This window comes from Pleuronectes platessa, chromosome 3 (genome assembly GCF_947347685.1).
Source record: "Pleuronectes platessa chromosome 3, fPlePla1.1, whole genome shotgun sequence".
NCBI classification, from domain to species: domain Eukaryota; kingdom Metazoa; phylum Chordata; class Actinopteri; order Pleuronectiformes; family Pleuronectidae; genus Pleuronectes; species Pleuronectes platessa.
The window spans coordinates 28,290,678-28,579,035 of record NC_070628.1 but is presented as its reverse complement, the minus strand read 5'-3'; the positions used below and the strand labels follow the sequence as shown (position 1 = coordinate 28,579,035).

General features: G+C 41.0%; 1 protein-coding gene and 1 long non-coding RNA gene across 2 annotated transcripts; one reads left to right on the top strand and one right to left on the bottom strand.

Annotated features, from left to right (window-relative positions):
* Positions 1 to 59,002: 59,002 nt before the first annotated feature.
* LOC128436607 (uncharacterized) lies at positions 59,003 to 60,202 on the bottom strand. The gene is made up of 4 exons (XR_008338091.1): positions 60,017 to 60,202; positions 59,685 to 59,759; positions 59,395 to 59,526; positions 59,003 to 59,308 (listed from the first exon to the last, which is right to left on the bottom strand). It is a non-coding gene; the product is annotated as an uncharacterized LOC128436607 (long non-coding RNA).
* Positions 60,203 to 117,519: 57,317 nt separating this feature from the next.
* On the top strand, positions 117,520 to 279,142 carry LOC128437194 (VPS10 domain-containing receptor SorCS1). Its single transcript, XM_053419249.1, has 27 exons — positions 117,520 to 118,427; positions 195,782 to 195,849; positions 203,190 to 203,289; positions 222,993 to 223,151; positions 232,078 to 232,151; positions 235,144 to 235,208; positions 236,516 to 236,634; positions 236,832 to 236,921; positions 238,308 to 238,487; positions 239,470 to 239,616; positions 241,963 to 242,065; positions 249,099 to 249,175; positions 251,836 to 251,927; positions 252,291 to 252,398; positions 254,958 to 255,075; positions 256,603 to 256,736; positions 259,182 to 259,295; positions 260,626 to 260,797; positions 261,777 to 261,963; positions 262,917 to 263,050; positions 266,440 to 266,563; positions 267,683 to 267,795; positions 270,510 to 270,644; positions 273,162 to 273,261; positions 273,678 to 273,783; positions 274,452 to 274,609; positions 275,671 to 279,142. The coding sequence occupies exons 1-27, from the start codon at positions 117,726 to 117,728 to the stop codon at positions 275,730 to 275,732; spliced, it is 3,741 nt and encodes a 1,246-aa protein (XP_053275224.1). The 5' UTR covers positions 117,520 to 117,725; the 3' UTR covers positions 275,733 to 279,142.
* The last annotated feature ends 9,216 nt before the right edge of the window (positions 279,143 to 288,358 follow it).

The following is a 288,358-nucleotide window of genomic DNA, read 5'->3' as shown; positions in this document are numbered from 1 at the left end:
GCACTGTCAGTGTGCACTCCACTGCTGTGGTCTGTGGTCGATCAGTGGCTCTGCTGCTGCTACCTCCAGCTCTGGTGGCTCCATCCATACTAAAATTATTTCCGTCCAGTGCTTTCGCTCCGTATATGAAGTCATCCCGATTTATACTTCCACACCTGTAAATGCATATCATGCGACCATTCACACACTCTTGACATGTATGTACTGGTGTGAACAGGAAGCAGATTGACTATTCTGCAGTTGAGTGCTTAGCTGCAAAAATACTTTGGGATTGAGAAACAATGGGGAAAATTAAGATGGGGAATTTCCTTTACTGAAACGTAACTGACAGTAATGTCAGCATTCAGCCCTGATAGTTGAGTTGTTACTGATAAGAAAATTATTTAGGAAGTGAATTTGGGGGGCTGTGTCATAATTCACGAAGGTCTCTGTTTCTAACCCTCCATAGTACTGGCCCTTGAGTTTTCAAACTAAAACCAGTAGTATTTCCAAGGTTTTGGAAATATAAATAAAAAATAAACATCCTCTCAGAAGATGCAAATGGCTTCTACTGAGAGGATGACAACAAGCAAGTAATGTGGTGTGCCGATATCACCAGGAAATCGAACGGAAATTTTAAACCAATAACTTTAAAAAAAATAAGACTGAATGTTATTTTGGCTGTTGAACAAGACAGTAATTAAAAGTTGCTCAGTTGTCCCCCCCAGTATGAATCCAAACGCAATGACACAGCAAATTCAACTCCAAAAGGGCACTGCTCCAGGGAGAGGGCCCCTGAGCTGATTTTAGAGCTGTGTTCTCCCTTGGCAGACTGCCCTGCAGCCCCATGATTGAATGCCACTTGACATATTTTCAATAGGTTTGTCACCTTTTTCCTGAATATACATCAGAACAGCCGGTGTCTCAAGAGAGGTGTCGATCCTCCCTTTCCCTTTTAGCTCTCTGATACTATCTTCAAGCCGCAGGGTACCTCCTTTTCCTTGAAAGTTGGAAATGTGCAGGCAGAGCTGATCCATAAACCTCTAGATGTGACTGGAGTAGTTTGTGTATAACACATGGAAAGAATATAAATATATAAAATGAGGAAACCTCAAAGCAAAGGACGAGTTTAACTTGAATATCAGAGACGCAGGAATTTTTCACTGGAGCCATCTTAATTTTCACCTAAATGCAGACCAAAATATTTTGCAGGCCATACTCATGGATGACAAGATTCCTCTGCAACGACAGGGCAACAGCAAGTACCTTTTCATGTGTCATGTGTAGCACAGCGGAAGATAGAGACAGAAGCTGACTGTGGCTAACAGTGAGCCAATGGCCTTTGACAAAATACGTTTAGGGATGATAGGTCTGCCTAATGAGGTCTGGCTGAGGAAATGACTCACCTTAAAGCCACTAACAAGGCTGCTGATAACTCAAAAAAAGACAGCTATTCACTTGTCTGTAAAATTACACAGTATATGAATTAATGTCCCTCCAAAGGCTATGAAAAAATACTAATTAAACACATTTAATATCACATTGTCAGCTCAATATGACATTGTCATATTGAATATTGAAAATGTCAGCTTTCCAGACAACTTATGTGTCGTCCTGAAAGTGTATACGAGTGGCAAGTGACTCATTTTCCCCATTCAGCTGTCAACATTTCACTAAGTTAACTTTTAAAAAGTATAGCAGAATCTAAAGTACATCAATACACAGACAGGGAAAACAAACACTTCATAAAAACAGACGATGTTTCCCACAGTCCTACAGGGGAGCCACAGGGATTGCACTTACCAAAGCACAATTTGCTACCTGCAGTCAAGTAACATCATGATGCATGCTCTTCATGCAGTTGTCAAAATGTTAGTAAGTATCTGTTGAAAGTTGAAAGCATCTGCAACTCACAAACACTTGCAGGGGATATAAGGGAGTTTACATAAGCAGTCCCTGTGTCCCTACAGTACAACTATAGTCACTGCTGATGCTGAAACAAACTCATATATGGGACTGCACCTGTCAGAGGACCTGCTTTGTGTGGGCGCCACCGTAGCTTGTATTTACCCCGGAGGAGCCGGAGCAGCTGTGTTTAAGGTCTCAATTGAGTGGGATGAAGAGGATTGCCCTGCTGACTTGGCACAAACATTACAGTACATGTGCTGTTCATTTAATAAGGTGTCTTCAGAGGACCACCAAGGAGGGAAGGTGAGAGGAGGGACGCCTGAGGAGGGAGCCGTTTGGGTTCATGGCCCATTTGCACCCACACACAGGCAGTTATTTCTAATTGTGTCAGCCACTTCAACCAAATCTGTAATAATGACCTTTGTGTAAGTATAAAAAACATGCTGCTAGTCACTTTTCATTTCACCCTGAAGGAACAATAATTAATTTATTACCTTTGTCAGCCTTCGTTTTAGTGTCCAGCAGGAAGGAAAACGCATGGTGGTGCTTTCCTAAATTATCGTACCTTATAAACACAGATTATCTGCCAGGGCCATCCAAAGTGACCCATGGGGCCCACTAAACTTTAAAAATGAATATGATCATTGGCTGACCATTCAACTCCCAGGGTAAATATAACTTTTGATTCCATTTTCTGGCCCCAGCTCTTCAAAACCGAAGGTACCTTTTTCTGTTGCTTCAACATGGCTCTAGAATACATCTTCCCTCCCACAATTTATCATTTTAAATCAATCTTTAAAAGCTATCTTGGTTTTAACTTGTTTTAATCTGATGTTGCCTCATGATTGTGTCAGTGTCCTCTCGTAATTTTTTCATCTTCAATATGCATCATGTTTTAAATGTCTTTTCATTCAATATTGATCCCATTTGTCAAAAAAATGTATAAAAAAAAGGATAAAATGATGAATAGAAGAGCTGAGAAGCTGAAGTGTTCAGTGTTGTGGTGTTGGCAGTGAGGAGAAGACTGTTTACTGTGTTTGCCACCTTCCTGGTTTGGAAGAGTTACGTGCGGTTACAAATTTCCACCCATCTCTCCAAAGGTGTTTTGGCCGATTAGATCTCAATCCAATTTACTCCTTTACTTCAATTTCTCTGACACTCTGATAAGTCAGAACATATTTTAATGAAGATGTAAATTCCGTAAATCAAGTTTTTTGATCTTGAATCCTTTTTTTCTCTTATATTGATTTAATTTCATTCTCCAACTGTTCAATACTTATTATTATATGGCTGTTTATAAATGTACTCTATAAACAATAATTTAGTCAGCATTACACATTTGACAGCTCTTTGTCCAAACCTGGCAGCTACAGTACCCACAATGCAGTGTGGTGAGTGTTTTAGGTGTGTTGTGTACCCCAAGCAGGATGAGGAGCAGGCTACAGATGTCTGGTGAGCTCACTTTCTACAAGTGACCAGATTCCATACAGCTCCCTCTGCATCCACGAAGGATTGTACAACATTTTTTAAACATACGCAGCAATTCACCCTAAAACCTGTACACTAGTCAAAACCTCTCCAGAGACCATATACATGGTTTAAAGAATGTATTTAAAACAAGAAACTAGTGTTTTGAAAAAGTTTACCTAGACTTTCTTTACAAATGACAAGTTTAATTTAAAAACAATTTAATACACCGTTGCTCTGTTCATTACACTTAGGCCTCTCTTGGTCTCGTATGACACATTATATGGCCTAATATTTTCTGGGTCTGCTCCTTTACAGGACTTTTGTTTAGCTTTGTGGTCGTTTTTGGACTTTAGAGTTTATTGTTTCCTGTTTTAATTTGAAATGTCTCAACTTATGTATCTTTTGCCTGTTTTACAATGTTTTTGTCTAATTTCCTGTGACTGTCTGCCATTATGTGTTTTACTGGTTGTATTTAGTCTTGGTGTGCTCCCCACTCGTCTTTGTCAGTTTGTCTGCTCAACTTGCATTGGTTCAATTTCAGTGATGTTTGATAGACAAGCTGAGAAAATCTGGTCTCATATGAGGAATTTCCTCATTCAAAATTAAATAAAAGAAGTCCACTTTAAGGTTTAACATCGATTTTACCCTTGCAATAAAGTATTGCACAAATTAAAGAAGATATCTCTCCAACATGTTCATTCAGTAAATTGTAGATTGATTCCTTAGCTCATTTGTTTTTCAAATCTTTAAGACCTCTCAAATTTTGGGGGAAATATTGTTAATTCACAATCATGTAAATGACACCATCTCTCCCGTGTACATCCTTTCTAGTTTTGATTGTATGTTTCCCTATTCTATCAACTAGTGCCAGATACTATAACAAACAGTCCATTCCAAAAACACACATGTTGAACACATGCACTGCACTAGTGAAAGATCAAATTGCTTTATCTGCTTAAGCTGCTCTATAACCAGATGGTTGAATAGTCTATTTTGCTTAGGGGGTTCCTAATTGAGTGAAAAGACCCGGAGGTGTTTCAGTGTTGGAAATGAAATGAGCTGTTGGAATTCTTTAAAAACTAAAGAAAGAAGATTCAACTTATCACCTTCAGCATTCCCTTTAGGAAAGGAAAGGAGAAAACAGGACATACAGTTAGGTCCATAAATATTTGGACATTGACACAATTTTCAGCATTTTGGCTCTGTACACCACCACATTGGATTTGAAATGAAACAATCAAGATGTGCGTTAAGTGCATACTTTCAGCTTTAATTTGAGGATATTTACATCCGAATCAGGTGAACGGTGTAGGAATTACAACACATTTTATATGTGGCCCTCCCTTTTTAAGGGACCAAAAGTAATTGGACAAACTAACATAATCATAAATGTAATTGTCACTTTTAATATTTGGTTGCAAATTCTTTGCAGTCAATGACAGCCTGAAGTCTGGAACCCATAGACATCACCAGACAATGGTCCCTGGTGATGCTCTGCCAGGCCCTCTAATATAACTGTCTTCGGTTCCTGCTTGTTCTTGGGGCATTTTCCCTTTAGTTTTGTCTTCAGCAAGTGAAATGCATGCTCAATTGGGTTCAGGCAAGGTGATTGACTTGGGTATGGCAGAACATTCCACTTCTTTGCCTTAAAAACTCTTTGGTTGCTTTCGCAGTATGCTTCGGGTCATAGTCCATCTGCACTGTGAAGCGCAGTCCAAACAGTTCTGAAGCATTTGGCTTAATATGAGCAGATAATATTTCCCGAAACTCTTCAGAATTTATCCTACTGCTTTTGTCAACAGTCACATCATCAATAAATACAAGGGAACCAGTTCCATTGGCAGCCATACATGCCCACGCCATAACACTACCTCTACCATGCTTCACTGATGAGATGGTATGCTTTGGATCATGAGCAGTTCCTTCCCTTCTCCATACTCTTCTCTTCCCATCATTCTGGTACAAGTTGATTTTTGTCTCATCTGTCCATAGGATGTTGTTCCAGAACTGTACAGGCTCTTTTAAATGTCGTTTGATAAACTCTAATCTGGGCCGCCATTTATTTCAAGATGGCCACCATGGTTAGACTGATTTTGCATTTCAGCATAATCTTTGCCTATACTTTGTAGATGTCAATAATATCGGACTCCCATAGTATGTTTTTGAACATTTTCAAACAGGAGTTACCAGTTATAACCATCTGAAACATTTCTAAAACATGTCATAGGCTAACTGTGTTATAGGTCACGGGGAAAACTACGTGAAGTCTAGGGTTAATTAGAGGGATAGAGATATTTGGGGGATATACAGTATAGGAGAACAGTAAAAATAGTAGCTAGATTTGTGTGATTGGCTGTCTGGTACTATATAAGGAGAAGCACTACCCTCTGTTCTCATTCCATATACAAACCAACCTTTAAGCTATGTGTAGAGGACAGTAAAAATAGTAGCTAGATTTGTCGCTGTAGTTGCTTTTTTGCACTGTAGCATGTGACATTTCAAACCCAAACCTCAATAGTCTCTAGATTTGTTCGCTAGTCGCTTTTTCAGACATCGAAAAAGACTAGAATGAACAAACAATTTGATTGGCTGTCTGGTACTATATAAGGAGGAGCACTTCCCTCTGTTCTCATTCCATATACAAACCAACCTTTGAGCTATGTGTAGAGGACATAGCAATAGGTCTGGAGAAGCTGTGGATTGCTTTTGGTCAGGGAGCCCATTCACGATGGATTCCAATCCATGACATCGTTTCAACAATTGGGCCAGAAAGATCCAGTGGCCTACCATTTTTCCATGCATTTAGTGGGTGTGACGTTGTGTCTGCATTCCGTGGCAAGGCTAAGAAATCTGTATGGCAAACATGGAATGTGTGTGATGAAGTGTCAGGGACATTTACCAAGCTCAGTCACTGGCCCACCACCGTTGATGATGATGACCTCCAAATGCTGCAGAGATTTGTGGTCATAATGTATGACCGATCAATTGCAGCCACATCTGTGAATGATGCGCGACTGCATCTGTTCGCCCGCAAGCAAAGGCCATATGATGCCATACCACCAACAAGTTCAGCCCTCAAGGAACACATTAGACGTGCAGCCTACCAAGCAGGAGCTGTCTGGGGCCAAGCAACTGTCACTCAACCAGTTTGACCAAGTCCTGCAGAATGGGGATGGAAGCTGCAAGGATAAAGGTGGTTGGTGAACTGGACAACACTTCCACCAATTGCTGCAAGTTGCCATGCTCATGCAAAAACAGCTGTACTAATGGTAGGTGCAAATGTTTTCATCTGACTCTGTCTTGTACAGCCTTGTGCAGCTGTGAATGTCACTGAGAGGTTTGAGGCCCAATGAAGTTCTTTTGACTTGACACTGAAACAATTGCATTTTCAGACTTATTCTAGCCAAGTAATCGCTTGTAAAAATCGATAAAAAAAACAACATAAATGACAAATAAAAGAAAAAATAACAAAAAGACAACATAAAAATGACAAAATAACCAAAAAAGATTTATCTATCACAATTGGTGAAATATTTCCCCAAATATGCAAGAAATATAGTTATGACTTGATGATTTGGCGGCCATCTTGAAAAATGACCGCCATATTGGATTTTTGGATGGCCCCCATTCTAAAGTTAAATAGATGACCCAGAAGAATGGTTATGCCAAATTTCATGCTTGTATCACAAAATGAACGATTGTTCCCCTTATTTCCTCTACTATGAAGGGGTTTTTCTTCACCAGGGAAATAATTATTCTGTCATCCACCACAGATGTTTTCCGTGGTCTTCCGGGTCTTTTGGTGTTGCTGAGCTCACTAGTGCGTTCTTTCTTTTTAAGAATGTACCAAACAGTTGATTTTCGCCACACCTAAAGTTTTTGCTATCTCTCCAATAGGTTTGTTTTGATTTTTCAGCCTAATGATGGCTTGCTTCATTGATAGTGAAAGCTCTTTGGACTTCATAATTAGAGTTGACAGCAACAGTTTCCAAATACTTCACTTGAAATGAACTCTAGACCTTTTATCTGCTCCTTGTCAATGAAATAACTAGGGAATAACACACACCTGGCCATGGAACAGCTGAGCAGCCAATTGTCCAATTACTTTTGGTCCCTTAAAAATGGGGGTGCCACATATGAAATGTGTTGTAATTCCTACACCGTTCACTTGATTTGGATGTTAATACCCTCAAATTAAAGTCTGCACTTAAAGCACATCTTGAGTGTTTCATTTAAAATCCATTGTGGTGGTGTACAGAGCCAAAAGGATGAACATTTTGTCAATGTCCAAATATTTATGGACCTAACTGTAACTGCACCAGGGCAGACCCATGTAAATACTTAAAATACTATTAAGCTGTTAAATTATTGTGACATGATCCAATACTGATTGAAATCCTCACATGAATGACTGGGCTGTAAATACATAGATTTCTTCTTCACGTTTCTGGCCGGGGGAATGTTTAAGTAGAAGCACATTGTTCAAAACCTCATAATCATTATCATCACAACATTATACATATGTAAATGTCATTTGAATACACCACTAGTGGAATCAATGAAACTCTATATACTTATGTCTGATTATCATCTTCTTTGGTCCCTTGCTCAGTTCTTTGTATTCAATTATTATTTGAATGGCTCAACTTTCTCTGCTTGAATATCATTTCAGTAATATATATTTTGTTGTTACTGCAATCAGGTAACTAATGGTCAAATTAAATTGTAGCTGTACAGCATACATTATTTCACAGCATATCATCTGAATAAACTTGTTTAGTGTAAGCAAGAGACTGACACAGCTCTCCTTCACATCTTTCCTTGAACTCATGGTGCTTTCAATCAGGGTCAGGGAACAGCGAATAAAAGGAACATATTTTGACTTTTAACAATAATGAGATCGGAAGCGGGAATGAGTTTGGGCTTCATCTCCAGCAGCAGTAACCAATCTTGTGCCAGTGTTCCAACATCCTGCTCAGGATACTAGGGAAGGGCAAACACAGGGGAGGGGGTGGTGCACACAGCTGCAACACACACACATAACACGACAAAAACATAATATCCGCTTTAAATTGATATATTAAGCAGACATCTGTAATCTCATGTAATAATTCTGAGTCACAGTACCTGACACCTTTTTGATTCACACATAATTGTTTGATTTGTTTTTAAGACTTTATCAGAGCAGTTGTAAGCAACTGTCTTGAGAATCGTTTGAAGTGAAGTCATATTGAAAAGTTACATAACCTCACTTATACTTTGGGGACAGGTTGTGACAAGGTGAGACGTAAGCAACGTTTAATGTTGGCACGAGACATGATGCAGGAACAGGTACAGCTGACCATCAAAACTGACCTCTTCTTGTTGAGGTAATTGTTAATTATTGCAGGAAACAAAAGGGAACTCTACAGAGATGCCGCTGCTGGGTCTCTGCTGCTGTGAGGCGATTTGTCAGTTGCTATAATGGATTGATGTATTTGCATATGGAGCCAAAATGTCCATTAACGCTATTCATAGAGGCTTCTTCTTTGTTGGAGTATAAAAAGAAGAAGGAATGAGTGCCCTGAATGTGCAGGTGGGATTTGTTTAAAACCAACACTAGAGAGAAAATAAAACTCTCTAAATGTCAGCACCTGGGGAAGTAATTACTGAATCACTGCTATTGATCAGCTCTTCTGTTAAATCCCTGCAGAGATCGTTTTGGTCATTTTGCAGTTTGATGCAGCACAAATCATTGTAATTATTCTTGCTAACCATTGAGTTTTAATTTAAATTAAATTTATCAAAATCATTACAGGATTTTGAAAGGCAATGAGAATGTTTTCCTTTTATCCAGGAAGGCAAAAATAACTATTCTGAGGACCAGAGACGTATTCTGGCATGACGAGTACTGCTAATGATTCATAAAAACAAAATCACTCTAATGAAACTAACTACGAAGAATTTTTCAGCTGCAGGGCACAGACAAAATCATTTAAACACTGAATGGGAAATGAGACTCTCTGAATTAACCATTACAAACAGTAAAGGTGGCTCTGATTAGGCTGAACAACAATCAGAAGCCTTTTTTTAAAGGTCTGACAATCAACAAGATGAGCATTCTCTTAATGATTCAAGAAATAACATTTAGGGTTGAAACTCAACTTTAGAAAAAAAGTGGTTCTTCAGATTTCAGCGTTCTTTACAACTGCTCATTCAACAGGAGGTATTTCATGAATATTCACTGAAAAATACATGAAATAGAGTCTGTCGTTTTTTATGAACAGTCACTGCATAAAAGTATATTTGTTATCTGAACATCTCACTATATTCTGTCAAGAAGTGGCAGAGCCGCATGGCAAAGCTTTGGATTCACTGGTCAATCCATCTTCTATCCAAAGGATCACAAGGTTTACGCCCAACCAAGAGGAGAGCCCTGTGCTTGAACCAGAACTCGCTGGAGGGATGACATTTCCCACCTGGCATGGGAGCATCTCAGGATCCCCCAGGAAGAGCTGGAAAGAGTGGCTAGAAGGAGGGACATCTGGGATACCAATACTTGGCCGGCTATCTCCACGACCTGAGCCTGGATCAGCTGAGAACAGTCCACAGATAAATGGATCTCACTATTGGTGGTTTACAAGATGACATTTTAATGGGATTAACAGGCAGATATATAGCAGGTGTTTAACTATAAAGAAAAAGAGACAATGAGCTTGGAACAAAATGTGTCACAGTTACCACAGTTTTTGTCTAACCCCTTTATCCTGCTCATGCAGTCTCAGGCTTTACTTGAAAAGTAAATAACCAATTGAAATGTCCTGTGATAATTTACTTTTTTGACATCTTAGATGCAGTGAAAACAAGTTTTCACCATAACACCGACGTTTCATTTCCTGGTAAGGAGTGTGGTGGAAATTTGTATTTAATTCCCTGGTGAGGAAATAAACTATCAGACTGAGTGATCAATTCAATGATATCAAAGTATTTAATTAATGGTCGAGAAACTATTTACAGAGAATCTATATGAACACAAACAAAGTCAAGAAGCAACCAATTGGCCAAGCAGGGCAGAATCCTCAACACCACTGCAGGTTTCAAGGATCTGACAAATGGCATGTGAGATGTGCCAGCTTTTATGCACAGCTGGAGGGGCTCCACGTCATCCTTCGATATCATGCAGGCAGGACGTGTCCAGTGCTCAGACATCAGGAGAGAATGGGCAAAATGCCACCCTCTCTCCTGAGTGAATAGACACTGGGCAGAAAATCAAATAGTCAGTTAGTTTGAACCCAAAAGGATTTTTGGGTTCAAACTAACTAACATTTCCTGGTATCAGGCAGATGCAAACATTGTGTAGAATTGATAGAATTATGTTTTCAGGTCAATCCAACTGAACTTTGAGCCTAGCTATGTCAGGACAGGAGGGTCTGTTAATTTTTTATAAAAGGACAGTTAGATTTAATAATTTCCATGACAAGGTGATTGTCAAATTCATCAGTGATTAACATGCAGCCAGTCCAGGTTTTCACTGACCACACACCAATAACATGTAATACTAGTGCTGGTTAGTGTACACTGCCATATGTCACTTCGGCCCTCACGTTCTTCACACTCTGTGGCTTCTGGGCCAACACACAAATACATGAACATAATCCAATCTTCTGTTTCTCATCCTTTGTTGTAGGCAAGCCACAATCACTACGGTTCCCAACCATAGTAAGGCAGAAATTCAAAAAACATGTGTCTCATCTACGTCTTTGTGGTAAGACCACCACACTCACTACACTACACTACTACTTACTGGTAAATGCAATCAACTCATTACTAGTCAAATCACAATAATCTTAGCGGAACACGTTAATCCCTAACACTGGACCAAGTGGATTCCTACTTTGCCGTATAGGAACACAAACCTAAGTCTTTGCTCAGCAGAAATGTTTAACACACTGACTGAGTTCCATTAAGAGTAGATGTCATTTTAGCACAAGGATTACTGTCATATGTACACAGGCTAACCTTAACAGGCCATTCACATAAAGTCCGGAGCTATGCGATTCATCGTGCTTTTTTTTACTTATAAAGTGTGGATAGTACTCTGGGAGGTGTTGTTGAAGTCCAGTGTGACTAACTCTCTTGATCAGAGCTCCCCTCTACTCTCTCCTCTCCTCGTCCAATTCATACAGAGGATCTTCTGCCCTTTTGTCCCCTCTGGCCTTCTTCATAGCTCATTTATGAAGTCTGGAAATATCTGCCAACTCCCACCAACCTCTCCCCAAAATAGCCGCTTCCTTGTACAGCAATAGGAGCAGGTCATGTCTGTCCTCTTTAGAGGAACAACGGACAATTAGAACCCAGGGGTGGTTGTCAACAAGCTCTGTCTATACATGGATTATGGTTTCATTTAATGATGCTCCTGACATTGTAATTGAGAAACAAGATTGCAGAGACAGAATGAATATGGCAGGAATGACCAAGACCTGGATATGGGGAAATTCAGAAAAGTAATTTACGGAGAATGTAATTTAGTGGAGTAAAACAGTATATTTTCTACAGGCTGCAGATATCGTTGACATTTTGATTTATTGATGAATGTTATCAGGAAAGTCACACAGAATTGACTGGTTGTTAGACATTTATCCATCTAATACATCTCAGAGTGATATTGCATTGCTCATTCTCTCCATCCATGGAATTCATAAACTTCTCAATATTCCAGTGCAATTTGAACATCATAATTCAAATTTGCTGCATAGAAATCTGCCTTGAGAGGCAAAATAAATCACACTCAGCCTCCTTGCAGTAATTCATGAGCCTGTTTGGGTCCTTTGTTCATTCCACTCTGTCAATACACATGAGCATGGCTTCATAGCATGAGACCACTAGTCTAGGATATGACAGAATGTTCCACATCAGTTGTTGCCATCCCCAGTCATCATCACCAGGAAGTGCACGCCGCTGCTAGCATTGAGTGTTCCAGCGGGCAACTGGCCACATTTAAGTTAAGATCCTTTATGGTTAATTTGTTAACATGCAACATTTACAACTTGCAAAATAATAGTATAAGAGTCTACACCCGTGCTAGTGGCCCTTTGTCACGCAATTGATTTGAGCTGAATGCAAACATCGGCCTGCTCATGTACCATATCCTCATATACAATATGATTCCATTATCTCACGTTTATGTATCTGTTAAAATTTATTTTTTGGCTCAAGGCAACCTCTTGAGAAAAAAAAAAGACTGGAGGCTTTGAGACATTGCCACTTCATGGGAGATTTCCTTTAGAGGAGTTGCCGACTGTGTACTAATATTGTGTGTGATTGTTTGAATGTAATCTGTATTTGCACTGTGATTTATGGGAATGTAATGAGTTATGTGTGGGGTCTCTGTAGTTTTTAAGGGCTGAAATGTTTAAATAATTGCACATCACACTCTCATAGTTAAATTAACCCATGTTCTAACATAGCGTGCTGCTCTGTTGTTGACTGACCAGTTTATATTCTGGAGACAATTAAAGTCTGCTTTATTACTCCAGTAGTTGTTGGGACATTGGTGATGAGAGATCAGATCACTAAAGTCTGTGAGACTCATCCAGTTGGGATTATGAATGTCTGGGCCTAGTGGTGGACTGACAAACGGCCTGCCAGACATTCTGTGTCCATGTTATTGCATGGCTAAGAAAGGCATTGCTTCTATTATTAAATTACAGTCAACATTTGTGTGGAAATAGCTTTCGATCCCTGATTCAACAACTCAGAGTCACTGTTTCTGAAATGTCCTTGGTGCAATCAAAATGTTTTGTGCCAGTTGAACTAGTCCACAGAATGATTTCATCCCTTGTTAACCATCAACCTTGACAACTTTTCTTTTCATCAACAGGATAAACCACATCTATTCTATTATGCTAACATACAGTTCATGTTCTACTGGGTGGTTTCTTTTTATTTCTCAGTGCTGTATTAAACCATTACTTATGAGTGTCTGCTTCTGTGTGTTTGTGTGTCTGTGTGTGTGTGAGGGGTTTTCTTAGAGGGGGCGGGGGGTACTTTTTATCTGAAGCACTTTGTTTTACATTTTGTTTGTATGAAAAGTGCTTTATAAATAAAGTCTGAGTGATTGATGGATTGATTGAATAACACTTGAGGTTACTGCTGTAAATAAAACAAGCATGTCGCTCTAATCACAGGATGTAAATCCAGCTTTAATCTAACAGCTCAGCAGGTTAGACCCTGGGCGTCCTCTGCTGAAAGTGAGCAAACCTCATCTAAACACATGCTCTCAGAGGATCTTTCCTATGTAAATACAGATAAGAAGAAATTAGACACATTAATTCAACAAAGTGTTGACACAAGTACTTACAGTTTTTTTTGATTGCATAAACACAAAAAAAAAGTATTACACAATTATCAAACCTTACACTCAAGGAGCAAAACATGGGCCCAGATCTGCACCACTAAAAGCACAATGTCAGCTTCACACTTTTTGCAAAACAATACACACATTGATTTAAAGTATAATCACATCCAAAAAAACCACTCCCGCGATTTGTTGTGGTTCCTCTATGTCAGAAACGATACTCGTTGAGTGCGTCGAATGGGATTACGACCCGAATTGACGACACAGGTCAATCTGAGGAGGGCTGTTTTAGACAGGGTAAAAAGGGTGCTGTTTTAAATGATCCTTGTGGTATTTTGACCAATTTTTTTTTACAGACATTTCATTAAGACCCCAAGGAACCATTTCAACTTGCGGTAAAATGGACATAATATGTCCCCTTTAATCTTTTACTTCTCTATGTAATTCCAGGATTTTTTTTCAACATTCAATTTTGATTATTACTCACCTTGAGAGAAACATCAATGTTAGACAGAAATATTTGAGACCAGGTTTTCAGGTGTGTCAAGTTTGTGTCAGTTTGTAAGAGGATATGTTTTGCATTACTTAAAACGTTTGAGTAAAGTAATATTGATACAAGTAGTACCTTACTTACTCCAAAATAAGACAAGACATTTTGACAAAGGTATTTATCACATGCTGTTGTGGAAAATCTGCTGGTCAATGCTCAACTCATCAGTGAAGAAAGTGTTCAGGAGCCTTTTGATGTCCTATGCTGAAATATTTATTGAAGCTTGGTCAAGGAGAAAATCTGAATTCATCGATACAACAACTGTGCATGATGTTCTCTCATATTCTGAAGTCGGCTTTCCTGCAGTCATACTTTGAACCCCTGCAGTTAATTTAATCTATGGGTCTGCTAGTTCCTAAACAATAAAATGTATTTTCTGGTTCTGGAGACAGTACTGCCTGCTTACGCAGTCTCGTATCTGTTGTGTCTAGAAAGTGAAGCTTTTGACCTTCGCCAAGCTCTCGCACTTCCCCAAACATGACAGCCAGCTGCACTATGCCCCAGAGAAAGAACAGGAGACACTGTCTCCCAAAGATTCCATTACAATGCAAACCCTCACACTGTGTAATGCAATATTATTCAAAGCAAAAAAAAAAAAAAAACTGCAGACACTTGTTTCTCTCCATTCCTTGTAAATTACACAGCCGCTATAGTACATACCTACACTGCAACATTTAGTAATATTATTGCTTTTGGATTATGTTTTATTTTGACTTAATGAGAAATTGTTGATAATTTCCATAGTAAATGATGACACAAATATGTTGATACTGAACGGTTTAGTAGAATAGTTACAGACAGTTGTATTGGTTTGCTGCCAATGTGTCTGATCTTGACGTACAATATCCACTGGACTGCATGCGTTCAAAAAGTACTTTATAGGCTGTGCCCACACTAATATAATATGCATTTATGTCTAAGATACATCACAATTGTCCAGTTTTCCAGCCTTTAAAACAGAGTCTTTTGGAAATGCAGCTGGCCCTGTTTTAGTTTGAAAAATCGGGATTGTCATATTTGGCAACAATAATTTCTCTCCATACTGTTAATGGCCTTTATATGTAATCTCAGTGTTCACCATCCACTACAGCCACCTCCTAGGGACTCAGTGAAATGTATGTGCAATGGTGTTGTAGTTGTATATCAACGGTTTCTAGGACACAGGGTTGCTCCGTCTGTGGGCTTCATCCACTGAAGGCAGGTCCTCTGGTACCGATGACCTGAAGGCCAGGCTGAGCCTGAGCCTGTGCCCCAAATGGGACTGTCGAAGCCAGCAGAGACCAAAACTCATGATCCATACAGATACTCCTTGTGAACTTTTAAAGTAAAAACAGGCAGTTTGTCTTAAATTGCTAGGAAACATGTTTTTTCCACCTAATTTTCAGTAGAATCTGCCTCACACTACATTGTGCTATGTAGTTTTATCAAACAGAATACATTTCAATAAATTCAGTAGGCTCCAGGTATTAAAGATGGATAGCATACAAAATAATGAAGTAAATAAAACACATGGGTTTATCAAGCCCTTGTTGTTTAAGATGAATCCTACTGACTTTGATAAACCCTGTTGAAATAACAAACTAACCATCACATCAGTTTGCCAACAAACAATAACAACAACAAAATAATACATCTTAACAGAGCATCCAAGTTCTGGTTGTAGCTCAGTTGGCAAGTTCATGAATGGACTTAAAACAAGACATGATAAACCTTATGTAAAGTACTAGCATTCCAGTTTGCATGGCATGCTAATGGAGGCATGGACTCACATGAACCCTGTCAAATTTAGCAAATTCATGTATTCAAACAAAGTTAGAGGAGGTGTTATGATAAGAAAAATGCAAACCCTTTCATTTACTGAACTGGGGTGAACCTACTTCATTTTGATCGTATCCTAATTTGTGGCATCTTTTCTGGATGTGGTGGACCATGGTTGCACAGGTCACTCTACTAAGTTCTTAAGGGACAGATACCAAATTATGCAGCGCCCATGCAAACCTACATATTCATGCTGAGCACTTGAGTGAACTTGACAGTGTAAAACCATCCTCCAGCAGTCTGCCCAGGCCCCGTCACTGACTTTTGGATTCAATAAAACATATCCCCCTCCATGGCAAACACAGACCACCATGATGCAAGTGTCTCAGATGTGCCCAATTACAACACAACACAAGTGAGTCATTTAAGGTTGAACAGTCATTCTCAACAGTCTTTTTATACCTATTCGGGTCAACATGGTCCCCCTTAGGTATCATACATCCAAGTTAAAACATATATTAATAATAATGTACCAACTCAGATGAGATTCATACACAATTGCCAAATTCTGCTGTATTTCATTACAGTTTATCGAAGCCGGATGGTTAATTTGTCAGATAAGGCAGGTAAAATGCTGTCTGCAAAGACTCACTACTCACTGATGCATGTTACATTTTATGTCTGTGGATGAAAACAGCTTCATTTTTGATGTTCGCAACACTGGTACTTTTGCTGTCAGACTTTGTGGTGATTAATAATGGATGTCAAGGGTACAATTTGCTTTTGATACTTTTTACTGTGAATGCGCAGGTGTGTGTGTGTGTGTGTATGTGTGTGTAAAATAAACAAATAGAGATAGTCTTGTTAACTGCACATATTCCATCAATCTTATTAACAAAAAAGCAAACTAATACATAATTTTTCCGTGACCAACCCCTAAAGAGCGGCATGAAACATCACAAGACCCTTTTTCTGCTCCTCATTTCTGTTATTGAATAATTTAAGCAGCTCTGAATCTATGAGTTGAGGAGGATGAATCCTACGCAAGCCATTGTACTTTTTCTTACTTTGAAATCTGCTAATAAATTGAACAATAGTTGCAAACAAACGTCTTCAGCTGGGGCGCTTTAGGTATATCATTTGCATTTTATTTTAATCTGTCTTTTTTATTTGTACTGGGTTGCTTGTCTGTGCTTCTATCAGTTATGTGATAATCACACTCTAGTTTTCACACAAATTGAAGAGTCAACACACAATTAGGGCTTGACGCTGATCAAATGTGGCCACGGTATGATCCAGCTCAACAATAAATGAATGAACATGATTATTATGCCTGAGCTGTCAGCGTCATTGAAATGCTTGACTGTTTTAAATGGCAAGCTCATCTATAGAGTGTCTGCATAAGTGCTGTAAGACTAATCAGCAGCTCTTATTGTTGTCTTCACTGAGTTAAATGTACAGATGACAGTGGTCTGAGCAGGAGGTTAACGTGTGGCACATTCATTTCTTTCATTCCACATGGACGGAGGAGAATGGAGTGAAAATACCATCACAATACAGGCATCTTATCATGTTAATTTACAAATCATGGACTTGGAGGTTTTAGTATCTCAGGCTTGAGGAGAAAATCGACAAACCCTTGTGGCCATGCAGAGTAGGCAGATCGAGGATGTGCATGCAGCATTGGAGTAGAACACCAGGGTGTCATATAGCTTACAGACATTTGTAGTAGTATGAAATAAACCAGCTGTTGGAAACATGTTATTTTAGTTAACTCACAACTCATTGGATCCATTTTAACTCAACACATTGGATAGATCTGTGTCTGGCTGGCTAACGTGACACATATTAACAGAGTAACAATGACATAAAAACATTAGCATGCTGTTTGCCTGACACATAGGTTCAGAGCATTGTTGCATGCATTGCAAAATGATAACATTATGAAAATCCTGTTCTTTTTCTTAAGACTGTAACAGACACTGGGTACATGCCAGATGTGTTACGTTAATGCAACAGCTCCGATTAGAGATGAGCGCAGTGTAAACAGGCAGAGCTTCACTGCTGACACACTGTCACTGCAGGATTTAATCACTGGCCTCTGATCAGCCTCAGAGGATCGTGAAAAGACTGTGTAATTATTTTGTCTGGAAAATTATAAGCAAAACAACGTGACACATCTTTCATCCAAAGCCATCAGATTGTTCCTCTATCAGCTGTTACTGAGTCCCCAATTGAAACTAAACACATGACAAACACAGAGCCGGAAAATGTTCAACCAAACACTCATTAAACCTAGTAAGCACTCAGTTAGACTGTGAAGTGTCTTACCTGAAGACAGATTCTTATTCCTTTCAGAGCGAAACAATCCACAGCCTACATAAGATCAAGGAACAGGGGCCTCGTATACAACCGTTGAGTTCACACAAAACGGGCCCTGTAAGATATGTACGCCATTTCTCACGCAAACGCTGGGATCTATAAAAACAAACTTGGCGGTAGAATGTGCACAGTTGTACACTAGCGAGACAGCAGTAGACCCGAATCATTAATAATTTTTAATTATATCTTCTAACACTGCATCAAGTACCACTTTGGTTTTCATATAGTGTATGTGTGTGTGTGTGTGTGTGTTTGCAAAAACCTGCCAAGAGCACACTGGAGATCAATCACAAAAATTATTCGGTTAAATTGCTCTAAATATATGTGTATAGTAATAGTGTTCAGTATAAACAATTTTTTTTGTCCAATGATGAGGAATGATCAGATGTTACAGATTCTATAGATCTGTGATCGTTGATATTTTTGCTGAACTGAGTCCAGTATTGGATCGACCTGACAGAACCGAACCATCCCAGTACAAATACTCAACACTCTTGTTCATTAGCCGACAGGTATGTGTGTGATATGTCAATGTGTTATTTTTACCTTTCTATGTAGAGCATCTTTTAGTGTTGTTCTTGGGTCGAATTGACCCAGTGTCCGTGTTTGTGTTTGTGTGTCTGTGTGCATGCGTGTGATCATCTGCAAGCCCAAGGATTGTTATTATCCAATTCTCTTGGGTGTAGTTGAGCACAAATGGATCGTCATTCTCGATTCCTCTGTGGGGGGGCAATTAGACCCCCAGGGAGGGTGTTGGGGTGCTGCAATGTGGGGTCAGTCAGACCCACACCTGATTCCAATTGTAATCTAGAGGGGTATATAGAGAGGCCGGTGTCCAATTGACCGTGTGCCACCCTCCCTGACCATGCCACGATATCACGTTGGCGCGTTTGCACGATTGAAACAGCTATTCTCAGAGGATCCCTCCTCTGAGCCCGACGAGGACGCAAAAGAGATAGACCTAGAAGCGGGACGGACAACCAGATGGAGTAGCAGACCGGGAAGAAGACAGAGACGACTATGAGGACAACATGGAGGACAACTTGGATGATGAGGTAGAAGACATCGGAGACAACAAGGACTACGACCCAGTGGGTGATGCTTCTGCAGATTTGTCATCCTTGGACGAAGAAGAAGAGGGACAAGACCACGGCTACACCACCACCTCCACCGGACTCATGGAAAGAGAGACCTTCAAGTCAAGAAAAAGGAAAATAATGTGGGCATCGCAGGCTTACGGCCGAAAGGGGAGCCGCTGCTCCTCCTCCGCCGTTAATGCGGCTCTAAGCGGGGTCTGTCCGGGCCCCACGATGCACGCGAAGTCCCACGCCGGTGACATAGCCTTGACGTTCCGCCTGTTCATCACGCCGACGGTAGAAAACCTCATCCTGGAGATGACGAACCGGGAGGGTCGTCGAAAATACGTTGACGAATGGAAAGGGATGGATGAGACCACCATGCCCCTAAAACTATTTCAGACGTACTCCAGACTGCTGCGCTTTGACGACTGCGAGACAGGACGCTGGAGACGAGCCACGGACAAATTGGCCGCCGTGCGAGAAGTCTGGGACACTTGGGTGGCGCGGCTACCATGTCTCTACAACCCGGGGCCTGAAGTGACCGTGGATGAGCAAGTGGTTCCATTCAGAGGTTAGTCTTTATATTATATTATTATTATTATTATGATTATTATTATGTTATGTTAATATGTCATGTACATAGCGGCTGCTAGTCCTCGTCCTCATCTCCTCTCCTCTCCTCTTCTTCTTCTTGTTCTTCTCCATAGGCCGGTGTCCTTTCCGTCAGTACATGCCCAACAAGGCCGGCGAAATATGGGATCAAGTCGTGGGTGACTTGCGATGCAAAATCCATCTACGCTTGGAAGATGCAAGTGTACACCGGAAAGCCGGGCAACGGACTCCCAGAACGGAACTTGGGGTTGCGGGTAATGCTTGATGTAACGGAGGGACAACAGGGTCGTAACGTCACATGCGACAATTACTTCACCTCCTATGAACTCGCACGGCAGCTGCTTGAGAGGAAGATCACCGTGGTCGGCACAGTTCGGAAGAACAAGCCCGAGCTCCCTATCGGGCTGCTCACGGTCAGGGGAAGAGAGGTGTTCTCATCCAAGTTTGCATTCACACCCACCGCGACTCTGTTGTCTTACATCCCAAAGAAAAAACAGGAACGTGTTGCTCCTGAGCACGCTGCACACCAAGGCCGACGTCAGCGATCGCCCGGATGGGAAACCGGTCATCGTCCTAGACTACAACCGCAGCAAAGGTGGCGTGGACAACCTAGACAAGGTGATCGGAACATACAGCTGCAAATACTGTAAAACTTGCACCGTGTGCTGCCGGTGTAACAAATGCCGGGGGAAGCAAGGACAACACAAGGGTTTATACCAATAATTAAATTGTATATATCACAGATGTCTTTGAATTGTAAAATCCTGTAGATTTGGCTGATTACAACATGTACAGGCGATACACACGTTATCGCACAAATCCCACATTGTGAAGATTTTTTTTTTGGATTCCACCTTTGAATTTTTATTTCCGGCTCTGTTCTCTCTATCGTGCCCACTTTCACTCACTGTGTTATCATCATCAGCAGCAGCAGCAGTGTATTTTTGTATTAGTGACATCACTGCTGTGGCCACCAAACAATCTGTTTTTCTTCACCTCCACCTCACTAACAAGCACCTCGATGTTGGGGTCAAAGAGTTTGATGCTGATTCACCGGAGAAACCCATTGGTCAGCAGGTTATATAAATATGTATGAGGTGCTTTGCATTTACCACTTATGGTTGAATGTGGGCATTTAGGGGGCGGAAAACGATCAATAATGGAAAGTTTGCAATTTGTATATGTGAAACATGAGCAGATGTGTGGAAGGTTGACCAAATAGTTAATTTAAAAGGCCACTTTAGGTTTACGATCATCGCCAAGAGGCTTTCATTTTATGGCCTTATTGTATGGTTGGGATCTCACACCAGGGTCTTCCACAGAAGGCAGGATCTCTTCCACACTGCTAAGAAACCAGGAAGGTACTAAATACGTGTGCATACCACTGGGAGGGGGCCTGTGGGTATAAGGACACAGACTTCCCCCCTGTTCTTTGCTCATAAGTACATTTCATTCAGTTGATTGTACTGTGAGTCCTTCTGCAGATGCTGAATTAAACTGAGAGAGAGACGAGTATTTGACCTTTTGATTGATTGACAGAAATTGCCGTCAAAGTACGGAATAGTTTCCAGGTGGACTGTGATTTAAAAAGGAACATTGCCTTCAGTCGTGTGTGCAGCCGTTTTATAAAACTGAATCTTTTTTTGCATACACCATCCTCTGCTTTTGTGGACATGCGTAACAAACATTTCCTACTCATTACTCTCCTGCCGGCCTCCACAACTACTTCTGAACCTATCAATTTATTCTAATTCCACCTTATGAGTATTATTGTGAGTTTCTGGGCAGCCAATTGTTCAGATTTATTCATGGTTCCAGTATATATTTTTGTGACCTGTGAATTCGGGGCCACTGGTAAAGCTTGTTGTCACGAGGACTCCGTGCCAATTAAATTTTTTCCTAATCCTTTTCAAATATGGCTGTATTTTTCTGGATGCATTCCTGCAGAGGTCTCATTGTTGGCAGATCTGTAAGACTGCTGGATGATGCTTGAGGGGAGGCGCTGGTGCAGTCGAAGGGGAGGGGGAGGGAATCTTGTTTCTTTCTCTGTTCAATACGCAGGCTTGTCAAAGTGCTGTGTATTGAACAGATGCTGAAGTGAGATGAGTTGAGGAGGCTAGTTTTGGCGAATGCAATTATATGTCATCGTACCCCGATTAGGTTTTCAGGGAGACGATACATGAGAGTATGAGAGAAAGCAGATTCTCATCCCTCTCCTCATCCTCTTTTCACAGCCGTCTTCCCACAAAACTACAGGCACAGGAAGGTAACATCGTCCTCTCTAGTGTTGCAGAGACCATTAGGATTACTTGAGTGCTAATGTTGCTGTTGCTAATGAAGTGAGTTAAAATTAAGGCACACTTCCTAAGTGATAACTGATTGTGTGGTCATTAGGTGAGAAGTAACAAAGCATAATTCTACAGCATCCACCTCCAGGCCCTGTTATTGAACGCATGCTACCAGTCCCACAGGAGCCCAGCCCACTAACATATCATTTAAATAGTCCAGCCATTTGATGAAACCTCTCTCTACCTGGACTCTACTTTGCCCTTTAAAGGTGCCATTAAGTGCTTGGAACCACATGAAAGAAATGAACCACGAAAGCACCAGTGGCTCCGTCTTTCTGCACAGGATCAGCTTCTTCCTCAGCGGCGACAGACGGCTACCATTGATAATTGGACTTAAGGTCCTCTCCTATTTTGTGCTTGTCGAACAGCAATCTAACACTTTGCCATCTGTTTGTGTTAGTGTTAATCATATCTATTCTCCTACGTTATGTTCCAGATGGCCTATGTAATTGCATTGCATTGTTTCTTCTGCAGATGTTTTATGGTGTGGTTTCAGAGCACAGCCAGCACTAGGTTGATAAAGTATTGGAATTGTTAATGGGAAAATAACCGCTTTCACAAGCTGGTTCCAAGTTTTTGTCACTAGTCACACAAACATTGAAATTGCTGATAATGGGCCGAGGGGAACCATTGGAGGACCAGCGGCCATATTTGCATAGTTGGAGGAATCCAAATTTAGACAGTGGTAGTGATTGCATCCACCATGGTGTGAAAAAACAAACAAATCTCTTGGCAATCGAAATGCTGAAAGAGCTCCAAATGTCCTTTATGCAGGGCCTTCCCATTAGTTAGGTTGGAGGGAGAAAGCATAACAAATATACCATGGTGGCAGCGATAGCAGCTGCAACAATAGCAGCAGGAGTTTCAGTTCCAGGGATTAAGTTCTTGTGGAGGTTCTCTTGCTGCTCTGTTTGTTTTACAGTATATGGAAAGATGGGAAATATCCAGAGCATAAATGAAACTGTTTCACTCTTATGAAGGCAGTGCCACTCCAATAGCTGCCATACTGTCTAACAGATTTGCCATTAATTTGAAGAGTCACATAACCTTTTAGGCTTATGAGCAAAATAGGAGACAGTGGCTGTATAGACTGCCTTGGCCGTGAGATGCTGAACCGCAGCCTTTTTTCCCTAATCGCCTGTTTGAGCACAACACCGCTGATTCAATCTGAATTTGACAAATGCTGCTGACTAGAGGAGGACAGCTCTGGCATCCTACATAGCAATTTTGAAAACGGACTCATTTTCCGGTGCCATTGTCTGAATAGCAATGGTGTCTGCGATGAACTGGAATCCCATTATCCGGCGGGTACCTGAGCATCAGCTGTGCTGTGTGCGACACCACCAGGGGAAATGAGGGTCACTGAGACTCCCCCAGTCTCTGATTCATCTACTCAGATGAGGCAAAGGTCAGATCATGACTCCAGCTCATCACCAGCAGAGCTCCCTGAACCAGCCAATCAGTAGGGAAATTATTTTAAGGAAAAGGTGGGGAAACAGGGGTAGGAAGCAATGGAGAATATCAATTGCATGTGAATATCTCGCAATTCTTATTCTCCATTCATAGTCAGCAATAATTTATTCTGCTTGTTGAGTAAATCCTGTCACTGATATCAGATGGGTTTATTTTAGGGAGCAGAGGAAACTAACAGCACTAAATACTTGATGACAATCGCTGTGAATCCGTTGCTGAAAAACCACGGTTACTCCACATCCTCACTTTCCAAGGGCCGAGCTTATCTCCTCTAAAAGTTTGAAGTCAGCACATTTTCCTTCTCACCATTCTATTGTCTATTTAATGACAATGAAATCCTAGCTACTGTTGCCCCATTTTCATCATAGGCAGTGACAAAAGAAAACACAATGCTCATCTTACAGTGCAAAAATCACAGCAGGCCATGTCATGTTTGGAATTTAATTTTCTTTGTGCGCCATGAATCAAGTCCCGAATCTAGTTAATTAAATCATGTATAATTCAGAGCCTTACAGCCGTGTGTGTTCACGCGAGGCACAACTGCTGTATTGGCGTTACGCTACATACAAAAGGTGCGTGTCTCAACTCATCACTAATGAAGCTACGTCTGCCTGATGAACGAAGTGACAGTGAGGAGGCTCTACCCTACACCAAAAGTGCAGATATTGTACAAGGCTGCCCACACTATGGAAGAAACTAAACATTACTAACTCTGCTCACATGTGAACAGACTCACGTGGGATGCTGCTCTCAGCCCTCCATGTCAAGGTATCAGTCCTTATCACACAATGCTGTAGAATCCTCTGCAGGCTGCAAAGAAAGGCTGCGAATAATAGTCAGGAGAAGCTCACATGAGATACAGTGAAACATGAGGTGATCAGAGTGGGCCGAGGAAGGACAGTGAAATGAAGCGGTGCAGCGAGGAGCTGAGTATCTGCGACGGACCAGGGCACATGAAATGGAAAATAACTAATCACTGGAACCATAATAGCTGCTCAGAAAGGGTGTTTTGTCTCCATTTGGAGCAAAGCAAGCGATTAGAGGAGATTTAAAACTCATGCAATGTGCAGCAATATCAATAAGTTACAGCTCGCAAATGCAGGAGAGAGGAGCAGGGAGAGGATCCAAGGACTGAACATGACACCATGCCTCTCCCTTTATAGGAGTTTCTCAGGCTCTCATCTATTACACGTGTCATTGTGATTATAGATAGTAGTCTGGGAAATCATCAGCTAAAGTCAGAGTATTTTTCAGCTCCTGCCATTGCCCTAAGGCCATGTTTTTTTTTTATCTTGGTGAGTATTTCACTGAATCATCATTTTGGTTTCAACAGCTCAGTGACCTGCTGTATTTGCCTTTTTCCACCAATCAAATGAAAGAGCGAAACATGCTTACGGTACTGCTTTTAAATCACTTTATCGTCCATTACTCTGAGAAATGTCAATACAATTGTTGTCAAAGTAATGTAGTTACATGCTTTTTGGCCGAGAAACAAGTGAGAACAAACTAACACCAGAGACTAGAATAAAACATGTGTTGTGTGTTAAAGGATTTCTTTGTTGCTGTTTCTGTTGCAGAGGGAAAACTAATTTTTTTAGGGATGGTGGTTCAGGAGGTGAACATGCGGTCACTCCCCTTTTATTCATCACGGTGTCGCGTGAAGGTCAATGTAATAATGACAATTTTACAACTACTGCCCACAATATTTGCCATAAATGTCTTGAACATAAAGATACTTGCAGGCATTTGATGAATTATTAGCTGAGATTAGAAATCAATCAGTACAATTTTGAAATTAGAGCTGTCCTGCAGCATGTGTTGAAAATGACATCCATGTCTCGGGGACATCCTACTATCAAATTAAACTGTCTAATTGCGATGATGAACCAAGATAAATGCCTAGTTTAACATATAGATTTGCTTCACTGGTCAAATAGATCACTCTTAATGCCATATATGACCGGCTGCTCTTGTATTAGCATTTGGAAGACTTTCATAGATTTAATTAATACTTTTTTTTTCACACTGGGCTGATAGTTGCAAAGCAGCTGAATTAGTTACACGTCAGGATGCTATATAAAAAAATCGAAAATTTAAGCCCATGAGTTGTTGAAGCATGATTCAATTGTGGAAGAAAATGAGATAAGTACTTAAAAGGCAGAAAAGGCCAAGATTTAAAGTAAAAAAATATGGATTTATTTTTTTTCTAAATGATTCAAGTAAATCAGAAGATTCCGTCAATGGCTTTCATGTCTCAACTGAGGGAATTTTCCCTGTATCAGCTAAAAGTGTGGAGGGGGAGGCAGCTTTGTAGTGCGGACAGCTCAGGAGGCTTGTGTTCACATAATGAGAGTCTTTATACCCTGTGTGAGTGAGTCTATCTTTTGTTTCAAAGTCTCAGCTTTTGAGTGTACGATTGCACAAATGAGAAGTTAAGCATTAAAACACCTTGTTTCCGCTTTATCACATTCGCTGTGTTTTTCACATTCACTTCACTTTCAATTCTTGTGTTTTTTCATGCCTCTGTATGACAACCTCTACTGTAACTCCATGGTAACTACACACCAAAGATTTTGCTGATGCCCAGCCACCAAACCTTCACATTTATTCCCCCACTTCCATTCTAATGTTTCACAGGTCCTATGTCATACTAAAAAGTGCATATTCATATAGAAAGAGACGTGCTGAATGGAGTATCTGAGAGGGTGAAATGTTGGCAGGTTTCTAAATGAGATTATTAGCAGCGGGATCATTAGCATACACAAACATGGACTCTTATTATAAGGCAGCTGGACCACTTGAAAAAGTGTGAGACTGGGTCTGACCTCATTAGTGGGAGCATATGGGAGGCAGACCCGCGCATCAATGCAATAATCCAAGTTTCACTGTGAATGCCCAGCGTGATCTCCACACTAAACTATATGGGCTTAGTCTAATGAATATGGATTACCAAAAAAAGGCTGGAAGTGTTTGGCTATTCCACTTTGTTGAGCACTTCTCTAATCTGCAGTTATAGCCCAGGGACACAGGACTGTTTGTCACAACATCTGGATGTTCTATGTTAGATGTTCTTGATATTGTTTGTAGTTCTGGTAAAATGGCAATTTAAACCTGCATTAATGGATTTTTGGCCACTTATTGGGCAAGTTTTAAACAAAGCATCTGAAAAATAATCACCTTATAAAGTTGGGGCCCCTCTGGGTTGTCATGCAATTTACATATCCAGGAGATATAAAGTCAAACATTTGGAGTTGTGTATCTGGCTTTCCAGAGGCTCCAGCTCTGTTTCAGCAAGAAAAGTATCTGGATCTTAATCTGTTCAGATGTTTTACCATTAAAAGCTAGTTTCCAACTTTTCCAACTGTGGTCCGCTTCCTGCTGCAGATGGAAGGAGTGGGAATTTGTAAACCATTAAACTAGAACACTTGGCTAAAAGAGGCTCTGAGCAGGAGAGTAGGAGTGTTCATTTCATCAAGGAAGACCATCATGAACAATATTTGACAATGACAAAAATTAGACTAACATATGATTTTTGCATTTTGTTTAAGGTTACTAAAAGTAATCATAAAATCTGTCAGTGAACAAAAAGGATAATATGAAAGATTCACAAGTGACCTAGTTGCTGTTCTTAGGCAAATATTATTCACTGACCTCCCTGGATATGACAGACGTATGCCTATGAGCACATTCCAGAAGTATTATTGTGAACAGGAGAGTGAATGATCTGTGCACTGGGAGAACAGTATGACAGGGAGATTGGCGCTGTCCAAACTGTGGCTGATTGAACATGATGAATGGATTTACAGACGACTACGAGTACGATGGCAGAGCAGAGTCAACATCACATGCCACAAAATTAAATCTGCTGACGGTAAGGAGGGGGGAATGTTCATGCCATCAAAACCTAACATCATACACATTTTTTATGTTTAATTTAGTTGATTTCTTATTGCCTATAGATCCAGCAAGGAGGCTATGCTTTCATATGCGTTTGTTTGCTTGTTTGTCCGTCGGTTAGTGAGCAGGATTATGCAATAACTACTGGACCTGAACAGGGGGTAAATCCAGGATTTTCTTGATTAGCCAAATTAGGTGTTTTACAACATTTTCAAGTTAAATTCATTGATCTTCATTAAAGAAATCAGTCATGTTTAGGGGAGTGATAGTGTTTGCCATTTGGTGCAGCTCCCAATACAAATCAGAACTTGTGAATTCAAATGTGGTTTCTTAAGGGAATGTTGGGCCATGGCAGTGGTATGAACTGTAGCTAATCTACTGAGTTCTATTATAAATGACTGAGGATGGGGCCTCAGAAAGTGGGCATGACAGGCCATAGTGCAGTTGGTCATACAAGTGTTCTTTACTACATTTAGGTTACAGGAGTCTTGTTCCTCCACCGTGGCTTTATTTTACCCCCTCGCTCTTAATAATGAATATGTGTGATGCAGAATTATGTCTCACAACAGGCCCCGACCTCCTTACATCTAAAAGAGAAGCAATTAAATAAAAGTACCCTATCAAGTTAGTTTAATTAACTAATGTTAGTGCATGTATCATGACGTTTACCATTACAAGCTGCAAACTTGCTTAGCTAATGCCTGAAATAATCATGTAGATATTGATGTCACTAATATGAGTTGATTTATGCAGATACATGGGGCTTTTAGGTCCACTGTATGTTAACTACATACATTGCTACACTAGGCTGATGTGTAACCAAGACATAAAAAATATCTTATACCTAAAATAAAAATAGGATCAGAGCTGACCATGAGTGCAAATGCAGCACACAGCCGTCCTCCACCACCCCCATCATTTCAACCAGCGACTTTGATTTACTGACAGTAATTACATGTCCTTATTTGACAGTGCACTTTCTGGCTCAGCTGTCCAGAGGAAAAGTCTCCAGCTGACTCTGCATGATGTAAAAGGTTTAATTGGAACGGACAGTCAGATATACACATCAGGCTATAACATCAACTCATATTAACTCATATTTGCTTTCATGTTACTTTTAATAGGGTTGATTATTTTAAGATAGAAAGGGAGGGATTTAAAAATGTTTACCCAAGATAAAGGAGGTAGTCAAAAATAGTGTTCATAATGCTTTAAAAAAAACACATAAAAGGGATCTCCTATCCCCATTTAATAATTTTCATAAAATCCCAGTGTAACACTCAATTTAGCCAATTGCAGTTGACAAAATGGACATGTGTATGTTTATACAGTACATCTATATTATTAGGTAAATATTTGCAGTACTATCACAGTTAAACCCTCACTCATTTGTTTTGCTCTTTGTGCAGCAGAGATATAAAAAACAAATAACACAATGATGATTAAAAGGTCATCAGACGCTCAAAAAGAAGTCAGGATCTTATAAAAAACAGACAACATATGACGTATATGATGTCTGGTTGTCTGGCAGAGCAGAAACAGCCTCATATCATATCATATGAGGCTGTTTCTGCTCTGCCATCTGTTTCACTTAAGTGTCAAGAAAGAGTTCCTGTCAGGCTCTGTGTCCAGTCATGACTGTACTTCTAGCCTCATGATCCTCATAGGGTACTGTTAGTTAGCCGCATTACTGTCAGCTTACATCTGACAGGAACCAGGAGAACGACATGACGAAAATAAGCCTTACAGTAAAGGCAGGTCATTTGGGAAGCGAAATGGAGCTGCCATTACTACCTGCAGTGCTAAACTGGCAGACATTTTCAGAGCGATCATTACAGGGGTGCATAGCCTGCAGAATACGGCACGAGGTGCTTGGATGTCAGAGATTTTCTCAGAAGGGCTCTGATGATGCCCAGAGCTGCACCGCTGTCAGGAACCCCAGGGGAGACGGAGAGAGGCGGGAAGCTTTTTCAAAAGTTGGAAATAGCAGGAGAACTACTTTCAAGGTCCCTAAAAAACATCTGGTAGTCAAAGAGGCAGGGTGGAGCACAGGGCATCTTCTCGTAGGTGCAGCAAGTGTGACATGAATACATTTCCTTGGCTTTCATGTTTTTTTGTATAAAAAATAATGGCCTTGCTGGGTATTGAGGATGATTTTTTGAGTTTTGGAGTAAATATCCAGATTCATAGATATCCAGAGTTTAAAATCAGATTAAATGTAACAGGTGGGCTGCTAATATCCCCAACCTTCTCCGATGCTTCAACCCACCTCTTTGCTGACAAACACCATAGGTCATACGTTGAGCTAATCATTTCCAGGGCCATGATTTATAGGACCCTTTTGCTAATAAAGACTGAGTAACAAGCTTTCAATGCAGACTCAAGATTATTTATGTCCCCTGTTACAGCAACGTTTCCTCTTCACTGGGACAACAAGACCCTCTCGCCAATGATATTTGGAACCCTGACGCAGCAGCTTGATGGCATTTGTTTGCTGACGTAAGGATAATTTCTTCTCATTTTAAGATTGCCATTGAAAGAACATTGTAAATCAAAAGAGGCCGCTGTTGTGCAATAGTAGTAGTTGTGACGGTTCCCTGTATGTTGTGTCTTCCATTTGTTTCTAGGACTGGGGAGCAGAGACCTACTTAATTGGTCATTAGGAGTGATTGGCGTGCACCTGGGCCCGGGTGCCAATGCCCTATAAGAGTCTGCTTCCCCAGTCCTTCCCTCTCTGTTCTTTGCAGCTCCATAGCCATGCACACCTTTCAACACTTATGTTGAAACAACACACACCCATAATCCACTCATGCATACACACTCCACCATACGGACTTACTGACTTCCACATCCCATACTTTTATTATAAGTTGAGCACTTGGATTGGTTTGGTTTGATTAAATACTTATTTTGATTCGGAAACTGTTGTCTCCCGTCTTTTTTGTTGTGCAGCCTGGCGCCCCTAGGCCAGGTGCGTAACAAAGTGGGGGCTCGTCCGATAATTTGTTTGTACAGTGAGTTTGGAGCGTCAATTTAGTCTCCCTCCTGTATTGGATTTGTGAATGGAGTGATGTTATTTGGGAATCTTTCCGGGAGGTTCCGTCGTTCCATTGTTTGGTCAACAGTCCGGTGAGTAGACAAAGCAATGTTACAGGCTTGTTATTCGGACTGTGGGGGGAGATGCAGTTAATTGTTATGAGTTGAATTAATCTGTTTAAATTTGAGTTAATTTGATTAGGTTTGGTTATTTCAGTACAGTACGGTAGCTGTTTGGTTCATTTTGTGCGGTTGGAGAGTTGTTTATTTCTGGTAGTTGTGCAGCTAAGTAAACGTCATTTGGGACGTCAAAAGTTGCCTGGCTGGGTTTTTTTTTGTATTTGTTGATACAAGTGTCCCTGGTAGGTGCGCTTAGCTGCCTGGGTAAAATAGCTCGTTGGGTTAGGCCGGGGGGTGGCTAGGTGCGGCAGGTGCGGCAGTAGCGAGAAGTTCGTAGTGAATATCTCGACTCGGGGGCACGGCTAAGGGGGGCATGCGGGTCGCCAGTTATTGCCTTTCCTCCCCTTTGGTATGAGCTAGGCCTTTGCGGTGGCCTTCAGTGCGTAGAAATCCTCCGCAACCGGCACACGAAGAGGGTGGAGTTAGCTGGGGTTTATATAGGCTAGGGGGACACTTGTATTGTATTTTGTTTGTTTGTTTTTGTTTGGTTTGCCAGCTAGGAGGCTCTTAAAGCGCACAATACCCAGGATGGTGACAGTGGATGACGTTGTTCAGTCTCCCTCGGTGGAGCGCTTAAATCAATGCACCAAAGACCAATTGCTGAACATTGCAGATCGTTTTGGATTGAAAATTGAAGCTAGTGATAGAAGGTTAAAGGAGACATTGTTGGAAGTCTTGAAAAGAGAGCTATGTGGTATAGCGGTTTCAGCTGAGGAACGGGATAAGAAAGAGGAGGCGTCTCTTTCTCCCGCAGTAGGTGCCGCAATGGCGGTGCCTTCACCAGCAGCTATGTCAGGGTTGACGTTCGACCAACAAAAAGAATTAATCATTTTGCAAGCTAAAGTATAAACTGATCGGGACCACCAACAAAAAGAATTAATCATTTTGCAAGCGAAATTACAAACTGATCAGGAACAACTTAGGCTAGATAGTGAGTATGCTATTGAAAAAATGAAACAGCAGACAGAACAGGCTAAGTTGCAGGTAGAGCAAAATAGATTGGACTTGATAGGGGATGGTAAGATTTCAGCGGCTGCACAAGTGTTTTCAGAACCTGCAGAACGGTCTGCAGGGGGGTTTGACATTAGTGGCAATCTACGTCTGGTGCCCAAGTTTTCCGAACGTGATCCTGAGGCATTCTTTGCCATGTTTGAGAGGGTGGCAGATGTGCGTAAATGGCCTGACTCGGCGCGCACATTGATGCTGCAGTGCGTCTTAACAGGCAGGGCGCAAGAGGTTTTTTCGGCTATGAATGCGGCTGACAGTCAAGAGTATGCCCGTGTTAAGGCGGTGGTACTGAAGTCATACGAGCTCGTTCCTGAGGCGTATAGGCAGCGGTTTCGATTTTGGAAGAAACATGACAGACAAAGTCATTTGGAATTTGCACGTGATTTGACGACGAGCTTTAACCGCTGGTGTAACGCCTCGGAGGTGGAAGATTTCGAAGGCTTACAAGATTTGATGATTTTGGAGCAGTTCAAAGATTCTGTTCCAGCTCGTGTGGCAACATATATCAGTGAGCAGAAAGCACGCAATGCAGCAGATGCGGCGGCGCTCGCAGATGACTTTGTCTTAACGCACCGTGGAGAGTTTAGAGCGGGCGGTGGCAATTATGTTGCTGCCAGTGAGTCGCATGGCCGATTTAATAAACCTCTGCCTGTCGATTCCAGAGCTAACGCCAACAACAGTAGGGATGTGCGTGACTCGGGGAAGGTTTGCCATCACTGTAACAAATGGGGGCACTGGAAAAAAGATTGCTTCTTGTTAAATTCCCCTAAGGCGGGTCATTGGGAACCAAAAGGGGTTGCTACGGCAGCTCCAGTTCGTCCGGTGTCCACTGGTGTTACACCTATTTTCGGTTCAAATGAGGATACATCGGTTGTAGCTCTGAATTCTTACCGTCCATTTATCATGCAGGGGACTGTGTCTTTGGTGCAGGGTGGGGAAGAAGTACCGGTAACTATTTTGAGGGACACTGGGGCTTTTGATTCATTCATTCAAGCTGGTGTTCTCCCTTTGACTAATGTTTCTGACACTGGTGATAAGGTTCCTATCCGGGGCATAGACATGAATATTTTGTTGGTTCCCTTGCATAATGTTGTCCTAAAATGTGAACTGTTCCAGGGAGAAGCAAAGCTCGCTGTGCGCCCAGCACTGCCTATTCCGGGTGTGACGCTGATCCTGGGCAACGACCTGGGGGGTGCTAAGGTCTGCGCTGGGGTCCCGCCGCCGCCGGCAGTGGTGACCTCTGTTCCCTTGGTAACGGAGGAAGCTGATGAATGTGAACATGACTTCCCAGAGGTTTTTACAGCGTGTGCGGTGACCCGTGCAATGGCTAAGTTAAAAGAGAAATCTCATTTAAATGATTCAATTAAGACAAAAGTATCTAAAAATTTTTCGATACCTCTTTCTGATTTTCCATTGTCCATAACCCGTTCAGATCTGGTTGCGGAACAGCAGGCTGATGCCTATCTGAAGGAGATATTTCCATTGGTACGGCCAGAGGAGGAGCTGTTTGACAGTGCTTGTGGGTATTTTCTGCAGGAGTCATTGTTGGTGAGAAAATGGCTGTCAAATAAAGGAAGGTTTGTGGGTGAACCAGTGTTCCAAATTGTGTTGCCAGAGAAACTTCGCCAGTCAGTGTTAAAAGTAGCGCATAATGAATCTGGACATGCTGGTGGGAGAAAAACTTACGATAGACTACTTAGGCATTTCTTTTGGCCTCGTATGAAGAGAGATGTGTCAGCATTTATCAAAACTTGTCATACATGCCAGTTAACTGACAAGCCTAATCAAAAGTTGAAACCAGCACCATTGTATCCCATTCCGGCCATTAGCCAGCCGTTTGAACATTTGATAATAGACTGTGTAGGTCCTCTACCTCCTTCAAAATCTGGAGCGGTGTATTTGTTAACAGTAATGTGCCAGGCAACTCGCTATCCGGCTGCGTATCCTCTGCGTACTATTACCACTAGGTCAGTTGTGTGTGCCCTTTCTCAATTTATTTCTATTTTTGGGATTCCTAAGGTCATCCAATCTGATAAGGGATCCAATTTCTGTTCTCATATGTTTTCCCAGGTTCTGAAGCAGTTGCGTGTGCACCACAATCAAAGCTCTGCATACCATGCACAGAGTCAGGGGGCTTTGGAACGATTTCACCAAACGCTAAAGGCTATCTTGCGCGCCTACTGCACAGAGCTGGGAAAAGATTGGGAAGAGGGTCTGCCTTGGCTGATGCTTGCGGCTAGAGAGGTAACACAGGAGAGCACAGGGTTCAGTCCAAATGAGTTGGTTTTTGCTCATACAGTAAGAGGTCCTTTAGCTGCACTGTCGGGCGATTGGATAGAGGCACAGCCTCCAAAGAATTTGATTGATTATGTTAATGGTTTCCGCCATCGGCTTTATACAGCTGGGTTGTTGGCTAAGGAAAAGTTAGCATCAGTTCAGGATAAAATTAAACGGTTGTATGACACTAAAACAGAGCTCCGGGTGTTTAGCCCTGGAGACCAGGTGTTGGCTTTACTTCCTATTGTTACTTCACCCTTTCAGGCAAAATTCTCAGGTCCACATACTGTAGTAAAGCAGATCTCGGAGCAAAATTACATTATCTCAACACCTAAACGTAGGAAACCAACCCAACTTTGCCATATGAACTTGCTTAAGCCTTATTATTCATGCACTTCGGAGACGCCTGTGTTGTGTGTGCAGCCAGAGGTTGGCTTGGCTCATGCAGTTTGCATGGCAGTTCCAGTCTTGTCTCCCAGTCAGGAGTTAGAAGAAGATGGGTTGGGTACACCAGATCCAGCGTTGGTGCATGGTCGTGTTAAAAATTCAGAGGCGCTTGCATGCCTCGATACACTGTTGTCTCATTTACCTGCAACAGGCCGGAGGGAACTGGCGGCATTAATCCAGGAGTTTCCATGCTTATTTGGTGATACACCGAGTTGTACTCATTGGATCGAACATGACATTGACATTGGTGATGCGAAACCAATAAAACAGAGGTTTTACAGGGTAAATGCAGATAAACGTAATTATTTGGAAGCCGAGGTTGATTACATGTTAAAAAATGGCATTGCAGAGCCATGCGCATCCAGTTGGGCTTCACCTTGTATTTTGGTTCCCAAGCCAGATGGTACGTTTCGTTTTTGTTCTGATTTTCGTAAAGTGAATAATGTCACTAAACCCGACTCTTTTCCACTTCCCAGAATGGAAGATTGTATTGATCAGGTGGGCTCTGCAAAGTTCGTGAGTAAATTTGATCTATTGAAGGGATACTGGCAGGTACCTCTGTCAGCACGAGCACGTGAGATTGCCGCTTTCATAACACCTAATGGTCTTTATTCTTAAAAGGTCATGCCGTTCGGACTTCGCAATGCACCTGCTACATTTCAGCGGCTGATGAATCGAGTGGTTTGGGATATGCCGGGGTGTGCAGTGTATTTGGACGACGTTGTAATTTATTCGGACAACTGGAAGATTCACTTGGAACGCATTCGGGAACTGTTCGATCGCTTGAGGGGGGCTGGGCTCACAGTCAATCTTGCAAAGTGTGAGTTTGCAAGGGCGACTGTGACCTACCTCGGTCGAGTGGTTGGACAGGGCCAAGTGTGTCCTGTGGATGCCAAAGTTCAGGCAGTGGCGCAGTATCCAGTTCCAACGACAAAGAAAGAACTCATGCGTTACCTTGGTCTGATAGGTTACTATCGTAGTTTCTGTAGGAATTTTTCGACAGTTGTGGCGCCTCTCACTAACCTGCTGAAGGCTAAGGAACAGTTTGTCTGGTCATCCGCTTGCCAAGAAGCATTTGAGCAGGCTAAAAAGCTCTTGTGTACTGCTCCGGTTCTTGCAGCTCCCCGCTTAGACAGGTCATTCACAGTCTACACTGATGCTAGTCATGTGGGGGCGGGGGCCGTTCTAATGCAAGAGGACAACCTGGGCATAGATAAACCTGTTAGCTTCTATTCTAAGAAATTCAACTCTTACCAGCTAAATTACTCTGTCATTGAAAAGGAAGCATTGGCTTTGATTTTAGCTCTGCAACATTTTGATGTTTATGTTGGCGGTAGTACCCCCCTGGTTATTTATACAGACCATAACCCCCTGATTTTTTTACATTCTTTGCAGTGTCCAAACCAGAGATTGATAAGATGGTCACTGTTCCTGCAATCCTATGCCCTGGACATTCGTCATGTTAAAGGGGCGGAGAACGTGGTGGCCGATGCGCTGTCACGGGCTCCTCATGACTGAGGTCCGGTCTCCGTTGGTCCTTTTTGCCTCTGTCTGTCTTGCACCCCACTTTGAATCCCCATGGGTTTGGCTTGCCTCGCATATATTGCTTGATGCTGCTGAATTTCCCCTTGAAAGGAATCATCATCTCATCCACAGAGTTGTGCTCTTCTGGTACCACCTGCAGGCATTTCTCTCTGAATGAATCAAGCCACAGTCTGAGTTTCCATAGTTTGTCTTTCTTTTCCGTCTCAGATACTGTCATGTTGTTTACAAAATGTAATGACGTCAACAGGGATTGGAATCTGTTGCGTGGCATCACATCAGCAACAGGGGAGTACCGCGTCTCTGTCTCCCAATACATACGGGTTCCAGCCATTTGTACCAGGCCCATCTTCAGGTACATGCCAAGCATTTTTTCAATTTCCTTTGCAGTGGTGTTTACAGATGTTCCATGCACCTGAAAGCTGTACTCATTCGTGTTTTGTGTCAGAACCTCAATCATGTCTTCGGACACAAACTTCTGGAAGTATTCCAATGGTGTGTGGAGGGAAATGTCATCTGCTGTGATATCCAGACCAGAAAAATCTGTGTTGGGACTGATGAAATCTTTTTTCAGCCAGCGATACCTGTCACGGGGCATGGTGTGTTTCCTTGTTTTTGGCTCGATGTCCACGTAATTATCAGCTGGACAGACCATGGGTGGTTGGTTTTCTTTGTCCACTTCTTTACAGACATCTTCATCGGAGTCTTCATCACTCTCATCTGTGCCACTGATTTCAATCTCAACCTCACTCTCTCCATTTTGGACCAGGTCAATAACATCCTGCACCGTGTATCGCGGCTCTCTCCTTGCTGGTGGCATTCTGAAAATAAAATATCAATTAATTAACATGAATATATGTTTTATATATTGTAGTACATAACCTGAAGGAATAGATAGGGTGGTGGACCAAGTGCTCAGGGTAGAAATGTTTTCCATGCAGACAATACTGTCTGCCTGGTAAGTCGCTTTGGACAAAAGCGTCTGCTAAATTCCCTAAATGTAAATGTAAATGGTTTAATGGCTCTAATTATCATACTAAAAGGAAAACATGCATCCCCCCACTTACATCCACACCCCACATTCAGGAACATTCCTGTCCCCAGAACTGAATTGTTCCATGGACAAAGTCATGGAATTTTAGGTCAGGCTGATCAAATTAACTACATTTTTACAGATAAAACTTTTAAATCAGTCAAATTTGACCAGAACACAACACAAGGGTAGAATGTATACTATCCATGTATAAAGAAAATACTCTGTTTCAGGCAGTGGTGTAGTGGAGGGAACACAACTTGTTTGAGCCCACTGCAACAAGCCAGCTATTTTGACTACCACATTCACCCAGTGTTGTATAATTGCAACAATTATATAATAAGCTCTAAAAGAAATTTGATGCATCTATTCCACACTAACTACATATGTACATGCTCTAGACATTATAATAACAACCAAAAAAAATATAAAAGACATTTTACTTACATGCATCTGATGAATCCAGTCCAATGAAACCAATAGATGTTGTTCGAAGGAAACCTTGAGAGGTTGTGTGAGTTCATGGCCAGAAGGCGTGACTTATAAACAAATGTACGATCCAATAACATTGTGAGACTGAACAATAGGACCCAATGACTATGTAAATGTGGTAAAAAAACAAGAAAAAAAAAGCCAGATTGTTTTTTAGGATGGTTAAAGGTAACGTTGTAATTTTACAACAAGGGGTGCTACAGCCAGGTGCGTAACATAGTAGATTTGACGTTGGCTAATTATTAATAATCATGAGAAATGATTATTAAAATAGAAATTATTTATTAAAAATAATTAAAAGTATAAAGCTAGTAATTAAGAATAGTAAAATAATAATCATAATAATCCAGCTGCATTCACATACACATGTACAAATAATCACAGAAATACAAATACTTTAATTACAAAAGTATTTATTCAAAAGGGGAAATAAAGTTAATGTTATTTCAATGATTCTTCATTTAACAAACTCCAATATTTCAAAGAAGGCAACAGCAGCAGCACTTATCACAATGGTCACACATGTAATACTGAGTATCTACTGGTGTGTAGTGATGTGTCGGTCGTGAACGATTCGTTCGTTTTGAACGAATCCTTACAAGGACTCGGGAGTAACGAGTCCTCTCAAAGAGAGATTCGTTCATTTTCTCGTGGCCGCGCATCGGGACTGTTGCATAGGCTGATGCAGGTCACGTGAAAAAGGATCCAAAGACTCGTATCCAGCAGATGAACGAATCACTGATCTGAAGACTCTGTTGGCAGAAGAACGAAACACTGATCTGAAGACACGGTCGGGAGGTGAACGATTCGTTCATCTGCCGGGTACGAGTCTTTGGATCATTTTCTACGTGACCTCCATAGGCTCAGAAGAGGAAACAGTTACCTCATTCCCTTTCGCGTGACCGCTGTTAAAAAGCAGCCATGACTGACAGCTTTTGTGTGGCAGATCATATATTTTTTAAGAAAACCTCCTCTATTAAATACAGTAAAACATGACAGTTTGTATGGTTTTAAATTGTCATTTATTGTCACACTGGCATTTAATTATCACAGGAAATAATTACACTGCACTAAACTGTAAGTGTAAATGTAAAGTGAAAATAACAAAACCAGTCATTATGACTTGTGAATATGGCTGAACGATTAAGATTTAATATGCGATTCTTTTATTTTATCCTCTCTCCCCCCCCAAATAAAATAATGAATGATTTAAATATGACCAACACAATATTAGATACTGTACAATATTCTTTCCCACATTTTTATTTGAATGCGGCGTTGTTATAGTCAGTGGATCAGCAGCAGATTAAGCTCTGTGTCCGCGGATGCGGCGGGCCAGCTGGATGTGCTGGCAGCGTGCGGATCAGCAGCTCCCTAGATTCCCGTTCATGTCCGGGTGGACGTGCAGCGGTATGGAGGTGCCGGGCGATTTTCCCGTGCGCCGCCCGCACCGCGGTCACCGGCGAGATGAGCTCGCTCTGTGTGGCCGACACGTCGGCCGAAGACTCTGTGGGCAGATGAACCCGATCATTGATCCAAACACACGGTCGGGAGTTGAACGATTCGTTCATCTGCCGGGTACGAGTCTTTGGATCGTTTGCACCCCCCCCCCCCCCCTTGAAACGAACAAATGACTCAAAAAGAGATTCGTTCATTTTACTGAACGAGATTCAAAGAACCGACACGGTTAAAAGATCCGAACTTCCTATCACTACTGGTGTGTGTATGTGGTCGTGTGTGTCTGCCTGTCTGTGTCTCTATGTGTGTGTGTGTGGGTGTGTGTGTCTAAAGAGAAAAGGGGGTGGCTATGGCGTAATGACGAGATCACGTAGTGACGTAGTCTGGCCAGGATCAAGATGTTACGTTCACGTACTTTCAAGATGTAGGTGTATGACCCCGGTGACGACATGAGGTCGAAGACAAGATGGCGGTCGGTCGCCTGTTACACAAAGGAACTTTAGACAAAGAGATTTCTTATCTCCTGGTTCTGGCGCCGAATGGCGTCGAGATGTATTAAGGCTCTTTAAATCTAGAATTTTCTATGCCACATGAAATATGTAAGTGTAGGTCGGGACGTGTGTAAAAACAGATTTAGGAGAAAAGAGAGAGCGAGAGAGACATCAAAAACATCGTCTGAGACCAGCTACAGTGACGCCACCACTCAGTACACAAATTAGAGTTGTGCACCGATCTTTTAACAGGTTAAGTCTCTGCAAACTTAGTCGGACGATAACAGTGCTGCCGGAGGCTCTCTGTCACGGCGCGAGGCACTTTAAAACATTCGACAATGTAAACAAGGAACCGGAAGTGACGCATCGTTTCCTCATGTTACACGGCTTAAAAACAGATCAGCGATCTACAAACACACATACAATCAAACAAATGACACGCTAAGTATTTAAACTAGTCTCTGCCCAGACAATAAAGCCTCTTACTGTGACCTCCGCGGTGTTGCTTGCGCGTGTCGCGCGGATTTTCCGGAAGTCCAGTGAATCTCGTGTTGTGTTCCTCGGGGTACATGCGGTCAGCGAATCCCCGGAATTAGGTGAAGAAGTCATGGCTTGAGCTGGATAGCGCTGGTTCATCTGTTGCAGCGGCTTCGTGCTGGGACCGGATATGGAGCGAATTCGTCTTGCTCGTGGAACGGAATTCGGCCTCGTCTCTTCTGCGGCAGAATGATGCTTTGTCCTGCAGGGATTAACAGCTGTGTCACAGCTGTGGGGATCGTGAAAAGAAAAGTCTGTGATGCTCGGCCGGCGAGCGAGTTCCTGTGCGCGGCCTCTTCAAGTTAAAATAACAAAAAGTCCTATCAAAATAAAACGTCGACTGAATAAAGAAATAAAAGAAAAAGGAAATAAAACAAACGTTTGTGGTTATTGCCTCCTTTAGCAACTAAAATCATCTAACTAGACCGGGAACGGTCTATTGACGTCTTCAGAGAGCAGGAAATGGCAGCGATTTTTGGGGTGCAAGGGCTTTTAAATTACCTGAGAGGTCGGAGTTGGTCATAGGATGATGCTGGCTTTAAGCCAATTGAGTGTCAGAGCTGGACCTGAGTGGGCTGGGCTTGGAACTCAGCGGGGGTTCCAAGGCATTCCCAGAACATTTTTCCACCACCAGGGGGAGATTCTTGAGCCTGGAGGAGGATGTTTTCCCGCCGAAAGTTTAACAACTCTTTGTTCCTCTTGGCTCCAGTGTCTGGTGGCCCTCTGCTGGGCTCTGGCCCAACAGTCCCCCTTTTTGGTCTGGAGAGTGGGTTCTTCAGACCCAGCAGGGGTTCCGTGTTCCTGCGGGGGCCTTGAAACCTGCTGGGGTTTCTCGAAACTGCCAGGAAAAAGTACTCACAGGTGGATAAGAATGTTCCACAAGGCCTTGATTTACACAGGCCTTTGTTTAGATTTTCTTTGGATAACCTCTGACCTGTGTCTTGTGGTCATCCGCTGGGCTCTGGCCCAACACCGCATATACAGGAAGCGATCTCAAAGGTACATTTGTTGCCGCGGAAATGTGGTAATTTCCTTTGATTACAAGACAGTTTGCTGGAGCAGTTGGAAATGAAATCTGGGGCTTGTGTGAATGTCAGTACACTTCCTGATCTCTGTGGTCAGTCCCTGCTCCCTATCACAGCAGCACTTTCACCTTTAATGTAGGAACAAAGCAGCTCTACTGGAATCAATGCACATGTCAGGACGGTCAGATTGGCAGAAAGGTCACAAAGCCCAAGACCGTTTAGTCCCCATATAAAGTATTCACAACCAGCAGCAGCTACTTCAGCAGCTACTTTCCATTCATAAATTCCTTCTACGTCGTGTCACCTGTCCTTTTTGGCTCGGATACAGCTCTAATATTCATTACCTGTCATCTTTATGATTCTGCCGGTTAATAATAAATAGTGTTGCTGTGGAAACACGACCAAACGGTTTTGTGCCATTTAACAGTACACGAGATTTATTAGTATAATGAACCCTAAATGACTTGAATTCAATATTAGCTAGGGGCAGTTGAAAATTCAAAACTAGACCTGCAATTGTGTTATTGTTATTAAATGCCTTTCCGTGAGGCACAGCTCATTTCTTCATGATTGCCAGAAATTAATCATGGCTTATATTCGTTGCTATGCAGCAGGGGTCACAGCAGCTTTGAATGGTTACAGGGAAATGCAGAATAAAAAGAACAGTAGACAGTGTTGATGTTAATACTATTGTTGTACTACTACCACTGTTACGATACTTTTACTTCTCAGTTTGCGTACAGCTTTCATTCAACCTTTCACATCCCAGGATATGGTATGGATCTGATGCCAATGCATTATGGATTACTCTCTAATTCCTTAATGTTCAGCTATTGAAGATGATGCTGCACTGAAATCTACATCTACTGTAGCTCCACCAATCTCCACCCTCCACTTCCCCGGTGGCCATTGTTCAGACACAGGATTAACATGAATCTGGCGCAATCAAAGAAAACAGACAAAAGATTCAGATCTGGCTCAGTTAGTGGACTGTGCACTGTGTGTGACTGTGTATGTGCCTGTGAGAGTGTGTGTGTGTGTGTGTGTTTGTGTGTGTTTTCAGGCTGTTTAAGGGAAGTCTTGGGATAAACGAAAGACACAGTGGAGGGGGGGCGGGTGGAAGAAACATGACCGGGGGCCTGAAGACAGAAGAGAACAGCAGCTACTGTAAATTTGCTACATCATCAAATTCCTAAAGGTCATGTTGGAGTCAGGGAGAGTCAGTGTGCATTATCTCCTCCATCAAAGAGAGAGTTACCCTGAGCAGAGCTATCCTTCACAACGATGCAAGAGTCACATCGTATTTATAACCACAGTTTTAATAAAAAAAGGTTCCAGCCTCTTCACAGTCAACTGTATTCAATCAATTCAAAGAAAGTCTGTAAAGATAATTTTTTTTTATTAATTTCTCTCTCTTTTAAATAATTGTAGATCGAGTATCGAGTTTTTTTCCTATCTTTATTTAGGAGCGTGGTGTTTAGGTTTGTGAGCAGGACTTTTCATATTCACATTTGACTGCTTTTACTCAAAACTCTGCAGTAACACTCAAACAGCAGTAGATTTGCTCTGCTTGTGCTCAGGCTGTGCACCTGCCCTCAGATCTCCGGCAATCCAGCTTCAGTTCTTCTCGTGCTTCAGCTGCACGAGAAGCACTTCTGTGCACGTTTCCCACGTGCACAGAAGCAGCGTTTGCTCGAGGTGAAGAGTTGAAGCACAAGAAATCTGTTGAAGCAACAAAGTATCTGAGAACAAGCAAACAGTTTGAGCAAAAGCAAAGCTAATCTTAGCACATTTGAGTGTGAGGCCTGGGTTTTGAGTCAAAGCATCACAAAATCTAGATGTGAAATCAATAGGGTCCTGGTCTGAAACTGAAAGACCTGGCACTTGAATAAAGGTAAGATAAAAAGCCCTATCATCTAGAGCAGAGGTCTTCAACAGGGGGTCCGTGACCCCTAGGGGGTCCGCGGATGTACTGCAGGGGGATCGCGAAATGTTTGTGAATCTGTGAATTACTTTAATAGCTCAGTGTTGTATGCAAGATGTATGTTTATAAATGGCAGTGACATGGCCACCCTGTACCTAGCACATGTTTAAATTAAAAACATGACTATATGAGCCTGTGTTATATTTGAATTGCTTAGTATTGAATTCACAATAACAGGGTAGCTATGTTTATATATGGCACTAGGCACAGCTTAATATAAAAGACAATTTTATACAATTTATATAGTAGGGGGTCACTGCTCCATCTCTCCACCAGTTTTGGGGTCCTTGGCCTGAAAAACGTTGAAGACCCCTGATCTAGAGCCTAAAAAACTCAAACTAAATGCAAAAATAAGACTAATGTTTTTCATGGGTAATTTATTATGCCATTCTCAATGAGATTCGATAAAGTGACTTGTCTTATAAAAGAAGCAAAATCATAGTCTGCCACTTATAAATTAGAAGTTAAATTCATGAGCAGTCAAATGCAGACTTTGCACATCTCAATACAGCCTGACTGTAGGGATTAAAGAACATGATTGGAGTTTTTGTTGGTGCAACAGCAGAGACAAGTAGGTTTCGAAAGTTTGACAGAAAAGACAAAAAATAAATGAATCAACATGGGATTGATCTCAGAGCCCAGAGCTCCAGGTGAAGGTTTCAAACAGGTTCAGGTAAAGTGTGGACAAACAGGCAAACAGTGTGTGGCAGTAGGGGCTGGCTAACAGTGGCAGGTATGGTGATGTCGGTAGCTGATGCTATGCTTAGGCAAAATCAGTTATGGTTTTGATTCAGGTGGAGCAGCAGAGTAACAAACCATGAAACATGTTTTATGTCAGCGTTTGGGATCATGTATCTGACACGGGGGATCTGCCTTGGACCTTTAATATTCTCACTTTACATGCTGCCACTGGGCGACATCATCAGAGCGCACAATGTTTGTTTCCATAGTTACGCAGATGATGGGCGGCTGTGGCTGAGTGGTCGGCTGTGGCTGAGGGGTAGAGTGGTCGTCCTCCAACCTGAAGGTCGGCAGTTCGATCCCCAGTCTGACCCATCTGCATGCTGAAGTGTCCTTGGGCAAGATGCTGAACCCTGAATGGCCCCCCATAGAATAACAAAGTGCTGCGAATAGATGCACTGTATGAATGTGTGTGTGAATGGTGGAATGTAAAACTGTACTGTAAAGTGCTTTGAGTGGTCATAAAGACTAGAAAAACACTATATAAATACAAAACCATTTACATTGCTGCTGAGCCAAATGATAACGCTCTGAGCTCCATCACATGTCTCTCTGCAATAAATACATGGATGAGCAAAAATGTCCTAAGTATTAATGAGGACAAAACGGAAATCCTATAAAAATATTTTTAACATTGTACTAAGTTGAGATGGAGCATATTTTAAATGTTGTATATAGTAGCTACAACTTCTTGTAGTAATTGTTAAATAAATTTCCCTCTGAAATGTCAGGGATAGTCATTTTAAAGTGGCATCAAATGCCAATAGTCAACTAATGCTAATATATGCAGAGAGAGAGACAGAGAGCTTATTGTGAATAAAGGAAGGAGGTAAGATACTGAATTCACAATGTTTCTGCTACACTGGTAAATAATGGTCTCAAATTTGTACTCTCTTGCATAACTCTACATGAGAAATTCCACAACTGCTGCTAAATAGCGCTGATGAACATGATGCTGCAAATGTAGAATTTTGTAGTGAGAGCCAGAGATGTATTTCATTTCATTCAGTAACTGGAAATGGCTTCAGATGTGACAAAGACATCATTTAAAGAACTCTTGGCTAAAGTCACAAATATGTCCATGTGTACTTTACACCCTATGGAAATGAGCCTGTTTTATGCTACTCCTGCTGCTGCCTTACTAATATCATATAATCTAGGTATTATGCCAGGGTCCTTATTAAAGTCATTAATAAACATGAACATTAATACTACACTGTTAATGTCATCAAACTGCTGTTATTCTCCAAGACGTAGACATACTTTTCAATAGCTCTTTAATTTACTCGCAGCATAAATGCTAAGCCTTGTTCAAACAAGGAGAATTGCCCAACATCCCTCGACCAGGATGTTCCACATTGTGCCTTTGTCCAGGATACTAGCAGACCATGAAATGAATACACCATGCTAAATTATTCATTATTCCAGCCCCTTTTTATCCATTACATCTCAAAGGAATCCATGAGTGCATTCATGTTGACAATGCACAACCGGACACTGTGGCGGCACTCGTTTGTTTTACTTTGAACACGAGCGTTAACAAGCTGAACGTGGCATGTTAGATTAATTATGCTGTACAGGAAATGACCCCCAGGGCTGTGTGTGTCATATCACACCTATCGCTATGTCCCGAGGCCACGAGATCCAGACTCCCTGTTCACCTAAGAGATATATAACCGGATTACCACCCTCAGGCTGTCTTTGCTTCATCTCTCCACTTTACAGAAACAAAAGCCCTTAAGAGTGTAGAAGGTCAAAAAACTGATATCTGTGTTATGGAAGCCAGCGTTGTTAAAGTTTTGTTCGGGGGAATTGTTCTACTTTTCCTATTTATCCAGAGGGTGACAAACTCCTGGATGCTGTTTTTAGCCTCACTAGCAGCGTAGCTCCAGGGATAAAAGAGCTTGTTGAGTTGGTTGGCGCTCCTACACGTGTTATTGTATGACGTACCATAAACTTCATCACAGGTTTCTGCTTTCTCCGACGAGGACTATGGACTTAACTGAGCATGTCCAGGGTGAAAGAGGGGATGTGTAACTTTTCTTGATTAGAGAAATTGGAAGTGTTACAACTGATCCACATTTCTCTCATCCCTGGTCTCCCAATACAGATTTTAATGGTCCCCAGAAAGTAAATAACAAATGACTGGCAATTCTCTGACTTGCCTCCCTTGCAAATCTTGCCTGTGTTTTGAAAGGGAGGACAAAATAGCATGCATATCAAGATACATTTAATTTAAACTCTTGATTCCCTCTTTTGATTATTCATTTATTTCTTTGAAAATGTACCACTATTTTGTTAGGTAATTACAAATCCTGTTCATTTGTTCAGCTTAAATGGTGTTTTTCAAAAGGACATTCAATTTACAAAAGAGAAATGTTTGACTAATTAAATTATTATGAAAACTCCATTAGAGAACAAACCGTCACAAAAGGCAGAACAACCTTCATTAGTAAGATTAGTAAGAGGTAATATTGTTTTTCCACCTTTATTTTTTATTTAAAAAAGTCCTTTGTGTTGAGAAATGTTCAGCAAAGAACAGCTGAAAAGAATCATCTGTGGAAGAATAGCAGGACGTATTTTTTAACCCTATCTTCAGCTTTAAAATACTCCATAGCTTTTCCATTGGATTTAAGTCATAAAATTGTTTGGGATCATGTCAGACAACTTCTGCCAAGCTCCTTCAGACTAGGAGGCAACCTGTTATTTGGTATAAATACAGGAACACTCTCACCCTCATGTTTAATGGACTTTGCAGTCATTATGGTCACATTAATAATTGCAGAATAACAAATGTGCTGCCAGTATTCATCAGCCTTCTTGTCATGCTCTTTGAGAAAGTTGCAGTGTTGTGCTAGTCAACACTTCATCTTCTTGGATGCTGTCCATGGAGGTTGACATCAGAAAATGTCCTTGACACATTCTGATCAGTCACTGAAACACCAATTTCAAAGGAAAATCTGTTTTTGTAAATGGTTCTTCCTTTAACCTTTTTAAGCAACTGTGCCTCTGTTCATATTCGAGAGCCTCCACCTGATTATATACCCTCTCACTTCTTAATTCAGCCTCACAGTCTGGTTTCTTTATTGTACAGGCAATTACTTTTCATGCGGAACCATGTTGCATTAGACATAAGCCATAACCAAACTGAAATAGCCTAAATAGGAAATCACAGGTTCACTCACTTTGTGGCCTATATTTCCAATGGAGTCTGTTACCTGTTACTATATCTTCAGTGAGATTACACAGGGCTAGACCCAGTTTGTTGTGTAGGTGTTTCTTTAGTATTTTTTTAAAGAAAAATCTTATCTTCAATGTGAAGGTATTTTAATAACTCACTTTGAACTCAGGGTCTGTTACATAAATGGATCCAATTAAGTGTGATTTGGGCTGACATGCTAACCCATCCATCATATGGAACTGCATCGCACTGTTAGCTAGTGGGTAACTAGCAGAGCAATACCTTAGGAAGAGGTGTGTTTTGTACATGACAATATACTTTAGATTTTCCAAAGTATGTGGTCAGAGTTAACATGCTAGCATCAACATTAAAAGATTAACTAGAGCTGCCTTTAGAGGTAACTTTGAGTCCAACAGAATACACCTCATGTCACCCTCCCCTTCCAAGCATGTAGGAGAACCTGCAGTGGAATGCAAGTAATATCATTTTTTTTAAATGCCAGTGTTTTGTTTCTCTGTTATTGGATGCTGTAGAAAAATGGTCTACAGTTATGGGACGGCTGGCCCTTGTTACATTTAAACATGCAATCTGTTATATACTGTAGCATAATGTTTTTTAAATAGGCTTTGTCTTGAATATGGCCTTATATGACCATTTCCTTGTATGAAAGTAGTTCCTTGTACTCAAATAAATAGAAGTACTATACAGTATGAAGATGTGAATCTTTTGCTCCCATAAATATTTTACAACAAAATCTCCTTTTTAACCCTTGTATGTCTGTGGGACCAGTTTTCAATGTTTGCTAAAAGAAAATTATGCGATAAATATTTTTTTCAACCTGAGACTCATTGGCCTTGGCTCATTTTCTGTGATGAACATATAAAGGAACATATATTCAGTGACTTTACACTTTTATATTACACATGTGATGTTCGGGTCCACTGGACCCGGGACTACATAAAGTGTTAAATTGTTTATTTCAATCACCTCTGCTCCCAGATTCCTGCACATTTATGTACAAGTTCTCTGCCAGTTACTGCATCCCACAAGGATTCTGTTAATTCCCCTTTGGATTTGAAAACTCCCGCACGAATAATAACCCCAAAGTATGCAAATAAATGGGTTTGGTCCATCTCATTCTAGCTTTCTACGAAGACATGCTGTCCCTCCAAATTAGTGCAATCCAGAATGATTTTCGAAATGAAAAGTTCGTAAGAAGGCTTGATGTCCTGCACATGAGTCACTGCTATCCGGGTCGGCCCTGATTGCACATTATTACATTGGTAGCCATGCGGGGTGGCTAAAGTGCAAAAAGACCATTAAATTGTCATCATTTTTTGTCATCCATATGTTGGCTGCTGATGGCCTGGCCTGGATTTAGGACTTGCTGCAGATTAACTTTTTATGTAGCTGGCTGATGGTCAATCTCATCCTCTTCAGAATCAGAATCAGAATCAGAATTCTTTTTATTGCCTTGTATATTTTCACATACAGGAAATTGCCTTGGTGTGGTTGGTGCACTTTACAAACAACAATATAAAAACAACAATATAGAGCAATATAAACATCAATATAAAAAACAACAATATCGAAAAAATAATATGTACAGTAAATGTGTTTTGTGCGGTTTTAAGGTGCAAAGATTGGTGGTAGTGCCAATAATGTAGTGTTATAAATTATGTGCGAGGGTGGGGGGGGGGGGGGGGGTCAGCAGAGTCAGTGTGATGGGGGGGGCTTGTTTGTGAGCCCCACTGCCATAGGGAAAAAGCTGTTCAGGTGACGCGAGGTTTTAGTCCTGACGGCCCGGAACCTTTTCCCAGATGGAAGTCTCTGGAACAGGTGGTGACCGGGATGGGAAGGATCAGCGATGATCTTGCCTGCTCTCTTTCTGGTCCTGGAGTGGAACAGGTCTAGGAGAGCCGGCAGGTCACAGCCGATGACCTTCTCAGCTGACCGAATGATCCGCTGCAGTCTGCCCTTGTCCTTGGCAGTGGAGGCAGCGAACCAAACGGTGATGGATGAGGTGAGGATGGACTCAATGATGGCTGTGTAGAACTCAACCATCACTTTCCGCGGCATGCTGAATTTCCTCAGTTGCCGCAGGAAGAACATCCTCTGCTGGGCCTTCTTGGTGATGGAGGTGATGTTCTCCGTCCACCTCAGGTCCTGTGCTATGATCGTCCCCAGGAATCTGAATGACTCCACTGTTTTAACTGGGGAGTCGCACATGGTGAGGGGGGCGGTTTGGGCTGGGCTCCTCCTGAAGTCTGCCACCATCTCTACAGTTTTTGAAGCGTTCAGCTCCAGGTGGTTCTGGCTGCACCAGGAAGCCAGGCTGTTAACTTCCTCTCTGTAGGCGGCCTCGTCCCCATTGGAAATTAATCCAATAAGGGTGGTGTCGTCGGCAAACTTCAGGAGTTTGACAGAGGGATGGCTGGAGGTGCAGTTGTTGGTGTAGAGGGAGAAGAGGAGAGGAGAGAGCACACAACCTTGAGGGGCTCCAGTGCTGATGGTCCGGGTGTCAGAGACAAGCTTCCCCAGCCTCACGCGCTGCTTCCTGTCGGTCAGGAAGTTGGTGATCCACCTGCAGGTGGGGTCAGGCACGCTCAGCTGGGTCAGCTTGTCCCGGAGAAGAGCTGGAGAGATGGTGTTGAATGCGGAGCTGAAGTCCACAAACAAGATCCTGGCGTAGGTGCTGGGGGAGTCGAGGTGCTGGAGGATGAAGTGGAGTCCCATGTTGACTGCATCGTCTACGGACCTGTTGGCTCTGTAGGCAAACTGCAGCGGGTCGAGGAGGTGGTTGGTTATAGTTTTGAGGTGGGTCAGCACGAGTCGCTCGAAGGTCTTCATTACTACAGAGGTCAGGGCGACTGGTCTGTAGTCATTAAGGCCTGTGATCCTCTGCTTCTTGGGAACGGGGATGATGGTGGATGTTTTCAGGCAGGCGGGTACAACACATTCAGCCAGTGAGGTGTTGAAAATGTCCGTGAACAATGGAGAAAGCTGATCCGCACAGTGCCTCAGTGTAGAGGGGGAGACAGCGTCTGGTCCAGCTGCCTTGCGGGGGTTCAGTTTCTTCAGGAGCTTGTTTACATCTCTCTCCTGAATTGAGAGAGGTGTGAAGGGGGGGATGGAGGTGATGGGGCAGTCTGGGGCCATTTTGTGGGGGGGGCTAGTGTCTTTGTCCAGGCTGGGGAGAAGCCAAACTCACTGTCAGACTCTGAATTGACAGAAACATGATCTTCATATTCTCTAAACTCTTCCCCTTCATTGTCTTCCAAAGATTTTCTCTTTCTAGATACTGTATCTGTTCATTGGGGCTCGTGTGTAGACTGACATGAGTGTGTTCAATTTCTAATTAAATTCAATAAATAAACGTCAATACTGATGAAAAACCTTGTTTCATATTCGTTTTTTCCAATCATATCTTGATTGTAATTGATGTTTTTTTGTTTAATTGCATTTTATTACAAAAAACGAAAGCACTTTTATTCATGAATGTGATTTAACAGGGGTAAATGACAAATATTAACCATATATGCTGTTTGTATTGCTTGTTATTGGGATAAAGTTAACATCTGTTAAGTATTTTTACATATATTGTTGTACCTGTATTGATTGAAAGACAGAATAATGCGGTGGGTCCACCAGACCCACGAACATTCGCTGGGTGACCAAAACATGAACACCACACAAGGGTTAAACAAAAAAATGGATTCTGTCAACAGAAACGCTGGAGTGCTTTTATTTTGAAACGCATACAGAAAGTGGTTTTAACATTTTAAAAAGCACGTTTGTGACATCATTTCAACAGATAAACATTAAACTCGTGTGAAAGATCATTTTCTCTGTTTATTCTTCTGGGAAACACAAAGTTTATCTTCCTATGACACAAACGTATTTCCAACACTCTTATCAACAGACCGAAAGATGCGCGTCTTCATACTATAGTGTCCTGGTGTTTAGTCTAGTACATAACACGACTTGTTTCGAAGGCAATGCAGTACATAAACAAGCAGCTCTGCCGCCAATAGCAGACACTCTGCTGTCTGAACAACAGACAACAGGCTGCAAATCAGCTGTGTGTCGACAGTGATCGACAGGATCGACAGTGAAGACTGCGAGATCGACTGGTAGATCACGATTGAAGGGTTGGCGACCAATGCTCTAGATGTTAAAAGTAACAAAAAATCCCATCTAAAAGTTCTTCAACTCCAGTTAATGACATGCATGTTGCTGAATGTTCAAGGTAAATCTTGGGTTTCTTCTCAAAAACCGATCCAGTAAAGAGAGAATGAGAGACAGAATACAATTAATGAGCTGTTGAATATATGATTTTTGAATAAAGACATTACATATAACATAAAAAAGAAATTACACATAAGAAAACTATTTTGACCTTTCTTTTGCAGACAGTGTCACACTTACATTGCTTATCTAATGTAAGTGTTATCATCTTTATTAATTATAGATGAACAGGACATCTGAAGGAGCCTTTCTGACCTGATGTTGGTAAATTCATTATAGCTGAAAAAAATATCTTGCTGTAAATGGGTATATAATGGGAGGAACTGGTTGAAGTGTCACTGGAAATTAAATTATAAACCAGTACCTCAATTTCAACACAGGTCATTATTTTCAGTGATACGGAGTGCAGACTCAGGCCTCTTCCATGTTAAACTCATATTTTATGACAAACATATTAATACATACTCTTTTTCTCCACTGCAATTATTGCTGTACCAAGTGTGCAACCAAAACACAACCCTCCTTGTCACTGCAACCCAAGAAGATAATTACAGGTTTCAGGGTTCATACACATTTTGACCAGTGGATTTCCATGACTTTTCCATGACTTTTCCATGACTTTAAACCAAATTTCCATGACCGAACATTTTGTGAAATCTCGGTGTATACGCGAAAAAGTGACAATGTAGTATTCAAACTAACAATGAGAATTCCAAGGCATACAGTATACTTTAAATTACACAAACCCAAGTATGCCTGCTTATATTTTTGCGTATTTCTTTAAAAGCATATGAATTATTTAAAACTCAGTGTAAATGAACTAGGGATGGGCATTCAATTGAATGGTCTTAATCGATCGTTGGGAGAATTAACGATCGATTTTCGATTAGTCATTAATATTTTCATATTAATATTCACTATTTATAGGTTATATTAAAAAGCAGTGAAATAGAAAAAACAAAGCGTGTTTCCTCATTGAGATCTTTATTCGAAGATGAACAACTCTTGTGGCAGTTAAACGGGATCTGTTCACTGGTAACACTTGAAAATATGCGCTGCTGTACTCTAAACTAAGCCCCGTTTGGAGCTAGCTGAATTTGACTGTTCTCGCCCTCTCAGTCAAGTTATTGTCACGCCCTAACTCACGGAACCCCTGACACAGACCCGGGTCTGTCCGGGTTCCCCTCCAGGTGGACTGACGGTCCGTGTGCGGACATGAAGCCGAGCAGCGCAGGTTAGCTCCGGGCTGCTTTCTCCAAATGCTAACATCCTCGCTGTGCTGCGTTCAAGGCAACTCGGATATTCCGACGTCCTGCCACATAGTGAACATGCAATAGTTTTCATCCATGAAAAAATAATGTCATTGACGAAACTCATCGTCTATTAATTATGCCCATCCCTAAAATGAACAACATGAAAATATTAATGTAACAAAATTGCATGACTTTTCCAAAACTTTTGGGAGATTATTTTTTTCCATGACTTTTCAAGGCCTGGAAAAACACATTTTAAAATTCCATGACTTTTCCAGGTTTTCCATGACCGTACAAACCCTGAGGTTTGTTCCCCAAATTAAATTCTTGAGGGACAGCGTTTAAAGAGTCGCTCCCTCGAGGATTGAAAAAGCTGACGTAGCTGCTCTGTCTGACCCTTGCAGCCGGTTTGATGAGATTCACACTGCAGTTTACAGGAGATAATCTCCTGTGTTTAAATGATTGTACACACTTCAGCGAGCTACGGCTTATTTTTGATCTTCTCACCTCGTCAACCCAATACCCAGGATGCTCTGTTCTAAGTGTTGCTTTATCTTTTACAGGTATGCTCAGTAAAGGAAAGCAATTAATGTAGCAAAATACACCAGTGGGAGTGAATCGGATGTTGTCTGACTTTTTCAGGAAAATTGACCCAGTAAAGCACCAAGATGAAAGTCCTTAGCTGTGATCAGATGCTTGTCCACTTAACGCACTTCGGGGATTTTTAATGTGTTGGCTGGAAATTGTTTTTTTGGGGGAAGGTGTTATGTTGGTATACTTTACAGGGGTATTCCCATCTGTTCCAAGCATCAAAATAGGTTCGGAGGATTAATGGAGTTTTTTATACACAAATCGCAGATTTTTCATCTTGCTTTTAAACCATTAAAGACCCACAACTGGGAATTAGATTTAACAGTTGCTTTTTATACGGCAAATAAAGATGTCCATGCATGCTGCTGATGACAATGGATAAACCACTGGACTAGACACTCGATTATCATTCAAGGATATCTTGCAGAACAGCATTTCCAGTCTAGACAAAGTCATTATAAACTCCAAACCAAGGTTGTCCTAAAGTCAGTGGCAAGTCATTTTTGCTCGACAATCACTGGCAGCCTTTGCAAACAAAATGTCTTATCCTGGCTTCATCTGAAAGACATGGAGATAATTATCAAGGGGGGCCTCAGCAGAATTCATTAGAAGTCCCTTGAGACAATGTAGCTATTATGTCAAAACCCCTGTCAGCTATTTGTATCATATCTGCTGCAGATCTAGTTGTCAGTGAATTCATAGGGAGGTAATTACCTCACACTCAGAAAAAAATAAGGTGGAAACGGGCAGACAGTGGGAGGAGAGGTTTGCCACAATCCAACACCCCAGGGTGGTCTGACAACAGGAGAGAAACGGGAGACAAGGAAATGTATGATTAATTTGTCATCCCGAAGAGAACTGTTGTGGAAAGCTAAATGTCAGCAGGAGCTATGAGTTTGATTAACCAGGTTCCCCGGAACAAAGCTGGAGGCAAACTGTGCCGCTGCATTTCAGATTGTTACACAACTGAAATAATTCATTACCATCTCTGGTGCAGAAAGTTGAATCTAGTTGGAGTTTTTCTCTCAGTAGCCCAATGAATGGAGTGGATTCGGTTGTTATTTCTGGCTGACTGGTGACCAGCCTGTAAAACATATTGCTTATTACAAAAGCCCATGGGATATTGACTCCAATTAAAGTTTCACAAGTAGAGCTTAGTGTAAGTCTTCCTCCATGACCCATTCATTCTCAATCCTTTCTCCCTTTCCCCACCACTTTCAATTAGCTGACTGTGGGTGTTGTGGGTGTCAAACTTTAAATCTGCTTTCCTTTCTTTTATTGTCGTCTTTCACGTCTGATTCGCTGAAGACCCCCTCCTATCCAATCACTTCCAGTCTGCGCAACAAATGACCTGGTCCGGCCCACCTGAGTCCAGTTATCTTATTCAGATCCTCAATAATCACCATCTCATTAAACAACCACCAGTGTCAAGACCTAGGGTGGTTTCCTCTACCATGTAGTCACACCCCCTTTCAACCTTTTGACATCACAAGGCATGTAAGTGCCAAATGAAATATAATTTTCCTCTTATTGTTCAATGCAATAATCTTTGTTAATTTTTCAATTGACTGTCTCCCAGTTTTGTGTAATTTTCCCCATTTTACATCTCAGGCCACCTGTCCGTTACCAGATTACGATGTGTCTCTCTCTCTCTTTCTTGCCGACCGCCTGTCTGTTCCATTGCCTGTACCTGTCTGTCTGTAAGCCCTTGTCATCTTTGTGTATCCGAGTAACTTCTTGGCACCTGCCTGTACAGACTTCATCTGACAGCAGTGCAACCTTCACTGACATCTGTGGACTGACCAACACTTACTATAGACCTGCAGGACATTTTTCATTTTCTTTTAAACATCTCATAACACTGCACAGTAAAGGACTGAGCAAAAATAATGGCCTTTGCGTCAGTAGGGGAGCAGTCAGCAATCGTCTCTACTCATTTTCATAGCACGCAGGAGAGAGAATTGGTAATTTAGGCCTTTTTCATCCCATCCCCTCTGTCACCAGTCAGGTGCGACAGCCTTTTAATTAACCTGAGTGACATGGAATGATCACATTCATCATGTAGACATTCACTATTCACACTAGTGTTATTTGAAACCAAAATGAGAGAGGCCCTAATCTACTGCTGCATGTCTACATGTAGGGAAATACTGAGATAGTGCTAATGTTTACTAACTAAACATCCCCATGAAACAAGCTTCAGAGACATTCTGTATCCTGCATGGAATGATTCCCTGCACACATGATTTCATATTCCAGGCACATCTCTATTATGAAGATGTCTATAATGATGATCACACGGTCCTCACAAAAGCATGTAATATTTACACAGGCAGCTCTGATGTGGGAGTCGGAATCTCATTCACAGAATGCTTGGAAGTAATTTATTGCACCAGAGCACAAGCGAATGGTTAATCGATAGGATCATAGTAAAATACATTTGCTTGATGCACTATCTCATCAATATTAAGCAAAGAATTTGATGTACGTCCCAATCTACCCAGTGTAATCCCTTCACTCCCAAGACAAATATGTGTGCGTAAATTTAATCAAGTGGTCACAGAATAATCTCATCATAAACAGCCTCAGCTGCTCGTCCTCTAGAGTGCAAGATGCGCTCCGATCTCTTATGCCCAATCACAGCATCTCGTTCTGGCTCAACGCCAGGTAAGATAGTACCCAAGCGTGCCAGACAGACAGACACCCTGGCCGGCAAAGGCCCACCCGGTGTTAATTCAGTGCAGCGACCAGCCTGGCAGGCAGACTGTTGGGTGATTGATGATGTTGCTGTGTTTAATTACTTTTATTTGTGTTTTTGGCATGGGAATGCCTGAACAGTTTTTTTCCCTCTTAACTTGTCAGACAAAACCAATCATGGTGACAAGGATTTACAGACCTGAGTTTCATCCTGTCTCCATCTCTTAACTCCTTATCATTTGTGTATTAGGAGACGCTACAGTGAAATAAGAGGTGCTTCGGAGAATACTGTACAGCCAGAGCGACAGCTTGAGTAACTTCGTGGTGCAGAGTGGAGACACAGTTTTCCAAGCACCTAGAGTGTTGTGTTGAGAAGCCCAGGAGTTAATGGGCTCACACACACTAAGACACCTTTCGACCTTTTGAGGAAATGCCTGCAGGGCTATAAAGAAGGCTCTTTCTTAAATATTCCCTTGGCTTAGTAGTAAGACTTTATTTAACCTTCCTATTCAGCTTTAATAGGCTTTATATAAATATTAAATAAATGTTTATAACAGAGTTGTAAGTAAATATTATGATTATTATGATTAAGTGTTCTTCTGACAGACTTCTTCTCATAAAAAGCATCAATGTCTAGTGTAGGAACAACGAATGAATGGATTTTAACACAATGTAACACAGCGGCAATCATATGCAATGATAAGATATAATCAATAATTAAATCTTCACGCTTTGTGCAAGCATTTATAACCAGGTTATATGAGTCTTTACCGAGCACCCAGTATACGCCATCTTTATCAAAACATTAAGTGACATAAATATATTCACATGAGTGTTGAGTGCCTTGAGCTTCTGATATATTTTTGGTGTTAATCAGTAGTGGAAGAAGTACTTACTCACATCATTAAAGTCATACCAATGTGTAGAAATATTGTAACACTGCACATTTGATTGAAGTGGTCTTTAAATATTCACCCCCTCTCTTTGAATATGATGCGGTGAGACATGGGTTCATGAGTAATGCAACATTTCATCCAATCGATGATCTGTTCTGTGGGTTATGACGCTTTCATCAGTTCTGAAGACAACAAGCAGAAACAAAAGGATTATACACTCACTCACTGACAGATAAATAAGATATTGCCCGTTTCTTTGGTGTTTATTTTTAGAGCGGAGGAGTCGACAGATTGCTTGCTTCACAAGAGTACCAGCGCCCCGAGGGTAGAGCGCCTCCACTCTCACATAGAAGGCACTTTAAAGCAAAAGCAGTCACTGTCAGATTCCCCCGCAGTGTGTCACTGCTCATCCAGCTGGACTGGCAGTGGACGATAGACATCCAGAACTCCAGACCTAGACATGAATTATACATTCTGATCCACTCTTAAGATGAGATGAGGATCTGCTGATTGAGTCTCACTGTCCTTTAATGAAAGAGTGACATCATGGGACAAGGGCAGAAAAGGAAAAGGTTGCTGAGTTCTAAAAAATTCTAGATTTGGTCGACAGATGTGAGTGGGTTAATATTATTTGAAAATGCAATGTAATTTTAGCCAGAAAGAGTTTATGCCACTGCAATGGAAATATAAATAAATATAACCTCCTTGGTGGTTAGAAAGACTTTCGCAAAAAAAATTCTTTAACGTTGCAAGATTCTATAATTTTTTTTTACCTTTCCATTGATTTCCCAGGACATTCATGGATCTTAATGAAAATCAGGTATACTTGGAGGACTGACATCTATGAGTATGTGCAATTTGGTGCAGCTAGATTTAATTTAAGTATACTGTTGGCAGAGGTAACGACTCAATTGAGTGCAATTCTAGTTTATATAAGCTGGTGTTTTTACTGTTAAATGCTCTTAAGACAAGAGAATGAAAAAATTCTTGTTTTCGAAATCAATGCGTTCTTTGCTCCCTTTTTAAAATTCCTATATGAAAACTGAGCAATGGTTCTGATGCAAATTCAACTCAGGCTTATGAGGCTCTGTGTCTTCTCTTGATGAGAGGTTTCACCTCTACAACCTCTCAGGAAACAACCTGATGAATTTATGCTGTAAAAAGAAAAAAAGATAAAGGTTTCCATGTGTTTCATTTCTCAGTAAACAGGATGGATGTCTTAATCATACCCTGAGTCGGTGACAGTCACTCAACCACTTGCGACAAGCCACCACCCACACAAACCTTCATGCCCGCAAGCATTCTTCTTGCACACGCCAAAACACATGCGCTCACAACCCCTACATTTACCAGTAGATGGGTTTTAATTTGCCAACAGAATGTCTTTGAGCGAAAGGATGACTGATATATTCATCTAGTGACACTCATTATCGTTCACTAATTGCCAGGTATAGGACAAATTATATCTCCCCTGCATTAATTGTTTGGAGTGTGTCTCAAGCGATCACAGTGTCATACAGTATTTCTCCGTCTTGTTTGTGAACGTCATCTCACAGTCTCCCATCAGTAATGAAATGCGGCAGAGGAGACAATTTGCAACATAGTTATACTTCGAGGGCAAAGCCACAACCACCAAATTTCAACTCTTTAGTGTTTTGTACCTACAATCAAGCCACGTTTTCCTCAGCTACCTAGCTTGATGCTGCTGAGAAGCTGAAGAGCTGGGAGCTTGATTGTAAAGAATTGAAGGTCTGTTCTGGGAGTGTGCTTTTTCCTCCTCTGTTGGTGATTGCCTGGCACAACCTAAGAGAAATGAGAAATACAAGCTGAAGTGTAGTTTTACTTGATGACTTCTGGTGCTTCAGGTTGTGCTCTTTTTTAAAGAGACCAACGCTGTCACCCCTTTATCTCTCCCAGGGGTGGACTGAGACAAAATTTCAGCCCTGGCATTTTTTCTGTCCAGACCAGCCCACTACATTATCAGCGGACACCACATAGAAGTCCACAAATCTCATGGCGTCTTCTCTCATGCATACTACTGTTACCACCTAGCTCAAAGATGGCAACAAGAAGGGAGGCCACACACAAACCTCTCAAGCCAAAAGTAAATTTATTTAACTCCAAATCAAGATAGCTCTAACTACGTAGTGGGATGTGTAAAATATGTTACGCGTCAGTGGTGTTAACAGTGTTTGGATGTGTGAAAATAAGGTGTGATGTATGTTGTAAGGTGCAGAAGCAAAGAAAAACAAAGGCTGAGGGCCCCATGCCCCTGGAAGCAGCCTTTAGATCTGCAGCTGAAACCCAGCCCAAAAGGGCAGGCCCAGGGTGACGCCCCTGCCAGCTCTACCTGTGTCTGGAAAACAACTCCTCAGGCTCTCACATGTCAAGTGGTCAACCTGAGAAGGACATGGATACATTATAATGTCTCTAATCATCACAAATTAAGTATGATTTCATAAAACATGAAAAACGATAAACTCACCAGACTAGAGGAGACTCAACAGACAAACTTTGGTACAGTGAAGGCAGAGAGTGGAGGCAGACAGAGAGCAAGTCCTCGAACATGGACAGAGGGTGAACAACTCCTCAGGCTCTCACATGTCAAGTGGTCAACCTGAGAAGGACATGGATACATTATAATGTCTGAAAAATAAAGAAAATGTTTTCCTCTGTTGAGAACTTTTTGGATGTGTGTTTCTTTTAAAACCTTTTGAAAATTATTATAATTATGAAGTATAAATTTATACATAAAAAAATACATGATAAACTTACCAAATTCTAACAGTGGTCCCAAATGTCCACATATAAAACAGAGGGAGAACGACTCCTCAAATATATCACAACAACCTGTAATGGAGAATAATTGATCATTTAGTGTACATGATCACACCATTAAGGATCAACACATAAGCACTCTCATCTCTATTTACAGCTCAGAAAGTTGACTGTTGCAGCTCTTAGCTAGCTTAGCTGAATCATCTGAACAATAATAACCTATAATATCACAATTCGGCATATTAAAACAAAATCAAAAACGTTTTCTACTTTGTTTTGGACATGTCTCAAAAATGTAGCCTAGCCAGCCCCAGGCCAACGTTACTTACCATGTCTGCCTCCACTCGCTCATCATTGTCGAGTCCTGCTCGCTTGTCTCCCGGCGCACCTGCTGCTGCTGGGCTGGTGAACCCGGCACCAAACAGGTCCGTCAGTTTGGCACATTTAGCAGCCTCCACCTCCAGAGACTTCAGCTTTTTTTTCCGATGCTTCTCAGCGCCACCCGGGCTTTTTCACTCTTATTATCCATTTTAAGTTTCTGTCTCAGCAGCAGCCCGTCCCGCGACTCCCCCCGCCAATGCCATGAGGTCCCGCCCCACCCTGGTTTGTGTTGTGATTGACAGCACTGTCAGGGCTCTCTGAGCCTGTTAGCCCATGATTGATTGACAATGACAAACAATAGACCAATAATATGTGTCGATGCTGGAAACACACTGCTAGCCCTCTGTAGCCAATTGGCCGGCCCAATTGGAGGGAGTTTAGAGAAACGAAGAAAAAAAACAAAAAAACATAGCGGACCAGACCGGCCCACATTGGGTCAACGGCCCACCGGGACGATGCCCGGTATGCCAGATGGCCAGTCCACCCCTGATCTCTCCCCAAAAGGAGAAATCATCATTATCTCAACTTGTTTGTCTGCTGAAACGCAAGGGCTGCTTGTTCTTCAAATGGGCCTGTGGTCCAGCTATCACATCCAGCAAAAAGTCTTAGTGTCTCCATGACAGGAAACTGATCATATTCCCACTGCTGAATGCAGATTGGAAGCCTGACTCCCTGCAACCCTTGCAAATCATCAGAGAGGGAGTTTGATTTACACGGGAGGTAGCCACAAAAGCATCATGGCAGATGCTTAGGCAGTATCAGCATCGCAGATTGCCTGCAGCTACAAAACGCACAAATAAACCACATGGTGAGCACCAACACCATCTAGGCACACAAGCATGAACCAATCATATCAATCAGCACAGATGGCAACATTGCTTAGTCTTGACACATACTCCACAAAGCTGACCATCGGCACAAAATATGGGCAGGGAATATTAAGGCACAACAGCATGAAATGCAGCACTGACTGCAGGAATAGAGATCTATATCCCCCGCACACACAGAACTGCCAGCAATAGCAGCATTACTTTAGTGATGAGCTGACATTCAATTTAACCAAGTCGTGATGTCAGCTTTAAACTAGCAATTACATCATGGGATTACTTAATCCCAGGAACAGGGTTATACAACCTGTTTCATTTTGCTAAAAAGTGGCAGTACTACTCAACATTTTAACTAACCTTCAAAGAGAGATTAACTTTAAATGTGTAACTTTATTTATTCAGATCAGGAACTGTAGAAGAGTTTGGCCTCAAGACCCCGTTATTTTCATTAGAGCAATAGTACAAATGAGGACATTTTGTAAAATGTTCTCATTTGCTTAGTGTTAATGCCACTTTCATATCTATCCATTGAATACTAAGCTAGAGCTAGCACAGCTCGACTCTATCGAAAGTAACTAAATTAGACTACTGCGCTCCTCGGGACCATAACCCTCCCAGTCCACCAGGTATTAAAAACCTCCAGGATGCTGGAGACAGTGAATGCTGGATGGTTGTCAATGAAAAATATAGAGCCCTACCCCTCTGCCCTACCCCACCGTCCCAACAGGCTTTGTTGGGAAGCGAATCACCTACTATGAGCCAAAGACAACAATAAAAACAAATATATGCTATGCTCTCTTCCTCCAGATCTCCTCCTTGGTCAAGTGCCATACCAGCATTTTGTGAACACATATTGACTGTAACCATTTACTTTATTCTGCGGATGGTGGCACTGACTGGATTTATCTTGCAGGAGCAATCGATTTGGCTGAAGGGACTTGTGGCTGGAAAACAACTAATGGGCCATTGACAGGGCTGTGGTTAGGGACAACATGAAAAGGGGCAGAGGTAGGTGGAAGGTGTCTGATGAGAGATTATCTCCCTCTGAGCTGGCAATCTTAGGCTGACAGCCTTTAGAGAACGGAGCTGTTGGAAGAGCCCTTGCCTGTCCTGCTGTACTTTGAGGCAAGTTGTACCAAAGTTGGGGGTCAGGCTGTGGGGGTGCAGCAGTGGGGCATACCTGCACAGGTGGGAGAGGCACAGGAGCAACAGAATAAGTGGCAGGCATGTTGCCCCCATGCATCAGAACACTACAATTCTGCCTCTTCAGTTGCTTGTTGTGCCACCATCTGTTGTTTGATTGACCTCAAACAACTGCAAAGCCAAGCTCTGCATTACCACACCATCACCCAGGACCAGCTGCAAGATCTTGCTGTAGTCCTAGAGCACAATTATCCTGTTTTATGAGGATCTTATGGATGTTACATAGTTTTATAAAGATGGCCACTGGGCGGGGGATCCTGTTGAACCTAAGAGGCAGCGTGTGTTGCTCTCCACACCTGGTGTGATTAAAATAAAGTTTATTTTTAGAAACACTTGAAGTGTCCTTTTGTCAGACAAATCTGGTGCCGTTAAGTATATGCCACCCGCTTTGGATCATAGGGCTTGAGATTCTTCCACCCGAGCTGTAATGATATTGGCCTGAAGATGGCTCAGTGTTCGGCCAGTTTCAGAGTGCCACCAGGTTCTCTGCCAGGCAGTCCCCGGGGTCGATGCACAGGTCACAGTCCTCATCCATAGCCTGGTAAATATAAGAGTACATAAGAATAAAACATTTATTGTCTATATCGCAGGAAAAAGTACTACTTCTGTCAGTGTAATCAGTTGCTGGCCGTGTGCCGCTGGGGTAAAGGACAGTGATACAAAAGTATCTCCAGCCATAGCAGCAGGGACAGTGGGAATGGAAAACACAAAGTAATAGAATTTACACCACACCACAAGTTAAACAGATTATTGAAAAACTTGCCAGTTGTTTATGAGGCGGAGCAGGGTGGTGATGCTGAAGGAAAAGCAGCTGGAGGGCTGGTATTACTTGGGAGGACAAGTGGAGAGCCAGGGAGGCATATCTGTTCACTCGTACTCAATCTAGAAATTAAATAGCATTTTTGGGATCTTTTTGTTGTTTGCCTTTATCCAAGTTTTTATTCCTCAGATTTGTCTTCATCATCACTTATCAATTCATCAATCCATCCCATTCACCACCTGTTCACTGTTCACAATCTGTGCAAGCAAGGAGTGAGCAGTGACTGAGTGAGCAGTGAGGGGGGGCTTTGACTGCCTCAGATGCAGCTGGAAATACAAGCTTTATAATAATAATAATAATAATAATCATTAATAAAAGAAAGATAAAATGTTAAACTATATAATCTTGTCAATGAATAGGAATCATGAAGATGGTGTAGAGAGGATGTGCTTCTTCTGTACACCTGCAGATGCCTCATGAAGTGATAGATGTCTAGCTATACAATGAGGTCTGACCACCAACAAAATTGATGCTTAAGTTTGGTCTGCCATCCCCACAACAGTCACAGTTGACATACAGTAGCTGAGGAGGGGCTACGCCAGCATTGCCCTATATCTGCATGTGAGGTCAGCTGCCCTTATATCCAGAGCTGGACCCTCCTGAGTATTCAAGACACCGATGAGGATTTTGTCCACTGCACACATATGATGTTCTCTTTGGCAAGGAGTACCAGCTTCTTGGTGATCTGTGATTGCACTGAACTTACAGTGAGTGATTAAATAAATTGTAAATCTGTGACTCTAGTATTTGACGTGTATACTTTTAATTTAGACTAATTCTGGTTATAGTGTAGAATATTACTGTGTTAACAGGCCAAAACATTCCCTTTTGTGGTGGAGTTCATTGTTAAGAAATTGTCAATGGTAGATGTTATGCTGGCCTTCATGTAGTCCCGCCTGCTCAAAATACCATTAACAGCCAGCATCCACCTGTGAGAGGGGTTAGCTACTGGCTCCCGGAACTTGACAGGGAGCAGGTATGAACAGCTGCATGACCAAGCGGGTGGGGCTGTTAACCAGGGCCCTCTCCTTAGAGATACTAAATCACCTGTCACAAGCATATCTATAAACAACAGAGACAAACAATGAGCAGGGTATGGAAAGCAAAAATACACAGGCAACATAAGAAAAAATATCAGTGTTTCTGTGTATTAAATACATTTTAGCATCCGAGCTAACTGCCTGACTAAATAAAATAACATTTCTGACATTTTACCTCTACGAGATAAATTAAAAAGTGGAAGAGTTCAACAGATCCAACCCACAACAACACCTGCTACATTCGGAGGAACACAACACCAGGTTAGATAGAAAAGACAGAAAGGGGTTATTTTCACCAGTTTATGGGATGTGTAGTGCCTTCACTCTAAAAAGTGATGTACACTGTCTTATACCTGTGCCCTTTTTCTGTTTTCCTTTTTTTTTGTTCAGAATCAAATGTTTTATGGTCACAGTTCATCTCGTAGCTGGTCAGCCAGCATTGTTCCAGGCATAAAACTATTTTTATGAAGTTTTTCTGAAATGTCAGGGGAGAAAAATGTTAATTTCCTTTCTTTACTTATTTACTTTTTACAGAACTATAGTCGTTCTAAAAGTGTGCAATCACTGTTCAAAAAACATGTATGTCTTTAAAATAATAAACATTTTAACTCGTGGTTTTCAGATACAACTGATGTATTTGTACAACTTGTGACCTCCCCCAGATATTGAACAGAGATGATAAATCAAAGTAATTTGCTCATTTACCTGCTGCTGCTGCTCACACTGAGGAAGAAAAGACTTCTCTCAGTATAATGTAAATGGAGTCAGTATCAACATGTGTGCCTTGTGTGCGCAGAATAACAGGACAACACATTTGCACCAAAACTGGTGAGAATATTACCTGGGAGGGTATCTCCCAGTGATTGTCTTTTATAGGTTGATATGTTAGGTTGGGGAAGAGTGGGATGACAAACGTGCATTACAGAACTGTATTATTGTTGCGTTTACCTTGAATCCTGCCTGCCTGCTGATTTCGGTAAGATCTTTATGGATATTTTAACGACCAGCGATGAGGGTAGGTAACCCATCCTGCTCTGTTTGTCTCAGGTTGTTTGACCCACCCTTTTCCTTCCCTGGAGGAGCCCAATAGAAGTAAGTCTATTCATCCTCCTTCCCTCATCCCTCCATCCTACTTTGTTCATCTCTATACCTGCATCCCTTTAATCTTTCTTCCTTCCCTTTATTCTTATTCATTTAGTGCATACCTCTGTCTCGTTAGGTATTGTCTGGGGGGGGGCAGTAACAAGCTTGGCTGGAATGGAACCCTTACACTGAGTCTCCCTCTGCCTGGTTACCAGTGAAACCTATGAGATATATCTTTACTCCAACCGCCTCACTCAACGTCAAATAATTTCTCCTCAATATCAAATATATAAATTTCCATTCCAATCTTTAAATCATATGTAGTAAGGGCATAGTGCTTGCTAGTGATTTAAAAATAAAGAGCAGATCCTGCAGTTGAGTTAGTAGCACTAACTAAATCCCATTCACCCATAAAGAAATTCAAAATGCAGCAGGATAACTCTTTAATTGGTATATATAGGTTTGAGGTATAGCTTACAAGGACAGATTTGGGCTGAGAAATAAAACTAATCATTACCTATGCTGCTCAGTAAGTGGTGACTACATTTTGATGAGTAATATGTAACTTGTAAATTGTGCAATTCACTGTTGTGTAACTTGCCCTACAGTGGTAGTGTGTAAGTGTAACAATAATCTCAAAAGTATAAAAACATTAAGACATCATTAAGAATATTAAATAAGCATGCAATTGCAAGGGAGAACTGCAGGGTGTATAAATCCCACTTGGACCTATTAAACACTCTTACACAAACATAGTTAAACAAGCTTGAGAGCAGTTAAAACTTCTTTTTTTTCACCCAACTGATCTAAACCCAATTCTGAGGAAATAGCAGCTTGTTGAGAATATGTTTACCCAATCGAGATGCCCATTACAAGCTGATTAATTAAAAGCATGCTTCTAATTCCCAGAGACTATGTTGTGATCGGTCAACAGGACTATTCAAGAGTGTTTGAGGGAAGAGGTCTTAAATTGTCAACTTGTCCTTGTCCCAGCCAATGGCGGGATTAAGCAGGGGGATCAGGGAGTGTGTCTATGCATGAATCAAAGCCTTGTTCAAATACAGACGCATTGTTCTGATTTTAAATGAGACAAGAAAGCTTTAGCTACTTTGATAGTATAATAAACGTCCCTCTTTTGTAGTTTTCCAAGGACCTTGTGGAAAGAGCCACAGCTGGTGCAAATGTAATATTTTGTCTAGTTTGAAAATATGACTTCTTAGCTGATCAAGAAAAATAAAACACTGCCGCATCTAAATTAAAGATTGCCTTGATTCAGACACTTTTTGTAAGACTGGCCTGCATTACCTGAATACCTAATTCGATTTGCAATCAATAAAGTTTCATCTTGCTCATTATTCTGTGCCACTTTAACTGTCTCACACATGTCGAAGAATGCTCTTACACCGACAAAATGAAATACCACTGCTGCATTTAAATAAAGTGCAAATGCCAGGGTCAACTATAAATCCTTCAACACAGTTTACATAAACATTTGATCATTAAGTTGTAGTACGTTGGTTTGGTCATCACGTGTTCTGTTTCTCTATTGAGGTACAGTTTACTTACATCTATTTGAACATTGTAGTGTACCCGACTCACCCACAAGTTAAGAGCAGGTTTTGTGTGACCCTTGGACTGAATAATGAAAATATAGCTGGGAACTGCTAACTGATGTTGCTGTCATCAAAATATATAATTTCTTGTGGAAGTGATGTTTTTCGCCATGCAAGTTACCGACCATTAAAGCATGAAACATTAAAAGTCACGTTGCGTTAGGTGACTAATTGACTTCTAATGACCTTAATTGTTTGTGATTATTCTGGACAATTTGTTTGCGAAAATCTCTCTAGCATATATTTTAGTGCCTCACCGTCTGACTGTGTAACGACATGAGGTGATAAAAATGTCCACTTTAAAACTTGCCTTCTTTTCTTAGGCTTTTACTCCATCCTCTAAAAGCAAATGGACTATAGCCTATTAATCAATTAACTACCACTTTTATGGGCATTACATCTAATTGCATTTAAATTGGGTTCAATTCTATTTGATGGACACCCTATCCACCTGACCCATATATAGTTAAATTAATCAAATTTAAGTAGTATGACCTAATTCGACACTATTTCCTCTGTGAATGAATCAATTACTAGCTAAATGGCCTTCCTTCTGCAGTCTGGACATCCACATGCATATTTTATTTACCTGTATGGTTTTATTGATGGTACACTTCATACAGCAGAATTGCCATTAAATCCAGAGTGTTATTACTCGTTCTGTATTGATCCTGGGCAATGTAGCCTCACTGAATAACTTAGTTAGCCTTCTTAGAAAGTGTGAATCAGCAGAAAAAAGGTGTTGTGGAGAAAGGTAATCGTATAGAGACAGCAGTCTCTGCTGCTCCACCTAGGTCCTCACTTATCTATAAATCCTCTGAGGTGTAAAGGTTAAGAACTGTCATCAGTTTAGCCATTTTTTTCAATTAGTGCTGCCATCTACTAAACAACCTTTGTCTGCCTGTGATCACTGACTTGTATTGATCCCCAGGTTTGTTCCATTACATTTGATTGCCAGTAGCCCGATATCAGTTGTGCAACCAGTTACCAGTCCTGCTCCATTGTTCTCTGCATGCCAGCTCTGAAACTTCATCCAGTCAGGTTCCTTAGGATGGACAGTTTTACCAGTAAAAGGCTGCTAATAAGGTTAGACTATGCATACTTCACACTGGTCTCAGAAATGTCAAATGGTAAGGTTACTTCACAGGAATAAAAATGGGCTGAGGGGTGTTTCACCAGAGGTATAAGGAGAAAATGCAGGTCAGCACAGAAACTATAGCTGCGCAACATTTTTTTTCCTGTTAAAGATTGTCCTCTTACCAGGATTAAGCAGGTAATTAATATAGATTAAAAGATGAATGGAATCCTTTGATCTGAAGTATGTTTACCAGCAGGTACTTGTTATTGTTGAGCAGCAGCAGCAGCTTTGCTAAATCACGTCACAGGATCACAATTTCCATCACACTCTTGACTCAAAGTCACTGCACTCAGAACATCACCCTCTATTCTGGATTCAATGAAACACAAAGAGGCAATTAATACCTTCAAAATGACTGGTAAGTGTGACAGTGGGAAGCTAAAGAGTTCTTAAAAGTCTCAGATTAGTTTATTGATTCCTTTAGAACGATAAAACTATTTTTCTTTTAGGAGGCTATGTAAGGCATAAAGTTGTTCTTCAGCTACAGGGAACCTTTCAGAGCTTTGGTCTATCCCAATACAGAGCTATTAGGCCACTTGAATGGCTGTCACCTTATCAATCATGTAAGATCGTGAAACGCTCAGTCCATCTTGATTGAATTAAAAAAATGTCTAGTAGGGTTATATTAAGTGCCACACAGGGACATTTCCAGGGTTTTAATCTTGCCGGCACTCATCTGCCATGGAAGGGAGGTTGGATGGAAAGACATGATAATGTCAAGAGTACCAGGAGCAGCTGTTCTCCTGTGCAGACATGTGTAAGCAACATAGGAAAGTGCTTAAAAATCTGATGTTGAATAGATGTCGATACACAATAATCATGTGGGCATTTTTCAAATTGCAGGAGCACCAATTTGCTGATGGGATTTAAGGGGTCAGTTGTGGTTAGTCAGTGGTAGTGAGTATCTTCCAGTGCAACTAAATCAAGGTGAATGAACTTGTTTGTGATGCTCCAAAAGAAAAGAGACCTCACTTGAATGTTTTAACTGTAACATAAACTGTATGGGTATCTCCTTTCTGTGATCAGACACACATCTCACACTCCGTCACTTTCAGTGGCACTACATCTTCTTCAGAAGTTATTTGCACTTAAATATACACAGGGCAATGCTTTCAATACGTCACACATAATTCCATTTTCCTTTGCTGAAATAGAAAAGATGGCTAAAATCTTTAGGTGGATGACTCAAACTGAAACACATTGAACCCACACTATAAGCCTGACTAGATACTATTAGTAGTAAGTGAATAAACAACAACAAGAAAACAAAAACAAGATGTTTTTCTTTGTTATTGTTTTCCTTTGTTTGTATAATACTTTACCAATGGACTATTGAGATGCATTGAATTGGAATTCTGCATTTTTTAAAACTATATAAATTAAAGACAGGACATTCCAATTTTGGTTGTTTTGGTTTCCACAATGATGAATCTATGAAAGATAGAGACTAAGAACTGAAAACGGTTTCTCCAACAAATATTGTTGCGTTAAAGCACCAGTGTGTATTTAGTGGTTTGTATCAAAGAGGTTTCAGATTACAAACAAAGAATACTTCTCTCCTCCCCTTTCCTTTTCCAGTTGCGTGAAAAGGGGTCTGTCTAGGAGGGCCCACTGTAGCCTTCAGGAAGCAGACCCTCTCTATTCCAGGCCACTGTAGAAACAGGACACTGTAATTTGGCAGGCTCCGTGGAAGACGACCTGCTCCCTACGCAGATATTAAAAGTGTATTCCAAGCTAACAAAACATGATTCTTCCTTTCAGGTTATGCACTAATGAAAACATAATCATGAATGTAACATTCCAACTCCTAGTAATTGAGGGTTGGAGCAGTGTGATGTTGTGTTGTTTTGGTGTTCACAAAATGAAGTGAGCACGTATGCTTGTTTCAATGTCACATGGCTGAGTATTTATGTTAGGCAACAGCTTCACCTTCAAATTATGCATCAGTGCTGTTATGTTTCTAATAAATCGTGTAGGCATTTGTAATGCTCCTTTACACAACTCGGCAAGTAATCAGATAGTCATCCAAGTAGAAAAACACAAAGTTCTCAAACATGGTCAACACAAAGGAGAGACAGGAAAATAGCTTTAGTTTTGTTTTGTGAAAAAAAGATGTCACAAAGAACTCATTATGGCCACACGGGGCATTGGAGGACCTTCTTCACTCACCCCTCTGTCTCATGCGAATTAGATAATAATAATTTCTGAGATTGATTTTAGAGAAAATGTTTGATCCTTGTAACATTTCAGAGGTTGTAGAGCCATGTTGTTGATGGTGACACCATTGACACCCCTGATAGTTGATGTATGGCCGCAGAGTAAACTTACTAAAGGGGCAGATTATGTCATCAGCTAGGGGATGCTTAAGGTTCTGGTTCATGGCCTATTTCTACTAGGTTGACAGGAGGAAGAGACATCCTTTGGTAAAAGAAGCCCTAGTGTAAAAAAACTATGACGAACCATGAAGTCAGGTCACTTTAAAGAACTTTACACAATGCTGTTACACATCATGTAACAGCGTTGTGACTCAAGTCTAATCAATCAAATCAATCAATCAAATTTTATTTGTATAGCCCATATTCACAAATTACAATTTGTCTCATAGGGCTTTAACATGGTGTGACATCCTCTGTCCTTAACCCTCAGCAAGAGTAAGGAAAAACGACTAAAAACCCTTTTAACAGGGTAAAAATACATAGAAACCTCAGAGAGAGCCACATGTGAGGAATCCCTCTCCCAGGACGGACAGACGTGCAATAGATGTCAAGTGTAGGAAAACATCATCAACATTAAAGGTTTTAGCAGCAATGATGAGGGTAAACATTTTGAAGGATAACTTCAATACTATATGTCAAGCAGTTCTGCTGCAATCATAGTCCATGGTCAGCAGCCAGCAAGATAATGATCCATCATCTTTTAATCAAAAAGAATAACTTAAGATCGAGCTAATGAAAGACATGTCATAGAGTTTGTACATCTGAAATCGAATGTCGTTGCAAACCACCCAAATGTTTCCCACATGTAAGCCACAGACAGACAATTAGGGGATTTTATTTCCTATTCAGCTGGAGCTAGTTCACTTGCCTCCTAAAAGGTTTTATTTTATGCAAAATAACTGATAAACCATGTGACTAGATGTTGAGCCCAGCATCACAATGAGTAGGAAACGAGCTAGATGTTTCTGTCTGGAGTTGGTAAACACAAACAGGGAATATTTTCTGATTTATAATGATCAGGTCATTACAAACATACGTTCTAATGTTGCACAATGCCTCCGAAATGTGTAGGTAGGTAACATTTTGGTAAGGCATTTATGAGATCAAATATTTACTGTTTTGTTTGTTCCCTCAACAAAAATCGACTTATGCAGGTTTAATAATATATCATGTTTTATTTGTCTACAAATGCAATTGATTGCCTTCTTGTGATTCATATTCATCTTTTTGTATACTGGAAAATACAAATCAAGATTCACTTGTTTATTTCCTTGCAAATTTATGCAAATGTTATAATAATAGTAGCATTGTCTTAACTATCACCCCACTCATAAGCAGGTCCCACAGGTAAGACAAAAAATATACTCATTTTTTTTATTATATTTAAGATGTTAAAAGGTACTTCTTTAAAGTGACCTGACATCTTGGTCTGTCAGCTATTTTTACAAGCCTGATGGAAACCATTAAGCATTACCTCTGCTGCAGAAAAAAATGGCGCGTCTGTGTGTTTTGCATACTTACAGTAGGTAGATCTCACAAGCAGTGCCTCTGAGCAATATAGTGCTGTCAATGGCAAAGTCATTTAATGGGAGAAAGATGTTTTTGCAAACTTTAGTCTGCAAAACATAAGTATTACTGTCATGAACAAGTATCCTTGTGAGCCTTTGTCTGTCTCCAAGCAGAGGGAGATCAATGGAGAGTTACTAATTGGCTTGTATTTTTTATGTCTTCCTATGACATTTAGCCGTTTAGCAGAGCTGCAGTGATAGATGTATCCGTGTCACTTGTTCAGCAGTGTTGTCAGCAGACACGTGGGGGAAAAAAGGATTTAAATAATTAAATAAATGAAAGCTACATATGAAAATAGGCATCCTGCCTTAGTTCCTTGGTGAGTGCTCATTTGAAGTTCTTATTCATTAAAAGAAGGCTGGTTGAGCCGGCGTAGAAATCAATTACAATAATTTTTAGCCTCTGCTTTTGTCCAAGAACAGAAATATTACTAATGAGCTGCTTAGATTCCATCTGACTCAAGTCTAGGCTAGGCTTGCACTCTTAACTCTCAATTTCTGTTTTTTTGCTGCCTCTCTCTTACATGTGCATTCTCACATAAATGCATGCGCACAAAAGTTCAGCGCTGCCAGGACTCAAAGCCGTTTAGCAGCCAGCTCCAACGCAGTCAAACTCCAGTAATTAAAAGCAGAAGGGTCTAATCAGGGTTTTTGACTTTGGAAGTGAACACACAGATGGTGTAAGTTATACCACATCACCCCCTCCACCTTAAAAATTATAAAATGCTGAGGGGGTCCCACTTATCTACTTTCTCATTAATAAAAAACAATCATCAAGGCTTTAATTAACCCTGCTTTGTCGTGAAACAGACATGCTCAGTATTCTAGGTACGCCTCCCTGCAGCAAAAGTGGGCAGAAAACGTCTCCAGCCTTAGAGGACATCCTTAGTAAGGCTGTCCATTCAGTTCTGCCAAATCGATACTCTCGATATCCTCAAGCATCACAAAAAAAGATGAATGTTTTCATCCATATTAAAGCCCACTGAAAAGACCCTTTGGGGGGAAATAGTTCACCTCTTCAACTCTGCTGGGGGAAAATGGTTAGTATTCTCTGTGATAGATTATAGGCTCTATCATCTTCCCCATTGAAAGGCAGGCACTCAGCGTGGGAGGGATGCCACAGTATTAGATAAAGGATTCTTGCTGTCTGCAGTGGGAGCTCTAATTTGAATACACTTTTACACTTAAATGTGAAAGCGAGTGTAGTCTCTGAGTTGGCAAATGAGCCGATTGGTAATGCATTTATTGCTGCTTACGGAATATGGAACATCTAGCCCTATTGTTATGCATCAAGATCAACAGCCCAGGCTTAATATTCTATTAGTTATTCATTTGAACCCCCTATAATATGACTGTCTCATTAAAACTGTTTCCTAATGTAACACATGGGAAACCCTATTACCAACACAACCTTAAAAGACCATAAGTAGTAACAAAAGGGTACATTTATCATAATAGACATCAATCAATCAATCAATCAAATTGTATTTGTATAGCCCATATTCACAAATCACAATTAGTCTCATAGGGCTTTAACATGGTGAGACATCCTCTGTCCTTAACCCTCAGCAAGAGTAAGGTAAAACTACTAAAAACCGTTTTAACAGGGTAAAATACGTTGAAACCTCAGAGAGAGCCACATGTGAGGGATCCCTCTCCCAGGACGGACAGAAGTGCAATAGATGTCAAGTGTAGGAAAACATCATCAAGATTAAAGGTTTTAGCAGCAATGATGAGGGTAAACATTTTGAAGTATAACTTCAATACTATATATCAGGCAGTCCTGCTGCAATCATAGTCTATGGTCAGCAGCCAGCAAGATCATGATCCAAAATTAGCCTGATAATAATGAATTACAATAGTCCAGTCTAGATGTAAAAAAGGCATGGACTATTTTTTCTGCATCTTTTTGCGAAAGGACATTTTTTAGACATTACGCAAGTGGAAAAAGGCGGTCCTAGAAATTTGTTTAAGTGACAATTAAAGGAAAAATCAGGATCGAAGATCACTCCCAAGTTCCTGACTGTTTCATTGGAAGCAAGGGCAATGTCGTCAAGCGCAGCTATATCATTAGATAATGTATCTCTAAGGTGTTTAGGGCCAAGTATTATAACCTCTGTTTTATCTGAGTTTAGTAAGAGAAAATTGCGGGTCATCCAGGTTTTTATGTCCTGGAGACATGCTCGAAGTTTAGTTAATTTATTTCTTTGTTCAGGTTGTATTGACAAGTATAACTGGGTGTCATCCGCATAGCAGTGGAAATTTACATAGTGTGTCCTGATACTGTTTCCTAGTGGAAGCATATATAATGAGAATAAAATTGGTCCGAGCACAGAGCCCTGGGGAACACCATGGTTAACTTTGGTGCGCACAGATGACTCATCATTAATTTGCACGAATTGGGAGCGATCAGAAAAATAAGATTTAAACCAGTTTAGGGCGGCTCCATTAACTGTCTTTGTAATAAAATGTGATGGTCAATTGTGTTGAATGCTGCACTAACATCTAACAGAACAAGGACAAACACAAATCCCTGATCAGAAGCTATTCGAAGGTCATTAGTGACTTTTGCCAAGGCTGTCTCTGTGCTGTGATTGGCTCTAAACCCAGACTGAAAGTCTTCATATATATTATTTTGCTGGAGAAACTCACAAAGCTGATTGGCTACAAATTTTTCTAAGATTTTAGACATGAAGGGGAGATTAGATATTGGTCTGTAATTGGCTAAAACCTCTGGGTCTTGGGTGTTTTTTTTTTCATCAGCCCTTTTGGTTTTGTTGGGAATGAAACTCAACTTAAGTCACTATAAATCATTTCTATAACAATGTGCGTAATGGCAACATGATACAATATGACTGAAAACATGAAAACAATGTGACCGTGACAGTGGTTCCTGTGATTATGAACGTACACTGAAATATATTTATTAAACAAGTCACTTTCCTTTTCTTCACACAGATTTATAATGAGTATCAGCTCATCGTTTAACTGCCCAGCCCGACACTTTACTGTTAGTTTGCTCTCTCTACTCACTGCTGCTGAGAACAGCAGGCAGCTGTAAAGTCTCTAAAAAGCCACCGTATACTCTCTGCCCACCACCAAACAGCAGACAGACACAGTTATAAACAGAGTTGAGCACTTAGCAGCTAAAGAGCCACATATCTCCCTCACAAGTTGATAGAGACTAGAAACAGAGCTAACAACATCAGACTTACTAATTGGTAGGCGGTCAGAAAGTACAGAGGTACTGGAGGGCAAGCAAAGAGACATGTAGACTATTTTAAGCTTAACGGCACGCTTTGGCTCCGGGAAGTAGCGGGTCGTCCTCTATCCTGAAGGTCGGTGGTTTCAATCCCAGTCCTCCCCATTCCACATGCCAAAGTCTCCTTGGGCAAGATTCTGAGCCCCAAATTGCCCCTGTCGGCAGTGCCGTTCTCATAAAAAAAAAAAGATGCACTGTGTAATATGTGAAATTTGCACAAAAGAAAACTGTACTATAAAGCCCTTTAGTGGTCATCAAGACTAAAGACTCTCATATTTAATTAAACTTGTTGACAGCCTCATTTTGTACATTTTACTGCATTAGTTTGCTAAGTCAAGTAGCCTATATGCATAGGGTAAATGGCCTCTATTTATGTAGCTGTTGTCTACTCTTGATGACCACTCCACTTTACAGTACATGTAGCCAACTGTTTTCAGACTACCTAAAACTCACATACTGTTCTGCATATTAATCATAAATACTGCATTTTTACAAAATAGAATGCCAAGCTAGACATAGCTAACTAGTACAAGATATATCATAATGATTAGTCAAGCTGCTGTCATGTCTGACCTCAAACTTTGTAATAACATAACTGTAAATCAAAAAAAGTAAAAGAAAATTTAATTTAATTTATCCTCAGATTACAATAAACAAAACAAGGAGGAGGAGTTCCCTGGACAAATGGCTGGGATCAGTGATTGGTTGAATGCATCTTTCATGCTACTAATTCAACTGAATCACACAGAGATCACATTCAGTCCAAAAAAACATTTGCTGGGAGACTCTTTTTGGAAAGAACGTAAAGACCATTGAGCTGATCCATAATACTTATAACTTCAATGCTTATAACCGTCACCTGACATTTGCCCCAGTTGAACCAGCCTTCATGCATCACAAATAGACTGGAATCATTGTGTTGTACTGGGCCCTCACATGGATGGGCAAAGCTCAGCATCTTTCTCTTGCCTTGCCGTGTCAGGCTTCAATGTTGTCTTGAGATGACACTGCTGAAAGAGTCTGAACACACATAATTGGCTGGTATTTAGGTTGCTAAGCTACAGTAAGCTTCCCCTTTTAGAGGTCATAAAGGTCTGGAACTTCCCCTGTGGAGAATTGAATGGTTGACATCAGCTGTTTCTGCTGAATGACAAAGATTAGTGCAGTGCTTAGGTCTCAAGGTGCTGTACGTTTGCGATTTTACATACCGAACAAGTGGAAAGTTTGATTCGCACTCCCCCAAGTCCATCAAGGGAGGTTTACGCCTGATTGCTTTTAATATATCAGCTGCGTGGAGCTGCAGTGGGAGGATTTTTGCAGGTGTAGGGGAGGTGTAGATTTATGGCTTATGCCCGCCACATTCACTTCTTTCTAGGCCTGAGATTAACCAAGTCTTAATGTAACAGCTCAGACATGACTGCATCAGTATGAAATCAATATCTCATACTTTTGTGAAATTGAGTTTTGGGAGCACAGAGGCAAGGTGTGGAAGGCTGAGGTACTGGAGAACTTAACTCCAGACTTTACACACTGTTAATACACAGCATGGTTAGCGTGCCAATATGATGACATAATAAACCGTCCTTTTCGGTGCTGCTTCCAAATGAGGCTTCTTATTTAAAGGCTTTTCAAGTTGTGGCTAATAGCTTTATTAATTTAAACCAGCATCAATTTTGTGGTCTGTACAGCTAAACCATGTGTGCTTGAGGATGTGAGACCGCACAAGCCAAACAACAAACTAACCCTTTTGAACTGGATTTACACATAAAACTGTGTTGACTTCAAATACACGGAGAGAGCATAACAAATGAATATTTTGCACTCTACAGAACCTTTGGATAACTGACCTGTTCTGATAAGACGTTCACCCTGTATTTTCCAACAAGGCTTTGGGCAGGGTGGATCCTGGCTGTCCTCTAATCTTCCCTGGTAACACTATCTACACACTGCAAACATGTTGGAATTTGTATCAGCTCAGGGAAGTACGTGGCAGGACTAGGATGGATCAGTGTGTTGCACAGATACACAGTGATCAGTGCTGTCTGGAGTTTATTTGCTCTGTCTTTTTTATCAGCCTTGTGACTTCTTGATGCACCCTCACAGAAAATACCTTCACAACCAATGCTCATGACTTTGCTAATTGGTCATCTGATTGTGTTTCAACAACAAATGTGGTTTAGCAAAAGTCAATGCAGATGATTTGATTCTTTGGATTATGAAACCCCAATTAGATAGAAGACTTTGAATACAGTCCCAAAGATACAAAGATGTGACTCATCTGTTTAGCCAAACTGGACTGTGGATTATCGGAGTGCACTATTATTGTGGTCTTTTCATTTTTTAGCTAAACCAAAAAGAGGTAGCGATGTGTTCAGCATGTCAATGCTGGGAACCTTTGAGCTGTGAACTTTTCTTGTGCACCTTCAAGTGGCCGGACTCTTTTTCGGGGTGTTGTTTTGTGACTGACTGTATATCATGAAAGGTACATGCTGCCACCTGTTAGATTATTATATATGACCATTTGACTGTCTGCATATAAGATATTAATACATACCTGTTTCCTAAAGATACCTAAATAACGCTACCTCCCATTTGTGTGTTTCACAAAAAAATCCCTTCGTAGTCTGCCCACTCTCAACATCAATATCTACAGGCTAAAGTCTGATTTTCAACATTTTACAAATCCTACATTTATTTGATGCTTTCTTATTTGTAATAGATATTGATTTATTATAACCTCTAGGTCCTAGGTTGAATCTTGCTATGACTAAGAATCTACAGCCAGAGTTATGTGGGGCTTCAAGGTAAACGCAAGGCCTGTTCACTAAGATGCATGCTAATATTTATCGGCTACAGTGTTGACCATTCTCACCATCTTAGTTTAATACATTAGCAAATAATTGTGGGTTAAATGCGTTTACCCTCTTGCACTCACCTTAGTTGAGAGTTTACAATGATTTACTCATTTAGTTTACCTTTTGACCTTATTTACATTTCATTCACATATACAATTGCCAAGGAGATACATAACGACACATGGCTTGTTTGTTTCATACAACTTACTTGTTTTTTGAATAAGTTGGCACTGATTTTTATTTGTAGCACGCACATTTAGTTATCTTCTGTTGAGCCGAACTTTATATTTATCATTTAGTTTGCCGTATATTCTAATTATCCTTTGTTTGAGTTACCAGTGAGGGTGCTGCTCAAGCAAAAGGATGCTCTTCTTCTTCTTCTTCTTCTTCTTCTTCTTCTTCTTCTTCTTCTTCTTCTTCTACTTCTTCTACTTCTTCTACTTGGATTTGGTAGACTAGATGCTGCAATGGTGTATTGCTGCCCTCTTCTGTTTGTTATCACTGCTCCTTTTGACCATTATTCATGTGTTAATATTGTCCAGTACTGTGTAGTCAGTTTCTTAATTTTGGTCCAGTCATCCAGGTGTATTAGATTCTGCAGAGTAAAAACTGGTTATCCCGTTGCTCCCAGGTCTCTGAATAGTTTTCTCCTTTGGGGTGAATACTTCTTGGATTGGATGAGGATATATTTTGTTGTGTCTGAGTCTCTGCACTCTCATTTGCCATCTGGTTGTTTTTCAATCAGAGCCAGCTCAGTCCCCAGCCCAAGCCACAACCGAGTTATGACCGCTAAATCATTCCTTTTGCATGCAAAATAGTTTTTAGCTTCTTCCTATGTATTCTGCCACATTTCTTTGACCGACTTGTTTAAGATTGACGAGTATTCTGATAATCTGTGTCAAAGAGTAATCTCTATTCTTTCCCTTTGAGAATTCTTTGATAACATATCTGCTACTTCATTCCCCTCGAAACCTATGTGTGCAGGTACCCAAATACAATCCACCTCACACCCTGCTTTGTGAATTCTATATAATGTTAATAAATCAGGGTGTGGAAATGGATTCGATATATCTTATTGTAGTTAAAGCTTCTGCTAAGTCACCACAATGACTGAATTATCCGGTTTATATTCCTTTACCCACTAGAAGTTCTGTAATCGTGAGCGCGTTTCTAATTCCTAAATCTGCTATGTTGCCTCTGAACGAAAAGAAAAGCCAAAGTGACGAACTGACTGATAGACCAACATTTTCACCTACAGAGCCACACTGGTAACATAGCTAAATTAAATCCCAAAAGAATAAGCTAAAAAACAATTTCCAACACACATACCTCTATGGATTGTATTTTAAGGTGGTTTTTGTTTTCTTGTTTGTTCCAAGATTTTCATGATTCTGTGATGTTTTGAAGATTTTCCTTAAATTCAGCCAAAAGCAATTAAACGCTCTCAGAAACTCTTGCTGGCAGAAAAGGTACGTTAAAATCCCCACATACATTGTAAAGCCTTTAATATCATTAATTTATATGCTTGTATTTGATACAATTTTTCTCTATGGTCATATATTTAATCACCGCCGTGATATCTTAATTTTTAAATTTAAAAGCATAGTGTCTATTTTCTTTGCAACTCTTCACGGTGAATCAAGCAGCGTTATGCAGCCCATGTTGCTCAGTGCTTTGTTCTAGTAAGCACAGGTAAGATTAATTTATTACCATTAGTACTTCTGGGACTCTATTGAAGGTCATTCATGAATGCAAGCGATGAGAAAGGCATTTGAAATTGCAATTGAAATGTAAAACCTGTCTGTCAAACCAAGATAAAAAATCAGCAACTGCACTGCAGCATTGCAAACAAACAGAGCACTGATACCCTTTGAATGGAAAGTGCTAAATAGTAAATGGTCTGTAGGGCAGAGCAGGGTAATGTGGGACATCGGGTGATGTGAAACACCCCCTGTATCTGGGCAACGGATCACATTTGTGGTCATGTGACTATTATGTTTAAAAGCCCCTCCCATTCCCCCCTTGCCATGAAGGAGAAGTTGGTGCTGGTGCTGTGGAAAGTATGTTTTTTTCACAAAAATTTGTTTTTTGCATGTAAAAGTAAATTTTCTTGCTTAGAACTTAATCAACTGTTGTGTCAAAACAAATTGATTCAGGTAGAAAAAATTAAATCATACATGTTGATGAACTTCCAACATATAAAACCATGTGATTGATGCTAGCTGAAGATTAGCCTGAATTGAGAGATGTTAAGAGATGTTTGTCTAAAATTGTGGCTTCGGGGTAAAGTGGGACAAATGCTGTGGGGTAAAGTGGGACACTGTCTCACTTTACCCCACCATGAAGCACAAGTTAAGTTTAGTTTTATACATATTTTAGTGTTATATTACATTATTTATGTTTTATTTTTAATGTCATAAACATTGTAGAAAAGCCATCATGCCAAGAAACTACACCAGGAAGACAACCTGGGGCCAAAAAACCCTCGCAGAGATGGAGAGTGCAGCCGCTGAGGTCATGCAAGGAAAGAAGTCCTTAAGAAAATCGGGAAGGGATAAAAATATTGATAAGACAACCCTCAAAAGATTCATAAAGAAAAAAGAGAAATGGGAAGTAAAATCAGTAGCCTGGGGTGCAGTAGCTGAGGTAAAGAGAATATTCACAGATGAGATGGAGGAGGAGCTTGCCAAACACTTGAAACAACTAGCTGACCAGTTCCATGGCCTTGCTCCAGTTAAGTGCCGTGAACTGGCATTTGAATACACAGAGAAAAACAATATCCCTGTCCCTGCCAATTGGACAGAGAAACAATGTGCAGGTAAGCTAGGGTGTGCAAGAGATCACATGAATCATAATAATCATAAATGTGCTTAATTGACCAATCCCCATGATTCTGTTACTAGTCCAATGTTAGTGGTTGTCAATCTAGCTGTCGGGATTTTAACTATTACAACATGTGTGGTCTTGTGTCCCACTTTACCCCGGCTACGGGGTAAAGTGGGACACAAGACTACTTTTTTTAAAACTATCATATTTTCACTGCCCTTTGTCCTGAAGACATTCTGATCATTTCCATTGCTAGAAAACATCCTGAATTAATGGGAAATGTTTAAATTTTACTGATATATCATTTTAGCTCGCCTAGAGGGGAGCAAATGTAAAAAATGTCCCACATTACCCCGCTCTCCCCTATTTATATAGAGCTTGTCTAGTCTTGATGACCACTCAAAGTGTACAGGACAGTTTGCAATTCACCCATTCACACACACATCCATGCAGTGCATCTATAGGCAGCACCATTTGTGGTTCAGCATCTAAGACTGTGAATCTAACCCGTGACCTTCTGGTGGGAGGACAACTGCTCTACCCCTGAGCCCCTGCCTAAGGATGTGGTCCAGAGAATAAGATTGATATGCTACATGCAATAGTCTCAAAATAACCTTTTATATGAATTTCATTACCCTTCATGAAGACTTGCACAGCCTCAGCAGCTTTGTTACTTAGTAGCTTTCAAAATTGCCATTCCCTTATAAACACATAAACACACACAGCCATCAGCAAAAGCCATCCATAGATCACCAGAATATCACTTCCTCTGTGATAGATGATGACTCCCACCCCCACCTCCTCCCCACTCTGTCGGTGTCCTCCTAATCCTATTTTTAAGCATCCATTACCTCTTCTCCCCTAACAACATCCTGCATTCCTCTGAAGGCCCCTGACACTGACGACTGATCATGGATCAACCTTCCAAATACAAAGAGCACGTTGTACGGTCCGGCTGTAAGACCTGTTTCCTGTATCTCCGCCCTCCTCTGTGAACACGAGTGCAGGACAGGGTAGGCATTCTGTACACATGGACAGCTCAACCGTCCAATTTAAAGGGGCGGTCTGGGATTTGAGTCTGCAGCAAAGGGCCCATAATTGGCATCCTTCTTGTCTTATTAAAGGAGAAAGCACTGGAATGGATCCCCTAAGCCAGATTTTGGCCTTTATTAGAGTTGTGAGCCACACAGACAACTAAAGGCATTACTCATCCCAGTGCTTTTGTTCTGAAGCAGCAAATTAAAGTAATTAACTGCTGTAAATTAAACTTTAAAAGGTTTCAGTGTAACTCAGGCAATGATTACACAGCTCGAAGAGAGTCTAATTGTGACGAGTGAATACCGCCTAGCAGTAAGTAAACGGTGTTTCTGCCTTTTAAAGAAACAAAAAAAAGTGTTAAATTGAAAAAGATTGCTCTGCATTCATTACAGAATTATAGCTATGGCTCAAATGGTTATATTTTTTGTTTCATGGTAGAAATTCAAGCATTTTGACAACTTCTTTCCATAAAAGTGTTCTTTTCATTCATGTTCAGCTTTGAAAGCCTCCAATGCAGCAGTGTTTCATGATGTCCCTGGACAAAGACAGGGTTGACAGATTCACTGCTCCTCTGGTTCAGTAAAGCACGTTGATTTAACAAGTTTGTGCCATTGGAAGCAAGAAGACTTAATCCTAGGGGATGCAACAAAATACAGTTAAAAAAAGTGTTCTCGCTTCTTCTGACTGCTTAGTAATTCTCTTTACTTCCCTGCTTTGTTCACAGTCATGCTGGCATTGAACAGGACTAGTCAAGATCTGCCGCCCCCACTAAGCTTGCAGCTACAAGCAGTCCCACAGCCACCACAGCCCCACCTCTGCTACCAGTCTTGGCTGTGCTTGCAGCTTTTTTCCCTTCGTGAGCTCTATTTAGAATACGCTGACATGTAAACAAATCTGACAATTAGCAGTTTGCTGTTTTAGTAAGTGTGCTGCATCATCAGTGAGTTAATATTTCCTTCACCAGCTGAGTAAGAGGATGGAGACCCTGAAAAGGCTCTAGAGACCTTTTGATGGAGATGGCACATGCACAATTATCATGTTTCCCCCCTGTGGTTCTCCTTTACAGCTTATTTTTCATATGGTGGCTGAATTAGCTCTTAGAGTAAATAGTTGGGCTGTTAACACTTAGGTACTCTACACATCTCCCACCCTGTAGACAAACTTCTTGCACCACCACTAGTTTCATTGTAAAGCGGAAAAGTACCGCAAATTTGTCAACATGCATTTTATTCTTTTGTCCATTACCATAGAGGATATTCTCTTCATCTTGGGTCACTGTATTCTGTGAAAACCATAATTTGCATAACTCAGGCAGTCAGACCTGCAAATGACTACTGGCAAAGACATTCAATTATCTGGCACAGCGGCTGAATGTGCTCAATGTGAGCTAGAAGAACAGACCTTGTTCTGGTAGGGATAAAACATCCAACAATGCATCTAATGGCTGGGTGTGTTTCCTGCATGTCTCGATATGTGCTCTCTTCAGAGAAATGCTGTTTCTGACACCCTGAATATAAGAAATAATTTAGATTGCTCTTGCTCAATTGCTCAGTTTATTGCAGTATTGTGCTGGGCTACTGAAAAATTCAGTAGCTGTTGCGGGTGGAAATCAAAGGAGAGGAGTCGTCGTTCTCAAGTTGAAGTTAAGCAAGTTTATTCAGAGGTCACAGGTCAGGAAAACGCGGTGTCCAGCAATTGAACATGCATGGGTCTCTAGTTCTACGCAGGAGGCTGCACAGGAAGAAAGACGCTTAAACAGAGTGCGCACATAGATTATATATTGTTATATTGGGCGTGACTGGGGTTCGTCTTGGATTGGTCAAAACTAGATGGAGGCCGCTGCATCTAGACGGGACAGTGCCTCATCCTCTTGGAATGACGCGTGATGAAGATGTCGTACGTGCACTCCGTTGTCGTGGTTACCAGAGGTGATAATGTTGCTGTATCAGTGCAGCTGCGTTAGTGTGCTTTCTGGGAGAGATTGTGGGCCAAGGTCTACTCACTGTCTCTGTGCGAACTGAATCAGGGAGCTGGGATGTGTGATATAAAGTGTTGACTATGAGTAAAAGGTATAAGGAATATATGTGGTATATCAATATGAGTATGTATTATGTGTTTGGTGTATGTCAATATGTGTATGTGTTATGTGTTTGGTGTTTGGTGTATGTCAATATAGCCCAGGTTTGAAAAAGTGAGTATTTATGACAGAAATAAGTCAGTCTATAAATATAAAGCCAGGAGACGTCACAGAATTGCGAACTGGACTGCAACTTCTTTCCTTTTTCCCTCGGACTGGTAACATAATCTGGGCTTAATAATTATACTACGCTAAGCAAGACTGTTTATTCGATTCTGTGTGTGTTTATAAGGTTAATATGTGTTTCTGATATTGTGTTTATAAGTTATTTGAAAGTTAAGTGTTAAATATGCTCTTCACAGGCTTTCTCTCTGACTCTCATTATCTGATTAACATACACACAGATACGCATACCACTCCACCTAGTTAAACTCTACTCCCCCACTTCAGAAGAAGGGGGGGGGGCTGCTATTTTAGGGGGCCTCTTCAAAGCCCACAGGAAGGTGTTACTCTCTTGGTCAACCACCATTTTTAGAACCCCCCCCCCCCTAAGTTAAATACACACACACACACACACACACACTCAAATACACATCCTTGTTAGTCAGTACATTTGCTTTATTATGTTCATAATAAATGTTTTCTTTCAAAAATGTTCTGTCATTAATTAAGATAAAAAATGCATGCACAGGCACGCAGGTAGGGAAATGTGACCTCTGCTTTAGACCCGTCTGGTCTAGGACACACAGAGCAGTGAGCGACCATGTACGGCGCCCGGGGAGCAGATGTTGGGGGAGTAAGGTGCCTTGCTCAAGGGCACTAGTCAGGGTAGGGAGAATCCTCTTGGATTTTTGGACAGATCAATCGAGGTTCGTCTTCTTGTTGTTTCTCCGTGGAGTCGAACCAGAGACGAACCAGAGACCTTCTCTGCCCATAGTCCAAGTTTCTGCCACTAGTCCACCACCTTAATGTTGCGTAAGTGAATTTTTCCAACCGTTACACTGTTAAGAACTATACAACCTTTACTGTTCATTATATAATCTTTAATAGTAAAATATTGAGATTTCTAATTGGACTAGATCTAAATGAGACTGATCTTAATCAAAAAATTGGCTATATTTCCCCTTTTTGAAGGGTGATGCCCCGCGAGAACTTTAACCAACTAAAGTTATGATCTAATATTAATATTTTAAATATAAATGTTTTATATTTTATTTTGATAACCAAATTTATTGAAGGCCTAAAGGCTCACCATTCTATGGTATCACTTTTTAAGCACTATTGCACAACACATGCTATTAATAGTGAAATGTTGTGTTGATGCCTATTGAGATGTTGCAGTGACAAAAAATGCCTCATGCCTTTAGAACCATTAGAAGTTGTGGTTGTAAGAAAACACATTGAGTAAAATTACATTAATTTGATGCAATAAATTAGGTTTATTGCAATGACCCAGTAATTAAGCCTTTCAAACACACAGGTATTTCATTAATATTGAATACATGAATCTTATTCTAATAAATTTGAATCAAACTGTATTAATAGATTATAAATATATAATTTGTTTGGTTATTATGTTATTATTTATGATGAATATGTGTCCTCCAAATGGATAGAAATTTGATATGCAATTAAAATACATAAGTCTTAAATACTAGGCCTAAACTTGGCACTAGCTTGCTTGATCAAATATGACCTGAAAAGCAATTGATTATAAACTGACAATTATGATTTCTAACTAAATTATGGGTGGTCATTCAGCACAGGATGTTGAATGATTGCATATTCTTGCACACGGCCAATGGCTTTCTGTTTGGTTATTACAACTGCCTGGTGCAGTGACCTTTTGTCTGCTGTCAAACAAGCATATATATATATATATATATATATATATATGCCATAGCTTAATAGAAATTGTTCTGTGCGTGTTTGACCCTGAGTTTAGGTTGTTAAAATAAAGTCCACAGTGATTAAAACCTCCCACCAACAGCTCAGCACGAGTGTGCATATAAAGTATGTGTATCCAAAAGTAAATAGGCCTAGACATATATATTCTTATAGAAACGTACACATGAGGAGGGTTGCCATGAGTGTTACCTGGTTTCGGCATCCCGGGATGTAGCCTGGAACAATTTTCAATCGCTACTTTCACTGGTACATTACTTCGCAACTGAACATCAACTAGCAGTGAATGAATGGGTCCAGCCACACTGGCTGTGTGATGTTATAGAATTCAATTTAATTTGTATAGTGCCAAATCATAATAAACATTATTTCAAGGCACTTTACATAGAAGGTCAAGACCTTAAAAATTAAAGATTAAAATTAAAAAATTATAGAGAAACCCAACAGTTCACACAACGAGCAGCACTTGTGGAGAGAAAAAAACTCCCTCGTTAACTAAAAGAAACCTCCAGCAGAAACAGAGTCATTGTGGGCAACATCTGCTGCGACCGGATGGGTTGAGCTGAGGAAACTAGGAGAGAGAGGAGAGAGACCAGGAAGAGTTTGTTTTTGTCTTTGATTTGTGGTGAGATACTGGATCATTAAAGCATTTGAGAACTTCAGAAGTAAAAAATATTTTTTAACAACTCAGACATTTGAAAAAACTTAAATTGCTTTTTAAGAAGCGAAACATTTCAAAAACACTGGTTTAGTCTTAACAATGAGATTTAACAGCTTATCGTATGAAATCGTCATTATAATTGGAACTGAAGCTGTCAAATGAATATACTTGAGTATAAAATACAATAATTATCTCCGAAATGTATCAGAGTGGAAATTAAGTAGCATAAAGTGGAAACACTAAAGAACAAGTACTTACATGTTGTAGAATACTTGAGATTTAGTGTTTGTGACTTTGTGTACAGTAAGATGTCCAGCCTGTAGTAGTGGAATAATCATATATCTCTTGCGATGCATGCATGAACTGGATGATCTTGTCTTAACTAGGAAAAGAAAAAAAGCTTGTTTACTTTATTGGTAAGCCTATTAATACAATAACCAGAATCTAGGGTCAAAATAATGATATATACATGTTTGGATAAACTTGTTTTTCCATACATGATTTTTTTAAAAGCACTTAATGTATTTCCTGGGTCTAAATATTTCACTTTCTTCCTTGTATTAGTTGATTTAGATGTCCATCTTCCTGTAAATATAAAATAACATAAACATGTTCCACCTCTCCTGGAACCGTCACCTTATCGTGGTGGAGAGGTTTGCGTGTCCCTGTGAACCTGAGGGCTGTGTTGTCTGGAGCCTTGTGCTCCTGGTAGGGTCTCTCATGGCAGAGTGGTCTCAGGTGAGGGGCCAGACTAAGAATGGTTCAAAAATCCTCAATGAATATCGACGGAAGAGGAGATGTGACCCGGCCCGGAGGAAGCCCGGGGCCCCCGTCTGGAGCTAGGCCCAGACGGAGGGCTCGATGGCGAGCGCCTGGTGGCCGGGTTTGCCACGGAGCCCGGTCGGGCACAGCACGAACAAACTACGTGGCACCCCCCCCCCCCCCTCTTCATCTCATGGGCCCACCACCTGTGGGAAGACCCGTTGGGGTCGGGTGCGCAGCCACATGGGTGGCAGCGAAGGTCAGGGGTCTCGACGGACCAGACCCGGGCGGCAGAAGCTGGCTCTGGGGACGTGGAACGTCACCTCGCTGTGGGGAAAGGAACCGGAGCTTGTGAGGGAGGTGGAGCGCTATCAGTTAGATCTGGTGGGGCTTACCTCCACGCACAGTCTCAGCTCTGGTACCGTACTCCTGGATAAGGGTTGGACTCTATTCTTCTCCGGAGTTGCCAAGGGCGTGAGGCGCCGGGCGGGTGTGGGGATACTCATAAATCCCCGGCTGAGCGCCGCGGTGTTGGAGTTTACCCCAGTAGACGAGAGGGTCGCCTCCCTGCACCTAAGGGTTGTAGGGGGGAAAACTCTGACTGTTGTTTGTGCGTATGCACCAAACAGCAGCTCAGAGTACTCGGCCTTCTTGGAGACCCTGAATGGAGTCCTGTATGGGGCTCCAGTAGGGGACTCCGTAGTTCTGCTGGGTGACTTCAACGCCCACGTGGGCAACGATGGAGACACCTGGAGAGGCGTGGTGGGGAGGAACGGCCTCCCTGATCTGAACCCGAGCGGTCGTTTGTTATTGGACTTCTGTGCTAGTCATGGATTATCCATAACAAACACCATGTTCGAACATAAGGGTGCTCATAAGTGTACCTGGTACCAGAGTACCCTAGGCCGAAGATCAATGATCGATTTTGTGATCGTGTCATCTGATCTGAGGCCGCATGTTTTGGACACTCGGGTAAAGAGAGGGGCGGAACTGTCAACCGACCACCATCTGGTTGTGAGTTGGATCAGGGAATGGGGGAAATTTCCGGATAGACCTGGTAAGCCCAAACGAGTAGTGCAGGTGAACTGTGAACGTCTGGAGGAGGCCCCCTTCCTAGGTATCTTCAACTCACACCTCCGGCGGAGTTTTTCTGGCATTCCTGTGGAGGTTGGGGACATTGAGCCGGAGTGGGCGGTGTTCAAAGCCTCCATTGCTGAAGCTGCGGCGGCTAGCTGTGGCCTCAGGGTCTTAGGCTCCTCAAGGGGCGGTAACCCTCGGACACCGTGGTGGACACCGGTGGTCAGGGAAGCTGTCCGATTGAAGAAGGAGGCCTTCCGGGATATGATATCCTGGAGGACTCCTGACTCGGTTGCAGGGTACCGACAGGCCCGAAGGGCTGCAGCTGCTGCCGTGTCGGAGGCTAAGCAGCGGGTGTGGGAGAAGTTCGGAGAGGCCATGGAGAAGGACTTTCGGTCGGCAACAAAGTGTTTCTAGAAGACTATCCGGCACCTCAGGAGGGGGAAACGGGGAACCATCCAAGCTGTGTACAGTAAGGATGGGACTCTGTTGACCTCAACTGAGGAGGTCGTCGGACGTTGGAAGGAACATTTTGAGGAACTCCTGAATCCGAATAACACGCCCTCTATGTTGGAGGCAGAGCTCGAGGTTGATGGTGTTTCGTCGTCAATTTCCCTGGTGGAGGTCACTGAGGTAGTCAAACATCTCAGCAGTGGCAAAGCCCCAGGGATTGATGAGATCCAGCCAGAAATGCTAAAGGCTCTGGGTGTTGAGGGGCTGTCATGGTTGACACGCCTATTCAACATCGCGTGGGAGTCGGGTACAGTGCCAAAGGAGTGGCAAACCGGGGTGGTGGTTCCCCTGTTCAAAAAGGGGGACCAGAGAGTGTGTGCCAATTACAGGGGTATCACACTTCTCAGCCTCCCTGGTAAAGTGTACTCCAAGGTGCTGGAAAGGAGGGTTCGGCCGATCGTCGAACCTCAGATTGAAGAGGAACAATGCGGTTTTCGCCCCGGACGTGGAACTACGGACCAGCTCTTCACTCTCGCAAGGATCCTGGAGGGGGCCTGGGAGTATGCCCATCCGGTCTACATGTGTTTTGTGGATCTGGAGACGGCGTATGACCGGGTCCCCCGGGAGAAACTGTGGGAGGTGCTGCGGGAGTATGGGGTAAGGGGGTCTATCCTCAGGGCCATCCAATCCCTGTACTCCCAAAGCGAGAGCTGTGTTCGCGTCCTCGGCAGCCAGTCAGTTTCCTTCTCAGTGGGAGCTGGTCTCCGCCAGGGCTGCGCCTTGTCACCAATCCTGTTTGTGATATACATGGACAGGATATCGAGGCGTAGTCGTGGTGGGGAGGGGTTGCAGTTCGGTGGTCTGAGGATCTCGTCACTGCTTTTTGCAGATGACGTGGTCCTCATTGGATCATCGGCCTGTGACCTTCAGCACTCACTGGATCGGCTGGCGGCCGAGTGTGAAGCGGCTGGGATGAGGATCAGCACCGCTAAATCTGAGGCCATGACTCTTAGCAGGAAACCGATGGATTGCTTACTCCGGGTAGGAAATGAGTCCTTAGCCCAAGTGAAGGAGTTCAAGTACCTCGGGGTCTTGTTCGCGAGTGAGGGTACTATGGAGCGTGAGATTGGCCGGAGAATCGGAGCAGCGGGGGCGGTATTGCGTTCGCTTTACCGCACCGTTGTAACGAAAAGAGAGCTGAGTTGCAAGGCAAAGCTCTCGATCTACCGGTCGATCTTCGTTCCTATCCTCACCTATGGTCATGAGGGCTGGATGATGACCGAAAGGACGAGATCGCGGGTACAAGCGGCCGAGATGAGTTTTCTCAGAAGGGTGGCTGGCGTCTCCCTTAGGGATAGGGTGAGAAGCTCAGCCATCCGTGAGGAACTCGGATTAGAGCCGCTGCTCCTTTACTTAGAAAGGAGTCAGCTGAGGTGGTTCGGGCATCTGGTAAGGATGCCCACTGGGCGCCTTCCTTGGGAGGTGTTTCAGGCACGTCCAGTGGGGAGGAGACCTCGGGGAAGACCCAGGACTAGGTGGAGAGATTATATCTCAACACTGGCCTGGGAACGCCTCGGGATCCCCCCGTCAGAGTTGGTCAATGTGGCCCGGGAAAGGGAAGTCTGGGGCCCCCTGCTTGAGCTGCTCCCCCCGCGACCCGACCCCGGATAAGCGGACGAAAATGAGATGAGATGAGATGAGAAACATGTTCCATTTTAAATGATTTGCTAAGAAGCTACAGTTTTTATTTTTTTCCCCGTTGGCTGTTGGTGGTTAATCAAATAACCTTAGCTCTGTGATCTTTAACTAAGTTCAGGATGGAAAGAAATTATAAAGACCTACTTCTTAAAAATGTATGTAGTGTCTATAATGATGCGTTTACACCAAACACGAAGGAAACAATTTCACGCAATGACATTGCATACAAAGTCATTGCAAGGAGAAGGGCGACGCTAACGTGCAACAAAAATATTTGAAAGCAGCATAACATAATAAATTTGATATGAATGTGGATGATATAATTTTACAACAGTAGGTTTTGCTGTGACTCCAGATCCAGTAGATCCAACTCAAGCCTGTGAAGGACAGAAGAGGGGTCGTTGGGTTCATCACACAAGGATAAACTGTTTTGTAGGGGAGAGCGGGGTAATGTGGGAAATTTTTTACATTTGGTCCCCTCTAGGCGAGCTAAAATGATATATCAGTCAAATTTACACATTTCCCATTAATTTAGGATGTATTCTAGCAATGGAAATGATCAGAATGTCTTCAGGACAAAGGGCAGGGAAAAAATGATCGTTTTAAAAAAAGTGGTATTGTGTCCCACTTTACTCCGGCTACGGGGTAAAGTGGGACACAAGACCACACATGTTGTAATAGTTAAAATCCCGGCAGCTAGATTGACAACCACTAATATCGGACTAGTAACAGAATCATGGGGATTGGTCAATTAATCACATTTATGATTATTATGACTCATGTGAACTCTTGCACACCCTAGCTTACCGGCACATTGTTTCTCTGTCCAATTGGCAGGGACAGGGAAATTGTTTTTCTCTGTGTATTCAAATGCCAGTTCACAGCTCTTAACTAGAGCAAGGCCATGGAACTGGTCAGCTAGTTGTTTCAAATGTTTGGCAAGCTCCTCCTCCATCTCATCTGTGAATATTCTCTTTACCTCAGCTACTGCACCCCAGGCTACTGATTTTACTTCTCCTTTCTCTTTTTTCTTTATGAATCTTTTGAGGGTTGTCTTATCAATATTTCTATCCCTTCCAGCTTTTCTTAAGGACTTCTTTCCTTGCATGACCTCAGCGGCTGCACTCTCCATCTCTGCGAGGTTTTTTTGGCCCCAGGTTGTCTTCCTGGTGTAGTTTCTTAGCATGATGGCTTTTCTACAATGTTTATGACATTAAAAATAAAACATATATAATGTAATATAACACTAAAATATGTTTAAGACTAAACTTAACTTGTGCTTCATGGTGAGGTAAAGTGAGACAGTGTCCCACTTTACCCCACAGCATTTGTCCCACTTTACCCCGAAGCCATGATTTTAGAAAAATATCTCTTATCAATTCAGGCTAATCTTCAGCTAGCATCAATCACATGGTTTTATATGTTGGAAGTTCATCAACATGTATGATATAATTAGTTCTACCTGAATCAATTTGTTTTGACACAACAGTTGATTAAGTTCAAAGCAAGAAAATTTACTTTTACATGCAAATAACACATTTTTGTGAAAAAACATACTTTCCACAGCACCAGCACCAACTTCTCCTTCATGGCAAGGGGGAAATGGGAGGGGCTTTTAAACATAATAGTCACATGACCACAAATGTGTTCCGTTGCCTAGATACAGGGGGTGTTTCACATCACCCGATGTCCCACATTACCCCGCTCTCCTATATTGTCCTGCAGCTATCCGGGACTATGTGGAAGAGCAGCTGCTAGGCCAGGTACTTCTAGAATTGGATCTTTTAACACAAACATTGTCATCAAAAGTGCAAAGAATTCTCAGTGTCTATGCTATTATGATAAACCTACTAGACTTGCTCTAATTTGCTATAATATTAAGGAAATTGTTATTTATAGTTGTATAGAGATTTTGACAGACATTCATCACTTTCAGGTCTTGCTTTGTTGGCATTGTTTGACTACTTGTAAGCTGTCATCATTGACCAATTTCCATTTTTGTTAGTTTTTTAATTTGTTGTATTCGGGTAAACTTCATAACAGATAGTGATAGACTAAAAAAATAAAAGATATCCAACATCCAAAATTTGAGAGTCAGTCATGTTCAGCTTATTAATCAATGAAAAGAGATTATTTTGTGTCTGAGAGATAACAAACAAAAAGGCAACGTAATATCCAGTGAAACGGATGACCAGTCTCCGGCAGCCTCCACAATAATACAACTTAATATGCATGAGGACTGTGGAAACATTGGAAAAGGGTAGCAGTGTACCAAATACTGAATGATATCAATTCACAAAACAAAAGCCCGGCCATAAACATAACGTTTTCATTCTCTCACTCAGCAAACTTCAAGCAGCATGCTAGGTGGATGATAACTGCAATGCCTAAACAAAGTTGTTTTTCAGTTCATATAGCAACATATCAATTTTACCCAACCCTCTAATTATCATTCATAGGCAGTATATAAACATGGATTTTTATCTTTTATTACACAGTACATGTTTTAAGTGGATATAAGAGCTTATTGATGTAATTGTCAGATAGTATTCCTGTGGATACCCATAAGTGGAGGCTAATTTTTAAATACAACATGATTGGCAATGCAATAAAGCTCAATAGCCCCATTTTCAGGCACAGATTTCCATGTCATGGGTACTTTAAAGCCACTAACTGACAAATATGGAGCGATTAAAAAATCTAATACAATTAAAATCCTCAAAAATCAATGAAGTCTTGTCATTCATTCAACTAAATGAGTGTAATTAAATCAGTCTGCACTGTTAATGAACCAACCAGCATGTGAACAATTTTGTAGTGCACATTTGGGAATGTAAATTTGTCCACCAGCTTTTCTACAGGATGCTGGCAAGCCGCATCAATGCTGCATACAGAGGGAGACGGCTGCTGCAGGAAGTGGAGACGCAACACTTGGCCCCAGATTTTGATCTAGAGGACTTGTGTCAGAAGCAGTGACATAAATGATGCATCTCCTCAGACCCATCAATAACACCCAAAGAGGGACTAATGGAGGCATAAAACCGGACAGATAGGACGTTTCTCTTGAAGCTTTCATAAATCAGCCACTCAGAATGACCTATATAAAACTGAACAGCACTGACGGGCTGCATAAATTACAAACAGACTCTTAGGAAGCATTACTGTTATTGTAATTATCATGAAGCTCTTGCACCTTAAGCACATGTATTAAATGTCCTGGTAAAATGCATGATGTTTTACTGCAGAGGGATATGATTCATAAATGATGTATACAGTGCAATACAGTAACAGACCTCACAAGCAGGCTGAGTATGAAGAACTCTATATCCTGTTATCACCAGTTGTTTTCAATGAAATCAGATTTGTGAGGCTGATCACAGAGTGAATAGTATTAGGTGGTAAATCAACTACATTTTGTTCATTCTTTGCGGAAGTTATTTATCACCTGAGTCAACACTTTATGTGTTTGTGTCTAGTAATGTGTGTGGGTGTTTGTGCTCTTTGACCTTCACCTGGTATTAACTCTGCACCTGAGCTAAATATCAGTAGAGTCCATTCCTTTCGGGATCCTGCTGCCATTTAACACAGAGGGTGATATTAGCACCAACCTCCTCAGTCTAACCAGAAAATTACCTTTCTAAGATTACCCTGCCTTTCTACTGTAAACCTCATGTTGCCTATATCGCCTCAAGTCATCACTTTTGCTCCACTCGCACTGTGTTGGCAGATAAGGAAAGAACAGGAAAAACTTCATAGCATTCAAGCATTACTCCGACATAGAATGTGATACCACCAGAGTAATGGAAATTTGAAATGTGTTATAAGGCTATATACACATAATGTATTGCGCCTTTTTTAATCAGCATACATTTTTAGTATTTCAGGAGTGGACTTAATTGAAATGCTTTTGAATCGTTCTTTTTCTTTATTTGTTTAAATATCTTTGATTGGAATTACAAATCAGTTATGACTAGGAAATAGAAAAACATTATTATTATTCTGCTGGTATAAACAGTCTGCATGAAGAATTAGAAAAGTTACAAATCACCACTGGACATGAAAAACATTATTTGAAAGTTGTCTGTGTTTCTTTTGGGCATTTGACCTACCATTGCATTTTAATTTTCATGGTCAAAAACAGAGTAAATTTTTGGTTGTTTATTTATATTTTCTAGATAAATCAAATTTCCATAAAACACAAATTAAAAATGTTTTGTCTTTTTATGTGTATTTAGTCTTTTTTGTTGGGGTCATGAATTAATGATGGAGTAATAAACAACTATAGCATTTGGGTTTCCTATTAAATATGAGAATAACAAATTCCCACAGATTGGTTGTGTATAACACAAACTAATAACTCTACATGAAGTGTAAGATTTTATAAAAAGTTACAAAAAATACAGTTTTCAAATGTAACATTTTTGGTGGTACTAGTGTGTATGCGTGGCCTGGGTATTGAGGGCTGTATAGGTACTTCATTTCACATCTGAACATCAACCAGAGGAGAATGTGCCTGTGATGCATTAACTGTTGGTTGATGCGTGTCGGTTGCGGAACGTTTGACTTTTCACTCAGAGCCCATGTAATCAGATTACAGAGTCCACACTGCCTTTCTGAGTGAGTGAGCAGTACTTCTCAGTTGCGGCCGTGTTATTGTTGTAGTTGTGAACGCTGTTGTGACCGTCTGAGTAGAGAATCTCCTGCTGCGTTGTTTATATGTGAAGAACAAACTCCAGGCAGAGTCTGGACCCCCGTTGTGTGCACATATTCTGACATGAGAGAAAACAGCTTTTACTTTTAACAATCGCTGTTGCTCTTTCGTAGTATTTTCTGTTACTAAGCAGCCATCTGCAGTGTAAACAATCTGCTGTCACATGATAAACGTTTTCAGGGGCAGATTCAAAAAGTTGCTGATGTTTCTGGGCTGAAATATTTAAATTGAACTATATCTTACACCGTCAGATACAGGTGAGTTCATTGTAGTTCAAGTTTGACAGTAAGAGTACTCCTTTGTCTGATTATAATATTATTTTATTAAGCTACTGTATATGACATCATTAGATAATTTAAACTGAGGCTGTGTAAGCAGCAAGTGAAGCTTTCGTAAAATGCATTACAAACAGTTTTATATACAGGGATGTTAAATTGCGAGGGCTCATTTCTCTCTGGACCATTAAAGCATTGAGAACAATAATTCCCTCTGTATCAGAGTAGAAGTATAAAATACAAAAGTACAAATGCTCACATGTTGTGAAATAAAAAATAAATATTTTTGATCTACAGTGTTTGTCACATTGTGTAGTATAGACAGTCCAGCTCTGGCTATTTTACTGTGCAGCTGATGCTCGCCCCTGGTTTGCTAGCCTTGAAAGATCTGTGCTTTTTAACTCTGCAGAAAAGGTGGGGCTCGTTATTGAACATGCTTGAAATATTGCATGGCCCGCAGCCACTCAGCATCACATATTCTCCATGCGCATCAGAGACACTATTGTGTTGTCACCAAAGGGCTGCTATTGTGAAGCAGCTTCAGAAAGCTACCACCACACCACCTGTTAAGTCCCTGTTGACTTTTCAGCTATTCTGGCAGGACTCTATTTGCTGAAATGCTGTTCTTCAACAAATATCTGATGGATACATTAATTTAGGTTCAGATTGTTATTGTCGTTAGAGGATGAAGAATACCAACTTTTTAATCACCTGATTACCGCCCTACACCAGGAAATACATGTATTCAGACCAAATACAATTTGAAAACAACTAATGCTCACAGGCACTTACGGCCTACCATGTAAACTATTATTATTATTATAAATTATGTTTAACATTTTTAAACAGGATTTTTTGTCCTAGGATGTTGGAGGAGCCCGCGCCCTGCAGATCCCCTTATTAACCAGCTTGAGGTCAGAAGCTTCTTCAGCTATTGCTCAATCAAGATCCGGCCTTATTGCCATTATCTCCCACTGTGGCTAATGCATCTCAGGGCAGCATTTATAGAAGCACAGCTCGTTTCCAAAAGCAGCAGGTGGAAAAAAAAACATATGGATGAGCACACCACCTGCAACCCTCTTCAATATATCAAGGTTTTTGAAAAAATGCTCTCTATAGAGCATGCCACCATGTATCTTTACCCTGTCCTTTAACAATCAAGCAGAGCTGACTTGGAGAACTATTTTGCCCTAACCTTTAAGAGGCAGGAGTGAAATACGCATGCACTCATGACCGCCTGGCTAAGAAGTTTGTCCAACTCTGTAACAAGGTCTGTCCATGCCTCAGCAATTGGAGAGGCAGCTGTTCTCAGTCAGACAGAATGCAAGCCATGGCTTTTTACACCAAGGAATTAGGAGTGATGGGCTGAGGACAGGGAAGAGAAGGAAAGAGAAAAGAGATGTAATTAGGGAGCAAGACAGAGAGGATGGGGTGACAGAGGAGGGTGAAGAAAGGAGAGATGGAAGGAGAAAAAAGCCAGGAAGAAACAAAAAGGGGGAAACAGAAGAGGAGGGAGGCCAAAAGAGACAAAGAGACAGTTGGAGCTGAAAATCATTTAGCGCTAAGCTAAATGCCAACTAAGAATAGACTTTAAATCCATCAGGCCCAGCTATCTTGCTGGAGAATTAATATGCCCCCTGGAAAGCATTGTCCTCCGCTTAAAGGTTCTAGGAGTGCATATGTTTTTTGAAACCTCTCAGAAATTATTGAAAACCCGGAGACACCATGCTCATGTAGACAGATCACTTTCATGTGATCTGTCTACAGATGAAAGTGCTCTATGATGTGTTCCAAACAACCTCTGATAACAGAGTAATGATCAAATGAATTTAAATACCGCAACCAACAAAATAGCTTTTTGATAAAAAATGACAAAAGGATAGAACAGGAGAAAAGTACAAGAAAAGCCAACTTTTATCCTCATGAGTGGAGCACTTTCTTTGATGCAAGCTCTCCACCAAAGGTTATCAGCCTTCTCTGGCGGTTTGACAGCTCGGTTTGGGCCCTCTACATCTTAGTCTGATCTCCTGTAAGAAAACAGTGACTAAGTGACAAATGCAGCCCCTCTAGGTATCTGTGCTCGTAACAAAGACTACATTTGAACAACAGCAGGGAAAACAGGTTGTGTTTAACTTCAAGTGTACCTGTGTTTACGCCCTGCCCTCATTCCTCTTCCTTGGCCCTACCCCTATATGAAGTACCTTTTGCAGATAGTGTCCGCCTCCAAACCGAACCACAAGGGAGTGGGCCAATAAATCTTACCCTAGGAATAGGGACTCCACTCACTACCTCATCGGCAGCCAACCAATGTTATAACAGTTATAACAAGATTATTTTATTAACAATGGTTATCAGCAAAAATTATAATAGTGACACTTCTGACAATAGTAAGACACACAGGACAGATTGATCTATTGATCAAAGAACAGTCAGCATGATCACAACAGTTATTGCAATGTAACGTTATAGAAACTTCTGCGCTCACTGAATATGTCAGAACATGAGCAGGGAGGCTTGCAAAATTTAGCTTGACAATTCATCAAACTTCATGTAATGAACACAGGAGTAATGAACGTTAGTCGTTCCTCTGCCTCTGTTTACAATTTTCTTTGATAGTGATTTTCCTTGTCACAGCGAATAAATATTTTTCCAAAAATGTCATGGTTATTTTGGAAGATTTCATACAAACAACTGCTTCAGCACTTTCCCTGCAGCAGTTGCCAGGTTGATTGCTTCACCAATTGTGAAGCATTCGGAAATTTTCGTCTACTCCCTTCGTTTTTAGGGGGGGTCCTAAATAGACTTTGTTTGAAGAAGTGTATGAAGGGCTATATGGCCACTAACCCTACATCACCTTGAGAAATGGGACAACATTTCATCTCGGCCATGCACAATACGACGGGGGAGGGCCAAGTGGTAGGGCTAAGGGGTGAATTGGGACAGGGCATCAGTTACCCCCCTGTTTTATGTGCAAAGCGATGCCAGCTGAGCTTAAAACAGCATTTTGCATAAAGGTTGTGTGATAAAGAGTTAATTTAATCAGTGTCAGGATGCAGGTAAAAACATTTTCACTTAACATTTTCATGCTTTTAAGAATGTGACAAATTGCTGCCTAATTATCTAAGATATTTTTTCACCCAATGAAACATTCATCATAGAGCGAGAGGTTTTTTAAAGATAATGGCCTTTGAAGGCGATATTCTTTCTGCCTGCTTCGAAGCATATACACAAGATTTCTCAAGCTGTTGTCACCATGTGCTTTGGAAAGCCCATTTTGCCATTGATGATATAATGGATGTCACATGAAACTCAGCCCTGCAAAAATCTTGTTTCCCCATTTATCACTCTTAATCATTTCCTGCAGATTTCTCAAGACCACATTTATTGAATGCATCTATCTTTCTCCTGTTGAGACAGTGGACAAAGATGGATAGCCCCAGCTTCCAATTTAAGGACTTCCCAAGCCAGACTGAACACGGCTGACAAGCCTTAATCTTTCTAAATTCTAACCCCTGCCTCATCTCAAGCACATTTTTTTCTAACCATGGACTCATGTGAACATGCATAGAAACACTCCACAAGGATTGGGGTCAAGACAGGGTTATTGTTCAGAATTAAATCTTGATTTTAAAACTAAAACACTCACTTTTCCACTTGTTCAGTCATTTCTTATTCATGTATTTATTAAAAAACCTTAAAAGATTGAGTGAGAACATTAATTGTTAATGGTACACAGAATACAGACACAGCTAAAATCAAATGGCCATTCAACTAGAATACATGGCTATATACCTTTCAAAACGGTACTACTAACCACGTTGAAATTAAATGTAAAACAACATATATATAGCATAACAAATAAGATATCCTTATAATCAATTACAGTGACTCCTCCTCACTTACATGGTGTAATTACATCTAGTTCCTGAGTAAATGATTTTCTGCTTTTGTACATTTTCCCTTTTATTATGTACTTGACCAAACACACCTCCTGTTGTCTGCCTTCCCGCACTTTGTGATTTTGACTAGTTTCCCCAATGGTAAGGTCTCTGCATACCCAGGCTGGGTCAGAAATCACCCACTGATCACTATATAGTCCACAATATGCTGAGGTCACGATTTTTTTGTTTTTTTTGTAATTTTGAATTTACTGTAATGCTTGCCACTATTCATCATGTGATAAATGCACCGTATGCATCGTGGGGTTGGAGAGACGAGAGGAGAGAGGTCAGTAGGAACATCCTAACCCGTCATACCAATGTAAATACAAGCAGAGCACCCCAGCACAAACTGAGTTTAACAAGGTTAATTATACATTTAAACATGGGCATTTAATATGCTTTTTAGATGCATTCAAATCACTCAACGGTGCTTCAGAGCACATTTTATCTCCTACTGCAAATTTTTGGAAGAAAAGGGATAATGAAATCCCAGACTCAGTGTGCACGGTATCTGTCCAGGCATCTTTTATTGAACGACATATTAAAACATATATTATGAGACATATGGATTTGGTTTGCAGAGACCTTTAGTTCCAATATGTGCATTTAGTATGTGTGTTTATCGATGTTTTTCCCCAGTTGGTCAAGTCAGTTCTGTGAGTGGTTAAGCATTTTCAGTGTTTTTCCTTGGGTGTGTATGACCGAACTTCTTTTTGGCCTTGCCTTTTGCCTCTGTGTTTTTTAGAAACCTTTGCCTGATCGAATGTTTCAGATCTGTAATATGTAAAAATAGTACGAGTTTAGAATTGGCCACCGAGCCGTAGATTATGTCTCTGTGGACTAAGGCAGCTCACTTCAATCTCAGTTTGGCCAACAGCATATTAATATGTATTTATTCAAACAGCAAGTTTCTCATTTCTCTACATATTGTTGTATTGCACACTCTTTGCAAAGTTAAGAACAAATTTCAAGTTGTGAAGGAGGAAGTTAAATTCACAGAGTCACTCTTTGTAATAACTGTTTGGAATTGGTGTACTTTACTTTCCTTGCCAGGACCTGGTTAATCACTAAACAGGGATGAGGACAACCAGGTCTTATGACCTGGAGGTTGACCTCCACCCAAAAATAATTATTGATTAGATTTGATGTATTTCAATTACTTTGAATAATAATTAATTTCCATGTTACTTTATTCTATGAGTTGAACATAAAGGGTCCCATTAAATGAAGATTTTTCGAATTAATCAAAAGTGTGAATGTTTAAGTTGTAACTTCATCTACTTAGAGTTAATTTATGTATGAATACTGAGACTGTCGTCTGCACCACAAAATCACTAACAACCCTTTATTTACAGCCCATGTTGGTGTTTGTTCTCTTTTATTTATTGTGGACTTAAGTTTTGCGTTTGACACTGTGAATCACTTTCTAATGTTTTTGGTTTACTCTGTAAACTGGGTTGATATTAATGGAAACCAAGACTGGTTTAGATGCTATTTATCGAAATGGAACTTTCTCATATCTCATTAATGCCAGATTTTCTATGGCCCCTCTAATTTGAAGGGTTCCCCAGTTCTCCATCCATGCCCCCTTATTTGTCTGTATATGCTGCAACTGGTAAGTATCATAAATAAACTCCAGATCCTTAACCACTTTTTTGCAGACACACACATTTATGATCCAATAAAAACCACTGAAGAGAGCAATTTTAAACGTCATATATATTGTTTGTCAGAAATAAAGTGATGGATTTACCAAAACCTTCTTCAGTTAAAGCAACACTATGCAACTTGTTCTACTTTTAAATAGCAGCTTCAAAATGACTCTGATGGTACCCTGTATTAGAATAAAGAGGACAGTGCATCTTGTCATTCCCACTACTAGGAACGCTTGTTCTTGCACTATGTTACTTTAGTGAGTGGATATCACATTAATATGTGATTTTTTTTTTACACATATAAAAATGCTGCAGGAGTGTTCATGTATTTTTTTTGACAGCACATTGACACCGGCATTAGCTCTTATCACCAAAATTGTATTCTCTTTTCAAGTTGACATTGGCATTGGTGTCTCCTATGTGTATGACACCCCCATCTTGAGGTGTTTGTATTCTCTGTTTTTTCCCCCAGTTTTTTGTCTGTGAGATGTCAGAAGTGCCACCAACAACATGTCCAGTCGCTCACCCTGATAATGTCCAGACATTTTACTCAGGGGCTGGCAGAAAAACTCCAAGGAAAGTTGACAAGAGCAACTGACTCACTCTCTGGATGATTCAGTAGAAAGTCCGGAGTTCAGTGACTGTCTGAAAGCAGCACGATTATAAGGGCCAAGCATAATGTTGAAATGTAGATCAGGCAAATAGACTTAGAATTTATGAAAAAATTGTATTTATTTCCAATATTTAGCTAGGTATCTTTAAGAATATCAATAATTCTGTGCAGAGTTTGGTGTTTATGTTACAGTGGCAGCTCTTCTGGTTGAGGAAGTCCAGGTGAATTAATCACTCAATCATCAGAATTAGAATCATCTTAAATCTCTCTCTCAGTGCCTGCAAATATCAAACCTGCAGCCAAAAACCTGGATGACATTGACTTTCCATTTAAAACGAGTAGTGTTAAACATTTGCTTTTAATCAGTTAAGGAAGATGCATGTCTTTTCTCTCTTTGCATGATCTTTAGAGGGTCATTCATGTTATCACTTCATTTTGGTTCAATTATTTTACTTCGCTGTATTCATGGATGAGCCAAAAAACAATCTCACACTTTCAGGTGTTTCCAAAATGCAGCTGCAGGGCAATTAATAGATTCAAGAAGAAAATATCACATCAGTCCAATTCTAACTTCTTTGCACTAGTTACGACTCAGTTTTAGAACTCAAGATTCAAAATTTAAGTGATGACCTTTAAAGCACGCCATATTTCTGGTATGGTTAGATACAGATATGGTTAGAGCACACTCTCAGATCCTCAGGCAGGGCTTTGCTGGCTGTGTTCATTTAAAAAAAAAAGAAGCTTTTCATTACCTTTAGCAGCACAATTGTGCTTATTGCCATCACAATTATCTTTAATATTATGTTATTGTCTAAAAAATTTTTTGGGGATAATTGTAATTTATTTCAAATCTTTCTACCTTAATTACCTGATTTTAATTTCCTTAAGTCTTAAATGGTTTCAACGTGGTTCAACAACACTTTGTAACTTGCAATATAAATATGGTTATTATTAGTATTTGAAGTAGTAATGTGATTATGGACCAAAGTTCATGCCGGTGGATGGCGAATAAGAGATCATGATGGCGGGCATCATGATCAGGGCTGATCATGGGCTATGACTACAAGACAGCTTGATATACAAGATGCCTGCTCACGTATTCTACCATTACAGCTCCCTTCATCTCTATTAGACATTGTATTATGTACTGTATAAATACTTTAAACATCGAAGTACTTTCATTATGCTAAAAAACTGTTTCTTCTAATCAGTGTTGTAAATATTGTCATTGTGCTGATGTTCTCAGCGCCATGAGGCATCTAATGCCCTTCAGTTCGGCCAGGGACAGGGATCCCTAACATGTGGCTCTCTCTGAGGTTTCTACGTTTTTCCCCTCAGTGAACAGGGTTTGTTCTGGAAGTTTGTTGTTGCAGTTATTAGACAACCGACTTCAAAGTTTGATGTCCAGGCTGGAAACCATTTGCTCTTCAACACAGAACCAACTGAAAACAAATGTGTTCTTTTCACATATAGTAAATGTAATATATCAAAAGTAACAAGAGACCTGGTAATATTATAATACATCACAGTAAAATTGCTCGACAGTTTGGATAATACTGGATAAGAGAATTAAAATCTGTGAAACTGGCTTCAGATATTTATACTTTTATATTTTACATTACATTTTAGATCATTTCTTTTCTGTTTAATTTTTTTCTCCATATTATACAGTAACACAGGTCTTGATCCGCATCAAACAAAGTAAGAAGCGGTTTTACTTGGCACATCAGAAGTCATTGCCAAACCATCAAACTGACGACCCTCTGTGCACTGTTTTTAGGATGACTAAGTGCAAAATTGCTCTCCATTATTAATGCATCTTCTCAGTTTTTTCCCTGCTGCAGAGGTCATGACCCTCATTGCAGGGTGCGACAGAAGGTTTGCGGGTAAGACATTTTAGATGACTTAAACTGAACTATTACATAATATAACTTCTGTGGAGATCTACTTTCCTGTTTTGCCCGTAGGACCAATTCACTATGTAATCACCTAGCTCGTGAAAATTGCAAAGGGGGTGAATAATTTAAGTAGCTGTGTGAAAAATTATCTGTTGTAGAGTGTCATAATGGTAGTTTTCCAGAAACAGAAGGGACAGAGTAAAGTAGAAAAAAGAAATCCAGGTAAAACATTTTTCTTTGTCGCTCCTTTATAGGGTTCACATTACATATTCCTCTCTTTCCAATATTTCTTTATTGTTACTTGAAGGCATGCTTAAATAGAGATGAGGACATACCCTTGTTTTACAGTGGGAACATATTTTAGCTACGGCATTATACATTTTAATCTCATGTATGCAAGCACCTTGTTCTGCACCAGGAATGAAATGCTAAATGTGGCAAAGTACAATAAACAGCAGTTTGAGGTTAGACCATTTGGCCTTGCACGCTGTTCAAAAACCCCAGTGAAGGACATGATATTGAACTAAGCTGTTCAGCCTTATGGGAGACCAGCAGTGATTTGATTTGATTAAATGCAACTGTGAAATCCAAGCTCACCAGGGTGTGCTCCCGTCAAGCCCTTCAAAAAAAAAACACACACAATTTGAATACATATTGCTTTGTCTGGGGGAGAATAAAGAAGTTATTTGTGATGTTGTATTAAGTCTGGATGTTGTTGTGTCGCATGTTAACTGAGCGAATAATGAAGGGTGTTAAAGCAGCTTATTTAATCGGCAAAATGTGTGTGAGCAGATTTAAAAACCAGTGAAATATTCTGAAATTAAGGGTTGATTAAAGGACAATGTATTTGTATTGTGTTTGAGCAACACGGGTCAAGTTATTAAAGCTTGTTTCATCTTTTTACAGTCTGATGGACCTGAAATATTCTACTTAATCAAATTCCTAACCCAGAGTCTTCTGCTGCCAGGGTAATAATGCTGAAGATTAGTTACTTAAATCTTGTGACACTGGTTTTTCCTTGCTGTATCTTCATTTACTTTCTGATACACTGAACATTTAGCAAACGTACACTGAAAAGTTGAACTGTCACTTGAACACCTGGTTATGGCCAAACAAAGAAAAACCTTATTCATGCTGATTTAACAACACAAATTGCTTAAAATGCAACACAACTACAACACAACTCTGCTCGATGTAACTGGTTCACTTCATTTGACCTGGTGTTGTAGTTAAATACTGTAAAATATAATGTAGCAGTACCCATAGGTGCAATGGTGTTATAGATAATATTAGCAGCAGTGATAACAGCTCTGATTAATTACAATAATACTGATATTAATTATGATAATAGTTGCCCTCAAGGCTTTCGACCCTTTCAAATTTTTCACAAAGGCACATAGTAAGTCACCTAATGCACTCAATGACCAGATATATTTAAGTTCGATTTTTGATGGATTTTGTCATGTGTGGCCATATGCAGATTTTGGTTCCACCTCTAAAAGAAAAACCTACATGTTGGGGCTTTTCTGCAACACACTAAATATATTCAATGATGATGATTGTAATTACTAAGACTTCCTACTTCATAGAACTTTGCTCTTTGTTTTAATTCCTTTCAGGTTAAAGTGTGATGCAGTTTAGAACTGCTTTGTATTACCTGCACAATAAAGTAGATTTATTATGAGGAGCTATTCAGGACTGTATATTCTGTGTCTGTCTAATTAATACATTATCCTTTCATATAATCACGTGTGTAAATAGTATATATATATGAGAGTGTCAATAAATACTTTAAGGAAGACTATATGTAGCCAAGAACATAATGTGTCCTCATAATTTACAACTGAAATAGTTCATGAATTAAATATTGAGAAAAATATAGGTCTGTCAGTTGTACATGACAGCACACTCCACTTTAATATTTGCAGCTGATATTAAATGAGCGTTATCCTATTTGCTTGTGGTGAAATTGGTTAAAATCCCACCTGGAGAATGACTGAAGACAGCTTCACAGATAAGGTCCATGTGTCCTTCAGCAAACGTATTGCTCCAGTGAAACTGCTCAGCAGCAGCTAGCTGGAGATGCTTGGTACTTAGCAGCCTTGTGTAAAAGTGTTTAACTGTGCGGAATTGATTGTAAAGCACAAAATATTTAAAGAAAGAAAAACACACAGTCAGCAGAGAGCTCAACAAAACACAATTGAAAGACTCCGAATCATATCATAGAACAATGATATCCTCACCACTTTAAACAAGTGGTTAATAATAACCATTAGATATCTGGAACTTTGAATGTTAACCACGTCACTGTGTCATTGAGAGGTCTGGAGGAAAAGGCTCAGCAGACAGTGCACACCGCTCAGATCCAGTCTCTGAGCCAGGAGTTGTAAATGCCATCACATTAATGATGCCTCCAGGGTATAGACAGTCCCCTGCAACCCTATGCAGCATGTTTGTGAAACACAGGGTGGTCACAACCCGGCTGTCATGTGCTCCTGACTGCCCTGGTGTCACATCCTGGCTGTTTAATAACCTCGTAGCCCCAGTATCACTTTAATTACTTTGCTGTAATGAACTCAAGGAACGACTCCTCTTTATTAATTCAGCCCCAAAGAAAACCTGCTTAGACAGTTGATATTTTTCATCTTTTAACCACATCTGCCCACTGTGATTAATTTGACTTGTATGGCTACAAGACACCTTAAATACTGTGTGTGACGTATTCTATTTAAACAATGGCCCTTTTGTGATGTATGACTCATTAAAAAAAAAAAAAATTGATAGACCCTTTCGAAATTTAATATGAAATGTGTATTAGATTAGATTAGATTAGATTTCTTTATTTATCCACACAATGGGGAAATTCACTTGTTACAGCAATAAAGGAAAACAGAATTAGAGTAACAGTGCCGAAGCACAAATAAAAAAGATCACAATATGTACACTACTCAGACTACACATAATAAGAGTACAGATAACAGACAGATAACAAACAACCTGCAAAACAGACACTGTGCAAAAGCAGGTGCTGGGGAAAAGTGGAATGATGTAAGTGTTATTGTAATGAAAACAAAAATATTATAAGTAATATTGCAACAGTAGTGACCATGATACAGAAGAATAATTAAAAAGTAAGTGACCATAATATAAATAATACTACAACATAGCATACAGGAAATATAAATAATGCAATGTAACCATTTTAAGTGACCATGATATAAATATAGATGTAAAGTGTTGTAAATAAATATTGTGCATGGTAGTGGACTGAGTAAAACAAAAAATACAAACACAAATAAGAAAAATAAAAATACAAATACAGCTATGGTGAGAGGTTGAGTGGAGATAGAGATAATCGACAGGGACTACAACATTATCAGGTGGTGCTGGTGTTGTAGAGCCTGACTGCGGCCGGGATGAAGGACCTGCGGAACCTCTCCTTCTTACACCGTGGGTGTAACAGTCTGCTGCTGAAGGAGCTGCTCAGGGACCCCACAATGTCATGTAGGGGGTGAGAGGTGTTGCCCATGACGGACGCCAGCTTGGCTAACATCCTTCTGTCCCCCACTTCCTCAATGGAGTCCAGAGGACAGTCCAGGACAGAGCTCGCTCTTCTTATCAGTCTGTTGAGCCTGCTCCTGTCTCTGTCCGTGCTACCCCCCCTCCAGCAGACCACCGCGTAGAAGATGGCTGAGGCCACCACAGAGTCATAAAAAGTCCTGAGGAGAGCCCTGCACACTCCGAAGGACCTCAGCCTCCTCAGCAGATGGAGGCGGCTCTGGCCCTTCTTATAGAGGGCATGTGTGTTGTCCAACCAGTCCAGTTTGTTGTTGAGGTGAACACCCAGGAATTTGTAGCTCTCCACCACCTCTATGTCCAATCCCTGGATGTTCACTGGTGTTAAGTAGGATGCTTTTTTCCGGAAGTTCACGATCATCTCCTTCGTCTTGCTGGTGTTCAGCTGAAGCTGGTTCAGCTCACTCCAGCTGACGAAGTCTGTGATGACCGCCCTGTACTCCAGGTCATTCCCCTCCGGAACACATCCAACGATGGCTGTGTCATCAGAGAACTTCTGGATGTGGCAGTGTGTGGTGTTGTGGGTGAAGTCGGAGGTGTAGAGGGTGAAGAGGAAAGGGGAGAGCACCGTACCCTGAGGGGCACCTGTGCTGCAGAGCACCACGTCAGACACACAGTGATGGAGCCTCACATACTGTGGTCTCTTTGTGAGGTAGTCCGTTGTCCATGCAGCCAGGTGTTGGTCCACTCCCACGTTCTCCATCTTCACTTTGAGCAGTGAAGGCTGGATGGAGTTGAATGCACTTGAGTGAAGGCTGGATGGAGTTGAACAGTATTCATGTCAGTATCATTTTTCACCCGAAAAGATTGTAATATACAGTACTATGAACCTGAAATGAAACATTATACATGTAAATTGGGCTCAGTTGTCTGTATTTAAAATTCAAATCCACAAAATATCAGCATTATGTGGCGAACATCAATATGAAAGGTCTGCCAGCAATCTTCTTTTCATGATAATGCAAGTCTACAAACATTGTTCCATATTTATTCATTTTTACCCGAGGTCATTCATTTTCCCCGAAGTTTCAAACAATAACTGTTCTGTTTAATCTTTCCTCCCCATTTGCCCTCTGGTATACACACATTCATCATAATCTGTGGCTCAAAAGGGACATTTAAAGTAATGCGTGAAGTATAATGATACAAATACAACATATGTTATGTTATAATATAAAATAAATAGAAAGAATCTGTCTAAATGTCAATGTCAGCTTGAAATATTTTAATTCACAAACCCAATGTGTTTGTTGGCATGTGTGTGAAATGTTGTATTTGTTACTGTTTTAAAATGAAAAAATGAAATTGTACCTAATTTCTTGAAATTATTTCATGAACAGCAATCTCCCTGTGAATGTTGAAAGCATTGAATGCCTAATGGTCTTGCTCTCTCTCTCTCTCTCTCTCTCTCTCTCTCTCTCTCTCTCTCTCTCTCTCTCTCTCTCTCTCTCTCTCTCTCTCTCTCTCTCTCTCTCTCTCTCTCTCTCTCTCTCTCTCTCTCTCTCTCTATATATATATGACGATGTAGTGTTTACATCCTTTTTTGAATTTAGATGCATTTCCTTTGAATGGGCACTCTCTCAGCTTCACTTCCTTCTTACTGTAACATTTGGCCAATGGCAATCACTTCCTTCCCGAGCCCCGTTCAGAGCTCTTGACTACACAAAAAGGATGCGTGGACCATGCAGCCAGTGTGCTGATATATCCCATTCTAATAGGAATGACAGATTGACTGGTTTGCTTGCTAAAGCCTTTTTATAAAACCATAGATTGCTGAGCAGAGCCGCTGCCAAAACCTCAGCTCTCCCCTATAAATCCAGGGGCCGACACGGTGTCTATTTAGTCATAAATATGCATGGTGGACTCAATTACTCAGTGTGTTATATGTACAGCCATCCTATCCATAGTTTACATTCAGCCCCTTTCAGAAACAAGCCCGTTATTTATTTGACACAGGTGAAGGAATCCGAGGTGTCACCAGTTTTGATTTGTATTTGTATGGCTTCAGGGCAGGAATGGCTAGCACAATTTTGGTGATTGAAAACAATTTATTGAATTTCATAGTACAACACAGAACATTGTGCACTTCAATTGTATCTTATTTTTCCCTTTTTCCCGCCGTCCTCCCAGTGAGTTCACAAGGAAAGCATTGATATAGAAATCCCCAGGAGCATCTGTCCCTTGGTAGAACAGATGTGTCCTAATATCCAGTCCAGCATGCTTCCAGTAATTATGGGCAGTATATTAAAAACAGCTATGTGAATAATGTTCAAGTTTTCTCAGCATATTTCTATTTATTTATGAGCAAGGGAGTTGTTTTTGAGCTGTACCCCCCGCCCTCCCCCAGACCACCACCCTCTATCCAAGTAGATGCAAAAACATGTTTGCAGTTTCTGTGTATTTTAAAGAGGTGGTTTCCAACCCGAACATCAATTTAAGGCGTTAATTGCCAATTACATTTAGGCAAACATCATCTTCTTCATTGTTTTCTCCCTGAACTGTCAAATCTCCAGACACAATTCATCCACACAGCATGATTCTGTAGCGTCTTCTCGTCATTATTCAGTGATATCTCACATAAGGGAACAGATGCTGTTAGCTGGTGAGCAGGGAGACGGACTGCTTATTAAGCATGCTCGAACTGAACTAAAAGACCACCCGCCGTCCTGCAATTATTCTATGGCCTCTGCCTCAAATTACAGCTTAATTGAACTTTTCACAGTCATTGCATTGCAAACTGTTCCGCGGGTCAAAGTTGACTGGGTGGCGAGGGGCGCTGCAATTTAAAGACATCATTAGCTTGGCTCATCTCATAATTATCTTCTTAGACTGGTGGCGCTGCTCAGATGTGAGGTCAATCAGAAATACACTTATTTGCATGGAGGTGCATGTCAGCGGGTGGCGCATGTGTAATTTCATCCTGGAGCAATAAATTTGTTACTGCCAACTGAAGTGTATACACCAAAAGATATGTTGCTACAACAATGTACAAATTGTCATCATTATTTTTGCCAGGAGACAGAGACTAATGTTCAGTGGGAGAAAATCAAGATTATGTAATTTGTGAGAAAACCCACTTCTAACAGATGAAAAGTTGAATTCACAGTCAGTATACATCCATATATATATATATGATTACATTATTGATACACTAAAATGACATTATAATACCAGCGGAGCTGCAGTGATGAATCTCACCAATTCTAGCTAATCTTTTAACAATCTGACCTGTGACTTGACTTTTTTCATTCACTCTATACTACCTGCTCAGAACCAACCACAAGACAGACACTATCAGCTACTAGCTGCTGAGCATGGTGGAGTATTTGCTGGCCCAGCTCTACAGCAGTGCAACAGCATCAGTGATATTTTGAACCCTAAGTTGAAATTTCAATAATAAATGTGCCATCACTTAATTGTAAGTGGTGGGTGGGAAGTCACAGCAACAGGCAGGTCTGCCGTGTCATGTCAGGTCAGCAGTGCTTGGCTTCCTTGAACCGCGGCTGGACAACTTGAGTCAACTATCGTTTGCTAATTATCCTGGATATTTCAAAACGGTGTACGAGGCTGAATTTAAACGCAGACAGCCGGCTTCTAAAACCCACAGCTGCCATGAGCCTTTACCTATCAAGATCCTAGAAACCAATAATAGCTCACTCCAGCAAGATGTTTCCTCAGCTCCTTGCACTCGGGAACAATGCACGTTGAAACCCTTGTGACTAAAGATGCTGGTTTAACAAGCCGATGCTGAATTCTTACCCCTAGGAGCGGTATATGGACCCCGACTCGTCTCCTAGTTTTTGTAAACATACCAGGTCAAGCATCCAATAAGAGAGAGGCCCAGGAGCTTGGTGCTTCTGGTTACTTTTGTATTTCTACCATAGGGAAATAGGAATACCACAGTCCCTTTTCCCTTTTACTGCATAGATACAAACGTTTTATTAGAAATTCTCCCGGCAGTGAGTGATTTCTAGCTAAGTAGTTCAGCTAAAGTCTGAAACTCACTCCCGTATCCTTCCAGTCTTTTCAACTACAGTCTAGTTTTCAAATATAGTCGGTCAGAAAAAGGATATTAAACAAACCAAATACATGGAAACACCAGAGGCAAACCACACTGTGGTGCTGCCTATAATCATGTACATGTCAGGCCTGAATACATTATAAAGTGCAAATGCTTGTTTGACTTTGATATTTGAGTTTCAAGAAACATTACATTTTCATAAAGGCAAAACGTTGGTATTACCAAAAATATACATACAGTTATGTGTATTTGTATATCGATTGGTAAAGTAGCTGTAAATGTATAAAACATGTTACAAGCACTTTTTGTTGAGCACTGTTGAGGATAACAAGCACTTTCACTCTCAGTAATTATGTTCCTGATGTGGCACGTGAGTATTTGGGAGATAAGAACCAGATTCTTCTGTTTGGTTGAGAGCAAATAAAGAGCAAAAAGTAAGTGACTATGGCAACAAGCTTCACACAGAAAAACAAAATAACATCTTATCAAGTTATTTTGACGTACGCATTTGCCAGTTTAAACATCCCGTGGACAAGGAGCAACATTCATGCTTAGGTCGAGTAATGGTTTTCCAAGCTACCCAACAACTCAAAGTCCAGTATTTGGTCACCCACATTTAATGCCAACTTTGTCTGTTAGCCGTGTGGTACTAGGTACGTTGTGTACAGTGGGTTTTGCTAAAGGTAGCACTGTGACTAAAAATGAGCCTATTATGCAATAGGTGGAAAGCCTAATGAGATGATAGATGCTTAAATGCTTTGTAGAGCTGAGAAAATGCAGTGTATAGTACATTTCTGACAATTTGACTGTGACATATTTCTCATGACCCATTGTTATTTGATGTTGTTAATGTAAAATTGTTTAATAAGGTCAGCTTAAAAGCAACTATCCAAAGAATCTTGTAATATAATATGAAATTCTGTTTGTCAGTACCCTTGACTTACCATTTCTTGCAACAGTTCCTGCTGTGGAGCGTTGGTTGGACAGATTTCTTTAAATACGCCAGGCTGAAGTGTATGAGTTAGAGCCTGTGAGTTCTCATGCCGTTTGTAGGGCTTTTGTATCTTCAAGGACCTCAAGCTTAATCAAACACTGAATCTCAAATAAATATTAAGTGATGACGGCTATTTCAAATGATGTCCTTGCCTGAGGCAGCAATCGGTAAAAAAGAGTGATCAGTCTGTTCTCACAAAAGCATGGGACCTTCTGGAGTGATGTGATTTTCCACATGTTCATGAATAAGTCATCTAGAGCACAACCGCTGAGATAAACAAATCAGTGCGGTGAGCTCAAACTCCAATTAGAGAATTGTAACAGATTGTTCATGTTTAGTCTACTGACTCCTGATAGAAGGCAACGCTGCGCTACGCTTTCCCTCTGAAAGTCGAAGGCACTTTGAACATCCAGCACAGTAGCCTGAAAATGAGATTCATTAATAATTATCGTTGCCTCGCTCCAAGCACACTGGTAATGTTCCTGAGCAGCAAATATTAATATTTCAGCCCCGGTATGCAAGCTTTTAAAGCAGTCAGTCATTTGGCCCTTAAAATGGATGAAGATGTATCTCGTACCTCCTCTTACCTGGCTTTTCAAAACTCTCCCCCTTCAGCCTCAACCCACGACCATCATTATGGTTGATGTTGATATGAGAACTCAAGGTTTTAGCAGGAAAATGCGGTGACAGCCTTGAAAATGTGCTGCAACCACTCTGCCGTATTCTACTCGAAGAAATGAATAGAAGATGAGTATAAGTAATTGGCGTCTAATTCTTTCAGAACGAAACACAATGAAGAATTAGCAGGTGGATTCAATGTCTGCTTTAAATCTTAGAGGCAGCAGATTATATGACCACTCACCAGCGGTTTATGGAAGAAGCATTTTGCCCCGGCAGGAATTTCTTGGAGATCAGCGCAGATCTGAGAAGAGTCTGCTGGAGAGAGCTGGCTTTGTCTGTGAAATATGCACATTTCCTACAATGAATGAAGCCATTGTGTGGTGAAATGCCTTCGTCAATAGACAGAGAAATCTTTTTTCTTTCTATGTTATTAACTGACAATAGCACATTCAACCAGCAGCAAGTAGCCTCAGTGGACTACGAGGTAGTATTACAGGAACAAGTTGTTGTTTTTTATATTTGTTCTAAGTGACTCAAGGAGAGTGCAATAAGCACAGAGCCGCAGCTGAAAAAGTGCCATTGGAAACTGGGCAGTGGGGCATACACCGCTCTCAGAAAAAGTCCAGTGTGAGGAGAATGCATACGAGCTAGTCTTTGCTGCAATCTCTATAGAGAAGAAGTGAACTTGGACTCTCTGTGAAGTGCTGGGCAGGAAGATTGCTGCCCTGCTAAAGACAGTGTCAAGGTTACTGTTTGTGTCGCTGGAGATGACAGGATTACTCAGCAGCATCCAGTTTCCTTTGGGAGATCCCTCACTTCTATAACTTTGGGGTGGCATAGCCATCTTAAAATGGATTATCCAATTACTGCTTTTCAAACGCCTCGACAATACAGAGCAGGGATGCGGTCCGGCTCAGCCAATTTGGGACACTGCTTGAAATTCAATTCATGAGCTGGAAATGGAATCCTGACTAACCACTGGTCTATTTCTGTCGGCTGTTTTTTTCTTCTTTTCTGCCTTGTGAAGGATTGGCTTTGATTTAGGCTGCAGTTAGCGTCTCAGAAACTCATATTGTTATGGGTGGACGGTTTTGCAATTAATGGCAGCCTGAGACACAAACATGCCAAAAAGTGTTAGAGATAGAGGAATGCTGAACCCAGATTTTGAACCCAGTTTCATGAGCCCAAGGCAAACTGATTGCTCCTGACCCTGTGTCTGCTCTCTGCTGTGAATGAATACCAATAAAGTTTATGTTACTGGGAACGTATTTGTCTGGAGTAACCTTTCATTTGAGTCGAACACAGGGAAAAAGGAGGTGTTCACTTAATTCCCCCTCCTCTCCTTCTACCTTGCTCTAGGTTCTTGTTTTGACTTCCTTCCTCTTTTCAACTCCTGCTTGTTCATCTAAAACCCTTAAAACACAAGCTTTGCTTTTACATTTAAAGGCCTTTTTTTTTCTGTCTCCACCTCTTTTGTGAGGATCCCGAATGTTTTGGCCGGAACAAAAGTCCATCACATTTTGTTCCATAACTGTTGTTGGTGTTAGTGCTGAAAAGCTTTTACTGTGCTGAGGGTTACCCTGGGACGCGAGCAAGACGGGGAGCAATGTTGTAAAAGAGATTTTCAGAGTCAATGTCATGGTTGGATCGAACATCTGAAATAAAATGAGGTATAGTGGCTTTAGAGGAGGGTGTTTTTTTTTACATTTACCGTTTATCTTAATAACCAGACAAGCTACAGATGGTAAAAGCCCTTTTTTAAAAGTCCATAAACATGTATTTCAAGCATGCAAGTATATGTATGGGAAATAAATACCAACTGTGAGGCACAAGATGCCTCAGAGAAGGTTTTATATCATCCGCTCTTAACTGCGCTGCACTGTTCAAGGCCAAAGGGCGTGTTTTCTGGCTTCACTTTCTGGCCTCACTCACAAGAACACTTCCCTTTGATTTCTGAAGCTTTATCACCTCGTTGTGTATTTGTAGTCCACAGGGGTTCGCCGCATCTGACAACTCAGGCCTGCATATTGCCGTCTGCAACATCCTCAGAAAATCCATTTCTGCTATTGGCAGGGCATCGATTCCTGGTGAATGGATGGAGAGTCTAGGTGGGGACAGGAGATGACACTGACACACATACACACTCGCCGGAGAATTGGTTGATAAGTGTCTGCGAGCCATGTGGGCCTTGTTCATTGCAGCACCATTAATCCAATACAATATGTCTGCTTAATGCTGTGTGCGACGCAGAGAGGCAACACTTATCATCTTAAACGCCTCTGGTTGGACACGACTGGGGAGGATCACTCCCCCAAAAAAGGAGAACGTATTCATGCTTCACTTTAATAATGTAAATTAAAGGGTTGTTTCATCCCAATCACAAACCAAATATGGTTATGGAAAGTTGGGCAACTGAAACACTATAATCTATATTTTTATAAAAATTTATTTAATTTACTTGATTAAATAAAAGTAAAGACAATGTGACCATGTAAAGGGAGAATTATCATTACCAAATGCAGCTGATCACAGCTTTATAGTGATTTATAGTGAGGTTCATCTGATGGTTTAGGCACAACTTGAATGCTTGGGTTCACTCTCACTGCTTTCAGTTGTTCCCAGCCAACCAGCTTTAAAACTCTCAGTGATGACTCAGTCCCAAACAACAGACAAGGATAGTTTGTTATGTTTGTAAACATAGTGGAGTGGACAATAGAAACCAAAGAGGGAATATGGGAGACACATTTATTAGATGGACCAAGACAAAATGAATGATGACGTTGCTCTGTAACTGTTGGATGTGTAAATAAACAACCACTACATAAAAGGTTAATTATGAGCTTTGGAATTGCCGAACATTGATGTTTTCCTGATTGGGACACTGAGTCAGAGCAATAGGTCGAATCAATAATTTGAGTTGACTCAAATTCACAAGAGGACCCTTAAAGGTCCAGTGTGTAAGATTTAGGGGAAAGGGATTTATTGGCTTGAGCTGCTCCCCCCGCGACCCGACCCCGGATAAGCGGATGACGATGAGAGTGAGTGAGAGAGGGATTTATTGGCAGAAATTGAATACAAAAAAACCTCCTAGTTATGTTTTCACTAGTGTGTTTTATCTAATTGTTGTTTTCCTTATAGAATGGGCCCAGTAGCCCAAACTGGACAAACTAAACACCTTTTCAGTTTTCATGCAACTGAAGGTTTAAAAAGGTTCTCCTTCATGTTTTTGATGTTTGGAATAATAATAATAATAATAATAATAATAATAATAATAATAATAATTATAATAATAATAAAACAATAGAAAAAAACTATCAAAAAATTGATAAGGTCAATTTATCTTCATAACCTAATTTTTTTTTTTCAACTTCACACCTGTAAAGTCTTGCGCAGCTATGACGTTATCACAGTGACAAGATCTGTCCACAGACACACATATAAACCCCAAAGTACTCAACACCACCTCTGTGGTAGTACACACAACGGTCGGTTTATATACAGGACCACATTTTGTCATTATTACACACTCACACGTACATGCACAGACACACAAACAGACACAAACACACAGGGTCCAAACAATACCAGCCAGTGTTATGTTGGTAACCACAGAGGGAGAATGGAAGAGGCAGAATGAGCAGCACTCTGGTCATTCTCAGAGTATGAAGTGTTTCTCCTCGACACACTTGTTTAGAATACATGATGATACATGTGCTAGAACAGGGGTGTCCAAACCACGGCCCGCGGGCCAACTGCGGCCCGCCATCCATTTTTTATTGGCCCGAATCAATCAATGTCAGTTGTACCCTCGGGGTTGATGCACTTAAGGCCGGCACATGCTTCTGCGTTTTCAGAGACATGCAAGAAATGGCACGCAAGAGCCCCTTGCGTGCCCCTTGCGTGCTTGCGTGCGTTGCCCAATTTTTTTAACTATATGACAAAGCTACGCGGTTGAGTCGCACTGTCAACAGTCCGCTCCAGGGCAGGGGGGCATGGCGGTGTGAGGGGCCCAGTCCTCCGGATTTTTTTCTGTATGTGGGACAAAAAAGTTTGGACACCCCTGTGCTAGAAGGACATGACAGCGAAATTAAACATTGCTCTTGGTTGTATTTGACACTAAACATATCCCTTTACTCTTCCATCTTAATTTGTTGTCGCCTTTCGATGATTTTCCTTGTGGTGAAATGAATCACCTCTCAAGGCACATCTGCCCATCTCATTCCCTCATGGCATCATGCTCTGCTGTGAAATAGAAAGCAGCCAGCTGCTGTAATAGTCTGTGACCATTTGTATATCCCTTTGTGCTGCTCAGTGCTCATCAGCAATCACCATAACCTCGGGTTTAGAGACACGGAGAGTTTCAGGGCCAATATCAAAGAGACACTCGTTCATCGCCTGAGACACTGTGAATTCTCACAGAGACATTATACAATTATTAATCATTGAAATCCATTATTCAGTCCAGTCGGCAGGTTTTCCAGTAGCCTACAGGTGATTCTCCAGCTTGCCCCTCAGCTCAGTGACGTAAAAGGCATCATCATATCGCTCTGTAGAGGCGAGATTGATTGCAAAATGCATGCATATATAGATGTATTCAAATCTCATGTCCCAATGTAAGCTAATGAATTCTTTATTTGCTGTTAGATGAGTCATAGAATCTTCCATCCTTGACACTGCACTTAATTGGAAACATGTTAGAGCCCCAACAGAACGGAATCCAAACGGGTTTGTCAGGGTAAAAATAATTCAGTATTATTTGCTAAATTTGGTGATTACTTCTCCCTGGAGGGAGGCTGCTGATACAATCTGCCACAGAGGAGGAAAAACTACAAGACATAACTTCCCAGAAAGAATGTGGCTGTGAGGGGAAACAAATGAGCAGCAGAATAAAAATGAATTGTATTACTGACTGCTTCAATTACAAGCGACCATACGGTGGAACGTAACAAATACGGAGAAAGACAGTCGCAGTATTATCCTCCATCGCTCAGTCCGGATGCTCAGCTCCTCCCCCATGCGCGCGGGGCTTCATTTGATCAAATCCTTCAACTTGGACCACTTAGGCTCAGCTGCACTTTTTTACAACACTGCATTTGGGCAGCGCCACAACTTACGCAGCAGTTCCTCTTCCACAGCGCAGCAACAATTAACACACAGCGGCGAGGCAGAGAGAGGAGTGGGGGGAAAAAAGGACTTCTTGCCTGCACCGCATCTTTCTGTGCCGCCAGCCATGGAGACGGGCTGCACATTTTGCCCAAAGTGGCACAGTGCGCTTTGGCTTTTGCTTTTGATGATGCTCAGCTTTTTCCACACAGCCAAAGCTGAGATAACGTGCAGGTCCTGTCAGCCTGGAAATAAGTGGCGCGCACAGGAATTACTGTTGAATCTCGACATGAGTGTATCCTCGGCGGGGTTGAAGGGAGAAGTTTTGGGACGCGGACCCGGGGCTGCGGGTGGAGAGGGTCGGCGGCCCCGTTGCGCGGCGGGGTCCGCTGACTGCGCTCCGGATGAGGCGGAATACACGGTGCCAAGGCTGGGACGGCATACACGCAGCCTGCGCGCAAACGGTGACATTGGTGAGAGCGAGTTTGCGAAGACTAAAGTTTCATACGTGAAAATGAGTGGCCAGCGGATGTCCAGCGACGGGGCCGGTCTCACCTCAGCCGTCTCACCCAAAAGGCGCACCAGAAGGAACAGTGGTAAAGATGAAGCCAGGTCCTCCCGCTCAGCCCAGAGGCAGGACCCGGGAGAGGGCACCGGTTCGGCGGCGGAACGCAGAGTGACGCGCTCCGAATTGCGCCGGAGCGGAGAGGAGCGGAGAGCCGCTGGTCCGAGGCAGGAGGAGCTAAAACTTAATAGTTCTACGTTCGCCTTGACCGGGGACTCATCTCACAACCAGGCTATGGTGCACTGGTCTGGCCAGAACAGCAGTGTAAGTCATTCATTATGTCCACTTTAAACATGCGCCAATCCACTGAGGCAGGGAAACGTGCGCTCATGTTGGCTGTCAGGAACACATTACTCAGGAGAGGAGCCAGATCTCTGCCTGATGCGCTGGGAAAGGTGTGTGAGAGCGTGTGTGTGCGTTGGTGTGTGTGCGTGTGTGTGTGTGTGTGTGCGTGTGTGTGTGTGTGTGTGAGAGAGTGAGCGAGGGAGATACACCCAAGAAGAGAGGAACAATCTCCCTCTTGTTTAATTGATGTGTTGCTTCCCAGCTCATATCGCTTCCATCTTTGTCTCCAACAACAAGGGTTGAAAACGGGGGTTTCAGTATGATCATGAATTATAGTGGAGGGTACTAACAGTCAGTGGGTTTATTCAAACGGACACTATTCAAGCCTCACTATTGAGATCAGGCCTATCTCTGCACTTTTGGTCGGGTTGAGTGCTTTTCTTTGTCAAGAGCGAGAGACTGATCTCCAGTGTTGAAGGGAGAGAGAGAGAGAGAGAGAGAGAGAGAGAGAGAGAGAGAGAGAGAGCGACAGAGAGAGGAGAGGAGAGGGCTTTATCACAGGAGCTTCCTCGAACTGGGCAGCTGCATTGATGTCAGGATAAAGCATGTTGAGCACGGAGCATTTCTGACCAGCAGGCAGGATTTTCAAGTAGCGCCGTAGGTTGTGGGAGAGGTTAAGCAATCTCAGCCCTCCTCCCTCCTTTTTGTGAGGCCACGTTTCCTGAGCCACGGGCCTAAAGCACCTGCAAAGTTTAGAGCTGAAGAGTGGCCTCTCTTTGCTCGCTGGTTCGGATCCTTTCATGTGAAGGCAGGAATGAGCAGATCACGGTTTTGTCCGTGTGGCGGCAGTCCTCAGGGGGAGGAAGGTATTTACAGGTGCTCCAGCCTTCAGAGCAGGCAATCAATTGTTCTATTATTAGTTTTGTATGTGAGTTTAACGGAGAACATTTCCATTCTGAGGGATCAGCAGCTGCTTGGCTCGCCCGTATAGCCACAGAAACTGGCCAGCACAGTAAAACCTGACATCTAATGATTTGGAATCAGTAAAAGTAAAGAAGGACTTAATAAATAACACTCACATTTCTAAAAGAAGGTTATTCTAAATTAAATTATATGCAGAAAATAATACAGTAATATAATGTGTAATTGTTATTTTGAATTTGATTAAATTGTCTATATTTCCTTTTAATTTATTGATTTAGCTAAATATCAATAAATAGTGAAACAATGCTAATAATGTCTCCTCTAAGCCGGCCTTTTTTGTTGATCCATATTTTTAAAATCCTAAGATAATTAATTCACAATGATGTAAAACAGAACAAATCCTGACATTAAATTTCAGTATTTGTAGAATTGAGGGTATTTTCCCTGAAAAATGACAGTTGCAGAAGACATTTCTGTTTCAGTGCTTATGTTATCGGTATCGGTACAGAAAAACAAAACTTCAGACTCCGCAGCCTCACTGTGCACACACATGGCCTAGGCTCTCTTTCAATGAGTTTCAGAAGCACTCAGTACCGAGCCTTTGTCCAGGTGATGATGAAGTCAGACGTGTCCTTCACCTGAGTTCAGCCCCTTTGAGTGAACGTCCTAAGTGGCGCCACAACTTAGGGAATTTATTAAAATGTTGTTCACTTCAGTATAAATAAGAACACAACATGAGAGGGAGGAACTTTGTGTGTATTCCGTCTCTTTATTCGTTAGAATGCCCATTTGTTTCTAAATGACCTTTTTAGTGTTGCAGCCCCTGTCTCCTTGGAGTCTTTAATGTGAGGTGTATCAACAGGGTAGCTGGCAGTGATGCTGGATGTGTCATGCTGCACAGTGTCGTCCATGGTGCAACATTTTATTGCTTGTTTTACCAGCTGACTTTTATTCTGCTGCATCCTTGTTCGTTCTTCAGAGACGACAAATTCTGGATGCAGAAGAAAAAAAAAGCTCTTGTCTTGCTTTGCATCCAAGCAGAAAACAGAACCCATACAAACACACTTTATGTATCCCCGCAGATAATGAAATCCTATAGATTATTGCTTTAAACTTTAATTAACACTGGGAAAAGCTTAACTGAAAAAAAAATGCTGGGGCGCAATTCAAATGTATTCATGTGCTGTGAAGACCGATGTCTCTACACGGCTGCATCTTCTTCTTCTGAGTCAAAATATAATTAACATCAACTAAGCATCAAATGCAATAAAACAAATAAATTCAAGGCCTGAATAAAAAATGAACATTTGTCCTAAAACCAGGCTTCCACAACTCCATGTCCTGACCGCTGCACCACTGCACTGCTCAGTGTTACAACCACACCACTTAGCCCTGTCTGTAACAAAACCAATTACAGTCAAACACGTATCAGCGGCTCCCTGCCCTGCACTTCCCTTCTGCCTGAAATTCCATCCCGTGCTTCAGGTGCTGACAAACTATTGTAGTTTGTGACAAAAAGTGACCTTACAATGGAGGCAAGAAAATAAATACACCTGGAAATGTCAAAGATTCTGGCAAGGATTTTCCATTTATCATTTTTTTTTTTTTTTCCTAGCTGCCATTTTTTGTCCGCCCTCAAAACAAAACAGACCATCATCAGTGTTTATCCGCCCTGTTTGGTTTTTGCCATGTGAAAGATTCTCCTTTTGTAACCACAAAAAAATGTGCCCTTATTCTTTCAGTTGACGCAAACAACTTACTCGAGACGTGCGAGAAGAGAGGATCTGGCATTAAAAATGTAGAGTTGTTGCTATAAGTGGGAACAGACGTCCTCAGTCTTTACAATCTGAGCTGCTGTATAAATAAACACATGAGTAAACAATATGGCACGGAGCTGCAGTGAAAATAATACTGAGAGCTGCTCGCAAAAATTTAACCTTTAAGGCATTTATAAGGCTCGTCTGTTAAGCATCCCACATTACTGGAAGCCTGTATGTCAGATTTGATTGGAGGTTATAATTAGGACTCATGCAGAATTGCCGCAAGAGTCATATAAGCATTGTAGGCCAAGAGCAAATAGAGAAAAAACATGTATCATTAGTACAAATACACGTGCAGCAGTTGAATGGACTGTACTTAATTTAGTAAATGATGGAAACATGTGATTATTATAAGAAAGGATGCAGGATGTTGATGTGAAGACTCAGGTCAGGTTGCACTCATTCCTTATGCGCTTTAATTGTGCCGGCATATTAATCTGGACTGAAATAATAGCTGCACTGTAAAAAATTGCTTTGTGTTGCCTCCACCCTCGAAGGTTCTGAGTTCAAACTTAATTTTGGTTTAGAGTTTTTCCATGCTCTGATTGTGACCTGAGTTTTGTACCACTTAAAGCAATGACCCAAAACTTAACCTTCTCTCTATACTTACCCGGGAAGAAGATGTGACCCTGTGGCTACAGTATTTCATCAAACTGTGTTATTTTTATTTATTCCAAGATTTACTTGGTGATTTGGTTAGAATCTATTTTCTGGCTAATCTACTTTCTCGCAACCTTTCCTTTGTGGTCGTCTGCTGTTTCTACACTCTTACATTATGACACTGTTATGATGGAGAGGAGTTACAATTATTTAAGTCATATCACAAATTTATTCCTGTTTAGTTTTTTGACAGAAGTAATGTATTGTTTAATCCCAACTGGAAGGACTAGTCCAGTCAAACACAAACACTGTGTTTTTGGCTGGCATGTGATGGGTTTGATTGAGATATGTTGCCAACACAGAGCACTGGACATGCTGTCACACACCTTGTCCCATTTTTCTCCATTCACATCTACCGGTTGAGGCAGGTGGCCGCCCATATTGAGTCGGGTTTTAGAGTTTTTTGTTCTGTGGTAGAGGGAGTTTTTTTCTTTTCATAGTTGTCAGTGCTGCTCGTTGTGGGAACTGTTGGTTTTTTGTACAATTTTGCAAGGTCTCGACCTTACTATGTAACTTTTCGTGTTTAATTTGGTTGCTATACAAATAAAACCCACTCGAATTTTGTTTTGACTAGAAACCCACCATTAAAAATATATTTTCTATAAATAACCAGAGCGCCACATGCTCCTACGGCTGCCTCACAACAAGAGGGTTCTGGGTTTGAATCTACCGGCCTGGACTGCTCTGTGTGGAATTTGCGGTGTTGGTTAGGTCAATTAGAGACTCTAATTGCATGTGGGAATGTGATGATGGATAGTTGCAGCCCTGTTCCAGGGTGCCCCCTGCCTCTCAAATGTCACCTGGGATTGGCTCCAGCCCACCGACAGCCCTGAGAGGCAGAGCATTGTAGCTCATCATGCAGCATTAGGGGGAAGTTATTTTCACTTGCTTTGCTCTTTATGCAACGCAGGTTAACATAACACACAATCTCTTCATCTATTATGTGCTGAATGGATGATTTTTTTCAACCCCTTTTTGGCTGTGTATTGTTAACATGAACATTGTTCACATTAACCATCTGATAATTGTAAATATAATTCCAATGAAAGTGCTTTACAATACAGTTTTTTGCCATTCACCCATTCACAAACCCATTCATACAGTGCAACTACGGGCAGGACTTACTTACTTACTTACTCTCCATGATGTGAAATTTTGTTTACATGTGGTTTTAATCCACTGCGAAACATGACACAACAGCACATTCAGCTTCATCCGATGCATAGACGTCATTGTAACAGTGAAAAAAGTCACTGAACTCAGTAGTTGAATCTGCAATCACTGAACTAGTTTGGAAAAAAAAGGCACATCTGAGTCCTCATTAGAAGCACGGAAACATTGAATTAGTTTTACCCTACTGTGTCAGAATTACATACAGAGAGTTCTTGGTGCTCGCAGAGCAGCATTAGGATGCTAGGAAAAAGGTTACAGGCAAAGAGCAGTCTCACCGTGGGACCTGTGGCATATTGCTCCGATGGATGTACCACACGCACTGGGACAGCATTATTTACATTATGAAATGTCAGGCATTAAGTACTTTGGCCTGTCAGTCAGATCGCTCGGCCTGACATATTGTCTGTCAGTCTGAGAAGTTTACTCTTGAGCTTCCCGAGACGTATTGTCCTGCTGCTGGAACCGGTCCAACGAAAGCAAACCGAAGCAGGTGAATTTGAAATTGAAACCCTGCAGAGACAACAGCAGTTTTTTCTTTCACAGACGAGCGAGTGATCTATCAAAAGATTTTTCTGCCAATTAATGAGGAAATTGATCACAGGACACTCTTTGAAGAATTTTTGAGAAACTCACTCACTGTCCCATGACAGTCTGGCACTACCTCTCTAGGTGTTGATGGAATCTATTAATGTTTGTGTATATACTCTCATTGCCATGGCAACAGCTAATTTACCACCAACTCAAAGATTTGTTACAAATCTCCGCTGTGCACTGACATTTCCTCCACACCATCAAGCCGTCACAATTTGCTAATTTGGAGACATTTGCGGACCGTCAATGCCACATGTGGTACGAGCAATAAATTGAGCACATTTAAAACCTGCTCATCCAAGATGGCAGAAATCATCATGTAATTTAGGGCAGAGTTGTGCAGCGAGGAAAAGTGGTGTGGTTAGCAGACAATTTGACTCACCTTTTTATACAGTATAGTATTATTTATTGTTGAAAAAGGACAGTGATTTAAAGGTTGCATTAAAAGGTATTCATATTTTAGCTTTAAAACTTTAGGGATGACAATGTCTCCATTTTTCTACACAAATATCTAAATTAAATGTATTTTTGTGTCATTTGGTTGAGATCTACAGATTTTTGGCCATTCACCAGCTTTCCACCAGCATATCACACCTATCCTGTGAAACTATACTGAGTTTGGTAAATTAATAATAATAAGAAAGGGATTATGGTGGTCAACTGACCTTTCCTCAAGCACCAGCAGAGGTTGAGATTTGTGTTTTTACTTTTTACTTTTGTGATCATCTAAGGTTCTAACTGGTACAATTTCACTGTGTCCAAACTCTTTCTATTTATTTATGTATGTATATGCAGATCTATCTATCTATCTATCTATCTATCTATCTATCTATCTATCCATCTATCTATCTATCTATCACTGGCTGTCCCTTCACTTCCTTTCCTTATTGTTAAGCTTTTGAAACTAATCACATCTAACAGTGTAGGGAGACAGAGATAGATTCAAAACAAAATCCCTTTTCACACTGAGACACCTGCAGTGACAGGAAATCTGCTTGAAGGCAGAGACAGAAGAGAAGAGGCAAAGGGAGAGAGAGAGAGAGAGAGAGAGAGAGAGAGAGAGAGAGAGAGAGAGAGAGAGAGAGAGAAATCAAATCAATCAGTCAATCTATCAATCAATCTATTTTGCTCTGGTTAGAATCCACCTGTGACAGTTTAGACCACTGTCCCTGTTTGGCTGCCTGTTGGCGGCACGCATTGATGGATGGTGTGAGCGGCAAGGCCCTCAAGCATACATTCTCCTTGTTCAAACACTCCCAAACAATCTTACCCGCTCACCACGGCTCTGTACTGCAGACTAAAAGAGTCAGGGTGGGGCTGAGGGCTTTAAATATGGTGTCAGGAAATACCTGCTGCAACTGATTGGACTGATTGGCCATGTTTGGGCCAAACCATTTTCCCTTGTGTCAAAGGGGGACACTGGACATTGACATTGGACATTAATGAGTGACAATTTTAAATGTACTAGTGAAAATCACTAATCTGCTAAATGAAAGTAACATTAACATGCATGCTGTATTTTTTTATGAGTGTATTCATGGTTGGTTGGCAAAATGCTCAGTATTATAATCCCCCTGTTGATTGGGCCTGTCTAGTGGGAGGGGCCATGGGGTATATAAGGGGTGAGCTGCTGTCCTTCTGACAGTCTGCTGCATGCTGTTGCCGGAGGAGGTTGTCGGTGTTGTGCAGGGTGCTCAGCTCTCCACGGAATATCTACTGAGGTGATTATTCTATTATGTTGTAATTGAGTTTAATTTGCATTTATTTTGCTAATGGATTATTTGATTTATTGACATTGATTATTTGAAGTACCGGTATTTGATTTTGAATATGCTTTGATTTATTATAGAGAATATTTGATTATTGATTATTTGAATTGATTGAATTATTTGATTGTGGAATTAGTTTTGAATATGTTTTTATTTGACTATTTGCAGATGTTTGGGTTTTGGCCTCCTATGTATGTTGTGCACTTATTTTGACACTTTGGGAGAATAAATGTTGTTATATCCAATTTGCAACTGTGTGCCTTGCCATCTTTGGGTTTGAAAGTCCAGTCTTTTTAAGGTTACATTACCTTCACCCGAGGCGGGGTGAGACAATTGGTGGCAGTGGTGGGATGGCAGGCCGCAGAGGTTTTAACAAGCCTGGCAGAGGCAGAGCGAGAAGTGGGTTACGATCCCAAGTGTCAGTGCTAGCAACTACAGAGGAGGCTGAAGAGGTGGCCAAACCGAGGGCCATGGCTATGGAGCTGGAAGGGGCGGCGGCCATGGCTGAGGATCGTGAAGGAGTTGGATGGAACACCGAGGAGTCTGATGAAGATGTTCAAGGATATGAGAACTTGGGGGCTAGGCCTAAGCGGGACAAAGAGGGGTCTAGAAAGGCTAGGTGGTCTGCTGAGCCACCGAGGCCTACAACAATGCCAGGTGAACCTACACTGGTTGACATGTTCAAAGACTTTTTGATTGGCCAGCAACGTAGGGAGGGTGTATTGGTCCGTGAAATTCAGCAGTTAAAAACTGCCATTACAGTGCCCAACATAACCGCCTCACCTGTTAGCCAAAATGCTTACCCTCCTCTTAACCTACCTTCTGATGGTAGTCTTCGTGTGCAGATGCCTACAGACACACAGACACACACACACACAGCCACTCCCAGATCTCAAGCTTCAACACCAAATCCCCCTCCGTCTCCGTCCAGAGATTCTTCCCACACACCGCTGCGTCCAGGTCCAAAGATGCTTCCTTTCCAAGAGGGAGAGGACATTGAGAACTTTCTTGTGCGCTTTGAGCGAATCGCTCGCACCTGGGGCTGGCCTCCGTCTGAATGGGCTTGTCGGCTCATTCCCCTCTTGACGGGTAGAGCCCTGGATGCCTACTCCGCGATGGAGGAAGACGACTCCAACGTCTACGCTAGCCTTAAAGAAGCACTCCTTGCAAAATTCGACATCTCTCCTGAGACATACAGACTTCAGTTCCGGTCGACCTACATACCTCCTGGTGAATCTCCCAAGGAGACTTATAGCAGACTCAAAGGACTTTACAGAAGATGGATCAAGCCAGAGCAGCGGTCCAAAGAGGACATCGCCGAGCTTCTCATTCTTGAGCAAATGCTTCGCATGCTTCCCGACGAAATGAAGACCTGGGTCAAGGAACATGAGCCAGAAGATGGACTTACTGCGGCTAAGCTTGTAGGCCAGTACTTGAATGCTCGCAAAGGTCTCAGAATGCCAAGGCAACAGAATACCCGAGTAGCAGCCCAAGGGGCAGCTGACGTGTCTCCCAAAGGAGGTGAGCACAGAGCCATTGGTCCCGTGAGTGTTCCAGGCACCTTTGGGGAGAAGAAAGGATTCTGGAGACCGGGTCCAGTGAAGGATCTCATCTGCTACCACTGTCAACAGCCAGGGCATTGGGCCTCAGTCTGTCCTCTGAAAGGGCCCAAACTGTCCAGCTTCTGTTATGTGCCACATCCATCTCTCCCAGCTTCAGTTGTGGCACCGTTCCTAGCACCAGATCCTGAACCTGAGCTTGAACCTGACACTGAGCCTATTATGATCCCAGCTCGTGTTAACGGTCGTCAAGTGCAAGCACTACTTGACACAGGTAGCTCTATGACACTGCTTAACCATTCCTTTGTCTTGCTTGGCAATCTTGACTATCGGCATGCCACCGCCATACAGTGTGTCCATGGTGATCAAAGAAGATATCCAGTGACTGATGTGACTGTCGTCATTGAAGACCAGGCTTTCTTGCTTCGTGTGGGGGTTCTTGAAAACATGCCCCATGACATGATCTTGGGCAGGGACTTACCCATTCTCCCTGACCTTGTGCATCAGGCACGCCAGAAGCGGGTGAAGTCCAATTCAACCCCAGCCATTCAAGAGGCTTATCCAGTACTTACCCGTTCCCAGACAGCCAAGACAGGGCTGGAGCCTCTTCCTGACTTGGACCCTTCTTTATGCCAGGCTGGACAAAAGGGACCCCGGAAAAGCAAACGCCAGCGCCGCCTGGAGAAGATCCAAGGTACTCCACTGTTAGGCAATCTATCTAACTTGAAACCTGATGAAGAGTGGCAGGTACCTGAAGACATCAGAGAGCTACAAAGAGCCGATGCCTCACTGGTACCCCTACTGGCGAAGATGAAAGATGCTAACATCACCTTGCAGCCAGACCAGAGTGAGAAGTACCTCCTGGAGGATGGAGTCCTGTATACAGCAGGTCAGCCAGAGAATCGCTTGGTTGTTCCAACTTGTATTCGGCCTCTTGTACTCCATCTGGCTCATTCCATACCCTGGGCTGGTCATCTTGGGCAAGAAAAGACTCTGGCTCGAGTCAAAGCTCGCTTCTTTTGGCCTTTAATGGTCAAAGATGTCATTGAGTACTGTCAAACTTGTCCGCAGTGCCAGAAGACTTCTCCGAGACGACCTGAGAGAGCTCCACTACTACCTCTTCCCCTCATTGATGTTCCTTTCCGGAGGATTGCAATGGATATCGTCGGACCACTGGAAAAGAGCAGTGCAGGCCATGAATATATCCTTGTCCTCTGTGACTACGCAACCAGGTTTCCAGAGGCCTTCCCACTGAGGAGTATCAAGACACCTAAAATAATTAGTTCACTTGTCCAGTTCTTCTCACGAGTTGGAATTCCAGATGAGATAATTACGGACCAAGGCACAAACTTCACTTCCAAGCTTATGAAGCAGCTTCACAAACAACTTGGCATTACTGGCATTCGCACAACCCCCTATCATCCACAAACTGATGGTTTGGTGGAAAGATTTAACCAAACACTGAAGTCCATGCTACGCAAATTCGTAGGCGACACCGGTCGAGACTGGGATAAATGGCTTCCCTTTGTGCTCTTTGCTTATCGAGAGGTACCTCAAGCCTCTACCGGATTTTCGCCCTTCGAACTAATGTATGGGTTCCCTATTCAAGGTCCTTTGGATCTCTTGAAGAAATCCTGGGAGTCCAAACCACCCGCGCCACAGGGTGTGCTTTCTTATGTGCTGCAGATGCGAGACAGACTAGAACAATACCGAGCTGAGGCGAAACTGAATCTTGGAAAGGCCCAGCTGAAGCAGAAGACCTGGTATGACCAAAAAGCACGACACAGGGTGCTACGGCCAGGTCAAAAGGTCATCCTCTTGCTTCCAACCTCCAGCCATAAGTTGCTAGCCCAATGGCAAGGTCCTTACTCCGTTGCCAGACAAGTTGGACCTGTCACTTATGAGATCTCTCATCCGGACAAAGGAAAGGCATCCCAGGTATACCACATCAACCTTCTAAAGGAATGGAAGGAGAGGAAAGGATCTGTGGAAGGAACTGACGTCCAGGACAGTCCAGAACTTGTGGAAAAGGGGATGCTGGCACGGGAAGTGGGAATGGAGGATGCCGAAGAGGATACAGATCTAGCCATGCTTACTACATCACAGCAACCTGACGTGAGTCACTTGCCTGCACAACCAGCCCTTGAACTCTTGCAGGTGTGTGAGGAGTTCCCAGACCTTTTCAGTGGAAAGCCCGGGAAAACTCCATTAATCGAGCATGTCATTCGGTTAAAGAACCCTACCCCTATCCGTCAACGCCCATACAGGGTGCCTGAGCGAATGACGGAACCCCTCAACAATGAGATACAAACCATGCTGGATCTAGGAGTGATCGAACCCTCAGACAGTGAGTGGTGTAATCCCATTGTTCTTGTTCCAAAGAAAGACAACACTATACGACTCTGTAATGACCTACGAAAAGTGAATGCGGTTTCTAAATTCGATGCTTATCCTATGCCACGAATTGATGAACTCCTTGAGAAACTTGGCAAAGCTGTGTTCATTACCACCCTTGACCTGTGTAAAGGATATTGGCAAGTGCCTTTGGAGAAGGAATCAAGGGAGTACACTGCCTTCCGTGGCCCAGAGGGTCTCTATCATTACACAGTCATGCCGTTCGGACTCCATGGAGCCCCTGCCACTTTTCAGCGGCTTATGGATCGAGTTCTGCAGGGATGTGCCCAGTTTTCTGCGGCGTATCTTGATGACGTGGTGGTCTTTAGTACTTCTTGGGAAGACCATCTTATTCACCTGCATCAGATCCTGTTCCGGATCCATTCCGCTGGCCTCACACTTAACACCCAGAAATGTGAGTGGGCCAAAACGGAGGTTTGCTATCTGGGCTACCATCTCGGCAATGGCCAAATACGTCCTCAGGTGGACAAGGTGAAGGCAATCCGAGACAGTCCTAGACCACGGACAAAGAAGCAAGTCCGGTCATTCTTGGGGCTTTCTGGGTGGTACAGGAGATTTGTGCCACATTTCTCTACCATCACGGCTCCTCTTATAGATCTGACTACCAAAGCAGCCCCTAATCCAGTGAAATGGTCAGAAAGATGTGAAACTGCCTTCTCCAATGTCAAAGCCATCATGTGCTCTTCCCCGGTCTTGCAAAGTCCTGACTTTAACCAAAGATTCCTTGTTCAAGTCGATGCTTCTGGTGTGGGCCTTGGAGCCGTCCTAGCACAAGGAAAGGAGGGTGAGGAATGCCCTATTCTCTATTTGAGCCGTAAACTGCATCCCAGAGAAACTAGGTACTCTGCCATTGAAAAGGAATGTCTTGCAATCAAGTGGGCATTGGACAGCCTTCGGTATTATCTTCTTGGAAGGACCTTTGATTTGGAAACGGACCACCGGGCATTGAGCTGGATCAACTCCATGAGGGATAAGAACTCCCGTGTCACCAGATGGTACTTGGCATTACAGCCATATTGCTTCAATATTACTCACAGAGCTGGAAAAACGAACTTGCTTGCCGATTACCTGTCCCGCCTGCCTGAACTTGCAGTTCCTGGAGAGGAGGGAGGTGATGTGACAGTTTAGACCACTGTCCCTGTTTGGCTGCCTGTTGGCGGCACGCATTGATGGATGGTGTGAGCGGCAAGGCCCTCAAGCATACATTCTCCTTGTTCAAACACTCCCAAACAATCTTACCCGCTCACCACGGCTCTGTACTGCAGACTAAAAGAGTCAGGGTGGGGCTGAGGGCTTTAAATATGGTGTCAGGAAATACCTGCTGCAACTGATTGGACTGATTGGCCATGTTTGGGCCAAACCATTTTCCCTTGTGTCAAAGGGGGACACTGGACATTGACATTGGACATTAATGAGTGACAATTTTAAATGTACTAGTGAAAATCACTAATCTGCTAAATGAAAGTAACATTAACATGCATGCTGTATTTTTTTATGAGTGTATTCATGGTTGGTTGGCAAAATGCTCAGTATTATAATCCCCCTGTTGATTGGGCCTGTCTAGTGGGAGGGGCCATGGGGTATATAAGGGGTGAGCTGCTGTCCTTCTGACAGTCTGCTGCATGCTGTTGCCGGAGGAGGTTGTCGGTGTTGTGCAGGGTGCTCAGCTCTCCACGGAATATCTACTGAGGTGATTATTCTATTATGTTGTAATTGAGTTTAATTTGCATTTATTTTGCTAATGGATTATTTGATTTATTGACATTGATTATTTGAAGTACCGGTATTTGATTTTGAATATGCTTTGATTTATTATAGAGAATATTTGATTATTGATTATTTGAATTGATTGAATTATTTGATTGTGGAATTAGTTTTGAATATGTTTTTATTTGACTATTTGCAGATGTTTGGGTTTTGGCCTCCTATGTATGTTGTGCACTTATTTTGACACTTTGGGAGAATAAATGTTGTTATATCCAATTTGCAACTGTGTGCCTTGCCATCTTTGGGTTTGAAAGTCCAGTCTTTTTAAGGTTACATTACCTTCACCCGAGGCGGGGTGTGACACCACCAAATGGTTAATCAAAAAGGGTTTTCTCTTACTTTGATGGACAGATTGGGGAATACTTTATATGCCTTGGCTACACTGGATATGTGAGCTTCATGGAACGTCTTTTCATTTCTGCACTCATTTGATCAGATCAGAGCGGCCACAGTGCCTGCATGACACGTACCTGAGCCGCGCTGCTCTTCTAGACAGTTGGGGTATCGCCTATTTTTCTCTAAGGACTGCAGACAGTGAAAATTATCTTTTTCCACACTTTGTATCCCTCTATCTTTTAAATATATCACACACATATGTGTTTCTGTTGACTGAATACATGCATTAATTTGAACAAAGTCGTTACTGTAACTGTAGGACCGGAAGATGCACGGCCTTATACTGTCGAGTCAGGGGATTTAGTTGAATACATGGCCCGATTTTTATTTAAGCAAATATAGTTACAGTTATAGTTTACACCAATAACACCACGTAGCAGCTCTGCAGACGTGCTCCCTGTGTGAACAACAGACGCCTGTGATACGCAGCAGATCAGTGTCGCAGCCAGTGTGGCCCAAGCATAAACAGATACCTGGTTGGCTTCTTTAACACTAGTGAAAACCTTTTTTTAAAACATCACAACACACATTGTTATATACATGACTGAATATTTTACAATACACCTCCTTTACATAAATACTTTTCCCACTACTTTACACTTCACAAAGAAGAATGAAAAAGTTGAACAAATTATCTGTGCCATTACGTTAAAGGTAAGAAATATGTATCAAATTACTGCTTTACGTGAAGAAAAGGTACATAATGTTTTTAGATGATTTGAATGGACTAAATTATACTGTTCTCTAGTGTGTTTTTTCCGTATTTCCTATAATTTCTACTAGGGCTGCTCGATTAATCGAAATTTAATCGTGATTACGATTTTTTCCATAATCGAGCAGCCCTACTTTCTACTCAGTCTGCTCTTGTAATAACAAACCCCTGTCCAATGGAAACCATATTTTTCTTCATACAGCTAATAATGGATGTTGAAATAAAGGGATTTTTTGTTTAACTAAGTTTTGCCTTTACCCCTTAAATCTGAATAACCAATGGCCTCAGCCATATGGGGCAATGTGACTGTAGTCTACAAAATATCTTCATCATCCCACTCAAACCGGTCCCTCAGGACTCCTGCTCCTGTTTATTCGTCAATTTTTAGTAACATAAGACACCTTGCTTGCTCGGCCATGTGTCTTGGCCACAAATTATGCTACAATTACAGTGTGAGCCTCCAAGTCAGATTGTGAACATTCAGTTTCGATGCCAGCTGAGTATTATCTGTGTGCTTTCCGACCCGTTACTTAGCCCATTCTGCTGAGAGTAGATTTAAAGACACATTGAAACAGCAAATATAACCGAAGCCACTGTGTGGGCTAAGCGATCCTCGGGGTATGTGCCTGGGAGTGATCAGGCAGGCGGACGCTGTCACGCTCCACTAAGCAGCATTTTACTTGCCATCAGGCTGTATATCCCAAACTGGGATTTCCATCCTGTCTTTCTTTTGCATGAGAAAAATCCCATGTGAAACACTTACAAATAAGTCATTATTTGACTCTGAAGTAGTATGCTCTAAGAGTGTCTCTGGAGTAGTCAGGGTCTTCCTGTGGGCAGGCTCTCGACAAATATTATACACTTTGTGGGTAATATGTTGGGGCTCTCTCAGCCGAGCCTGTGAGGCCTCAGGAACGCACACTTTATTTCAGTAAGTACCCTTAGGTGCTCCTGAGAGTTTCATTTCTATTGCTACCACCTTTCTGTTTCTGACTCTTCAATTTCTTTTCAGTCATTCAATGACATTGTGTCTGCTGGTGTTTTTGCAGGCCACTCGATTTTTGGCCCCTTCAATTTATAATAAGTGGGAAGAATTTGTCTTGTACTCAACAGAAAGAGATTTATCCTTATTGAAGGCTGATGACTTAAGAGCTGTGTTTTGTCTTTTCTCCCATCTTAAGACATATACTTACATTTTGTACAGGATGTGGATCCATTTATGTAGTAAAGTAGTGAATGTATTTCTGTTAAACTCATGGCATTAGTCCTTCTACCATGAAGGATTAGTTTCTTCATTTTGTATCACTCTCCTTATTAGATAAGTCATAAGATATAAAATGTCAAATTAGTATACCACCTTTTTACAACAGAGTATTAGGGTCATGTTTTTTTGATTTGGAGAACAAACTCATCATGTTACAAGAATATTTTAAATAACTTTGTAATTTTACAACAATAAAGAATAGTACGTTTCTTACTGGATTTTTTAAATCCTGATCCTTATGATAATGTACTGCTAGTGTGCCAAAAGTTTTACATAATTTTACCCAAAATATTTTGAATTTATATGGAAAATCTACATTTTTTGGTCTTTAGCATCGCCATAATGCAATGTTGTGCTTTTTTCTCATTTTAGCACTTTTATTTTTCATGTCAGTCCTCCCCCTGAACCATGGAAATGATAAACTGAGAATTGATAGGATGAAGATTCCTTCTAATATTATGTGACTAAACGCACCAAATCGTGTTGAAAGGGAAGACTCAGCATTGGTGATCAAACAGTGTTTAAGCCTGTTCCAAAACGGAAAAAAAGCCTGTTTACTAGTTTCCAAATACAACAAATGGGGCTGAGGACACACTTGTTTCCGTCAGTCTCTCCTTAGAGTCCTTCTTAGTACTGCATGGGATTATTCACACACGGGAGGGAATGAAAGCAGTTTTGTGAAAAATGAAAGGAGAGCTCTTGAGAGAGATCTTCAAACTAACAAACGTATACTTCTCATCCCCACACCTGGCCAATTGCTTAGTGAAGTGGACATGCCTCTCAGATTGTTGCTGTTTGAAAAGTTACAAACAGTGTCAGATGCATCCATCCGAATCCGACGTTTGAGAGGTGTAGAGGAAGGGTTGGTTTCAGACGCTGTTTGACATTTGACGAACACACAAACCTTGTGGTATAGAGATTCCTTGGGCTTTACATGCCACTTGGATTTTAGGTTTCCCATTTAGTGCTTGAGGTTCACTCATTTTCAAACTTCGATCTTGTTTATCTCTGAACCTTTAATGGACATTTAATGAGATGGCAGCTGCAATAATAAAACATAAAAAAAGTAAGCTGATGAAAAGCTCACTCTCTGTTTCAGGTTTTCAAAAATTCGACCCCACCACCTTAATTTTGTACCCACATCATGAGGAGTACATGGCAGAAAGCCAGACGCCAGAGGCAGATAAGTTTGTGAATCGGAACTAGATGTCATGAGAACCGATACTTCAGTAGCAAGGCGATTCTAACATTCTAAAAATGTGATGGTACTTCTTTTTAACAGTACTGGAGGTACCAACAATACCGACCAGTCAAGGATTGTGCCCGCCACTGCTTGAGAATCGGGGCAGGCGTACAATACATGTCCGATGTCCTTGAACCATGCTGTATTACACCACCACATGTCCTCCCTCCTCGCTCCCCCGCTGACCTGCACTCACTTTGCGTGTTGGCGGTGGACACCGTCACTGGTCAGAGGTTTTTTGGGACCTGTGTAATGCTTGGGGTTTGCTTTGTGTTTGTTTGATTTGCTCTGGAGTTTACAAGACACGTAATAAACATAATATTGTGTGTGTAGCCTCTGCGGTTTTCATACAGTCATAGAGCTACCTGATAACTGAAATCTCATAATTTTCCTACATGCCCCTTTTGCGCTTTGTAATATTATTAGTCTTTTCTTTTTATGTATTACTTGAAGGTTACATAGCTACTGTTGTTTCTTGTATGTTGGAATGTAGTAATTAGGATTTATTGTTGGTATCGAATTGGGTATCGAGAATCGTGGAAAAAACATGTATGGTCATCGACTGCTAAATGTTTGGTATTGTGAGATCCCTAATAGAAACATAGCAAATATCCCTGGGTATGTTCGACTTGGACTAAGTCAGACTACGTCTGACTGTGTCTGACTTGATCCACCGACGGCTGCAGATTAAAAGGATGTTGAGGAAATCCCTGTGTTTTAGTGTGTTACTTTCTTTCAGCTGAAAATTCTAACTTTGGTGTATAGTGAACATGTCAGAGGGAGATTAAAACTCATCATTTCGTCTTTGGAAATTAATAGTTCGACCTTTTTTAATATTCAGCACATTAGAAATACAAAATAAGCACACATGAAATAAAATAACAGAAACAAAGACAAACCAACAGTTATACACAGACAGTGGTTATATGTTAAATGAATATTCTATGTTTACACAATTGTTTACATTTACATAATTACATGTAATATATAGTTTTAATAAAGCGGTAGATATTCAGCGCTGCACAGCACCGCATCAAGTCTAACGTGAGCTTAAAATGAGGACACTGGACTACCAAGAACTAATTACAAAATTATTCATCCAAACTGATATTATGTGCTGATTATTGCTTTTGTTAAAGGCTACTGTAGGTGAGGCAGTTGTATTTCTAAAGCACATCAAACACAGAGGTAGATTCTGTACAGGGACAGTAAAAACAACACAGAGACAAGGTTAAAGAGAAATCATTTTAAGATGAGAAAGTCTTCCAACAACTTTTTAAAACACCTTTCAAGCTGAATAAAACTGATTAAAACTATGAAATTAGGTAAAATTATTAAAAAGTTTTAGTAATTACATGAAACAAAAAAAATGATAGAATTGAGTAAAATAATAAAATGATGAAGATAAATAATAGTCTCAAACACTGCTGGTATGACCATAGATTTGATTATTAATAATTTAATAAAAAGCTGGATTTAAAAACTGCAATGTATGGGGCATTCCTAAGACCCTCAGGCATTTGGTTCAATGGAATAAACTAAACATTTGTAAAAGGACATATACCCATATGTCATTCTAGATAAAGTAAATGCACTTTATAGTGAAGTGGCATTATCTCATTACAATCATCGCTGCACTGTACCTTCAGTGCTGATGATGGCAACATGCCTGCAGCGGCCCATCTTCTCCGCGATGTGATTGACATTTTGATGTGAACGATGGCAATCAAGGTGATTGGTGTGTGGCAGAGACGAGCTCCGTGCACTATTAGCAGAGAAGTGAAGCGCAGCTTAGAGGCTGAGCTGCGAGGTGGAGCGTGCTCAAAGAAAGATTTTGTCTGTGTATTTTTGACAGTTAGGGGTACAATGTAATTTGCACATAAAAAACAGACAGTATTAAGGAAGAGCGCAGAGTTAGATTTGCAGGATGGACTTCATAGAGATACAGCTGATAACCTCTGACTGTGGATTTTAGTCTGAGGCAAAGGGCTCGATTGCTGGACACGGTGTTCATACATTATCTGCTTCCTTTGAAACCTCTCCCTACCGTAGCAATACTGATTGACAAGGAAGATTCTCACAGATATTGCAAGGTAGTCAGAGGCCTTCTTTCTGGAGACAGAGAGTCCCATCTGTGGCCCATTTCTGTGGCTCAAATTGAATCAATGGCAATCTGTAAACCACAGGAATGTGTCTGAAAGTGAAGATGAAAACTGTGTTTTTCAAGAGCCCAGCACGTTGACTGAGAGCAGCAGATGAGAGGGATGGCCAAGTTAATCGACCAAGCCTGATATAACATGGATACACACAGAGTGGTGGAAATAGCTGAGAAGGAACTGCGAACAATACAAAGCACAGGCGATGGATGAGTCTCTCCCTCTCAGCACAAGCTGGTTGTTGTTTTAATAAAAAGTCAGAATGTGTAACAAAACAAGACTAAAAAAGGGCCCTTGTGTTACCTACTCCAGCTCTTGAAATTGATATGGTACGTACCAAATACTTACTGTTCAAAAGACAAAATAACTTTTTCCTGTTTCCCTGCTTTTGAAACAGCCCACACTGCTCCTGGCTTTGTACGCACATATGACCCGACCAGCAATTCACAGATCTGGTAATGAGTCTGCACAGTATCCCATTGCTCGTCATTATGATCAATAGGTTTTCCTGCTTCCTCAAACACATTCACGCTACTTGAAGAAACGGCACTATACAGAAGTCATGCTTAAGTTCATACTTTTCTAATTTTACTCTTATCTTGCTGGGTGGTGAAGTTCATACTATGTGTTGTTTTTAAGCTGCAAGGTTTCTTAAAGTTTTGGTGTGTGTGTGTGTGTGTGTGTGTACGCTGCAGTACCACTGAGTGAATTACTATACTACCTGTGCTCCGACAAACACTACATAATAAAACTTCTAAATCACATTTTTTAAAACATATGAAATGAATGTCTCCTGTTTTGAATATTTAGAGTTTCTCACCTATTAACATAATGAGTAGTTACAAACAGCTCTCTGCTAATAACTCTGTGGTTGCTCATAATTAACGTCTTGGAAACATGGCTGTAACTTCATCAATCACATGTTATTAAAAAACACTTGTTTCCGTGTGTGACTAATAGCTGAGTTAACGCCTCTGTTTAGTGGAAGCGCATAATGTCACAACATTAGTGCTGCAAATTAGCACAGGGACTTTGAATTGGTGATGCGAACGTCAGAGTACGCAGCCAAATCCCAAATAGACACTTAGAGCTGCTCCTGCAATTGTAATGTTTGTTAATGGAAAGGTAATGTGGAGACAGAGAGTCTTTTTAGAGAGACTGATCAGTCATACAGCCGTAACAGAGAATCTCCAGAGACTGCAGAGACACAGCACAGCTGAATGTCAGGATGCTCTCGGCTGCTGGGAGAGAATCACCTGACAGCTTCCGTGTTGGACTTGGTTTACTACTGTGGCTCCATAAGATAATGCTGTGGGATGGACAGCAAGTAAATAATGTGTCATTGTTTTCACTGGAGATGGAGGAGCCACCCACAGCTGAAACAGCTCATTCTTATGGTTAATGTATAGCACTGCAGTATTGAATGAGACTGCTGATAGGGTTTTTGGGGCGTCGCGGTTTTCGTTTCAGTGTATCTGCACTGGAAAAGTGACACAATGGAATATAATAATAACAACAACAACCACAACATATATTACAGTTTTTCTCCATTGCTTTGGCTCATTTCACGAAACAGAAATGACATTCTCAAAACAACACGTGCAAACCTCCAAACCACTGGGCACTTGTTCACAACAGATTGGAATATCTCATTCCTTTAATCAAATTGCAATTGTATTAGCACATCATTGCACATGACAAGTACAATTTCCAACAGCTTGCACAAATTTCAAATGATTTAGAACACCTTTGCAAACGGTTAGGTACAATTGCCTTCAGTTAGCCCAATTACCAATTGAATATATATTGCTGGTCAAAACTGACTGTCGCTTCTCAGTCAAGTGGTTGTTCTCTGCAGAACATGTTGGCATAATTTCATTGTTTACATCATCACCTGCACAATACTTCACTCTACTGTCAAAATCGTACAGGCACATAATACCATGAAAAACATCATGGTATATACTGTAAGGATATCTTGGATCATTGGCTTAATTTTCAGGTGCAACTAGAACTTTAGTAATGAAGGTTGAGTTTCACACATCTGATCACCAATCACACAGTAAGTTTACAGTTTTTCTCAATTGCTTTGGCTCATTTCACGAAACAGAAATGACATTCTCAGAGCTCTAAGTGCAATTGGCAAAATAGCCCATATGGTTCAGCACAACTACATAGATCACCTTCAAAAGGTCATATCTCACTATGCCAAATTTTAGTTTTGATGTGCTTATTGTTTGACAGTATATTGTGCTGTACACATTTTCTGTTACTGTAAGCACGATGTATGGCAATTACTGTAACAATTTCCATTACAGTATGAGTTCAATAAAGTATTTATGTGAAACCTTGAATTAATCTTTTTTCTGTTTGATACACATAATATTCTGGAAAGAAAACATCTACTGTAACCATTCAGTGACCATTCAAGGACTGAGCCAAGATTGAAATGTGCACATGAGGGATATCTCTATGGTCCACTGCCATACTGACAAAACATCTAAACATTTTGACCTGTAGTGTTTAAACAATGCCAAAGGGACTTTTCATTTTGGGGGCACTGACTATTTGTATGAGAAAAGGATTTAGTTTTGACTGATGAGTTTGCTGTTTTGGGAGAGATATGACCTTTTGCAGGTGTGCTATGGAGCTTTGCTGAACCATCTATGTTATTTTGAGAGATGAGCCACAGCAATCGAGAAGGAAATTTTCATTTTGGGGGCATTGACTATTTATATGAGAAAATGATTTGCTTTTGAAACTTGAGTTAACTGTTTTGGGTGAGATATGACCTTTTGAAGGTGATCTATGTAGTTGTGCTGAACCATATGGGCTATTTTGCCAATTGCACTTAGAGCTCTGAGAATGTCATTTCTGTTTCGTGAAATGAGCCAAAGCAATGGAGAAAAACTGTAAAAGAATGGCGGAGGGTGTTAACTAAAAAGAAAAGGTTGCAATTAAATAAATACGGGACCATACAAATAAGTTTTGAGCAGTATTCTTAATATATTAACAGCAATTGACTTTCTAATATGTTATAATAGTTTGTTCAAAATAACGCTACTTCATCATATGCTGTTGCTGTCTGGTTGTGGCATATTCAGCAAGCCAGCACTGAGCAACCTCACTAAGTAGTTTGGAAGACAGTCTGTTTGTATAGTCAAAGCTGCCAGGATGCTTGTTCAATACGTGGCAAAAAAGTGCAAAGATCATGGCAAATAACAAAACAACAACATACTTATGTTGTTGAAATCCATTTTCCCATGATGCATTGCCAACTGCTGCTCACAGCTGGAGAAAGTTTCACATGGTGGTAGAGCATTGTAAATATCAAAAGAAAAAATGAATGAATAATTTGTTTCCTCTTTGGTCAGGTGGCAGTGACACCAGGGGTTGACCCAGATCAATCATTTCACATTAAACAAAAATATTATTTCTGTATTGTGTAGAATATTAGTTACAGTTTTCTTTTACTTGAAGGGTTAACGATATGTGACAATCCCTGATTGAACAACATAGCGGTGACAGTTGTTGTGTGTGTTGTCAAACTGCTGCTGTATATTGACTGAGTGGGAGCCATTTTACAAATGAGACAATACACCATCGACAGGTCTGAAAGCACACATTATAATATGTTGAAAACATATGGGCCAGTAAAACTGGACCATATTCTTGTGGACTTTTTGAAAGAGGTGTCCATGTGTTTTATGAAACAGTGATACAGCAAAAGAATTCACTCCTCGCTTTTTGGCAGGCGCCATCTGTGTATAGAGTCATCCTCGAAAAGGCACACCGGGGAAAGATGAAGACATCTGGAGATACAGTAGCTGCCACATCTGCTAATGTCTAAACACATTTACCTCAGCCCTGTCATTACCATGTGAATTACCATGTATCCCTGGGATGAGGCTTTGATCGGCCCAGCACCTCGTGTCACAGCTCTTGAAGCCAGCATCCAGCCATCACAGTCCATTAGACAGCAGCAAAGTAAGGCTGTTGTCAGTGCAGCTACAGCACCAGCGCCGGATCATACTTAGAAAACATCCTTCTAATATTAGCGACTCAGAAACATGCAGAGAGAAGGCATTTGCCATAGTGTTTGCTGCAAAATCTGAACTCGTGGTCATAGGTTTTCGACCAGTCACGTGTACTCACACACAGCTACTCTTTTTAACAACTCACTGCTTTAATTTATCAATCAATTGCGCTTGCTTCTGTCGTTCTGTTGATTGATGTCAAGCTCTCGCCAGTAAAACTTGTTATATTGTGCAGATGTTTCACATTAAAGTCCTGCAGGAAAACCTGAAGGCCTGCTTGAATGCTTTTAATGTGAAACATCTGAGCAAGTGTTTCCGTTTTTCCGACAGCAGCTTAACATGAAAAGGAAAGAGCAGTAAAGTAAAATGGGCTTCAATTAAATTGGAAAACATTGTGTCTGTAAACTGTGTGACATTATAGTTATGTATTAATATGTAAATACAAGTCTAAGCCCATTCACATGTAAATATTAAGTCGGATTAAGTGGATCGCTAATCACATCATTTTCATTTTCTTTATCCTTCATCTCTGACAGTCACAACAAAACAGGGATTTGTTTTTCGATGCACATTCTAAATACGTAGCACTGGACTACAGATGGCGGGACAGTAGACTGGAGGAGCGTGTCTAACTACACCGGGCGTCAGCTCATTAGTATTGCAGGTCCTCCTGTTGGACACCAGCCGTACAGGGATCTAATTAATTCATCCATTCTGCAGTGAGTCAGTCCAGGGGGCAGGGGGGGCCTTATAAAGCGGGACTCTATCATACCACAAATCCCTCCCAGGGCGTGAAGTGGAGTGAAATAAAATCATCCTACTCCAGGTTTACGAAGAAAAATAATGAAAATAAAAAAGCGTGGTTGTCAGACCTAATTGATTACTATTGTGCATCAGATTTATCATAGATCCATCTGCTGTCGAGGTAATGCTGAACAAAGCTGGAGTTCATCTGTGTGAGATATAGGGTGATACTCCGTGTGATCATCATTGTGTGAGCGTCGGCCCTTCACATCCTTGACTCACCACACGCCCGAGTGGTGCACTGTGGAGGTGTGTGATAGTAGGAGTCAGATGAGAGCGAGAGTAGGAGCACAGCAATCCACGCTCTGCTTCTAATATCAACAAGAATCTGAAGGAGGTGCTTTGTATATCACTAATAAACAAAAGGCGTAGTTGTATTGATTTGAGAAAAATAAATAAAAAAAGGCGTTTGATTTTCCAAAGGAAGCGTGTAGATATCTTGAATCTGAGGCAGCAGTTATTAGTGTGCCTTTGGGCTGTGGAATTCAGTAGTTTGATGAGTGATAAGATAAGCTCTTCCTGTTCAAAGGTCTACACTTATCTTGGTGTTACCGACCTCACACCACACACTGTCTTTGTGATAGTTGTTTTGACACAAATATTTATCTTTATTTGTGTGTGTTTCAAATGTGTTTGTGTGTCATAGTTATGTTTAGCTTCTGCTGTGTTTCATATTGATGTTTCCTATAACCATATAAAAGTAGTAAAACCAAACAAAATTTTAAACACACCAGCGACTCACGGTTTTACTGTGTTACACTTTCCTTAATGAACATATTCACTTATTTGTTGTGAATATTTCCCATACACATCACCCTACTGTCCAAAATACTCATAACCAGATAAAACCCAAACAAGTACACGGTTGTTTCCTTTTTTTCAACAAGAACTATTTATTTGTGACACGTGCTTAATTTTACGGCTTTTGTCTTGAACAGGAACAAACAGGCTTGGATCAGACATGTTCAAAATGTCAGATAGTAACCTATTGTCTGTCATTGACAATAAAATAATACTAATAATACTAATAATACTAATAATACTAATAATAAAATAGATAATCATATACAACGTGTTGAATTTTGTATTTCAAATTGAGCCATTTCTTATTTATGGGGCATCACTGCAACGATTCACTCAATATGTGAGGATGATCCAGTTACATGATCTTTGTGAGAGTGAGGTGCACGGGGAGCTCCAGCAGAGGTGCCCATTGAACTTCCTTTGCTCTGTTTGGTAACTTTCCAGACAGAGGACCTCCATGGCGGGTGGAACCCATCCAAATCAAAGTGGTGTCTTTCCTTATCTGGCAAAGTGCCGAGGCGGTGCGTTGCCAGCTTCACCAGGTGCCCGTGGCCTTATAGGCGCTGGACTCAGGTAGAGCTCCTCAGACCAGATGGCCCTTCCATGGGGCTGGATCACTCAGCCTTCCCCCTCAACCCTTCTGGAGACCACTGGCCAGGAAAATGAAGAATTCTAGAAAAGGCAGAAATGCAATACTGTCGGAGTATAAACTACTGTATATCCCCTTCCATGCAAAATTGATATATAGACCATTTTAAATGTGTTAAATCAATATCAGATGTATGGACGTTTACTGAACATAGATCCTGTTTACAGCATATTACAGTCCGCACAAGTCTGAAATGAAATGGAAGCAGTTCTTCACACAGTGTGGCAAATCAGGAGAGATTTAGATCCAAAGTCCATCAATGCACTCCCCCGAGCCACTGGCCATGTAGAAGCTTTTTCCACAACTCCCCCCCCCCGTGCTTGATTGCTGTAAATCAAAAAAGGACCAATCAATAGTGAAATGACAGACTGCACCGTAGCATAGCAGGCTGAGGGAAGTTGGGGCTCAGTGTTACCAGGTCACACATCCCCCCCCCCATCCACACACACAATGCCGACTCCCCTTGTGGCCCTGGACCAGGTCAAGGTTAAGAAACTGTACAAGTGTGTCTACTTACTTCATATCTGTAAGAAGCAGCTCAGTCGGTGGCTCATGTGAAACATCCCCAGGCCTGCACACGGCCGAGCTGGTGATACAGTGTTATCTGTCTGTGGATGGAGACTGCAAGCTCAGTAGTTATTAATACAAATATATAAGATGTCTGATCCAAATAAGTGTTGATAGTCTTAGAATGTACTAATAGTACACAATAAGCGATTGTTTGCTTATTTTAAATGCTGTCAGACGTATTTTCCCTCCTAATATAGTAGCAGTTTCTCACTAAATATGACATTATAGTGCAATAGCCGGAATAACAACCACAACATGGCAGGATTCACATTTCTCAGTGGCGGAGAATAAGACAGGAACACTCTTAGCTTTGTGTCAGGTTACTTCTTACGTCTCCCTCCCTCCCGCTTTCCACCGTTTCTTTCTCCATCTCACTCTCTGCTGTCAGATGTTGACTGAATCAGGTTAGAGATGGGAGGAGCAGAAACAGAAGCGTCGCTGATGAAAATGACAATATATCTATACGATGTTTGGATATTGAACTGCCTAAACTTGCCTCCATCCCCCGGAAAACGTGGGCTTATGTAACCTGTAGGAGGAAAACAAGGAGGGGACCTGCGAATGTGTGGTGCAGGCGTGAAGGAGCGGTTGGAAAGAGGAATACATTTAAATAGGGTTTAAATACCTACAAGCCATGACTACTAAAATATTCATACAGGAATAGCTGGTAAGATTCACAATCTCCAACACTTAGAAAATCCAAGCATATTGTAATACAAATGATTTCTGATTTATAAGCAGCACAGAGACAAAAAGCAATAAAGTGCTTTGCAGATTGTGGTGTGATGACGGAGGCGCTCAGCAGCTTTATTTGATGTGACTCTGACATTTACTGATTTGTTATTCAAACACGGTCTGACAAGAAGAGCACAGATAGACTTGACATCAAGGAGCTCCATCTGTCTGCCTGTTGTCTGTGTTGCCGGAGTCGATGTAGTTTCACCCACAACACATCCTACTACCTGTTTTTTCAACAGCAACTTAAATATGGCTCAGACTTTATCACCCCCGGGAATAACATGATAATTGTGTGCACTGCAGTGCGGATAACGAGTTTAACAATAGCTCACATGGTCATGTTAGGTATTGGTGGAAAGCAGCTTTCTTCAAGGCTTTTGAAAATATTTGAATGGCCATGATCAGTGTGGTCATCCATTTTCATTTTAGTCAGGGTAAAGGCAGGTCATGACCACCACAGACACCAGACACACAATAACATCAGGTTCTAAAACGTCTGAATCTCACAACACAACATGACAAATTACATAATATAAAGAAAGACAAATTGTAAGAATATCTGAGCACACTGGTTATTTCCCCCCTGTCCAAGGTTTTTGGGAATTATGGTGCAAATTAGTTTTTTTTAAGCATTTTGTGATATTTGATAATGATATTTGAAAAGGTTTGTACTTTGAACTTTAAAGTACCCAAGATTAACAACAGTGGCTTTTTAAGATCTCTCTTTTTTAGTCTTGTGTCATTTTTCCAATCTAGCCTCCTCAGCTGCTGAATGTGCCACCATGTCCGCCAGCTGCTCTATAACTGTTTGTCGCAGAGCAGGTAGTGAACAGTGGTCTTTTAGAACTTCCTATGTGAAAGCAGCTTCTGGTTGTGACACTTTGATGGAGTAAAACACATTTGAGTGATAATGCTCTTCATTACGAGGTGCAACCCTTGCCACATCATTCTCTCATTGACACATTTAATATTTACTATAATCATCATAATCATCATAATCACTATTGTCAAAATAAAATATACCATAATCTAGAAGGCTTGACTCCCAGTGGCGAACCTACAGGGAGTTATCACTCTCATCTCTAAGGAATGGTTGAGCATCTTTCTCTCAACTCCGCTGTCATGCATAGCCTGAGAAAAGGCTGCGATAAACCTAAAGGGAATCTATGTACGTTGCAATGTTACATGTCAAAATACAAATAAAGAAAGACAACAACTAACAGTTCTCTCATTTTCATGTTCTTGCTCAAGAAAATATTTTATTTAGTTATTTTTGTATTTATGTAGTGGAACGTTTTTGTCAATCTACTGGAATGGTTTGCAGTGGTGAATCCAGCCACTGAGCCTATGTCCCTCCTCCAGGGTCACAGTAACAAATCATTGTTTAAACACAGTCATTGTTATAGGAATTTAATCAGCTTTGTCAAACCAGCGTATAAATATATTTGAAACACACACTTTTTACAGACGCAAGTGACTGATACATAAAAATCTAAAAATATCCTCATTATACATCTGAAAACTAAATTAAAGTTTGAGGCCATTCGTTTTAGCTCCATAAAGTTGAAGCTGGCCTAAAAGATACTTCCAGATCCTTTTAGCAGCAGTGTGACTCAGAGAAAGGTTCTTCCCTCAGCAAGCAAATGAACAAAGTCTAGACCTGTTTGAAGCTGTCTATTTTCATCTCAGGGACACTTTTTCCCCCCGTTATCTCGGGGAGACTATTTTTTCCTCATGTGACTCGTATGTAGGAGCCTCAATTTATCCATCTGGGAATCTAAAATATTGCTGGTTCGAGCACTTTAATTCATCTCGTGGCGGGAAATTTGCTGCTCAACACCTTTTAAAGAGTCTGCTTCCGTGCCACAGAGGCACATTGAGGCAAGCGGGACGTCTTTGTTTCTTCAGGTTGCTACTTTTCTTTTCATTGTCCTTAAACTTGACTGCTGGGATTCCTTAAGATCCACGTTGTGATGGGGCAGTCGTGTCGAAAAAGTATTGTGCCTAATGAGATTTCCTTCTACTTCTTCCCTTGCCGGGGGCCTTTGAGAGCCTTGTTTAGTTCAAGTGAAGGTCTTATTACCGTATTCCTCAATCGAAGGACTTCTTCAGATTCACACCTCAAGCAAATTCCAGCCTGTTTGATCCCTCTGCACCGCGCTGATGAGTTGATCTGAGGGGCGAAAAAAATAATTTAAAAAAGTGCCTCTCTCAGATGATGAGAGATGGAGACACGCTGAGTCTACCAGCACTTTGTAGGTTTTAATTGCTGGGGAAACGGGGATGAGGTCAGAATGATGCAGGCATTGTGTCATTAGATGGAATAAAGAATTTTCTGTCTTGTCAACCACAATCCATATGGAAAGCATAATAAGAGCAGCTTTAATTAGTATGCTCTCGATGACAGATGGCAGCGTCTTGCTATGTTGACATCCAAAAGGTATGTTTTTAAAAATGTGCAACTTGTCCCTCCCAATGTCTCACTTGTTCCGTTTGAAGCTTCGATGTTTGTTGCTCTCGGTGCATTTTTTACCTCTGGCTGTGTCTGGAAGTGGGGACATTTTCTCTGTTTCCCTGACAGTGTGCTTTTTACATATCCACACAGTATAACCCAACATCATTTGAGCCTCTGCACGAGTTGTTATGTTAATACGGCTACAGATAAAACAGATATCTCCAGCATCCACGAGGGTGTTGAAATTGGCTAATGGCATTCACTGGAGAGGAGAGTTGAGGCAGTTTGTTCATTACCATCAATCATGAAATTGTTAATTTGAGTGATTAATGTTGGCTTACTGTGAGTCTCTTTTGCTATCTCTGCCTGTCTCCATGCACATATTTAGCTCATAGAGATGATTCCAGGCACAGCAATGTCACAGCAAGGAGAAATGAAGGCTGTTTTCACATAAATTAATGTAGCTGAAATGAGTATGAAGGCATAATTAGCAGTCTTCATTACGAGGGAGTGATTTAAGACTCAGTGATGAATAGAAAATAAATGTTTGTATAAATAATTGTTTATTAGGATGGGTAAGTGGTGGGATGCTCCGACTGCTAATTTGAAGTTCAAGGAGTTACTGGCTATCTGAGTTGCTGCAGCAACGTGAGCTTGTGACAGTGTTTTTAGATTTTGGCCATGTCAAGTGGGGCTTTTGTTTTCCTCTTAGAACTCTGAGATGAATCGAAATGAAGCAGTGACTTTAGGGATTATCTCAGAGGTAGTTTTAAATGGCTAAACTAGATCTTTAAAAAAAAATTATTCTGGTCCTAGTGCCACCATTCTAATAATTCTGAGTGTCTATTTGCACCTGGGTAAAAATAGGCCCATTAATAGCTCTTAATATGAAACGCCCAATGGCTCCCAAAGTGCCTTGTTTATTTGCCTTCAGCAGGCAGAATATTGCTGCAGTATGATAAAATAAAGCTGAATAGGCGTCACATGCTGGGTGGTGTTCTAATCATTTGCTGGCACAGGCGACATAGATTCAGGAGACTGGAGTTTAAATTCTGCATTAAACAATAGTTGATATTGACTTAGTGACTTCTTAGCTAGGTTTAGGAAACAAAACATCTTGGTTAGGTTGAAACAACTAAATGTTTTATTAGGGTTAAAACTAGTTGTTTAGAGAAAAACATTTTTTATTTAACAATTTGACTATGTTAATCACGCTGCAGAAATCTATATGCCCCTGGATTCCATTAGTGAAGGACAACTGGGAACAAATATCATTTTTATTTACCTATGAATCACTATTTCATAATGGACCATTATACCAAATGTGAATCCAACAACATCGAAACATATACACAACTTACCTTGCGTTATACCAATTATGAGGAAAAATGTACTTGTTTTGTGGCTGCCAACAGTAACACAAACTAAATGTAGAAAATGTGTTGACTGCACTTTTTTATGCCGACCTGCTGCTACACACCTGTTCTAAGGGGGATTTGCAGAATATGGAGGAGTTGTTGCTCACTCCTTATTACCTGCAGCAGATCCTAGTGAACACCAGGTTGCTGTTAGTGTGATCAACAGCCCGGCATTGGCATATTTAAGTGACAACATCTCATGAGTGAGAAAGGTGAAGTCAGCTGATAAAGAATGATGTACTAATGAATTATGCATTAAAACCCTCTTCCTGAACTTTCTGCCACCTAGTCTATGTTGTTTCGCTGTAATTACAGAGTGGCAAATGTAACCAAGTGTCACAACAGCCTTTCCTAGGAGCACGCTGGCACGCTGCGCAATCATGTTCGGGATTGTTTTTTTTATTATCTCTTTTAAATGGAGACTGAGAGGGTGACATAGGTTATGATCCATCATCAAACTTGTTGAAAGAAAAACTGTGCCTCCCCACACGAGCATATAAGTGTGTTAAGCTGCACTCTCTTTTGATTCACAATAAGACACCGTGTGTGACAAATCAAGAAATTGGATGAAATCGGGAATGGACCATTTGCAGTTTAGTGCCAAATTGCACCGACATCTGTTTTCTTTCCCTCTATATTGCCATGTTGCTTCTTTGTCCCCCCCTTCCCCTGCGTGGGGGTGATAATCCAGCTCTTTGCTGTCATTTGAATAGCATGTTTGTACTGATCCCTGCAGTTTGCAACTGTGTGATGCTTCTCTCTGATCTTCTCCCCAGAGGACCATAACTCTATTCATAATGTCGTTGGCAATTTTTATCCTGACTCCAGCCTGTCAGCTCCCAGAGGAGACGACAGGTTGTGTATATTCATCAGTCATTGTGTGTAGTCATTACATCCAGCAGGTCTGAAACAGGAAAGAGTTTCCGCGCTCTGATGGGCATCTCATTGTAATTTGTAATCCTTTTCACACCTAGTTGTTGCATTGGGTAAGATTAATAATGCTTGGTTTGGAAAGTTTTGGAATCACTCTCATTGCAGAATAATGGTGATCTACGCTAGAATTAAATGGATCCCAAAAAATGATAAGTATTTGGCACACTCACCATGTTGTGGTCTGATATAGTGTATTGTATAGTATATTGTTGAATATTTACTGAATTGTTGTTTTATTAAAGGTCTTGATAATATCAAAGCTGTGTCAGTGCCTTCAAGCTTTGTTCTGAGGACTGTGATATACCAGAATACAACATTAGGTGAGGGAATCCGAGGCAGATTTTCCAAAGAGCCTCACAGGCTCTGTGGTGCCTTGTTTCTTTCAGTTTACACCTAATTATGACACAAAAATTACTCATGCATGCACATTAGTTTAGGCAGTAAGTGACGACAGCTCGCACACAACCACTGAAATGTGCAGTCTCTTAACCTACATTGCTTAAAAAAAGCACGTCACAAATTCTTCTATTAAAATGGTGAGACTTTGAGAGAAAAGGCTGCGTGGTTTAAAAGCTTGTGGTTTTAATTTAAAGTTCTAATAATGTGAATCAGAAGAAATATACATCACTGGAAAAAGTAATCTATGTGTAGTTTAGTGAGCATCATCAATAGAGTTGTTATTTCAGCAATTTCTTATTTAATTTCTCTCCTAAACTGACAACAGACAATAATACACACACTTTTTCACAACCTTAGGCCATTAATGCCACCCTCTAGTTCACTGCTGATGTTGTTTACACTTAAAGTAAATATATATTTTTAATTGGTCCCAAGGCTTTGAGGCCCCCTGTCAGTAAAGCCATGTGAGTCTGCCAAAATGTGGGTGTGATTTTGGATGAATTAACTTCCTGAAACATTAAATGTCAGATATTTCAGTCAGGCTCTGAAAAGCTGTTTCATGCATATATTTCTAATAGTCTTGATTAGTGCAGCACACCTTTTTGCTGCTTTCATGTAAGCCTTTGTCAAATATACTCAAGCTCATTCAGATACACTGTTTTTGCAAATCTTTTAGATTCTGATTCACAAGGTGATTAATTTTGATTTAATATTGATTCAGATAGGGTTAATACCAATTTTGCTTGTATATGAAATACATTTTCAGAGAACTGAAACCCAAGTAACCAAATAATAAATATTAAAGATTTGGCTCAGGATATATGTCACCAGCTTGGTAAACATGGAATGATTAAGATTGTTTTAGTTAGTTTTCCAGAGTTTCATTTTAGATGGAGCTTTAGATTAGAATCATATCTCATTAAAAAACTAAACTACTTATCTTTTCTCTCAAGCTTGAACTCAAGTTAATAACAGATATAACCTGTATTACAATTTATTTTATTTTTCTAATTTGTCAGTACAGGTAAGGGATTTGGATGGTTGCTAATTCATTTATTAACCACCTTATGTATGCAGGGAATTATCTAACCACTCAGTGCTGGACTTATATTGACGATATGCTCACAATATCGTACAGATTAAGACATAAATATAAGAAATAAGAGAAATATAACTGACAGAAACTGGAAAGACGGAAAAGTAAGTTTTTCCTGATATTGACCTAAAATGTTTGTAATGAGATTAAATATTTCGGACATTATGAAAACAATTTTCTATCTGATTATATTTACAGACTTTGTCCAAAGCTGTACACTCAAGCAGATAATTACATATAAATGTAGTATGTGACTGAGTTCGGTGACCTAATGTTTCTCTTTGTAAAGCTTTTTGTTGCACATTATACATTCACTGCCCACCTGTGGCCTTGCTAGAGGAAAGAAAATATGCATAGACCCCAGTGGGGTTATAATGACAGCATGAGGCATCGGCTTTAAGCTCTAAGAAGCTGCAGCACAAGCCAGCCGTTGTCAATGTTGGAGCTCTGTTGTAATATAAAAACCCGTACATTGATGTATGTGCAGGCTGATTGTACAAACATTATCTCTGACTTAACCCTGAACTGAGTTCCGTCAGCTTCTCCTCTTAAATGTGGAACCAGTGTCGTTTACATACAGGCTAAATGTCATTTTCTTTTGTTTTAGTTTTATGTGGTGTTGTGCAATAGTGCTTAAAAAGTATTACCATAGAATGGTGTGCCTTTGGGCACTCAATAAATCTGGTTATCAAAATAAAATGTAAAACATTAATATTTAAAATATTAATATTAAATCATAACTTTAATTGGTTAAAGTTGTCTCGGGGCACCACCCTTCAAAGAAGGGAAAAGATAGCCAATTTATTGATTAAGATCAGTCTCATTTAGATCTAGATCAGGGGTCTTCAACGTTATTCAGGCCAAGGACCCTGAAATGGTGTAGAGATGGAGCAGGGACCCCCTACTAAATATATTGTATAAAATTGTGTTTTATATTAAACTGGGCCTAGTGCCATATATAAATATAACTACCCTGTTATTGTGCATACAAATATTATACAGGTTCATATATTCATGTTTTAAATTTAAACATGTGCTAGGTATAGGTTGGCCATGCCACTGCCATTTATAAACATACATCTTGCATAAAACACTGAGCCATTAAAGTAATTCACAGATTCATGTTTTTATTTTAAACATACATGTAGAAGAGACAGTGAATCCTCAAGCCATCTGTTGATGCCACACATACTCCCACATTAGTGAAATGTCGGACCCTGATGGCTAGCACACAACTTATCTAACCTTGGACGGATGGAGGTTGTCAGGCAGAGGGTCAAATCAGCCTCTCAATATGTCGAATCCATGTTAATGTGTATTTAAAGACATTTAAATTTGTGGAAAAAAATTGGTTAGAAAATAAATCAAAAATTATAAAAAATATAAAAATTGTTTAATCAACCAAATATTTCACGACCCCCCTGCAGTACCTCCGCGGACCCCCTAGGGGTCGCGGACCCCCTGTTGAAGACCTCTGATCTAGATCACTTAGAAATCTCAATATTTTACTATTAAAGATTATATAATGAACAGTGAAGGTTATGGAGTTCTTAACAGTGTAAAGGTTGGTCAAATTCACTTATGCAACATTAATGACAGAACATTTGTGAAAAAAACATTTATTATGAACATAATAAAGTATAAAAATACAAATTACTAAACAAACGTACTGACTGTGGGGGAGGAGAGTTTAGGTGGAGTGGTTCGGTGTCTGTGTGTATGTTAATTAGATAATGAGAGTCGGAGAGTAAGCCTGTGAAGAGCATATCTAACACTTAACTTTCAAATAACTTATAAACACAATATCAGAAACAAAAAAAGGAAAGAAGTTGCAGTCCAGTTCGCATTTCTGTGACGTCTCCTGGCTTTGTGGTCGTGGAGTTCTGCATTCGCGATTCTGTCGAGCCGTGTGCTCAGATGCTGGTTCGAAGTCCTTACCTGCAGGACACCGAGTCGCTGCGAGGAGTTTATAGAAGCTTGATTTGAGAGGAGGTTTCCTTGAGAAGATGAGTTGCGAAAGCTGCACCTCTGACCTCCGGTTGTTGGTGGGAAGAGAAGATGTGCTGGAGCAATCAGGTTTCTCCCTCTCGCCGATGCAGGTGGAGAAGCCAGCAGACTCACTCCTTGAAGAGTTGTGGAAAGAGGACGATTTTGGGGGAGAAGTCCCCTTATATTGGCCCGGTGACCCACAGGTCATGTGACCCGAGTGACCAATAGGAGTTGACCCTGGTGGCTCTTGACACATTTGTGTGAAGTTGTCCAGACCCCTGGAACCTGTTACATCCTGGGGGACTGAGTTCTTTGGCTTTCTCGAGACAAAGAGAACATGTGGCACCTTGGGGGATTGAGTCCACTCCAGAACATGCGGTGTGCTTATTTAAAGCTTTGACCAAAAGGAGGCCTGTGGTTTGCACAGAAACCATGTCCCAACAGTGGATTTATTTATTTTTCTCTCAATGTAAGGCCTATATTAATAACAATCATTTCAATTGATTGATTCAAAATCTGGTCTTCAAAATAAAGTTAAATTATTCTTAACTATTATACTCTATTCTCTCCTTAAAAAAATGGTTCTATTGGTGTACAAGTGCATTATGTAGAATAAGTACATGGATTCTAGTTCATCCATAACAATTGACTGAATCAATAATATTGAAAGGGGACTATCCACAAAAATATCTGCTTAACTTAAAGCTGCACTATTCAATATTCTATATTAAAATGGATTAATTGATATGTGTAATAAGTCCTAGTGACAAACTCACAGAGAATTAATATCCCACTCGGCTTAAGTATTTTAACATCTTTCCACCACTTGTTTTGGTTCATAATTAAATTACATTATTCTGGTCTTGATGACCGCTCAAAGTTCTTTACAGTACAGTTTTGCCATCCTCCCATTCACAGTCACAATCGTGGAATGGGGGGAAACGGGGATCGAATCAACAACCTTCTGGTTAGTGGACAACCCGCCCGGCTTTCTTTACCTTTGGTAGCTTGTTTCTGGATGTATGCTCTTTAGACTTTGGTCCCTTGGTTCCTGTTCTTACCTTCTTACATTACATGTGAGCTTGTTTGATTATGAATGTCATTATAGTTGGCTAACACTGCACATTTATGGGCACAATACACAAAATAGATATCCCAATGGTTTGGTTGTGTCATTCTGTAGAATTGACAGAGCTATTCGCTAGAGACCACAAACATGTAATGCTAAATTAACTTGTGCTGTCAACTGCTGCTGCTCCTCTCTGTTGTGAAATCACCAGGCAGCTTTTACTGGGAAGTAGCTGCAGAAAAAAAACATGGACTGAATGTATCATTAACTATTATTTGCTTTTGTTTGTGAAGGGAAAATAATCCATGCATAGTTACATACAACTTGACATGGATATGTTGGGCCCTTTTGCGCATGCATCAGTTTTAACGATGACATGGAGGAGTGACAGTGAGGCTGTTTCATGGAAGCAGGAGATCAGATCTCACTCAGCACAGGTAATCCAGCCATGTGAAAAGCCAGTACCTGTTGCCTTGAATGCTTAATCCCATCCTTCACTGTGACACCCCCATTCTGGTCACTATACTGCAAGGAGTGCTTTATGTCACGTCAGCACCGCGTGCTTGATCTCATCTCAGACCACGACCGTAGACAAGTTGAGGGAACACAGAGTGGGTGAGAGGCAGTACAGCCATATTAGTTTGCTGTTAACTAAAAGGGTGCAGCAGCGAGAAATCGTTCCACATAATGCCTGCGCCACACTGTATACATAGGCTGCCTCTGTGCATTGACGTCTTGCATTTCATTTCTCATGCACGTCTTCTGTGTGAGAGCCTCGCTGCTCTACTAGAGAGTCGGGGTCGATGTACCACACTTGGTTCACTGCAAAGAAGAAAATTGAAATTACTTTTCACTAGAGTTTCAATGTCGATCCGTCGCGTACGTGAAAACATAGTGTTTTCAACACTGTTTTAACAAAGTATTGATGGTACTTTCAGGACCCAGAGATGCACGGCTTCATACTGTAGAGTCCTGGCGGTAAGTTGAGTTCATAGGCTCCTTTTAGTCAAGTAAATACAGTAGTCATAAGAAAAAGAAAATAACCGACCCAAGATTCTGGGTGTCTGTTGGCCAGACTGAAGACACTGGTAACCAAGTTACAACTGTTTACATTTAAGTCCATTCATAAACATTTATAGAAATTTATAATATTTATCACAATATTATACTATTTATGCTCTAGATACTAAAGGAAATCCCCTTCTATTCTCTTATGACATTAGTTATGGAGCATTTATTTACAGTGATGTAAACTGTAACTGTCACATTGTTTTCACATTGTCATGAATGTATCAATGTGAGGAGTTGACCACCGAGTCCTTTAAAGGACTCGGTGGTCAGGAGTATGTCTCACATTACCCCGCTCTCCCCTTACCAAATTAACGTCTAAGCACTACAAAAGTGGAATTTTCATAATATATCCCCTTTAAAGCTGGTAGGAGGCAAACTACAGTTTCCAGGTATCAAACATGAGTTTATTATACAAAAATATGGTCCTTTGTGAGACATGCAAATAGAAATAGGTTCCCAGAAAATGACAAAAATAACAATTAACTCTGCTGAACTGATCAAAACACAGCTCATACCAAAGCAGCAACAACAAACATTGTGTGCACATGGCTGCAATCTGATGTTTTCAGGTTCTATCACATCCAACCAACAGGAGCCGGACTTGACCAAACCAATCTCGATGGCCCCTGAAAACAGGCGGGTGAAATTTATCAATTTTGATCACATTTTACAAATACCTGCAAAGACATTTGTCCGCCTACTTATAACCAACAGCTACACCCCCCCCCCCTCCATACACACACATGATTGCTTGCTACCATCACTGCTGAAGTCACTGAAGGTGAAAATACAGGAAATTCTCAGCCCCTTCCTCCTTTAGAGGAATCTGCTAGGAAGGAAGGAGCAAATTACAGTTAGTTGTAAGGTAAGTGACAGAATGTCTCTCTTTTCAGTGCCAGTGTCACAATGCAATGTGACATATAACAGACTGACGGTTAAAGCAGTGTTTAAATTAAACACTGTACAATGTAATAATGAAGACAATATTGAAAGATATTACACAAAGTAAATGACACACCATACCCTGGCACAATATCAGGACTTTTTATTTTCAGGTGTTGAGCTCCTCAGTATTTGTGTGATTCTGTCTGTTAATTCCTCCCCCGTGTACTTTTCAGAGAAAGCATTTTTGGTACTCTTCAGTGTGAGTTTGTTATCCTTGTTAAGCAGCAGGCCCAGACAGACAGCCCTGCGCTAAACTGAAGCTGATCCTGCTTCGGGTTTGTTTTCCCCTATCAAAAGGCTGCAGAGAATACAGCTTTATGAGTGAATTGCATTAGTCTGCATAATTACAAGACATTATGCGCCATCATTTGTCATGCCGCTCTAAAAAGCTCATCAGACCAATGTTTGGTCTCTCAGTTGTTCCTTCATTCGTAATGATATCGGATTTCTTTGCAGAGGAGCAACAAAGTCTGTCAAGTAATTTGCACGGATTCCGGTTGTGTTCACACAAACGGAATGTGAAGGTTTAAAGTTAGTCGGCTCAAACATATTCATGTTATTATATACTGCAGTTTCATTTTAGCACATTGAACTATCACATTTCACAGATAAAATAAATAAATAGTGGGAATTATTTTATACCTCCTCCTCAGGATGAATCAGGTGCTGGGAAATCTACCATTGTAACTGTGGGCTCAGTCTTTTTTTAGAGCACATTCATTAAATATGATTTTGAGTGTAGCATGTATGAAATTGCAGGGGTTTCTGCCAACACTTTCTCTACATCATGTTAATATATTCATAAAGCTATCGTATTTAAAGAAACTGTTCATTATTTATGTTCCCGGGTATAAGCTGCATCAAGTCACTGCTGGAGTCTGAAGCTTTTTCGGCTGTGGCTGCCTGGTACGGACCCAGATCTTTGGAATATTTTAGGTTTGCGCTCCAAACAGAGATGTCCTTGGGAAAATGAATATAAAGAAAATAACAAAATAATATGTATGTGGTTTGCACCGATTGACAGGACTACACAGTCTGGAGGCCTTTTGGATTTTGCATTTCGTTCCTTACATATCCCCAATGAGTGTGGGTCCAGCTAAATGAAGCCCTAAATAACAGTAGCCCTGGCAGCCCTTGTTAAATCTGTCACTCTGTGCCCATGAGATCCAGAGCTACAGGCCTCAGCTAAACACACTGTCAGTTGGACCAGGGGCGAGCGGGAACAGAGAGCAACTCTACCACGGGCTTCTGGGCTTTCCACAGCACAAGCTACTTCATATGATTTATGTGGATTTTTTTTTTTCCATGACAATCCCTGTTCGCTTAAGAAATGTGAGAACAGTCTGTCCATGGGTTGGAACAGACTGTCAGCTTCTTCTTTTTTTTTGTACACTACAGAGCTATGGAGTTTGAAGTTATATGGACTTTCTCTTGAACTTAGTTTGCTTTTCCTCTAAACTTGTGAAATGTATTTCTATCTTCAAGAAAGATTCAACACATATGCAGATGTTTATGAATATGGGCAAATATTAAACATCGAATTAAATCAAACTTGACAGCTGATCTGGAGTTGGAATTGCTTTGTTAATAATTTTTATAATCTGACAAGATGTTTTGACAGTTCGTACAAAGTTAGTCACTCATGGAAAAATTAGGTTCATGTTTGTGGTAAAACCGCTGGGCACGTGCCGCGGCTGGGGGAGCAGTCGCTACGTCGCCCTCCTCTCCACGCCGCCGGAGGCTCAGTGTGCGGCACCGGGAGGTCCTCATCCGGTGGCACCTCACGGCGTCACTGGTGCGGGGCCTTTCTTTCTCTTGGACGCGGTGTCCATCGCCGGCGCGGAAAGCGGGCCGTTGGAGGGGACTGGGTACGCGGTCAGCGGCGGCCACTCTGGACGCGTGTCGGGCCCTTCTCGCGGATCACCTCAGCTACGGCGACCGCTGGGGGAACCCTCCGGCTGGCGCCTAGCAGCAGACTGAGAACTGGTGCGGACCAGGGGAATCCGACCGTTTAATTAAAACAAGCATCGCGAAGGGCCACGGTGGGTGTTGACGCGATGTGATTTCTCCCCGACACTAAAAACAGGTAAAACTGAGGAGGGCTTGTTAAGTTATCTTGACTCACGCAGTGTAACTTGGCGTAAAAAGTATGAGCGTAGCGTCTGTTTAAGTATTTTATTCTCATGTGCATCGGCTCTATTCATCTGTCTCATGCACAGGTAACAAGGGAATTGACAACATACGTCATACACACAGAAGCCGTAACACATCTAATAAACGGGCAATACTGCTACCGTAAAACAATGAGAAGAGCGTTCTCTATAATGATACTTTAACAGGGCTGTTTTAGACAGGGTAAAAAGGTGCTGTTTTAAATTATCCTTGTGGTATTTTGACCAAAATATGTTACAGACATTTCATTAAGATCCCAAGGAACCATTTCAACTTGTGGTAAAATGGGCATAATATGTCTCTGTTAAATAAAGTTTAGTTAAATCAAAGATTGTTTCATAAATCTGATTCAATTTGTGTTCATTAAAAGATAAGAGTGATGAAGGGCTGAATTTTTTTGAAATAGTGCTTTTTAAATAATTATTTAATAATTTTTCTGGCACAAAAGGGTGAATGAATAACAACAACAAAAAAAAAAAAAAATATCGGTATCGGCTATCGGCCAGATTGTTATTTTAAATATCGGTATCGGCCAAGAATTTCCATATCGGTGCATCCCTAGAAAAAATTTATTTCAATAGCATATTCATATATTAAAAATTTGGCTGTATTTTTTATTCATAACTTAAACAATAGAATAAGAATCCCGATTAAACTTTTAAAGAAAAATTGTTGTTAATCAAACGTTTGTCTCTCAGCTAATATGATATTGGTAATGCATTTGTGGATGAGATTTAATAGACAGGGGCAAACAACCGTCATCCGATTTAGACTCAAATATAGATTTCAACACAGATGTTTGAGACATCCCCTTTGTTCAAATGATCCCTGTCCACTTCCAACCCTTGAACAGAGGCAGAGAGAAAACACAAATAAATGTGTCTCTCAAGTGAGAAGCTGTTTGAATAAGAGCAACACATAGAATTAAACATTAAGTACCCTACATGAAGAACAAGATCCAATAAGAAGCCAGCAATTATAATAAGATAAGTAGAACAAGAGTTTGCCTGTTGACATATCTTGTTATTTTCAAAGATATTCTCGATAGTTTTCGTCATGATTAAAAAATACTCTTATCAGAAGGTCAGGGGCTCAGACTCCTGGCCCTCAAGCCGAAGTGTCCTTTGGCAAGATACTGATCATTAAATGACCATCAAATCAAATCATATCAGAATGTGTATATAAATAATGTGTTAAAAATTATACATAAAGTCATGCTCAATTATGGACCAATTCTTAGATACACTTTTATCTACTGTGTAATGAAAAGTTGTTTAGATGACAAACTGTATGAGCATCTGAACAGTGCCAATGAAACTTCACTAATGACATACCAGCAGGAACTATTGTTAAACTGCATCTGGGTTTATAAGAGACCTAAAACAAAGGTTTAAAAAGGTTTTCTTTATTGTATAATTTTCAGTTTACACACACACACACACACACACACACACACATTTACAGTATATATGTGTATGCATATATGGAATGCGTGGTTTGTTATATAGGTCCATAGCCTCATTCCTATTGGCTGTGGATGCAGAATATTTAGCTCCAGATGAATTACATCCAGATCCCCTGGCCTTCCATTTGTCAGCTCTAATGACCACAGTTCCCTCCCTCTCGCTCCGCTGTTGTTTTACCTGTAATAACAGATTGACTTGTGACTGTGAGGCAAAGCAGCTGTGAGGGAGTGAGAGAAAGTTTGCATTAAACTCATTAAAGTTCATATTATCCAGTGTTTGGCACACTGATTATAGCAAAAGGAGCCATCTGCTTGGGGGAGCAGGGCTCCCATCACTAGTCCTGTGTAATTTACGAAACAAAGTTTGTGTCTCCCGTCAAAAATCTGCAATCCTCAGGGGTAGACCCGAGGTCTGTGTCACTGTGATCTGAAGACTATAGACGTGTCTCGGGTGAATGAAAATTATGTAGATGATGTTTCCACAGGGTCCTCCTAGGTGCTCTCTGTGTCAGTCAATTAATGGAGCTGGTTATTAATCTGTTCTTCAAAATTGGATTGGCTTACTGAGGAATGAGTTTGGCTTGTTCCTCATTAAAGGGCAATATTGTAGGGCTTTCCTGGAGGTCCTTCTTCTGGACCACATTAGCATCTCTTCTGCCCTGTAATCTGGATGGTTACTCAAATGTCAATGTGCTCTTTAGGGTTGTAATGAGTAAATAACGTCCGTACGTGTATTGTCATTTTAAAATGAAAATGAAATCTTTCCAGACAATGTTACACTCATTATCAGAAGCATTTTCTGTCCATAAGACATTTGACAACCCAAATCACACAACTATTTTTGGACACTGGACATTTGCGTGCCGGTGTAAACAGGAAGCAGAGGGTCTACTCTTTGCTTAGTGAAAAAATATGCTAATGAATAAAAACAACAGTGTCCAAAATCAAGATGAGGGATTTCTTTTCTTAGACGGACAACTAGTTGGAAGTTTTACTGACAGTAACAGTTGGTAGCACTTTGCATGCACCACTGGGGGTCGAGACGTGACTGATAAGAACCAATCAGGAAGCGAGTGTGGGGCGGCCATGTCATTTTTAAGTTTATGTCCATCCAGACTAAAACAAAACCCAAGAGTTTTCAAACTGAAACAAGGCCAATAGCATTTCCAAAGCTCCAGAGTGGTGCGGATGTCAGGGGTAAGTGATGTGGTGTATTATATTATGCCTGCTGCACAGTAGAAAATGATAAGCCAGACCTCAAGTCTGTTTCATTTTTTTATGCCTATCCCAGGGGAAGATGCTGATTGGAGGCTGATCTGAACAGATGATCTTGCCAAATTATGCTGTAGTGTGTTTGTGTGTGTGTGTGTGTGTATGTTTGTGTGTGGGGGGGGACTCAGAGTATCGTATTATGAAAGGAAGAGCGATTTGGTGAATGAGCCAAAACTAGCAATAGCCGATGAGAGTGAGCTGGCCTGATCACCAACCAGGTGTTGCGTACTTGGGTTTAGAACCGAACCACGGCTTCCTACAGCGTAGATATACGACTTTTGTCTCCTGCACCAGGTGGACAGTAGAAAAGGCCAAAACCTGTTTAAAAGTACGAGTATAAGTGCATATTTATTGAGCCCCGTCGTTTGAGCAAAACATCACACCAACAAGCAGAACCAGCTGACAGTGCTGACAGCCTTTATCCATGTCTGTTTGGATTCTGAAGTTACGTTTGATGTTTGTGTGAGTTCCTTAGTCTCTGGAATCACCACTCAGAGATTGTTTGTCACAACCAAGTGTGTGGTCCTGTGTCACAATAAGATAAACCAGTGTGTGCGTTCTCATTGTTTGGCAGACACTTTTATCCAAAGGGACTTACATTTAGTGCATCAACATCTACGAAGGGGTTCAGCATCTTGTCCAAGGACACTTTGGCATGCAGATGGGGAAGCCTGAGGATTGAACCTCCAACCTTACCTCTCTCCCCACCAAATTCACTTTGGTTGTTTGTTCAAGTTCTTAACATTACAAGCAACCTTTTGAGGCTGTAGAAATAATGTCAATTGTTTTTCAATTGAATTCATCTTAATTTGTATAGCTCCAAATCGATCAGCATACATTCTTTCAAGGTATTATACAGAGTGATGGCCTTTTTTATGCAGGTCATTTCACATTTTTAGAACCTGTATCCAGGGAATGCAATCATTCACATAAGTATGTATAAATCGTTGTCAACAATTGTGCAAGTTGACATCATCCTTCTTTTCTCGATGTGCAGGTTTTTTTTATCGCGACAATCTATCCACTGAATCACATCCCGTTTAATGTGAATAGTAAGGCATGTTGGTCTCTATTTTCATGCCATTTGTTCCAGTAGTTGTTAATGGGCCAAAGCCTTAAGGTCGAAACATTACAACATTATAGAGAAAATACAACAGTTCCTATTAAACACTGTTGCAAGATCTCTGTCCTGTCAACAAAACCAAACAGAGATAACAATTGAGATAACAGAACATTGTGAATTCTGCCAGTGGCCAGTGTCTCAGTAGAAACCTGCCTCCAGGCAGGTTTCAAAACTATGTGTTACCATCTAAGTCATATTTGAAAAGACCCCATTAAAACCACGTCAAAATAATTATACTACGAGGAGTTTTTTGTAAAGTAGAGATTGTGATTATTGAACAAAGGGCAAAATTACTGTAAAAAACCTTAAGTGTAACACTGTTTTGGTTTTTTTTGCCTAAAATCTTAACCATCACCCTTTAGCTGCTTTGTAATATTGTAGTGGACATAGTAGCAATCCATTGCCTACTTACACAGCCATCTGATATGGAGCATCAATTGGCCTCATGTTTTTTCTGTTACGGTTTGAAGGAGGAAATGGACCCAGGATGCAGAGGTTATAACAAAAAGGGGATTTAATATACAAAAACGTCTTTAACAAGACAAAAACAAAACAAGAGCACTAACAAAAGTAACACTGGCGACAAGGCGCACTGAGAACAAGGAAGGAGGAAGCAGGAGAAGCTGGACGAAACAGCAGGAACAAACAAACCATCTCTCACGACGTGTAGAGAAAACAACGAGTACAACCCGACACCAGACAAAGGGAAACAGAGGCTTAAATACAAAGCAGGAAGGCCGGGGCAATTACACCAGGTGAAACACATGAGGATTGGAGATCACAATCACAGACAGGAAGTGAGACACCGAGAAGCTGAAACAAGACAGTGAGAGCAAGGCTACAAAATAAAACAGGAAATAGAAAACACAAGACAGAAAACCAGAAACCTAAATGACTGAGCGTCACATTTTCATAGCCAATATACGTTTTATAGGTTGTAGATCTGCCTTGGTCTCTAATGAATTCTTATGTAAATATCTCTGTGTTCAGCTGCCAAAGGCTCTGCCATGGTCCTCTTCTGCTTTCTGGGCAGGTAGTGAACAGAAGCTTTATCAGAGCTCATTTGCTAAAAACTGCTGTTTTACTAATGAGGATGATTAAAGTGGTGAAACTGAACCGATACAGTAAATCTGTGGGACAAAGACGATAAAGTGATGCAGAGCTTCTTGGAGTTTTCTACTAAGAGAAAGTTAAGGTACTGATCACTTAAAGGACCCCTCGTATGCCCATTTTACCACAACTGATATGGTTCTTTGGGGTCTTAATGAAATGTCTGTAACATATTTTGGTCAAAATACCACAAGGATCATTTAAAACAGCACCCTTTTACCCTGTCTAAAACAGCCCTCCTCAGATTGACCTGTTTTGAGTGCCCCGCCCCCCCTCTCCTCCCCTCCTCCCTCCTTCACGAGATACAATCTTGCAACATATCGCTTTGAAACAGAGTCAGGTGGGCCGAAGCCTGCCTGCAACAGCCACAGCTCCCCAGCGCAGCCCCACTTCTGGGAGCAGGGGGAGCTGGAGCTTGCGCGGCAGCAGCATTCTTCCACTCTGTTGAGTCAACGTTTAGAGGTGTCCCGGGGGTCTCCGCTTCGACGATCGGCATGTTTATGCGGCCACTTAGATGTCTGACGGGTAGCAGCAGCAAGCTAACGCTAGCTTGCAGCGTTAGCTAGCGTGGATTACGCCATCTAGCGGATCGTTTCTGACATAGAGGAAACACAACAAATCGCGGGAGTTGTTTTTTGCAGGAGTTTTTGGAACGGTAGACATGCAAGATACCCAAATTAACGTGTCAAAGCACTACAAAAGTGGAATTTTCATAATATTAAAGCATTGCTTATTGCAGCTTTAACCGTATACGGGGTAAATGAGAAAAGTCCTATGAAAATCGGATGTTAGCAGTCACTTAAGCTGTTGTAAATGTTAATATGAACACCAGTGGATGTCTGGAGAATTTGGTCTGGACTCTCTCTGGAGTTTACCTTTCACAAATGAACAAGGCAACAGCTCAGACACTTCACAATAACACAGAAATATCTGGCCTTATCACCAAAAGCTCTCTTGACATCTTAGTTGTTGTCTTCTATGTGTAGGGCGCTGCTTTTTTATCCGGAGATATATCTATTCTTTTCTTTTGTTTCATTTTTATGTTTGTCATGTGGCACGTCTTTTCATTTGGAGATTCTCCAGTTTTCAAAAGGGAGATTGCTGGAGAAACTCCAGAGAACGTCCTGAGCCTCTGACATCTGGATTTCAGTGCATGTCTTGCATATTATGTATCACATTCATGACTGTGCCTGTTGAACGCAGTCCGATGGACAGCAAACTGGCTGCAGGTCAGGGGTGAGGGGTGAGTCGCATTAGAAACAGGATTCATGTTAAATTAGAGCTCCATTTTTAAAATGTTAGTCTGAAGCCACTGGCGCTCTTAGATCATCTGTGTCTTTAAGGAGTAAGAGGTTTGACAACTTAAAGATCACATCTACATTGTTTCTTCACACATCTGGATTTTCCAAGTGGACTAAAGAGACCTCTTTCTATTTCCAGCCACTTTAATTTATTTAGAAGTCAATTTTAGTGTCTGATTTAAGTACCTGCTCCATTTGTTTCAGCTAATATAGCCAGCAGCTTCATAGGGATAAAAAAATGTTCATTACCTTTCAAAGTTCACTGGGTTTTTATCTGTCCCGCTAAGAGGGTTTTAAGTGTCTTGTTAAGTTGCCCATTAATTCAGGCCATATTGATTTCACTTGGCCGCTGGAGTGCTGGCCAAATATAATATTTTTGAAAACTTCCTCTTGACTCTGAAAAATGCTTACATGCTAATTATTTTAGAAATGCTGGCCGTTCAACACCCCTCCTAACCATAAGTGATCGATAGTGTTTGATATTTCTCTGCATGTGATCATTATTTGTGTCACCGCTGCAATTACTGCATGGTGGGTATTGATGCAAAGCTTTTGCTTGTCTCCAGGGTGTTTTTTGCACTGTGTTAGTTAAACTTGTGGCAGAAGATTTAGCCCTGATCCTCGACTAATTGCACAACTTTTCACCAGCTTACCTCAATTCCTGCTCTCTTCCTTCGTGGATCTTCCAGTCAATAATTTGCTCAGGCAGGATTGAATGTTGAAGTTCAGTGATTTCCTGTCTTTCCGGCATCCTTTCACCAGTTCGCTGATGTCCACCCACAGTGGGATAACAAGCCAACTGACTTCAGTGTGAGCACCGTGTGCAAGACAAAACTTCCCCCCCCCCTCACCGATGTCAAGGCAGAATAGATCAACACAGACACAAATAGTTTCACAAATAGTTTCTTCCCTTCTCCATCACAAACAGGTCTGAGACGTTGTTACGAATGCTGCAACTTGTTCTCCATTCCCCCTTTCTCATTCTCACAGATGAAAGTATCACTCTTCCTCTTCTTCCCCCTCTCCTCCCTGTTTGCTGTCACATTATTGGCCTACCATAAATATAGACACAGCTTTGGTACTTTCTCATGCTATTTACACTCACACACACCATCTCTGTCCTCTCACTTGCCTGTTGGGCAATGTAGTCAGGTGTATGTGCATCAGCAAGCAACGCTCAATATCTTTCACACCCAGTAATACAAAGGCAAAAATGGAGAAACAGGTTAACAATCACAATATCAGCTTGAGTTCCTCAATAGAGTGGCTGTGGCTCTGGAAGTAGAATGAGTCATCCACCAACCAGAAGGTGGGTGGTTCGATTCCTGTCTCCCCCATCCTGCATGAAGAAGTGTCCTTGGGCAAGACAATGAGCCCCAAATTCCCCCCGATGGTTGTGCTGGCAGGGAGATGTGTTACCGAAAATGCTGCATATACAGTATGCACTGTATGAGTGCTCTATAAATTTAGAACATTCACCATTTACTCTATATGTATGAAACAATTGTGGGTATATTGTCAGAATATTAAAGTTATATATCTTTTAACACAACTCCATCTAGATAGCAAATTAACCGTAGATATTCTTTATGGTCGGCTTGGTTTTGTGTTGCATCATTACCTGCTGTTGAGGTTATTGATTAGTTAAATATATCGATATTAAAATAAATAAATGAGTTAAGTCCATCATCTCGTTCAACAGGTATACTGATGTTTGAGGCTTAAATAAATCTGAAATCTTGCAGCACATCCAAGATCTGGGTAAAAAGGGCACATGTCACCCTGCTGCTCATCGCCTTCAACAGGTTAAGCATCAACATCAAATTTAAGTCTCTAAAGCTTCCCTACAGGCCAACTTGTGGCTCGAAATCCATCTACTGGAACCCAATCAAATGGGCCTATGCTCCTTCTCGGCCACTGCATTCCTCTAAGGAACGACGTCTGGCATTGCCATCCCCGCACACAAGTCAATCACAAGCCAGACTATTCTCGTCTGTTGTTCCCAGATGGTGAAACAGGGTCCTCCAAACTATCAGAGCAGGGGTGTCCCTCTCTATCTTTGAGAACCTGTTGAAGACTCATGTTTTGAGAGCACCTCCTCTCCTAACACCCCTATCATCCTATCATGTCCAACTGGCAACTGCACCTCTTCAGCTGATCTCCTCCACTTTACATTGTATTAAACAAATTGAGCCCATGCGTTCAGCAAGTGTACTGAAGCTTGAGTGTTGTCCCCTAGCTGGAGGCTGATTTGGATAAACTGAGTATATGTAATTGACATTAAATTACAACATTATATATTATTATATTATCTATTAAGACCATTGATTGTATCAGATGAAGACCTTAAAAGAAACGTTCTTTAACGGGTCAAAATGTCCATGAGAAGGAGACTCAGGAACCAGAACAGTTGTGCAACAGTTATATTAAATGCTCTGTCAGACTGGGTTCTAAAGTGATAATAATAATAGCAATACCCAGGTGTATTAATAATAACTGCATCAAGGGAGATCCCCCAATACAATTCTAACAAGATTCTCAATTTCGGATGATACATAAAAGTAGACAACATATTTAAGAACAATTATAACGCAGTAGAAATGTTAATCCCACTTTGGTCGAATAACTATTTGCAATTACGTTCAAAAGTTTGTTGATCCTTGACTCTTCGACCTGTGTAGGTTGAAATATCAGCCTGAGGATAATTGACAGAGTGAGGGGATGAAGACGAGCGATGTTTCAAGGAGAAATGTTTGCTGTCAATGCATCAGGGAGACTAAGCAGATGAGCTGCACAGACGTTAACAAGGTAACAGCCATTATCAATTCTGAGCCATCTTTGACAAAGGTTTACTATATACTCGTAAAGTCAAGGTGACAGCATTAGATTATATGTTTCTATATTGTACAAACGCATCTAAACCATGGCTTATCTCACCAAACCACTGTTGTGTCTTCTCTTTCGGTAGATGTCAGAGTGCCTTCTCACAGAGGTGTTTTATACCTTCCTGAAGTTGATATCTAATAATTTTACTTTGAGTCTACCCATACTGCAAAAGATAAAAGGGAACTTAACATTAGAACATAAGTGCGTGGTGTTTGAATAATCTTTCTTCTTAATTCAAGATGCATTCTTACTCTCTCACCCTAGGAAGGAGATCACTATAAAATCAGGAAAATGCATATCAATGCATACTTAGTGAAAGAGAATGTAGCTGAGTTAAAAATAAAAATTAGATTAGTCATACACATCTCCATAACATTGGGAGTTGAAATAGACAAGTTAATTATGCCCGAGGCAGGGGAAATAGGATTTAAAAAATGAACCATGTCCCAGATTACAGCATTTTCACATAACGTACACGTCAAAAATATATATGTATAAATACGAATATAGATGTATTGACACATATGTAATTGTTCGCTAACAGATATGAGATTTTAGAAAGTATCGAATTTTATTTTGCTAACATGTCCAAAATCAGCTCATCTCATCGTGATTAATCCAGGGTCACTGGGACAGTGGCCAGGCAGCCATGCATGGCTCCTGCATGGAGCTCCTTCCTCACTTCACAGGGATAGACCTCTGCTCTCTGTCACCACTGAGAAGAACAATGGCCTGTCTGAGGTGACTGATCTCCCTGAACTGGCAGCTGGATGACATATTTCCACATTTTTCCCCCTCCTCCAGCCCAATGTGCCAGGAGACTTGTGAAGGTCAGGATGGCAGGCATCATTCACAAGTGACTGCCATGACTATTCAACACACAAACATCAGCAACATTTAATTTTTGCTGTTGTTAACCAACAGATGTGTGTGTATTCAAACTGTGTCACACTAAAGCCAAAATAAGATTAACTCAAGTGGTAATGTTTTGTGCACGACCAGTAGCACCAGTACCACAGTAGCTTTTAGTGTCTTGAATGAAGGAGGATTGTGTTAGCCGATTTGCACCATTTACTGAAATTTATTTATATAACAGGACCCACTAATGAAATTTGTTCAGGGTTTCTAGATACATTTTCTGCTGACATCCTGTGTTAATGAATTAGGATAACATTAAATTGACTAATAACTATTAATTATTATTAAACCAGACCCTATAAGAGAAATTATGATATTTGAATATGGGCTATATAAAAAATTAACAATGAACTCTGCTTGAGGTTTATATTTAACATCAAGTTGACACTATTGACTGTTTGTCAGAATAACTAAAAACACATTTATATTGAAAAAAGATTAAAATAGAAAAGTAAAACAACTCCCAGGTGAGTTTGAACCTGGGGTTTCCCTCGCTGTTCATCCTTGGCTGCTCATTGGGCCTGTGGAATGGTTTATTTTCAATGTGTATTTCTCCTTAGCTATGATTACACTGTTGAGTAGTGAGGCTTCTGTCTGACTAAGATTTGATAGAAAAGTTACAAAAATAATAAATAAGTGACAGGATGTTTGACCTCCTTCTGTTCAGGGCTCCGAAGTTTTTAACTTTCTCTGTCTGTTCCGTAAGACAGACGACAAAAGACAGCATCATAAATAAACCTGAGGCAGAATATACCCCCCCAAAATAAAAAGATGTGGTTGAGAAAAGAACTGAAAGTCAAGTGAAAACCATGCCATTCTTTTTGTTCAATCCGCCACTCCATTTCTGCTGTTCTATAAATATGGAGGGCTAGGATTGGGTGAAACTTCACAAAATAATTAGTCTCTGTAGGGATGAGAGTAAAAAAAGGAAATGTAAACCAAGAGGTGGATGGGAATGAAGAGCGAGGCAGAGACAGCTCTCTTTTTTTCATTGCAGGGCTTGTTATGTGCCAAGCCTTTTTTCTTCGATCCCAGAAAACACAGACATCACTTTGTGTCTCCTACCTTTGATTATTGGCTCCGTTTGCTCTGATTTTAGCAGTTTTAATTGTTTTAACAACCAACGAGTTTGAGGGGGCACAGGGGAAGCTGAGATTCTCTCTGTGTCCCTCCTCTAAGATCTTTCCTGGGCAGAAAATTTCTCTGAATCGTGTAAAAATTACACTAAAACATTGTATCGTAAATTTTCTTTAAAGCGACTGCTGCTCTCTCACTGAACAAACAAACAATTTTAATGTAAAATATATACTTACTTCCCTGGAGAAGGGAGGGAAACTATTCAGCTGTAAGAAACATCTGCAAAATTTAAAACAATCATCCCCACACTTAAATATGAACAGGATCCCAGCTGTAAAATAAATGCTAGTGAAAGGATGAAGCTGATATCCACTAGCTTGTCCAACTTGCTGTCTTCATAGAAATCTGCATTCTTCTCCTGTCACGCTCCATCCAACGTGGAGAACGCTGCTGTCTGCAGCTTGGCACTCTCTCCGGTTCTGATTCTTCCCACATGCAAATTAAATAGACAGTGTGACATTTAAGTAAGTGCCATGCCTTTGCCTTTGACTTTACTCTCCCCAAGTCTCTCACGCTGTCTTATCTTGGAAACTGATGCAAGCAGCCCCTCACTATGAGGGCTTTGGCCAGGATCCCGCAGAGAAACACTCTGTATCATTAACTTATGCTGAGACACCAGTGTCAGAATAGGCTGCAATCGGGCCCAGTGTTCAGAGGCATTTGTGAAGGGATGCTTCTTGTGGTAAATCATCAATCGCCTCCTGATGTATCCTGCTCGGCACAATGTATGGTCAGGTCACAGAGGAGGGAACGACATTTTGGAAAAAATCGCCTTGAATGAGAAGTTAGTTACCTTTCTGGATCTTTGCTTTGCTTAAGCTCTTTCAAGAAGTCTCCACAATAAAGCGGAGATCAGGAACTGTTTTTTTGACGTTTCTTGAGGCATATTTCCATATTCATGGATTCTGAATGTTGCTCTTTTTTATGGCATTTCACCACAGCATATGAAAAAATTTACAAGCCTCTACAGTGTAATCCAGCCTCACGTGGAGCGACCCACGGTCCTATCAGCTCTTGCGAGGCCACACTCATTGGAGCACGACTGCCGGCTTCCAACAAACCAGGGCCTCCATCCACTTCACAGTAGTTAAGATAAGGCCTGGGTGGAGATGGAGAGAGAGGAGGGGAGAGAGAGTCCGACGGAACCCTTTCTTTTGTTATCAACCATGCCTTAGCCTCTATGAGATTTCCCATGAGGCCTAGAGTGCAAACAAACCTTGTGGTGAAGTGAGTGAGCGGACCTTCTGCAGAACTAGAGGGGCGGCTGCACTCTGTATCATGGGACTTCAAACAAAACCTGGATGTTCCTGGGCGAATCAGCCCCTCACAGGGCTTAATTCAATCAACACATGCAGAACATCGTGCTTTTTACAGCTTTATACTCTAGCGCTCAGAATGAAAGATTTCCATTTGTAAATCTTTTCCCTTTAGACCTCATCATTGCTTTAAATTAAAATTCCCCCGACCAACCCTATGTTGAAGCGTATGTACTGATGAGTTTAATGACACTATGTTGTTTCCAAATTGAATCTGTCAGCCACAGCTTGTGATTCGAGAGGTCCTTGACATATCGGTGAGGCCCTTAAGACACAGGCTACAGTTAAGACCTTGTCAGCAGTAAAGGATTCCTTTTAATCTATTTTATCTCATTAAAATGCTCTATAGCATGCACTCATGTTTCACCCTGCTGTATTGGGTGTATGCAACTTTGGGGTGAAGGGGTTAACCTCAATGGAAAAGGGAATGCTGGGAAAAAAATTAAATCATTCTGAACTGTTTGTTTATTTGTCAACTATATATCTATTTTATTGTTGGGTGAATTGTTGGGCCAAGGGGCGGGTCTGCAGCAGTAGCGCCACCATGTGGTCATTTCTAATCTCTCCATCATCATACATTGCCAACATTTTAACCAAAAGGAAAGAGAGTGTGAGGGGCATCAAAAATTGCTGTTTGGCAAATGTTTCCAGCAGCTATTTTCTTCTTATCAGTGGAATAGAAAGAAACCGTCATCAGTATCATTTTGCCTACTCAGTTGTCCTTTGCATGCTGCCAAAACAGCTTCGCCCTTCCAAGCGATAGACTCTACGGCATTGTGTGAAGGTTCTCTGTAGTATCAGCTAGGCAGATCATTTGCACCGCTAACAACCTGCTGTGGTGTCTCCCTGGTCAAACAACTGTCTGTTACTCACCATTGGAGATGGGGACAACCTCAGTGACGCTCCAACCCTTCACCAACAATATTAACTCCACAGCTGCTCAGGTCTTTGCACCAACTCCCACTTCCAACATGAGAATCACTCAGTGTGTAATATATCCCAGACCTTGACAGGCGCTTTTGTTACAGGATAATAAATCTGTTAGAGGTCATAATGTTTTGGCTCATTGGTTGTACACTGATGAGTGGCCTTAGTGCTGCCCTGGTGGAAATCATGAGTGAGGATATGAAGTATCTTTAAGAGAGTATTCTAATCAAAAAGTCCTTCAGGTAAGTTGCAGAGACAGCAGCTTGGTGCCAGTCAGGAGAGAGTGACTTTGGTGCCTGGCAGAAGTCCCCACTTCCCCCACCGGGACAGGACAGAATTTACATAACTAACATCTTGATTTGCTGTAAAGTGAAATTAGGGCCTGCGTTATGTTCAATTACCTCTGCGAAGCTTCTTGTAATTAAAACTCAGCGGTCCCCCACTGTTCAATAACTCTGTGCCAGGAGAGAAAGAGAGGGAGAGAGACAGAGCAGGAGAGAGAGATGGTGTGGGCGGACTGACAGAAAAGTGGGGAGGGAGATCGAGAGAGAGGTAGATAGAGAGCCAGAGAGGGACGGAAAGAGAGAAAGACGTGGAAAGATAAACTGCTGCTTCATCATGTTTTCATCAGATATGACCTTGGCAGTCATAATGGTGGGGCTGGAGATATCACTGGAGAAGAGCGACACTATCCATAAGTTGAAAGTTAATGTGAGGAGCATCAGCCACGGTGGCCTCTTTATAGCGCCCTTGCCAGCTGTTGTATGGCGATCGGGGGCTGCGTTACTGCCCCCTAATGAGATGTTTTCCTTAAATTGATTACACAGGGGACGGATTATGTTCTGCTGTAAAATGCTGTGTAATTTAGCTTTTAGGTTAATTATTTACTATTCCATCACAAGTCTCTTTGGTATTTGCGCTACAACATTTAAGAGGAAATAGGATATTTGTTGTTGCTTCTCGTCCCTCTGGAAGGAATACATGAAAACCAAGACGACATATTCCTCAATAAGCACATCTTTGATTCCTGTTTTTTTAAGGGGAGTCATGATGCATTAAGCTTGAATCGGAAATGCTGCAGTGCAGTGTCATGTCTAAACCGCAATTTAGGCTCCACCGATAATGGCACTTGTGTCATTATGATCTGTTGTGATTCTAAAACTTGTATTTAAGCTTTCGTGCTTTTCTTTTATGCAAGCCATTCATTTTTGTTATGCATTTACCTGGAGATTGCAAAGTGACAGACAGGCAGTGTCTGTGTCGCCTCGCCTCTGCCCATACTGAGCATCTAAAGTGGCTGCTTAATGGGATCGGTTAGAGAATTTTAACTAAGCCATAATCCCTAAATTGATAAAATTACCTCCAAATGCATTGCAATGTTTAATTCATGAGCAATAATATGCAAGTTATAGATCTGAATATAGGAATTAAGGACCAAAACTTCAGCAACACAACCCCACCAGATTTTTAAGAATCTTTCAGTTATTTCTGAGATGGTGTTTGCTGATTATTTTCCATTCTTCAAAAATAAATAGTATGCACTTTATGACCTATATTAAATATATTGAATTACATTGCCGGGAAACTTGATATACAAAGCCAAGTGAGGATGAAAATAAAAAGCTGTGCATCATGCATATAATGTTGCATTTCTTTCATTCGCTTTTTTTCCCTTTAAGTTTATGGGCTTATTGAATAAAATGCAGGACGCCTTTGGCTGATTAGCATGGAGCTTAAAACCAGCTTGGCCATGTTCATTTTGTGCATTTTCTGCTTATCCCTGCAATTTCTGTTCCAAGCCATCACCTAAAAATCCCAGGCCTACAATAAAAAGGGCTGCATAAGTAGCCTATATATTAGATGCTTGGTCCTTTCTCTGCAACTGCACTCCCTCTGTGGAATCATGGGAGCTTGGATTCTATCCATAAAATAGCAGCTCAGCTGCCTGGTATGGACTGTTAGTGCACTAAATAATTCTCATCTTAAATTCCATGTCCAGAGCGGCCTGCAGTTGTTTTTTACTTGTGAACTCAGACATCTGTGTAAAATATAGGTTCAGGCTCTTAACAGCCTTTCAAGTACAATGCAGTCTCTTTCAAAGTATTGAAAGCATCAGCTCCTGTGTTGGGAGCATCTGTCCATTCAGGACTGTCAGTAGAAGTGGAGGCCTGCAGCGAAGCACTGCTCGTGGATGTCATAGATTTGCTGACAGTAATGGGGGCAGCGGGCGGTGGTTGGGGGTGCGGAGAAGCTAGATGCCGCCTAATGGCCGCATTGAGTCATTTCGCTCTAAAACTGTTTTTTCCCCCTCTTAATCACATAAAAAAAGCTAATCCTCAATCAATGAAAATGTAAAGCAGCGGCTTTCTGTTCTATGTGTGCTGATAGCAGCTTAAGGGATTGCTAGTGAGGGGCTCAGAACGCATTTGCAAGTGCCTGGCACGCTTCAGAGTCATGTCTCACCGGTTGCACACAAAGAGGAAAAAGCCTCCTTTTTCATTCTGGACGTCCCCTGAAATGCTGGGGAGGTGCATTTATTAAGGCCTTACATTACAATACGGGAACGATATTTTTTTCTTCTTTCGCCTGGTACAGTGATGGAACTTGGATCCTGGCGTTTTGTGTGGCCTTATCATTGAGTGGAAAGCAAATAATAATAATGTCATCATAGACTAATGAATGAAATTGCAAAGGATTGTGCACCATACCCTGCTTTTTTAGTTTTCTTTCCTCAGATCAGGTCAGGGGGGTGCGTGTTGTTGTTGTAATATTTACTTTTGCTGACACCAACAATTCTGCGAAGTCATGAAAATGCACCGCAGCTTGTTATGGTAATACTTTGTCAGCGAGTGTGTCAGACCCCGATAAGGAAAGTCGGGACATTATTCACCCTTGAATCTTTATGCCTCTCACTAAGCAGCTCCATTTACACGTTCCCTAAGAAAAGGTTGCATCAAAGGGAATAAGGTTGTTGGAGAATAGGCTACATTAAAGCTGTATTTATGCATGCTGTGATTCTCATTGAGCGCTGAAGATATACTGCAGCTTAAACCCGTATGTTTTGAACATGTAAACCCAACAGATCAGTGTCAAAGTAGTTATTAACCCTGCTTTGTGCTGCTTCTTATTTGAGTGCATGCAGAAACACTGAAAAGGATCCAAATATAGTTTTTTAAATAAAATCGGAACTTCTACTTTTTAATGTTTTAAAGCAGACACATTTACATTCTATACCGGTATTTGCCTACATGATGGCCAGGCATTTTACTGATGCTGGATCAGTGGATTCATTTGCATCACACTCCTCGTTTAGTTCACTATAAATCATGTCTGCCGCACCTCCAAGAATGGCTCAAAGCTAATACAGCCCCCCCCAACACTGTCCTAATCAGATTCGCCACCTGTTTGTCCCGCTGCAGGGACATTTTTCACCACAGAGACACACAATCATGTGTCATCTGATGATACTTTGGTGACAACATTATGGAAATTGCTGGAAGGTCTTTCAGGATTCACATTAGATTTGGATGGGTTACCATGTGTGCTTGTATATCGCTGTATGCATTTTTCAGAAAATAATTCACTTCATTTAGATAAAAAAGGTAAAAAGATGTCCGGTTATGTTGCTTGTGTAGCTGCAAGCTGGACCCTGTTAACCCTCTGATGGTCTTCTCTAAAGATGTCTTTTTGAAATATTTTGTTTGCACTTATCTCAACCTGATTGAGGTTTAGAGGGTGAAGTGTGTTGGAGGCAGTGCTGCTTTTAATACCAGGATTTTGCAGATGGCTTTCTCTTTGGATGAAGCCCCTTAAATCATGGTAGCTGTGCACAGATAATTCAATAATGTTACCTAAAACTAAGTGTGAAAGAATTAGATTTTATAGAAATATAAGTGACGTTATATGAGTGAGATACATCTAGCCAAATGATACCTCCAGGCACCTGATGATGGTTTAGTTGACCGTATATTTTTTAACAATATAAACAAAAGTCAAATGTTAACATTTGACTTTTTTTAAATACATGTTTTTGGCCGAGATGTCTGTGGCCTCTCATGACATAGAAAAGGAAAAGAAATTAAAAAAAATGGACACGTGAGGTTTCGAGATGTAGGATCCGTGTCCTGAGCATGACAGTGAGTGCATGGCATCGGTGAGGAAAGACAGGCAAGCTATAAATTGCTTTGGAAAAGCAGCCTGTGAAATGCTTTGTCAGTGCCAGAGCTCGGTGAAAATTGAAGCAGAGTGAATGTGTCTGAACTTAGACAGATGAGATATCAAATTGGCGGGCAGGAGTGTGATATCAGGGAATTGGAGAGGAAAAATTGCATCAGAAGGGAATCATAAGCCTGGCCAGAAGTGAGGATTTGCTGATCCCTGACCTTCTGTTTCAGAGCAGAGGATTTTAGGTAATGAGATCTATGCAGTGAAACAACTCACCGATCAGAACGCCCCACTTCAACTCACTGGGAGGAGAGCGTCTGCCGCCGTACATGAGCACAGCCAATGGATTTAACACATGTTTAGACATGTGTTGCGGGCGCACTGAAAGAGACTCGGGTTACGATGGAATAGGGAAAAGAGGAATGACATTTTGTGGTAATAAGTAGACCTTGATTGAAGGTAAAATGCACTGAAGAGCAGTGAATATGTTCTCCCTCGGCCTTCTGTTACGGGAATAAGCTGCTTGAAAAATGTTAATAGGCCAATGTGTTTATTAATGAAGCCGTAGATGCACTAATAGTTGTGTGTTTCTTTCACCTCTGTCAGTACACATTATCCAATGATCATTATTTACCCACTGAATCACAGAGTACCTGCAAGGTTGCAATCGCTGCACAACCAGTATAATCAGAAGGTTGTGTTGATGGTAAAAAACAATCTAACTAAGGTTTCCTGTGAAGGCAGAGCTCCTCGTTCCTTCAGGCTCGGATTCTGTCTTGTTTCCCGCACATGAAAGGTCCAGTGTGTAAGATTTAGGTCAGAGGGATTTATTGACAGAAATTTCATATAAAATAATCCTGATAATGTTTTCACAAGTGTGTTTCGTCTAAATTATACAAAATTGTTGATTTATTTACCCTAGAATGGTAGCCTGACGTTGTCATACTCACAATTCTAGTTAGAATGTGAGTCTGATACCGCTCCATTGGGCTGTGATTATGGAGCGTGTTTCAACCGAACCAGAAAAAAAATGCCTCTTGTCTCAATTGGATAGGCCTACAACCAATCAGAGCAACGTAGTATGTGACGTATGTTAAGGGACGCATTGTGAGTTATTTACTAACGCCGGGTTCACACCGGACGCTTAAGCGCAGCGCCAAGCCTTAAAAAACAGCTGGCTCCCATCCACTCCCATGTTAAACCTTTGTGCGGGTCACAGCGGAGGCTGAAGCGCCGCGCTGCGCCCAGGCTGCCCAGCGCCGTGCAGCGATCGTTTCGGCGTCGAGTCTATTTTTTGCGCTTGACTGAAAAATGATTATAAACGATATTGATGACATATTTTATATGATATAAATGATCAAATATGCATCCCATACTTTGAATTCCCCTTCTGTTGTCCTGGAGTTTTAATTTTACCAATGACATTATTAAATGTCCCCCTCTGCCCATCCACTACAGCCACACAAGCAGTGATAAAGATAAAAAGAGAGAGAGGGGGGCTACGTATTCTCCACATAGGCTTGAGTGGATAATACGTAATTTACCCTCGACACCCGACATTTAACGGAGCAAACAGCGGAGAAGTTCTTCAACATGGATGATATTAAATTGATAATTGAAGTGGAAACGTACAGTGAGTTGTATGATTCTCAGCACATGTCGATTCAGGGTCGCTTCAGCGTCCGGTGTGAACAGCCAAGCGCCGGGGTGATAGGGATTAGCGCTGTGCTTTGGCGTCGCCTCCACGTTCTGTGTTCCTCTTTCAAAATGAATGCGCTGTCGATGTCTTCTAAAACAGACTCAATGGCAGCATCTACACATCTCAGCTCGCCAGCGGCAGGCATGTTTGTTGAAAACGAATTCAACCCAAGCGCACTTTGATGACGTGGTTGATTAAGTTACCGTTGATCATCTGTCCATCATCGTATAAAGCCCGCCCTGACAATCTGATTGGTCCGAACAGTTTCTGTTCGGGCATAATTTCTCCCCAACGGAGCGACTCCAGACCGAACTTCCCGACCTCAAATGTTGTGGGCGGGGCTAAGTTCGTCTGGCATCCAGGCTACTAGAATGGGCCCTTTATATTGAAATACTTTATATTTACATTGGAAGCGTGTCCTCTCTATGGAGGCCATCATGTTTTTTACAGTAGCCCAGACTGGACAAACTAAACACCCATTGAGTTTTTATGACAACTGACTTAACACAGGTTCTCCCACTTTATGTCACTAAATTCTACACACAGCTACCTTAAAATGACTTTTTGTAATAATAGACACAATCAAATAAGATCCCCAACTGTAAACCTGCAGTCTCTCCTTCTAATAGTTTCTTACATGTTTCGCTTGAATTAATCCCAAGTTAAAAATCAAGTGTTTGTCAAAGGCACCGTGTTAAAGGTCGTCTCATTAATTCTGCCTTAAACGCTCTATTGATTACATCATGTCTGAACAATGTTTAGAGAAAGTTAAATGTATTGAGATGTAGAATTATATTTTCTCTGCAGTCTAGAGAAAGTCAGTGAAATCATTTTAATTCAGGTCATTAGTCTGAATAATTACCATAATTGGACTAATTTGGTTCATTATCTCTCTCTCACAGATTGTTTGTTGCTGGGCGGCATAATGTTTAACCACATCTCTAATTGCTAAAAGGTTCCTATAATTTTTTTTTCTTTGATAACAAAATCATTTCAACCAGTAAAATGTGACAATTGTATTCAGACAATTTATTTGATTATTTGTTATATCCAGCAATTATTAAGTTCACATCCCATCATAATAATATATTATTTGTATTATTACATCTATGTTGGATTGTTAAAATACAATATTATATAAAATATATTTATATTTCAGAGACAATAGGGTAAATAATCACTGACCTTGTGTTATATTTCAAAGTTATTACAGTTACCGTGATAGCAAGATAACGAAATGGCCTATTTACACATCCATTACACATGATCTTTTGTTTGCAGTCACATCTGAAAAATGTCACTCTAATATTTCGAATTTTCCTTCTGAGAAATGTGTTTCGCTCTTTCACTGCTGAATGCTCTACTATGCTCAGCACTGCTATGTTCTTGGTGCTGGATTGGTTACATATCCTAGGCTGGAAATGGGACCGATGCAAACATGTATTGGAAAAGAGAACAGTTACCTATAAAAGAAGTTCCAAAAGCTCCAAGGAGCCTCTGGGAACACTACAGGCAACCCCTCTCACATGAGACATAATCGCTTTATCCAGGTTTAATGTGAAACATTTTGATAGAGCAGCTTTGAAGACCAAGTATCTCATTTATTGTATGAAAGCAGCTCCTGTGACGGAGCCTGGCATAGCATGAAGCACCAGTTAAACAAAGGGACAAAGCAATGTCTACTGTTGAAGAAACAGTTGAAAGAGCAAGCGTTACAAGACACATGGATAACTTGAGGCTCTCATTTGGCCCCATCACATGTCACCACCATGAGGACTAGTGCTTGAGATCCTTAGAACAATTATTCTGTGCTGTGTTGATGTGCAGTGCTCTGCTTGCTCCAGTACATTTTGCCTGCAGTTCACGACAGAAGTCTTACTCCAAGCATCAGTGGCGGGCCTGGCCCGCCACTGGGTCTCTGCTTAAAAAAGATGGAGATGATTGGAAGGCTGAAAACAGTACAAAGAAAAGAAACCTGGCCAAACAACTGCTGCTGCCTTAAATGTAACAGGATGGAGGGAGAGTGGGGCCCAGCTCACAAGAAGCACACAAGACTGACTCAAGATTGAAGAGCACAGATGCAGTTGTGTTAAGATGAGCTAATTGTGTGAAAAAAGCTGAAAAAACTATAGACTTTCTCTTCACTCTCCACTTCCCCCAAGCCTGAGCTACAGCTCACCATCCAGGGAGGCACTGACACGTTCATACCAGACGTGTCCAATCTGCTTTAATGAACCGGGCCGGCCAAACTTTAAATCTCTCTTACAAAAGGGCTAAACACACTTTAACACACAACAAAACTCTCTCACTGAAGCACACAACATTTTGTTCGCCCTTGATATAGATGTTTTTGGATTAACAGTTACTTTAAGAACAGTTCTTATGTCATACCATCGGCCCCTCTGTTGAAACATAGATTGGATGGATGAGTTTATGCAAGCCTGAAGGGGCTGTACACACTACATTCTGCTTGCTTCCTGAATGTTTGACATGATTCTGATTCATTGGGCACTTGTCCGTCCTTTGCTAATCACAATATCTCCTGGATACACAGCAGTGATAATATCTCACTGAATACGCTGATTGGGCAGATTTACAGCAGATTGTCGACGCCCACAGATCACTCTGCTCATAACTATTTGACAAATTAGGCAATCTAATTTACTGATGTTCACGTTAATGCCTCAGACAACCCGATGACCACAAATATGGTGACACTAACTCACTGCAGTCTAACTAATTGATTTCTGGGAGGTCACTCAAAGACAAAAAGGACTCCATCATTTTCACACATGACAGCAAAACCACAAAACCAAAAAAACTAATTATGATGGAAACAAAACTACTTTCAATATCTTCAATCTCAAGCTGTGGACTTCCAGTAAACTGGACAACAGAAGCCAGGCTTTGTGAATATGCAAATGTGAATGTTAAGCTTTTGCAGTGTTCCAGCGATGTAATTCGTCTTTTCTTTTAATACACAAAAACACAGAGAAGACTGCTTATATTTAACAGTTACGTTACTCTCACAGCTAGTGAGCAAAATATTTATTTCTTCTACATTTACTTATTCTTCTTGCCTCATTGTGAGCTGATACAGAAGTCATGATGGGAGTTGTTGGTCATGACTGTTAGCTTGAAACAACCAAGCGTTGACTCCATCTGCACACCTTTCAAAGTGCAAACAAAGATCAGATTATCCTCATCTTTTTTTCTTGGTAACAACATTTCTATTTGGACTGCTTTGGCAGGATTTTGGATTGGTCAGTATTCATGAAACGGTTTAATTTTGGGTGAGTAAAAGTACAGAAGATGTTCAGGCCCACATTCTTCTTGGTCATTCGACTTGGTTTACTGTGAGACACTGTACGTGTACGATGTCAGTTTTTGTGACAACTTTCAGTTTTCTGGGCTTCATGAATTCAGGATGTTCCTATAGAGTATGAAGCCATCCGGAAATAAATTCTGAAATTCATACTCTCTTTCATGTCCTCCTTAGCAATATAGTCATACTCAAGAGTGACAATTACCTCCTGCAGCGCTAAGCCAATTTTTAATTATAAAAGGTAAATTTAAAGACAGTGAAACTGATTGAATGTAATTGCTGATAAGGCAAATTTGGAAAGAAAAGGACAAGAATTGCCGTCCTTTAGGCACTTGTCCAACATTTGCAAATCACCATCTCTCCTGGATACACAACAGTAATTACATTTTACTATATACACAGAACCTGAAGTACAATAAAGCCTCTCCATTCATATTTCTCCAACCACAGAGAACAATGTGAAATTTGCTGATTTAGTGGGGATTTTTGAGGCTTACAAATCCGTCTGCTTGTGACGATTTGACAAATTAGACGATGACCTTTTCACAAATTCTCTTTTTGACTTGATCGTAGTCCAGCTAAGTTTCATTTCATCAAGTCTGACTGCTCTACTCCTACAGATCCAATACACTAGTCAGGCAAAGGCACATTGTCTCATCTAGAGTCATTATATGGTGAGTCTAAATCAGACCCATTTGGAAAATATCCAGCTCCACTAAACTCACAGTTCATCAGTTCATCCATCTACTTTGATATTCTGAGTTAGATGATTGTTACAAGGTCAACTCTCAGTGTTTTCTTATGGGCTTTAGACTTGTCAGTAAGTCATCAATGATAAAAACATGATGCTGTTGCTTTCTGATGCATTTAACTGACCACACAGACCCACTGGTTCACTCTTCTCTCCTCTGGTGAGGAGACATGACAGCTCATGTTGTTTCAGTAAGCAATAAATATACTAGCAAATAACAGAGTGGAAACTTTACCAGCCAACTCTGCTGTTTATTGCTTCCTATGGCAGAGCTGTATTTAGAGTTTGCTTCTGTGCCCTATGCTCTGCAAAAGACTCCACGTCCCCCCTCCCTGTAAGCCCCTTATTAATTTATGCATTAACTTGGATCAGATCCAGTTGGAAATTTCCAATGGCATCCAGTCGTTGGTGCAGGCTCAAATGATACCTCAGTAAGTAATTGGATGGTGTTAGGGATACCATCAAAAACTATAAGCCGCCTGGCAGAAGCAGATCGACAATAAATCACTCTCACTTCACAGCCAACAGGCCTCCACCCATACCACAACACATTTCATTTCTTTTCAGTTATTTATTTGATAGGAATGTCTTTGTTTCTGCGCAGACCATATATTATATTTGTTGACTCCATGTAAGATAGAATAGCCACACACACCCAGAAGGTCAGCATTAGGGGTGGCTGCAATATCATTAGTTCGACCTTTCAAACTCAATTTACATAATTTAAATTAAACTCCAATCAACTTCTTCTTAGTCAGAACTAATCTGAACAGAAATACACAATTAACTCCAATAAGTTGCATGTAGGGTTTATAGGTTGTTTCTGAAAAAAAACGTTTTATCTTACTTGTTGAAATCCTCCTTAAGAAATGAAATCCTCCATTAAGAAAACAAGTTAACTCTACTAAACACGTACGCTAGCGAATCGTTTCATTCAGTCCGAATTAAATTATTTTCTTTGCTTGCATATTGTAGTCTGCTCTTGCTAGTTTTTCCAAGCAAACCCACACTATCTTTAAAATGTTTCATACGAGGACAGAACAGTTAAACTTTTCTCCAAGTAGGGAAAAAAACTGTTGCAAAAATCATTGAAACACTCAGGATTACTGACACACTCCAGATGGTCTGACTCGTTTTTTCTAAGTTACTTTTCCAAATGACTAAATATAAATTGCTACTTCAAATTATTTTCTTCTATGGAAAAACGACCGCTTAGGTAAACTGATGATATATCAACTTGTGCTAAAAATATTTGCGACAACACTAAGCTAAAAATGTATATCATTTGCATTTAAATAATGTGTGTAAAAAGTGAGCAGAATAGCCTTGTGATTAAAATGTTAAATTATTATCTTTAATATCGTGGTTTTGGTTGTTCTGGCAACACATGTTATTACTGGTGGAAACGACAAGTAGCAAACGGCCCCATAGTTCCATTCAAAATTATACATGTATCAGCTCCTGTGTAGAGCTACTCTGTCTCAAACGCAGCAGAAGAAGAGCATCTTGTCCATATGTTTGCAGCAGAGCCAGAGGAGTCTTTGGCTTAGTACCATCTTTGTCAGATCTTCACCTCCTCTTTGACACATCTTTTTAATTTTGTGTCACATTTTCATCGACTCTTGTTGTCATGTCTTCATCATGTCTTTGTTAAATCACGTCAATTAATAGACTAACTAAAATTGTCTATACCCATGTTCAATTAACTCTAATACATGTATGCATCAGCATTTGTCTTCTACATCATGTGTTTATGCATCATCTTTCATTTGTTCCTTTTTAAATATAAACTTCAAATGTAGTAAGTCATTAGGAAATGGAAATGACATTCACCTAATTCCTCTGGTTGAAAATTGATAACCAAAAACATGTAATCAAAAATACAATTTCATATGATTAATATCGTATGCGTTTTAACTTTTTAAATTTTAAGATGAAGGAAATACTATATACTATATCCTGCACCAACGTAATCGCAGCAGTGTGAGAAACCTTTGAGCTCCATCGAAGTGATGGTAAATGTTAGTCAGTTACGGCATGCTGACAGACCCCAGATAAACATTGATCATGTTTACTCATGTCCTCGAATGTTAACCTGCAGGCAATGACACACATTCTGATCAATGGCACAGACTGCTACAAATGGATTCACCGTAAATTGATTCTGTGGTTAGAAGCCGCTTAACTCAGATGATGCCTAAAGAGAGAAATTACTCCTTTCCTCTGGTTCACTCACTTTCATCTTACTTGCAGTCCTGCCAAGAGCTCTCATTTGCCCTTGGATTATTTCCTGTTATTGTGGGGGCCCTGTACCTTCTGCCTCAGCTTGCAAAGGCACACTTCAGCCCAGGCCAAGGCTGGCTCGACATCCCAGCCTTGAGTGACTGCAATGTGGGCTGGTGACATGAAGAGATAGATAAAATGCAACAGTAACTCCAACTGAGTATAGCCGGTTTGAATTTGACCTTCCTGACTCTAGGATTACCTACTTAACTTTCCGATTTAAGAGCAAGTGGAAGAGCTGGCTGAATTCATACTCCAAACAAATCGAGTGCTGCATAATACCATAACGCTGGTTTGTCCAATCCCAAAAAACGAGGAAATGCACTGGGTCAAATGCCAGAGAGCTTATATTGTTATGCTGGTGTTGCATCACATCCAATTTTTAACCCTCACTCATACGTTGAGCTAACATTACCTTGAATAACTCAGCATAGGGCAGTTGTTGACGTGTTGCCAGACCTGTTTGGATAGGGGGCTAACACTCTGCACATAGGTTTACTTTGTAGTCTGATCATGAAACTGACAGGACGCATTCTTCAGTCATTTTCAACAGCAGATATTTACCAAGTCAGTGTAGGAAAATATATTGTGTAAAATTGAAATAATTATGACTGAATTGCACTAAGGTGCTTCAGTTTCAGGGTCTTTGCACGCTGCCACACAATCACATGAACTGAACAGAGCCACCATTAATGATCCTCCTACTTTGACGTCAAAATGTGTGCTTTGCAAAAGGCCTATTGTTAGACTGATGATGACAATTTCTCACCCAGTCTGTCCAGTCAGAGAGACTGATGGTGTTAAGAGTAGAGGACGAACACCAAAGGTCAATGAACATTAGAAAAGGAAAGCAGCTATTGCAGACGCATCAGTCGCTGAGCTTGATGAAGCTGTGGGGGAATATGGCCAAGAGAGGACAATGGCTGCATCACATTACTACAGCCTGCACATACCATTTCCTTGCTTTAGCATAGACGCCAAAGGGACTCACTTTCGCTTCTTGTGATACAAAGTGGTATTGCAAGATTGGACAGCCGGAGGTGGCTGATTAGCAAAGTAACTTCAGAGATCTCTGCAGCACATAACACAGACATACATAAGTACATAACACAAACTAACTCAATAACCTACTGCTCCTTAGATTTAGTTAATTTACATTTCATTTAGCTGACGCTTTTATCCAAAGTGACTCACAATAAGGGCCTTCAACCATGAGGGTATTTGCATCAAAAAAGCCAAACTACAAAGTTCTTCATGTAAGTGCTAATTAAGTGTTATTTATTTTTTAAGTATAGTTGAAAGAAATGTGTCTTTAGTCTGTGGCGGATGATGTATAGACTTTCTGCTGTCCAAATGTTAATAGGGAGCTTGTTCCACCATCTAGGAGCCAGGACAGCAAACAGTCGTGATTTTGTTGAGTGGCTCGGTGTCCCTTGCAGTGAGCAACAACCCGATCCGTTCACCACACGGTACACAAGTACAAGTGTCTTGAAGCGAATGTGGGCAGCCACTGGTAACCAGTGAAAGGAGTGGAGGAGCGGAGTAGTGTGAGTGATCTTAGGTTGGTTAAATACCAGTCGAGCTGCTGCATTGTGGATGAGCTGTAGAGGTCGGATGGCACTAGTAGGCAGACCAGCCAGGGGGGAGTTACAGTAGTCTAGGCGTTAGATGACCAGAGCCTGGACCAGAACCTGCGCAACCTTCTGAGTGAGAAGGGGACGTATTCTCCTGATGTTGTACAGCATGTATCAACACAATCTGGTTGTTACAGCACTGTTGGCAGTAAGGGAGAGTTGACCGTTGAGTGTCACACTCAGGTTCCTAGCAGTCTGGGTGGGGACTACCAGTGCTAACCGCACTGTTTTCAAAGGTAATAGTCAGATCATGGGGGGGAGAGCCTGTCCCTGGAAGGAAAAGTAGTTCGGTCTACTCAAGGTGGATTTTCACGTGGTGTGCAGACATCGACAGAGAGATGTCAGTCATTGGGGAAAAGAGAGGATTAGTTGAGTGTCATCTGCGTAGCTGTGGTGGGAAAAGCCATGTGAGTGAATGACAGAGCAGAGAGAGTTGGTGTATATAGAGAAAAGGAGAGGACACAGGACGGAACATTGAGGGACCCCAGTAGTGAGAGTACAAGTTACCCGATAGGTACGGTCTTTGAGGCAAGATGAGAGCAGGGAGAGAGCAGAGCCTGAGACACCCAGATCCTGAAGGGACGAAATAAGTATCTGGTGGTTCACCATGTCAAACACAGCAGATAGATCTAGAAGGATGAGGAGAGAGGCTGCTCTAGCTGTGTGAAGTTGCTCAGAGACAGCAGTTAACTGACTAATCTCTTGAAACCAACAGCTGCAGCAGACACATTAGGTGACCTGTAGATTACTTTGTGAGCAGCATACAGTAAATCATCCGATCATGCTCCGATCAGCTGTTGGCAGTCATACATCTGTGTATGAACAACTGGGGAAAAAAGGCTGCTTCCCGGATCCCAGGGGGACGGTACTTGATGATCTCATTACTTTGGCGTTGAGACAAGGTCATGACCAGCGTGATTACAATGTACATTCCTGTGTAACGCCTTCAGACATGTCTCCCTCCTGAAACCGCTGTTTGTCTTTTGTCTTATCATCTATCAAACTCAATATTTTCACTTAGTCTCTCTTAATGCAGATTTTTTACACAACTGAATAACATGTATATTGTGCACAGTGTTTGATGATAGAGAAAATGAAAAAGGCAGATAACAGGTCAGTGTCAGCTCTCTATTGTTGTCTGTGTTTATACAATGGTAGCTGAGGTAAGGGGAACCGTTCCAAAGACGTGCTTCTTTTTTTTCCTTCTCGTCTAATCACCTTTAATCAAATGCAAATGATGAGGATGGGGAATCTTTAATTCAGAATAATAGGAACAAAGTGAGAGATAGGAGGAAACATAAGAGCTTGTTATTTACCACCATGGGTTTGCTCTCCAGGATAGGTCCTTAGGGGTCTTCTTTTAATCTTGCAACACTTTAGGCAACAGATGGGGGGAAGAGGGCTAACCCGATCCCAGAGCTTCTGAACTGGATGAAATGAGGCTAAATCAATCAGGGTAATTATTTTTTAAGAAAGTTGACAAATTCTTTTTTCCCACTGCTACCAAAGCATATTGCCTGGGGATGACGCTATTGTAAATGCATTCACAGGCCTATTAAACAATTATACAACCAGTGGCAATGGCAATTTGAATAATTAATCTGCATTGGCAGCAAGATTCCTCTTGTTCACTTCATAATGCATTTACATGGGGAGACTTCATGACAGAGATCTGCATGTTTTTTTATATATTATTTTCCAGGTCCCAGCTGCCTCCCCACAGCATGCACTGTCTCTTTAATTTCATTAAACCCCCTGATTCTACTTCATCACACAGTTTGGGGGACAAATGCATCTTTTCTGCAGGGTGTGGATGAGCCTTCGGCAGGTCTCAAAACCTTCAGAAAAGTTGATGGCACATATATCCTGGTTATTGTTTGTTACTCCACATGGATAGGGTATCATCAAAACTGATACATCTAATTCAAATTCATGTATTCAGTTTGCTTGTTCAGATAATCCGAATAAAATCGGATATTTCTCTCAAACAATATTGACTATTCCTCGGTGAGTAACCCAGTTTTAAAGTTAAGCAAGGTTTTAGCTCAGCTTTACATTCAGCGCAGCGAGTGTATTATGCACTTGGAGTGATGTTCTGTCTGTTATCAGCAGGACGCGTGTCCGTGAATTTTCTTTTCAATAATTGTGCCAAATTTTATCTCCCCCTTATGACAAAGTTCCAAACAATGATTTATTACCTAAACATATATTCTTCCTAGGTATCTCACTACTTTAGAAAGTTTTTAACAAGCTACGCTTTACATGTAGAACATGGCCAAAACACAACATGACAGGCCATGTTAATCACATTTCCTTCATATATTTTTTATTTCATATCCATATATTTTCAATCTTATATACATATATATCCATTCTAATGAAAATGTACAGTCACTTTCAGGTATACGGATTTAACAGTATAGAGCATAAATTATAGTAAAATGATATTGTGTATATTAGTAAAAACAATATATGTGTTAGAAGTTCATCCTGGGTTTTTTTTCGACACCGAGCATTACATGAATAAAGGGAAATGAAATGTTCCTCATGGACCACAGTGCCACACAGAACAGCCATTAAGGGAGCCTAATAATGAAAAGGGGCCAAATACAAATGACACATGAAGCCATCACTGAGGGGAGCAAACACACCCTGAGCCGCTCCTCTGTCGTAAAAGCAAAACAAGAGAAGCAACTTTTATACGTTTATCTGTTCACTGCAGAAACAGAAATCCAGGTGAGTGTATGAGAGGATAGTAGAAAATATAGACACATCATTTGTTCTTATTAGCTAAAGGCAAGCCGATGCATGTTTTGTCAGTTAACACAGAAAATGGAAGGAGGACAACAAGCAACTGTAATATATGTCTGCAGTATTTGGAGAAAACTCAAAGGGGCAAAGGGAAAACACCTCCCCTGGATCCCAGAAACTTGCTTTTATGCAGGCGTGCCAACTGCAGCACCAGAGGCTTTCACACACTGACACACTCATGTGTGTATTTGAGTGGCCACATATATGTGTGTACATATATAATAACACACTCACACAAAACACACGCTTTGACAGATCTACATAGACGTGAAAATATAGGTGAATCCATGTATGTTTTAGTTAATGTGTGAGAATGGACGTATGCCCCGTATACACAGAAACACATTTCACATGGAATTACACAAACAAATACATATTTAAACATATGAATCTACATCCCCACACATATTTTTCTGAAGTACATTATTCATAGCAAAACACAAGAACGATACACAACATGTCACACCCCCAAAACCCTTTGATACCAAGTACATTTAATAATGTCTCTGCCTACTTTTAATGCTCATTACCAGGAAGTATCCTCTTAACTTCTTCCCTGAGCTTTTCATGTCTCGAAATGCATTAGTAGCTCCACACTTGAAAGATCGGCTGCTTAATTGCAACAATTTTCATACATAAAATCCATCCATTACACTGTGGAAGGAAATCTATGAGGAGCAAAGTGGGTTAACAACCAGTTAAGAGCAGCAAAAGACTTCAGATCAAGGAGAATGCTCCCTTTGAATCCTAAGACTGCATCATCATCAAATGAACAAAACACAACAAAGGTGACAGGTCTGCACGGAGCAAACAACCGAAGTGAAACAGGTAGTCACACAAGCTCCAGAGCATTGACGCAAACATCATATATCTAAAAATACGCTTTGCATTATCGCTTGAAAAAAAAAAAGGGGAGAAATTAGATTTTAATCATTGACACATTCTAAGTTGACGTTGCATTCAAAATACAAATCCTGCATATTCTAACGAACAAATCAATGCAAATGAGGCCACAGAAGACTGATTATCTGCTGACTAATAAGCCGCCCAGATTGCTCTGCGAGGACATATATAACCTCCCGGGGCCATGCACCTGACAGACCTTGATTTATTCCGATCCATATGAAGATATAGTATTTTTAGCTACGTGACAAGTAGCTGTACAGCGAGCATCCCAGCTATGTTTCACTTTTGTATTAGTGATAGGCACAAGTGGTGAATCTTCCAAAGGAAGATGTGACAGGCTAATCCACAGAGAGGAGCGTCGCTGGCTCAGTGATCCTCCATGAGCTCCCTGACAGTGTGAGGTATTTGGAAATGTTGGCAGGAAAAACTTGTTTACATCATTACATGTGTGTATTGCACTGTGTCTCCCCCTCTGACTTTTCATTACAGAATTAATTCCTTGATTAACAGGGAACTGCAAAACAGTTTTATTAAATATATCTTGGGCAAGCAGCTCCTTTTTTTTTCTTTTCTTACTCTGAATATGCATCATCGTCTGTGCTCAGATCGCGCTCTCTTTTTTTTCTCCAGTAATGAAACACAGCAAAAAGATATGTCCCCTAGATAATTCTGGTCTCACGTGATTACAAAAATGAGATGTGAGAAAAACAAATAGTTCATGATGCCCTGCAGAACATGAACCCAGCACTTTTTCCCTGTTTTGGGAGCTTCAAAATGTTTGGTAATAATCTGCATTTCTCATTTGTTTATTCTGCCTTCTCGTGCCCCCGGGGAATGATAATTGTTGTTTGTCTATGCACGTTTGGGAAGTTTGATCCATGATGATATTTTCTCTCCTCCTTCCAGGACAATTACCAAACAGTACAGGAGATAACAGTATTTGCTGGCAGCAAAGGCATACTTTTGATTGAAGAAAAATAATGCAGATATATTTAAAAAAAAACTAAAGCTTTGCACAGAGGCACTTCTTGATCCTCACCGGGATCCTTCCCTTTGCAAGACTAATAACACTGACTGTTTGCTTAATGCATTTAGAAACCTTCTACAACAACCTCTTGAGACACATCTTTGTGTTTTTCTTTGAGCTGTTCTGCTGTGAAACTGATTCAAGTGAGTGAAACTGTAGGTTTTACTCTTGTAACAATGAGTTTGATTGTGGTGGTATTATTTCAGATCGAAAAGGAAAGAGAAAACAAGGACAGAAGTCCTGAGGACAGCACACACAGACTTAATATCACCAGACAGACTCTTTTTTTATTCTTGTAACAAGTCATAACACGTGAGAGTCTGAGAAGGAAGTAAAAAAAATATATTCTGGTCATCAATTCTTCTAAATATCTGATCTGAATTCTTGTCTCGACTTATTTAATTTTTACCAGAGAAACAGGTCGAAAAAAGCTTTTGGCACCTGAAAAGAAAACTTCTATTATAATCATCTCATGTTGCAAGATCTAGCTTCATGATGGTTGTTGTAATGTTAAACATTCTAACGCTTAACTAATATTGAACAGCATATTAAGAAAAAATTTCAAAAGAAGTTATAGGAAAAAATAATGTTTATTATTATTTGTACCATTTTAAAACAGTATTTGTGTGGGTGTTTGAATATGTCATATCAATACATACATCATTACTCACCCAATATTATGTTTATCATAACTTCCTGGTTATGTGCCTCTTGAACGCATTATCTCAAGAACACCTTGAGGGAATATTTTTGAAATTGGTCCAAACCTTCAGTTGGGCTTAAAGATGAACTGATTAGAGTATTGTGCCTGGAGGTCAAAGGTCTGATAAGGAGGTCAAAAGTCAAGGTCAGTGTGACCCCTAAAAACAAATGTTTTTCCTTGTGAATGTAATATATCTGGAACACCTCATGGGAATTGTTTCACATTTGACACCCGTGTTCCCTTTGGACTCGCTGACTTACTGATGGTTTTGGTGGTCAACACGTTTTGGCCTCTTGAATGTGACGTCTTAGGGAATTTCTTCAACTTTTGATAGTTGTCACTTGGACTCAAAGAAGATGTGAATACATTTCAGTGGTCAAAGGTGAAGGTCACAGTGACTTTAGATGTATATGAGTCATAAAATAATGATGTAGCTATGTTGTTGGCGGAGGCATACAACCACAGTGCGGTAACTATTAAGCTACTTGCTCCCAGGACAACAATGTTCCTCCTGTTTGTTTGTCTCATTACCTTGACTTGAGTGGGCAGCGGAGATGACTGGTGATCCTGAAGCTGCTGTTCCTGGTTGTGCTTTAGGACTCTGTCTCCTGACACTGTGGCAGCTGCTGTTTCATCAGCTCATCCACTCTCTGTCTGCAGACCTCTGCTCACAGTCTGATGCACACACTGAAAATCTCTGGTGCTATCTCTTTTAGTTAATGCACCCTGCATTACAAACACAATTAACATTTTGACTCACTATTTGAATGGGTGTTGTCCTGCACTGTACAGTATAATCTGTTATGGACCGTATCGCTGGTGTTGTCTAATGTGAATCACTGCATCTCTCTTGTCAAAGTGTAACACAAATCCACCAGCTCTGTCCTGTCTCGTTCACGCTCCCCTGCACATCTCCCAACTGTTACAAATGAGTGCGTGTCTGTCCAGAGGTCGTCTCTGCTGGGCCTGGTGGAGAGGAACCTTGCTTCACCACAGTATTTACAGTAGGAGAAGCCCGCCGGTTTAATTGGCATGGTCAGTGATGGAGCATATGCACTTTCCAGTGGGAGCCCATCTGACAGTGCCACTCACTGATGACTGCCCACATAGGCTCCATATGTGGCAGACAGAAGGGCCTGAGCGCACACTGCCCTTCAACTAATGAAGCCAAGTCACCCGGATTATACCTCAGCCTTTTAAAGGACTTTCTCCATTACTGGAGCCAAAGCACCAGCTCTCACAGTGTGTGCACCCACACATGCATACACACTAACATACTGTATACATACAAGCACGAGGGGCATTTAAGAGTTGTGTATGCACTACTGCTCCCGTTTTCTAGTCAGAAAGTGACTAGAAAACAGAAACCCCTTCAATCTTGAAATGAATTGTAAACAACAGTCCTTTATTAAATCCTATTCTAATGGTGATCAGGTTCAGCTCCGTCAGGACAGTGGCAGAATGGCGTCTGTCAGTGTAGGTCTTGTATGTCGTGTTAGACAGTAAGTGTATAGATTGTAAACAAGCATTTAAGTAATTATTGATCTTAACTCTATGCTCTGCATTACACTGAATAATCCATGGAATGTTGCAATTAGAGGACATTTACTCATCTTGGTCATATTTTACGTGGATAAGCGTGATATGGTCATAGTAGATAAGTTGTGTGTTTGTGTGTTTAACATGAACATGTTTAATGCACCAAAGCAAACAAAGCTGTCTTGATCAAAATGTCACTCACTAGGCTGGTGACTGTCAGTGGGACTGAATCTCCATCTGCAAGCAACAAATGTCCTGTTGAGGTGTTGATAGATAATGTTGTTGTGGTGCATTGTAAGATGTCTCTTCAGGTTTGTGGTTTTGTAGCTGCAGAGGTTCTCTCCTGTCAGAAACGACACACTTACTCTTTCTCACCCTGCATGTTATCTGATCTCTTACGGCAATAGTGTTTAAGTGCATAGCTAGAGTCAGTCCAGCACTGTTGGTGGTGTGTTCAGGGTTGTGCTGCTTTGCTTTACAATCACCAGAGAGATAAAGCAGATAGAGGAATTTACAGCGCAGGCATTTGAAGACAAGACATTCAAAGATATTTAGAAGATGTCATTGTGTGAAAAATGTATCGTTTAACTGTCTATTCTTTTTTAGTATTAATCTTTTTTTAATGTTTTATAAGCTTTTAATCAATGATACAGCGCTCAGCTTAGTCATGATAAATAATGGTTGTGATTAAGGAAATAAATACAAACCACAGAGGGATTCAGAAAGGTAAAATCCTAATGGTGCCTTTATCCTCACCTTCACCCCTCTGTCGCCTCTACTCAGGTGCACACATGTAGACTCATAGCAGAAAATGGTGTTGAGATGTGACGGGGAAGGGAAATGAGCAGAGGGATAAAAAGAATGTGAGGAAATACGGAGAAAGAGAGAAGCTATGTGGTGCGAGAGTGAATTCAGCCTCCAGCTGGGCAGCTAAATGGACTTGGTCTGTCATTAGCATGCAAAGGTGTAGCCCGGACATTTAAGGTTATTCATTCCCCAGGCTAACTCTCCCCACGCTCAAAACGCTCAGATACTTCCTGAATCAATGCCTTTTTACCAGTTGTTGTGCTGCTGGTTATTTAGCTGCAACACATCATCAACATCACCCCAAAACCCTGCCAGCCACAGCTCAGCTGAGTGCACCACACGTTCCCAGTGTTCTGGGGCCTGCAGATGTTAGTGCATACTTAATAAGTCTGATCACAGGAGCCCTAACCTCACAATTTGATTCCACAACCCGAGGTGCATCTGTTCTTCTTGTACTCACAGGAACCCCATGCGGGTTGAACCGTTTCACAAAGTCACACAGGTCATACAGTGGCTCGGCCGCTGCATCAATAACTTTGGGTGTGTCAGTGGGAGCAGGGTCATTGGGGAACAGTCGGATATTGGCTTGACACGACATTGTTTAAACTGAGGTTGTTTATTTTACTCCATGCACTGGGACATATCTGTGTGTATTGCCTTGCTTGTAAGTATAGCCGTTTTCCCGATAGCAAAGTTAGAGATAAGGATGCGCCAGCCCATCACAGGAAATACACTATGTGAATAGACATTTCTACATTGGCAGCATCTCCTCTTCACACTCACACCATATCACCTGACCATTGTGCTGCCGGGTTGCAAAGGAGTCATCAGATACTGTAACTGTCAAAGCACCACAAAATATCCCTGCGGATTTTCACTCGGCATTATCAAAATGAAACACAACTCATGAGCGGGAGAACTAAGGGCACTAAGTGTGAGACTATAACAGTTGAGACTATATTAAAATGAAACTGCAGCATTCCCTCTGAAGAAAGAAGAGGCAAGAAAATATTCAGAATTTTATCCATTTCAAATACACCTCCAGTCACAAAGTAAATAGATTGTGAGTTTCCGTGCTGCGTTACTTCTTTTATGCTCGGAGCAAAATGTGATGTTTCTGCCTCTGTTTTTCCCCAAAGACTTTGGCTAACCCACTTTCCCTCATCCCTTGCACCTTGAGGGTGTTAACGGAACGTGGAATATTTACAGTGGTGTGTTTAGAATGAATCTGATATGATTAAGTAATGAGCCTGGAATAATTAGAGGGGATGCATTAAGCAATGCAGTGTATGTTCATAAGCGTAGAAGAAGAAACCTTGTTAGAGCCTTCAGAGGTTCAAGTGTGGTGTGGGTGTATAGATCTCTGGTGCTGGAATGAACTGAGTTTCATTCTGGCAGAGATGCATCTCCATTTTAATACAATAACAACTGTTATTCAGTGATCGTTATCGCAAAATGAAAACCATGATGCTAAATTGTTGATCTGCAACCACAGCACACAAACTATATAAAGCGTTTTATGTGAGGGGAGTGGCTAACTGATCATCCCAAATCACATGGGTTTGGATCCATTTAATTTTTTGTATAAAGCCTCTTGCACCACCGGAGGGAGCTGTATGGAATCAGATAAGTTACCTCAAGTTATGTCAGTTGAAGTTTGTCTTGTTCGGCTTCTTTTTTAGTCTTTTAGGAATTTGTATAACTTCCATTTTATATAGACATAGATGGTTTTGTATTAGAATTATATCTGATCTTCAGCAATGGACAAGGCTAATTATCCTGTGTAATGGTATTAACGTCACTTTCCCTTTCATTCCGTTTAGGAGATGCATAGCAAATTTTTGTTTGCAATGTACAATAAAAAATAAAGGCATTACATTCTATTCTATTCTACCATGGGATAATTAGAAAAATAACAAAAAAAAATGGCACATGGAAAATATACTTTTATTCTGCTAGCACACGATGGAAGCAAAGCTGATACAAAGTTCACTTAACTTTGTACACATGTTTTGTGCATTTCAAATAGGAAACACATTTTTTACCGACATGGATAAACACAAAATAAAAAATAAACAAATTTCAAAAAACAAAGATGTCAGGCTTAACTGAAGTGAAAACAAATGATCCATAAACATTTAGTAAAGTGCTCCCCTGTTTTATAGATAATGATCCACAGTTTATCATTTAACTGTAGTTCCTTTAATGAATCCCCCTAAGCATTTGTTTCATAGCACCTGATTGTGGAATAAGTGCCTAAAATGTTTATCCCCTTAAACTCAGGTCTTATGGGCGTTCAAGCATTGGATGGAAATGGATGTTATTTTCCCGGAAATTGTGTTAAAATAAGAGATGCTAAACACAGATCCATTCAATTAGACCTGGAGCACGTGGACCCATGCAGACTTATAGTTTCATGCTGACACATCATTCAAAAATTCATCAGCCGACACTCAAAATGTAGGATTTCAAGAAACCAACCAAAATCGTGTTTTGTCTTACGATGACCACAAACAAACATTTGTCTCCTGACTATTCAGTCAATTTAGCAACGATACTGTTCAACCTTCTCACCAGACATATGATCAATAGGCCTCTGTATTGATTGCAATGCTTGTTTTCTTTCTGCAGGTGATTCTGATGCTGACCAAACTATTTGACTTCAACCTCAACAGTGTGACTGAGAGTTCATTATGGAGGTAAGCTTATCACACAACACAAGCTCATGACATTTCCTGAAAAGCCTTGAGCAGCGATGAGCATGTCTAAATAAATTGGTCAGATGGGATTGCTGGACTTAGTTCAATATATTCTGGTGTTTTTAATCCAGTGGTCTGAACTGCTCCCAGCTCTGCTCTTAGGTATAAAGAATACCCACACGCACAAGGATCTCATAATATGACTTAATGAAACGTTCAGGGCTTGAAAAAGAGGCAGCAGTCAAAGAAAGATCTCTCAAATGACACGGCTGAACTGCCCTCATTTGGTTTAATGTCTGTGGGCACCAAAATCCCTCACATGAAAGTAACCAATCAACACCACTGGAGCTGGCAGTGTTATCCAGCAAATTACCTTGACCAGCCTTGAACAGAGCGTGGCCGTGTCGGACTCCGTTCAGATGTAATTTTGGTGGATGCCTGCTAGGGACAAATGTGGCGGCCTTAATGTCTCAGAAAAAAACGAAGGGAAATCTTAACCAGAGAAAATCTGTGAAAGTAATTATCATTATGAAATATATTTTTCATTATTATTGCTGCCAATGAAATGTAGCACCACAGGCATGAACAGCTCTGTTAAGGAAAAGAGCTCAAAGGGAGGAACAAGGATTAAAAAAAGATGAACTGCACAGAAATAAAGAAAGAATAGGGGTGAAATGTTTATTGTCAAAGTGAGAAAAATAGCTATTTTCTGACAGATTTTCCCATCATTTAATTTCACCTTTTTATCATTTAGCACAATCAGATGTCATCACTAAATAAAAGATTTTTTCCAACCCACTAAATCTTTTTTGAGCTCATCAGAGTTGCAGCTCGGATGTTTCAAATGGAAATATGTGGTCATGAAAAAATATCCTGATTAACAATAAAGTTAGAATGTAAACTGCAAAACCAAAATGTGAAATAAATACAAAAATTCACCTTCCAACTTCCACTAGAGGCTAAATGTGTGTTCAAGGCTCTTCTGTTTTTCCAGTTTGATTATAAAAGCTTCTTTTTTTTTCATTCTAGCAACATTTTCAAAATTTGCAAAGATACCAGATGTATCAAGTCGAATTATGTGGGAGACATGTATAAAATAATGCACAATACATCAAGATGATTTCCAGTTGAAGATTTTTATCATCTTGGGTTTGAATGTTTCTCTTGTTACAAGCTCCATGAAGCTTTGATGAAGTGTTGAAACGGAGTAATACTTGTGCTGCACATGATAAACTGAGTATCAATGTGTCACTTTGCAGACAGTTTATAATTTAAAGAGGGATGAGGGGTAATATAAAGTTCAAATCATTAATACCAGTTGGCATGTATATTTATATAACACTCAAATACCCACTTCAGTGCAGTGTCAATTGCCTTTATCCTGCAGTTTACATTGTCTTAATACATGTTGTGAGTCTTTTTGTCACCAACCATATTAATCAAAATGATGTCCATAGATAGAGCCATGACTCTTTACTGAGTCAGCTTTTATTTTAACCTGTAGAACCATTGGCAAATCTCCTCATTTTCTACCAGCTTGACATCTTAATTTTCGTAGCTGTAAGGAGGGATGAAAAAAGTAAAAAAGTAAATTGTGTGTGTTCCCTGCTGTTCAGTGTTCAAGTGTATGTGACCGAAAGGACACAGGTCGATTTACAACTGGAAGTGAAGCAACCGAAGATGAGGTATCATTATCAGCTTGAGGGCATGTCTTCAAATTTGGTAAAAAATTTCACTTGAACTAAAAAATGAACTAATTCGATTTTGTTGAATGGAGGTCAAAGGTCAAGGTCACAATACAGGTAAAGGCTACAGTGACTTTTATATCACCCTTATATGAAATAAATTATGGAGAAATATATACAAATAAACTGCACTGGTTGGCAGAGGCAGACAACCGTGGTTCGGTTATTTGAGTTATGTAATGGCATGGATACATTAGGCTTAAAATCAGGAAGTGATTTAAGAGTCTCCGAACAAATTCATCAGCTGTATATGTAGGACTAACTATATAGTAAAGCAGAGCTTTTGCATAACCTTTTATTATAATTATTATTGATATCCTGTCACCAAGTGGTTTGCTAAAGCTTCACCATCACAAATCAACCTATGCACTTACACACTCCTATTAAACAAAGTTTTTCTGGAAGTGGATTTTCTTATCATTGTCCTGAAAGCTATCTTGGACATTGCATTGTATTGAGGAAAGTGTTTCCTGTGCTTTTTTGCCTCAGTCCCTTATGGAGCCAGAGGGCAGCAAGGTCACACAGCAAACAACACACGGTTGAACACAAAGGCTGCCTCAAGGCTCGAGCTCTCACCCACAGCTGTGGCAATGTACTGACTTTATTTACCTCATAGAGGATCGAGTGAGGCTATTGCTCTGTCTCTCTGACGATGGTACCACATTACCCTTCTAATGGTGCAACTACAACTGACATTTCACTTGTGTATTATAAATCCTGATGCCTTGAGAAAACAGAGCTGGATGGGTGATTATGTGGTTATGTGAGGTGCATGTGGGTACCCACACAGACCGACAGAAAGACAGATTAGTGAACCGATCAGAAGCATTTTGAGAGAGCAGAGGGGATAATGAGAGCACAGGACATTAGTGGGCAATATACAGCCAGGAAGACGGACGGAGCATCAAAGCAACAGATGACTGCATTTAAGATAGCCAGAGAGCCAGCACTCCTCAGGGAGGGTTTGAGGGTAAACTGCGGCTCAGAATATCAGCACAAGGTAACAACTGTTATACCTTCCTTTCATATGTGATGTGGTTTCCTCGCTTGAGTCAGTCAGCACTATGCTGATGGAGGGGTGGGTGAAGTGATTGAACAAAACACTTTAGGAGTCTCAGGGGTAAACAGTGTGGCAGCCAAAATGACCCCTACTTCAGACGTAATAAAACAACAGAAAAAAAAACACACAACATGCCTCCATACTGCTCGTTTTGTGTCATCCAAGTGTCCGCAAGCCGCGACATTCATATTGGACTCGAAACAGCGTTATTACATTGATTTTTAAGCCTAAAATTCCACTACTGGAACTAGCGATGCTAGCAGATGTAGCGATGCGAATGTGCACCCCGGTTTTCCGGTGTGTGCGGACGATATCAGAGACTTGAAACAATGACACAGTTTTGCGTCGAATATGAAGTTGGAGCTTACAGACGCTTGTCACGTGGTAACTTGGTGAGTAGATAATGAGTGCATTTCTGTGAACTATCCATTTAAAGAATCAACACCTACTGACACCAAATCTGAGACCTGAACCTGATGCCAGACCTGAGTCAATAATTTTGAATTATTTTGTTTCATGCTTAATGCAATGAGACAGTTCAGAACAAAAAGTCAATCGACGGAAAATACATCTGTAAGGAACAAAGTATTAACTATGTCTCGCTGAAAATAATTTTTGTGAATATCAGCATACGCAGCCTTTAACAGCCTTTACACAACATCTTGGGATTGTCTTTTCTTACAATCTCTAACCTTATTTTAATAAAACCAACTCTTGTAGAATGAAAGCATTCGAAGTTTGCTACCAAAACTGATAGGCAGGAACATAATTGAATGAGTTTGTGGATGTGGAAGGGAGGGGGGGTATAGTGTGATTTAGCCTGCTACTCACAAGATAAACTATTGGAGCAGGCTGATGGTTTCATAATTTCATCGTGGAAGTGGAACACTCTGCTGCCATTGGTCCAGTGTGTCCAGCGGTGCTGCTGGATCCATCTGCCTGTTAACTATCGCAACATGCATGCAGCTCCCATCCTCCGAACCGTGGTTAATCAAACTCCCCAGTGATAATGTTATGGCGTCATAGAAGCTACTCTTACCAATATATAGTAGACCCTAGACCTTATAATTGAAATTATATCCAACAATTGGCCGTCTACATTCTTCTTATCCATTTCAGAAAACGCAAAAAACGGGATTTAAAAAAATAAGTTTTACTCTTTAGTCTGGATATGTGTGTGGGTGTATGTGAGTGAAAAGTGTGTTTCAGCTCAGTTGTCCTCTGAACAAATCCACAATCTATTTTCCTCTGTGAGTCATATCAATGTAATGTGAGTGATGTGCTTCTTGTGTGCTACAATGTTTCACTCAAACCTTTCTTTAATCCAACATGTGGACAATGTGAAGTATTGGCTCACCTACAGCCCCTGTGGAGAGAACATCCACAAAACGGATGAAATCATAGCCGTGTGGTCCAAGCTACGTTTTGCACCCACACATAATCACTGAACAGCCTTTCAACACGCACTATTCTTCCTTTCACATTCTTAGTCCTTGAAAATCCATCATTTTCCATTTATGTAACGTTCACAATCTGCTGGGGTTGGGCAATTTCACAGATTCATGCTGAAAGTTGCTTGTTGCACTAGAAATAAGTCATTGGCCTTTTAATCAAATGATTCTGTGAAGGGGGCCAATCAATAGCGTGATATCATTGTCCATGGTCCTGTGTGATGATGGTTTCTGATGAATGATGCTGGACTCATCCAGGGAAGGTTTGCCCAGGGGAAATGTTTTTGCTCCCCATTGAAACCAAACTGTCATAAATCAATCATCAATCAATCAATTAAAAATGTTATAGTCCATATTCACAAATCACACTTTATCTCATAGTGCTTTATAAGGAGTGATATCAACTGTCCTTAATCCTCAACAAGAATACGGAAAAATGACCAAAAAAACAAAACTTTAACAGATAAAACAAATAATATAATCCTCAGAGAGAGCCACATGTGAGGGATCCCTCTCCCAGGGCGGACAGAAGTGTAATGGATCTTGTTAAGGCAATACATGAGAAATTAAAGGGATATTTCAATGTAAAAATAAAATTCACTCATCTTCTACTCACCACTATGCCGATAGAGGGGTGGGTGAAGTGTTTGAGTCCACAAAACACTTCACCCACCCCCTCCATTTGCACTGTGGTGAGTAGATAGGTGAATTATCCTTTTTCAGTGATCTATCCCTTTAATTATGTTAATATTTGTTTATCTTTATTCCTGTATGTGGAATCGAAACGTTGATCTCTTAGAAAAAACTTTCCAATCGTCTACATCATTCTGGATTTTAACAGCCACATGGATATAATAAACAAAAACAAAAAACAAAGGTTGATTAGAGTGATGGCTTCATTTGAAGTCACTCAAGACATTCTGTAGTGTCTTTCCTCCATCTTTAAGATGGCTTTTTCCTCTGTCTTCATGTGAAATTGTAATAGCTCCTTGATTGAGCCTCAGGCCGTTCAAGGTAGACTACATCTGACAGCGCAGATAACTTGTTCAATCTTTTGGCGACAGTCTAAAATGTTAAATTTCAGCAGAACACAAATATTGCATTAGAACTTTAACCAACATATGAATATTTCAGCAGTCATTCTAAGATGGCTTTAAATTTAGCAGTTTAGCGTTGCTCTGTCATTTGCCTTTATGTAACTTAAGTTTATACACAAGAAATATGAAGCATGTCTCCTTGCCGGCCTTGTCAGACAACCAGAGGGCGCTCTGAAGTGGACGGGAAAATGTAATTATAGCAAATGGTCATGTTAATTGCCAATAAAAGATGCAGTGTTTGAGAAAGAAGTGACATGGGGCAGAGACATAGAGAAATGTGATTATTTTTTGGCGAGATTGAAGTGTTCTATAATGATTTACCCGTTGATTAAATTAAAGACTGTCTGACTGTTAATCAATTAATAATTTCACTGTGCTTTGGAAGGTGTGCAGTTCCTGTAAGAACACACTGTCTCTATCAGATTAATCATAAATACATTACTCTTCAATTTCCCAGCCTCTTCAGCAATGCTGCATGCACAGTTTAGCATTAATTAGATGTTTTATTATACACATTTATATTGTAATATGAAATGATACAGCAGGTAGATTAAATACACATTTAGCCGAAAGGAGCATTAAGCCCATCCATTCTTTCATTTATCTTTTAAAGGACAGTCCGATGAGAGCAGTACTCACTTCAGCAACATCCTTGAGCATATTGTGTTAGTATTTTCTTTCACCCCTTTCACTTGTCCATCTTCCACTTGTTGCCTCAGTGCTTCCTTCAATGTTTCTCCAAAGGGGTTGAAACATATCAAACCTTGGGTCCCTCTTCATCATGTTATTCAGGTTGTTCACATCTCTGCATGAATACCACCAATACTCCCTGTGAAGTCTATTTCTAAACTCTATGTGGCAAATAAGGAGTTTATTTCATTCTGATCAAATGTCACACTGATGATGATTGTGAGAGCCTAATACACATGTCAGGAGAAACTAGAATGATCACACTAGGGTTGTATACCTCTGCCAACCACAGCAGTTTCTTTGTGCATCATTTATTTCCCAGAGGGTTAGGTTAGGGTCACTGGGATCTTGACCTTTAACTACCTAAATCGAAGCAGTTATCCAATGTGACCCAAATTTGAATGAAATCCCTTGAGATGTTCCTGAGATATTACAGTCACAAGGCAATTGTGTGTTTTTTGCCTCATGTAATGAAGTAAATGTTGGGGGTTACTGATATACCATGTTTAAACAACACACGGTTCTGTGACATTGACCTTTTTACCTTTGAGCACCAAAATATGATCAGTTAATCTATGAATGTTTATACCAAAGTTAGAGATACTCCCTCAAGCTTATCTTAAGATATTACGTTCATGGAAAACATACTGTTGGAGGCCTACATGACCTTGACCTTTGACCTTAAGTTCCAAAATCCAATCAATGAATTCTTGACTCCAAGTGAATTTGTGTGCCAAATGTGAAAGGATTCCTTGATGATGTTACAGAGAGATCACCCGCACAAGGAAACAAAAGTTCAAGTGACCTTTGACCACCAAAATCGAATCAGTTCATTCTTGAGTCCGAGTGAATATTTGTACCAAATTTAAGGGAATTCCCTCGAGGCCTTCTTGAGGTTTCGTGTTCACGAGAATAGAACGGACAGATAACCTGAAAACATGAAGCTTCCGGCCATTGGCTGTCGGTGGTGTGAAGTGTATATATGGACACTTGCATCCAAGTATTGATTTGTGCTGTATTTAGATAGAAGCTACAGATGAAATTTATCCACAGCCAATGTGTTGTTGTGTGTTTGTGTATATTAAACAGTGCATGAAGCAGCGGAAGCAGCATAGTGGCTATGAGGATGTGGCTCCTGTGCACCCGCTGAACTTCATGTCATCCATTAAGCACAAAAATAAATAATTACTGTACAGCGGTGCTCTTTGCCCTTTGCACCCTGAATTCTCGAGGGAGGACTTTTAATAGCAACAAATAATTCACCAAGCATTCATCAATCTTTCTGATTTCCTTCCAGGTCAACCGACTATGGAGCAACATACCAGAAGCTGAATGACAAAGTCGGAGCAAAGACAATACTCAGTTACCTTTATGTGAGCCCGAACAACAAGAGAAAGGTAGAATTTTTTTTCTTATTTCATTTGAAACTGATTGTTGTCTTGAATGTGTGATTTTTGCCAGTTGCTCTTGTTTCTGTTGGTCGCATACATAGTGTGCAAAGTCAAATACAGGCAGACATACTGATGCTGTCTGACTCATCGTTCTCTGTTTGATCCCTGTCTCTCCCTCTGTTGCTTTCTCCCATGTCCTTAAGATGCATCAAGCAGTATTAGTGCTGGCAGCACAATAAATAATACATTATCCCGTGTTTGAAATGAATAGCCTTGCTAGTTTTTTTTTGTCTTTCTTTCTTTACAAAACTAAATCAAACCAGCTGAAAAAGAGCAAAAGAAAAGAGTGGTCTCATACCTCAAGCTGTTCCTTCAGGTGGTCTCCCTGCAATTCAATTGACGTTTTTAACCATCTGTCTGTTTTTCACTCCACGGCTTCGCCTCGTTCCTTTCACACCCTCATCAGGAAGGGTCAATTTCTCCCAGTTAATTATTGTAACGAATCCGAGACGCCCACTGGATCGTGTTAGGTGCTGTATTAGTGACGGGGACATCCCATAGGTCAGTGAAAGGTGTCTGAACAGCGGATGAGATGGAGCTGCTGAGCAGGATGTGATAATACAGACACACCGACTCCACAGTGAGGATGGAGGGTTCCTCATTATGAAATACAGTGTTATTGTAATGGTCATATATGTTTTCGATTACTTACTTGTTGTGTGCAAGATCTCATTTCTGGCTGAAAACAGTTCTGCTGCATTTTAGTTTGGGATTTTAGCTGCATCAAAACAAGCACTGCTATTTTCTCCCTCAACCAATGACAAAGGGGCGTTACCCCGCACGATGCAGAAAAGCAGAAATCCGCCAGTGAAAATAAAGCGAGTGAGAGAGAAATGGTAGCTTTTTTGACAGGATAGATCTTCAAGTTCTTCATATTGTCATCTCAGAAAAAAGGATTGTGTCCTGAATGAGAACTCTGAAGAAGAGTGTTCCTGAACTGAACCTGGAAATGGGTGTTTTGATTGTAATGATTAGGAGCCAGTTATCCGTTAATCAGAGGCTTTCTCGGCGGGTTCGGGGCCGGATGAAGCTGCAGAGCCACAGCTCTCCACACATGCTTAAAATAAATTAGAAGTAGCACATCAGCAAAAGGATAGTGTTGACATTTTTTTCTGCTGTGGCCTAAGAACATAGTGTATGTTTGTGTGTTCAGTAATCATGTTACCTCGTAAGACCTTTTCCTGCATAAACACTGACCTTGTTAGGACCACACAACCTCATGGGGACCAAACCCTGGTCCTGATGAGATTAAATGTAATTTCTGAGGTCCTGGTTAAGGTTTGAGGTAAGACATGTAGGTTGTAAGGTTGAGGTTATAGGCATAAATTGGTTGTGGCTAAGGTTGGGGATAAGGTTTTGGTTTGGCTGTCTACAATGAAGATAGCTGCACAAACGTTTGTGTATATGTATGTGTTTGTGTGTGTTGGTGGGGTGGGTCCACCTCCAGCTGATTACTATGAGGCTGTACTATGGAGCCTCGATGACATTCCAACAAGTAGCACCCACTGAAGTGATTGTAATTGAAAGGGATGGAGACTGAGGTACATATGCACTTCTTTTTCACTGCTTGACTGGATTAACAGTGCAAGTTGTGCGACACTTTCAGCCAATTAAGAGGTTTTCAATATTTTCCAATGAGGCCACTCTTCGGCCAGGACAGTAGAAAAAGTGTATGAGCCTTTGAGTCCGGGAAAAGCGGTTTGCCAAACAACACAAGCCCTACATTCGAACACACATAGCGGCGAGAAGAGCTGCCTAATGGATTGTAAATATCTTTTCACACACACTCTACCTGACACACAAAGATCCACAAGCAAAACACACACACATCCATCCATCAGGGTCTTGCCCACGCACATCGTGTCTGTCGACTTTCCTCTCGTCTATTTCCTATCATTTACATTCCCGTTCAGGCTCCCATGCTAATTATCTCTGTCTCACACATGTTCAAACATCCTCTCTGGGTCCTATTTCTCGCTCAGATTCATTTTATCCCCATAGTGCCAAAGCATGACATTTGTGATGATTTAAAAAATTTAAACAGAAGAAGAAGTTTACATCTACTCTAGAAGCCCCAGAGGCTGTCTTCATTTTATCCAAATAAATTAAACTGTCTAGCGGATGGAAAAAGCGACACAACTTTGCTGTTCTCAGGTGATTACCAAAGACCGAAAAAGTAACAATGGCATCAGCATAGATCTCAAGTGCTGTTAAATAATGCAGTGGTGTCTGAAAACCAACCAAAGTTTTCTTCCCTTTATGCACTTTTTATAGTGTTGATGTAGATGCAATACATAAATCTGCCAATCAAGTCTGTAAAAAATTAACTCAATAACCAACAATAACAAGTGAAAACATGGCATATTACATTTCTGCAAATCAATTTAACAACAAAATCTATTTCAAATGAGAGAAGTTCAGCAAATAAAATAATGTGTTTGTGAAACTTTTTCAGCAAATCAGCCCAACTTGTCATCAGTATTCATGTAGACAAAATATTAGAAAATGTATATTTACTCTATACTTTTTCTGAGGCGTTGTTTTATTATTTTTCAAGTGGCAATCCTCTTAACATTAATTACACAATAATCTGTTGAATTGAAGGGTCATCGATAGAGAAGATAGATACATGCAGATGAACTGACTCTCATGGAATCTGTGTGTTGAGAATAAATATTTTAATAGTGAAGTAAAATAGTTTGGAATAGAAATAAAGAAGCAATTTTCCAAGAAAAATTGCTGTAGTCAGCGAACACAAGTCCATAGATTTGTTCTCTTTTATACAAATGTCACAGAAGGGGTTTTATTAATTAATAAGTGTTATTAATATTGAATGCACCTTGTGTCCTAATCACAAAACACTACTGCCTTGGGCCATTTGCAATAAACTCGCCAAGTTGATAAGATGAATAGTTTTTGGAAATATGCGCTACATATACTGACAGAGATTTCTGGAATTAGTTAGATGAAAGGATTACATCATTTTCAACAAGATATCATGTTCATGTATGATATTTACCTTGCAGATGTTAATATGTGCACATATGCTAACATATGCTAATGTTAATACATATGTTATTCATTTTATTTATTATATTAGCATGTTGTTAGCATATATGGTGGCTTTAATCTCTGGTAAAACTTTGCTGATATTAATTGGGTGATCAGTTTTTTGGGAAAAACACTTTTAAGTGTAGTGCCACATGAGAGTTAGGAGATCACAAGTAATTACGGTGTATGAATTTGTGCAACAGATTTAATGCCAATCATGCAATCGCTGTTTCTCCCCCCTGATCCTATACTGAAGTGTTAGACTGACAGATGGACGGACAAGCAGTCCAACCTCATGTAGCTCAAATTAAATACTGGAATATGTAATAAAGAGAAACAGTTTTTGGAATCAAACACAGGGACTTTCTCACACTTTCGCTCTCAATCTCTCTCGCGCTCTCTCTCTCTCTCACTCACTCACTCACTCACACTCTCTCTCTCTCTCTCTCTCTCTCGTTCTCACTCTCTCTCTCTCTCTCTCTCTCTCTCTCTCTCTCTCTCTCTCTCTCTCTCTCGTTCTCACTCCCTCAACATCTGCTCTTCTCTCCCACATGCAGTTATTTCCAAGTTCACACAGGCATTCTTGTGAGGGAGGATAACAGAGACTGCAGGTTCTCCACTGTGTCCCCCGGCACGGCGCCCTGTGACCGCTGCTGGTGGCAGACAAAGCCCCTATCTTCACACGGTAGTGGAAGCAGATCAGGCTTCTGTGGCTGTGGGGAGAGAGAGGGAGTAAAGAGGGAGAGGGAGAGAGAGAGAGAGAAAAAAAAAGAGAGGGATTGTGCAGGGGATGGAGGGGGGGGGGGGGGGGGGGGGGGTTAGAGTAGTGGAGAGGGGAGGAAAATAGCAAAAGAAATGACACAGTAAAAAATGGAGAGATGGCTCAGGGGTTACCCATGGACAAAACAGACTGACAACACACCAATTACATCAATTTTCATATTGTGGCTTCACACTGAGCCTGTACATGAGAGAACACATCTCAAGCACACATTAGGGGAAATTACTTTAGGCTTTGGCTCGGGATTGTGTGTGAGAGCACATTATTACAGTAAATGGCTGATAACATAAAACCCTTACAGATAGTTGTCAGTTGTAGTTATGGACTTCAATGGGTTTAAAACCAAGAGGAATTTTCCTGGCGAAATGTTGTGAACCATGGACTCGTGTGCCGCTTTACTGCTTTTTGTCTTTGACTTGTCTTTAAGGATTAAGTAACTGATGTCTCTCATGAATGTATCGACTTAAGCAACAATCAGGGGACTCAAGGGTTTTCACAACGACATTCTCTATTGTGTAAGTGTGTGTCTCTGTTTGTCCTTGTGTGTGTATACACGTTTTTCATGTACAGTGTTAAAAAACAATCTCGGCCCCATGCGGACCGCATCAAAAGGCAGGTGGGTGGAATATGATTCCACCTGAGGTGAGACCTCTCCCACTGATGATGAGAATTTTGGTATTTATTGTCTCACTTTTGGACATAAGCTCAAACTTAAAAGATAGCTATGTAACATATCCTCAAAGTGTCCTCAAAATGGCAATGACAATAGAAAAACTAAAATAATCCATATACTCTCAGATAAAAAGCAGGATGTTCAAAGACTTACAGCATGATGAAAGTTTTGATAATTTTAACGACTAAATACTTAAACATCAGATAACTTTTCGTCTTTTCTGCAATAGCAGTGAGTGTCACCTTGTAGGGAAACTCAAGATGTAATCATGGAGAGGGTTGATATTCTAATAAAGCATCTCTCTCCCACTTCATGATGTTTTAATTAAATTGTTTTACTGGTTTAAATATTTGCTTAATTTGGATCTCAGTTCTGAGATTTATAAAAATACTAAACATCATGTCATTGACATGCCCCCTTTGCAGCTTGAAAGGTCACCAGGTCATGGGCGAGAAAGTTATAGGAAGTCAAGTCAAAACTTTTTTTTATTGTTCGTTCAATGTGAGGACAAGATAATGACAGCCGGATCGAGACATGAGCGCACTGATTTGGCTGATGAATATTTTAGAATTAAAATTAAGATTTTCATCAAAATTAGAAAGGGATTGGACAAGTGCTGGAAACAATGATAATAATCCAAAAGTTGTTAAAATAGGAGGTTTTCCATCATGACACGAGGAACCTTGATCTGAGTGTGAGCTGTAAAAGGCAGAAGTAGTTTTCAACATAACAGGAGGAAACAAGAAAAGATGGAGCTGTGTTGGAAGCTGGTGCCTGCAGCCTGTCGCCTGCAGCTCTTCGTAACAGCTCACTGGGGCTGCACCTTCTTATTGCATTTCTTCCTGCAATTTTAAAACTGCTTCACTGTCAAAAAATGTCAGAAAGACAATGAACATTCTCGATTAGCGCTAGCTGTCATCACAACTGTATCGCCCGTGGCTTCTTCACCGTAAAAGCCCTATCGTGGCCTCACCAGTTGAATTCTTATAATTTGAACCGGTATAGGAAATGTTGGGTTTGTATTAATGATAACGGAATATAGTTCCACTATTGTGGGCCATTTTATGTGAATACCTAATTTGTGAGAGCATATGAATCCAGCTGAGGGATGTTGGACTGAAAACTACAATAATAAAACTACTTAAAAAAAAACTGCTTCAAACTGAAGAAGTTTCAAATGTTTTTAATAGAGCACTGAGACCTTGCTGAAAGGGAGATTTATAAAGAATTATGACATTCATAATCAATTCATTAAGTCTAGATTCTGACAAGCAATTATAAAGTAAGAAGTGGAAAATCATTCACACATCTCAGGCTTCACAATAACATACCCAAACCTGCTTTGTTCTGTGAAAAACACTGTATTTTAAGACATGCCTCTGCATGACTGCACCCATACAGAGAAAATGTCTCCATCACATCAGCTAATGGGTGGACTTGATTTTTTTATTTGGGGACAGCGTGAAGCTGAAAAGGAAAATAAGATTCAGAAAAATTGACTTATTTTCCATGCAACATTGCATAAACTAGCCAGCAGCAAGTTATTGCTCCAGGAAAAATCTGAAAATTTGTCCTGATTAAACAGGTCAAGTGTCATTACGACACATGCTTGCTTTTAGCAGATACCTGCAGCAATACCACCTGGTGGAGGAATGGCAAACTGATACCAACACGTCCTTAAACTGCATGATGCATAGTGATGAAGTGGGCGAAAAGGGCGGTGAAGTGTGTTTTTGTCCACTGGCTTTTTGAGGACACGTTGCAAAGCCAAATGAATCTCAGCAAATCAGCCACGCTATGCTGGCTGGAACGCCACACGCACACCGGCGGAAACACAATCTAACGGATGATGGTTTCGTTTGAGGTGGTGAGGTGGGGGTTGGTGGATGCTGGGAGGGGAGGCAACATCTGTTTGCCCTGAGGCACAGACTTCAAATGGCTCCACAGCGGAGAGGCAAAGCGCACTGGAACCAGTGAGAAGATACAGCGACAGAGGAGGAGAGACAGGCCTGAGAGACACACATAGAGAGGGACAGAGAGATGGAGGGAGATGGAGACAGATGTACAGAGTGTGAGACAGGGACAGGAGAAGGAGTGAGCTGGAGTTGTAAAGAAGATGGGATTGGTAAATCTCTGTGAGCTGTAGGATTTCATCAGCATTCCTTTCCATGCTTTTACGGGGAATGGGCCATTTTCTCAGCATGGGAGTGAAAGCTATACAAGTCAATGTGCCCGATGCTGCCAGGATCAAAGACGTGAGCCCCCCTCCAAAAGCAATCAACTCATGCTCACGCAAAGTGTTCTGAATAAAAGCATCCACCACATGGCATATGTTGTTATGTTATTTATTAATGATCATTATGAAGAATTCAATAGTTAAGTAGCTCAAGATGGATGAAGATGTCTGAACTGGGAAGGCTGCTTGTTAATTATCTAAACTTATCCTGTTTGTCTTGCCTGTGTTCATTCATACCTAATGAATCTGTAGCTCTCTGTTTCCACAGACAGCTTGTACACCATCCAACTTATGAACTGCCATGAGGGGCAGCTAACCCGCTATATCCAAGATGGAAAGCCAATTATACTGAAAGGCAAAGGAAACTGACATGTTAGTATTTGTCAGGCCTGGCAGGGGCCGGGGTTGAGCTAAAATGTCAGGCAGTGTTCAATTAGTCCGATTGTAAATGCCTCAGATCAAGAGGCGGGAGCTCGGCTTAATAAGTCGGATCAAACAGTTGAAAGCACCTGGTCGATGCAGTGGACGAGGAAGCAGCAGGAGTGGAGAAGTAATAATTCTGAATGTGTGCATCTGCTAGTTTTGCTTTCAAGTCCTGCACTTAAAGCCACATTTCATACATACCGATGGCGTTTGATACCTCTCGTCAATTATGAATATTCATGTCGAGAAGTAGCGAGAGTGATATGATTTTCTACGAGCTGTCAATGCAGAAAGTCTGCTGAGTGAACACGGTTCCACATGAATACACTGAGGCCCATCCAGGACTTGATGGGTACAGTTAAATCATTAGCAATACTGCCAATCTCCCCTTGTGTCTGTTAGCATTACCTTTGTAATTGTGAGTCAATCTATTCAGTGGCAACTGACAGTGACTGACAGTGGCATGGCTAATGGTATTTACAGGTGTCTCGGCTGTCATAAACAGACATGCCATGCAAGCATTAACATATAATGCAATTCATACGATGTTAAAGTCTAGTTACAGTTTAGAATCCAAATGTTCTTTCTTTGGTATCTTTAAATAAAAGACAGACACGAATCAGAGATCGTAATGGCAGGTGATGTTCGATCCTGAAGGTGGCAGTGGATCATGATGATTGATTGCGGACTATGGTGTCATCCGGTCGTGATGGTGGATCATGATCGTGGTGGCTGCTGACCATAGACTATGATTACAACAAGTATGCTTGATATACAACTGTTTCTTCTAATCAATGCTTTAAATACTTTTATCTTTCTGATGTTCTCCATTACACGTGGCATCTATTGAACGTCTGTCCGTCCTGGGAGAGGGATCCCTCACATGTGGCTCTCTGAGGTTTCTACGTATTTTTACCCTGTTAAAAGGGTTTTCGTAGTTTTTCCTTACTCTAGTTGAGGGTTAAGGGCAGAGGATGTCACACCATGTTAAAGCCCTTTGACACAAATTGTGATTTGGGGATATGGGCTATACAAATAAAACGTGATTGATTGATTGATTGATGGATGAAGTCAATTTAAAACTCTTCAGGATGAATAATGTATTGTCAATTTACTCTTTTCTAAAACTGATAGATCAGCATGAATCATAAATCACAAATATTACATATAAGTAAATAAATCCCATTGCCCATGTGTCACCATAGAAAACGCTTTGAGTGGTCATCAAAATTAGAAAACAGACCATTTATATATCAAAACTATCTGGACATCAAACAGTGGTTTTAGGTAGTCTTCAGAAACACACTTCACAGAATCGAAGAATAAAATTGCCATACTTGTCATCACTTTAAACTCTATAACCAAGAGTTAAAACCTGCCCTCTGACCTTTGTTCAAAGTTATTAAATAGAAAACATATTTGCCAAAGTATTCCGCCATCAGCCTGAAGAAAGAAGTATAGGATACAAAAGTATTCAGAACCTTTCCTGTGATTGAACTGCATTTGGTCTTCATCGAGTCCAACTGTGGAAAAATTTATCAATTCATAATTTAGAAAGGTGTAGAACTGGGTATATAAGGTCCTGCAGAGCTTCAGAAGTCTTCTGCAGTGGTGGAAGAATTTGACGAATAACATTTAAAGGACTAAAACTACTATTTGGTCTGTTTTAGCAATCTACGCACACAGCGTAAATTAATTTAGGGCATGTCTAAACACACATTTAGCTGCAGCAGGCTCTCGGTTCAAATGAGTTATACTTAGCAGAAAGGCTGTGAGTAGACCATCTGTGTGTGAAACAAACACAGTGTATAAATGGTTTTGCACCAACCTACGTCTGTTCATTTTACTTGTTACATATGTTGCACCTTACTTTGGACCAGGTTTTTTGTATGTCGAAATTACAAGTGATTTCCGCTGATTCAAGATGTGATAACATAAAACCTGACCACACTGAATTTTGAGAACAACACACCCATGGGTGCTCAGATAGGCACAAGTGTATTTACTATTTAAACAACATGGGCACATGAAGGGAAAATGTGTCCAGCAATCACCAGGTTCTACTCAGGGTCCAATTCCATCCCTACAGTGAAGCATGGTGGTGGTGGCATCATGCTACGGGGGTACTTCTCAACATCAGGGACACGTACACTGGTCAAACATACAAAACAGATGAAGACGTACTATGAATAGATGTACAATAATACAGACATAACAAAAGTATAAAATAAGCTATAAACTGTCTAATTAAGGATTTTAATCCTTTTTGAAAATCAGGGATTCAAGTTTTCAAAACTTTCAATAATCATGTTTTCAGTTTATAATCATGGTTTACTTAGTTAATTATATCAATTTACAATGAAATCTACAAAACAATGAATTTAACTATATGTGAAGGTGTCTTAATGAGCAAATCTACATTGTGTGTATTGACTGTATGTGATAAGTGTGACATTTGCAATGTTAAAAGTGTCCCATACGTCCCCTGACTGCATTGCTTAGATTATATATATATATATATAGATAGATAAATAGATAGATAGATAGATAGATTGATAGATGGATGGATACATATTTTATTCATCCCCGCGGGGAAATTAAAATATAGAAAACAAAGAGACACAGATAGTGTAGAAGGGTAACTGTGGCAAGAGTTAGTGCAGGCTGTCCTTTAACCAGAAGGTTGTAAAAATGTAATTGCAGTTAATGTGGGGAAGATGACATAAATGGCCAGATCAACTGTGGGCCCTAGGCGCTTTGAGCAGTGGAAATCTGACACTGTCCATGAATCAAAACCTGCAGGACTGCTTTTAAACCCTAGCATCACATGTAAACGTCAATGATGGTTGAATGTTGGGAAAGAGGAACCAAACTTGTAAGTGGAAGGGGTGTGGACAAAACTAAAAACTTGAAGTACACGTAAAAATATTGTTTTCAAAAATGTTGGATGTCAAGGTGTCATCCAGCTTTATATAGCTACAGTCTATAATTATGACAATCCTTGTACACTTTCACATAATGTAATAGCTGTATCTAGCACAAGGCGTGCCCATGCATTTGTGTTCAGCGCTCTCCTCATCAAAATCTTTGTTCTCCAATCTCTCACACTTTTCCTTCTCCCCTTTTTAGATTTATAATTATTTGGGATAAACTTTAATTTTCCACATGAGATGAAACATGTTCAGCCTGCTCTAGTATACAAATGTGGCTAATCACTTCCTCCATAATTGTGCTGCTTAATTATGCATGCTGTTTGAGTGGTTTCTTTGTTCCTGAAGCAGAATTTATACGGCTGCCTTTGTCACACTGTAGGTGTGTTTGACTTTGTCGGAGAGATCAGACAGTCGATTGATTCACAAATCACTTACCTTCAGCTATGATAACATTTTTAGTTTTATGGGCTGTTTTCCAAACTTTGTGACAAGGCTTGGGCACACTCTTGTATGAAATGCAGAGACAGGTGGCGGTTGAGTTTTTTAAAATATGATTCTTCACTCATCCTCATATTGAGACAGGTGTGTAAACCTCAATACATACAAATGTGCTAGACACCACAAGGGATAAGTGATTATTAACAGTTGCAACAGCTGAACTGATATTGAAGTAGGTAAATTGACCCCCCCCCCCCCCCCCCACACACACACACACTTTGTGCCCCTGGTCCACACCCGTCTCACAGATCACAGTTTCAGTCACTCTCGTCCACTCTAAGAAATTAGTTTTAACTACAGACAGTCTTGCCACGGAACACAATTCACAATGCATGGCTCCTGAACACTCAGTGCTCAGGACATCAACATGTTGACAGGCATCACAGATGATTGTGATCATTTTTCAAGTTGCCCCCAAGATTTCAACTTTCTTTTCTATGTTGGCGAACTGATAATTATAGTGTTCTCTCAATTCTTGCCTCATTACAGTTTTGGGTCTGAGGCTCAAGGAGGGACATCAGCCGCTGTTTAGATCCATATAAGGTCCATCCAAATGTTTACGACTGACATTTATTAAACAATTGGTTAAATTACTCTTGCCTGGTGAAAAGTGTTGGGAAATATACTCTTCTCATGCAGACAGCAGCTGTGACAAACATGAAGACTGCTTCTCACTTAATATGTTGCCTTGACCCCTCACTCTCCCAGCTTAGCTGTGCTCTGTCATGTAAAATTGATTTCAAATACAAGATAGCGTCTGGCTCCCGGGTGCCTGCTGGCTCTGTCAATCCCAGTTAACCTCAGGTGGATAATTCTTTGTTTACGAGTTGTTGTTTTTCTCAAAAATCTAAACAAACATGAATCGGGTGAAGCCAATCTATTAACTTGTATTAAATCATTTAGAGTTAAGTTGCTGTCACTGTAGAGCCGGAGACTTGACTTGCCTCAGAGAGAATAAATCATAAGCTATTTTCTTTGTTCCTTTTTTTGAACACTTTTCCAATATGTACCCACTTTATGTCTGACAGTAACAGAAAATCTATTTGTTTCAGAGAACTTTGGGAAATTAGGCATAGATTTATAGAGAGGAATCACAATCCAATTACTGGGTGACTGTGTGAAATGGAAAAATATGAAGCTAATTTCATTAATACCCTATATCTGAGTATGTATGGTACTACAGCGGCAAAATGAATTCAATTCACATATCTTAAATGTCCTCCAGCCGGCACATACACGCCTCATTAACCTTTGTCATCTTCAACCTTTTTGGCCTAAAAATTTACAGTCTCTCTCTCTCTCTCTCTCTCTCTCTCTCTCTCTCTCTCTCTCTCTCTCTCTCTCTCTCTCTCTCTCTCTCTCTCTCTCTCTCTCTCTCTCTCTCTCTCTCTCTCTCTCTCTCTCTAACACACACACACATACACACAATGACTACTGTTCCACAAAGTAGGCAAAGAGAATGTGGATTATTTACTAATCAACTTACCTAGTTTTGTCAGTTCTTTATGATACTGGCCTGACTTTTCAATTTATTCAAAAGGGTGTGGTTTTACTTTTTTTTTACCTTTGGTCACAAATCACAATGATTAATTTAATTTTGAAACAGGTTGTTTAGATTTCACGCGAAGATTCAAGCTAACTGGTAGACTATTGGGCAGAACACAGGAGTTGAGACAGGTTTTCAAAGATTTAATGTAATCCAAAATGTTGTATGTGAGCTGATTAAGTGAGGTAGGAAGAGAGTATAGGAACGTTATCCTCCACAGGTCAAAGCACATTCTGGTAAGTATTCAGGTGCACAGTCAGATACAGAACTTTCAAAGAGGTCTTTCAGAAAGGCAGGAGTAGGATAAACATTTGTACAACGATAGAGAACAACAATCTGTCTGGGTTTTGATGAATGAACTGCTCATTATGAACAGCAGGAGAGGAGGGCTTTGGTTAGGTGATGAGGTAGAAAGCCGCATGGATGAGTTGGAGTGGGAGGACGTAACCGTAAGCTAAGTGCACACAACAACACAAACTATCAACCATCAAAATAATTTGTTAGAAATTCCATATCAGAAGACTGAATATATAGGAGCCTAACTTAACGTTAAATTTAGAAATACTATAGCAGACATGGGCAAAGTACGGCCCATGTCTGCTATTAATAGCAATGCCAACTTTGGTGGCATTGCTATTTCAAATGCCACCAAAGTTTTTTGGTGGCATTCGAAATAGCAAAGGCTAGCAAGCCTTTCTCTGAAGGCGGGTTTTGTTAAATTGCCTTGCAAATAAATGCCTTGCTACTTGTTAAAGGCCAAATGTCATTTTAGTTCAAAAAACCACTCCATCCATCTGGTCCTGACCCAACCCATTGTGGCCCGCGAGTCAAGAAGTTTGCCCACCCCTGTACGATAGTATACTGAGTATTATTTTTGCAGGGGCTGCGTAATGTGGCATAGTGCAAAATCATCCCATTGAAAAGACGAAGCAGAGAGCAATAATGCGTCAACTGCACTTTAAAGCATCTCTAATGGAAAAAAACAACAGCAAAACAAGACATGTTTTGGACCCAAATCTTTACGCAACATCGAGTCAATAGCTTTCTACAGTTATTTGAATCATGTCAGTGGCAGTGGATGGAGCAGAGAATTTTAAACATAAAAAAGGAATTGTGAAGATAACTACCAGACAAAAACGCTTTGGTCCAAGTTATTCCAAGATACTCGACCAATACAATAATCTATTGACCTTCAGTTATGCTTCAAAATGTTTATTCTAATCACTGCTGCTAAAACCCTTATCTTGATGATGGTCTCTGTTACACTTGACATCTATTGCACTTCTGTCCGTCCTGGGAGAGGGATCCCTCACATGTGGCTCTCTCTGAGGCTTCTACCTTCTTTTTACTTGTAATTAGACTTAACAGTGCTAACCAAATACAGAGGAACTGGCGTATAGCTTCAATTGTTCTTCTAAATGAACACCTTGGATACACAGAAACCCTAGTTTTTGAAATTCTGCACTTTGGAAGGCATATCTGAAAAAGCTGTTTTCATGTGGATGAAATAAACCGCAAAACAAGCTGTGAAAGGTTTATGACTAATAGATTAGCAAACAACTTACAGATCCAGCATTGAGTACTCATAGCATTCATTTCAAGTCACATGTCTGTTCCACAGGAATCTAAGTCCAATTGTAGGGCAGGCAGGCGGTGGGGTGTTTGTCTGGTCTGGCGTAGTGTAGAAGGTGAATGCATTTGTGGCACTGCAAGCTGAATGGCGAAGCTACAGAACTGGCACTCTTGTGAGAGGCACAAGAAATAGCACTAGGGAATTGCTCAACACTGGGAAACTATTGAGCAGCTTGGAGAGTGGATACCTCATAGCAAGCAATCTGGTGGTGAGAGGGAGGGGAGCTAGGGTTGCAGACAGCTGTAGAGACAATTGTGTAGCAAGGTAAGATGTGTCCATGACACACAAACACACAACTCACAAACACAGGAAAAAGGGAAACTTGTGGCAACAGACATTTTATGTTCTCATTTTAACTCCATTTTTTTTCACGTCGTCTAAAGTCTACAAATTAGTAATCAGGCAATGGATCAGTGGTATCGATGTCCGCCAATAAACACGCCCCCTTATTAATCTCGGCAATCAATTATGACGTCTAATCCAGTTTTTATAGCATCAGATAACTAATGAAAACCAAATTTACCAAAACAAAAACACAACATGTATCTGCGATAACAAACTAAAGTAACAGGAACCATCTTTTGGAAAGATTAATTTGACGTGACGTGTATTATGGTCCATGTTCAGTCTGCTAACATGGATGAGATAGATGTTATACAGGTGTATTGAGATGTTTTCTCTTGACTTTTGGGTGCTGTCATGTTGTCCATCTTTACTGTATACAGTAATTACCTCAGATGATCTTGATCAGGTTTTTTTCAGTTTCTTTAACATTGCTTGATTGGTCATCTTTCAATATTTCCACCTGGTTTTCCAGGGAATAATTCATAGATCTTGAAAACCATGGCTTGATTGAATTTAAGGGGACTGAATGCAGGGAAACTGCATAGAGTGACGGCAGGGATCGAGTACAAAAAAAGCAAAGCTCCAATAAATTCACATTTTTTTTATGAAACAATACGCTGAATCTGTTTTGATTCGGGAGAGATGTCCTCTGGACTTTTCTCATATTTGTTGATAACCAAAGGGTAACATTTTTTTTTTGTTATTTTTGAATCTCTATGATCTTTAATCTCAATATAGGATTTACAAATATCACCAGGGTGTATTGATTTCCATATCCTGATGTGTAGAAGTGTGTACAAGTGTGTACACTTTTGTGTAAGATTTCTGAATTACATAACTAAATCCCCCACTTACTAGAAAGACATCAGGCAATTATAAAGTTGTCTAGTATTCCAGCTGTGCTGCAGTGTCGGGGCATGAACAAAGCGTTAATTGGGATTTGTAGTTCAGACAGCGTTTGAGTGCTTTTGATTGGATTGGTCAGCATGTGGCTCACGTATGTGGCATTATACCTGCCTACAGTGATTGATGAACTGGTGTTAGTGGGTCTGCCCACAACGGCTGCAGTTACCCAAGTGAGTGCTGACAAATGACTCACTAACATGAGGGAGTAGAAACACTTTGCAATACGGTGGCATACTGATAAGGATATTGACAATGAGAGCAGTGTGTATTCTCATTCACTCTGCTGTCTGCAGACATAATGCGCACACAACGATTGTCATGCCAAAGGACATCTCTGAACCAGATGTAAGTCACTGTGTGTGTGTGTGTGTGTTGCAGGCACAGTACTGCCTCTGCACTTGCATAAGAACTTTTATCGACCTGTTGGCAAAAGAGGCATCACGGAAAAAACTGGACTCAGGCACATCTTAGTGGCCTGTAATTTCTAAACTGGCAATTTAGAAAATGTTTCATGAAATCAGCCATTTTTCATAATTACTTCATGCAATGAATATGTGGTCATGAGCTTTAGGAAGTGACGAGAAAGAATGTGATTGTGGAAACTAGATGCTGAAACTAACTTACTCCACAGGGTGGCTGTGCCTAGCCTCAGCAATATGGTGAGGAGTTTGGACATCCACAGGGAGATTGGAACAGAGCCACTGATCCCATGTTGAAAGGAGCAGTTTGAGCTGGTTCAGGCATGTGATCAGGATGCCCGCTGGTTGCCTTACATTGGAGGTTTTCCGGGGCACCCTCACCAAGGAGGAGACCCCGTGGTAGACCCCGTACTCATTTGAGAAATGATATTTTCAATCTGGCCAGGGAACATCAGGATCCCCCCGGAGTAGCTGAGTAGCCTTTCTGGAGAGAGGGTATCTGGAACACCCTGACGGACGGATGGAGAGATGGATGGATTACTATAATAAGCCTACTTCAAAGCCACAAGATCAAAACAATTTTAAACAATCAATAACTGTGTTTTTCTTTAGGTCTCTATATACACTCAAAGATAAACACTGTGTAATTATTAACATATTTCCAGTGGAGGGCTTATGGGCAAAAGGTTGAATGGCTTTGATCACCTCCTCTATCTGTGTTATATCTGCCATGATACTGACAATTGCACACAGTTTATGTTCTCTTAACATATTAATGCTATTTTGGGCTAGATTTTGTGAGACGGACTCTTATTTTAGGCTCAAACACCTTCACTGGCTGTGATGACATGGATGGCTGCTGAGTGCGATTATTTGTCGTTGCTGGGTCTGTTGTTGTGTTCGAAAGAAATCACACACAAGAACGTTTTTTGTAAAGTTTTGTGTATGAGCGAAAAATCCTCATGTTATACAGTGATGTATTTTTCATTTTAATGTTATACAGATTCGTTTTTTTCTCTTTCTGCTGTGGCATCAATATTATTCTGTTAAAACCAGGCAAATTATGGATACGTATTAATGACTTTATTTTTGTGACTTTATCTCAGTGTCATTATCAGTGATATTTTTTTAACTTAACTTGTCACATTTTCTTTGGATTCTCTGATGGCCTGTTATTTGAAGCTGTCCCTTTGTCGTGTATGTTCTGCTGCACTCATGTAGCATCTTAGAAGTGTGAATAGGTCAAGTTGTGGGCAGATAAAGTCTTTAATGATGTTATGGCCCCTCCTGGTTGGTCTGGTCTGGTAGATGCTCAGTGTTGGTGAGGCTCTTCCTGTGGTGTTATGTGCTGCTCTTACCACCTGCTGTCCAGCCCTGCGGCGCTGCACTGTGCAGCTGCCAAGTCAGACTGTGATGCAGCTTGTTAAGACTAGGGCTCGGATACAGTTGATGCCTGGAATCTCATACCCAAAAGCACCGTTTGGGCACCCCCTAGGGCGGTGTGGCCTAGGGGGTAGAGTAGGTGTTCTCCAACATGAAGGTTGCCGGTTCAATCCCCACTCTTCCCCGTCTGCATGCCGAAGTGTCCTTGGCAAGAAACTGAACCCCTAAATGGCCCCTCATAAATGTTGAGTGTACTAAAAATGTAAGTCGCTTTGGACAAAAGCATCAGCTAAAAGACATTTAATGATTAAGCATTACATCTCTCTCTCTGTTGGTGTAACACTTACGTTGTCCTCTGTGGGGCTTGCTGGGTGGGTGTAGTTATTATCCCCCTGTAAATATCATCCAATGCACATGCCATTGGTTTGATACTAACTTTTAGGACAAAAAGAAGTCACATTTTATTACTCGAGGCAACAAGTGGCTGAAGTTGACCAATGCGTAATTAATTCTGTTAATGTCAACCAGACACGGAAACATGCAAATCTCCGAAAGAAACTTAATCCAATGAGCTAATTAATTACTTGCCGATGTTGATGAAGGCTCAGCGTGTTCATCCTCTCCAGTAGGGCTGCTTGATTTTGGAAAAAATCATAATGACGATTATTTTGGACAATACCGAAATCACGATTATTTAAACGATTATTAATGTGCCCTTATTCTGAAGTCCATGCTTTATTTTTTCAAATCACTTCCCGTTCTGGTAAACACCGATGACGACTGGGTGTCTTATTCCTCCGTGAAACCAGGATATCGGTGCCCGGTTATTCAAACCCTTAATGATGGCAACCCTAACACTCTCTGACCGGCTGACCGGCGTGGAGAAATGCGGGTCCGGTCTGACCGCTCTGAACAGCCAGGCGGGAGCGCGCTCGAGAATAGCGGCGCGCGGCGCGGCTGCTACATGGTCTGCTGCTGCTCGAACTTTTTAGACTCTTCTTGTCGATAGAACAGGGCTGCTCTCCCTGCTTTTACCCTCGCGTTTTTTTTTCCACCGCCGGTCACCATACACACACAACTCGCCTCCTTCACTTTACTGCTGATTGAGAGTGAGTGCCAGTCAGCTGGGCCGCTGAATGCTTTGGGGGAAGGACTGAATTGCGCATACTCTTTTGAAAAAAATGCCAAATAATCATCTCAGCTCGATTATAGTAGTTTGGAGATCGTTTGACCCCATAATCGAAATCACAATTAAATTTCGATTAATCAAGCAGCCCTACTCTCCAGTACTGGTGTTAGCTGCTACTCCTGCATGACATCACACACTCATCAGTGTTTCAACGTATTCAATGATTGAGTGGGTGTTTCCTTGCCTCCCCAACATGTTGCCTTGGACAGCTTTTTATTTCTTATCACAAACACTGTGTCGAGCCTTGACTTTTGAAAACATAGCCACACTCATGTCATTACTGGGAATTGCTATGTTGTCGCGTTCATCTTTTCTAATTCTTCTTCTGTTTGGGTTTATTGGAGGTTTGCAAATTGCCACCACTCCCTGATCTCACTTCAGTTTTGCTCTCTTTCTCTCTACGCTCTTATTACTTCCTCAGCCAGACTTGCCCTCGAGTATCTAAATCCGGCAGTATTTGTATCTGGCCATTGCCCTCTCAATTTCTGAGTTCCATACTCAGAAAACTCTCCACTGTGCATCTCTAGAGGAATTTGATTGGCATGCCAAATTCCCTCTGCCTTCTCAAGAAAACAGACACTGCTGAGGTTTCCATACTACTCGTGTGGTTATAAGTCTGGGTGAGATCCTCTGGGATGTGAACACTGAACAGGGATGTTAGCTGACCACTAAAGACCTGTACGTTAGAATTCAAGATGTTGGACAATGCATCTTTAACAAGGGTTATATCAGGGGGGTATCTGCCAGGTACCACTTATAGACATACAAAATCATAAGCTCAAGTGTAATCCAGTATCACTTACAGGCTCACACTGATACCTGCAGTCGATTCATACACCCATAAATGTGTTACAGTAGTACACGTAACTCTCTGCTACTGTACACTCTTCTAATGATGAGAGAGCCTGTCTTGAAGTCCACTTATTTAATTATGTTTGCATCTGATATTATCTGGGGATATCTTTCTGATTTTTATTTCTGGGCACCGTGCCAGAATTTGGCAAAAAATGTTGGACGTTTAAGAAAAGAAAGAAGCTCATGGGAAATTATTGCTTTCCAGGCCTGACTGAGCATGGGAAGCAAGAGTGGAGACAGAGGCAGACTGCAGAAATGGAATTGACGGGACACACACAGCCATGGTGCTTAAGCCAAACAAAGAAATACACACATTTTAGCTGCAAGCGTTTTTACCCGCTAATCTGCAGCCACAGCAATAATGCATTTTATATCACACATATGGTAATCAGGCTTGATTGACTTATCCCCGTGTTTTGTCTTTTCAAGCCTACCCACACACACACTCTCTCTCTCTCTCTCTCTCTCTCTCTCTCTCTCTCTCTCTCTCTCTCTCTCTCTCTCTCTCTCTCTCTCTCTCTCTCTCTCTCTCTCTCTCTCTCTCTCTCTCACACACACACAGACGTGGGTGAGGTGCATACATGTGAGAAATAATAGACATATTAAAACTATAACTCTGCACAATCAAAGTAAAAGAGTATCACACTCCTGCAGTTTAAATGATAGAATATTTGGATGTTCAAATATTTCAGCACCCTCTACCTTTTGTTTGTAAGCTTATTTACTCTGTTTGAAACCTGCTAACTCTGACCCGTATCTGTCCCCCTGCTGTCTCCAGATCATGCTGCTAACCGATCCGGAAGTGGAGAGCAGTCTCCTGATCAGCTCCGATGAAGGAGCAACCTACCAGAAGTACCGTCTCAACTTTTACATCCTCAGCCTGCTCTTCCATCCTGATCAAGAGGACTGGATTCTTGCCTACAGCCATGACCAAAAGGTTAGAGAACAAGCAAGACGAGTTGAGCGCTGGGTTGTTTAAGGTTTCAAATAAGCTGAGTGTTGAGTCGGATATGCAACAACAATCTGGGGATGCATTGCCCCTGAGCGACTTGGATAAATGTGAGATCCTATTACACAAGAATTTGGCTCAAAGCACACAGTCAGAGTTCATGAAGTTCTTTCGATAGGAAGGTGGATAAGCAAGGTTATATAATTCAGGTAGTTCCAAATCCACTGATTCAGAACTCTGTGATCGCCAAATAAAGCAAAAGAGATGAAAGGTTTGGATTTTCAGAAGTCAAAGTCTGCACTTCCAGATTCTAAAATTTGACTTTCTCTATCAGTTAAGATATAATGCATTTTAAGTAAAATTTATTTCAAGATTATGACAAAGTTGATCTGTGTTTTTTACTTACATATGTATATCATAATTCTGACCTCCTAACACTGATTGTTATATGCTACAATTTTCTAAAAGTTAATTTGCATGGTGGAGTTATGAACTATGTCCATCTACAATAACCAATAATATCCTGATTGACTTGAGGATATTTAGGTGTTTGTGGGCCTGCTCAGACCTGGTATTAACATCTGTCTCGAGTGATCCGATCACAAATGTTCACCTCTGAGTTTGTCAGTTCACACCTGATAATCTACATGTATATACAGTGACCACTGGTTGGATCTCACTTCCAATCATCTCATTTCCTTTGCAAAGACCCAATGATGCTATCTTTAGCCCGTCTGACATCACCGATGACTTAATATAAAGATTGACGGCATTTCAGCTCACTTGATTTCCCCCCTGGTGGCAGGCTTCAAGGTGGGGCATGGGGCAAACTAGAAAGGTACAAGTCAATAAAAGATGTTTCCAACGTGGTTTCTGACAGGTAGCTATGCCTGAAAAGTGGGAGAACCGTCCTGATTGACAGTTCAGATTGAGTTCAGATTGTTGTATTTGAGGGACATTGTGGCTCCTCTCAAATATCACTACTGCATAACATACATTTCAAGATGGCAGCACATGTATCCTGGATAATTTGGCCTCTTTTTTGTTGAGTAGTAGAAAGTGGACTGTGTGTATCTAGGTTTGAGACAGAAGGAGTGAAGCAAAGAGAGGGACTCTATGTGCTGGGCACAGCTCTAAAACATTCCAGATCACCTCTTAATATGGTCTCACCGATCAGATCCTGAATACATCCTCAATACATCTTGGGTACTTTCAGACTTACTGATGTCCACTTGTGATTGGATGACTCGGTGTTAATAGCAGGACCTTTAATCTGTCGAGCTCAGCAGGGAGGTTCCAGGCCTGCAGAGCCAGGTCTCATAGACGATGAACAGCAGCTGCTGTCCCAGCCTTTTGAATCTGCATGTGTGAATGGCACGTTACACTTGAAATGAAGCTTATATAATATATATATAACAAATCAAATTACACATGAACATTTAATTGCTTTGTGCAGCTGCTTGGGTTCAGACATTTAACATTTGAGAATTAAGGTGAAATATAATTTTGTTTATAGGAAAACCTGTTTATATTTAGGTATCAATGAAATACATGATTTTGGTTTTATTACTAGGAATTGTGAGCCTGACGTTGTCAGACTCACAATTCTAGTCAGAATGTGAGTCTGAGACCGCTCCATTGGTCTGTGATTATGGGGCGTGTTTCAACTGACCAGGAAGTAAAATTCCTCTTCGCTCAATTGGATAGACCTACAACCAATCAGAGCAACGTAGTATGTGACTTATGCTAAGCAACGCATTGTGAGTTATTTACTAACCCGGGTTCACACCGGACGCTTCAGCGCAGCGCCAAGCCTTAAATAACAGCTGGCTCCCATCCACTCTCATGTTAAAACTTTGTGCCGGTCACACCGGAGGCTGAAGCACCGCGAGGCAGCCTTGGCGCAGCGCGGTGCTTCAGCCTCCGGTGTGACCGGCACAAAGCCGTGCAGCGATCTACTGGATCAACGGGTGATATTATTAGCGCTGCCCGGCAGTTCAGCGTCGCTTCAGTGTCCGTTGTGAACAGCCAAGCGCCGGGGTGATAGGGATTAGCGCGGTGCTTTAGCGTCGCCTCCACGTTCTGTGTTCCTCTTTCAAAATGAATGCGCTGTCGATGTCTTCTAAAACAGACTCAATGGCAGCATCTACACATCTCAGCTCGCCAGCGGCAGGCATGTTTGTTGAAAACGAATTCAACCCAAGGGCACTTTGATGACGTGGTTGATTACGTTACCGTTGATCATCTGTCAATCATCGTATAAAGCCCGCCCTGACAATCTGATTGGCCCGGTCGGGCATAATTTTTCCTCAACGGAGCGACTCCAGACCGAACTGCTCGACCTAAAATGTTGTGGGCGGGGCTAAGTTCGTCTGGCATCCAGGCTAAGGAATTGTGTGTACTAGATATACAAATTTATAATTGTCTTATTGTAAACTACATCTTCAGAATTATCCTGCCAGAGCTTAGAGACAGTGCAAGTGGTTATTGAATAAATAATCATCTAATATAAGAGACAGCGTGTGGGTTGGGAGAGTTTTATGTGAGAACTAGTGAGACACAGAGAGAAAGACGAGAGAGGTGCAATTTATAGGAATTTTAAAAAGGCTGTTTGCATTAATAAAATGCTTTTTCTTTCAGCTCAGCCCATTTGGGTCTAATGTTTCAGTTGTGATGAATAATGAAGGCATACTTCTTTGTTGAGGAGACGTGTAGATATGTGGTGGTACAGAGTGTGTGTGTGTGTGTGTGTGTGTGTGTGTGTGTGTGCTTGTGTGTATCTTTACCTTTGAGTTGTTCCTTTCTGGAATGAATATCACTATTCCCTTGTGAAGGGAGTATGATCCTTCTTATGCACATATGCACCTTGCCCATAAAAACCCATAAGGAAAGATCACATCTTTTATTCGTTGTCTGCTCGTTGTCGATGTTTAAGTGTTTGAAGTCATCATCATCATATTATGTATTAAAAGATTTGTGGATATGGCTTATATTTTATATTGAGACCAATCCTTAAGAGTAAAATGATCTTACCCTTCTGCCCAGTCCAGTTCATATTGGTTCTACACTGGAATGTGGTGCCCTCAGGAATTATAGCCACATATTTGCACTGACAGTACGGCATCAACAAAGGCCCACATGGCTTTCATATCTTACCAAACTAACAGGCAGCCACTTCATTGACAAAGGGTCTTGAGTTACCGTGTGGCAAAGATACACCTGCTTTAAGCAGTGCTGGTGGCTGACCCGTTTTCCACCTCTGTGCTTACAGAGCTGTATTTGCACATGCTCACTAACACAAAGCCTTTTTCTAACTCCACTGGCTCGGGTTCACTGAGGGTACACTCAAACTTCTGAGCTATTTTGAAAGGAGATCAGTGTAAATTATAAGTTAACAAAACTAGGGATGCACCGATTTATCGGCCGAACATCGGTAGCGGCCGATATTCGCCTCGTTTACTGATATCGGCTTATCGGTAATAAACTTGACTTTCACCGATATCATTGGCCGATGTTCATATTTGTGGTAAAACCGCTGGGCACGTGCCGCGGCTGGGAGAGCAGTCGCTCCGTCGCCCTCCTCTCCGCGCCGCCGGAGGCTCAGTGTGCGGCACCGGGAGGTCCTCATCCGGTGGCGCCTCACGGCGTCGCTTGTGCGGGGGCTTTCTTTCTCTTGGACCGCGGGGCGGTGTCCATCGCCGGTGCGGAGGGGACCGGGTACGGCGGTCGGCGGCGGCGACTCTGGACGCGTGTCGGGCCCTTCTCGCGGATCACCTCAGCTACGGCGACCGCTGGGGGAACCCTCTGTTCGCGCGGGGGGGGGGGGGGGGGGCTGCGGTGCGCCTCGGCTGGCGCCTAGCAGCTGACTGAGAACTGGTGCGGACCAGGGGAATCCGACTATTTAATTAAAACAAGCATCGCGAAGGGCCACGGTGGGTGTTGACGCGATGTGATTTCTTCCTGACACTAAAAACAGGTCAAACTGAGGAGGGCTTGTTAAGTTATCTTGACTCACGCAGTGTAACTTGGCGTAAAAAGTATGAGCGTAGCGTCTGTACTTATTTAAATACTTTATTCTCATGTGCATCGGCTCTACTCATCCTTCTCATGCACAGGTAACAAGGGAATTGACAACATACGTCATACACACAGAAGCCGTAACACATCTAATAAACGGGCAATACTGCTACCGTAAATCAATGAGAAGAGCGTTTTCTATAATGATACTTTAACAGGGCTGTTTTAGACAGGGTAAAAAGGTACTGTTTTAAATTACCCTGTGGTATTTTGACCAAAATATGTTACAGTCATTTCATTAAGATCCCAAGGAACCATTTCAACTTGCGGTAAAATGGGCATAATATGTCTCTGTTAAATAAAGTTTAGTTAAATCAAAGATTGTTTCATAAATCTGATTCAATTTGTGCTCATTAAAAGATAAGAGTGATGAAGGGCTGAACATTTTTTAAATAGTGCTTTTTAAATAATGATTATTTTTCTGGCACAAAAGGGTGAATGAATAACAACAAAAAGAAAATAAACAAATATCGGTATCGGTATCGGCTATCGGCCAGATCGTTATTTTAAATATCGGTTTCGGTATCGGCCAAGAATTTCCATATCGGTGCATCCCTAAACAAAACATGATATGCACAATGCAGGATTATTTTTTTTAAGTAAAAACTTGTACACATGTACAAAATCTCCAGATTCTTTAGATTAAGCATTCATTCATTATCATAGATTATGAATATCACGATAATACATAAAATATGTGAATAGAGTAGAGTACATTCAGCTGTCAAGGCCCTACAGTCCACCTTAACTTCAAACAATGTTCACACAGTCATAGACATCAGTCCCCTCTAACTGGCTGGATTTATTTAGTTTTTCACCAAGATCCATTAATTATTTCTTGGGAAATTGATTAGAATATCAGAAAAAACAAAGTTAAAGTAAGAAAGATAATATCCCTGGAAAATGTAATGGGATCTATCTTGACCCACATTCCACCCTTGCATCTAACCCTAACCCAAAATCAAGCAAACTAACCAACAAACAATCACAATCTTTCAGGGGTGAAAACACAGCCGACTTGCCTTGGGTCAATACTTGTTCCCTTGTGACTCCTAAAATGAAAGATTGTCCATGTATGCACAGTTCCAAGGGGCCCTAACCCCGCCCACGGCCGCGTGATGCAATGTAACATATTAGTTAGGACTATATCAAACCACAGTTCTTTGTTCTTCGGCCACTCCCTCTGTGCACTCCTATGTGGCAGGTGCCGACTTGCTCACTCCACTCCCCTCCTCATCCACCCCCTCCCCTCACACGTGTCCAGCCTCACATGTGTCGTCTCTGCCACAAAACTGCTTCTCTTTCAATTTCCTGTCCTCCTTATGGCATCTGCTGCATTTGTTGATTGAGAGACCTTTGGAGGTTGTGGAGGCTGCTCGGACCCACCCCACTCCCTTCTGCTGCTCTCCAGCTCTACATTGTCACATGCTTGGCTACAAACTAACTTGCGGTGGGAGGATAATTAGTCAAAGTGATTTCCTGCAACCCTCGTCCCCCTCCCCTCGCCCCTATACCTCCCAGGCTAACCCCCTCCAGCTTGCATCTGCTTAGCACAGCTTGGCATGGGAGTCATGGAATTCTCATCACCTGTGCGGGTGTTCATTCTCTGCTTGACACGAGAATACACACAAACCAGATGCAATAGTCACAGTGAATAGATGAATAGTGCGTGAATGCCAATCCAACAATCCAATCAAGTGAACCCGTCAAATGAAAATATATTTGGTACGCCTCACGTCAGGACTGCAATAAAGTCACACTTCACTGTTTTTTAGTGTTTTTTTCACTGTCATCCTCGAAGGTGTGGGGAAATGTTAAATCATTAATTGATTTGTGCTTAGGCATTAATGGGCAGTCTAATACAGGAAAGCAGTAATTATTGTCTATGAGCCCATGACTTCTGGTTGTTGCCAACATGAAATATCAATGCAAAAAAAACTATTGTGATGATATAAAAACAAAACAAAAGCCTCTTCATTGCAGTGCATTGCTCAAAGTAGTTCAGCCATGTGCATTGTGAAGGTTTTATCAATTTAATAGGATTCAAACTAATAGGATTCCTCATGGCTGCAGACCATCATTGATTTTAAATAACAGTTTTCCATCATCTATTAGCGAATGTAAAACGGCAGGAGCACCGCGCCACAATCCTGAAACAGTGCTGTTTGTGATTCTAACACTCAAAACAGGGGATTTATTGATTTGATACCAGTGACTGTCTGTCTGGGGTGTGATCTCATGAGCTGCTTTTAAATGCAGGCCAACACTTTGCCCTTCAGAAGAGAGTAACTAAAAATACAATTAGAAAAATAAATTAATATAAACAAACAGTGTCTAATTTTTCTTATCTGCTATTAAATGCTTGTTGACACACTTTGCATGGCTGCTCATGCCTTAAATGGAAAAAGTCCAGCACGAAACAACTGAAGAAGTTCTACGCTTTTTTAAATTTCAGCTCTAAGCTAGACAGTAAACAGATTAGTCAGAGATTGCAGGTGTGTTTGGAGACAAAGAAGTTTCAATAAGCGCTTCCCTCAGTCGATGGGGTTCAATTACACAGCAGCAGAATATATGAGGGGACATACAGTTTGACTTGATGCAGCACTTTAAGAGTTGCTACATGGGAAATTATGAAAATTTCATATTTTTCCAGTTGGTTTTAACTAATTCTAATAGAAATTATGTTTCATTGAAAGTAAACTCAGCCCTTCGATATGCCGACGACATTCAAGGGTCAATCCCCCACCTCTCCCAATGTCAGCGGCCCCGCTACCTTCAAATGATAAGCAGTATAGATAATGGAAAGATAATATAAGAGGCATTTTATTTGTTGAATGAATGAAGTGGTATATTTAACTGCAGTGGGGTCAGAGCGAACAAACGAAGTGTACTAACAAAACCACTTTGGTTAAAATTGTAACTAACAATTATAGTATAAATAACCATGTTTTTTCCATCGGTCACGATTACATGATTTTTGCTAATGTTAGGTTCAGCATGTCAGAGGTCCTAACTTTCTAAAAGCTGTTTCTGCTGAAAACATTTGGCTGCTGCATCCAGACACACAGTTTATGAAAGCAGCGAATAGGTGTGGAACCTCTCAGTTGATCCTTGATTTCTAAGGGCCTTATGTCTCACAACATACCCACACACAATCAGGGCAGCAAAACAAAAGGGATGTTGGTGAAAAGTGTTAAGAGAATACAGTGTAAAGCAGTTGCTTGTTAAAGAAGATATACTGTCCAATTCTTATTTGCAAGCTGTGTCCCAATTCATTTTTTTTTTTCATTTTTGCGTGTTTAGTGTGTTCAGAAGGTCCAGAGTTTCTCTATATACTCTTAGCGAATGTCTGAAAGCAGTTTTATACTCTGGAAGAGGTATAAAGCTCAGATACTTGACTTGATTAATTCTTTTAGTTACAGATTTGAATTTAAATCAGCTGAAATGAGGACCTCCGGAATCTCAAAGGAACAATTGTGGGAACAAATTAAGACACATGCAGGTTCTTATGTGTGCAGACAATAACTGTAGTTCCATCACACATATATGTCACATGCTGCCTCTGCCCTTTCTGTGCACTGAGGTAGAATCTGTGCAATCCAGTGATTTACTGACGAGTGAACAATGGCTGCATTGAGACCGCCAGCCACGCTGTGGATCCTCTCTCCCTCTCCCCCTCCCATTCATAGGCTTGTCATAGCCGCAGCCACATTTCTTTAGTTCAGGGAACCCTGCATCCTGCACACATTTCTTTACAGTTCCATTATTAACCTGTTTTTTATTGTATATGCCCCTGTGGGCATATACAAATTTCAGACTACAGGCAACTGGGGACAAAGCTGTATCGCCAGTTGTTGATTTTTGGATTAATGGTTGAGGTTAGGGTCATTGACAGCAGCTGGAATACGATACCCCAGTAATTTATATCAACCATCAGACTGCTAATATTGCGCTTTATTATTTTTTGGTTGATGTAACAGGTAAATAAGTTGTACATATGGCTGCTCTGTTCATCCGGGGGGGATCTCGGTTTTTCAGGTTACAAACTACAAATATGGACTGCTTACCAACAAATATATATTGTTATTCGATACGAAAAAAAAATTATCAATGGATGCTGATTAATAATAGATTATTATTCACTGTTATTCGCATTGATAATAATAATGATAATAAATGATTATTATAGGCTATTATTGATGAAAATGATCGAAGGAGAACTCAGTGGAAAAAGACAGGGTTGGCAGCAGCAGCAGTGTGAAAGCCGCCATGCACATATGAGATGTTGAAAGAAGTCTTCCAACTCCTGCTTGTTATATCACCACTGGTCCAGTTTACTGCTGAAGATTCAGGTCAGAAGCAGCTTCAGGTCACCTGGTGCTCTCGACCAGCTGCTTGCCCCTGGATAAAGGTTCAGGGAAGTGGCAGCCAAGGGGTTATGGCCAGAGGATTAGGGTCCAGGACGTATCTAGGATATTAATGCAACTCCATATCTCCAAAACTGCCCTTTGACAAAGCATGTGGGGACATTTTGGCCAGCCCTCGCCTTATTCAGTGGATTGTTTGAGTGATAAGACTGCGCTTGAAGGTTCAGTTTAGAATTAGGTATCATTTGGGTTTGAGTTCCATTGATACGGTTGAGGTCAGGGTATGAGTCTAGTGTGAAGGATGATTGAGATACTGAGTCGATGTGTGAAAGCAAACCCAAGTGCCTTTTAGAAGGCAAACAGAGCATTTGATAGTAAGGCAGCTTGTGTTGCACAGAATTGTAAATTTGATAAGCTGTTAAGATGCTATGTGAATACAGACTCAGTGATGCCTGCTTGTCGTTCTGCAGCTCTACAGCTCAGTGGAGTTTGGGAGGAGGTGGCAACTGGTGCATGAGAGAGTGGCTCCGAATCGCTTCTACTGGTGAGTACACAGGTCTGGACATGGTTACATTTTGAAGTAGCACACACAAATTTTACTTCAAGTGTGTATTGGTAGCTTGCCCAATAACATGTACTTTCGATTAAAATTGTATAAAATTATGCAATAATGTTGTGCTGCCTGTTTTTTGTTTGTCATTAACTTGAACTATTTAGCTCCCACTAAGTCAGATGGTTACATCAGCCATATGCATAACATTACTAAATATTTAAACTGTGTTTGAATATCTAAACTGTGTTTTATCCATTGAGAATTATGTGTTTATTGTTGAGCCCTGCAAAAGGAGCATTGGGACTGACAATCAAGTATATCTATCTATCCATCCATGCATCCATCCATCCATCCATCCATCCATCCATCCATCCATCCATCTATCTATTCATCCATCCATCCATCTATCCATCCATCCATCCATCCATCTATCTATTCATCCATCCATCTATTCACCCATCCATCTATCTGTCCTTCTGTATCTCTTCTGGTTTAGCTTTCTGCAGGTCACAATACCGTAGTCCTGAGGTCCCTGGTCAACGCCAACAGACTAATGACAATTTCCTAAATTTTACCTAAAGACACAAGTGCCTCCCAATGTCTCAACATAAACCAAAGTGAAACGCAATCATCTATAAATATGTCTCCAAAGCTTTTGAACTGGCTGGTATTTGACCTATGCTGAAAGACTATAGCTTCTACTCAATAGCAGGGGAATATTCTAGAGAGAACTCACTTCTCTCTTGGTCTTCTTGAACCAATCAAAACTACAGATGCCATTCTCCAGACACAGAAATGATACAGGCATTCATTATAATTTAGCCCTCTAAACAGAGAGCATATTGACAAGACAGCAGTCTTGCAAATGTATTGGAATAGCAGACACATTCCAAATGATGCTAATGACTCTTCAATATAAAACAGATTAATTTGTCAGTCATATTGTACTGATGTATTTGCCTTTCTGGATTTGGTCCGTGCGAGATGTCTGGAAAACTACTGAGACCAGTTCCTGACAACATAAAGCTCCAATGTGTATATTTGCATCAACACTGTATTTCATGCAATTGATGCACTTTTGATTTGTTGCTAAGAAGAAAAAAAAATAACTGCCTCGAAACTATAGCTAAAGCTAATGTTGAATAAAAATCCAAGTGAAGAGCAGCTCTGACGATGTGTATGTCCTGGACAGACTAAGTCATTCTGATGAGCCAGAGAGCTTTTTAAGATTTTCATTATTCATCAGTCTGACAGGCCTGATCTTCCACGGTGGCAGACAGTTACTTTCTATGACTGACAGTGTTCAGCTATAGAAGGAAGCTTCAAAATGAGTCTTCAGTTAAGTGTTAGTATTGGTCCTCTTTTTTACATTGTGTAAAAGAATCTGTTCCACCTCAGCAAAGTCTTTAAACCCAAATTATGACATACTGCTCTCTTTATTTGTTGTCATTCCTATTCTTTCAGATGCATGCATATCTTTAGTTATTACATTCACACTCACTCTGACCTGGTCTTCCATACTTTCCCCAGCTAAAGAGTTTCAACACCACACAGGTGCTTTCTAACCCAGTGGTGTCGACCCCTACATTGTTTCTAACATAAGACAAAAAGCTTTTGCCTCAGCAAACTGCAGATGAACTGTCAGGGTAGTAACAAGCTGGGCAGCCAGGAGTGAAGGGAGCCTGGAGGGCTGATGCTGCAGAAGCTGTCAGAGATCTATTTTAGGACGCATACTGTGCGGTAGGTGTGGTGGAAGCCCTGATAATGAGGCTGCAGAGAGAGCTTACGTCTGTTGCACATGTGGCCACCAAACGTGTAAGGAAGATGAAGAGTGTAAGCGTATTATTTGGTCAACCCGAGCAGTGCTCAGCCAAACAGCGCCGGTGTGAATTGGAACAAACGGTGCTCAACATTTCCCCACGTTCAGCTAATCAGTTTGTGAGCTTATTGTGTGCAGTCATAACATGTTCTGCTTAACATGTGACAATACATATCCCTTCAAAAAACATGTGCAGCTGCCTGTGAGTGATATTTCGCAAGGCATCAGCTCCATCTCACTTCCAAGTGCTGTTGTTTTTCCACCTGTTCCCATGCCGTGTCTCCACAGAGACCACACAGCTGCCCAAACCAGTTTCACACATAGACACCACTGGAGGCATAGCTACTTAAAAGCTGAGGGTTGCCTACCAAGCTTAAACAAACCGTACAGCTCAGCTAACTCAAAGACTTTGTCTCTGTCTGCCTCACACTGCTCCAAGGTACCTGAAGCGATTATTCAGGAAAAAATTGGGAAATGTAAATTTAGATAAGTAGGCCATCATATTCACAGTTGTGTTTCATCTGGGAAATCACCAATACTACCGATAAGTATAATGATTAGAGGTCATGGTGGTCTCCATCTCTCACTGTGTCTGCTTCTCATTCCTCTCACACAGACCCCTTTTATTTCTCTCCCCATTTATGTGCTACCTGTCCACACATTCTCTCTCTCCCCCCCCCCCCTCCATGTGTGTTCTGCCTTTGCTTCTCCTCTGATCCCCCAGTCTTTTTAATACATATTTAATGCCGTAACGATTATATGCTATTCCAACTGCGGGCATCCCGACTGTAGCGAAAAAATCAATGGCTTTTCCTCTTCTAATGATGTCAGGAAACATCCTCCTCCATCTTTCTATGGTGGAAAAGGACCTTCTGGGGCCTCTGAACATTTAGATTACTCTGTAAACCTGAGGTCTTTCTTCTCCTTACACTTTAAACTGCCAATGATATTGTAGAAATAGACGTGTTAATTTATGCTGCCAATTGCTTGCTGATGTTTACTAGAACAGTCTTATCACTTGTCCTACCCATGCTGTAGCTATACATTTGTCTGACTTTGCAGCATGCAATCTCTCAGGTCACACAGCATCCACGGTAGGTAGCACCTGCCCAACAGCAAACGACCAGCAGTGATGTTCCTGAAACACATTTGTCCTCCTTTCAGGTCGAAAATGGGTCTGGACAAAGAGCCGGGCCTAATTCACCTGGAAACCAGCATCTCTGAAGGACGTGAGTAATTGAAATCCGAGTTCATCTCTCCATTTTCTGCTGTCTTTGTACTGTACCCTGAGCATTGTCCTAAAGTAGAGAGGAACTAGGAGTTGTGTGGACAATTCTGTTGAAGGGTAATGCAAAGGGACAACGCAAATGGCCAAGTCTGGGGACACACAATGACAATGGAGAGAAAAGTAATGCATATATTAGAATGCTTTTAAAGGCAAGAGATTTAGCTTAGTGGCTAAAGAAATGTCACTTATTTATCCTGAATGACAATGAACACTGGGATATTGTAGGTTTATATATAGAATTTGACTTAATTTCCTTATGACATCTGATGTCAGAATCTTTCAAAAAAAGTATATTGTCCGTTTTTTTTTGTCCCCATAATTTCTCCAATTTATTATTAAGATTAGTCTGTCCGAGACATTTAAGATTAATACTTCTGAGTAATGGTATAAACAAATCATTTATTTGCAATATATTTAATACACTTTTAAAATCCTGTTTTTAAGGGGATCTCCATCTTTTTAAACAGTTTATATTCTTTGGAGAGTGACTGTAAAAAGCACTTGACTAACATAGTGTATATTTTATAGTATAATGTATAATGTGATTTCTTCAGGAGAAGATGATGTCATTAGGTTGTTATTTTGACCTGGGTTTTGATCACGTGCATTATGAGAAATACGAGTCAACTTTTATGAAGTTGGACCGAAAAGATCCTGCTGCATCGATTTAAGCCCCTCTTCTTTCAGTTGCCCTCCTGTGGGCCTGTTCACTTTACATTAGTGCAACGCAAAGCTGATGGAGTGCCCTTTTAATACTCAATAAATACCACATCCTTTTTCAGTTCACCCATTTTTCAAAAAGCTCTCAAAGTATCGTTGCCATCTTTCTGTGAGAACACCCTCTTTGAGGCCAACACAATAGACAGCCGTGCAAACACACACAGCAAACATTAGTTGTTTCAGATGTTACAGTGGCATAGCCAGAGACTATCACTATTGATCATGTGCACATGGAGGAAGCCAACACTTTTTTGGCAGAGGCTAACATGTGGGGACAGCTCTCTCCCAGCGCTGTGATTGAAGGCAAAGAAAGCAATTGGCCTCTGTGGTCATCTGTCTACCCCTCCGCCCGGCTCCTCCCTTACTGAGACCACCTTATTGACACGAGTAATGTAGGAAGCCTAGGGAGGCCGCTTGGCTCTGGGTGAAGGCTGCCTTTCTTCATTGGCTAATAACATTGCAGAAGCCATGGCTTGACATGTTTGCTTGTGTGTGTCTTTGTGTGTGTGTGTGTTTGTGTGGTAACAGAGGCACTGTATGTCACCTGCAAGCTGCAGAACTGCACAGATGCCAACAAGGGCAAACCATTCCCAGGCTACATTGACCCCAATTCCCTGGTGGTGCAAGATGAGTATGTGTTTGTCCAGGTGGGTAATTGGCCAGTTTACTCAGTGAAAAACTGTGTTACAGTGTACGAGATACGAAGTGTGAGGATTTTTTGCAAGACATTTTTCAAGGTCACTGTTAGACAGGTGCTGTAAGTGTAGCTTTATGTGTCCCTGTGGTGACTTTATTCGTACCCGTCTCTCCAAATGTTTGCACTCGACGCCTTCATCACCGTAAGGTATCAACTGCGGGAAGGCCAATCTACTACGTGTCTGCTAAAAGAGATGTCTTCAACCCGATGAAGCTGCCCAAGTACACCCTACCCAAGGTAAGTAACATATCTGCACCTTAACATTACATCAAAATGAATGGATTGGAGTATAATTAACTGATATTTGGTCAGAGTCCGTATCTCATCATCTGTCACCAAGGATCCATGAGGGGAATGTAAAGCTGCAGCCTGTGGACGTCCTCTGCATGCCGAGGCACGCATCAGTTCGCTCCCCACTCTGTTCACTTACGTGGACTAAAGTTGCAGTAAAGAGCTGCCTCTGTGTGGCTCTCCTTTTTGTTATTTATGGGCAAATCAAGACCAAAAGCAACTCTCAACAGTGTTCAAAGAGTTGTTATTCCGTGCTGCGCTGCGTCGAACACAGCCTTGCCTGTCATGTCCTCCATTGACAATTAAACATGTTTTATTCAATCAAGCCCCGGGCCCCCCTCCCCGGTTGATGTGTGCTCACTGCAAGGTGCTATTGGCACAGTGAGAGGCAGATGAAGAACAGAACCGAACAGCATGGCCTCAGCTGCATAATCTCTGCCCGATAAACCTGGCGCAGTGTTAATGACTGCCGTATCCTCCGAGTTAAAATATGTGAATGCAGAAGATGTAACATATCAGATTGTTGCATATGATTAAACCCAGCAGGTGTCTAAGAACAGTATACAATATAAAAGTTTCTTATTCCTCATTGGCACGCACGGCATCATGAGAGGTGATGTTAATTACATATAAGGGTGTATTCAGATTAAAGGTATTTGTATTGTATTAATTTCAGATCCATGTAAATGTATAATCTTAGTGCTTACACAGTGTGCTTAGGAGAGTTTGCTGCATCCATATAACAATGTACTGTAGATTTTAATGCACTAATATGTTGGCACTTAATGCTGCCACAAAATTAACATAACATCCTGCAGTTTATGTTTAGAACAAGATGTTTAGTTTTAATTAAACCCTTTGCACATTTTAACATGATGTATTTTATTTTATAATGACAAATTATGAACTTTTATTGAAATAACAAATCAATTGGCATATTGTAAATTGGTTAACCAACTAGGCAAACATTCCTTGTAGTGACGTGATAAGCTGGTATCATGTATCAAATGTTTTAATAGGACCACAGCATGTTCCCTGTGTGCGGACGTTGTCAGCATAGTTCTTCTGTCATGACAACAAATATGTACTTAGTTTCTCACCATTGTGACAAGATCATATTAATGCTCGAACATTTTCTTTTCATGTTATTATGACATATTTTATTGAGAACAATCATTGACCTCGGCGCAGAATTAATCTAAAAACAAATATCCACATAAAAGCTGCACATCAAACAAAACAGAATGACAAGGGAATGATAAAGAATAATATACAACACTGTGGTTATCGAGCGTGCCATTGGAATCTCATACATTTCTCTCTCTCTTCCAGGACCTGCATGTGATCAGCACGGATGAGAACCGTGTGGTGGCAGCTGTGCAGGAGTGGAACCAAAACGAAACCTACAACCTGTATGTGTCCGACACGTCGGGGGTCTACTACACGCTGGCTCTGGAGAACGTGGTCAGCAGCATGGGCCACGAGGGCAACGTCATGGTCGATCTATATGAGGTAAAGAAACAGCCCATTTGGTTGCAAACGGTATGATGTCAAATCTCTACTGTACCATGCTGGGAATGAACTTTGGTCTTTAGTGTTTGATTTGTATACTGCACATGAGGCCTATTTTCTATCTGCAGGTCTGCAGCATCAAACAAAGGGCCTGCTTGATGAGTGCCTAGCCTGCAAGTTATTATGAACAGTGATCAATATTTTAGAGCTTGGCGACAGAGATGATGAAAAGTGCTTCTTTTGTCATTGTGGAAAAAAACCCTGCTGTGGTAGGCCTACAGTCTTCAGAGCAGATTGTGTGAATACGAAGCAGCTTTAAAGTGCTGACATCAACAAAGGCTATAGGGAATTGTGCCAGGGATATGGATTTTTGGGAGGCCAGAGATTATTTCTTTCTTTGATGAATAACTGCAGATATTACTTCACAAAATGCATCTAATCCAAAAAGGGGGGGAAATTAAGTGAGTTAAAGAGCTAATGCTGAAGCTGTGGCTCCAGTATGCTGGTAGGGTATTTAAAGACATATCAGCAGTACGTGTAGAATGGAAAGATCTACCCGACTCTGAAAATGAAGCTGTTAGTGATGCAGCTCATGCCTTCCTGTGGCCTCTGAGGTAGAATCAAATCCACCCTCTTGATTAGGGTCACCACCCAAAATGTAGAATATGCTAAATCTCTCCTCCAAGGGAGATTGAAGTATGTGACAATTACCAAAGTAGAGTTACTTTGCCTGATGCGACTGTCACTGATTCAATTGCGCATCCCTTGACTTATTCCTGTGAGCCACAAGCGAGGAGTCAGATTAATTTAGGATACACATTGATTACTCACAAGCTCTCAGACAGTTGATCATTTTCCACTCAGTGCGTGTGACTTCATCTGGCTATGTTGCCACATAAAGTACAGACGATACAGACGAGGCTAGCACACCTGGCTGCGTTGTCCCGGAGCTGTGAGCTGTTGTTTTTTTCTAATTTACCAGGTAGCGGGAATAAAAGGGATGTTCCTGGCCAACAAGAAGACTGATAACCAAGTAAAGACGCACATCACCTACAACAGAGGCAGAGACTGGAGGCTGCTGCAGGCCCCGAGCAAAGACCTAAGGGGCAACAGCATTCACTGTGTGCTAGTGAGTGTCTATCTGCGAGTTCATGCAATGTTTTTTTATAAGTGTGCACTTCCATCAAAGAGGGGCCTTGACAGAAGTTGACTGATCCCAGCAGCAATGAGAGGCCAAGCTCAAAAAAGAGCAGCGCCCGTCAAAGCTGAGTGCTCCGAGGCTGCTGAGCAGAAAGGTCAGCCATTTTGATCCAGTCCAATAAGCTGACCTCCCATTTAAGTAGCAAAGAGAGAAAGAGGTGTCAGACAGAGAAGACAATGCTCTCTTTTTTTCTTTTTTTTTTTAACTGTCTTAGAATCTCTAAGTTGGCTGCTTCTCGTAGTCTATCTGAGTCGAGGTCTGGCATTTTAAATACACAATCTAACAGTGTATCACTCTATACTTATATTTGGTAAAGAGTTATATACAGACTCAGATAATAACATAGATCGGTTGTATCTTCATCAAACATGTCGGCCATTCTGTCAAACTGTTGTCCAAAATCCAATGTATTGAGCATTTATTATTGTAAATATCAGATCTTTACTTAAATCTTTTTTTTTGTATTGAAACCCAGAATAATATCTGAGATAGCAATATGCTTAGTTTTTGTTTAACACTAACACGCAATATAGAAGATTGTTTTAAGATATCAATGATCATTATCATTATCAAGAATTTTAATGTAAAAATATAATTGTACCCTATATTTACACCACATTATTGAAAGACTGTTTTAATCCATTGGATGAGATGAATTTTAGCCATACCAATATTCTTGACCAGGAAGTGTGTGTACCCTCTCTCATGGCTCCATGGTGAGAAGCTGTGTCCCACCATTTTGAAATAAATTTAGTCACAAGTCTGGATTTCAGTGGGAAACTATAGGTTTTGCTTGAATGCATTGGCTCAGCAGATGTATCTGACATTCTACAACTGATCCAATTATAATAATAATAATAATCTTATTTGAAAAGCTCTTATCTCAACAAAGTTGCAAAATGCTTCACAACTTCAATTGCAAAAAATGAACGAATACAAATAAAAGGTATTCAATTCAGTTGAATTTTAGGCAACAAATCCTAATATAATAAGATTGAGACCTTAACATGTGTATAACCCCAACAGTTCCCTCAATGAGCAGCACTTTGGCGACTATAGAGAGAAAAAACTCCCTCATTACTGGAAGAAACCTGTAGAACCAGACTCAATCTGGGTAATTCATCAAAGAATGTATAAACTGGAAAAGTAGGAAATCAAAAGCTGGGAAAATGTTGGAAGACACAGGGTGTAAAAGGATAAAACAGTAAAGAGAAAAGGCTAAATGTGTTCATTGATGATCCTTGTAAAAAAAAAAATACATATATATTGTCAGAACGTCCACATTGTCAGATGTTTATTTATGGTAGAAAATCAATGTGTTTGTGCATATTGTCTATTCTCTGTGCTCTCCTTTACATCCACTCTATCCTACAGCTCTGCAGGGAGGCGTAATCGGACATCCAAATACTGCTCTGTGTTGACATTTACCATCAGATGTGTGTCTGCTGTATGTGTTGACTGCATATTCGAGCTGACATTTTGTGTTACTACCAACACATTACTGTCAATATAAATATAAATTGTATATTGTCAGTTATCAACAGATATGACAATCAAGAAAAATACAATGAATCTTATCAATTACACTTGGAAAAATGGAATATACAATTTATTATCATGGATTTAGCTGTGAAAACAAGAGCAGAGAAATGAAAGCTAAATTGAAATAAGACAATGTAACCATCCAATTATAATTATTATTATTGTGTTTTCGTTGTGACAAATGTAGGGGGGAGGGGGGGTAATAAAATACATATGAAAAACAATAAGATAATTAACTGTAACTGCAGTTCACATTAATTATTATTATTATTATTATTCAAATGTATTAAAAGTTTAGGGAAAAGACACTTGTATTCAAAGATGTTTGCAGCACTGATTTGAGCTAATTCGGTAGAATTGCGCATATAGGAAAATCATCAACCTCCTTTGATAAACCAATTAGTGATTCTGTGGCATGCCTCGCTTTCCACCCATATTACACAGTCATTTGTCAGGAAATGTCGGAGTTTTAATAAACCTCTAAACAGCCCGTCACAACATGGCCTGCACCACTGGCATTTTGCTGGGTCGTAATGAGAATTGTGTCGGTAAAGGTTAACCCAATCAAAATTAATGGTGAGCCCAGCCAATGGGGAAATGGTGTTTGTGATAAAACTTATGACTCGGGAGTCGATGCCGAAGCCGCTCTATTCAGAAATGTATTTTTATTGATACTGTTTAGACTTGGTTTGATAGCTCTGATGATTGAGTTCTATGATTTTTCTCCTGCAGCCGTACTGTTCGCTGCATCTCCATCTCCAAGTCTCTGCAAATCCCTACACATCTGGAAACATAGCCAGCAGGGAGTCAGCGCCGGGGATCATTGTCGCATCAGGTGGGGGAAAGGGAATCTCTTCTGACTGACATGTCGTCTCCATCGTCTTTCTTCTTGCACTTCTGAGGATTCCTCTCTTTTTTCTTTAGTTTCTCATGTTAAAACCACTTCTGACCTTTTTTTGTTTATCTCTCATACAGTTATTAACAAATGCATTCTTTGTCATTCATAGTGGTAAACACATGACTCCTCTCAGGTAACCACATATATTTTTATGAAGCTACTGGATTAAAGCATTTTAAGATTAAAAATGAGTTACACTTTGCAGAAAGCAAGTGCTCCTGAAAGGAATGTTAAGTGAATGCATATAGCTGAGATGATCAAATGGATTCTGAATTGTTCGGTTTGTTTAAACTTCCATAACCCATCTCCAATTCTGCGGTTAATTTTTTATATTTTTTTTATTGCCACTGGTGTTCACAATCGACTTGTGTATCTCCTTTTGTTAGTCTTTCTTTTTTCCATTCATGGATGCATAAGATAATGTTATGCTAACTCAAAGAGACAAAGACCATAAAAATCACTTAGGTCGACAAAGAAGAAAATAAATCTGCCTCTTTGAATTAGCTGGAAATCTTGGCACTCAACGCTTCTGTGCAGTAATGTTTCCGCTGCAGCTCTTCAACGCTGACGTCTTCTATGCAGCTGATTTCGGCTGTTTGCACTTTTTCAACTCTTGCCCTCAGATGTTTGTCCCTGTTCAGCATCAGTCTATGACTTCCACAGGAATCGGACAAAATGCGTGTGTCATCCTCACCTTCAAACAGGGGCGATTGACAGGACAACAGAACACTACACATTCTCATTGGCTCAGTAGTCAGTGCATCACACTGTCCCTGAGAACACAGGAGACGAAGCAAGGTCTCCCAGCGAATCACTGTGGGGGAAAATAAAGAAATGAAGATCAGCTGCCCCCTCAGCTGAATTCACACCTCAGTGATATTAACTCCTGGGTGGACCGACACTGTCACAAACACAGAGACAGTCCCCTCCAGTCTCGGGAGAAAGCAAAGCTCATGCTTAAAGTTTGGGTACTGGGACATTGGTGATATATTGTGATTTGTGAATGCAATTGACTCATATGGTTTTGTTACTTGTCGTTCTTTAAATAACAAAATGTCAAAGGAAATATTCAATCAATCAATCAAATTTTATTTGTATAGCCCATATTCACAAATTACAATTCATCTCATAGGGCTTTAACAGGGTGTGACATCCTCTGTCCTTAACCCTCAGCAAGAGTAAGGAAAAACTACTAAAAACCCTTTTAACAGGGTAAAAATATGTAGAAACCTCAGAGAGAGCCACATGTGAGGGATCCCTCTCCCAGGACGGACAGAAGTGCAATAGATGCCACGTGCAGGAGAACATCATCAATAATCAAAGTCTCTAGCAGCATTTGATGAGGGTAGACGTCCCGAAGGACAACCCCAACATGACATGCCAAGCAGTCCCGCTGCAAGCACAGTCAATGCTCAGCAACCATCCAGACCACGATCCACCATCCAGACCAGACGCCACTCCAGTCCTCAGTCACCGTCCACCGCCGCCCACCAGGACCCATCACGAGCCACCACCGCGGTCCTGGTCCACCGCCCGTGCCCAATGCCAACGCGACACAGGGTCCGCCACCAGCACCACGATCAGCCCACATGACTCAGAATCCGCCACACTGGATCCAACACCGCGACCCCCGGTGCGCGATCCACAAACCGCAATCCATGGTGCGGCCACAGAGGCCCTGGATCTGCGGGTGATAAAGCAAAGGGATTCCGGGGAAGGGGGATAGGGATGGAGAAGAGGAAGGAGAAGCTGGAAAGAGAAGCTCCGTGTGTCATGTGTCATAAAATAGAACAAGTAACGTTCTGGCGCACTAATTAGCTCTAACTATAAGCTTTATCAAAAAGGAAGGTTTTGAGCCTACTTTTAAACGAAAAGATGGTGTCTGCCTCCCGAACTGAAAGTGGTAGATTATTCCACAGCCGAGGGGCTTGATGGCTAAAAGCTCTGGCTCCTACTCTACTTTTAGAGAATTTAGGGACGACAAGTAGGCTGGAATTCTCTAGTGCTCTAGCGGGTTTATAAGGTACTAACAGCTCTTTAAGGTAAAAAGGCGCTATATTATTAAGGGCCTTGAAGGTGAGGAGGAGAATTTTAAATTCTATTCTAGATTTAACTGGAAGCCAGTGTAGCGATGCTAATATTGGAGAAATGTGCTCTCATCTCTTTGTTCTCGTCAGGACACGTGCTGCGGCATTTTGGACAAGCTGTAGAGTCTTTAACGACTTACTGCTGGAGCCAGATAATAATGAATTACAATAGTCCAGTCTCGATGTAACAAAGGCGTGGACTAGTTTTTCTGCATCTTTTTGGGAAAGGACATGTCTAATTTTTGAAATATTACGCAAGTGGAAAAAAGCGGTCCTAGAAATTTGTTTTAAGTGAGAATTAAAGGATAAATCAGGATCGAAGATCACTCCCAAGTTCCTGACTGTTTCGTTGGAAGCAAGGGCAATGTCATCTAGCGCAGCTATATCATTAGATAATGCATCTCTAAGGTGTTTGGGGCCAAGTATTATAACCTCTGTTTTGTCTGAGTTTAATAAGAGAAAATTGCGGGTCATCCAGGTTTTTATGTCCTTGAGACATGTTCGAAGTTTAGTTAATTGATTACTTTGTTCAGGTTTTATTGACAAATATAACTGGGTGTCATCCGCATAGCAGTGGAAATTTACCGAGTGTGTCCTGATAATGTTTCCTAGTGGAAGCATATATAATGAGAATAAAATTGGGCCGAGCACAGAGCCCTGTGGAACACCATGGTTAACTTTGGTGCGCATAGATGACTCATCATTAATTTGCACAAATTGGGAGCGATCAGAAAAATACGATTTAAACCAGTTAAGGGCAGTTCCATTAATGTTAATTAACTGTTTGAGTCTTTGTAGTAAAATTTGATGGTCAATTGTTTCGAATGCTGCACTGAGATCAAACAGAACGAGGACAGACACAAGTCCCTGATCTGAGGCTATTAAAAGGTCATTAGTGACTTTTGCCAAGGCTGTCTCTGTGCTGTGATTGGCTCTAAACCCCGACTGAAAGTCTTCATATATATTATTTTCCCGGAGAAACTCACACAGCTGATTGGCAACAACTTTTTCTAAGATTTTAGAAATGAAGGGTAGATTAGATATTGGCCTGTAATTGGCTAAAACCTCTGGGTCTAGGGTGGGTTTTTTGAGTAGGGGTTTGATGACAGCTATTTTAAAAGACTGTGGTACATAACCTGATGATAATGACAGATTGATAATGTTAAGTAACGAACTATCAATTAGGGGCAGAATTTCTTTAAGTAATTTGGTAGGAATGGGATCTAAGATACAGGTTGTTGGTTTAGAACCTGAGATTAATTTAATAAACTGATCACGGGTGATCAGAGAGAAGCTGTCTAAGTAATGGGTAGGATTCTCAGCCGTTTCTGAGATCTCTGTTGTTGGGAGGGTATTAGTGCCAATTGAGGGCAGGAGATGGTTGATTTTATTTCTAATAGTTTGAATTTTATCATTAAAAAAGTTAAAGATATTGCTATTTAGGGATCGAGGAATACTGGGTTCGGTGGAGGTGTGACTCTCTGTCGGCCTGGCTACAGTGCTGAAGAGAAACCTGGGGTTGTTTTTATTCTCTTCTATTAGTTTTGAATAGTAGGCGGCTCTTGCTTTGTGGAGTGGAATGAATATTCATCATTAGCCATATGTCCAAAGTTGTGGAATAGTGGATGTACCTGCCACTTAATATTGAAATTGGAAGTTTTTGTCATCATTACTCTGATGATAGCGCTTCACTTGTCCAGTGAAATCTCTGCATATGGTGACATCAAAAGTGCAACAGTATAAATATCACAAAACTGTGTAATCTGTTGTCAATGTCAAGTTGATTGTAAAGACCTAGTTCTAAGTTCAACTTTTGACGCAATGGACTCACTAATTAATGAGTGATCATTCACTCTTGATTAAGCCAATACACAAAAGTTGTGTAATAATGCGTGAAAAGTGATACCATAAAATAGTGTGCCTTTCGGCATTCAATAAATGTGGTTACATTTTTTTTATATAAAACATTAATATTTAAAATATTAATATTAAATCATAAATTTTGTTGGTTAAAGTTACCTCGGGGCACCACCCTTCAAAGGAAGGGAAAAAATAGCCAAGTTATTGATTAAGATCAGTCTCATTTAGATCTAGTTCAATTAGAAATCTCAATATTTACTATTAAGGATTTTATAATGAACAGTGAAGGTTATGGAGTTCTTGACAGTGTAGAGGTTGGCAAAATTCACTTATGCAACATTAATGAAAGAACATTTGTGAAAGAAAAACATTTATTATGAATATAATAAAGTATAAAAACACACAAATTACTAACAAACGTACTAACTAAACAAAGATATGTGTGTGAGTGTGTTTGTATTTAAGTCAGTATGCTTCACAAGATAGACACCTTCCTTAGCATGCTTTCAAGATGGTCGCTGGCCACCCGAAAGTTAGCAGCCCCCCCCCCCCCCTTTTCTTCTGAAGTGGGGGAAGAGATAACTAGGTGTAGAGATATGCGTGTGTCTGTGTAAATGTTTAGTCAGACAATGAAAGGGTCAGAGAGATCCTGTGAAGAGAGTACTTAACATTAACTTTCAATCAAATTGTAACCACAATATCTCCACACCTATTTAACTTATAAGCACCACACAGAATCAAATAAACAGTCTTGCTCAGCCTAGTATCATTATTAAGCCCAGATTATGTTACCGATCGAGGAAAAGGAAGTTGTAGTTCAGTTCACAGTTCTGTGAAGCCTTCTGGTTGGTCGTAAGGTTCTGCATTCACGGTTCTGTCGAGCTGTGGGGCTCAGTTGCTCGTTGAATCTTACCTGCAGGACATCGAGTTGCTGCTAGGAGTTTGGAAGAGCTTGCTTTGAGAGGCGGTTTCCTTGATGAGATGAGCTGGAAGCTGCACCTCTGCGCTCCTCTTGTTGGATGCGAAGAGAAGATGTGCTTGAGCAGCCAGGCTCACCCTCGGCGATGCAGGAGAAGATATGCCGGCAGCCTTCCTCCAGGGAAGGTTGATGAAAAGAGAAAGAATTGGGGGGGACCTTGGCTTATATTGGCCCGGTGACCTCACAGGTCATTGGGCCAGAGTGACCAATAGGAGATGACCCTTGTTTTTTTTCACACCTCTGTGTGAAGTTTTGGAATCCTGGGAGAGTGAGTTCCCTGTGCTCTGGATTTTTCCAGAACAATGGAGCATATTGCACCCTGTGAGACTAAGTCCTTGGCTTCCAAATAGATCTCCTGAACAAAGGGACCATGCTTGTTTTCAGGCTTTGACTACACATATAGGCCGAAGAGTAGGCCTTTAGTTCCACAGAAACACTGTCCCAACACATTACATTACATTACATTACATTTCATTTAGCTGACGCTTTTATCCAAAGCGACTTACAATAAGTGCATTCAAACCCGAGGGTACATACCAAGGACGACAAGAATCAAGAAAGTACAATTTCTTCAAAATAAAGCAAAACTACAAAGTGCTATAAGTAAGTGCCATTTAAGTGCTACTAATATAATGATTTTATTATAACTCTCAGCTTCGAATCCTGAGTTAAAGGTTTGGAACTGGAACTGACAGTTATCACCAACAGGTCAACGTTGAGAATATGGGATGGGCTTCAATAAGTAAGATGTCAGTTGCTGCTGCTGTTTTTTAAGACAAGAGTCCATATGCAGGCTGCCCTCTTGTGGTATCTGTGACCTCTGACCTCAGAATTTTCTGAAAGCTTGCGTGACTGAAGTTAAGTGTTCACTGATGTTTTCAGAAATGGTGTCAAACAGAAAAATCTCAGAAAGGTTGTTTCAAAAAAGTTGTTTAACACCAGTAAAAATAGCGCAACCTGTGATAAAAACACAAATTCTCCGGAAGAGAAAAATGTTCCTTTCAAAAGTAAATTAACACAAATCTTCTTTTGGTTGAGTTCGTAAAGTCAATGAATAACACTATCATTGTTTTTTATTTCCAATCTGTCATGTGCCTCTCAGCAGTTGTTCAGTTGTAGCAGACAATCAAGTAGCTCAGTGAAGGTGGAAGATTCCACAGGACTAGATTTACTGTCACTACTTTCAGTTTCTGTTGTGAAAAAGACACACTCATGAAATCCCAGGCAACATGTTCAAGGTTGACGGACTGCAGCAAATACCCTGAATTACAATATGACCCTTTTACTGGTGGACTACATTGTAGCCACTGTCTCTGCCAGCGGAGGTATTCTACTGGACAGCTACCAAAAGTTTTTACAACTACCATTCATTACCATATCTGCATTTATAAACATAGAAACATTGAAAAATACCCGGAAAATGCCCCTTTAACTTCAGCAGGCAAAATGTGGCTATACTGAACTCCACCTATTCACCTAGGTGAGAAAATCCATCAAAGGAAGTCAAGAAAATTTGGATTTTCCACTGTCAGCTTTTCTCTTTATATGTTTGGGATTGTAAAGCACATTGTCACTCAGTTAGGTTTTACACTTTGAGGTAACCATACCTCTGAAACACCGACCGTAGCTTCCAGCCTTGTGTTTAAACGCCTGCAACCAATTACAGGCTAAATTAAAATAAGTGCAGCAGTCTGTAAAGGAGTCCGTACAGCATTCATAGAGCTTGTCTTAAAGCGGTCAGAAGTGCTGAAAGATGAATACAGTAATCTGGATTTATTGGGTAATTTAGGAGTATGGGCTAATGTCGCACTGCACTGTAGATCTTGTGGAGCAGTGTAATTACAGCCCCCGTCTGCAGCTGCAGCCTGGAGCCCCCTGCTGTATCACTACTGTCAGTCTAAAGGCTCTTTCTAAATACCGCGGCTCATTTGCTCTCGCACAGAGTTCATTTCCTGTGCCTTGCATTATGCAATTTGCCTTTCCTCCAAAAAACTTACTGTGGTTTATTGTCTATCTGTTCTGAGAATCTCTTCCTTACCTTCAGGGTCATTTGGCTCGGAGCTGACCACCAGCAACGTCAGTGTGTACATCACCTCAGATGCAGGAAACACATGGAGACAGGTGAGCAAACTTTTTATAACTGCAGCAATGTCCTACTGTCTTTGAAAGTGCTTTATCCACCCTATAGCTTAGATCATTGGTTCTCAAACGTTTTACAAAATGTACCACCTCAGAAAATATTAGGCTCTCCAAGTACCTCTGCCATGACCAACACTAAAATACAGTAACGTGGGGAACCTATTTGGCTACAGACAGTTCACACAAGAGGAAGGTTTATTCCTAATTAGAAAATGATTTATTTTTATTTATTTTTTGAATATTGTCAGACACAGCCACGCTGTGCAATGGGCAAGAACTAGAACTAGCACTAAACACTTCCACAAACACTGGTGTATAGATACAAGTTAAAGCTTTGTCACAAGAGATGAAAAAAGAAAAACAAGGCGATAATGATGGATCGTGGACCTCTTGTGGAATAACGGAAATAACAGGTCAAGTGCATGCGCACGCACATAAACACACACACACAATACAAATCATGTTAAAGGTTGGCCAGCATGTTGCTGAGCTTTGACATTTAACAGACTAATGAGAAGGGTGCGCCTGTTTCTGCGAACACAGTCCTGCGATGTCTGGGTCAATGGAGGTCACGACTTCTGAATAGTTCCCGTTTGGAGCCACGATTGTAGTCCCCTCCAAGTGCAGACGCTTTTGTGAAACCCCCCCTTTAGTGCGATCTTCCTCCTACCTCCTTCTACTTCCACTCTTTCAAGTGGAAGGAGCACCTCCCGTCAGGCCCCGCATGAGCTGCCCGGGTTATGCATGCTTCAGGCTCCGATGCAAGGAGATGAGCCTCGTGCAAGGGCTCTGTCGCCAGGGGGGACCGGAAGTGAGACAGCTACCCTGAGCCACGCCGCCGTGAACTACAAAGTGCAGCCGCTGCAAAAACGATTGCACCCACCTTCGACTACGACCTCCGATCAGACGAGACAACCAGCTGGATTTAAGCATATTACGCAGCGGAGGAAAATAAAGAAGCCAGGATTCTCTCAGTAGCAGCGAGCGATGAGTGGCCATAGACTGTATAGAAAAAGCGTGGGACATGTGGCGTACGGAAGACCGCTGGCTCGGTGTCGAGCAGGGGATCCGGTCTTCTCGGAGTCACAACCGTGTTTTTTTTAACCGTCTATTTTATAATAATATTATTGTATTGAGATTCTTCCACATACCACTAGAGAGAGCTTGAGTACCACTGTTCGTACCCATACCATAGTTTCAGGTTGGCTTAGATGAATGGGTTCTTACGGCAGCAGTTTACTATGGTGGTGGCGAGTTAGAATCTATGCCGTCAACCTCTGTGTGGCCCTTCTGACTGAAAAATATCAGACTTTATATCCTAAAACATATATTAGCTTCCTTAATCCTTGGGTCTTGCCAGGGTGGAAGTTAAATGACAAACCCTGGACAGATTGCCATGCTATCACAGGGTTGACATATTTGTTCACGCCTGGCATTAACATACTTCTGCTCATGCTTACCGAATGATCACTGCTGAACAGATCTCGCTTCCCTGCTGTTTATGCAAATAAATATAATTTCTGTTTGCAAAGACAAAAACAGTGTCGTTTGTATCTAATCTGAAGCAGTTAAGCACAACCTTGGCTTAGTGCTATATGAGGCAATCATATTTGATCTTTACCGCCTCTTCAAATGTACTTTATTGTACCTTTATTGAACCTTGTACCTCTTGAACAAATGTCACCTTTGGCATGCGACTAATACTTCATCTTATACAGAGGACATCAGTTAAGTATGAAGTCTTTTAGTGTGGCCCAGGACACACTTGAGCACACACTGTCCATCTGCAGCCAAGACCAACTGGTAAGTAGATCGATATGCATCTTCTTGCGTCTGCTTACAGCTGTCCACTTGTGATCCGATCACCTGGTAGCAGGATCAGAAAACCCAGCGTTTAAATGTATTTTGGGTGATTGGATTTCAATCAGTTGGATTGCTTGAACACATGAAAGACTATCCACCGATTAGCTAAATTGCTTATTCTTTGAGGGTCACAGCCATGTCAGCCAATGCCAGATGACATTGGGCGAGAGGTTGATACAACCTGGACAGGTCCCCAGTCCATCACATCCTGACATATAGAGACAACCACCATCACATTTAGAGTCAGCAGCATGTGTTTGGACTGTGGGTGGGAAGCATTGCAGACACAGGGAGAACAAGTAAACTCCCCCATATGAAGGTATAAGTGTCAATAATAATTATAAATTTACAACAAAGTGCTTTACAGCAGGCAAAATAAATCAATACAACTCAAAAGCATGTAGTAAAAATGCATCCGAGGTGCATTGAGGACTCTCCCTCATTTATCATTCAAGCGTTTCATCCATATACACAAGCCATTGTTTTGTTTATGTTGATGATCAAATCAAATATTAAGAGTAATTTGCTTCAGTGCCTGCACACAGCGCAGGTAGTTGGCCCTCACCATTTTCAATTTATGGAGCTTGTTTCTAATTAAACATGACAATGAAAAGTAATTATTCTGAAGCTGATGTAGCAAGGTCTAACTGTGATGTCTACTGTGTGCACGTGTAGCTGGAGGGATGCGGCGTTGCCGTGTGAAGACAAGTGTTAGACATGCTCACGGGTAACAAGCCGCCACTGAGCGTTGTCTCTGGATTGTTTTTTTGTGCTTGCAGATCTTTGATGAGGAATATGCAGTGCTCTATCTTGACCAAGGAGGCGCCTTGGTTGCAATAAGACACACTCCACTTCCCATCCGACACCTATGGTGAGTCATTTAGACAGAGACGGCATTTGTCACAGCATGACTAATTCCCTCTGAGGAAGCTTCAAGACTGAAGTTAGTCAGACTAAAGCAAATGAGTTTGGCTCGCGCTGGGGGTAAATATTATTCTAGAAAGAAAAGAGCCACGGAAAACTCTGCTCCGACAATTGCCATCCTGTTTCACCTTTCTGTGTCTGAAGCCATAATGAGTCTAGCTTCCACTGATCAGTGTTCACTGAGCAGAGCGCCTCTGCTCTGCGCTGAATATGAAATACAGTTGGTAGACGACTCTCAGGGTCATTAGCTTATGCACACTGTCGGGGGATTACCACTGGTCCCCTGTGCAATGGCTGTTTGTGTTTCCAGGTTGAGCTTTGACGAAGGACGGCAGTGGAACAAGTACAGCTTCACTAACACGCCCCTGTTTGTGGATGGGGTGCTGGGAGAGCCCGGGGAAGAGACTCTCATCATGACGTGAGTGAAAGAGATTTGTCAAAATGGAAATCTATCAGTCACAGTGAAAAATCAAAGTAACATTTGCAAGTGATTTAACCCCCAGCCTGTGTTACTTTCATCTAGTTCTAATCCTGCACAATTCAGCCTTTCTGACTGTTTTCCTTCTCATGTATAAAAAAAAAAGGTTCCTATCAAGGTGCACCCAACATCAAACCTGGGTGGATCACGATCACAGGAGATCAATGCTCTGGCAGCCAGCGACAACGTTACTGTTCATTTGAAGAACTTGAAGGAAAATGATCAAAATGATCAAAAAAAAAGGCTGAGAAAATAGACGTGAAACTTTGTTTTAAAAAAATGTTTTAACAGCTTGAAGAAAGTGAAAAGAGCAGCGAGCGGTGGCATGTCCTCAGAAATCAGATTTCGGAAGATTCCCTTTTTCTTTCACACTTATTTTTAGAAAAGCCCCAAAGCTGAAGTCTGTGCATAAGGGTATGACGCAGCACTACTCCCTTATTGCAGACAAGATTTAGGACCGTGGGATGTGTTTCCAAAGGGTTTCCAGAGCCATAACATCAATGTTTCATGACACTTGCCATAAATGACAGACTGACAGTCGGCTCTGTAGTCAGCTCTACAGGAGAGTGATAGGGCACAGCTGGAGAGGCAGAGAGGGACAGAGAGAATAGGAAAAACGCACAGCAACAGCCTCAACGAGAAGAGAAGGAGTCGAAAAGACAACGCTGGCATTGTGAACACTGAGAATAGGTTTTAGAGCACGCAGCCTCTCAGCTGGCAGACACGCCATTAGTTTTCATAAGACCATCATGCACTTATTTCTTATCAATTTGTACTCATTTTTACAATAAGTGCCTGTCATGGTCGGGCGCCTCGAGAGCTAATTGACAGATTGATTGTGATAAATTTGTTGTGTTATGGATAGTGGTGGTGGTGGTGGTGGTGTGTGTGTGTGTGTGTGTGTGTGTGTGTGTGTGTATGTGTGTGTGTGTGTGTGTGTGTGTGTTGGGGAGGGGGGTCAGTACAGAGAAACACACCCACTCAATTTGGCTGGGGATGTAATATTTATCTGTGTTGTCTAATAACCTTGGATCCTATCTTGATTTTGACCATTGCAAGAAATATTGATATTGATTCTGATTAGCTTGAGCACTTAGAAGACATACGTTTTTTAATAACAGCACATTAGCACAGGTTAACTTAAAAAATTTAAGTTAAATGTAAAAATAGTGTATGAACTGAGCTGTATATGTCAGGTTATATCTTTATGCCCCTCTCTTTATTAATATTTCCCGATTCTCTTCACTGACTCCTGATTAAACCATGCTAGAAAAACAAAGACAAGGTTAAGGGACCTGTGTGTATGCCATTCCAATTCCTTGTCAGTTGGTCCAACAGTAACAAAAAAGAAAAAAAAATCCATCCCCAATGCATCTTTCAGACGCATCCAACGATCTTTTCTTTGCAAAACCGACTTCTTCGTGGAGCAGTGATTGGCCAGCTGTCTGGAGGAGAATAAGCAGGTGTTGAGCTTCTCTCTGAAGCTTTCACTTTTTTTTTGCCACACAGCTATTCTGTTACTTTTCTAGTGCACAAATAAACAAATGCAGCGAGAAGTGCTTTCCATCTTTAAATGCCTATCTCACCTCCTTCCGGATGGCCAGCTTTACCCCCTATCCTCAGGTGCCCAGGCCATTCAAACAACTATCAACACCTTTGTCTTCCATCACGTCATACAAACTATATGTACATATGTATGTGATGTTACCTCCCCTGTTTTCTAACTAACTGCCCCCCCCCCCCCCGCTGATTTCCAGTGGTACTGCTCTATCTCTTTTGTATCCATAACCTGCGGACACAGTGAATGCAGATAAAGACACAAAGCTCTGTCTGTTTATGTAAATACATATCTAACGTTGAGCATTAATGAGCCTGAGTGTATCGCTTAGAAGAGAGTGCCGTGTTGACCATAACGTATGTTGGGTTAGCGGTTCATGAGAAACTCTCAGAAATCACTTTTATATTTGTTAAATGACATGAAGACAAAGACGGAATTGCACAAAGGCAGTGGGTCTCTAAGAAAGGCGGGACTCAACTGCGATGGTACTTCCCATGCTGATACTATTGGAGCGGAGCGGCCGACTCCAGCAGTAACGAACGAGACCGACTGACCATGTAGGCAGCAGCCTGGAAATAACGCAGGCCAAGCAATCAGCCCCCACAGACAGACACATTGTGAACAGGCACTGCACTAGTGGGATTCCATGTTCTTCATAATGATGGCACATGTCATCCATTGCGACAGTGAGGCTCACTGCTGTGTTTTTAATCATTTCTGGACAAAAATGGAGCTCTGTGGCAGAGAGGAATGAGAAATATCAGAGACTGGAAACACACCCCACACAAGACATGGGGAGACTCACTTTGTTTCTGTTCTTTTGTAGGTTTTTCTGACAATAACAAAAAAACAGAAACACTGCACATCTCCATTTCGGTGTGATCATTATACGAAGCATGTTTCATATGTAACAAGCAGCAGCGTGTGTGACTATTTTCCAGGATATTCGGCCACGTCAGTCATCGCTCTGAGTGGCAGCTGGTGAAAATCGACTTCAGGTCCATCTTCAACAGGAGATGTACAGAGGCGGATTATCAGACGTGGCACCTGCACAACCAGGTACAGACGATGCCATCACAGAAAAAAAATGTTTATCACACCTCCTCAAAAAAAAATATTTTCAATTTTTCACTCGGTAAAAAATGCACATCTAAAGCCACGAAACAAGAGGATGATCTAACTCTATCTTTTCTTTTAGAGGCCTAAAAATCTATCTGCTTTCAAAGTAACAATGCAATTATGGATCAAATTACCAGTAAAGCAAGAGAGACACTGTTTTATTGTATGAATATTATTTTTGGTAGTTTTTGCTTTGTTTATTTACATATTTAAATCAGATTTTATAGAAAAATTTTGGCACCACTGAAAATAACCCATTGCTTTTTCCACACCTCATGGAAGCAGCCTCATTCTGCATCATAAACAATTTCAATGTAATGAGCTGTTATTCTAAAGTGAGATATGAATCACTCCATGGAAAATTAAATAATCAGAAGTCTGGAGCTTCTTCCCTCCACAGTGCTGCCTTTTAAAGTTTGGCTGATGCAGAGGTTAGCCTGCTCGGGGCCCCCTTGATCAAACGCCAGGCTTCATCGGCGGGGGCCAACGCGTCTCTTTGCTCTCAGCCCGTCAGCGCAGCAAGTGGACTGAGCCTGGACGCTCTCAGCGCTCGGAGCACTTGTGCATATTAATTTCTGATTCCTGCTGATGCTCTGAGTGAACCCCCCCCCCCCACCCTGCATATATTAAACCTGGCCGAAAACCCCTCAACCTGGCCAGGCCTGAAGCCGAGCTAGAGACTTAAAGCGTCCCTTTATTCAATGCCGAGCCCTGTAATTGGTTTAGACGGCCATATGCTCTGAGCAGGATAAGGATCAAAACATATAGCATGGAGGACGACAAGATTCCGGGCCAATTACAGGGCTAACCTGCCTAAACGTTGAGATGCTTGTTAGCTGCAGAAAGAAACTGAACATCACCTAAAAACAGAGGACAGCGATTGTGTTTTAAGGCCACTGGGAAAATGAAGGGTATTTTTGGATACAGGCAGATTTTTTTAAAGCATCTCACTACTGACACCTAATGCACAAGGACAGAATGTCCCTATAATAAAAGCAGAGCAGCAGTGTAGGCTGGAAGAGGCAGTGAAACAGGATGGTGTTATCCATCTCATCTTTTTTTTTCCTCCAACTGATTTCATATTCACTTCCTGCATAGATACATGGCTAAAAATGGATTGGGTGCAGGCAGCTTTTGCAACCGAAGTTCCATGTTAATCATTCATCGCAATATTACCGAAAATAAATCCTAAAAAAGCCACAAATGTTCCAGTGTGACACTTGCGATGAACAGTTGTCGACTTTAGCTCACCACACTGTACGAAGCCGTAAATATTCTCTGAACAGGAATGCGGAACGAGCTGAAGCAAAGCTAGGCAGCGTTGCTTTTCACACAGAGGGATGCACACATGGTTGGTTGCATTGTGTAAATTATTTATGGTGGCAAGTGTAACTAAAGCATTTTTATTTTTTTTTACTCTCTGTGCATGACTTTCCTCTCTTTTATTTTTTGAAACGGGGCCCGCAGGGTGAGCCGTGCCTCATGGGAGTGAAAAGAATCTACCGGAAACTGAAGCCCACGTCCAGGTGTGTTATGGGAAAGATGTACTCGGTGTCAATGACGTCGGGACTCTGCGAATGCACAGAGGCTGACTTTGAGTGGTGAGTATACTTTTGTTTCATTCTTTCTCATTTGCATGACCTCTCTGTGACTGCTAATGGAACATTCCATCAAATTTTACAGAAGAAAGTCCTGGTTTGAGTACTGCTCTTAATCTTTTTTTTTTTTTCTGCCATTTACATTTTTTTTATAGAGGTTATTTCTCCTTGGCTGTTCACACTGCGAACTTATAAAACAAAAGACTTTGACAAACCGGTGAAAAGGTTTTGAAATATGACGGTGTCAACAAGATTAATTTTGCTGGGAAATTGGGCAATCCAGGGTTAGGGTTAGGTTTATTTTTATTACAAACATGGGGCGGCACAATTATCATTCGGCCAAAGGCTTGTTTATATTTTTTTGAATTCACATCTGTCTTAGGGGGGAGGGATAGGACCAGGATGCAGTGATGGTGCTCTTGCAACATAGTCTTTTTCGGGGGAAATTGTTTTGGTGGAACATTTTCTCGTGGGGAGGTGAGCACTGGCATGAGTCCTTTTCAAAGCCTTTTTTTTTTAGTGCCGGTTGCTTAGAGGTTGTTTCACATAGTGAAGAAGGTTTTGAAAACGGTAACAGGCAGGACGTGGAGAGGGAGCGGGCACAGGACCATGGGCAGAGTCTATATCCACTGAGCCTACAGGAGTTTTGAGGAAACTTTGCACACACAGCTGTTTGCTGATGGTGCACTTTGCTGTTCCTGCAAAGGGGAGGTCAGATACACTGGATTTAACTGGTGCATAGATTTACCACAAAACACTGAGTGTCAAAGAATGTTATGTTGTGTAAAAAGTGTCAAAATCTGAGAAGTGCATTCATTATGGAAACACACCCATCCACATGCTATAAACAAGTTGTTTATTTCTGGCCTATTAAGGTGAATCATTTTATGTCCCTACAGTGACAGTACGATTGTCAGACATCATTATCCATCATAGACTTGCTTTACATGGACACCTATGTTACTGACTGTATTCTGAGTAAAACATATTTCAATTTTGATGTTCACATGAGTATCATAATAGACTTTGATTATGACTGTGCCATTACATCTAATTACAACCTGAGATAGTTTCATGTACAATACTACAAAATACCATTTTGGGGGGTTTCTATCCAATTTGGCCAAAGGTACAACTCCCTTTCATTTGTTCATCTTGTTTACACCCAGGTCACTCGGTAACTGCCATACACGTGTCGATGCTATGAAAACTCCAATAGGCTGTAGTAATGTGATTAAGATTATTAAATGTCTACATTATACGGCTCAGATTGGAATATTCCACATGTCTTAATTCAATTATTGCTTATTCTGAGTAAGACGCGAAGATACTGTTTACATGGCAGTGTCATATTCAGTCTATTGCCTTAATCAGATAAAAAAATAAAATATCGGTGTCCATATCGGTGTCCATGTGATGTGTGTCCATAGTTTTGTAAAAGAAAAATAACTAATTAAAATGAAAGAAGACATGAATGACACGTTAATAAGTGATGTTATGAAATAAAAACAACCAATCAGTTGTGGTGTGTATGTGTGGTTGTGTGTGTGTTTAACAGGTTCTAAATCTCCTTATCCACCACGGATAATATCCTCCAGATTATAACTACAGAGCAGCTTCGGCAGAATCTCTTGGAGGCTGTGCTACAGCTGCTGAATGTAAAACCAGTCAAACGCTAAAACACATAACCTTGTGTGTGTTTGTGCATGTGTGTGCATGTGTGTGTGATTATTCAACTCGACATTTTCAGTCACCTAAATGTGTGTCACTGTTCGCAGTTTGAAAGACAAAGTATTCTAAAGGACAAATGTTATTCCACAGCTTTGTATTTTGTTCTGATGAATCTTTATATTACAGAGATGTTTGTTCCACATCCTTCTCTCTTTGAAATAACCAGAGTATTACTATTTCTTCTGTTTTTTCTCTCATGCTTTTGTCCCAAGTCTTCAGGTCTCTTGAGTGAGGCAGCTCCTGGAATAAAAACCATCCAAACCATAAATCACCAGGCCTAATAGCTTTCATTTACAATCACAACACTTTTGCATCTGTGTGCATGTCGCACTAATTGGGGCAATTTGTCCCGATCGTTTTGGGGACATAGCGCTGCTCTGCCATTTAATTTGAAGGACAAACAACTTGCAGTTTCAAAAGCACAGAAGAGGCGCAGAGCAGTTGCTGTAAAACCACATGTAGCTTATGTAAAATTATGTATCAGAATTTGAACACGACATTTGTTGAATCCCCTCTGAATATGCTATTTTCCTGATCGATCTTTCTCTGAGTAGCATCAACTGCTTTATAAGTATTCGCCACACTTAGAGAAGATTGTGTCTCACTTTTTCCAAGCAGAGCCTCAGGGATGTTTGCATCAGGGTCCACTCTGCGTTTGTTTTCTGGTTCCTGATTGAATAACTGTGTCTGTATTTTTGTGTGCTCGGATCATTACAGTGATTATGGCTACGAGAGACGGTCCAATGGAAATTGCAGCCCAGCCTTTTGGTTCCATCCATCATCGATGTCTAGGAGTTGCACAACGGGGATGACTTTCCTTAACAGCACTGGGTAAACACAGGCCCGGACCAGAGCAGAATACAATCAGCACTCAATCTCAATAGTGACTTTCAGGCACTGGGTGCAATGAATAGTGCATTCATGTTTTATAGGTCAGGGTATAAACCACCAGGAGTGATGTGATCTACTGTGGGAGGAATAGTGTGTTCAAGTCATAGTTTTGAATTGCCAGAAATCCAGTCCAATGGAAACAGTGCGGGTCATTACTCAGGCATACCTTTCCCCACCTTGTCCGGACATCAATCTACGAATGAGCTTGCAGACATTCACTCAAAAATGTTGTCCAATTTAGGTTTAATCTGTGCAGTGTATCAGCTGATGAATCCACTTCAGTTGAAAGCCCCATGTATAAAGAATAGAATAATATCAGAAATAGCTTGAACTGAAGCTATATTTTGGAGAACCTACCCAAGTGAGAGAAATGTAGCTTGGTCAGGTTAGGCCTATGTTAAAGCCTCTGGAACATTGACAGTCTCTCCACATTTCAGATTTGTTGTCAAAGAACAACCTGTTTGTATTCATGTTTACACCCCCCCACACACAAACCGCATCCATCAGAGCGTTGTTTTTTTATTACCTTCGAGGCCTCGATATTAACTTTTCTAAATGAATCTATCACTGGTCCAGGAACAAAAGTCACTTAGTCGGGTAACAAATGACAATAATTTATCTCTTTTGATTTGTTTAATTCCGTTGTAGAATTCAGACAAACAAACAGTCCAAAGCATCTTTATCATCATAAACAGACAATCATTTATTAAAGTGACCATAATATTGTTTGCCAATCTCACTTATGTAATTATTTCCCAGAATACACCTCAATCTTCTTTTGATTTTAATTATCCTGAGTTTTATGCTTTTGTTTTTTAGTTTTAATGACCTTTTGATTTGATCCTGGATTATGAATTACTTTATTTATTTTTAATTTTTTTATGTCATCTCGTGAGGTTTAATGATGTTGTTTGACATATTACTTTGATTACGCTATGTGGTATGTTCAGCATGTGTGAAGAGTCCGTGGTACAGGTGCTATAAATAGCCACAGCTGTGCTTAAAGCTTTCATGTGAGAGCATTTCTGCGGTCCTGTATGGATGATTGGTGCAGAGGAAATAAATCTCTTGCACCATTTATAAAACGGAATCAGGTGCATAATGCTGCTACTGTTTCCAACAGGGCACGGCATAGCCATTTTTTATTCTAAACAAGGTTGAATGAATACGAGCACTTAATGTACTCCTGTAAGACATCGAGCAGTAAACCTGGGTTTGTGCCTCCCGCGTGCGTCTCAATAATTATCCATTGGTGTTTTCCCATCCTCAGCTACAGGAAAGTGGTGTCTAATAACTGCACAGCTGGAGTCAGTGTGGAGTACACGGCCAGGAGGCGGCAATGTCCCATCCAAGCTCCCAAAGGTCTCCACCTGGTCACCAGTGAGGGCACACTGACAGCCACGCTGGGCACCAATGTCACCTTCCTCGTGTTTCTGGAGGAGGTAAGATGTATACCTCCTGTAACTCTTTTCTGAAGGCAAACATGGGTAACGTCAGAATTATTTGTATTATCTATGTGACTCACTCCCATGATTTTTTTTCTTTTTAGAATTCAGTTTTTTCTTTAATCAGACTTTGCCAGCAGAAGTAGCTCTGACACTAGACCCTGAGTCACTTCCCCTTGTAGATCCCTTGCTAAGTGAAAATCCAGGCATATACAATACATATATGTATGTGTGCCTGGTGTGGGCAGCTATGCCTGCTGCTTCATCACACTTAAGAAAATGTCAGGTGTACTTTGGCTTGAGTCGACTGCAGCAGGTTGGACTCTCGCTATGTGACTTCCTCTCTCTCTCTCCCCTTTCATGCTTTAGTCTGTCCTATCAGTACCTAAAATTATACTTTTTTTAAATGTCTGGATGCTTTTTGTGGAGACTAAACAATCGTGCTGAGCCCTGACCATGTGATATTCATACAAGGCACATATACTATACGTTTGTATACTAATATTACACGTGACTAATTACTTTCAAGTAAAAAAAAGATCCAGGATAAACTGTAATAGTTGAACAATTGCCTTTAGATGTTTTCTGGTATTTACAGTCAACAGGACGGTAGAAGAGCTATATCTTTTAATTTATAATATCAACTGTATTTAGTGAGAACAAATTTAAAAAAAAGTTTTCATTTCGAATTTCAGTCTTCAAGTTTAATCTTTTTTTATCACTTAACTTGAATAAGGAAATCATTAAAATGCAAAACTTATATTTATAGCAAACTGCGACTGAAAACATTAATACATTTTAAATTACATTTATTTGTTGACATTTACAGAAATTTTGCTTTCAAACTCTCATCTGTGCATAACTTCATCCTGCAGGAACAACCAAAGACTTTATCCCTGCAGTGAAAGTGTTGTGTGTCCTGCAGCTGGTTTAGGCAAAGTCTTAACTTCCAACCTGAAACTGATTGTCTGCACAGGGAGACGGAGCGAGGACAAGCATCAACCTGGACTTCGGAGACGGCCACGCTCTGACGTACTCCAACGTGAGCTCCATCGAGGATGGCATCAAACACATCTACAGGGCTGTGGGAATCTACCGGGTGATCGCCACCGGGGAGAACAATCTGGGTTCGGAGACCGCCATGCTGTACCTACATGTAACATGTGAGAGGAGTTTTGTATTATTTATTTAGATTGTGTATTTATTTAGAAAAGACATTTTCAGTTTTCTTGCGCTCCTGGTTCCATCTCATTATGGTTTGGTTTTGGTTTTGTATTTATATAGCGCTTTTCTAGTCTTTGATGACCACTCAGAGCTCTTTACAGTACAGTGTTACATTCACCCATTCACACACACATTCATACAGTGCATCTATTCGCAGCACTTTGATATTCTAGGGGTGGCTATTCAGGGTTCAGCATCTTGCCCAAGGACACTTCGGCATGCAGATGGGTCAGACTGGGGATCGAACTGCCGACTTGGAGGACGACCACTCTACCCCTCAGCCACAGCCGCCCCATTATGCTTTCCACTTTCTATTACATTTAGCAGTACTGCAGCTGCCACCTTGTACACAGTGTACCGCGTTCTGTACTTTATCTCTCAGCAGTACACGCTCCCCTACCATAACCAAACAAACAAGTGAGGTAGAACAAATCCCATTACACTTCCACTCAAGTCAACTTACGCTTCGCGGCCACTCAGCGCACTGAAGCCTAAGCAGCCCCGTATGTAACCGGGCTGACCACCCCTGGTGAATTCACAGGGTGACAGATGCAACAGAGCTGACTTATTGATCAGGGAGCACTGCTGCCCCCACCAATCTGTCAATCCTATGTGCCAACCGTGCAAATAGAGCCACCACAGGCTCAGGAGTGCCGCAAATGAAAAATAACACACAGATGGCAGCCAGTGGTCCCAGTGCAGGGGCGAATTCTGAACAAACTCTCTAACCTCTCTCTCCCTACTCTGCACCAACCTATAAACCCACTCTCACTTCTCTTTCTTCGTGCGAAATGCTAATGTTGTTTTCCCCATTTTTTCAGTTCTTTTTGCACATTGTGCTGAAGTTTGTTGATGTCAGTGCATGATGTATACTGTGTGTGTGCCTGAGTAGGTCAGCTGGAGTATATCCATCTCTCAGCTCCCTTTGTGGCGGTGAGGAATAAGGAGGTGAACCTGACTGCTGTTCTCTGGCCCAGCCAAGTGGGAACGGTCACCTACATCTGGTGGATCGGAAATAACACCGAGGTAATGTATACTCAGGACTTTCCTGCTTCTCTGCCGCCAGTTGGCTCTTAAGTAGGTTGCTGACTCTTTTTGTTGAGCTACATTTGTGCGTCCAGGTTGCAAAACGATGTGGTTTCATTTATCAGCTGCAATTACAAACTGCACAGCTTTTTCACATAATAAGATACACCAACATGCTTAAGGGATAGAAAAATGAAAACACGTTTGGAGTTTCAGGGGTAAACAGTGTTGCAGCTAAATCCAATACAACTGATTTTTTGTTTTAAACGGTGTCATTTCCACAAAGCCTTAAAGTTCGCTACCGGAAGTGCAAAGGCTAGCAGATGTAAATGGTTAATGGTTTTGTATTTATATAGTGCTTTTCTAGTTTTGATGACCACTCAAAGCGCTTTACAGTACACTTCTACATTCAGCCATTCACACACACATTCATACAGTGCATCTATTCACAGCACTTTGTTATTCTATGGGGGGCCATTCAGGGTTCAGCATCTTGCCCAAGGAAACCTCGGCATGCAGATGGTTCAGACTGGGGATCGAACTTCCGACCTTCAGGTTGGAGGACGACCACTCTACCCCTCAGCCACAGCCGATGGGTAGAATGTAGCGATGCTGAGCTTGTGTGCAGTGTTCCCGGTGTGTGCGTGTGCACATGAGGGGGATAGGGGATATCAGCGGACATTTAGACTAAAAACACAGTATAAATTACCTTTTTTTCGAATTGAATTTGGATGTCGGGGCTTCTGGACACTTGGATGACACCACACAAGCAGTGTGGAGACAGTCACTTTGCATCACGTCCGAACACACCTTCAGTTGGCTCCATCAACAACTCCAAAGCTGCCTCAGCTACACTTCACAACACAGTGCGGTTTAATGAGCAGCTGGTACTTACCAACAACAGCCTAGTGATTGTGATGCAGCATCCAAAACCCAGGTGATTCCTGAGGTTTCCCTCTGCTACCCTAACGTTCTTGTTATGCTGCAAGCTTTTAATATAGTCATTTCAGCTAAGATTTAATGTTCATGCTCATTAGTTCTCTTGTTACTGCTTGGGTTGTGTGAGAGCACCTTCAAAAAGTTGAGCCTTTACCCTCCAAATGTAATATAGCTCTATAACCATATCCTCTAAATGGGCAATTACAGTGCCTTGCATAAGTATTCACCCCCCTTGGACTTTTTCCCATTATGTACTGTTACTAACTGGAATTCAAATAGACTTAAATAAACTTTTTCCCGTTTGATCAACAAAACATGCATAGTACTTTGGAGGTGCAAAATAAATTTTATTGTGACACAAACAATAATGAGAACAAAAAAGTTGACATCTGTTGGGTGCATAAGTATTCACCCCCCTGTGTCAATACTTGGTAGAACCCCCTTTCGCTGCAATTACAGCTGCAAGTCTTTTGGGGTATGTCTCTACCAGCTTTGCACATCTAGAGATGGAAAGGTTTGTCCATTCTTCTTGGCAAAAAAGATGAAGCTCAGTCAGATTGGATGGAGACCGTCTGTGAACCGCAATCTTCAAGTCTTGCCATAGATTCTCTATTGGATTGAGGTCTGGGCTTTGACTGGGCCATTTTAAGACATTAACATTCTTTAATCCAAACCATTCCTTTGTAGCTCTGGCTGTATGTTTAGGGTCATTGTCCTGCTGGAAGATGAACCTCCGCCCCAGTCTCAAGTCTTTTGCTGACTGCATCAGATTTTCTTCAAGGATTTCCCTGTATTTGGCTCCATCCATCTTTCCCTCTATTCTGACCAGTTTCCCTGTACCTGCTGAAGAGAAGCATCCCCACAGCATGATGCTACCACCACCATGTTTCACTGTTGGGATGGTGTGCTCAGGGTGATGGGCAGTGTTGGGATTTCGCCACACATAGCGTTTTGCATTGAGGCCAAAAAGTTCAATTTTGGTCTCATCTGACCAGAGCACCTTCTTCCACATGTTTGCTGTGTCTCCCACATGGCTTCTGGCAAACTCCAAACGGGATTTTTTATGGATCCCTTTCAACAATGGCTTTCTTCTTGCCACTCTTCCATAAAGGCCAGATTTGTGGAGTAGACGACTAATAGTTGTCCTGTGGACAGATTCTCCCACCTCAGCTGTGGATCTCTGCAACTCCTCCAGAGTAACCATGGGCCTTCTGGTTGCTTCTCTGATTAATTTTCTCCTTGTCCGACTCTTCAGTTTGGGTGGACGGCCTCCTCTTGGTAGGTTTGCGGTTGTGCCATATTCTTTCCATTTTCTTATGATGGATTTTATGGTGTTCAGAGAGATGTTCAAAGCTCTGGATATTTTTTTATAACCTAACCCTGCTTCATATTTCTCCACAACTTTATCCCTGACCTGTTTGGTGAGCTCCTTGGTCTTCATGATGCTGTTTGTTCAGTAATGATCTCCAACAAACTCTGAGTCCGTCACAGAACAGGGGTATTTATACTGAGATTAAATTGCAGACAGGTGGACCCTATTTACTAATTATGTGACTTGCAAATGTGACTTGTGAATGCAATTGGTCGCACCAGATCTTTGTTAGGGGTTTCACAGTAAAGGGGGTGAATACATATGCACTCAACACTTTTCAGATTTTTATTTGTAAATAATTGTGAAATCCATGTAATATTTCCCCCCACTTCCAAATGATGCACTATTTTGTGTTGGTCCATTACATAAACTCACGATGAAATAAATTTTAATCTGTGGTTATACCATGACAAAATGTAGAAAAGTCCAAAGGGGGTGAATACTTATGCAAGGCACTGTACTTGTTCTAAATGAAAGTACTGTGCATCAACTGTAATGTAATGATCGAATCATGAACAGTAATATGTGACTGTAAACAATACTTCTGAGTTCCAAAAACTCGAACATACTAGCAGAGTGTTAAGACAGAGAAACTCAGCCTCCATCTCTCTGGACCTACAGATGCTCTCTACACTGGAACTGCTCCACTTGCTCTCTGTCCTCCTATTTGCAGTTGTGTAAATGTGTTTGTTCAGCACCAACAGGGGCCTTCCACTAGGACAGCCAGTTATGTCAGCTGGTAATAAACCACAGCAGTATTAGCATTTCATAGCTATCTGAAGAACACATGGAGACGTGAGAAATGACTGGAAATAGCTGCTGGTGTCACACAGGGAACTCTCTGCGGGCTGTGATACTGTGTGCTGCACGGTCCGTATTGCTGCATAGCTCCCTGTGTATGCTTGTACATGCATGTGTGTTTGTGAGTGTGCCAGCAGGCTGACACCTCTGTAGTGTATATAATAGCAGTGGTAGGATGTTAAGCAGCCGCTGATAAGGGTCTCTCTCGGGAAGCCCCTGACTCTGACTCTCTCCCTCTCCCCTGCCTTCTCTCCCCCTCTGTCTCTCTCCCCAGCAGCCAGTAATCACCCTAGAGGGAAGTGTAGCTTGCATGTTCTCCAGGGAAGGCATCAACACAGTCACCGTGCAGGTGTCTGCAGGGAATTCTATTCTGCAGGACAGAAAAACCATCGCTGTCCACGGTGAGCCCACGCTCTGACTCCATCTCCATGGGGATTCTGTAGCTATGTAAACACCCTGACGAGATGTGTCACCACAGTCTATACAGTTATAAACACATAGATGTTTTTCTCATCATTCGTAAAAGAACTTTCTGCTTGATTTCAATGAGGTCTTAAATTTGTTGATGTTCAACATAACACCATGCTCCCCATTAAGTGATTCTCTACAAAGGGTTGTTCTTATGGATACGGGTTATTAATAGATAATCAATGAAGTAGATGATCAGACAGGTTAAAAACAAACCACATTACACAAACTCATTTGGAAGAGGAAAGTCAGAGGGATGAGTTCTGACCCATCTGCCTGTTAACTTTCTATTTTAAAACTCATCAAAGTTAACAGACTTTTTACTTTGAAAACGCTTGCCATCACTTTTAGAGCTGGGCAAGTTGAGCACCAACCTTCATTTTGGAGCCATTGCCTCCCCAGCCGCTCTCTGGAGACCTGTGATCAGGGCCGTTCGGTTCTTCCTCGCTCCAGGTTCAGAACTAAAGCAGAATGTGCTTTTAGAATTGGGCCACCCAACTTTGGAACTCACTCCTTTTGGGTCCTGTGATCTTTTATTGTTATTTATTGTATTATTTATTACTATTAGAACTACAACAGTCTGATTTAGTGGCAGTGGCTTTTATATTGAGCTCATTAAGCAGATAAAGTATCAGACCTGATGTTTATGATTTAAATTAAAATCACTTCTTCATCAGCCATTATACAATCCATCGGTTCTATACTCAGTTCCTCAGTCACCAACTGAATTGTTAGTTCTCCAACAATCCCTTGCATACTGGCAAAGTTACTGGATAGCTGAGTTTAGCTTTCAGGTACTTAGAACCTGTCTGCTGGTTTGAGCTCTTGTTGGACTACATCGTACCAAGGTTGTTTTATCCCCCTATCTTAACATTTACTTTAATGAATTCTGAAATCATGGCAAAAAAAGGCTGAAGACCAAAGTTTTAACAAACTGACTTAGAGTTATCCTTTAAACAGATGGTAATAGATTTTGAAACGAGAGATTGAACCCTGCATTTCATGCCAGATGAAAACTAAAAAGCATCTCACACACATTTACCTCTCTGCAGAATACTTCCGATCTCATCTGCTCGCCTTTTCATCAAACCTTGACGACCACAACCCTGATGTCGCAGAATGGAGGCTGGACGTGAGCCGAGTCATCAAGAACTCTCTGATCCAGGTAAAGCTCTCTCGAGTCCTTTCATGGAAACCATTGCTTTACTCTGGTAAATACTGTCAACGCCTGACTGGACCTCTGACGGTGTATGAGTGCAGCGTGACCTCCCCGAGGCTTCTACACATAAATCTGACTTTTATGATGATAAATGACAAGGCATGAGGGAGAAGAGGGGGTAAAAATATAGTTCAAGAGCATGCTGATTGCAGTAGCTTGCACAAAGTCCGTGAGTTCAGGGCCATACAGTAACGACGCTGAAGTGTACGGAGGAATAAATGTCAGTATGTGTCTAATGTGTGTGTGAGGCTCTCCTGAAGGGAGACTTGGAGCAGAGTGCTTCGTGACCTGCAATGTGCGGCACATAATTCAAACCCATACATGACACGTCAGGCACAGATTTTCCCCCATTAACTTCATGTTGTTTTACAACATCCTGAGAACGTCAATATATTTCCGATTCCGAGGATGAAGCACTCTGAACCTTGCATCATATTTTCACACGTTTTGATCCTGCAAAATCAAAACTGATGCCAAAAATACACCCGGCTCCTCAGTCTTCAATGAGCTTGTCTGTTTTGTTATTTGTTATTGACATCGTTTTCTCATGACAACCCCCGTCTGGAAGGCAGAACATAAAAATAAAATATAAAAAAAAGATGGAAAAATAAAACTTTCAGATGAAAATATGACCTGATACCTTAATACATTCACATTCACAGGCTTCACTTCAGCACAACCACGCACGAGGTGGAGGAAGAACCAGGGGCTCCTTTAGGAGTCCGTGGAAATATTCAGTTAATTAAGATCACTGTGTATCATACTATCAAACAGGCAGAGTTGAACATATGCATTTAATGATAAACACGTGTTGCCATAGAAAGTGTATCATAAAATATAGAATATCATAAAATGTGATAATATACATGGGCATATTGTGGTATGATGGGCCATAAAATAAGTCCGTACAGGTTCTGCTTTCCAAACACATTTAAATAGTTTTGCAAATTCATATTTTGGAGTAGTGCAGCCAATCTACTGTCCATTCTGACATGCATGTCGATATTCTTGTAAGACGGGGCTGTAGCCATCATGAAGAAATAAAAGGCCAGTCAAAAGTATAGGAAAGGTATTTTGACCTATTGACTCACCTGGAACATATTTAAATAACTCACATTAATGTGCTATAATGTGTCAGTTAGTGCAGTGCTTACATCCACCAGCGTAAAACAAGTCTTTCAGGTGTTTTTCACATAAAAGCTCATTTTCAGGGCTGGTGATAAGTATTAGTCATCAATTCCCCTGCTGAGGGCCCCGATGGCCACTAGAGGGCTTACTAAAGATTCCTTACCTACCTTAATATTGAATTGCCCCACCAGAGTGTTATAATGAGCTGAACATTTTCAACACACTTATAACATACAAGATCTGTGTTTTGCAACATTGGGTCATGCAGAGTTGGGTCTCTCTCTCTCTCTCTCTCTCTCTCTCTCTCTCTCTCTCTCTCTCTCTCTCTCTCTCTCTCTCTCTCTCTCTCTCTCTCTCTCTCTCTCTCTCTCTCTCTAACGCTCGTACCTACTCTCACTCTCTGTGTGTATTGGTGGTCCATGAAAAAATCCATAAAATTGTTACCATCCACTGAAGAAAGGATGTGCGTTGCCGCATATATACCGTTGCATACAGTGTGTGTTCATAGGGCAACTATGTCATAGTCAATAGAATTGGTGGCATAGAGGTGATCAGATCTAATTCTGCTTTAGGCCCCTCGAAGGCTTGAGCCAGCCTTGAGAAGGTGCCATGTTCAGCTGTGATAGACAGCTTTAACATTTTTAGCGTAAAAGCACAAAGCTGAATGTCTGATCTGACCCCTTCTACAATATAAAGAGGTAATAAAAAATCTAAGGCCTGTTTCTGGTAATATGGGTCCCTGGTTCTCTACCAAATAAGGGAATAAAGTCCCTCAACATATTTGAAAATGTTGTAGGGGAAAAAATTCCAGAAATATATTGGGTATCATGAGGAGGAACGGCAGTGTTTTTGCCCGCAGTCATTTTCTCAAGCTGCAAACAGTCTCAACAAGCCCCCTTACAAAATAGGGCAGCCTGCATGATGCCCCTGCTGCTAAAACTTTTCGTTTCTGTTAGTGTATGCTAATAACTGAGGGCAATTCAAATGAGAATATGAACACTCAGAGCGTTGTCTGTAAATTTTTGGTAATCGAGAAATATGTTATCAGAGATATTCAATTGTGCAAATCAAACTGAAGCCAAAAAGGTGTATGGGGGCAACATTTTGAGCTATTATTATTATTATTATTATTGTTATTGTTGTATTGTGATTATTATTCATTTAAAGGAATAGCTTGTTATTTGGGGGAATAAGCCTCCTGTACTCTCTGCCTGTGACTTGCTCCCATCTGAGAAACAGTCCAGGGGATTTTGGTTATTTTACAAACTAGGCTTAACCAGTAAATGCTGTCTGAACAAAAGCAGCAAGTCTGTCCAAATGAATTAAAATGAAACTAAACACCTGCTAGATTCTGATTTAAATCAGATACTGGTCACAGACAAATGTAAAGAGGATTCCGAATCTGAGAGAGCAGTCACTTTCAGCTTTTTGGTACATGATTTATACTACTACCTGCTGACACATTTCTGTCTGTACCACAGCAGTGCTGTGCGAGCTCTTTTAACATTCCTCTCCCTCATGTTCCCCTCCAGGCCACAGCCGTGAGAGAGGACAAGCTGCTGGTCGCCGTCCTCCCAGGTTTACCAACCGCAGCAGAGTTTTTCCTCCTGCCTGACAAACTGTTAACTGAGGGGAAGCCGGAGAAGACTGCTGCTCATTTAGATCAGGTACAAACAGCTGCAGCTGCTTTGTCTGCTAAAATGTGTAAAAAGAGTCATACCTTTTCCCTGCCCTGGACACTGTTTGTGTAGATGAATGGATTTCACCTTTTTAAACTGTAGCTTCCTACACAAGTTTGAAGCATTGTTTCCTATTTTTCGAATTCATGAGCGAAAACCTTTTTTACAGCAGTTTGTCCAATAATTGCCACCTAAAAGGTTGATGTTCCCCCTTCCTCCAGCAGATGTCAGCATTGATCCACTGAAGCATGGGGAGGTTTTTTTTCTTTTTTTTTATGGGGCTAATTCTAGAAGACGCCTGAGGAATCTCTGCAATAGACTCATCAATAAGCCTGACAAGTATTAACAAGTTATCAGGGGAGGGACTTTTATAAACTCTCCCAAGTCGCATCCCTTGTGGAGCCTTGAGGTGGGAGTGGGGAGGTGGGGCTGCAGGGGGTAGCTTGGGCCTCAAAGGGGCCTTAAAAGCCAGACAAAGAAAATTGCCACGAGTGATCAGTCCACTAAATTACAGCCGTATCAAGATTTACTGAATCAGCTCAGAGCTTCATGTAACAGATAATGTCTGATAATAATGTTGGAGCTGCTGCCGGTGGGAAGAAACCCACGGGCGGGAAGCAAATCAGGGTTGATCGGCTGGAACAATCATCTGGCCTACAAGGCAGGGATAAATCTTTATTCAAGGTTGGCATCCTAGAAGTGTAGAGCGAGCTCTACTTGTTTGAATGTATAATAGATTTACTGACCCTGGTATACATTGGGCAAAAGTAATTAGCGTGGTCTAAAATTAAACTGTTTGGAATTATATAGGAGGGAATAGGAGGACTTAGCATCATGCTTTACCACGACTGAAATTACTCAAATCATTATTAATATGAAAAATGAGGCAGATAAGATATATGAAGCCTCTTTCAAGAAAATAAAGAAGGCTCTGACAACTGAGGATTTTGTTTTGTTTGTCTGTGTCTTCACTATGCAGCTCCATATCTGCTTTGTTTCATGCGTGCAGATTAAATACAGACAAAAATGCTTTATGATATTGGACAAACAAGAGAGATTTATAATTGGGCGAATTGAAGAATCTATGTGGGGGAATAAACTGAGAGTGCATGAGATTGGATTCGGGATTTCTATAGTTTACCTTCGGGTCAGGGTAATCTGTCTGATTTATATCAAAGTTGGATGTTCTCTGTGCAGAGAGTGACTTGCCAGTCTGGAAAGCAGAGATCAAGTGAGGCTGCATTGTATGCATTATGCATCACAGTGGAAAGGTCTCACAGACAAAGACTCTTACATAAATAAGGAAGCTCAGAAGAGGTTGGCTGCAAGGTTTTCTTGGGTCATGTGTGCTTACAAATAATGAAATTCAATACAACAGCCCAGAAACAAACAATATCTCTTTAAGGTTATTTAAAAAAAATGCATCACAGTGGTGTCACTTCAATTCAATGGTTATTTTGATGTATTTATAATATTCCACAGTGTTGATCGAGGTTAACTCTACAAGTGACAACAACTTGAAGCTGGAATCATCAATAAATCATATTATAAATTAAAATATTACATGTTAAACAGTGACAAACCCAGAAATAATGTCACTATCATAGTGAAAAGCATCTTGATTTTTTTAAGTGTCCATTGCAAGGGCTCATCATTTTAATTCAGGGATTGACTAGAGAGGGTTTAGATGCATCGGCAAGTTATATAATTAGATTGTTTGTGTCATATTGTACACCACTGCAAGGCAGGGCCGGCCCTGGCAATGTTGGAGCCCTAGGGCAAGATTTCAGATTGGCTCAACCCCCTCTTGGAATGAGTGACAGAAATGCCTCGCCCCTCACCCAAAGGCTACCTGATAATACCACAGGTAATATCACTGTAGCCTGTGTTACAACAGCCTTGGTTCTATCCTGCAGCTTTGTCTGTGGGAGTGAAGGATCCATTAGACTTGGACTTACATGGATAGGAGACGCCAATCAAATTTTCCGATTTCACTTTTTTGGAGCTGTCCTGTCAACATCTATCTAAGCAGTTTCTCAATGGATGCTATTGAGATTTCCGCCCCTGTTCATCTGTCCTATCTTAGTAATCATTTCTTTACCCCTCTTACAACTGATAAGAGATGTTCCAGCTCCCAGACTGTGAACCATGGCTGAAGTTTCTTCGGTGCCCTTTATTTACCTTGTTCCCTTTTATCAAATGATGTACCTATATTGTTGTCCACTCTCTGTATTTCGGCAGTCATTCACAAAGTGACAAAGCAGACAGGTAGAGCGGTATACCTTCAGCGGTTCTGCCAAGGGCAGGTGATGTTTGGGCTCGATTATTTTTCTGTCTGACAAATTGGATGAACGTGTAGAGAGATTGATCAGGACTCTGAAATGTCAGTTAACAGATGACGACTCAGAGGCAAAGATAGATGAGACTGTCTGGGCGGTTTGATGATCTTGGAAGTGACCTTTCTCAACAGTTACGTTTGGTATTGTTCCCTCTGTGTCCCAACAGCTCGCAGAGGTTTTGCTGAGTGCCTTGAACCAGAACCTGGTACAGTTCACGCTACGGCCGGGGGTCCAAGTCACTGTGTACGCAGCACACCTATCAGCAGGTTTGTTTAACTTCTGCCCAGAGAGGGCTTTTTACTTCCTTTAGCAAGTGGCACAGAAAATAAAGCATGTAGGAGACCTAGATAAACTCAATAGTCAGATTTATTATTATTATTTCTGCCCCCATCAACTAACAACAACAACCCTGTGTCCCAACATGTAGCGACACAGAGACATTCAGAGAGTGAGCCCCGTTACAAGTATGTGTGCCTCTTCCTAGTGGGGATGCTGCTACTCTCCTAAAGGGGCTTATAAGATAAAGAGTAAGAGAAGTCCATACTACTGAACATTAAAATGATTCATCGTTAAATAGGTGTCAATTATCCTGCTCACTGCTCGTTGCATGATTCAGCAGGTTGTGTAATCGCTGCTGTGTTGTTGAGAGTCTGCGGCTCTTGTCTCGTCCCTGTCTCTGCAGCACCCCTAGTGGACACCAGCGAGAACCACAGTGGCTCCGCCATGCTAATGCTGCTCTCCGTTGTGGTTGTGGGTTTAGCCGTGTTTGTCATCTACAAATTCAAGAGGTAAAGTGTTCATGAAATGTGTAAAGTTGTCACGCTGTACGTGATAGGGAGCCGCCGAAAGGCGTCAAGGCCTTCTGAAGGCTCGGTAAACAAACGGCTGCAGGGGAGGGCTGATAACTGCCTGTCAAACGTCTACACAGGCATACCAAGTGCTCCCCAGTGGAGGATTGGATCAGCCCCCCCCCCCCTCACACACACAAACACACACACACACACACACACACACACATCTGCTGTATCCTGTGAAGATTCTTTGGTCAGGTCATTCTTTTGCAAAAGAATTGTCAGTCAGCCTTCAGCCGCTATCAATATTAAGCCCTTTGAACGTCGGCACTTGACCTTTCTGAAATGTTAAATTATGTCTCCTCGCCAAGGTGCAGTTTCAGGGGAAAAGGGCACAAAGGGTTGTGAAGATTTACTGACATGTCGAGCAAGAATGAAACTTTGGATTCACAAACCTTTGTCACTTTTGCCGTTTGTGTAAATGATGACTTACATGCAAATCTACTTGATCGTATCGAGGGAAGGCAAAAGGTTTTACAACTTTGTGCGGTTGCAGATGGTCACAAACGATGATACTAGTAAGCTGCTGGTTGAGCTCTTACTCTATTTTAGTCAGGCTGCCGTCTTTATCCCTTTCTGTGTCTCACTGTTAATCTTTTCTCAAGGAAGATCCCAGGCCTCAACGTCTATGCGCAGATGCAGAATGAAAAAGAACAAGAAATGAAGAGTCCAGCCAATCCAACAGAGGCCACGCCCGGCTCACAGCGGGACTTGGTGCATTCTTTGGAGATTCTGGACACAGAGTTGAACTCACGGCCCATCGGTAAAACATCCCCTCTAGTTCATCGTGCTCTTGTGACTGTGGCAGGCGTTTTAGATTTATTTTCATCATGTCCCCATTGCATATTCCATATCAACTGGTTCATAAGACTCATCCTGTGCTTTTGGTTTGTGTTTCTCAGAAGGGATATGGTCTCGTGTGGGGCAGAACCAGAGCTAAACAAAAATGAGCATGACGGAAAGTATGGTTGCCTCTAAGCGGCACAGTTAACACAGCGTTCTGCTCGGTACTGTTGCACTTTAATTCTAATAAAAATACAAATGAGGGACTTTTTATATCAAACAAAAAATCATTAGTTGCCTTTCTTTAAATCCCCATTCCACTTCAATGATCTGACATAATGTACATTGTTACCCACAAGTGCTTTGGTTCCGTGGAATATTACCTTTTTCAGTATCAGGACTGCTGTTAGCACATACTCATATTAGGTCTACATTTCTTGAAAGTGAGACTAGAGGGAAAAACAAAAAAGAAAAGAGAGTCACACATTCTCCCTTTTCTCATAAACAATAAAACAAGTCGCGCTTGTTGCCAGTACTGAGCCGAACACTGTGGTGAGCTAAAATTAGCAACATATTCTTAACTTTGTTGTGTTACTGACATTCCGACGTCCTTTTACTGACTTTGCTCCTGTTACTTGTTCACTGTTTCCATTCTTTAAAGCTGCTTTACATTCTCCATCACCACCCATCATCCATTTGATCCAGGTTATTTTAAATGTCTGATGCATCTACTAAAACTTAAACAAGGCTGTTGGATGAAAAACTTGACTCTTTGACTCTTTTACACTTAAAAGCTGCTCACTTCAGAGACAGATATTTCTATGTAGGAGCTTGGGGAAACCAAAACAGAGCTTACAAGGAGGGTTAAAAGACATGGAAATTCATAGTGCTTCCTGTCTGCTGGATGTGTAAATAGGTCAAGTTGATGATGCAAATGTTTTCAGCTTTTTAAAAAATCATCTAAAAGTATCAACTTTTCTTAGACTCAAGTACGAGATATCCTATGATAATGACATCTTCCTCTGCTCTGTCTTCCCTCAGGATGTATGAAACCTCATGTACATGTGAAATTCTCCACAGAGCTCCCAACATACATCGTCTGAACTCTGAACTGGACGACCGCTCCAGCTGCATCATGGATCTTTTTTATTTTTATTTGGCATTTGGGACACAATGGTTTTGAGCTTTATACATACCTGTTCATCTCGGACCCTGCTGACACATACTGTGCCCTGTTCCAAACAGATGAAACTCTGTCCAGGTTTTTATTTAAATTTATGTATTTCCTTCAAAAATACATGAACATTTTGAAAAATGCCATTCATTTATACAAGTCGGATACATAATCCAGAGAGAGAGCGGCAGCATGAACCAGTGAGGGGGAAATAAAATAAGCAACAATGTTTTGACTTTGCTTATCAAAAATTGGTTCGCTGTGTTATGAAGCTAACAGCATTAGTGTATTATTTATTCATACAAATATACTTTTGTGAAATATGTTATTAGAAGTGAACAAAACATTTATTTTGTAAATCATGAATGTCTATGTTAGAAATGTGTGTATTTTAATAACAAATGTCATACTTAACATAAATACTGTTATAAAATATGAATAGGGTACTTTAAAGCTTTTGGTCCATTTTCTCTTGGAAAGCTGATTTATGGCACAATACACATTTTCTACTGAAATAACTCTTTTTTTCAGATTTTGATTTCAAAACCGAAAAATACAGGGTTTGGTTTTCTGGATAATTTTAACTTTGCTGTTTATCTAATGCTCCTTATACTATTTATGATAAATGCCAGTTTGTAAAATGTTTTCGTGCTTCGGAATAAGATAAAAATTCATGGAAATGGCGCTGAACTGCATCTTCCATCCACAGTTGATCCCCTTATACCACCAGACTGTAACCTTTAGGAATAGAAGAAGAAAAGTGGCGGGAGCGAATGTCCCCCAAACAAAACTATTCCAAAGTTTCAGTCAGCTGCACCTCGACCTCGGCCACCATCCCTACAGGAGGCAGAGTGCAATTTATCAAGGCAAAGATCTGAGGTGGCAGTTGGAATGAGATACAGCTGCTTTGTGAGCGAATCCAAAGACCACAGCAAAGACAGAGAGATACAGAGACAGAGGTTAACGGAGATGGAAGAGTGCTTTTTGGAGACGTGACGCATTAAGAATGTTGTATCAGACAGAATAAGAAGACGGTCGACTTGTTGAATACTTAATGTGGTCAGTCAAGCTCAAGGCCGGCTAAGGTTGGTGACACATTTAGGCTAATGTCCCGACCCCCCCTCTCCTGCTGCAGCTGTCTTCAACCCAGCTCATTATGTGGTGCTACAGGAGCAGGAGAAGTAGAGCGCAGATGCTACCAGGCCACACAGATGGTTAGCTTGTTCAGGGGACTGTCACGCCCTGTGGTACTTTGTGTGGCAAATCTGACAGATGTAAAAAGCCTGATTGATGCCTTTCAAATCTTATGAGGCTGCATTTACGGATTTGTTTTATTTCTTTCGTTCTCTCTCTCTGTTTCCTGCGAGGACATATGGAAATACCGAGCAAGTGTTGTTTGTGTCAATTTACGATGAGATTCTCTACAATCGTTGAGTCGTGGCTGTGCAGAGATCGCCCCAGTATATACACCTACACAAGAGAAGAGAATGTAAATCTGGACCATGCACAAGAGCGATCATTAGAGACACACAGCGGCTGCCTTGCACTTGACCTCTGCTCAACAGGAACAGGGAAATGAGGATGACATTTTCTCTTGGCTTTTAAGAGATCTGCCAAAAGAAGGTTTTGTCTTGAGCTATTGTGGGTTGATTGGTGACATTTACTCATATGGAGAAAGCTATATTCTGTGTTAGAGCTTTGGCAATGACAGTTGAAGAACACAGATGAAGAGGAACTTGTTTTTATCCGGGTGGGACTTCACCAAAGCCGACGTGCTGTGGAGACAGAAGACGCCATACAGATGGAGGAATGTGCCAATTTCAGAAAACCGAATACGATGAAAAAAATGCTGCTTTGTTGCTTCACTGTTGATGCAAATTGACGCAGTAAGTTAGTGTGGAGATGTATCCTGACTGCCTTCACACACAGATATCAAAAAGGCTTAAAGCTCGCAGGCATGTTTGTGTTAAACATTGTTAACTCCCATATTGAGCTGCGGCTAGGCCTTTATTTTACTGTCATTAGACCAGCATATGACGGCAGGTTGTTTCTTTGGACTTCAAACAACCAAAATGGAAAAAGTTATAGGAACAAGTGCGACTGGTCGTCGGCAAGTTGTTGTCTCCTCAAAAACAGAAGTTTTGCCGAAACTTTGTCTCAACTTCCCCTGGGTGAGTTACTGGTTCCCTCCTGAGTTTTGAACAGCAGTGGGTGGTGAGCATCCAGAGGTCGAGAGTGCACCGGTGTGTGGGCTTTCATAGAACAGGGTAGGCTCTTGTGTTTTATACAGTACATGACTTGCTGGTACGTGTTGCCCTGAAAGAATAAGATTTACCTGGACTATGTTGTGCTACAGCGATTAATATCCTTCAGACGAGCTGTGGTGAATGTGTTTAAAAAAGGAAAGTGTTTATATTTCAAAGCTGCATGCTGACATGATTTTCGGTAACGATCCAGCTTCCATCTTTACAATAATTATAGCTTTGTGCATCCATCTGAAGCTGCAGGACTTAATTTGTGCTCAGGTATGAGGTGGTTTATCTCATCCCATTGCATGGTATATAAGGGTTATTTAACCTGCCAGTGGTTTGATTTTTGTTGATCAGCAAATCAGTTATGTGTCTCTGAAATGTAGCAATATATATGATTGGATCCCCACACTTTTTTAGTTTTGCAAAGTGAAGAAGTACAGTTGAATAAGGGCAGGATTTAGTTTATGTTTCAGATGCTCTGTCTGGCTCTGGTTTTAGAAGCTTGAGGGGAGACATGCAGCACAGTAGCGTGTAACCAGAGACCCGCGTAGCAAAGCAGCTGAGTGCTAATCCTAACCCAAACCCCAGGGAGCAGGAAATGACCCCAGCAAGATAGGATCAGGAGGACGGTCATAATAAAAGCATCTCCGGCCTTGTAGTTTCACTGGGAGGAGGACAGATCGAATAGGCAGGAAGTCCTGTGACATGAGGCATCCCTGGCTTCCTGGCTCGGATGAGCTGCGATGTGACAGCACCCTAGGGTGTGGGAAACAGCATCAAGTTGTAGACCTGCTTTGAGCCAAGCTCTCTTCCTCTCTCTTTCCCTCCTCTGTCCCCTCCATGATGCAGGATTAGCAAGATTATTATTTTTATAGAGAAATATTAATAATAATAACAAAAAAACGAGTTTTATTACTGTACAGCTTTTGTATGAGAACAGACGGTAAGGTGTTACAGTGTTTTTGTTTGACCTCAACTGTGCTGTGTGTAATTGTTTTATGCATTTACAATCATATTTATTAAATGGAAAGACGTCTGTTAACTGTGTTCTCATTTTCTTACAATATTTGTAAAGAAATACTATGTATTTGCGTAAGTAATATTCAACCTATAAAGAAAAGAAAACAACTGTGTTGGTGTCTTCTTTTACACACACAACGATGTATTTACAAATGCTTTCAAACTAAAATTGTACCATGAAGACATTTCTGTGAGATCTGGGTGTATGATGCAGCACACTCAGGTTTACCATGATGCTTTGCAGTTGAATTTCACTGCATTGATACTGACAATGTCCATCACTGTGAAGTCAACAACATCAATAAGGGTGAAGCAAAACAACCAAGTGGTTTGAAGATGCATCAACTTCACAAACAGATTTTTTTTAGTAGAACCAACTCACATGATATAACACAACATGCACTTTACATCATAAGGTGGGGGCTTGACAATATTAAGCCATTATTTCATCCAAAGTGCAGGAACTATTAGAAGTCTTTTGAAAGAAGTACCTGTATGTCCACTGATCAGGGATGGGATAAGGCACATTATCATAACCATCGGTTGCTGACATATGAGCAACCGATGGCTACAACATGCTGTTCCACTCCAATCCACTAGGTGATGGTAATGCACAAGAAAACAATAATAACGTAACATGTAAATCCGGCAACACTAAAACAACAGAAAAAATGGAGAAACAAATTGTGCAGATGCTGAGCTGTAAAAGAGATTAGCATTATCGAAACACCTGAAATGCTAAACATAATAATGATACAGAGCTGGATTGCTCAGCTGAAATAAAACTTTGGAGTACTCAAACAATCAGGCATGTTTATAATAATAATAATAATAATAGCTTTATTTGTATAGCACTTATCTAAACGAGGTCACGAGAGAGAGAGAGGGAGAGAGAGAGAGAGAGAGAGAGAGAGAGAATGCAGGAATAACTGTATACGTCTGAGCTTCTCAGTATCTGGAATGTTTGTGACGTCGAGCATGACTCACCGGGAATAAAAAAACAAAAAGGCAAAGGCAAAGGAGTCAATTGCCTTTTTGTAGCAGGTGAAAAGGTATTTGTATATCCATTAATATTGGTATGAAAGAGACATATTTTTTTCAGTATATGGTTTCCCCAAAAATACAATAAGTTGTGTGCTGGGATGGCATCAGCTGTATGTATCCATTGAGCAGTGCTTTGACCCGCACTAATGTTTCATTATTCAGTGTTTTGAGCGAGCGGTTGTTCAGGAATATCTCTCCTCCAGGAGCAGCTCTCACCACTGATGGATGTGCAGCCAGGGCTGAAGAGGGCTATTTCACAGTGTAAAACATTAACATATTAAGTGAGAGAACTGTTAAACTAAGAGTGAACAGTGTGAACTACTCTGCTGCCACTTACAGCTAGTGGTAGGTTTAAATGATGGTGTACACCATCACAGCACTGGGCAGCTCCTTCAGCGACAGACTGATCCACCGTAAGTGTCTGAAGGAGACGTATCCCAGGTCGTTCCTTCCTGCAGCAGTAATATTGTATAACCAGCTCTGCTCCCAGTTGACCACTCGCACCCTTTATGGGCGGCACTTTAGCTCAGGTTAGCTCTCTTAACTGTGTATTTCTGCCTGTAGAATGTAATAGCTTAATTGTAATCAATTTCACTACATATTCTCAAATTGTATCTGTTTACATTGTATATATTAGTTTTATTGCATTTATAGTTTTTCATATTTTTCACATTTCGTATTGCATATTTACTATATTACTAAGTTATTTGCTAGTGTAGAGATGATCATGACTCACTAAATGGTTTGATTAATGTGAAAATTATGGGAAAAATCTCACCAGATCTGAACACACATTTAGAGCTAGCTGTGGAAGCAGCCCACAATCATGAAAACGCATAGAAATCTTAATATTGACTTGACCCTTTGTCAACTAACTGTTTCTCAAATATTCCATTACTCCTGGTGAATAAATCCTATTGTTTCTCTTGTGCCACAAGTCGGCAAAAATGTCAGCACAAAAGAAATGCGGCTGAGGAAGTAGAGAGAGTCCTCCACTAAACAGAAAGGTGGGGAGGGGGTTTGATCCTCAGCTCCTCCAGTCTGTCATTAGGCAGGATACTGAACCCGAAATTACCCCCGAAGATTATACCTTCACTGTATAAATGGTGGAACAGAAAAAACTATAGAGGTAAAGAAGCTCTGTATCAATGTGTGCGTGGGTGAATTTGACTACTGCTTATAATCAACACTTTCTATTTCTTTCTACAACTATCTATAAGTCCATAAAGTTTCTCATAGGTCACCCTCATTTCAAATTTCTGTTTTAAATAAATATGTCATAATCTGAAGAGCAACTGATTTATTGATGCTCCAGGGTGGATAAACATTCTTGATATTAACGAGCACATGACCTGTGTTTATGTATTGAATGTTGCACTCTGGTCCACACAAACCTTTGGAATGCTAAATATAAATCAGTGTGTACAGATGAGACGGTGCCAAAACGATTAACACAAACTACTGTGGAACTGTGGAAAACAGAATCTCAGGAGGAGAAGCGTGAATGTTCACACAAAGTACTTGAAGACTTTTAATGAACTATTCTGGTATTTTCCCTCATGCATTTTATTTTTCTTACAGACAACTTACTAAGAAAAAACTTTAAAGGAATCTGTCAGGAATTAAAAAAAAAAAGTGGTGTGCTCCTCTTCCTCATGCTGGGGGAAGTTTAGGCCAGTTTGTCAGGCAGAGAGACTCCTCTCATAAATAGGGATGAGGAACTCAGACATATTCATTAAAGATGAAGATGTTAATTTCAGCATGGATATAACCTTAACAAGTTTCAGTGTGGAATATAATGATGCTGAAGTGAGTTATAGTGCATAAAGGATAGGAGCAATTATACATGGCTCTTTTCCTCTTATTTATGCGCTTCCTAAAATAGCTGGGGCTGAAGCAGCAGCAGTGATAATGATGATGGCCGCAGCTACGGCAAAACTAACACAGACTGATTCATATAGATGCGGGCCAGTGTACAGTACTTATTTCAGCAGGGGCATTCAGAGAACATATATCATCCGAGCAACAATGAGGAGGAAGGAATCATCTCAGCTCACATGACGCACATTTCTAAAGGCTACCGGAGTCCTTAACAAAAGAGGAGAGACAGGCCACGGGGCAGTGTCACCGCTGATGTGTGCTGATGCTGCTGCTGCTACTCACGGGAGTCGAAGGGGTCCCGGACCGAGAGGTGGGGAGGGGGAGTCGGTTGATGGAGTCTTTAATCGTTCTCAGCCAGAAGATGCTCTGGGGCCTGGGGCGGGTGGGGAGGGGAGGGGAGCGAAAGATTACCAAGAGATCAATTCCAAAACAGGGCTGACTCTGCTGACATCTCAAGGAGGCGATGCACTGTTACTCCCATGGGACCCGACTGCCAATACAGGCTGGTGTTACTGCGGATTTAGTGTGAAGGAGACTCCGTGAGGGACATGTGAGCCTTTTGGTGGAAGTAAATAGCAAGAGGGTTACATCAAATGTTACGGTGTTAACAAGGGTGGGACTCGTATTGGGGAACATTACAGCTGCACCTGGCACTTTACATTGCCGATAAAATAATCACAGAATAAAGTAGTCTCAGTACACATGAAGGAGGTGAAACTGAAGAAAATCTAATAAAAACAATGCTTTATCAACATTTTTACACAACAGAAAAAGTTAAAAACAATCTGGGACAATGTCTATTTAAAAATAATATCATCAATGCACAATCATTCGCCCGTTTTTTTCTAGGTAAATTGCAGTAAAGAAAATGTGTGAATCAACGTTCACTTTTTTCAAGTTCAATTTGGTTCAAACACCGGAAGCCACTACCGTTTACGACTGAGCCAACAATCCTGCAGAAAACATGAAATATGGTAGAAATCTTGGAAAAGCTAATTGGATCTTAAATAAAACATGAATTTGTGAAATTATCAAGATAAAAAAATGTGTTCTGATATAACGAATTATTCTATTTAAATGTATTTTTTTTAAGGTTAATAACAGATCATTAACAGATAAATGACTCAAAATAATAACATAATTTCCTCCAGAGGTTAGAGGACCTGTTCAGACTTCACCACCACTATGGATGATTTAAACCTAAATTCATCTTTAATTAAGCCCCCGTCTGGTTCATAGCAGCAAGCCAAGCCATAAGCTTGAAAAGGTCTAAACCTTGAAAGACATTTGTCATTAATTGTTAATTTAATAGTTTGTGTTTGGGCTCTAAAATTTGTGCACATTAATGCCATTTTAAAAGGCTGTTGAGATATTTAATTCGTTAACATTTGGGTAAATGGATTCTAATTTATTAATATAATATATATATCCATAAATTTATAGATCCTAAAATTGTTTGCTGCATGAATTAAGGAGTTTTAGGAAATTTAAATGTGTAACCTGGAGGTACATTAATAGTTCAAGTAATGTGCATAGTAAAGCTTCAATATTATTAGGTACATTTTTAGACATCACATCAAAATACATTAAAAAACATTCACAACTGATAATGTTATTTTCAATTTAATTCAAAATGATTATTATTATATTATATAAGTATTAATATGGATTAAGTTTTGCTGTGATTTGAAAACAATTTCCTCTCCCTGGATGTCACAGTAAAGTGTTGCTGCTCCTAGATTTCACATGAAGAGTGGGCTGTGGGGAACTTTGGATTGGGATTCTGTCTTTACCTCAGGAAGAAGAGACTTTTCCAGCCACGACTGCAGAGTGCAGCCTGGAGCAGATCCAGCAATCGGCAGGAGGACGTCTGAACGTTTGAACCTCACCAGCGGGGAGTCGCCAGTCTTCTGCTGGAAGGTGGAGCTCGGTGCTGCAGGACGACTGCAACACCAGGAAGACAGAGAACGAGGAAAAGTTGTAGCTTGTGATAAATGGGCTCGACACAAAGAAGTGGATTGGATAGCGCTCGGTAAACGATGGTTACCATAGAGACAGATGATATCTGCCCTGAAGAATAGGAAGTAACTTTACAAAACCTATACAATCAAGGCAATGTATCTGTTCTGTAAACAAATATTAGCAAATCATTTTGCTTAATAATATAAAAAGGATAAAGGAAAATATTATTGTTGTAAAATTGCAACACAGATATAAGTTTAATATCTCAAAATAAAAACAAAAAAACATAAAAAAACAAGAACTTTAACTAAATACTACACACGCAGTAAGATTAGGTGTCAGTCCATTTCTTCTCATGAAGTTCACAGAAATAACATCATAATAATGGGACATGGATCTGATTATTACCGGGTAACAAAAATTGTATTCACAAGATAAAAGCTTATGAATGATTATATCACTGACCTAAGTATTTCAACGTGTTCAATGAGGCTGCAGAGATTAAGGCAGAACGAATAAAATAAAAAATAATGTCTGATTTGGCCAAAAAGCAAACTGTCCTTTGGACCTCAGATTATGTGCATTATGTAACTGTTCTCTCCTGCAAAACTCTGTGCACATGAGCTGTCTGCCTCCTAGTGCTGGGATTTAACTCCGTTAAAAGTGATTTTAAGGTTACAGGTGGAAAATATTCCTCTTTGCAGACCACTTTGTGCTTTGTGGACGAAAAGTAACAGAGTAACAGAGACCAGTGTAACACCAGGTTCTAGTAATTTTTCCCATTTGTTTCAAAATGCCCTGAGATGATATTGTATCAGCGCACTTTGTTAAAAGAAGTGGTTTTATTCCACCTTTCTTATCTGTTCAGATGCTATTCACTGAACTGGATATATGCATTAAACTCCACTCCTTTAAAAAGTGAATAAAGAAATTATTTTACATAGAACTTTGATTCTGATTGATTGTGCTAGTATACTTCAGCTTATAATGAACACTGAGTTGGTTTCATTTCCTAATACAATGCTTAGGCCACCTCTAGTAATGTCAGACTCAATGGCCCATGACGTCATGTTCAATTAGAAGCTGAGCTTAATGACGAGGACCCGAGCACTGCAGGAAATAGACCTAATTGCTCGAAGAGGGAAAACTCCGCAATGGAAGGGCAGGGGGAGGACAGACTGTTACTTTAGCTCAGGGTAGTGGGAGTGTGTGTAATGCGTGTGGGCGGGTGTGGCGACAAGCTGACAGCCTGTTACTTTGGCTCAAGGAAGTCTATGTGTGTGGTTGTGTCTGCGTAGTTGTATGTGTGTGTATGTGTAGTTGAAGGTGCTTCTCATAAACTACTTATTTTAGGCAAATTTTCATTTCAACAATATTTCTACTGGACTTAGTGACAGCAGGTATAGACAGAATCCAACAGGTGTCCCCAGTCTATGTCTCTGCCGATGCATTTGGCATATTACCACATGGAAAAAAGCTTTAGTTCTTCACTGAGGTTCAGCTTGAGGTCAGGACAAAAAGGGTATGGCAGGACAAAAACCAGTGCTGACCCTGAACAATACGAAGGCTTGTCCCAGGGGGGTTCCAGTCATCAGTCCATGATTTGAAGCTTAAGTGCAGCTGGGTTAAGCCACGAGATAATGATGCGAAGAATAAGAGCAAGTCCCCCTCTGTATGGCTCAAAGTAAAGTAAAATGAAGGTCACAGTCCTGACATGTACCAGAGTGAGATATGGCTGACATAAAGCAGCTTTAGCAAAGAGGATAGTGCCCCTCTCTAGTCCACCGATCTCTGAAATGTTTTGTTGTAGCTATTCCTGCTAAATGTGGTACAGATAAAGATAGAAATACATGATGGTTAAGTTGCTTCAGTCGTTTAAATTTGGGATTAAAATGATATGTTGTGTTTACTCAGGTTGCCAGCAAGGTATACAAAATGAAAGTTACTGCAAAGGAATCCTGTTGGGATAACTTATCAACAGTTCCTTTCAGCATATCACCGCAACCCTCATCCATCTTCACTGGCTCCCAGTCAAATCTCAGATCACCACAAACTCCTCCTCGCTCCTCTGTAAATATCTGACCTGTGCTTCGACCTCACACCCCCTCCAGGAATCTGAGATACTCCGACCAGAGGCTGCTCACACGTCCCAACACCAGATTGCAGACATCTAGGGACAAAGGTTTCAGCGTGGCCGCTCTCACCCTCTGGAAGGATCTGCTAACTGAGATTTGCAATGCCTCAGCCATCTGGACATTCAAGAAATGAATGCAATCTGTCCAAAATCACTCCCACATCTGTTCTCCACCTTGTCTTTGTCTTTGTCTTCGTAAATTGGAACTTGTCACTTCGTGGCACTATTGTGTGAAGTTATATATTCAGAATTGTTTTCAGGTTGGTGTAGGAGCGGGGATTGCGTATGTGTGAGACTGTGTATCTGTGTGGGTGCATGTGTGTGTATGAGGTGTTGCAGGAGAAATTAAAATCTGATCAAATTAAACTGTGATCTGTACATCTGTTCAGGGCAGGGCTGTTTCCGACATAACCCTACATTTCTGAGCACCCTCGCTGAAATTTCATCAACTTAATAGCAACAGTAAAATAATTTATAAATGGTTAATTATATCAAATATATTATTTAAGTAGTCAATAATCAGCATCACTACCAACTACAGAGTAAAGTGTAATCAAGTAACCCTGTTAACTGATGGTAGCAGAACAAGCTGTGCACACTGATCCATGACCACTTGATCAATCACAAAGTTACATCAGCAAGTCCAATGTGCACGTTCATTCTAGCTCTGTTTCACTCTCCACATACACCTGAGAGAAATGACTGATGCTCCATTACGTTCAACAGCTAGTCGCTGACTGTGCTACTTGCTGGTAACATGCAGTGAAGTTATCAGAGTTTTTTTTTCACCATGAACAGCAGGAGTGAGAGAAAAGCAGAGCGAGTGAAGTGAAACAGTGAACAACAAAGCTGCAGTGCTAAGGGGAGCTGAGGAGTTTGGAGATTTTTATAGGGGCTTGTTCACATGAGCCACTTGCATGTGGTCCATTGTTATGTTAACATAATACTGAGAGCAGCTTTAACCATGATACAAATATAAATGATAATGAGAAGTTATTTCACCAGAGTGAGTTTGCTGCACCGCCTGCTTTACACAGAGTCAGTATGGGTATATTTAAATGGGACAACTGTGTGCTCAGGGGGTGAAGTGAGTCGTTCCCTTATAACATGGTTGGCAGTATGATCCTGAGTTCATCCTGTCCACGGACAGACAGGACCACCAAATTGCTCCCAGTGGGCTTGGTGGCATGCACGGTGACTCGCTGCTGTATGTTGGTGAATGAGTGATGATTAAGAGAGACTTTAGATTAAAGTGTCTTTTGCCACTCACCATGTAAGGCAAACATAACCAATAGAAGTTGTACACGTTCCTTTGGCCTACACCACCCAAAGCAGATTTGCACAGGTTTATCATATTCAAAAAAAGGCGACCCAAATCATATATAAAAAAGAGTTTCGACAGTAAAGTGAGTCACACAGAAAATGTCTACGGAACCCTTTTAGCAGTACAGAGCAGTGAGGGCGCGCAGGGGCCATCATGTCTTTATTTATGGTAAAAGCAGAATTACAGAGAAAGGCCACAGCTAACAAGCCAGCCCTCTGCTCTCACAGTCCCCTGAGGGAAGGGGGAACAGGGAGCAGTGATCAGCCGGAGCCTGGGCTTACGTCGAGGGGATGTCATTTTGCTCTGTTGGGCAATTTGCATGCTCTAATATTAATTGCTATTGGTAATGCTTGATTTGATTAAGGGTGGAGTCCCTGGGGGGCACTGCTCTTGCATTGCAGATGAAAAGAAGGGAGTGGCGCCTTTGCTCATAACCTTGTTTTGTTGAAAGGCAAATGGTTCTGAGTCGATAATTTACACAGCACAGGCCCGTGCAGCCTCTGGAGTTTGTTTACACATTTCTACATGTGCTTTGTTTCTCCCAGATCAGTGACACAATCGTTGCCATATCAACGAAAGATCTATGGAAAAGCCTCTGCAGAAAATAAACACACATGCTCTAATGCTAATGCACAAACACTGCAGTTGACACATGTTAAATAAATGATGAATTCACCCACTGGACTACATTGGAATTTTCATAGAATTAAATAGCAGATATGCCATAGAGATGTATACACGAAAACACACCATATGACGCATCTAGAAGAGGTTCAAATTGATCACAGAATTTGATGTGGAAATGTGGTGTTGGCACACTGTATCCTCGCTGTATTTGCATTTTCCTGATGACTCCTTGATTCATAGCAGAGGCTTTAAGTACATGTTTTCCTTTTGGTATGCACCAGGCGACTCAAAGGGCCCTTTTGTTTTGACTG

Bases quoted from the DNA above. Each gene is read 5' to 3' on its own strand.
- LOC128437194 (XM_053419249.1), top strand. From the start codon at position 117,726: ATGGAGACGGGCTGCACATTTTGCCCAAAGTGGCACAGTGCGCTTTGG. The intron at 236,922-238,307 runs GTAAGTAACATA...TCTCTCTTCCAG, and splicing joins CCAAGTACACCCTACCCAAG to GACCTGCATGTGATCAGCAC. The intron at 239,617-241,962 runs GTGAGTGTCTAT...TTTCTCCTGCAG, and splicing joins ACAGCATTCACTGTGTGCTA to CCGTACTGTTCGCTGCATCT.